General features: G+C 34.7%; 2 protein-coding genes across 5 annotated transcripts; one reads left to right on the plus strand and one right to left on the minus strand.

The window, feature by feature from the left end:
• Nucleotides 1-12,579: 12,579 nt before the first annotated feature.
• On the plus strand, nucleotides 12,580-14,517 carry Klhl34 (kelch like family member 34). Its single transcript, XM_042670160.1, has one exon. It carries the CDS (start codon nucleotides 12,580-12,582, stop codon nucleotides 14,515-14,517), a length of 1,938 nt encoding a protein of 645 aa, XP_042526094.1.
• Nucleotides 14,518-15,817: 1,300 nt separating this feature from the next.
• On the minus strand, nucleotides 15,818-233,915 carry Cnksr2 (connector enhancer of kinase suppressor of Ras 2). 4 transcript variants are annotated; one of them, XM_042670196.1, is made up of 22 exons: nucleotides 233,739-233,915; nucleotides 200,379-200,542; nucleotides 191,512-191,714; nucleotides 182,978-183,065; nucleotides 156,138-156,179; nucleotides 142,957-143,076; nucleotides 138,422-138,481; nucleotides 134,430-134,498; nucleotides 119,594-119,740; nucleotides 109,857-109,990; nucleotides 104,122-104,333; nucleotides 89,584-89,673; nucleotides 87,839-88,053; nucleotides 73,376-73,424; nucleotides 72,780-72,952; nucleotides 70,121-70,194; nucleotides 69,735-69,806; nucleotides 64,835-64,902; nucleotides 58,711-58,811; nucleotides 56,142-56,694; nucleotides 20,911-21,107; nucleotides 15,818-18,234 (listed from the first exon to the last, which is right to left on the minus strand). In XM_042670196.1, the coding sequence occupies exons 1-22, from the start codon at nucleotides 233,800-233,802 to the stop codon at nucleotides 18,019-18,021; spliced, it is 3,111 nt and encodes a 1,036-aa protein (XP_042526130.1). In that variant the 5' UTR covers nucleotides 233,803-233,915; the 3' UTR covers nucleotides 15,818-18,018. The 4 variants fall into 4 exon arrangements, with proteins under 4 accessions (XP_042526130.1, XP_042526132.1, XP_042526131.1 ...); XM_042670198.1 differs by lacking the exon at nucleotides 119,594-119,740; XM_042670197.1 differs by lacking the exon at nucleotides 89,584-89,673.
• Nucleotides 233,916-288,358: the final 54,443 nt, after the last annotated feature.

Here is a 288,358-nt window from a genome sequence, read left to right on the forward strand (position 1 = left end):
ATTCCTTTGTATTTTCATTGGTGAATCTAGTTTATTTACAGTTAATGTAACAAAATATAATTGAATTTATGTCTACTAAGTTGTCTCCATCTTTGCTTTCCTTGTTGTTTCAGAACATTGTAGGCCTGCTGAGAAAACTGCTATGTATTTGAGGCTTCTCTTGATTCCAGTCAGTTGTGCTTTTACAATTATTTGATGTCCCCAGTTTCCTTTTACCTTCATAGTGTCTCTCTGCATATAATTCTGATTCTTGTTCCTTGCCCATACTCAGAAAATTCCTCTCTGAGAGGAAAGAGGAAACCTGTTACTGATTCCCGCTCAGTTAGGATTTTATTTAATGGGAAAAGTCGAATATAACACAGACTATATAAAGCACCTTAAAGTCTAAATTTCCATACAAGCTATACCTGTATTCAGAAATTAATATCTTGCCACATTTGCTGAATCTTTGCCTTATAGGACTGCCTGTCCCTCTTTGCTTTTTCCTTTATTTCTCTCTAGCTATCTCTTACATACACTGATTTTTGTTGTATCAGAACATTGAAGTAAAAGATATCATGCTATGTTATCTCTAATGAGGTGTAGCATCAGTATACATCTCCTAAAAATATTTTTCTACATATGCACAAGACTACTGCCAAACCAAAGAAATTTAATGTATGTACTGTATTCATAAACTGCTTTGTTGAAAAGCAATTCCTTTCTACAACTAAAGATAAAAATAAAATTTAAAAGAACTTTCCCTCTTTCCATCTTTATATGCATTATTGTGGACTCTGATTTCCTTTTCTTATAATCCACTATTTTCTCATGTGTTTTTCAAATTGTCTTGAATCTAAACTGAGAGAGTCCCTATGTCCTGTCAATAACCTCCCATGGGCTTTGAGCACTTTCTTACATTCTATAGCACAGTATTCTCACCTTGTTCTTTCTCTACTCTATCCCTTGAACATGCTATTTCTCCAAAGATGAAGTAGTCTCCATAGTGGTGTGGTGAACAACATGTCCACATCCAGCAAAAATCTGGTTCCAGCATCTGAGTTAGATTTGAGGCATTTTTCCTGGATGCATAGCCTCTATCATTTTATTTTCTACCCCTGATGAAGGTTTTTACCAGCAGCCCATGCATTTAGGTAAGCCAGCGTGTCTGTTGCTTGCAGTCAAGAACTCTGATTGATACAGCAATTGATTCATATAATAAACCTGAACTCTCCTGTTCTTTGGGTGGCAGCAGACAATCAGAGCTGGTGTAAAAGTATGATGTGATAATGGATCATAAATGCAGACTCAATAAAAATGATCTTAATAGTGCTTTTCAGTTCCATAGTACTTTAAGCATCATCTTGAATCCCCTTGACATGTTTGTGAGATATGTTATTTTCCCCATTTGAAAGATGGGAATTTGAAGCAAATGTTATAAGAACATGTATTAGAACTGAATTATTTGGATATAAAAGGTGTTCTGAAAAGTCAAGTCCACAAAGAAAAGTACATTAAATTTTTTGGGGGTGTAGTAACTTCAAGAAGTTAAAGCATCAAGAGCATCCAAATGTTACTATCTAATACTAGAACTATTTTTGGAGTGGGTGTTTGCAAGGTAGGTGGGTAGGAGGGTGATAGAGAGGGTGAGGTTGATCAGGATATAGTATATATATTGATGGAGATATAACAATGAAATCTTTGTACAACGAATATATGCTAATTAGAATAAATTTAAAATGAAATATAAAGTAAAAAACCAATGCTACAACTATTTTCATTATTTTCAACTGGTCATTTACCAGCAGAGATTTGTATAGTGAATTTATCAAGATCTTGCAGCAATAATTAAAATAAGTGTGCTGAAATTATAATAAGAAAAGTCTGGAATAAATGAGACTAGATGATTGGGTATAGCGCAATGGCAGAGCTTATGTTTAGTATGAATGAGGCCCTGGGTTGAATTTCCTTAATGTTTTTATTTTGTAAGCAAAATAAAACAATAGGAGGGCTGGGAAGGTGGCTCAGTGGTAGAGTAGGCGTGCCTTGCATGCCTGAGGCCCTGGGTTCGATTCCTCAGCACCACATAAGAAAAAAGCCAGGAGTGGCGCTGTGGCTCAAGTGGTAGAGCCCTAGCCTTGAGCTGAAGAGCTGAGGGACAGTGCCCAGGCCCAGAGTTCAGGCCCCACAACCGGACCTAAAAAAAATAAATAAATAAAACAATAGGGGCTGGGAAGTTGGCTCAGTGGTAGAGTGCTTGCCTAGCATGCATGAGGCCCTGGGTTCGATTCCTCAGCACTACATAAGCATAAAAAAAAAGCCGGAAGTGACGCTGTGGCTCAAGTGGTAGGGTGCTAGCCTTGAACTGAAGAGCTGAGGGAGAGCACCCAGGCCCCAGAGTTCAAGCTCCACGAATGACATAAAGAAAGAAAGAAAGAAAAAGAAAGAAAGAAAGAAAGAAAGAAAGAAAGAAAGAAAGAAAGAAAGAAAGAAAGAAAGGAAGGAAGGAAGGAAGGAAGGAAGGAAGGAAGGAAGGAAGGAAGGAAGGAAGGAAGGAAGAAAGAAGGAAAGAAAGAAAGAAAGAAAATAATTAAGATACAGAATATAACTACTGAGCTAGATTGTTAGGTTTATTTTTTAATCTTTGTGCCAGTACTGGGGCTTGAACTCAGGGCCTCCCCTGTCACCTGCCTCATTCATGTTCAAGGCTGGTGTTCTACCAGTTGAGACACAGCTTCACTTCTGGATTTCTGGCAGCTAAATGGAGATGAGTACCACAGACTTTTCTGTCTGGGTTGGCTGAGGTCTTCAGATCTCAGGCTCCCAACTAGGTAGGATGATAGGTGTGAGTCACCTGCACTTAGCTCATTTTTGGTTTTCGGTTTCAGATTTCAAGAGCAGTTTTGTGTGTTACAGAAGATACAGGAGCTTTTGGTGTCATTTTCTCCCAAAGGACAATTGTGAACATTAGGAACCATCAGCAAGTGAGAGGCTAAAAAGCAATCCTTACTATGAAAAAAGGAGTGAGAGTAAATCTATAGCACAGTCTCGTGTGTGTGTGTGTGTGTGTGTGTGTGTGTGTGCGCGCGCGCGCACCAGTACCGGGGCTTGAACTGAGGGCCTTATACTTACTTGGCTTTTCACTGATGGCTAATTCTCTACCATTTGAGCTGCAGTTTCAAATTTTTGTTGACTAATTAGAGATAAGAGTGTCAAAGTTTGGTCAGTCTGCGTTGGTTTCAAATTTCAATTTTCAGAGTTCAGCTCCCTGAATAGCTAGGGTTATAGGTGTAAGCCACTGGTATGAGTTTAGCACAACTTCTTTTAAAATACCCATGCTAAATTCCTGAGGAAGTCCATGGCAAATTTTATAGACCAAGGATGTAAATAATTGACTTCTAACAAGTATCACTTTTCACTGATGAATCACATTTCTCTTGGCAAGCAAGTGGACACCTAGGGGTGAGAAACCTGTGAAAATTCCAAGGATCTGAGGGTATTGACTCAGAACTTGTTATATGGACACACTTTTGTTTACATGTGAACATGCAATGGTTTTCCCTTTCTCTTTTTAACAACATAACTCATATTTTGGTTTCTTGGAATTCATTTAGATTAATAGTGTTTTAAATGTTCAAGTGAGTTCTACCTTTGGGTTCCTCCCCTATTGGTATCCTACTTTGGTCTGACTGTGTGTGAGTTACCCTTTGAGGTTTATAGCTATAAAACTTAAAGACCTTCAAATGTAAGCCTTGTGTAAATTCTAAATATTCCTCTTGTAAAAACTAAGTAAATGTCAGCTTGGAACTTTCTGGTATTGCAACATTTTGTTTGAAAAAATGTTAAGCTTATCATGAAAGGAATTCTTTTGAGAAGAGAAAACCCAAGTCGATTTTTCTTTTGGGAAGGCCACTGAGATCTCTCAGAAAGCTTTTGTCTTGAGTAGATTTTATCAACCTTGATGAAAATCCCTTATGCATATTTCTAAGTTTAACACTGCGGAAAAGTAAATCAGTTAAAAACAGCATATAAAATGCATCAAAGCAAAAATCATTCTGTAAAATCTCAGCTTTCAACTCAAAGGAACAACAGATTTATGCCAGCAGATGAAAGACAGTCATATGGCCATTATTTTCTTATAACCAATGACTAAAACAGTATGCGGCTGTGGTACATTGTCTGGAGAGACCACCTAGGAGTTGGGAGTGAGTCTCAGAATCCATCATTGATGTCATTTCCTAAGAATGTTGGAGCTGTAAGTCCCTGTAGCTGAATACCAAAGGATACATTGATTCCAGCTACAAATGGAAGGGAGAAATCAGGCAGGCTGCCATTTGGGCAAGATCTTGTGGGAAATCTTGTGTTTCCACATAATGGGTGATGACTTTCCAAGTAGGAACTATCTTTCATATTCCTGTTTTGTGGTGGATATTTGTTGGGCAGTCTAGATACTTAGCACATTCAAGAAGTTAAGTCTCTCTATTATATGCATCAAAGCCAGTGACAAGTTCTTCCCCACTTCTAGAAGGTAGAGATATCTGGGTTAGTAAGTCTAAGTTAGCTCAAGAATGGAGATGCTGCTACTACTACTTAGCTACTGGATCAGTCCCCCCCCCCCCCCGCAATTTTTTTTTTTTTTAACAAAGGACACTCATCTATTCAGGAAGCTTCCTCTGTGTTAGACCGTAGAACTGCCATATGTAGAGCATGGCAGGGAGCCAAAGGGCATGACCTCTCACCTGGAATGCTGGCTAGCTGGAGCAGTGAATAATGTCCAGCATGGTAGAATTATACATGCTTCATCGTTCCTCTGCTCACTGACCTTTCAATGGTGCCACTTTTCCCATACACCATTCCTCATAGCGGTTTATGGCATCATTTATTTAAACTGTGATCAGAAAGTCAATTTTTTTGAGATTCATTTATTCATACCACAAATTAAATGATTAAATGTGCATGTTTACAAAGGTACAGGCATGTGGCATATTTCCAGCTTCTTTATATTTACAACTAGACTTAAATTTTCATGTGATGTACAGGTAAGGCTGTCTGAGAATCATTAGTAGGAATAAACTGGAAGCTTTTACAGCTCTTTCATTTTAATCAGCACATTCCCAGGCTAGTTCTTACAATTAGGATCAGCTGTGTTTTCCAAAACCAGTTAAAAAAAAAATCCCTGTATTGAAGCTTCAAACCTCATAAGCCTACCTTTTAAATCTTTCTGTTTTGTTCCAATAATATCAAAGCAAGGCTTCAATTATTACTGATTATATTTTTAAATAACATTTATCATGAAAAATTTGGTATTTAGAGGAGGGCACAAAAATCCCCTGTAAGGGGAGAACTTAGGCAAGAATGCATTGTATAAACCACAGAATTGAGAATAATAAGGGAAGCGGTGGATCGAAGTGGGGTGAAGATATTGAAGGGATGACACAGATCAAGATGCATTGTATACAGAAATTCCTTTGTTAAATGGAAAAATTCATATCCTAAAAATCAAGAAAAGTGAGTAAAGGGATGGCTTGGGAGGGGTGGATGAAAATGTTGCAAAGATGACTGTGTTCATAAACTGCTTTGTTGAATGGCAACTCCTTTGTACAACTACTTAAGATAATAAAGTATTAAAATAAATAAAACAAAAATATTGTAAAAAAATACTCTGTAATACACCCCCCCCAGGTCAAATGACTTTCTTTTCTTCCTTCCCTCCCTCCCTCCTCCCTCCCTCCCTCCCTCCCTCCCTTCCTTCCTTCCTCCCTCTTTTTCTTTCTTCCTCTCTCTCTCTCTCTCTCTCTCCCTTTCTTTGTGCTGGTTGTGGGGCTTGAACTCAGGACCTCGCGCACCTGCTTTTTTTTTTTCTCAAGGTAATGATGATTTAATGCCTAGAAAGATCTTTTTTCCTAGCCTAAAATCTCTAGCTCTTTTTCTTGTTCCTTATACAAAAAAAGAATAATCCTAAGTCCCATTTCCTCTGGCTGGCTTCTCTGGACATCTCTTGATTTATCTATGAGCCTCTCCCCAGATAGAAAATGTGAGATATCTTCAAGTACCTTTAGATTTGGGTAATCAAGTGGTGTGTAGGAAAATATGTTGGTTACTGTTATCTGTTACATCAGAAAACTACTGTTAATACTGTCTTCTTGTGGAGTAATAAATACAGGAAATATATTTTAAGTCCTATGATGATGGAAGAAGCTACTAATTTTTCCCCTCTGACCTTTGGAATTAGTGGGCTTTTCCTTCACTGTAGTTTGGGTATTCACCAAAGCTTCATGTATCGAAATTAAATTATCTTTGTGGGGTATTAAGAGGGTGGGAATTTAATCTATGATGTCTAGAGGTGGGGTCTTTGGGAGGTGATTAGGATTACATTAGGTCATCGGGATGGAGCACTATGACTCAGTCCTAGTGGGTTTATACAAAGAGAAAGAATCAGGTGCTAGAGGCTTAGGTCTGTCATTTCCAGATCTGTAGGAGGCTGAGATTGATCATGTTCCATGCCAGTCTGGGCAAAAAAATTCTTGAGAGCTCCTTTTCAACAGAAAAAGCTAGGAATAATGGCATAGGCTTGTCATCTCAGCTATAGTGGGAAGTACAAATAGGGGGACTGTAGTCCAGGATAGTCTAGGAAAAAAGTGAGACCTTATTTAAAAAAAATAATAAGACATAGCTCAAGCAGAGGAACTTCTGTCTAGTAAATGTGAAGCCCTGAGGTTAAACCCCAGGATTGCAAAAGAAGTGTACCATAAGAGATATACTTACTATATCTCTTGTGATATGATGCCTTGATTGCACTGTCTTAAGTTTGTCAGCAAGATGATCATCACCAATTTCCTATTTGAGCTCTGATATGTTGCATTTTCAGAAGGTTTTAGTCAAGAGTGGGAGAAGAAAAACTTCTTTTGTGTGCATGTGTGAAAAGGACACTCGCAGATAAATTTTATTTTAATAATGCTAAAAATGCAGATCCCTAACACTTCAAAATTAAAAAAAGTGAAACGCAAAATTTAAGCCACTTGCTTTATTTTCACATGGATAGATCTGGAATTGGAGCCCAGATCTGATGCCAAAGCTGTCAATTGGGCCAGAATACCAATATCACCAAAGATTAAATCACACACACACACACACACACACACACACACAGACTGCATGTGAACTGCATGTCACATTTCACATACATAAAGAATAGTGTTGGGAAGAAGGCAAAGAAAATATGGGATTTTTCCTAATTCATGGTTATTATTTATAATCATGTTTTCACAATAAATTTCATATGTCAACTTCTAATAATAGGTTTTCCATGGAGGTTGCCAGACCCATGTGTTGGAAGAAAGTATATTTGGATTGAAATAAGCCAGTAATGATAGATGAGAAAGCACTAACCTGCCAAAAAACTGTATCTTAGATACCCAATATATACATTTCAGAGTTGTGAGGCTTTGAGAAAGGTTCTCAATATTATCAAGCTACAACCCTTTTCTTCCTCAAAAGTATATTAGAAGCCAAGCATGGTGGTGCACACTTGTAATTCCAGCACTCACTCAGGAAGCTGAAGCAGGAGGAACCTGACTTTGAGACCAGCCTGGGCTCTGTAATAAGACCCTGTCTCAAAGAAGTGCATTACAATCCACCAGTCTTTAAAATATTATGTTAAGTGAAAATATCAACCACAAAAGACATCAGTGTAATATTTCATAAAGGTCTGTAATTCATAGAGAAAGTAGATGGGTGGCTCCTTAGAACTTGGAGGACTGCTGGTATGAAAGAGTTGAGGTTTCTCTTTGAAGTAATAAAAATACTCTAAAATTAGACGGTGGTGATGGCTACACAGCTCTGGTGATATACTAAGAGCTACAAAGCTTCACATGGATGAATTGGATGGTATATGGGTTCTACCTTAAAGCTGTTACCAAAAAGAGCACATGACATCAGTCATTTAAAAAAAAGTGTCAGCCAGGCACCGGTGGCTCATGCCTATATTCCTAGCTACTCAGGAGGCTGAGATCTGAGACTTGTGGTTAGAAGTCAGCATGGGCAGGAAAGTCCATGAGATTCTGATCTCCAGTAAACTACCAAAAAACAAACAAACCAGAAGTGGAGCTATGGCTTAAGTGGTAGAGCACTAGCCTTGAGCACAAAATTCAGGGACAGTGCCTGAGTTCAAGCCCTAGGACTGGCAAATAAATAAATAAATAAATAAAAACATGCCCATTAGTCATAGAAGTTTGTAGTCTCTGTTTTTAAAAGAAAGCATGCACAATGACTATAGAGGTGAGAGCCAAGCACTTCAAATTTCATCCAGAATGTCGATTTCCAGGAATGTGGAAGGGCCCTTCTGACTAGCACGCTGCCTTGATATGGAATCGACGTGGGTGTTTGCAAAACTTTAGATCTAGGTTTTGCCACAGAGCTGTGGATGCATGCATGGAATTGTTGACAGCTGCTTACAGTCCTGAAAAGGGGTGAGAGATGCAGGGTAAACTGCAGGGTTTCAAAGGCTGTTTTGGGATGAGGGGCTGGGCTTTTAGCAGAAGCTAGACCACATAAACTGGATTATGGGAGGGATCCTGGGGCACTTGGGGCCCTGGGTATAGATAACCTTACAAGTGCTTGTGAATTGTGTAGGTTTGGTATGGTCAAAGGGCTAGAGCATCAGGAAAGCAGCATGGGTGGGCTAGGTAGCAAGCCCTTCTCAGAAGGACCCACTTTACCCATTCTATTCAGCTGGAGCCAGCAGTGGTCACTCCTGGTCTTACCAACATGTGCCTTAAACCCCAGCTGTATGAAGGGAAGGAGAACAGGACTGATGGAAGTAAATGTCCCAATTGAGTACATTTTAATAATCTTTTGCTCCTTCCTTGTATCTCTTCAATATGATATTTTTTTTATGCCAAAGACCATGACAGAAGCTGCAGATAACAAAGACCAAGAAACAATTAAGGCCTTATTATTATGCCCTCCAATGTATAAATATAATCTCCAATGTAATAGCGATAAGAAATGTGGCCTCTGGGAAGTGATTAGGTACAAAGGCTCTGCCTTCATGAATAGGGTCAATGACCTTCTCCAAGGCCTCTGGGAACCCATTAGACTCCTGTCCTCTTTCATGTGAGTCGCAGCAATCAGACACTATTTAGAAAGCTGAAAGCCCTCATGACATATGAATCTGCTGGTGCCTTGCTCCTGGACTTCTTAGTTTCCAGAACTGTGAGCAATATAACTCCAGTGTTTATAAATTATCTCCTCTAAGATGTTTTGTTCGAGCAGCCTGGGTGGATTAAGACAACAATTTAAGACCCAGATCTACCACAAATTTAAAAAAAGCCACCCTGAAAAATTTTAACTAGCATACTTAATACCACACAGAAATGAAATAATGCACACTACATAAACATGACTCAAAGGATGATTATTTTCTTGGAGTGACAGAAAGACTTTCTAAACTAGTCTTACAAAGACGTGGAACATAAAAAAGGTCTTTAGTGAACACAATCCATCATATCCTCACTGGCAAAACATGTTAGGTTGTCATGTTGGGCCAGCAATAAAAACATGATTTTCATGTAAAACTGGAGTTGATGTTAAGAGATTGAAATTTCCTATAGCATCCTTTGTCTTAGGTGTGATATTTTGGATTCAACCTGAATGCCTGGTAAAGGACAGTTCCAATGGGATGTGATTGAGTTTCTGGGCTAAAAAAACATGCTACCCTAGCCAGTTATTGGTGGCTCCTGCTTGCAATCCCAGCTACTCAAGAGGTTGAGCTCTGAGGATCTCAGTTCAAAGTCAGTCTGGGCAAAAAGTCTGAGTGACTCATCTCCAATTAAACACCAAAAGCCAGAAGTAGAGCTGTGGCTCAAGGGGTAGAGTGCTAGCCTTGAGCAAAAATAGAGCTCAGAGACAGTACCCAGGTCCTGAGTTCAAGCTCCAGGACTGGCACACAAAAAATATGCTGCATGAAAGACCACATTGAAATGGTTTTGAGTTAATACCAGGATAAATATCATCCTGAATATTTGGTTAAAGGAAATGTGTTGCACTATTTTATTTTTATCATACACGAGGTCATATAATATAGTAGGGAGGGAGCTGTGGATTCGTGTCCAGGCTGTGTAATTCAATATCCAAGTCATCCAGACCAACTAGATTCTCTCTGGGACTCATTTGTTACATGTTTCAAAGGAAAGCTGGGAGACATTGGAAAAAAAGGAACAAGATTTGGCTAATAGATATCCAAAGTTCCTTCTCACAAAATCCGATTAGTGTGAGAGAAAAAAAGGTTTGATATAAAGTGTACTATAATGATTTTGGATATTCAAACCAAGAATTTTAATACTAACCACCCAAATCTCCACAAAAAAATAATACTATCTGAAGGCATCTGTAGCTTTAATAGTAGGAAGTTGTTAGAGCATTTTTAGAGTTTGGAATTTAAGAAAGCCCAGCCCCAGCCCCTACCTGCACTTTATAATTTGTCAATTTAAGTTATACTTTATTGCCATCTGTGCCAACAGAAACGTTTTACTAATATTTTTTGTGAATTTCAAATTTTTTAATGGGAGACCTTACATGTACTGGTGATACACCAAGTGGGAAATGACAGCATTTTATCCTTCCTAGGACATTTTCCCCCTATATGAAGTGCAACCCCAATACAAGTGATTTCAGATTCTCTCAAAAAGGCTATCCAAAACAGACTGCCAGTAGGGTCACATTAGAAAAAGGGAAAATCAATTGCATATGAGAGCAAATCATGCAGAAACCTCCAAATTGGCAGGACAAAAAACCCATTATATTGATCATTTAGTTATGATCAGGATGGCAGGACATGGAGGGGTTTACCTATGGTGTGAACATTGGGGTAGTTTTAGACATCATGTCTGCGGTAGGTGTTTCTTATAAAAATAACGTCATGAGGTGAGGCCCTTAAAACTCCAGCTCTATTGAGCTTTCCAACCTTATGGTCCAATATCATGTCATGGCATTAAGAATGGAGTAATCAATAATTAGATCAGAGCATGGAAAATCAGAGGGAGGAAACTAGAAACTAGAGTGAATTATTATCAAATGGAAGTGGTCATTCAATGTCAGAAAACAAGTTATATACCATTTCCTTATCCTTGTTGCAAAGGGATGAGAACAGGAATAGGGAATAGGAAGGGAGAACTCGGCTGAGGTCAGAGCCCTGTGTGTGTGTGTGTGTGTGTGTGTGTGTGTGTGTGTGTGTGTGTGTGTGTGTGTGTGTGTGTGTGTGTGTGTGTGTGTGTGTGTGAATTCCTGAAAGTGGCATGTGAAACAAAGCATCCTGGGAGAAACGATTTAAACGATTTGCCTTGAGAAGGATGCAGAGAGGTCCCAGAATCTCGCACCTGTGAGTCCAGGTCCAGGTGAACGGTATATTACCCAGAGGCCCAGCAGGCAGCCTTGGATTTCCTGGTGGGTGGTTTTTGGTAAAGTCTCCTCCGCATAGTGGCTGCCTGGGTGTCAGTGTGCAAAGTGGCCTCTTAATCCCTGCTGGTTCCAGACTAATTAGGGCCACCTCAAAGCAGAAAGTTGAGCTCGAGGCTTTATTTGTTTGTTTTCTTCCAGGTATAGGAATACCAAGAAGTAGCCAACCAGACACCCATCTCTGGACCTTACCAGAACCCGATCCCCCTAGGGATTTGACGCCTTTTAGGAGAGTGTGCTTCCTTATTCCCTCCCCCGACCGAGTTCCAGGGACCCCCTTGGGGACTTGAGGCCAGTCAGGTCACCGGAGTCAGACTCCTGGCCATGGGTCACTTCCTCCCCAGCCAGCGGTCAGGCACGGCGCGGGGCGGGGCGGGGCGCGCCTGGGAGGCCGTGGTGGCTCGCGCTATTCCTGTCGCTGTGAGCTACGGGCATGTTATGTGCGGCGCCCAATCACGCCTCCCACCCCACGGCCTGACCTGTGCGCCCCCTCCCCCTCCCCGCCCTAATCCCCCAGGCTTTGATTTGATCCTCCGCGCGGAACAAGCTCAACCCGCCTGCTCCTTAACCAGTTGTCCCAGCCCTCGCGGGACCCGCAAAACCCCGTCCTCCTCATCCACCCTCAGGAGGTGAGAGCTCTCAACCCCCGCCCCCTGCCGCCCTGCCGGACCGCCTGCAGTCCGGGCTGCATCAGTGCATCTGGGCCGTCGGAGATCCAGCACGCCCCGCCGTCCACCGGCAGCTTGGCCTTTCCCAGGTGATGGTACGCGGCCAGCGCCGCCCTTGGCGCGCAGGTGTGAGCGCCCCAAATTGTGAGGGGAAGGGGACTGGGGGCAACGCGCTGGCACCCTCCACAGCCGCTGACATCAAGCTCATCCATCCCCGGAACACTCCGAATTTGGCGCCCATCGCTAGCGGGGGCTTCTGCAGATCGTCCCCAGAGGGGATTTTATTGGAGGGGGGAGAGGGCCGAGCCGCGGATCTGGATGAAGGAGCCCTGGATTTTAAACTGAGCCGGCAAAAATGGGCTTTTGCTAGGGTCTCTGTGGCTCGCGCAGGGGCTTTGGGGGTTCTGTGCCCTGAGATGCCTCCAGCGGCACCCGGCTGGCTCCACTCCCCTCCTGGCCGCTTCCCGCCCTGGGCATCATGAGTTACTTCCTGTCTTATTGCAAAGCTCATGGCGGCGCGCTGCTCACTGGCTACCAGGCCCTAAGAGCCGAGGGCTTCTTGTGCGACGTGACCCTGGAGGCCGAGGGCAGCGAGTTCCCTGCGCACCGCTCGCTCCTGGCCTGCTCCAGTGACTATTTCAAAGCCCTGTTCAAGAGCCACACCCGGGAATCCCAAGCACGCGTGATCCACCTGCGCGTGCCATCCGCGGCCGGCCTGCAGCGCCTACTGGACTTCATTTACACTGCCTGGCTGCCGCTGTCCATGGACACTGTGGAGGACACGCTGGAGGCGGCCAGCTACCTCCAAGTCACCGAAGCCTTGGGGCTGTGTGGCCGCTACCTGGAGCGCCAATTGGCCCCGGAGAACTGCTGCTTCACCGCCAACGTGGCGGCGCGCTTCGGCCTGGCGCACACGCTGGGTGCAGCCGAGAGCTGTGTTGTGCGCCACTTGCGTGAGCTGCTGGGGATGGGTGTGGGGGCCTCGGGACTGCTGGAACTCAATGCCGCCTCCCTGAAAGCCGTATTGGGGGCCCCCAATGTGGCACGGGTGTCTGAGGTCTGGCTGCTAGGCCTAGCCCTGGCTTGGTTGCGGCAGGAGCCGGCAGCTGAGCGTTTGGCGTACAGCGCCGAGCTTCTGGAACGGATCCGCTTTGGCCTGGTGCCTGCGGACGTGCTGCGGCGCGTGTACTCCGGCTCTGGCCTCAAGCTACCGGCCCGGGTCAAGGGTCTCATCATCCAGGCCCTCAACTACCACACGGCGCCTTCCCGCCAGCCGCTCATGCAGGGCGAGCAGACCAGCATCCGGAACGCTCAGACCCGCATCTTGTTGGTCGGAGGGCGCAGGGCTCAGGAGGTGATTACAGAGGAGGTGGTGGTTGCTAGGCCAGCGGTCAGAGACCGGCGAGCGGCCGCTGAAGCTGAGGAGGAAGAGGAAGAGGAAGAAGAGATGGAGGAGGAGGAGAAGGAGTGGGAGCTCACCCAGGATGTGGTGTCCTTCGACGTGTACAATCACCGCTGGCGCAGCCTCACTCGGCTCCCTGCCCCGCTGCTAGGGCACTGCGTGTGCACAGCAGGGAACTTCCTGTTTGTCCTGGGAGGGGAGAGCACTTCCGGCAGCGCTGCTACTCCCCTGGAGGAGGGCCCCCGGGCAATCACAGCCCAAGTGCACCGTTATGACCCGCGCTTCCACACGTGGACAGTGCTGCCTGCCATGGGAGAAGCCAGGGCCTACTTTTGGTGCGGTGTTGTGGGTGAGAGTCTCCTGGCGGTCGGGGGCCTGGGCGCTAATGGCGAAGCGCTGGCCTCGGTGGAGATGTATGATCTGCGAAGGGACCGCTGGACGGCAACTGCAGCGCTGCCAAGGGCGCTTCACGGCCACGCAGGGGCCGTCGGGGCCCAAGGTGTCATTTACATCTCTGGGGGCAAAGCAGGGAGAGGTGACAATGGAGCCAGTAGCCTCCGGGACTTGTATGTCTTGGGCCCTGGGGAGAAGGCCTGGAGCAAGAGAGCACCCATGAGCACAGCCCGCTTTGGGCACCACTTGGCTGTGCTGCGAGGCGCAGTGTTTGCCTTTCTAGGACGATTTGAGCCCTTCTCTGAGATTGAGCGCTATGACCCTGGCACAGACCAGTGGACTCGCTTGCGGCCTCTACCCTATGATCGTTTCTGCTATGGGCTGGCTGTGGTGGAGGAGACAGCACTGCTGCTGGGTGGTCTCAAGTGGAGGGGGTCGCGCCAAGTGCCTACCCGTAATGTGGTGGGCTATGACTTGGACCTGGACCACTGGGAGGACATCAATTGTGCACTACCTTGGGCTTGGAGCGGCCTGCAGTGTGCTGTACTGCAACTGGCGGAGGGCTGGAACGAAGAGAGGGAAAAAGACCTTGGAGAGGTGCTAGATTTAGTCCTGGGTTGAATGGGTGAGACTAGTTCCCCGATGACCAAGGCACCAGTCCTGCTAGTGTTGGCTTTTTCTGAGAATAGGCTTTCCAAGAGTGGGACTCTGGTAGCACAAAATGATTTTGAGGGGTACAGAAACAAACAAGGACTTGAGCAGAGTGGGAGACAGGATATCAAACAGAAGGATATATGAATGAGCTCCAGTCAGCTTCTGCATGAGACTTTTTAGAAAAGCTAGAGATGAACTTTTGAAAGTAAAATGTGACCTTATGTCTGTCCTTTCTTCCCTCCTACTGTTTCTCTCCTTCTTCATCTTCTTTTCTTTTTCTTCCCTTCCTTCCTTCCTTCCTTCCTTCCTTCCTTCCTTCCTTCCTTCCTTCCTTCCTTCCTTCCTTCCTTCCTTCCTTCCTTCCTTCTTCCTTCCTTTTCTTCTTCCTTCTCTCCCATCTTGTTTCTCCCCTCCCTCCCTCCCTCTCTCCCTCCCTCCCTCCCTCCCTTCCTTCCTTCCTTCCTTCCTTTTCTTTCTTTTTTCCCTTTCTTTCTTGGTCCGGGGCTTCAATTCATTGCCAAAGCATTGTCCCTGAGCTCTTCCCCCCCCCCTCCTTACAGCTACTACTTCTTACTTTCCTGTCCCCTCTTCTCCCTGCACCCCCCCCCCCAACCCAAACAAAAAATACTTAAGAAGTTATATATAAACCTTGTTGGCTAAGAGGGCTATAATAATAAATAATCCTAGAAATTCTGATAAATCGTGTACAGAATGTGCCTTGGCTAAATAGTGTGAAGTCATAAGAGGTCTGATTTTATGATCCAGAAGTCTGATTTTATGATCATGGTTTTAGTTCTGTTCTGATCCATATAAATATGGAACTGGGAAGAAATAATATCTAAAAAAGCACTTAAAAACTATCATTGGTTAAAATGTTCAGTTCCTTTTCTGCACCCTTCATTTGCTTTTTTTGGTTGCTTTAAGGCATCTCTTTGGTTTAAAGTCAAATTTCGGCACCCCTTAAGCACAATAGGTTAGATGTGTAGAAAAAAAATCAGTATTGTTGGCTCCCCCAATTCCCAAAGAATCACAGAGAAAGGAAAGAATAGTAGGTGAGGCATTCAAAAATAAGCTGGAAACTAGTTTGAGTTTTTTTCAAGGTCTCAGGAGATTCTTAAGTTTGGTGTTACTTTTGGCATGTTCCATCAATGAGGTGGCAAGTTAGAACCTGTAACTGGGGTGGTGACAGTGATGGTGTCTGTGCGATTAGGTCACAAAGAAATGTGGCAAGCACTTTTGCATGAATAAAATAGGTTCTATATAAGGATTCATTAAGAGCTGAATTTATTTGACTTCAGTTTACAGTGGTGCCTCTCTCCTAGATTGGAAACAAATGCAATCAAATGTACAGATATATATGTTAACAGGTCTCTTTCATGCTAGGCTAGCCACGAGTCTTGTAAAATTCATTAGTTTAATGTTTTTTTTTAAACCATTGAAAACAATAGCTGACTTTACAAAAGTAGAAGCTGCTTATAGTAGCAACAGAGCTAATCTTTCCATCAACTGCTTGCAGTTTACAAGCCACAACCTGGTCAATGTTATACATGACACATCCATCTGATTACAAATATGTTTAAATGAACATACACGTTTGGTCTAGTAAACATCAATAAATCTAAACACCTGTAACAAGCACACTTCATTTTTTTTAGGACAAGAGGATTTTTTTGTTGTTTGTTTACATATACAAAATCTCACAAATTTAATGTGCATCAATATCCATGCAGTAAATAAATGTTTTCATTTTTTTTTACAAATAGGATTTTTTAAATGATAAAAATATTACACTGGACCCAAAATTCCATACAAACATTAATACATGATTTCTCATCCATTTTGACTAAATAGAGGATTACTGAAAATGTGCTGTAGAAAGGCCACACTCCTGTACAGTTGTGCAAAGTCTGCAAAACGATAATGATTCAATGGTGGTTTCAAAAGCAAAGAAAAAACATCCTCGCTGTGGAGTTTCACTTTGTCCTCTACAGCAAAAATAGTCACTGGTATATATCTGAACTCTTAAAGATGTAAGTACATTCACTGAGCTGTACAGGCAACAGTATAAAGCTGATTAGAAGTAGATTTTAGGATATAGAATAGTAAAGGAGGTTCCTTCCTCCTCTGGAAAAAACAGCAAATTGTGACTTGTACGTTATGCAGCCAGACACTAAAAAGCAGCTCAGTCATTTTCATGCTGTGATCACTTTCAAAAAATGAGACGCTTATAAATGGAAATATATGAAGAGGACTTTCTCATAGACTTTATCCACTCTATACAACAATTCATAATGCTAGGGGAACAAAATCCTCTAAATTGTTTAGCTCACGTAATTCAGTGTGACATCTCTCTGAGTGACCGTCACTACCTTCCTTCTTAGCAGAGAGTACATTAAAAAAATTCCACATTGTTTTCTACATTATAGCATACATCTGCCATAACTAAGTGTACTCTGCTTCTCTGCTTGAAGTATAATTGAGTAAGTTTTATTAATGGACTAGGGGAAAATCAGAAACTACCTGGCAAGCTGATTCATTTCAGTTTATACCTTGTCTTTGAAGTGTTAAGAGTTCAAAAAATGTGAATTTGGGCTGAAACTCTTTATATAATATATATACATATATATATATTATATAGCTGTTAGCTGCCTTTCTGGGTGAGTTAAGTCTGTTTTAAAATATCCATTCTTAAATTCTTCTGTACACAATCAGCATTTCATCACTACAAAAATAAAGGAAGATTTAAACCAAGAAAATAAAGCAGCTCTATCTTCAATTTTGGTCTTAGTTACAAAAACATCTTACAAAGCTTTGCCCTGATACACCATTAAGTGTTCTCACAGATTTGGAATAATATTTCTATTAACCAGCTTTCACAGGTTAATAAACTATTAAGACGAATATTAGTTACCTGAACTTTTCTTATGTCGATGCTCTTCTATTTTGCTTAACTCTTTTATGCACACCTACATTTCACAAAAATAAAACTACAGCATTAATCTTTGTGCAATGTTTAAGAAAATTCTTAGAACATTTTAATAAATATAAAAAAGGTTTAAATTCTTTCCCACCCACAAGGATGTCTGCACCTGAAAAAATGCAATTTACTTTTGAAGTCTTGTTTATATAAAATTAACTTAATGGGAGAAAAGATGACCTTAGATAGAAAACTGCCTTTTGTGGTTTTACTACTTGAAGACCACCTGTATTCAGAATTGTTTGCAAAAGTTAATTTAAGTCATTAAAGATAGTTGATTTTGCACATGGTAAACATAAGCTGAGCACTGATTGCATATAAAATATACAAATGCTCATTAAAGACAGTGGTATTATGACCATATATGGTTTGTTTTATATAGTTTGGTAATGTTATAGTTTGTCAAGTGTTCCACATATTGTTATAAAAACTATCTCATATACTTATTCAGAGTACCAGCAGGTACTAGATGGCCTGAAGGCAGAATGCACTTACACATGCGTCTCAATGTATGAATGAGTGTGTGTCAGAGAGGAATTGATTACTTCTACTTCAGAAGAAATACTTAATGGGTCATTTGAAGCGGTGTTTTGACAGATATCCAAGAAAAGGTCGAGGTACATTTGCTTCCACTGCTGGAATTCTTTAGATGTCAAATCTGGATTATCTAGGACTTTATCAATAATGGCTACTTCACCTTCTCTGGCCTGAAAAGCAAAAGAATTCAACAGTTAATATAAGGACACAATTGTATTCAAGTTTCAAATAGGTTAATATGTAAACAGAAAATCAGAAGTCCACAGGAATGGCTATTTAGCCCCAAATCCCAGTGCACCGGTTTCTTCCTGAGGTATGCCTTTTTTTTTTTTGCCCACACTGTGTGATTTATTTTTTCTCTATGCCCATCCTGTTACCCATTTCTCAGTCTATGGAAACATTTCCAGTGCTTTAAGCTACAGTTCAAAAGCCTGTCATTTCTTTAAAGCTTCCTTAAAACACTGGGAAAGGTTTTCTCCCTCACTGATGTCCCCATAGCACTCTATTCCTGCCTTTGAGGGGTGTGTCACACCCTGCCTCATGAGTTACTCTAGCACCTGTCCCCTTTCTATCTGGTAAATGTATGCTTGAATAAAAGTGAGCATGACCCTCCTGTGGCCACAAATATGCCATTCCTGCTGTGTAAATGTTAGGACTCTCCTCCTGCAGTACTGGGGGCCTCTAATAGACAGTGGCTCTCCCTTTTTTGTTGAAGGCATGGTTTCAGCTAGAGACTAAGCTTCATCTGGCTGTAATTCTTCAAGGGATAACTACTGACTATGGAAGAAGAGAATCTTCCAGGTAGAATTATGGACCCTAGGAAGGGTTTATGAAGTTCAGGAAATGTTCGCAAGAAGAAAGAAGGCAAGCCTCTGTGTCAGCCTAAGTTGGGAGGGAAAGAAGAAAGCAAGGTGCCTGCAAGCCGATCTGGTATGTGAGGAGACAGGATTTGGAACGGAGCTGGAACTGAGGATGCTGAGTACTGCCTGTGTTAGGATCTTAGATGCATACTTGGGAAGGGTGCCTGTTCCAATTCCAGGAACTAGACATACCCAAAGTTGCTGGGACAGTTGTCTATGTGTAATAGGAAGATTCCAGAGCCTGTTATTTTTCCAGGCCCAAAGGACAGGGTTCTGTAGTTCCTTTTTTTTTTTTTTTTTAAACAAGTGAAGGGCATTTCCTTATAGTGATTTGCTCATTATCTTTCTTTGTGTCAGAGAGTCAATCAAGTATCACATACCTGTCTATTCACCAATATTCACTGAAATGAACACTGGCTATAGCACATATTCTTTGTCATTGGAAGAAAATGCTTTTAGGAAGTCTACACAGCAAAATGACAGAGGCAAGGAGCTGACAGAAAGGAACAGGTCTTTAAGATAGTTGACCTGCCCTTTTCCTGATGCCTGCCTGCCTGCCTGCCTTCTCAGCCGGACAGTTTGGAACTGAATGGGGCAGGAGTGGAAATTATAATGTGGGAAGGTAAGGATATGTTTGGAGTAGGGGTGGACTTATTCTTATCGCTCTCTCTGTATCTGTGGCCTTAGTTACCTAAAGTCCATTCAATTGTCCCATGGATTTGCAATAGTATTTGTATGAATACTAATTAAAAAGCTAATTGACTCTGAAAACGTGACTCATTAGCATATGGATTTTTTTCCCTTTGGGCAGCCATGGGACTTGAACTCAGGGGTCTGGGCACTGTCCCACTGTCCCTAAGCTTCTTTGGCTCAAGGCTAGCACTCTTACCACTTAAGCCACAGCTGTCACTTCTGGCTTTTTCTGAGTATTTTATTGGAGAGAAGAGTCTCATGCACTTTCCTGCCCAGGTTGGCTTTGAACTGTAATCCTCAGATCTCAGCCTCCTGGGTACCTAGGATTACAGGTATAAGTCACCAGCGCCTGGGCTAGGTGAACTTTTTACAAGTCATTTATTTTATATTTTATTTATCTCCTTAGTATTCATCTACATTTCAAAATTTAAAAGTTTTAGCAACGTTCTATGGATCTGAACTATTTCCTCAGGATGCTTTTGACCTTTTTGTGTTTTTTAAATAAATTACTCTACTCAATATGCTATATAATAATTCTTTTCTGTTTTTCCCCCCAAGGATGCAGAGTCTGCTCAAATGGTTTGTGTGGTAGGCTGTCGCTGCTATATCTTCCCTCTCCTGAAGCACACATAGTGAGAGGGTTCAATCATCCAACTCATTCTTCAAGTTTCTGCCTCTGTTATTCTTTCCTTATCACCTGCTTCTCAATCTGGGGGTAGAATAAGAAGACTGGAAACAATTTAAGCGCTAATAGAAATGTATAATAGAAGAGAAACACATGATTTGAGAAATGATACTATAAACAGAACAATTATACAATTCCTGTATGGAATATGAACTGCTGTGGCTTAATTCTAAAGATGCTGTTTAGTTTACACAGGAAGTATACATGGAATACCTCAACCCCTTTTTAGTATCCACTATTGCATTCTGCATGCATGCTGTGTTCTTTTCAGAACTGTAATAACTACAGTACGTGGTGTATTACAGGAAATCAAAAGACCTAGGTGTAACACAAGCCCTGAAATTTTGGAAAAAAATTAATCACAACCAGTTTTCTTCTAGAATGGAATCATGGATCATTTAGTCAGTGTTCTGAGCCTTAAAAGAAAAACTAATGTGATATCTTCCTTAAAAATACACTTTTTAGTACATTGGAACAGCTCAGCTTCCAGTTCTTCCTATCTACTTCTTTCTCCTCCCAACTTCTATTTTGTATTCTTGTAACCAGTCCATTTTCAGTTCAAGAATGAAATGTCTTCTAGGAATTCCTCCATCCACTTCATAGCTTACCTTTAAAGTGCTTTTGAGAATTCTTAGCCTGTGTAGTTTTTCATTCATTACAGGATCGTTACATCTTTTTATAAAGGATAGCTTGTATTCCATCTTGGTTGAAATACGATGTTCTCCTAATGGTGATAGACTGGCCTGCTCCAGTGCCCTGTATAAATCTTGTAATGAGTCTCCTAACTTTTCTTCCCTACTGTCACCTGTAATGGGGAGAGAAGGAGGCAAGAGAGAGAAGAGAGAGAAAGAGAAAGAGAAGGGAGAAAGAAATGAATGAATATGAATCCAGTGTAATAAACAGTTATTTGATACTCTGAAAAATCTGCTAAAGAATTAAAACTATCTGAAAAAAACAGGCTAGTGAATGATTGGGAAAGCACTATAATTAAAAAAAAATCCCAATATACTGATAGATTATAAGGTAAGATTAGCTATGGACATTTAGTTGTTTTAGAATGATTAAATCGAATTCTTTAATTCACCAAATATTGTCTCTATAACAAAAAACTATTTCTTGAATTAAGTTAAAAGAATTAGAGTACAAAAGGTACACAGCAGGTAAATATTTCTGAACATAATTTAGCATTTAAGACATTAATAAATATTGTTTATCAGTATACCAATAAGCACTTTTGTGCTGGTTAATAGAGCTTTCCTGGTTTACCAATAATCAACTGATTTTCACATTTTTTTCTAGACTTCATAAGATAGAATGGCATTGGCATATATTTAGTTATAAAAGTCTTCTAGTTGTTTCATGGATTATCATATTTCATGTGACTGCCATAGTAATATTAGTTTGGCATATAGTAAATACAGGAACTAATAAATGATCATCAATAATAATGTATTTGAATTAAATTAAAATGGGAATATTTTATGTGAAACTGTAAGGAAAACAATCTAGCATGTAAGAACTAAGGAGAAAATGCTTTAATTAATTTTTTGAGAAAAAACACTAGAGAATGTTCAGGTAAAGATCTTAGATCTAGTTGAACAAATGAAACTCTCATCTTATTTTTGAACTGCCTGAATAATGATACTATGTTAATTATAAATATACCAATTTCTTTATCATATGAATGTCAAATATGAACTAGCATTCTGCTTGGGATGATAGACAGGGTTATATAATGTTTCTATTAATAGATGACCAGAGTTTTAAGAGAAGATCCCTTAACTGGTAATACTACTATTATTTAACATTTATGTGTGCCAAATGCTTAACATTCATGACCTCATTTAATCCTCACAGCAACACTTAAGTATCTCTATTTGATCTTCATTTTATAGCAGGAAGTACCTTGTTCAAGGTCATTCTTTGTATGTGATGGAGCTATAATACTAATGATAGTCTAGCCCAAGAAATTATGATGTTAATTACTTGAACTATGTTTTTAACAGTAGATACAAATTAACTTGAGACTCATTTAAAATGAATCACTCTAATTTTTTTTTTAAAAGATTGTATCTAAATAAAACCCAAAATTTGCTTTAATTTGAAGGGATCACTTTTAGGATTACAAAATTCATATTTAACTTTTGGTTCTGCTAACTGAGGTTGGCACCTACGCATAGGTATAATCATTTAGTCGTTCAATTACAAAATTCCTCTATAGTGATTTTAACTTTCCAAACATATATCTAAAATGGAATTATGCCCTAAAATACAAAATGTCTTTAAATAATAGTTAAAAAAATTCTCTATTGGCTCATTTTTGAAAGTTTTCAACACCTAGAAGATTTTGATGGATGGGTGACTAGATGATTGTAAAAAAAAAAGAGTAATTGATTTGTTAGTTAAAAAGCAAGCTAAAGCTAAGAGAATTTTAACTAAGAATGCTTTGGAAGAAGGAAAGCACTAAACCATATGATCGTTTAGAGTACCTAAACTGAGTTGTAAAAACAAGGACACATTTGAACAGAGTAATTCCACTTCATAAAATCATAGGCCAGGAAAGGACTCCAGGCAATTATTGAGTAGTTATTCATTCTTTTCTTCCCCTCAAGGCATCTAAAACAGATGTAATTTCACAGAGAGGGTAGGTACAAAAGGGAGGCCTAAAAGATGAGAATTATAGTTGTTAAGGTGTCAGGTGGTCTAATATATTATTACTTCTCCAGTTCTAGAAAAAAGGTGAAGGCAAAAAGGGATTCAGATTATAGTTTTAAGATTTAAAGGAGGTACATTTTTACATAGCAAATTTTTATTTTAAGGAAACCTTTCTCCATACTGCCTAATACGGTAGGAAGTACATATTTGGTTTTAAATTTTTTGATCCAGTTTTCTATTTCTCTAGCTCTTAACATTGTGGAATACTGGGGCAAATGATTGTTTTTTTAAAACTAAGATTTTAATGGAGTTTTAAGAATTTAATATAAAAGTGACATATATACCTATTAAAAATAAAAGGTGAAAAATTTTCCCCTCTTCTTGATGGTACCAGAGAGAAAAATCACTCAACTAAAAGACAACATAATTCTACAAAGTATCTAGTTCAACAGCTGTAAGAAGAACTGAGTATGGATTTATCTCTGGGTAGCACATTTGTACGAGAATTCACAATAAGACGGAACATAGAAACATTTCCAAGTATAGTAATGGGATAGTGTGGCTCCTATTAAAGATAAGAAAGCCTCTCTCAGTCCCCTACATATCATACACATATGCAACACTGCACAAGACACAGTAGAGGGATGAGTAAGGATGAGGGACTAAGATGCCAGGCTACCACAAAATGCCACCAATTATTTAACATTTTATGACTGGACAAAGAGTCCTTTTATTTTCAGGGGAACGGGGTGAGGGGCAGAGTCACATTATAAATCTGATTCACTGTGCTCAACAGTCAAAACAACACAGAACTCAACATTCAAGACAAAAACAGACCTTTATTTTCTTTTATAATTTTCAATTGGGTTTCTTTGATTTTTTTCTGATGAATACCAATGAAGCCAATGAGGGCTATTGTTGCAACTAAAAATATGAAAGCACCTTTATTTTCTTCTCTTTTTGCCCTCTTCTTCTTCATCTCCTTCTCATTTCTCTTCAGGATTCTCTCTTCCACCCTTGCTTTTCTGTTCTTAGCTGAGGCTTGTTTTGGAGGATGAGGGAAGCACTTGGTGAGGCCTGTGTCCGGCCTGATTGTCTTGCAATGTGCCAGTTCAGCCATTGCAACACTGGCTGAAAAACCAGTTTTCTTTTTCAATTTGAATGACTGTTTCTGAAAATTGGCAAAGTGTAGACCACATTCAAGGCAAAGGACAATATATGGGAACCTTCTGTGATTTCTAATCAGGAAGTGTATCACTGCTGTAATGACATTTTAATTTCTAATTTATTCTAGAAAGATGGGCCTATGCAGAAATAAATTTCCACAAATTATATTTACTTCTGACATGTAAATTAGTCCTGTCAGATTACACATTTTTGTTCCAGTTTTAGTAAAGCAAGGACTTTATATACAGTCCTCTTTTCCATATAACATTTCATAGACATAGATTGAGGATTAAAATTAAGTAATTAACTTGTATTCTGTGCCAAAGGAGAGTTATTTTTGGCTGTGTCGTACTTGGCAGGGATGAAAGAAGATCGTCTTTATTCTCTCCTACACATTCTGCTCCAGCACGAAACATTGTGAATCTAGAACATAGTGAACACCACAACAGTTCATTGTTTGATTCTTAGAGCTTACATATGATCCCAGGTAGTAAGTGATCAAGAAAAGCTCAAAGCAAAGATTATCTAATGAAAATTGCTACTTTGTTGGAACCTCTGGAAAACTGCTTATTAGCGAGTGACAATTCATTTCTCAAATACGAAAATGTCTCTGCTTAATGTATGCTTTACATTTAGGCTCAATAATTTCCACTTTTTTTTGATTATATACTTTTATCAGTTAAAACACTTCTGTTGTTGACAATGACCATTCATGCACTCTTTTATATTAACAGTTAAATAAAACATGTACAAAGAGAAATCTACAACCATTAGGTACAAAACCCAAGGAGAAATTATTTTGATTTTCTTCCTATACTTCAATAGATGCCTATGTATTCTTCAGAGACAGCCCTGTGTGACTTTCCTATGAGAGGAATTCGTGTCACTCACATTTTGCATTTTCCATTTCTCTACCTGACATAGAGCTTCAGGCACTCAACAAATTCAACTAGAGGGACAGGTTTCTCTATTTTCCACACAAAATAGTCCCCTATTAGGTGACTATGTAATGATTAAGAAGGCCTGTTGTAGAATATTGGTCATGTTTTTCTTCTCTTTTTTTGGTGAACAGCTAAGGAGGGACTATAAGTTTGGTGATCCAAATTTTACTCTGGTGTCCTCCCCATGTCCCTACCCTTGCAGTGGCAATGTTGAAGGAAAGTAAAAGATGAAAGCCAAACCAATAAGTACGCCAATTTCATTCTTGAAGACCTAAGCCAAAATTGGCTGACAGTTTCTGGTGCATGTTCTGGAAGGGAACTGTGCTCTCTTAAAATTGGGTAATGATGTCTTCATGGAAACAGTTCTTCTTTCCACAACATAGCTGTGTGATGAACACAGAAGGTTGGGAAAGGTTAGGTCACTAAGAGCAGAGAAGGCTGGACAGAGTAGTGTTAGTCACTAGTTAATTCTGAGAGGCATCTGTTTTTATACAACCAGACAATACTTGAACTCTTCTTGGCTGATGATATCAAGCATATGGGACAGTATTTTTGCCACAAAGGGAAATCAGCATTCACACTGAGGCCACAGGGACATTTTCTATGAATACTGACTTACTAGAATGCTCCAAAGAACAATTTACTTATATGTAAGGTGACAAACTTTTAATGGATTTAATACCTTTGGAGGTTGGTCCATACTCATACGTGAGCATGAAAGGACTCTTAATTTGAATTGTTTTATCATTAAATACTAGCTTTCTTGATTCATGTGTTAAAAATAAGTCAATGAATGAGCTGTACTGAGGATTGTAAAGCTGAGGAGAGGTAAGGGCAGTTTGGTATATCAGAAAAAAAAAGTGAAAATTTAAAAAGCTCGCTTCTTTAGTCAACTATTGATTTCATAACAAGAAGTCATTTATTTATTTCAGGCAAAATAACAATATCACAGTATTGCTCTCAGGCAATAATTTCTCTGCTATATATGGATTTTAGTGAGAAAAACCCCTTTACTTAAAAGGACCAGTTAAGTGGCTCTATCAACATTAAGTTTTTTTTCTTAAACAGGAAAAGCCCATACTTGTAAGGTTACCAATGTATTTCACCAAAATCTTGTGTGTAACAATTCCTTTACAACAGTAAAGCTTACTTCCATAAAAATGTTACAAGAGAACTAAAGCTTATTCTACACTTCTTTCTCCGAGTATACAATGTCTGCCAAATTGTGTGGTTTAAAAACAAATATATGACAGTGGTTGACTTTTCAGGGTACAATAATTTTTATGATGAATAATTCAGATGGCAAAACGTTGGTGTTCTTAGTATTGATTTACTGACCAAAGAAGGGATGCTTCTTTGAAGGATAATCACAGATATAAATGATAGAGTCTAAAATTTAAATAGGGAATTTAGAAAACTGAAGTAACTGAAATAGAGGGCAAGGTACTTAGTTCGTAGGCAGAAATTCATCATGGGGACAAGTGTTAAACGTAAGCAAAGGGATGACTACATTTGAAAATTAATGTAGAGTCACCACATTCTTTAAAGAGAAAAAAGTGGAATTCTTGAGACCATAAAACTTTACTACGACTTAACAGGAAGAATGACCCCAAACAATTACAGTAATATTAAATGCCAATAAAATGCTTTTGGGATGGATATTTGCATACCACAATCACCAATTTTATATATACTAAAACACATTAAAATGGGTAGAGCACACAGGCAATAGTAAGGCAGATCAATGTGATTTTATTCACAACACAAATTCCATTTGTGAGAGAGAAAGAAGCATAGATTACTTCTCTTTAGAAAGATATTTACTATCAAGCATACTTAGCAAATATTTACCTATCTAAAAAGATCTGATACCAATTGGTCATATTTTTATTTTTAAGTAATTTATATTTTACAGGTATTCACATTATGCAATACCACACACTGCGGCAACAGAGAGAAAAAAACATTTCAAAATACAATGTTAAATTATTTCTTCATTTCACAGTATGAAATATCCATTAATTAGCATTGAAATTATTACAGTGTATCTTATCCAACTAAAGAAAATTGTACATCCACCACAGAAGAAAAAAATAAGAAATACTGAGCCACGGGGGACCCAGTTACATCATATTAAATAATATCTGAAGCTAGTTTGAAAGACATCCAGACAATATACTTTCTCAAAAATGAAAACTACAGCCTATAGATTTGGAAAGTTTTACAGGAAAAGAATAGCTCATGCCTGTCCTAAGAGGCAACAACACTTGTATACAAGTGCCAAGAAATTAGGAGAAAGTATTTTAGCTGAGGAAGCTGAGAAAGCCTGGCATGAGGAACTTCCTTTAGTCCTGCCACTGACAGCAGTCCTGCACCGGAATATGCTTTGCAATAGAATAAACATATTAAGTTTCAGAGCAGGTTGTGTATAACTTGCCTTCAAAGATTACACTTCATTTAGTACAATACAGCACGTCAAGTTTGAAAAATGCAAAATACACTTAATACAAAATTGGCTTCCTTTGCTCTGCCTTAAAGAGGCCACTGAAGAGTCCATTAAACAGCCAGCATTTTCTAGTTATCGGAGCTGATCCCTCTCTTTTTCCTGGTGTCAGGAGAATACAACTGAAGTGTCACCACACAGAGCCCTTTCCCCATCAAGACCCTTTCCCCTTCCATTCTCCCATAGAAACAGCGGTTTTCTGTTACTGTGCTCCATCTTGATTGGCTTTGATCTTATGCTAGTGCCACTGTAGAAAGCTCGAATTCTTCTTAAGAGTGGCCTGCCCCTCTTAATATCCCTTTAGGGAGGCCTCCAATCCAAAACACTTGATGATCTAAGCTTTTTACAAGTCTGTTTTCTGTTATAAACAGCAAGGACGAGGCCATTTTAGTTGCTTGCAAGAGGTTGATGTTGAGTCTGTGCCGTGCCGACTCTCTCCGATCTAAATTCTCTAAACATTAGCTTATCAATCTGTGAGTCCAATGGTTGAGTGCCAACAGAAGTGGATCCGATTTGGCATGGAGAGGTTCTACCAACTCTCGCAGTGTATTAGCCTAATATGATAAAGCAGTGATACAATATGATGAAAGACCTGCGAGTGCCATTATTCCAAAGCATATTAGTATCTGTATTAGAAATACCATCATGCAATACCCATGAAGAGAAAAATAGAAAAAAATATGGCTAGAATTGCATATGGTTTTAATACCACAATGTCTTTCTGTTGGCATGCAAGTTTACTTGGCCATAAATGGGACAGGTTTTGCTTTAGTTTGGTTATTTGAAATGCCGGTCTTCCAAATACACACAACAAACAGATAAACCCTTTCCCACCTCTAAACTTGTGTATGCATATCTATAATTTTAACCAAAAAAGTTTGCTCAAAGAATTTTCCATCTATCAGTCTTTAAAAAATTAATATGTTTCTATATAAGATCTAATTGCATTAATATTGCTCTAATGAGACTGTATGCTAGGCAATACAAAGTTAAGAGAAAGGAAAATCTATTATAGAGAAAATGAGATAAAAGGGTGAGTTTACACCTGAGCATGTCGCATATCAAGGAGTTAAGAAACTGGAAGAGGATGAGGTTGCTGAGTGACTGGAAAAGCTTAGAGCAACCTGGATAATATAAATTACCATCTCTCTTACTTTATTTTATTCTGCATCTTTAGAAATCCAAATATTGTCACAAGGCACAAGTCAGCAAACCTGTTATCTGTATTATAGGACATAACTTTCTGTTGGCGGTACTGGGGTTTGAACTCAGGACTTTGTACTTGCCAGATAGGTATTCTACCACTTGAGTCAAGGCCCCAGCAGGAGACAGAATTTTGTCAGCAACATCCTGTCCTACCTTTTTTTGGTTATATCCAGAATAAGAAACAAGTCAGGAGAGGGATAAGAAAAAGCATGTTGTCCATTACTACCTCCCTTAGAAAATGGGAGGAACATATGTTGCTTATGACACTGAAATGTAGAAAATGATATGCACTGTAGTCAAAATTAGCAGAACTAATTATTTACTCCATCATACTCTATGCAGTAAAGAGAATGAAAAGTAAGTAACCTGTATGTAGGTCAAATAAAACAAGATTTAATACCTTAAGTTTTAGATGACTATAATACTGGAAAGCTATTTTCACTTCTACCACGTTGACATGAGCATGGAATTTCGGATACCAGAATAAAAGGTATTCTAACCATGGATTCAAAGTCACTTCTAAATTTAAACTGTGCTTAATTTGTATGTGTGATTCTAACATTTTGCAAGTTGTTTTAAATACATCCCTCGTTTCCCTGCAGAAATCATGTTACATGAATGGCTTAATTTCTAGTCTTTTGCCCAATTCCCATTTAACCTATACCAAACTGAAGTTGAGCCCTGGTAATCAAATTGGTCCTAGATAGGTTGACATGGTTTCTATTGAATTTCTGAGTTTTTTTTTGAAGAGGTCAGAAACATAACAAATTAGTTCCTTTGTTACAGTGTAGGACTATGGGGGAGAATCACTATTTCTAAATGGCTAGTTACAAAAGTGCATTAGCATGACAGAAGATTACAGGTATCAGATACTCCTAGATTCAACCTAACCAACTCAACTGTATAATTCTGGTACACACATAATGAATCTACAGCACACATGACTGATAAGCCAAGGAGATCAAAGGCCAGGGCACAAAGGGTTGTAGGTGTATGTTTATCTATCAAAAATCTCTGAAACACAAAAACAAATGCACTTCCCAATGCAAGTGTAAAATAACAGACTAATTTTATCCCTCTTTTTTGTTTTTTGTTTTTGGTCCGGTCGTGGGGCCTGAACTTTGGGCCTGGGAGTTGTCCCTCAGCTCTTCAGCTCAAGGCTAGCGCTCTACCACTTGAGCCACAGCGCCACTTCCGGCTTTTTTCTTTTTGCTTATGTGGTGCTGAGGAATCGAACCCAGGGCCTCAGGCATGCAAGGCAAGCGCTCTACCACTGAGCCACCTTCCCAGCCCCTCCCTCTTTTTGAAAAGAACAACTGGATATAGTATGTTCCTTAAAAAGGTAGCAAAACTGTGTACAACCTGACTTACTTTCTATGACTGTTCTCTTGACTATAAAAATATTTAGGCTAGGAAACTTAACTTTTCCAAGTTCTTAACCAATAACATTTGGAAACAAAGCAACATATCTATGGTACCCCAAAGAAAATCAGTAGTGTTTCTTAATTAATATTAATACATATTTATTTAGATTACATTCATCACTGAAACTTCCAATTGTGAAGTTAGCAGCTTAACTTAGGATAAGAAGGAACTAATTATGTTTCCCTGTTACAATGCTCCTAGAGATTCAAATGATGGACCAAGGTGTAATACCATTCTGAATCATGAACAGAATGACTTATTCCAATATAAATCTATTTCCCTAAGGTCTTTGGGTTATAGATTGAATTCATACAAGAAGGAATTTTCTTTCTGTTTCTGTTTTATGTGTTGAAAAATTGTCCCACTAAGGATAACCCAAGTAATAAGAAGAAATATAAATTCTGGAAAAAATAAGTTATAGAAATGTAACTTGGCTTTTGGAAGTATACCTGCTGGAAATGGCTGATGATCCTTCAATTGAATGCTTGAGGATTAGATTACACAGTGGTTAAGAGTGGACAAACCAATATTTGCAAGAGAATGACTAAGTGTGAATATTTTAATGACTGAAATAGAAGGTAAAACTTTAAAATAGAAATAAGAAATGCTTAAGCCAGATGAGCACTTAGAATCATTCCTACATCTGTTTGAATCTTAAGAGACAACTCCATTTTATTTACTCAGTTCCATTAGTATTGAACTTGAGGATACATTTCAGAGCAAAGCCATAGAATACTAGTCTTAAACTTGGTGTGGATAACAGAGGTCTCTAGCAGAAGATATCCCAGACTATTGGCAGCAAAATAAAAAAGGATACTGAGAGAGTAGGTTGTTTTGTGCTTATTTTTAAAAAGTTTAACATGATTATCAGGAGCTTCTATTTTTTCCTAGGTGTAAGTATTCATATCTAAGTTTTTTTCTTTTTGAAAAACAAGAATATATAACCCAACAAATAGTCACTTTTCTCATTGCTAGTATTGGAAAGAGTGGGTTCATACTTTGGTTCAGAATGTTGACATCAAAACAGAAACTTATTAATTATGGCTTAAATACTATTTGTCCAAATTTTAAAGGCCTATGTCTTATAAAAGGTTGAGTTTGAAGATAGATATTTATAAAAATTGCTTACTTATTTTTATTTCATACAATAGGGTTTAGGAATTGGAAACACTTTATTTTTATTTTATGAACAAGGAGCAGAATTTTCACAACAAAGTAAATAACAAAATAGTCTGTGCTTAAAGAACTTATGCAGTTATTTAGCAAATCTAGGTATTATATTTTATGAACCTAGCTACAGGATAAACAAATACTATTCACAGATAATTCTAATTCTCTTTTAAACTGCCAAATCACAATTCTATCCTGTATCTATAATACACAGGAGATGGGAATGCTCCCTTATTAAGAAAGTGTTAGTTCATTTTGCTGGGCACTAGGGGCCTGTAATCTTAGCTAGTCACAGCTGAGATCTGAGGAACACGGTTCAAAGCAAGCCCAGGCAGCAAAGTCCATGAGACTCTTCAATGAATCACCAAAAAGGTGGAAGTGGAGCTGTGGCTTAAGTATAGAGTGCTAGTCTTGAGCACAAAAGCTCAGGAATAGTGTGCAGGCTCTGAGTTCAAGCCCCAGGGCCAGCATGTGCATGAATGCGTGCACACTTGTGTACACACACACAAACATACACACTCACTCACACACACACACATACACATTTAAATCTGGTAAATTACTTTTTAAGGATGTCATTCAGTATCATCTTCAGCATCACATTATCTTGGGAAACTAAACGTGGAAAAAGAGGTATTTATCTGTAATAGTGAATGAGATACTAAACTCTTTTAAACAAGAGTTTTGCAGGTGGTTGTGTGTATGGGGATGGGGGAATAAGAAAAATAAGAGTAGAATAAGAAATGGAGTGATTCTTATACTAAAAGTCTAAATGTATTATTGCCTCTCACATTATAGCACTGGATATTTTAGCTATTCTATTTTTGGAGGTTTTACTTTTTCCTAATTTTTATGGGAACATATTAATTATATAATGGGGATTTCATGCAATATTCCCGTACATGCATATAGTATACTTTGGACATATTCATTCCCCTCATAACATTATTTTCATTGCAAAAGCCTGGAATGGACTTTTACATAGTCTTTCTGAGTGTTCAATATTACAAAAACTTTGAGATATTGATTTTCCTCTTTCAATAACTTCAAAATGTTAGTACCTTATTAATAATCTCATTGGCACACCAGCCTGACATTTGGGATCATTTGCTCATTAATGACTCTGGCAAGAAGAAGCTGCTTTGGGGGTACTGCCAACTGAATTTAAGGACAATCAAAAATACTTTCCCAGCAAAACAAGTACCAGGAATGACAAGAAGAAAATTCAAGGGACATTTGTAAGAATCTAAAATTGTACATTGGAAGTCACTTATTAAATTTGTTTAGTTTTCACTTCAATTGTATCATAAATTCAATCCTTCATCTTAATGACATTTTAACACACTCCTTTATCTTCCTGTGTATAATAATTACATCATAGTCTATTCTCATAAATCTCCATTATGCAAGCAATTTGTTTATTTCAGCATTCAAGTTATTATATTAGGTATCAAATGTATTGGGTACATGATGAGAAGAAAAAATTGTTTATTTAAGACAGAGTCTTGGTATGTAGCTCACACTGTTATGAACAGTTTTTATAGACTAGGCTAGCCTCAAACTTTTGATCTTCCTGCTTCTACTTCCTGAGTGCTGCGATTACAAGTATGTGACATTAAGCCCGAGTAAACAAGGAAATATTCTTGCTATTGATGCTCCAAAAGGAAAAGAGAATGAGACAGATTAAGCAAAGTCACTCAACAATTTCTGAAAGCTTTTCCAATATTTGGAAATATATGGACATCTGTGTCCAGGAAGCTCAGAAATTATTTGGCAAAAATCACTATTAAATCATATTTCTAAGAAATATAGCAAATTAGCACAAATGTCCATCTTAATTAAAAGCTGGGGATTATAAGTGCTCATATTCAACCTTACTTGTCTTGAAAATTACTGGTTATTACATGGGTTTGTACCATCAAATTCATCATATATTTGGAATAGGATACTGAGTTTAAGAACGTGTGAGGAATACATCTTTTAAAAATGCACTATTGTGTGTGTTTCATTTTTCCCTCCTGACAACATTGTATGGCACTGCTCTTTTAAACCAAGTAAATTTTATCAAAGAGTTGCAGGGATGTTGATTCAATTCCTGTAAGAAGATACAAATGAATTTATAACAACTGCAAAAAGTTTTCTATCTTCACTTAAGATTAAAAATTTCTCACATGCATCAATGTAATGTAATTAATTTAAAATAGAAAATTCTAAAATTTAGAAAATAGAATTATGTAAGAACTTCATTAGTATGAGAGACTTGGTTGTAAAATTCAAATGTTTGAAATGTCAGAAGGTACTTTAACTCATACATTATAATTTGTATCCAAATATAGTATTGTACACTAATGTTCTGCTAGCAAACAGAACAAACATCTCTAATTATTGTAATGTTTATGTACCATCTGTGAGCTAATTTTGTGGTGCTACCTTATGTGTAATATATTTTAAAAAGAAGAACAATTCCACATTTCATTGAAATCAGGATTTTAAAAATTCATATTTACTATATCTTATTATCATCCCTATCATCAAATGCTGTCTTAAATCACTTTGTAGGGATATGCAAGTCAAGTTAATTTGAGATTCCTAAGTTCCACTTAATTTTTTTTCAACATCTCTTTTGACTGCAACTGTTTTTTTTTTTTGCGGGGGAGGGGCAGCAAAATAACGCTTGCAGTTGTAGAGTAAATAGAACTTTGGTCTTATCTATGATACTAGTGTATGTGTGTGTGTATCACTATCATTATCCGATGTGTAAACAAATACTAGTATCAAAGATAGACCCAAAGTTCAACTGAGTTCTTTGATACATACATGCTACTATCACATATTTATATGTATATATGTGTATATGTGTGTGTGTGTATATATATATATATATATATATATATATACGTATAAACACTTTATAAAAGATTACATTGGTTTATTTGGTCTTCCACAGATAGTTCATCACATCGATGTAGATATTCTACAACTGGATTTATAGTGAAACAATCAATCCTGGGCTGGGAATGTGGTTTAGTGGTAAAGTGCTTGCCTAGCATGCATGAAGCCCAGGGTTCGATTCCTCAGTACCACATAAAGAGAAAAAGCTGGAAGTGGTGCTGTGGCTCAAGTGGTAGAGTGCTAGCTTTGAGCGAAAAGAGCTCAGGGACAGTGCCCAGGCCCTGAGTTCAAGTCCCAGGACTGGCTAAAAATAAATAAATAAAATTACTGGACAGTCAATCCCTTCTTGTAAAGTTCATGATGTACTTATGATCAAGGTTTTTTTTAAAAAATATCTTTTGCATACTAACTTTAAGTACAGAAATACTCTAAAAGATGTCAATATTGGATTTAGAAAATTTGAAACTAAAATTAAAAGCATTTTAGGACTACTACCAAGTGTTTATTACATGTACTTAATAATAATTATTTAGGAACATTGCCACGTTATGAAGTGAAATATTATTTCTCAATAATTGACTGCTCATAAATACACATCAAATTGGAACCTGACCAAGGAGAATGTAAGGATGACATTTCCTTTTCCTTATTGTAAATCTTCAGCATAGCACTAGCAAGCTTGTTTTATCTTTGTGGAAAATCAATAAACACTTTGAAAGTAGGAGGAACTCCTCTTTAACAAAATTACAAACTTTAATTACAGAAGGCCATGGTTTCCAAGGACTTAGTTTTCACCATACTAGGAATGATTTCAGGTCTTAGTTGTGTGGGCAGATCTGGTCGTCATGGTGATGAAAAAGTCAGCCTACAAGTAGCAAGAACTATGTTACATTGCTCCCCATAGAAATTGCCAAATGCAGTTTCTGTATTTAGCATGGACAAAGCCTGATGCTCCAATGAACTGGGACTTTACCTCAGGAGTTGCCATGACAACTAAGATATCAAATGAAACCCAGACCATAAGGGGTTAAAAGTAATAGTATATTCACTAGTTTTAAATTTGTTTTTCTTAAACCAAGGTACAAGTTTAATGGAGGCTTTGTTGTTTTGGCAACACACACACACACACACACACACACACACACACACACACACACACAGATTCTTTTTAAAAAGAATCCTAATAGCCTCAAACAACTTTCCGCCTCTTGAACTTGGTATAAACAGTCTGAAAGCTAAGCAAGTTAGTGTGTTAGTTCATTAATAATAATATCACTAACATGTAAATTTACTTTCTACTTTATAAGGTGCTTTTATATTTCATACTTCAAGTAAAAAATTAGAAGCTAGAATCATATTAAAGTATGAATGCTGAATTTTTAATAGCTCTCTCTCAGCTCATATGAATTTACTCTATGGATTTGTAAGAGGTGATAGGAAGTGTTATTTCAACAGGAAAAAAATGCAAAGTAAACCTGGAGAAAATCAGATTTGCGATCTGTTAGTAAGAGATTATTGAGATCAGTGTTATCTTTGAATATCCTTTAAATCTGTTGTTTTTCTACCCTCCTGCCCCCCAGATGGTTCAACAGGGAGAAAGATTTGGACTGTTTCTAAGAAGATGAATAAAGCAGAAATTGGAAGTAAAAATGGAAATAATAACTTTGGCTTCCCAAAACAGTCTCCAGACTTAAATTTTTGAGAAGTAGTTTTAGAAACTATCAAAATATTAACAAATTGGCAACAAAAAGGAATCACAGTTTAATATACTATGAAAGAGTTTTAAGTGATAGAATTGTTTCACAGTTCATACAAATTTGGTACATGGTTTTTTGGGCACTGATTAATGGGAAAATCTACTAATTACAATTTTATTGAGAGGTAAACTAGTATTAACTATTGAAACATAGAATTGAATTGAAATAGAATAGGATTGAAACATAGAATTATTAATACACAGAATAAAGTTTTTGCTTCATTTGGATTATGTGAATAGTGATCATGACCTGTTATAATAAAACTTTAAAAGCTTAGTTCCTTTTGTGCAGGTTTAATAAATATAATAGCATTTAAAAGGAAACATTTGGTTAAAATTATTCTGAATTAAAATTACAGGTCTGAGGGGCAAAATGGATTTGAAAGCACTCTACTCTCAAGAATGTCTAGTTTGAATCTAAAAATCTATTATTAACCAGAGAGGGATCCTAGATTATGCACTTTAAACTCAGTTTCCCAATTATTAGAATTAGGAAACAACTCATACAATAGGAGAAAATTTTTCCAGAAAATTAGGGGATAAAAGATTAATATCTAGAATACACAAAGAGCTCAAAAATTGAATAGCGAGAGAACAGTCCAATTATAAATTGGAAACAAAATGAATAGACAGTTCTCAGAATACAAGTGGCTAATAGGTACATGAAAAAGTTCAATATCCTTAGCCCTAAAAGAGATATAAATCAAAACTATATTAAAAACCAGGTGCTGGTGGTTCATACCTATAATCCTAGTTACTCAGGAAGCTGAAATGTGAGCACTATAGTTTGATACCATTCCTGGCAGGAAAGTCTGTGAGACTCTTTTAACTACCCAAACAGTGATAAGTGGAGCTGTGGCTCAAGTGGTAGAGTGGTAGCCTTGAGAAAGAAAGCTCAGGGACAGTGTTCAGGTCCTGAGTTCAAGCCCCAGAACTGGCAATCTCTCTCTCTCTCTCTCTCTCTCTCTCTCTCACACACACACACACACACACACACACACACACACACACACACACATTAAGATTCCATCTCACTCCAGTTAGAAAAGCAGCCATTATGAAAGTAAGCAATAACAATGCTTGTGAGGATGTGGACAAAACAAACTTTCAGAAAAAAACAAAACAAATACAAACCCTTGTACACTGTTGGTGTGAATGTCATCTGGTCCAACTACTATGGAAATCCCTCAAAAAACAAAGATTAGATTTATCTTATGATCCTAACAAACAAATGTTGGGCATAATACCAAAGGAGAGAAAAACAGAAATAAACCAGAAAAATACCTACACCTTCTTATTTATTGCAGCTCAGGTCAAAATAGTAAAAACTGGAATCAACTGAGGTGCCCAAGAACAGATGAATAGATAATGAACACACACACACACACACACACACACACACACACACACACACACACAGAGGAATATTACTCTGCCATAAAGAAAAATGAAATGATGTCATTTGCAGGGAAATAGATGGAACTAGACATCATTGTGTTGAGTGAAATAAGTCAAGCTCAACAAGCCAAATATCCTATGTTCTCACTCACTTGTGGAGTACAGACCTACAATAATGGTGATGATGGTGCTCTGAAGAACACAGAAAAATCTTCCGAATGCTGTCTGAAAAAGTGGGGAGGATTCTTGATTATAGCCATATATATATATATATTATATATATATACATATATATAAAATGTGATATATATATATCACATTTTCTTCATCCATTCATTTGGGTTGGTTCCATATCTTAGCTATGGTAAATAATGCTGTGATAAACATAGTTGTGCTGGTAGCTTTGGTATGGCCTTGTATGTTATCCTTTGAGTAAATGCCCAAAAGTAGGATTGCTTGGTCATAGGGGAGCTCTATGTGGAGTCTTTTGAGGAACCTCCATATTACTTTCCAAAGTGGCTGAACAAGTTTATACTCCCACCAACAATGTAGTAGGGTTCTCAATTTTACAATAAAAAATGTATTTTTTAAAAAAGTGGGAAGGTGGGAGAAGGATGGGAACATGGTAGATGGGATGATTATGTTCAAAAAGCACTATGTACCTGGATAGAAACACTATAATGAAACATTCTTATATTACAAATGTTCCCAAATTCAAAAATTAAAATATACTCATTTTCCTCATGTAGATGATGAGGATAATAATAATGATTACAGCTGGGTGCCTGTAATCCTGTAATCATTCCTGTAATCCTAGCTACTTAGGAGGCTGAGATCTCAGAATCTCAGTTCAAAGCCAGCTGGGGCAAGAAAGTCTGTGGGACTCTTATCTCCAATAAACCACCAGAAAACAGGAAGTGGCACTGTGGCTAAAAGTGGTAGAGCACTAGCTTTGAGCTGAAAAGCTGGGACAGTGCCCAGGCCCAGAGTTCAAGCCCCATGACTGACAAAAAGAATGGTTACCTCATAGGCTTGTGAGGATGAATAGTTACATTATGCCAAGACCTTAGAATACTGCCCGATACATAGTAAACACTCACTAAAATGTTAGCTAGCATTTGTAGCAGAATAATGCATTCAAGAAACTTATACCTATAAAATGTATACATAAAGTAACCTACTATCCATATTTGGGCTTTGAGGGACAGCCATTTTATTTAAAATATTTTTCAGGTGGTAAAATACATTCTTTCAATATCAAGAAGGAAAGAATCAGATTTATGGTCATGTCTGTCTCTTGCAGATTGTATTTTAAATCATGATTATGCAGCATACTTTTATAGAAAAGATAAATCACTAAAATAGTTTTCACTTTACTAGACATGTATAGTCTATAGAAAAGAGAAAAAAATTCCTGAGACAATGGAGAAAGTAAAAGGACAAATGTATACAATCCAATGATTCCATTCAGAATGCCCTTGTCATCAAATTTAAAATTATCCCATCCCAAAACTGATAAGTTAGTGATGTTGTAGACTTGACTGACATATTGGCTTTAGAATGGAAGTATAAGCTAAAAAATCTTCTATTCTTACTTTTTCACAGATTATGGAACATTCATTGAATATATTTCACCAAACATTTCAAACATGTAATAAATATATCTTATCAATATAAATGGGATTTCTCATATCAATATTTACTTCCTACCTTTAGAGAGCTTATTTTATACATTAATGTGGTAGTATTCAGGAGGTTTTCTCCCTCAAGATGCAAACATAAAAGAAGAATTTTGAAGAGTTGTACTGAAATCAAGAGAACTTTGTGTAGAATTCTTGCTGCCAAATAAAAAAAATCACATTGTGAAGCATGTCATCTCTGAAGTAGTATAGTTCTCTGATTATAAGGTTTGTCTCTTACTATTTCTTCCATCATTTCTGTTCTTTGATTTCATGAAGAATGTACTACTGCAGCAATGGTACTCAATAGACACTATGTGGAAAATGAATTATACAACTTGTGGGAGGGGATGAGAGGTAAAAATTGGGAGAGAGCAAGGGAAGGGGTGACATTGTCCAAAAAAAATGTCCTCATTACCTGACTTATGTAACTGTAAACCCTCTGTACATCATAATAACAATAAAACATTTAAAAAGAATGCACTCCTTCTTGAGTCTACTTTATTATGTCATCTGTACCCCTCTACAAAACCCATTATTTCCTTCACACTCTTATACATGGGTTGTACGTTCTATTTTATGCTTTTATTTTTTGCTCTTGCTTGGCCACTGAGTATTGCTAGAGAAACTTGTTTATGCATATTGCTAGGCACCATTATAAATGTTTTCTTCCGAATTCTATTAGTACTAGGTTAGCTCAGTACCCAATTGTTTCATTAGAAGTACTCCAAGTATCCGTTATACTCAATGTCTTAGAACTTTGATTTTAAAAATAATCTTTTTTGGCGCTGTGTAAAGGAAGAATGGTTTAGACCTGATATGAAGTGGTGACTACTAACGGGTGTTTCCTTCAAGTAGCCCAGATGGTCAGTATATTCTCATGTCATCAATATTAGGACTAAAAGAGGTGAGTCAAAAGACTTAAGATGAGTTTTTGCTTAGTAATAGCCCATAAATATATTCTTTCAATGTTCTTTCTTGACAGAAGCTGATTAGAATTAACTACTATGGAAGAAAAAAATCTTACCACCTTAGTATCTTAGGGGAGATGATGGAACAAGCTGAAACCAGATACTTGATATGGGTTAGTTGATGGCTAAGTCCCAAACTTAATCCTTTAAGCAGATTTTGAATGAGTACTTTTGTGGATATGCAAAATAGATACCATTATGACATAATCCTAAGTTATTATTTTAACATTTCAAACACCCAAAATGGATTACAAATCTATTCATGTCAATATTTTTCCAAAATATTGAAAATTCAATGGAAAAGGAGTAACCAAATTTTACTGAAATATTTCAATTATTTACCCAGTTCATTCTTTTTTATTTTCATAATATGACATTCTTTTACTTTAATTATCTTTTGAAAATCTGAGTTGAGATCATCTTAATTCTAAATTATTATTTTCCAGTCACTAAAATGGTCTATTTTCTTCTATTACTTGTTCAATTAAAGTTGTTTTTCTAAAAACTCAGTGACTTCACTAAAAACAAAGCAACGAAATTAGTATTTTACCATACCCAAACAAGCTTAGTGACTTATATAACTCACATTTTCATTAAATTGGGCCACAATCTCCTGAATTATTAGTTCTTGAGGGATAATACACAAGTATGGCAGATATTCTCTAAGAAAAGTTTTGATTTTACAAATTGAACAGTAAAAGAGAAACATTTTGGTTAGGTACATAAGTTACTGTATCATAATTTTCTCTAGTCTTTAAAAACAATGGAACAAGTCATGATAAAACTTTACAGTTTATTTTTTTATATTTGAAAATGATTCTGATCATTCTTGTTCTTTAGCCATGAGAATTTCAACATTGTAGGCATAATTCTCATCTTTTTAATAGCACTATAGTCTCCTGAAAATTAAAGTTTTGAATTCTTAGTCATTTTTTTAGATATGTGACCTGGGAGAACATCTGATCTTAACATATAAAAAAATACTTTTTTTTTCTTCTGTTGGTCATGGGGCTTGAACTCTGGGCCTGGGAGCTGTCCCTGCGCTCTTCAGCTCAAGGCCACTGCTCTACTGCTTGAGCCACAGCACCACTTCCGGTTTTCTAGTGGTTAATTGGAAATAAGAGTCTCATGGACTTTCCTGCTGGGGCTGGCTTTGAACCACGATCCTCAGATCTCAGCCTCCTGAGTAGCTAGGATTACAGGCCTGAGCCACTGGTGCCCGGCTGAAAAAGTACTTTTGAATATCAGCAACATATAAGACTTTCTTACACATCTCAGAAACTGAAGACTAGTTTTATGTCTCTACTGGGAATACTGTTGATGTTAAGCAGTGGATCATTTCTCTTTTTTTATTGTGAAAATACTGTACAGAGGGGTTACAATTACATGGGCAAGATAATGAGTACATTTCTTATCAAGCATTGTAGCCTCCTCCTTTGTTTCCCCTTCCCATCCCTTCCCATCCTCCCCCTACCCCCCCACCCAATCCTCCCTGCTTTCCCCCCCCCACCCCCCCCACCAAAGTTGTAAAGTTCGTTTTCCACAACAGTGGATCATTTCTATAATGTAGCTGTCTCATTAATAGTATCATTATTGGGGGTACATTTATTAAATTCTAAAGACATGAAAGTCATTTATAAACTCAGTGATCAAGATAATAGAAATACTGCTAAAATTTTTGCCAGGATAGTAAAATAATATTTACTGAACTCATTTTAATTATTTATATTATATTATTCACATTCTGATTAATACTATGTGGTCATGGGGTCTGAACTCTGGGTCTGGGTGCTGTCCCTCAGCTCTTCAGCTCAAGGCTAGCGCTCTACCACTTGAGCCACAGCGCCACTTCCGGCTTTTTTCTTTTTGCTTATGTGGTGCTGAGGAATTGAACCCAGGGCCTCAGGCATGCAAGGTAAGCGCTCTACCACTGAGCCACCTTCCCAGCCCTAGAAACAGTTTTAATGTTTATTTAGTCTTGGTTCTATGTGAATGAAGTACATTATAAACTTTATTTGATATATACAAGTCCAGTGACCTAAAACTAAACAATTTTGGCTGAGCACTGGCGGCTCATGCCTGTAATCCTAGCTACTCAGGAAGCTGAGAGCTAAGGATCATGGTTCAAAGCCAGCCTAGGCAGGAAAGCCCGTGAGACTCTTATCTCCAATAAACCACTCAGAAAACTGGAAGTGGCACTGTGGCTCAAGTGGTAGAGCACCTGCCTTGAGTTGAAGAGCTGAGGGACAGCGCCTAGTCCCAGAATTCAAGCACCACAACCAACAAAACAAAACAAAAAAATCTAAACAGTTTTGAAGGACTAGATCATGAATAATTATTCTTTTTTTCTGTCAGCTCTATTAATTATTTAATTGGATGAGATATATAACTGGCTATTCAAGTTGTACCCATGATATGGATTAACATTATTTTCATTTTACTATTATACATTCTGAACTGTTATCATATATTCTCTGAAAATCATAATAGAAGAGATCATCTTCAATACAGAGGCAGCAGGTATCTAGCCTTAGATCATTATATCAAAATTCAAGGAGGGGGTAACAATGCTCGACAAGACATGTACTCATTAACCTTACTCATGTAACTGTAACCCCTCTGTACAGCATCTTTACAATAAAATAAAATAAAACCAAAAAACAAATGCTCAAATATTTCACCTTATCAAAAATGCAAGGGACTACAAGTGTTCCAGACTTTCAAGGATTTTTTCTAAGTATTCAATATTTGCATAGAATTTAACATTTGAGTATTTTGATCTAAAAATCCAAAATCAGAAATGTTTTGAAATTAAAAACTTCCATAATATTAAAATCCAAAAATTCTAAGTTTTGAGGCTTTGAAGCATTTCAGATTTTGGAGTTTTTTATTGTGGATGCTCAACTTGTAGCAGGACATTATTACTTTATATAAAAGGACGTTAAATGGAGAGGTTTGAATTCCATTTTTCTATGATTTGAAGTTACTATGATGTGAGTTATAGCAGAGTATAGAAATGATATATGAATAGAATCACTGAGTGAGGTTGACCAGAGAAATGGCTCATCAAAGATAGGGCTTTGGTCTAAAATATAATCCGCTAGAAATTTTTGGTATGTATTTCTTTATACTTAAAATGTGTAGGATTCCAATATGTACTTTATCCTGGTTTTATGTTACTCAAGATTGCAAGAAGAAAGGATTAGAAATCTTGCAAACTGTCTTAATGAAGTCACCTGATTTTTATAGTTCTATTTTTCATTATTTACAGAATAACAGTTTGTGGATCAGTTTCTATGAAAATGCTTGCAGAAGAAAAATATAAATGTTATAATCTGAGCTTTATTACTTTCTGCTTTAAATCACCAATATGTTAACCACAGGGTTCATGAACCACAGTTCATGAAAGGTGAAAGAATACATGTATATAATAAATGCATGTATTAAATCCTGACATTTCATCTTTCAGAAATATAAATAAATGAATTAAATGCATTTGAGATTGTACAGTAAACAAGAAGGAGAACTTTTTTATAGTATTGTAGGTATAAAAGAGACTAGAAGAGTTCAGCACAATAGCATATGCCTATAATTCCAAGCTACTTAGAAATCAGAGGTAGAGGTGCTTGATTCTGAGGGCTAGAGATAAAAGAGAGGAGGAGAGAAAGGAGGTTTATGTGTGAGTGTGTGTGTGTGTGTGTGTGTGTGTGTGTGTGTGTGTGTGTGTTTGTGTGTGTAGGGATAGGTTTGGAGTGTGTGTAGAGAGAGAGAGAGACTTTTGGAAGAGAAATAAAAATGTACAATGACAAGTAGTTTTTGAAAGTGAAATACTAGCACTATAAATATAAACTGTGCCAATGAGAGAAAGGATATGAAGCCCCAGCCAAGTTAATTATAAGGGGAGTTCTTAGGAAAAACTTTTGTTTAAAAAAGATTTCTATAGAAGATGGAATGAATTTATTTGTAGTAACAAATAAATAATACTAAATAAGCATAAATAATATTAAATGCTTGTAAGAAGAATACCATGAGGACAAATGTTCAATTGAGGTCTGGGAAAAAAAACAAGAGCCTCAAAAACTTAAAAATAATAGTACATCTATTCAATTTCAATAAGTGTTTCAGGCTTTTCCTGAAAGGAGAAAAATCTTCAAGGACATTGAAAAATGCTTGTAGAGACAAAAGACTATGAAGAACTGCTTTATGGTTCCTTTAAATAAGCAAGTTACAATTTTTTGTGAATAAATATACATTTTGGAAATTATTATAGGGTTACTGTCTAAATCCTTTGAGACTTAACTGCTTAAAGCTTAATGGAACAGCTGCCTTATACAAATGAACCAACCAACCAATATACCCAGAAAAAGTTCTATGAAGAATATGATAAGAAGCCTGATAGGAATATAGAATAAAGTTTTAGAATAGACCACGATGGGGGCAATTTTGTCCTTTGATTTTGATTGAAGGACTAACATGGATTTAATAGGAAAAATAAAGCATTTAAAGCTGTTTTGTACTGTATTTCTAGGCTGGGAGATAAGAAGAAAGGCATAGGCAGTGTGACTTATATAAGACGAAACTTTGCACAATACACTGAGGAATAAAATATGGATTAAAGGATATTACTAAGTAGGTTGATCCAAATGATTGAGTGAAATTAATGTTAAATTTCATATTGAATGCTCGGTCCTTTGGCTTGATCCTTGGTTCTTCCCTCTTTAAAAATGTGTATTTCTTAATCAATGAATCAGTTGAAAACACTGAAAGGATACTTGGAATGTTGGAAGATGAAGAATTCTTAGCCAACAATGCTCAACTTCTCTAGCCATAAAAGAAATACAAATCAAAACAACATTGAGATTCCATCTCACCCCAGTTAGAATGGCTATAATCAAGAACTCTAATAACTACAGATGCTGGAGGGGATGTGGCCAGAAGGGAACCTTACTGCATTGTTGGTGGGAGTGTAAACTTGTTCAACCATTTTGGAAAGTAGTATGGAGGTTCCTCAAAAGACTCCACACAGAGCTCCCCTATGACCCAGCAATTCCACTTTTGGGCATTTACCTAAACAATCACAACAAGGCCATACTAAAGCTACCAGCACAACTATGTTTATTGCAGCATTATTCACCATAGCTAAGATATGGAACCAACCCAGATGCCCCTCAGTAGATGAATGGATCAAGAAAATATGATATATATTTATATATTATATATTTATATATTATATATGTATATATATATAAACTGCATTCCTCCATCAGAAAGAATGATACCACCCCATTTGTTGGGAAATGGAAAAACCTGGAATAAATATATTAAGTGAAGTAAGCCAGGCCAAAAGAAACACAGGTCCCATGGTTTCCCTTATTTGCAAAAACAAATATATGTCTAGGACAAGCAGAGAAGTTCAAAAGCTATGTACATATGACCATATAAGATGATGCTAAGGGCTGGGAAGTTGGCTCAGTGGTAGAGCACTCGCCTTGCATGCCTGAGGCCCTGGGTTCGATTCCTCAGCACCACATAAGCAAAAAGAAAAAAGCCGGAAGTGGTGCTGTGGCTCAAGTGGTAGAGCGCTAGCCTTGAGCTGAAGAGCTGAGGGACAGCGCCCAGGCCCAGAGTTCAGGCCCCACAACCGGACCAAAAAAAAAAAAAAAAGATGATGCTAAGTGAAATGAACCCCAAGATAGTGACACAAGAGGTTTTATATTTGTTGCTGTTCTTTTTAATGTACTTATAATGTACTGTGTAATTTTTTTTGTTTTTTTTTTTTTTGGTATGTTCTTCCCCCAAGGTACAATGTTTGTTCTTACTGTATTTGATTCCAGTGCCCTGCATCTCGTATATACATTTTTCTAATTTGGGGAGGGAAGGGAAATAACAAAATGCTTAAATAAGGTTACAGGTTGACCCACTGTAACAATGAGATATACAAGACACTATGCTGAGAACAAACTTTATAGCTTTGGGGGGGGGGCCGTGGGGAGGTTGGGAAGTGAGGAAGGAAGGGATGGTAGGGGAAAAACAAAGGAGTGAGTAACAATGCTCAACAGGAAATGTACTCATTACCATACACATGTAACTGTAAACCCTTTGTACAGTATCTTTACAATAAAATATATATTAAAAAAGGATGACTAATATCAAAGATGAAAAGCTACAGATTCTAAACTTTGTAACAGAGTTGAATGCTTCTAGGTGAAACCTGATAAAATTTTGGCAGAAAAAATATACATAGTTATATTTAGGTTAAAAATTAAGTATGGGATGCTACCTGCAGCTCAGTGACATTAAAGCATTATATGAACTATGAGTGAAGAGGTTAACATAATGTAAGTATGTTAACATAATATAATGTAACTATGTTAACATAGTGTCTAGATTTCTGTGATCCTTCCAATATGCATAAGAGAAACAAGGTATACATATAAAGGTAGCTGTGGTGAGTGATCTAGAATTCATGTCATAGGCAGAAAGTTAAGGTGATTATATTAGGAGAAGCACAATAGGTAGCACAAATTGTGTGTGATAATGCAATTCCACTGTATATTTTTGGAAATATGCAAAGCATTGTGATAAGAGCAACCCCAAAGCTTAAAGTTAGAACTCATCAGTTTCAATGTTTCACCTAATTTAAGAATCCCTAACTAATCTTTTTGAGACAGTGTCTCTGTACATTGACAAGACTGGCCTGGAAAATCTGGGTTCAAGAAAGCTTCCTGCCTCAGTGTCCGAAGTAGCTGAGACAATAGGCCCATGCCACCATGCAGGTCTTCAGCCTCTTTTTTAAACCCTCTGAGAAATGGCAATCTCACTAACCCCACAATATCACTTAAGAGCAAATGCAGTAATTGGAATGTTCTTCCGTATATCAAGCTAAAATCAGCCTTTGTGTAGTTCTACCTATTATGTTCTCTGAAACTTCGAAGACTATCTTCTCCTTCTACACAACGAACTTTCAAATGCTTGCTCTCTTTTTATCTGACGTGAAATTTTATTTTCCACAATAAATAGAAAATTTATCAGAATTCTGCCTTTGTATAAATATAAGGAAGAGATTTTTAACTAGTTGTCCAACATGGAATGTCTTGTTTTTAGAAGCAGGAGCTCTGAGACACAAAAATATTTAAGTAGTATTTCAAAACATGCAAGTAGTAAGTAGTCATTGAAATAAGTAGAGGTGCAACAGCAGTTTTTGCAATATATAAAAGGTGTGAGGGTGAATGTAAGTGCCTTGGAACTCTGATGTTCTATGCTGAGAGGGCAATTATTTATACTTAGAAGATAAGCATTATAAGCAGATTCCAATATAAAAATGTATCTATTTAATATTTCCCTTAATATAAAACATTTTAAAATTGATTGTGTAGTATAACTAGGGAAGAGCTGCTAACAGTATCACATTGAAAAAGATGCATATTACCAATTTACAGGAGCATTCAAAGTTAAGGCTATCTCTTCACTTAATTATTACAGCAAAGATATTCAGCATTTGTACTGAATTATTTTTGGAATGGTAAACATCTTTGCAGCCTCTACTGCTGAGGCACAATCCTTCTAATTAAGTTAACAAAAGCCCATCATGTGTCTCAGAACCCAAGATGCTAAATCGAGAGGAGGCTGCCCAACAATTACATAGGGTATAAAAGACAATAGAGTTCAAAGTGAGGGGTGGAGTTTATTGTCAAAGTTTGCTGAAGGACTGTATTAAAGCTAAACTGAGTCTAAGCTATCCTTCCTCCCTGTTCTTTTAAGGAAAAAAAAAACCATGCAAATTCCTGAATTTGGCATTAAGAGTAAGGAGAAAATAGCAGAAATGTCAGGGGAAAAGATGTAAAGTTTAAGTTTAGACATAATGAAGTGGTACGTAATTTTTTTCTAGTAGTAATCCCAAGATAATTGCTTTAAAATGTCCACTTCAAGAGGGTGAAGGAGCGTGTGTGTGTGTGTGTGTGTGTGTGTGTGTGTGTGAGAGAGAGAGAGAGAGAGAGAGAGATCAATGTAATAAAGTACTTCAAATACTTCTATGAGTCTACCTGTATCCCTATTTAAACGATTTGTTTTTTCCCTTCCCTTCCACAAATTATACCAACATCAAATACAGGTGGACCCATTCCTACAATGAGATGTACAAGTCGTTATGTTGAAAAACGAACTTTACAACTTTGGTGTGTGTGTGTGGGGAGGATCAGGTAGGGTACTGGTGGGGGGGGGGTATGGGAAAGGATGGGAAGGGGAAACAAAGGAGGAGGCAACAATGCTTGATAAGAAATGTAATCGTTATCTTGCCCATGTAATTGTAACCCCTCTGTGTGGTATTTTCACAAAAAATAAAATAAAATAAATAAAATCAGGCTTTAAATTAAAAAAAACAATTAACAGTCCAGTGTCTTATATGAATGTGTTCTATAAAAAATGTATACTATTCCAAACTTTAAAGAAAATGTAAGAAATATTTACTTGATATGAAAATATAGAATGTAAGTCATTCCCTTGGTAAATTATGTATGCAGGGGGTTATAAATACTATTTTCTACTTATAGAAAGTTCTCCTTACCTCAGGAAAAAAAAAACAAAACATGTTTAGGCTCAGAGATTAAAAGTCAAAGCTAAATAAAATGTATGCAAATAAAATGTATACATACAAAAAATACTTCTATGAAAACAATAATGAAACCTTTTAAAAGTGTTTTAAAAAGTGGAGCAACTGAGTTACATTCCCAGTTCCTATTTTTATTAAAGCTAATTGGCTCTGGCTTAGCTGTTTTCATCACCAGCTCTATCATAAGCTGACAGTATTGGAAAATCTCCATAAAGAAGGCAAAAGTTCATGAGTTACTTAAGCATTAGGCAAGTAGGTAAGAGAATTGATACGTGAGTTGGAGTGTATGTGTGGAGTGGTGTTAGTGTACATGTACACTCATTGCCTTTTCTTCTCACATTTCCCCTTCCATCCTATTTGAAAAGGCCAACTGCTGACATTTCTGGGATTGAAATGGGTTCTGAGGTGGTAATTTGTCTAACTACACTTTTTGTAGTACTGAAGAGGTAAACTCAGGCCCTGTGCTTGCTAAGCAAGGTGCTTTATAACCTGAGCCATGCCCATAGCCCTTTCTTTTTATAGTTTTGGGATAGGGTTTAGTTTATGCCTAGGCCACCCTGGTCCATGATCTTCCTATTTAAACTTCCTAAGTAGCTTGAGGACAGGCATGCATCACCACACCCAGCTATTGAGATGGAAGTCTTCCTAACTTGATGCTTTGGCTGGCCTTGAACTATGACTCTCCTGGTTTCTGCCTCTGAACTAGCTAGGATTATAGGTGTGAACTACTACTACCCCTTGCTTTGACTATTGCTTATATTATAAAGTAAGGCCACATCAAAAAGTTTCAGGAAAAGCCCATGAGTTACAGATAAAAGGTATATGAGAAAAATAAATGTGTACCGGAATTAAATTTTAAGCCCTTACATTTTTGGCTGGATCTACCATAAGCCATAGACTGCTTTAGGCAATGGTTGTACAAATCAAGAATAAAATCACTGCTTTTAAGAAGTTTACATTCTTGTGGGTAGAAATGGAAGTACGTCAGTGAGTGGTATTTACCATTATTTCAGAGTGATAAAGCTGGCAGCAATATAAAACAAGGAAACCACTCCAGATGCCTATGGTGGGGCACATTTGGGCCAGTCTGAGTCATCAGTGAAGGACTCAGAAGGGAAACATTGAATTGAGACCCTACAAATAAATATTTGAGTATATACATATATCTACATATGCATGTTTATGGCAAGGATTTTGATGTTTGGAATCTAGGGTTTCCTTTGAGTTTCCAAGTGTCCACAGTCAAAAACTAAAATGAGTGATAAAAATGTAAACAAGGGTTTTTTCTATTTAGCTTCCTTTTTTTGGTATTTTAGCTTCTAGAGCACAGATAATACATTAACTTGAAACATACAAAATTGCTGTTACTTTATCATTGTCACTTATATAAACAACAATTCATATGGGTCAACTCAGTGGCTGGACCTGAACAAAGACAGGTCATATAGTCAAGTAAACATTATTTACTGAGGCTTTCTGAGGCCTGATTACTATATAAGTACTGCAACTGTCCTTTTTGCCTAAATTCAAGTCTGCTCCAAATCTGCAGGCAATTATGTAACATTTGTTCGACAGGCTTAGAATGTGTCATATATATACTAAATGCTTCCTGGTATTCCCTCATTTAATTCTCATATAACCCCAAAAGGCAGCTACTTTTATCTTATTACTTAGTACTGGAAATATTCACTAATCATATTTCATCTAAGAGGCAGTGTGACAAAGCAGGCATTTAAATTGAGAGATGTTTCCAGCAACTGTATTCTAAGCTAGGACGACATGTTTATCCATTTATAAGGCAATAATAATTGTATTAACATGCTATATTTTTAGGGTTATATAATATTTACACATGCATGTGTATATATATATATATATATATATAATTTCAAGAGCATCAAGATGTTTAACTGAAGTGATATGATCTGGAGTATATGTACATGTATATCTTGTGCCTGTCCTGGACCTTGAACTCTGGGCCTGAGCACTATCCCTAAGCTTCTTTGCTCAAGACTAGCATTCTACTATTTGAGCCACAATTCCACTTCTATTTTTTTTGCTGTTAATTGGCCTGATTTCTTGCTTGGCCTGGCTTCAAACTGTGATCCTCCGATCTAAGCTTCCTGAGTAGTTGTGATTACAAGCATGAGTCACTGGTGCCCAGTTGAAGTATATTCTTGAGTGTGTGTGTGTGTGTGTGTATATATATATATATATATATATATATGTATATATGCATATATATGAGAGGAGTGAAATAATGCTTGAATGAATAAATATATCTCAAGATGTAACATATATTGATAGAGCCACTCATACAGAAAGTGATAAACATTACAGTATATTTTCTTCATAATCTTAAAAATAAAGCAGCGTAAGTCTAAATCAGTTTCACTTGTCATTTAGGCATAGGCATGTGTGAAAACCTTGGCTGATGGAATTTAGGGTTAAGTCTGCTAGCAGGATACAGGGAAAGTTTTCTTTGTTCTTTTAAAGATACTTTTAAAGAGGGCTCAGTATTTGGCTGTTTGGATACAATCTTACAAGAAGTGATGCATAAAGCTTTTGCCATTACAGAAAAGTCAACTAAGAGTTCTGACATTGTACACTATGAAATTCAGCACAAGGAAGTTTCACCTCTGAACTTCTTGTAAGTTAAGACAATAATTTTTTCCTAATTAAGCCCCCAAATGAGGGAGGGGCTTATGTTTGATCTCTGACCAGGATCAGAATTACAAATAGACTACTTTTTATTTAATCTTCTGTGTTTTTATGTCTCCCTAGCAGTATTTCTTCAGAATCAGAAAATATAGTATTAAGGCATGTTTCTAGATGCTGTTCTTTCTTTAAATACACTTGTTATATAACCAGTGACAGATGGTGCCTTAAACTTTACAGAGGTGACATATTTAAGGGTCCATTATTCTTTTTCTTACTTTATCATGTCTTTTAATTCACATTGCAGGCATCATTCACTAAACTACTCTCTTTAGACTGGAACTATAATTTCAGAGATTTTTGATGATTATTGTTCTAAATCCTTTGTGTGCAAAATTTACTGTGTAAACAAAAAAGTGAAAAGTGCTGCGACATTTTTTTCTGTTTTTAACTTGTTCCTTTTCTCCTCCTTCAACACAGTTTTGCATTCTGAGAATATCTTTCCCTTGCCCACACATCTCCTACCCGAGTGTTCTCGAAAATAAAATTCACGGCTTTTAGAAAATCTTCAGGAAATTACTGTAGAATCCTTACAATGATTCAAGAGGATGAAGTATCTTCTTCTGTACTATATTGGTAGATGTTACCCAACCTGACTGCCTAGATAAATGCAGATTTTAGGCTATTGAGCTGTATATTCTGCACTGTTCCTAAGATATCAATCATGCAACAAAGCATGCTAGATTTTAAAAATAGAACTTTAAAGTATATTTCTCAGCAGATCTCCTTTTGAGAACACCAATAATATCTCATTCAGACAACCTAATGTGTACAGTAGTTATAAGGGAATAGATTTTTATCCATTTCCCTCCCTGCAGAAGACTTAGGTTTTGCTTTACATTTCTAAGATCAAACTAAATATATGTACAAATTAAGTGAAACTATTAATGTATAATCTCCAATGTAATGGAAAGAGAACAATGTAACTTTGCTGAGTAAATGAAAGCACCAAGAATAACTGCCAGTGGGGAAATAAGTAGAATTAGGGGACCAAGCTTTTGAAAACCTCATCTAAACTGCCTACTATGACAAAAGAAAAGTAGTATTGTGATATTAGGGTAGATGATTTATGAATTAAGTGTATCTTTCTAATGGATCCTATAATTTTTGATTATGCCTCTCGAAAGTTGCATATGCTGACATAATTAATAATTTAATTTGGTGGAGGTATTATAAGGCCCACACCTCAATAAGCTTGGAAACTCCTAATTGGGATAATAGGAAATTACTTGTCTTCTCCCAAATGCCATTGAAGTAGGTCAGGATAATTAATATTCAAGCTGACTTTTCAGTCAAAGGAAAATAAGACAAGTCTCATCTGTGTACTTTTAGTACCATCCATTTCAGACTAAAATGAGTTCAGCCTGAGAAATCACAGCATGACTCAGTTAAATAATTGAATTTCAAAATAAGACAAAAGGTACCCTAGTTCAACCATGTGAACAAGATTGAAGCCTGTTCTAAGGAAGGCTAAATTTATACCTCATAAGATGGGCCAAATTCCACAGCCATAAGGAAAATTTAGAAGAAATTTAGGATTTAGGCACACCTTGCTTCTTAGATTGCCTTGTAGGCACCATATAATATATGCCATTATATAAGGTGAAATAAAATACTAATGATAACAAAGGGGTCTGTTTGATGCTATAATTCTTCATCCCAAAGGCATATTTTCATGTTTTCTTCGATTACCCCTTTTGCTAACTTTCCCGATATTTCTTTTTTAAAAAGTTATGTTTTTCCTATCTTTAAATAGTTGTACAAAGGGGTTACCATTCAACAAAACAGTTTATGAATACAACGCATCTTGATTGATATCACCTCTTTCAGATACATTTCATTTTAATTTTTTGAAAAGCTGCAAATGCCAGATATAGCAAAAGTATTTCCCCTGTACATCTACACTTGATTACTATTAATTCTGCTTGGTGGGTCAAACCAGATGGTGGCCTTGGGCAGGACAGTCAGTAATGAACAGATTGCTGATAGACTTCGACTTCTACAATTATAGGCTGCCTAATGAACTGTGTGATAGTAAAGTCACTGAGCTGCGTTGAAAAGTGTGATATCATGTGACAGCTGATACCATAGCTACAGCTTCTCATTCCTATGTGTAATTTGTGCTCTGTTGGCATGATATTAACAGCTTGGGTTAAATAAGCAACTTGTATCTTCACTGCCAATGAATACTCAGGTTAGTCATAAGTGTGCTACCCTATAGCTAGATCAGAAATTATATTTTGAATTTTAATGCTGTTTCTCCACATGAATTTTTATCAAGTTGCACACTTCTAACTACTAGCAATGATATTGCAATCCCACCTCATCGTTAGAATGGTAAACATAAATTGCATCAAACAAGGACCATCTTTCTAGGCAAGCATGAAATGCATTGCAATGTTGAGTACAGTTTGAAGTACACTGAGACATCAAGTGGAAGATTTATGGAAAAATACCCAGAAAAAAATGGGGCTACCCCTCTTGTGAAACAGATATGATTGAGAGAGCATGGTTGCCCCAGAATGCTAGACTATAAAATATGTGATATTCAAATTATTGACACACTAGGGATGTTCTGCCTTATATGTTCCACAAAGGGAGAGTATACTGGGAAAGATGGACAGTACCAGATAGTTACTCATTGAGAACCTGAAGAAAAAAATCCTACTCACTTAGGAGTACAGAACAGAACGACAAAAAAAGAGACTCTAGAAGAAAGAAAGTCTGCAGCCATTTAACTGGAGATGCTCCGCGAGCTCCTGGAAACCTGAAGAAAGATCAGGAATGGTACCATGTTTACCCTTTGGATCCTTTCTAGCGCTTTCCAACAAATTGACCAGGATGAAGTGCTAAAGACCTTTTTTTTATTAAAACAAAAAACAGCAGTATCCATGACTCTCCTTATAGAAATGATGGAAAAAAATTCTGAATAGAATTCTCTATTTTAGAGAGTGTGCCTAATTGCAGTAGTTTATTTTAAAATTCCTTGGATGAAGTTAATTTTTTCTAATGTTTATAGAATACTCAACAAACCACATATTTGTTCATAGCAATTGTGCAGTACCTGGATGAAACTTGAACTGACATTTCAAATTCATCTTAAAATTTTAGAAAACAAGCTATTAATTCTAGGAATTGTTAGGACACTGAGCATGAATTATGTCTGCCAGAAGTCCTACAGTGGCCTAGCATGACTTCTTAATATTTCTCCACAAGACTGTTCCATAATCTCTGAGAGATGTCACTGTTGGGAGGGCTTGGCAAGTAATAGATGGTAATTACCTTTCCTGCACCTTTGTAATATTTCTCATGGAGATTATGGCTAAAATATACTTCATACTGAAGCTGTCTCAGCATGTGAAGTTTATTATAAGCAATTCGTACATTTTCATGGAGATTATAGCTACTGAAGCTGGTTCAGCCTGTGGGGTTTATGATGAGCAATTCTTATATTTTCTTGTAGAAGATACAACATTTTCATTTAGTAATACAATGAAGATCTGCACTATAAAAAGAGGTTTACTGTGTTCTCATGACAACAGTCACCAATGTGGCTCTCATTTTAAATGAACCAAACTTCATACATCAGGCTTCTGACCTATTGGTAACTTAAGAGTTGTTTTTCCAATTGTGACCAAAAAACTTAGATCACTATATCCTGTATCAAATTCTTGCAAAATGGGCTGACAGCTCCATTTTTGTTCCTATGTTTTAAAAAGAGAAATTTTTTAAAAAGAGAAGGGGACCAAATTTGTAACTACTTTCATCACCATTGGTCTAAATTGGCTCAGATTGCATTTTGAGTAAAGTCTGCTATACTATTTCTCCTATACTTACATTCTTTTGCATTTCATGTTTAGGATTTATAGCCAAGTTATAATTTTCTTCCTAACCAAAATAATGTGGGTTATAGCCTTCCCTTTAAACTAGCCTCACACTTTTGGAACACAATATTATGTCAGCTAAAAAAACTTGGTGTTAGCATGTTGCTTAAAGTACTTGATTCCCACCAAACATATTCTTAATGCCAAAACCCCAAGACGATTATTTAAATGACTTTTCTCTCTTTCAAGTTGATTTTTATGAAATTGATTTTTTCATTAATACATATCTCCAGAAAGTAGATGAATGTGTTGGCAAATTGGTTTCTAGAAACAAGTTCAGCTATTTATAATAACAGACATGCGATGTAAAATCTTTCTCTGGAATAAAACTGTTTTTTGATTTCTCCTTTAAGTCTGACATTGAAAGGGTGCACGTGTGTGTGTGTGTGTGTGTGTGTGTGTGTGTGTGTGTGTGTAGGGGATGGGTGAATATGTGTATTTGTGCATGTTTTCACTTATTCAACCAAAGTTCAGGGGTCTGCCAACATCCTGCCTGAAGCATTTGTAGTTTCTTATTTGAAACTCGGGGGGTGGGCAATTACTGTGGAAAAACGGATGAGAAGAAAGTAGATAAGAGAAGGAAGAAAAAGGAAAGAAAACTATTAACCTTAAAAGGCAAATGGGTGGTTGGAAAAAACAAACAAACCAATTATTTGTTCCAGTACTGGGTGTCCTGGCCCATAAGCTTCATTATACAGCATTTTTTTTCATGTTGCTTGCTAAAGTTCTGAAAGTAGTGCATCAAGGGAGACCTAACTTCCTATGCAGCAAGACCATGATTTTATGCAAGAAAAGTAACAATTTTATTTTTTGAAAAGGTTAGGGCTTTGTGTCCACGGACTACAAATCTCTGTAAGCATACTTACTTTTTTCTCCTATGTTTTCCCCTGCTGCCTCTCCTTCTTCTTCCTCCTCCTCCTCCTCCTCCTCTTCCTCCACCTCTGGGGGCTGCACCTCATCTTGTGGGTCACAGGTACTAACTGGCGCGTTCAGGCAGCAGTGGTTGAACCCACTATCTCGAGGCAGCGTGAAACTTCGAGGCTTGCCCCCGTTGCCATTTAGCACTTGCATCCTCTCGCTCTCAGCTAGAGGGTATGGCCCATAATGATCCTGTAGATGGCACTTCTGAGTTGGAAGGGTGGACTGCCGCCTGTGCTCCGGGGAGAGGGCTGCCGAGTCAGAGAAGACAGAATCCTCCAGGGGCAGAGTCTGAAGATAGTGTAAGCCCGAACTTGTCAGGGGCGTCTCAATTAAATCCTGCCAGGAACGGCGCTGACTCGCTGTCTTGCGGATGGGAGACACTGCACTGCTCCCAGTTACTTCTTGGCGGAACTCCTCATGGGATGACTGAGACTGAGAGGTCTCTGTAGAGGAGAGCCGGCTGTGCTTTGCTTCCACATAAGGGCTGGCACAACTCATCTGCAGGAAAGGAGCCTTTGATTAGTCTTCCTAGAAATATCAGATCACGTCTAGTGCCAAGGACCGTGTTGACCAGGAAATATTTAAGTGATTGGTTTTTAGGTGGTCAAGTATGGACTCAGCAAGCTTGTAGCCATCCCAAAGGTAGGCGCCAGATAGCATTTTTGTTTAGAAATAGAGACATGGATGAAATACAGCTGTATCAGGCTCTCACGAAAAATTCAATACATTAATACTATCTCACGCAATGAATGCTGTTTGTTAAAATGTGAGTGCTTATAGAAGAAATAGTCAACTAAAAATATAGTTTAAAACCTCAACTCTGAAGAAGTATATCATCTGCAAATGCTTATTGCTGGATCAGGCTGCTGGATCTGAGAGCAAAAATTGTATAGACACAGACTAAACCTTTCTTCCTAGGTGAATATGTGCCCCTGTGGGAGCCGACAGAACAGCTGTCTTAAGGTTTTGTCAAGTCTAGAGAATTAAAAATGTACACAGGATGAGATTATATCTTGTTGGGGATTAACATTTGCTTTGAGCATAGACACTGTAGGATATATAAACAAAAAAAAGGAGGGATATTTTTATCTGTGGAATTTAAAGTTTGGGAATCTATGTTGTGCATAAAGCGCAACCAAGGAGAAGGAAGGACTAGGAAGAGGAGAACAATGTAGAACACTTGCAGTGTACATACCTCCTGTGGCAAGCCTTACTCTAGTTCTGGGGGCTAACAGGCTAGGCTAAGTGCCTTTCTGGCAGAAGAGGCCAGATTTGTTAAATGTGATGGTCGCAAATGGGGTTGAGATGATCAATTCATTCCTCTTAATAAAGGAGTAGTAAACCATAATATTGGTGATAATATATTATAATAATAATAAAGGAGTAATAAAAATTACTTTTGTGGGTACTTGGTTACCTTTCAATGTATTAATAATAATGTGAAGTTCCCTTCTTGAAATTCACAAGTTGCTATATATACTTAAAAAGCTGTTCAGTAAATCTGTGTTTTGTCTCTCTCTTTAATAAATATTTTAAAGGAAGTATTCAGATCCCAATGTTTTAGGGTAAAAGGAAACATATGAATTATATCCCTGCAAAAACAGAAATTGAGTTAGGATGACTGTTGTTGTCATCTAAACCCAGCTTCCTTTTCTCTTGTGGAATATTCAGTCCCAATATAGGCAGAATTAATTGTTAAAGTAACTTGGCTAGGGATCTGAGAGCATTAGCTCTGATCTGAGATTCTTAGATAGTGTCAGTAATTTTGATGGCATAGGATGAAATGGTCTCGACAAAACAAGGACAATTGTTTACCAGTTAAAAGATCAAAAGCATAGCTTATACACAGAATTATTTGTACTGGCTTGAGAATTTTCGAGCACTATTTAAACATACACAAAACCAGATCCCATGGCCATCTAAAATGCTACATGCACAAATATCTTCACTATGGATACAATATTATTTTGTGTGGCACTGAGAATCAAATCCAGGGAATTAAACATGCTAAGCAAGAATTCTTCCACTGAACTACAACCCTGGCTCTATAACACTAAGTTTTATCAGTTGCTTCTAAAGCACATAGGAATAAAATTCATTCATGTGGAGTAAGGTCAATTTCTATCTCTTCTTTAAAGAATGTTTTGGTTGATATCTCCAGGAAGACCACTATGATATAAACAGTTCTAATCTGTTCTGACCACTATTTTCTTGATTAAATATTCTTTGAACACTTAAATATTTCCTACTTGGAGAGAGTGAGGGAAGGGTGACAATGTTCAAAAAGAAATGTACTCTTTATGTGACGATTTATGTAACTGTAACCTCTCTGTCTACCACCTTTACAAAAACAATAAATAAATTAAAAATATTTTTCTTCGTCATGTTAGACTTCAAATTTATTTTTCCCTAAAAAGCCTGAGGTTTGACCTACAATTCCCTACATAATTTTTTAAACATACACAGGGATCTTTCAGGTGAGAGAATCTGGTGCTGTATTAAGCATACACTTACAGAGGGAGGCCGTGGGTAAGTATCATAGGGAGGTGGAGGACTGTCCTGTTTTGGCGTTGATGGAGTGTCTGCTTCTTCCTTGTCACTCTCACTCCAGTAATCTGAAAATTCATACACACAGATACATCAATGTTCTAGGAAATGTTTCTAGTCACATTCTAGTAACATACGTTACTGTTTAACAAAATGAAATTAAAATTCCACTCCCATACCACATTCTCCAGTATTCCTTTAACCCCAGAGTCACCAACTTTTGTTCTCAGCTGGTGTTTTGAAGATGAAGGGCACAATCACCTAATTCCAACCTCCCTTTAAAGCAAGGGCTCACACATAGCTGTAATTTTGTGGAGTAAGGGAAAAGGCAATGTGGAAGCCAACTGAAGTTTATGGTTCTTTCAGTTCTAGACCAAATCATTCTGAATTCAGTGCCAATTAATGAGTTCTATCACATGATGCATCTCAAAGTTGTATTATTTTATCCTAAAGATGAATATTAACACAAACAGTTACAAAATAACATTCTCAATTATTTTCTTTGGCTTCAATTCACTGGTTATCTAACAAGCACCGTTTCCAAAGTCATGCTGACATGAATCTCCCTAACACCATACTCCCACTTCTCTTTTGAAACACATGGCAAACTCTGATTCTTGCCAAATGCAAAAGGGCAAATCTGCTGATGAGGCTATAAGTTCCAAACTTCAGAACTACTTAAAAAGGTAGAAAATGTAAGCCAATAGACAAAGTGACTTGACAGTCTTCAGGCAAGAAAGAGGGTGAACAACTCTGAGAGATGTATTACTAGAGGAAGCGGAAATCAAAGCTATTCCACTAATCTCTTAGCCACCCTGTAGATAGTAGGTTAATTTTTATGTGATTTACAAGAACAAAAATCCAGAAGTATTATCTATACTAAGCTCAGACAAGAAAAGGTATTAAAATAAAAGGTTCTTTATGCTTAGGAAAATTTAAATCACTAAAGATCTATCACAAGGCTCACCTAATATTCAGATTTAGATGAAAAATTAGAGGACATATTTTTACAGCAACCTTTCTCTTGGCAAAAATTCTCAATTGTAATATTTGCCCTGTGGTGCTGATTAATAATAAGCATAACTAACACTAATGGTAAAATTATCATATGGCAGATAGGAGTAATGGACTTGGGATTTGGATTAAGAAATTGCATTGTCTTAAAGCTCTAAGGATTGCTTCTGAGTCTGTTTTAACATTGTAGGAGAGTTCAATGTGAAGCATATTCATTATTATTTAGTCTTTCCACCTCCTTCTAAGTTTTAATTTTGGTTACTGTGAGTAGGAACTCTTCATCAAAGGATACCGGGAATAAAATAAATAATTTAATAATAAATAATTTAGGCCTTCAAGCACAAGGATACTGACCATTATTTTCCTTTGAGTAAAAGACAATTGATGGCTAGTTAATCTAAATTTGATGTTTTCTCTTACTAGAAAAACATAGGAAAGTGGAAGATGGTAGAGCAAGCCTATAATCAAGAAGTGGAAGCAGGAAGCAGGAAGACCTTTTGTTTAAGATAAGTCTGGTCTACATGATGAGACTTTTCACCTGCCCCCAACCAAACCAAAACATAGAGAAAGACAGTGACATATTTGGCTAGTGACAGTGTAACTAAGTCTCTCCTTATGAATTAATATAGCTGCTCAGACACAGATCATGCAAATGCAGGCCAACAAAGCATGACCTATATAATAAGGCAGATGTAGGTTCAATTTTAGACCGAGTTCTGTGTCTATGTCTTGAAATGGTTCCTTAACCATACTTCTCTTCATTTGTTTTCTTAATTTGTGAAGGGGGAGGCTAATAACAACCATTATGTGGAGTTATGTTTAGGAGGTACCAAATAAGGTAACTTATATTCAAATGCCTTGCACCCTGAACACAGTAAGTACTAGGGCTGCTTATCTTCCTGGATGTTTTTGTAGGTAGTATGCTAGGGCAGTCTGACCCAGATCACAGAGGCAATAAAGGCCTGGCATTCATCTTCTTGACATTAGTTTTTATTTTTTTAATTGTAGCAATTTCCATCAGTGGAAAGTGAAATCTGGAGGCCTGTGTTATTGACTAGGCAATTTTATGAGAGCCTGAAATCCTACTTGGGAGTCAGTGTGAATCCCTCAAAGCAACAGGCTGGCCAAGATTACTTCACTCTCATCCTTCTCATTATTTCTAGAAACTCTGGCTGATTTTTCTCCTTGATGCTTGGACTGATACCTTGGGATTGTGAGGAAATGGTTGTGTTTAGTACACGGAAAAGATCATCAGCATTTTATTCAGGGCTCCATAGTGGTAGATTTGGGAGATTCTCTCTCTCTTTTTTTCTCCTCAACTACAATAGAAAGAATTCATATTGACTATTTGATACAATTCTTGGTTTATTAAAAAGCACCATCAATCTAAAATTTTCTTGTGTTGCTTAAAAAGGAGAGAACTACCACTCTAAAAATTAAATTCGTATACTAAGCTATATGTGATGGTATGTGCATGTGTGTGTGTGTGTGTGTGTGTGTTTAGGAGAGAGAGAGAGAGAGAGAGAGAGAGAGAGAGAGAGAGAGAGAGAGAGAGAGAGTGTCCCAAAAAGGCTACATTAAAAATTTAGTTAAGCTCTTTGGGTGTGTGTGGAAAATTAGAGACATGGCATCGTTTCAAGGCTAGAACTAGTCTAAATTTTAATGAAAGATCAAATGAATTTATTTTCAGAGCTGTCTCACAGCAGAAAATAATTGGATATTTTAACATTTCTGGCACTGATATGTAATATAATACTACATGTAAATTTATAAGTAATCTGTATAAGCAGTGCCATGCATGACCAGAAGAGGCAAACTTCTACTTTACTTTCATGTATGGATTCAAAAAGATAATTTCTAAAAAATGACATTTCATTAGAACTATCAAATAAATTTCATTTGCTTTTGTGTCATGAGGGCTTTTCAAAGACCTCAAATATTTATCATTTCTTTTTTTTTTTAAATAAAGAAGCAACTTTATTGAGAAGGTTCCTACAGTGACTGGTCAGGGTGGCAGGACAGGCTCGGGAGCTGATACTGCGACCCCGAGCAGTCCCCATTCTTTGGTTTTTAAAGGCAAAATCCATGAGGTCAAGCCTGGTCATGGGCAGGTGACCAATGGGATTGTACTACACAAAAGGATTGTACTGTCATACCAGACCACACACAGGTGGAGTTTACTGTAAGCATGTGCGAAAGGCAGGGTTTACCGTAAGCCTACAGCCCGTGGTGTTGGCAGTTAGAGCCAGATTACAACCAAATATTTATCATTTCTTAATGGCAAAAGTATCAAAATTCCTTTTGTCTAGCTTTTGGAAACACCTAGTATATTATCCTCTATACTCATCTTATTAAGCAATAGCTCACCACACATTTAATTCCTCCCTTGCTATGCTTTAGTACTCATGCATCATCCTTTCCCCACTCTTCCCTATTCTTTGAAGACTAGCAGTTACCAGTCTACTCTCAATATTCAAAGAAGTAATTTTGGATGAAGCTGAATTCTAGTATTTGGCATAGTATTCGGGAGACAGGAAATATCTATAGGATATGTAGAATACCTCAAGAAGTAATCATACGTGAGATAGGAAATCTAGTATGCTTCTGCCATATGTTAAAGTGCATTAGGGACATACATTCTATGTGGAACTAGGAATTATTTCAGATATTTTGTTGTGTTGCAGTAGCGAGAGAGATGTGAATTGTAACAATTGTAACACTATCTGCCTACAATTTCTACCACACTTTGCTATGTATTAAAATATATACTCACACAATAGACCAGGGCAGAATGAGTCCACAGAATAAATACTTTTTGGAACCTGCATATGGAATGCAATGTACCAGTTCTTTCATCCATAATGAAATTTGATAATAATGAATACAGAGGAAATTCACTATAATCAAGATCATGCTCAGCTTCAATGTAATGTCAATAAAATACAAATGTTAACACTGAAAATCCAAGCTTCCTTGTTTATGTAGATTGACACCTTTCCTAGATTCATTCTCCTACCAATATATTTCTTCAGACTTCTAATTCTTATGCCTTTCAAAGAAATCATAAAAGAAATCTATAAACAGTTATAAGAAATTAATTTATGTCTTTTAAAGATATCTGAAAAGGATAGCTGGTATGTTTTTCAGTACTCCTACCACAAATTTAGGCCTATAAATTACAATGAAGCATGAAGGTGAAAAATAAACTTGTAACCATTAACGTATGTCTTAGTTACTGATTCAACACTTCACAGGCTTAACTGAAGTTTGCCTGTGCACACTGACTGAATGGAGATTGCTTCTATATTATCTGTGGAATTATTCATGCTGCTTCCATTCCCCGGAATGTTTTAGTTACTTCCTTGACTTTGTATCCTTCTCTTGCAAGAACCCATTCTGAAAATAGAGCAAACATAAAATCTTTCCTGTTGCCCTTCCTGGGAAGATTCTCTTTAGCCCCTTTTCCACTGAGTTTGAATTGTACATTTTAAAGTTTTGGCTTCTATTATTTTATGAAGACAGGTTTTTTTTAAACCAGGATATAACTTAATTTCAGAGAGGATGAGTGTTTCTTTCACCTTCACACAGAAATTAAGGGTGTCAGTTGAGGATCTTGCAAATGTTGCAAATGAGGGTCTTAATGTTGAATAAATAAAATCTATCATCTTTACATTAGGCTCACTGACTACTTTTTCCAAGAAACATTTACTCAACTACTCCAACTTCTTCTCATGAATTAAAAAAAAAAACAAATTTGCATCCACTCAGCAGATTTTTTATCATAAGTTATACTTTGATTTAGTAACTCATTCATTTTTATGTGGCTCTTCAGTTTTTAAGTGATTTCGAGGATGCATTTCTGAAGTTCTCCATAAGATGATAAATTCTTCTTAGCATCAACCATGTTCTACTTATTTGAGATCTTCCTGTCCTATCTCTTCACTCCACAGCAATCCACCAATCTCCACTCCCTAATTCAAAGCACAAACCAAAGGGTGATAAATGTTGGCACACGTGAAATGTGCCCTCTACCTGTTTTTATTTTTATGTTTTTAAACAGACTGTAGACAAAATGGTTTATACATTACAGGTGGCCAATAATAAAATCAAAAGAAGACTTTTCAAAGTATGAAAACTGGCTTTCTTGTAGTTCAAAATCTTATAGTTCAGAAGTAAAGCTGTATTGGCAAGTAGGCATGTACATTTGTCTATTGATGGCTGCTTTCACATTAGGACAGCAGTGTTGAATCATTCTGACAGAGCATGTGTGGCCTTCAAATTATTATTTGGCTCTTTATAGAAAAAGTTTATTGATACTTGCCTAAACATTTGGTGAAAAATTAGTTTTGGGACTGGTTATCTTTACTGGATCTCTACAACTTTAGTTTTTACATGTTATTAAAATGTTTTTGCTGAGATTTCTACTGTAAGTCTGAAAGGAAGTAGGCTTTTAGAATGTCTACATCAGCAAACTAGCTGTGCTCATTGAAGACATAACTCCAAATACATTTGTGTTAGTATTTAAATTCTTTTTACTTTAGGATGCTTTAAATAATTAAAAAATGATTCATGTTTCCAAGGGATGTACAGCAAATAATCTTTCAAAAATGTTCTGCTACTACAGGACACTGACCACAGCTTGCATTCTTGACAAAATTCTGAAATCTTGAGATTTCAATTCTGCTCCATGACACTTTTAATAAATCTGGGGTAAATGCCAAGGAAAATCCCCTAAGATCCCAGTTGTATAATAAGAACATAACCAACTGAGATAGTGTAGAAAAGATCATTTTTAGTCCTAAAGATTTTGTTTTCCCATAGGAAATATAAAGAAAGGTCAATAATCAGGAGAGGACTCAACATTATCTGCTTTCAAAACTCATGAGTTCAGTCCTTATCTCTTCAGCTTATTGAATTTTACCTATTAGGTGCTATGGATTTAAGGTGCCCCCTCTCCCAAATAATAATACATAGATGTATTTTTCTCAAGTAATTGTAATGAATCACCATAAAGGATAACGATATGAAAAAAACCCACAATACTATTGTAAAATAAAAGGTTTTCCTTTTTTTTTACCTTGCTCTTGCTTAATCCTCTCTCTTTCTGCATATCCTGCAGTCAGCATATTTATTCTGTTAAGCCACCTAAAAAACAAATACTGAAATCAATATTTTAACTTAATTTCTTAAATTTTACTCTTAGAAGTATTACAAGATGTCTAAAACTACATGGAATACATATATGTTTTTATTCTTGATAAAGTCTTCAATGAATCATATTTTACTGTAGTACAAGTTGTTCCCACACTAAACATATTATTTCAATAGAGTAGCTGTTATTATTTGTAATATAAAGGATGTTGAATTGAGCAAGGTTGGATGTAGAAGCACTCCAAATATTCCTGCTGTTCCATATCTTCAGAACAAATGCTTCTTTAGAGATTCTTAAATAATATCAGGCCCTGATACAAGAAAAAAAGTTATACACCTTCTGTATAAAAGTACTTTTACTATGAAATGATAGTTTTGATTAAACTCATTCAAGTTTAATAGTCCAAGGAGAAATATACCTTAGGAGTAATTCCAGAAACTTGTCTCTATATACAAAAATATTTAGTTTTCCAAGGACAGAAAATGCTTTTTATATTGTTTGGAGCTAGAGTGAGTAAATTTGGATTTTCCAATATAGTCAACATCATTAAATTGTGCCATAATCTGATGTATGTATGTATGTATGTATGTATGTATCTAATATGTATGTATGTATCTAATCTATCTTTAAAAAAACTTGTGATTGAGGTTTTCTCCTAAGATCTTATCTTTTCTGTCAAGTAAAATACATTCTTTGAAGTAACTCAGAATATAATTTCACCATTTTTGCCAAGTGGTATTGAGTATATCAAATACCTAGCATATCTTGAAAAGAAGGAAAAGTTATGTCTTTAATAAAATCAATTTCTTGAAAACTTACACTTTAATTTTGGTAATAGGTCACTTAAGGTCAAGTTTCATTTTGGCAAAAGCTATAAGTAATTATCATCTCATGTATGTGTGGGAAATGAAAAAGGTACTAGAATCCTGTAAAACACTGATCACATGAATTCAGTAGAATATACTCCAGAAGACTGTAAACTAGAAATCAATAAGTTGATTTTATTATAAATAACTTTTGACAAATATTTCTACTGATTAGTGAAAGGTTAAAATTAAAATGTAAGCAAATTCATTTGCAGTGAGAAAGAGGTTGCATTTGTCCTTTAGGGAAAATCTTACCATTCTTGGGAAAGACTGGCTTGATGGTTTTAGTGATAAGATGATAACACTAAAGAAAAGTTCTTCGTTGAAGATTTTAATACAGAACTATATATTTGATACTTGAAAAATATCACTGAAATGTAATTAGATCAATATTCTAAAGAACAAGATCCTTATGAGATAATACAAAAAATTTAAAAAGGTCCCCACAACATTTCAATTGAATAATATATATTAAGTGGCTGCTATGTGTTGAATAATGAATTATGCTGTAGGGACACTGAAATGAGTAAGACATAGTTTCTGCCTTAACTGAACTCTAGAATTGCTACACGGTATAAGACAGTTGAAAGTTTAAACTGCTTTTAGGAAGAAAAAAATTATATTCATAATAAAACGTCCCTAGAAAGTGAATAAATGGGTTTGTCGTGGCTCCTGCATGTAATCTGCCCTACTTGTGATGCTGAGAGTGGGAGGATCATGATCTGAGATTAGCACAGGCAAAAGAGTGAAAAAAAACACAATCTCAAAATAAGAAGCAAAAAACAGGGCTGGAGGTGACTCAAATGGTATAGTGCCAACATAGCAAGTGCAAGGCCCTGAGCTCAAACCTTTGTACTATAAAACAAGTGTGTGAATATATTAGGCCACTATGGATAGCTCCAAAATGCTAAATACCACACAGTTGTTGGCATTTCCTTGGAAAACATGTCATTAAGGTTTCAGCTATTAGACACTTACTGATGAACTTGGTTATGATTTACTATTTTAAGTTATAATGAAAGTACACATGTATTCATTAAAGGATGTTAGAAACATTTAGTGGAAGCCTATATGAGCAGGGTACTGTTCTAGGCACACAAAATACAGAGATAAATGAGCAAACTTGTTTTTATGATGCCTATCTCTTAGGAAAGCAAACAACACATAGGGGTACAAATAGACATAAGTAATATATATATATATATATACATATCCATATACGTATATACGTATAAAAAGGAAGGTAAAAAATGAAAATATCAAAGGTGGTGGGAAAATGAGGCTATTTTAGGTAAGGTGGTCAAGGATGCATATAGTGAATTTAGAATCATTTTACTATATTGATAGGAAAGTTCTTTAATATTAAGTCCTGAATTGTTACCTTACCTTACCCTACTAATGCTTTAAAACAAAAAGTTATAGGCAAGATGATTTTGCTTACAGTGAACAGGAGTTGTCCAAAGTGACATAGAATAATTAATTGAGAAAGAATTAAGAGTAAAAATCATGGGAAATGTATAAATAGTAATTAGCCAAATAGAAATTGGTGATAAGCACAATTATAAGGTCATGTTTACTGATATAGTAAATAGTCTATAGCTCAAACAAATTTAGTAAATATATCTCAGAATACTTTATTTTCTCTTCATGGATTTCACACAAGAAAACAACAATTAAAATTGTTTCAGTATTCATTAGTAAGGGAACAGATGAATCATAGTGGGATATTCCATAGCTTTTCAAATTACTCATAATCAAACATGGAGCTGATATATAGATATGTACATGCTCAGTTCTTTTTGTCAGTCCCGGAGCTTGAACTCAGGGACTGGGCACTGTCCCTGAGCTTCTTTTTTGCTCAAAGCTAGCACTCTACCACTTAAGCCACAGCACCACTTCCAGCTTTTTCTGTGTTATGTGGTACTGAGGAATGGGACCTAGGGCTTCATGCATGCAAGGCAAGCACTCTACCACTGAGCCATATTCCCAGCAAGCCATCCTCAGATTTTATAGAACAAAATTAAATTTAAATTTAATAACTAGGTCCTGTTACTGCTAGTACCATATAAACATTTTTCTGAATTGGGAAGAAAAAGATATATTACTCTGTCCCACAATATAGTTCCATACCATGTAGATATGATGATACTTTAGAAATTATGAAGTGACCAGATAAATCACATATTTACCTACTCTTGAAGGCTTAGGCAGTACCTTTAAAATACTATATATAGAATAAATCAACATCTGCATTATCTTCCTGTTATATAACAATTAGGTGACTAAACAAAGCTATATGTGGTTGTCTCTCCTTATCACTAATCTTTCGTATCTTTAACACTGACTCTTTTCTATGAACAAGTAATATTAAAAACTCTGCATACTGAAAGTAAGTACTAACCAAAAGAAAAAACAAAGCAAAACAATAACAATTCCATGAGAATTAAATTTTAAAACAATTCATTATTTCAAGTCCATTTATTTCTGAAAGGTATAGTGCACCATGGCCAGGCTTCTTTACAATGGCCCTTTCACACTTAGAACATAAAGATTATATTTTTGAATATTTTTTCTTTGACCTATTGCTTAGAAAAAGTAACAAACTGAATCACACAAGTTTGTGTTTTTCTCCTGTGACACATGCAGAACTAGATACATCCATAGGAAGCTACTGCTAACATGAAGCCCAGAATGATTTTATTGTTCATAAAAATGTATTTTAAGCAGGTAATTTCAAATCTTAAAAAGGCCCCAATTAGCATGTATCATAAATGATTAAATCATGTGAGTTTTTAGTGGGAGGTGACTGGGATCTATTTTATCCATCTTTTAAGACAGGACATGCTCATGTAATGCTGTTTATTTTCAATTTGATTATGATGTAAACACTTCATTTTATCCCCATGGTACTGAGCTAAATATATGATAAAATTGACAGTAACTAGAACAGTAGAATTCTAAAATAATTAAAACACAAATGCATTCAATTTGCATTCAAATTGAGAACAAAGAGATAAAACTCTCTAAATTCAAGGTGCCCTCTACAAAATTTGAAGAAAGGTAGCTACATGAAAGGTTGGTTCCTTTATTAATAAAGGATCTAATCAAATATTTTCAACATCTTCTTTCTGGCTATTTCCTTATACCTTATTATTGGCTTTGCAAAACCTATGTTTGTGTTCTCGTGTTGCAGAGAATAATCTCTATAAAGACACATTGAGTGTTCATTTAGTTTGCTCAAGCCTACTAATGAAGCTACAGTTTTTATACTTAAAATGCCTGGAAACCATTTTTAGAGACATGTAAAGAAAGGCAAATGAGATGGAATCTCAATGTTGTTTTGATTTGCATTTCTTTTATGGCCAGAGATATTGAATATTTCTTCATGTGTCTATTGGCCATTCTCACTCCTTCTTCTGAGAAGTCTCTCTTTAAGAAATGTACTCATTACCTGACATGTAACTGCAACCCCTCTGTACATCGCCTTTACAATAACAATTAAAAAGAAAATAAAACAATTGTATTGCATATATTTGAGGTTTACAACCTGATATTGTGGGTAAATGCTGTTATTTAAAACAGGATAGCCACATGGAACTATAGCGGGTCCACAATACTTTAAACCAATCAATCTAGAAACTTCCGGGTTATTTTCTAAGCATTACTGAGAAAGCTTAGAATTTAATATCTGATAAATACTTTTTTTGTGTGCCAGTCCTGGGCTTGAACTCAGGGTCCAGATGCTGTCCCTAAGCATTTTTGCTCAAGTCTAGTGGTCTACCTTAGCTCCACTTCCAGCTTCTTAGTAGTTAATTGGAGATAAGAATCTCACAGACTTCCCTACCCAGGATAGTTTTGAACTATGATCCTCAGATTTCAGCATCTTGAGTAGCTAGGGGGTTATAGGCATGAGCCACTGGCACCCAGCTAAATACTTTGAAATTTAAGTAATACTCTACCTGTTCATGTCATCAAGATGTTCAGCAGCAAAATAAAAGCTTTTGATTTTAGGATGACAGGCTTTGAATGCACTGCAAAAAAGGACATTTATTTTTATTACAAATTGGAAAATAAGCATAAATCAAATTATTATAAGGGCTAAAAGTGCCTCAACATCTAACCCAAGTTCACACACACACACACACACACACACACACACACACACACCCCTATAGAATCTATCACGATGACAGAAATCATTGTAAAGTTCAATTTTCTGTCCTTATAGCTGTTTTCTTGTTATCTCAATTTGAAAGCATTAGATGAGTAACCTATAATTTAAAAGCTGGGAATTAAAAAACAATCTTATCCCTTCTCTCCCTTTCCCTGAATAAAACCAACTTACTATTTCTTGCGGCATTCACTGGCTCTGTCAATCTTAAATTCAGGCAAACTGATGAATCCTTCCGCTTTTTCATCCTAAAGAAGCAAAGTTGTGTTTTAGGTTACTATACAAAAAGTTTCGAAGTTTATACTGTATGACTGTGCCTTAAGTATATATACTAATAAGTGTGTTGATTTAATTCCATAAATTGGACATGATAATTCTATTCTTAACCTATTATAATCTATAAGTTGAAAGTATGCTTTGAATACTTACTTTACTGTATTAATCATTTTTAATTTAAATTTAATCATTTATTAATCATAATATTAAGATAAATATAGAAAATATCATCCTTTTTCAATGTAAAAGATGTTTTATAAGGAATTTTCTGGAGCTTGGGATGTAGCTCAGTGGTCAAGCACTCACTTGCCTACAATGTATAACGATTGGGGTTCCATCCCCAGAAATGCAAAAATGAAAACAAACCAAAAAAGAAAATTTCTAGTGAGAAAGTATATTTATTTTTATAACATACAAATACTGTAGTTTATATTTGCAATACATAATTTTCTATTATTTGAATGCTCAATCTAAAATGTAGAAATGTTTACTAATTTAATTTCCTTGCTTTCCTCCAAACATTCTCTTATCAAACCTGAATTGATTGTTTTCTAGTTGTGCAACTTTTTCTAATTGTGGTTTGTGTATTGATGGATGACTTTACAAATGAAAAAAGTCAGGCTGCTCTTCAAATATCTAGCTTTGTACACTTGTTATTAGTATAATGGTGACTTTTAATCTGAAAAATGGAATGAAATCTGTATCTCCTATTCTGTTTGAACTGCACAAAAATATGATACAAGAGTTATTCTGACTCTTAAGTTTGGTACCAGTTATCCCAATTAAGCTAAGACTAAAGGTTACATCCTTTTATCCTTGGGTTCCTTGTTCTGATCATGACCAAGCTTCTTTGAGGTTTACTATCCCAAGTTTTTACTTGGTCTTCTATACCAATCTACACCTCTTAAACATCAGTTTTAAGCGAGAGTATACTCCTATTCATTACTTCAAAGAAAATATATAGATTTTCAATTCTGTGTATATGTGATGACTGAATTTTATGCAAAATTTAAAAATCAGATGCTACTGGTAGTGACTGGAACTTGTATTATATAAAGAAATATTTAGACTTTTCCACTGTGTTAATTTTAATGCCCTTAATTAAAAAATTAAAAGTCTAAACAATTCAAAATACTTCCAAGGGGTATTGTTGCCACATAATGATGTAAAAAGAGTACATTTTCTTCTACAAAAATCCTGCCAAGGTATTTTTTGCATTGCATACCATGCAATTATCACTCATCTCTCTCAAGATTAACACAGTAACAAAAACTTGCTCATTAAAATATAGCTTCTGCTTAAGAAAAAGGGGAGACTACAGGTTTTTGCCAGTTAAACTTTGAAAAATAGAATCTAATCTAGTGTATACTGGATAAATCTACAAGTGACCTTACAATAAAGAGAAACACAAGATGCTGTATCTTGTCATAACTTGGTTGACATATTAAAAAGCATTTACTATGTCTAACTAATACAAATGTGTGCCAAAATTACAGTTTGCTTAAAATAAGACATAATACTTGGAACAGTGTTTCATGCCTGTAATACCACCTGTTTAGGAGCATTGTAGTTTGTGGCCAGTCCAAGTAAAAAGGACAGGGAGACCCTCACTTAGACAACAACAAAAGATGGACATGGTAGTATGTGCATGTCATACCAGCTACTAAGGGGACATAAGTAGAAAGATTGTGGTACAGGCAGGCCTGGACAAAAAATGTGATACTATACTTCAAAAATGACTAAACCAAAAAAAGGTCCAAGGATGTAACATTCTCCTACTTGAGCCAGGCAAAACAAAACAAAACAAAACAACTCCCCCCCACCAAACCAAAACCAAAACCCCAAACCCTAATAATACAGTAAACTGACAGCTATCAAAAGAATAAAAACATAGAGTTGAGGACATATCAGTGGAAAAGTATATTCTTGGCATATTTTTGAGCGACATAAGAGATTGTGATGATCACCCTGGGTATAAATCAGTCCTACTCTTAATACCACAAAAAAAAATACATTAAGTACACTCTCCTCCCCAAAAATTGGTCTTGTGAAATGAATACTTGGTAATTTAAAAACTAGAGTACTACTTCATTTTTTCTTTAAGGAAAACTGAAATAAATTGAGATAATATTGATTTAAGTTACTAAAGTGCATTCTCTTCAAAAATAACAAAGAAAAAAATGCAAAACTTGGAGAAAAAACTACAAGACATTAAAAAATCAATATCAAATTTCCATGTATATTGCTTTTAGCTGAATTACCATTTAAATTAGCATGGTAGTTTTAGTTACATATATAGAATTTTGTTATACCTTACCTGTGTTTCAGATATATTGCTACATCAGGATTATTAAGACAATGATCCAGAACTCCTAAATGAAACCATTTTAAGAGGTTGAAGGAAAAAATAACTAGTAGAAATCTTTTGAATTAAATTTAAAGTAAGTGACTATATGATTATTTTGATTGCATGATTTTTAAAATGCAAGTCTCAAGATGGTGACATTCTTGGTTAAAGATAAGGAATAGAATAAGAAAACAAACTACTTTGACTTACCTCTTCATTAATGTACCAGTACAGAGATGCATCCTTTAGGACAAACCAATATTTCTTCCATTTCTGTGAAAAATAACTCTTTGCATCTTTCTTTTTCCAAAGCCAGCCCTCACAGTCACCACGGCCAAGATCCTTGCAAGAAATTCGCCTTTTGCTCTTGCCTGCTATAGGCCCTAAAGATAAGTGAGTGAAAATGTGCTTGAGATTTTAGAAAAGGTAATAATATAGATCTATAGGTCCTAAAAATAGGCTGGAAATTAAAAAAAAAATAAGCTGGGCACGTATTAACCTTAAAGGTGACATTACCCCATTGTATTATAGAATAGAAACAAAGTAAAACATTTTTACCTACCTAAGTTACACAAAATTTAATTTAAAAACATGTAATCCTAGTCTTCCCACTTGTTGAAGGTATTTATTGTAAAAAGTATCAGTTTTGTAACTGAATTGAAGGAGAAGCCAGACTTCTGAGCTCTTACACTGGGGGATTATGCTATTCCTAACCACACTGGGCTCAAGCAAGAGAGGATCGATGAAGTGTGCTGGTGATGACCTCCGTTCAAAGGAAGCAGGTAAAGTTTTTTTTTTCTCCTTACCTTTATTTTTCTTCTTTGACTTGTGCTGCAGAGAGGACTGCTGAAATGTCTGAAATCAAAAAGGGAAGGATGTTATCTGATCCTTAGAGTAATGTTTTGTTCTAATCCTTCAAAATACATTAATATACCAGGACACTTAACTTTCTAATCTCCCATGAATTAGGAAAGAATATTATCACTACACTTATTCTGGAGGCACAGACTATGAAGCATTGGTGAAAACTAAGGGTGCGTGCACGTGCACACACATACACACAGACACACACAAAACCTATGTATCGTTTCAGGAGTTTATTGTTTATTTTCAGACACTATCACATTTGACTCTCACAAAATACCTTTGAAGCAGGCTGGACAATATGAATATTACTCACTTTGCTACTCTATTAATATAAATATTTCAGCAGTTGGATCAATACTTTCTTCTTATGCCTAACTTCCATGACTCATATTCATGATTAATTGTCATAGCGATGATGTTAGCACCTTGGCTTTTTGGCTCCCATTTCCAAAGATCTTTATCTTTCCATTCCTCAGACACTCACTTCCATGACCATATGTCTTTTTTTTTTTTTTTTTTTGGTTGGTTGTGGGGCTTCAACTTTGGGCTTGGGTGCTGTCCCTCAGCTCTTCAGCTAAAGGTTAGCACTCTATTACTTGAGCCATAGGGCCAATTCTGGTTTTCTGGGGGTTTATTGGAGATAAGAGTCTCACGGACTTTCCTGCCCAGGCTGGCTTTGAACCGTGATCCTCAGATCTCGCCTCCTGAGTAGCTAGGCTTACAGGCGTGAGCCACCAGTGCCCCACTGACCATATGTTTGATATTTTAAACACTCCAATATCACCATCATTACCTCAAAACTATGTACTGAAGCTGAGTACAGGTGGGTCACACCCATAATCCTAGCTATTCAGGAAGCTGAGAACTGGAAGATTGTTTGCCTAGTCATAAAAGTCCTTGAGATTCTTTTTCCAAATACGCAAAACATCATGCTGGAGGCATAGCTCAAGCAATAGACTGCCAGCCAAGCAAGTGCTAGAGCTGGGGTTTAAACTCTAATACCAGAAAAATAATCTCTTGGGGCATCTTATTTACTGACTACACTACATTATTATACCCGTATTTCACTTTTTCATTTGATTTCCACAAAAAAATCATTATAATTGTTGCCTTGAATATGCTTTCTATACTATACTTGGCTACCTAAACGATTATCCTAGTTAAATTCACCTGTTTGGTCAATGCTAAATCCTGGAACAGCTTCATATATATGGCGCAGCAACACCACAGCTATATTGACTGATCTAGCCTTTAATTAGCCACTGTGTCTAGTCAGATAGTATACAGACTAAGATTAATTATGATAACTTCCAAGAGGAAACAGATAGAATGTATATTTTTAATTTATGGACAGTCTTTCAAAATAAATTTTTAAAATAAATTTTAAGAAACAGATTTTTCCTTTTCTTCACAAAAGCATGTCAGTAAGGGTCAGCTGGATTTTGTTTCTATAAAATTTGATGGCCTTGGTTTTCTACAATAAAAGCATATTTTATTCAGTGTCTTTAATCATAAAGCAGCATTCTACTTATAATATTTTCCACATTCTGTGAATGATTTATATAAGTCTAATGAATATAATATCATGGATGGGTACTAGCTGTAAAGATAAGGATCAGATAATTTACTGACATGCTGTGTAACCCCCAATCAATAATCACTCAAGTGTCAAAGCAATGTAAATATGAATGTGATATTTGTGTTTATATAAAAATATATATGTATGTGAGTGTGTATATGTATACACACACAAACACATACCTTTGTAGCATCCTTGCCTACAGAAATTCGTAATCAATTTTTGAGAAAAAGCATAAAAAACAAAACCCATTATTATGCGGTGTTGATTTTCTTGAGCGCATTTTGTTTTAAAATGGTAGCTCAAATAATAATCCAGGCTAGTGAGCTTAAGTATTGTTAATTTAAATACAGTTATTTCCCCTAAATTGTTTGGCTGTAAAATTACTGATTGTTTTTTTTCCTTTTCTGTTTCCACAAGTAATCATTTCAGTTTTACAGCTCATTATTTTGAAAAATGACAAAGATGGGGGTAGTTTGCTTTTTGAGAAGCTGCATGGATAACAGCTTGGAAGAATTGGGTTATATAATGTATCTCCTATTTTTTATTTTACCTCTAAGCTAGACCATGGGCCACCTGCTATGCTTTTGGCATACCGTTCCTTAGAACCTAAAGGTCTACTGCAAAAAAATCTACACAAAGATGTTTTTTATGGTCTATAAGTTTTATTTGTAAGATGCTTATGTTATCTTACCCTTTAAATATACAAACCCTAAGAAGTGCTAGGCACTCAATACAAATTTATCCATCATTCAACAACACAAAACCATAAATGTTCTTTTGTAAATATGTAAATATTACAATGAAGTTATTTTAAGAGACTTGCATGCTTTTCCAACTGATTTGCATTTTTTAAAAAATAAAATTATATTATATGCTTTTGAAAGCAATAGAAAAAATATTAGAACTATACAATCAGGTTTCTCTGCTGAAAAGTGTTAACATAGCAGACCTAAAGGTGATATCTTAGAAGCGTCTATTTGCAGGATTGGCCTTAGCTAGCCTTTGGGAATCTAAGTTTTCTATCCTGACATGAAGCTTCTCTAAATTCGGACAGTTTCGTTCACCTAGGCTTCTGAATACTCGCTTTCTTTCTGTGTCTGGAATATGGTAGTAACTAGCCAGAAATGTCTAGCTCAAAGACCAACTCAATAAAATTGTTTTTTTTTTTTTTTTTTGTCGGTTGTGGGGCTTGAACTCTGGGCTTGGGTGCTGTCCCTCAGCTCTTCAGCTCAAGGAGGGCACACTACCACTTGAGCCACAGTGCCACTTCAGGTTTTCTAGTGGTTTATTGGAGGTAAGAGTCTCACGGACTTTCTTGCCTGGGCTGGCTTTGAACCGCGATACTCAGATCTTAGCCTCCTGAGTAGTTAGGATTACAGGCGTGAACCACCAGCGCCTGGCTTCAATAAAATTCTTAGTTTTGAGTCTGTAGTGGTATTTCCTGGGAAGAATCATGTGACTGCATTTTGCTGCTAGTGAAAGTGTGCTTTCCATGACCTGTCATGAGAGTGAGACAGCATAAGAGATCTGAATATGGATTTCTCTATTCCGTGAACCTCTCTCTGTTCCTTACTGAGTTGTATACACTTGCATGTCACTGGAATTAATCTTACTGTGAATATAATCATATGTTGTGCCCTGTGAGTTCCTCGAACAAATGATCAAACATGTGAGTGATCTTAGGAACCCTGAAACAACTTTATACTATCAAAGATCCTTTACAAACTTATGTAAGAAATGTTTCACTATTCATACACATAAATAATTTCTGTATGGTGGTTTCCTCATGTCATAAGCAAGCATTTTGTTATGCATATCCTCAAGATATAAATTTATAATGTGGAGTTCTCTAGTAAGACTGAAGAAATCATTCAATCTTATTAAAGAAATTTAATTTGTACAACAATTTCAGTTTCTTAGGATGTTATACAAAATTTAATAAAAGGCATTAAATACAAACACATGAAAATAATTGATAATATAGCCAATCATTAAAGGGGCCTAAACAACTTTAAGAGAAAGGCCTGGAATCTCTGCACACCTGTTGTTAAATATATTTTTCATGAGAATGAAAATTACTAATACATCTTATTTCTGAATTTTTTTTTTTTTTTTTGGTGCGAGTCCTAGGGCTTGAACTCAGGGCCTGGGTGCTGTGCATTAGCTTATGTGCCCAAAGCTACCACTCTACTGCTTGAGCCACAGCTCCCCTTCTGGCTGGTTGGGTGCTTAATTGGAGAGAAAAGTCTCATGGACTTTCCTGCCATGGCTGGTTTCAAATCATAATCCTCAGATCTCAGCCTCCTGGGTATCTAGGATTACAGGTGTAAGCCACTGATGCCTAGCTATATTTCCATATTTTAATTTTAACTTCAGATCATCCTTCATCCAGGTTCATTTTCAAGGAAGTATATCCTTTCAAAGTCTTTGCACAGCAGTCTGTGATGGAAAATTCAAGGTTTTTTGTATTCGAAAAATATAAAAATCTTTTACTTTTGTATCATAGCTTGGCTGGGCATAGAATTAGGAGTAGAAAATAATTTTCTCTTCGCAATTTAAACCCTATTACTTTGAGTTCTTTTTTTTTTTTTTTTTTTTGGTCATGGGGCTTGAACTCTGGGCCTTGGCTCTGTCCCTGAGCTCTTCAGCTCAAGGTGAGCACTGTACCACTTAAGCCACAGCGCCACTTGTGGTTTCCTGGTGGTTAATTGGAGATTGGAGTTTCATGGACATTCCTGTCCCAGCTGGTATTGAACTGAGATCCTCAGATCTCAGCCTCCTGAGTAGCTAGCACTACAGGTGTGAGCCACCTGAGAGGCGCCTGGCTTTACTTTGTGTTCTTTTGGCATTTATTTAAAACATCTATAGCTACTCTTGTCATCTCCTAAAATCTCTTTTAGCTCGTAAACAGTTTCTCTTCTTAATATTCTGCAAGTTCACTATAATGTCTAGGTTATCATTTATCTTAATCTTTATTATTTATGGGGCCGCTCTGAAAGTGTTACTTTAATTCTGAGCATTTTCAGCCATTGTCACTTCGAATGGTGTTCTTTACTAACTTCTCTTTATTTTTTTCCATTTATTTTCTTTGTGTCTTTCATGCTTTTCACCCTTTAACATTTCTGCAGTGTCATTTAGGTAAATTCATCTACAATCTTTCAATTTTTGAATTCTTTCACTCTGTCTTACTGGATCTAGTCTCAAGTTGATCTTAGCTGTAATGTTTACTTCACTGCAATATTTTACATTTCTAGGATATCTAGTGGGTACTGGTTTAAAAAATACCTTGTGTTTGATCTTTTTGATTTTATTTCAAAATTTATTTTAAGGAATTTTCTGAGTGAATGACTCATATTTTCATTTATTATAGAAACAAATCATCTGCTTGTTTAGTTCATTGTCCTTAAGCCTTAATTTTCTGAAGATGTTTTGGGATTTTAGCTTAAGTGGAAGGTTCTTCCTGAAAGGAAGTTTCTTTTTATACTCACTTGTCTAAAGACTTTTTCTGCCTGTTGCCTTTATTTCTTGTGTTTTCAGATACTCACCAAGCTTTTAGTTGTGATATGGATTGTTGTGTCATTCTTGTAGCCCAAGTGAGAGAGGTGTGTCTCTCAGAAAGTCTCATGGTTTTATGTAAAGATCTGACTATGCTCCTTGTGGATACAGTGACATTCAGCTCAATACAAGCTGAATTTGCTCAGTGAATCAATCATTAGCTTCCCAACATTGCTGAACCTCATCTTTTCTTTGATACTCATTAGAAAAGACTCCTCTTGCCAGTTATTTCTATCTCTTCTGGACTCAGTTCCTAGTAGATACATAACTTCAGTTACTAATTGTTAAGGAGAATTTTCATCTCTTTAACAGTAGATCTCATTTTTACTACGATCATATCTTTTTGTTTTACTGCTGTGTATTTTTGGTAGGCTGAGTGTGAAGGTGTATGTGTAGGAGTAAAGGGGCACATGTCATGTGTGTATACAATGTAAAACATAAGTGAGCAATGCTTACAGACTACTAAAATCAATTCCTTTTCTAAGTAGTTTTGAACCCCAATTCTTAAAAAAAAAACTCTATTCTGTTTTCCTCATCATCTAATCTTCTAATATTCTCATATTACAGTGATCATCTGAGTGATGATTCTAATATTACAGTGATCATCTGAGTAGAATTTCTTTGAACTTTATAAGACTAATTCACAAAGTATTGCTCATTAACAACTTATGAATCTGTATTATCAACCAGAACTTCTTGACTGAGCTTCTGCCTCCTAGTTCAATTGATTTCATGTGTAAAAATCTTAGTTCATGATAGTCACCATTTGTCAACTAACTCTATCCTAGTTAGTCTTGTATACCTGTGTAAATGGCAATTCCATTTTTTTCCATCTATACTGGCTCAGGTGATAAGCTGTGGAGACGATTCTTTTGTTTCTTTACATCCCATAACCAGTTCATGTCCAATCTATGTCACCTTCATCTTTCAAACCTATTTACAACCTCTTAACATTTATTACCACAGTGGTCTAAGCTTCCATCGTCTCCTACTTGTAATACTCAAATACTCCTCACTGTCTTCCATGCTTGTGCTCTTTCGCTCCCTAGTTGTAGCACAAGACGCAGGGTGATCTTATTAAAATGTTTTGTATAAAACTCTCCAATGCCTTTTCATTTCACTGTAAAAACAAATCTTTATCTCCTCAATAATTCCTGGCTCTGTTACCTTTTTTTTTTTTTTTTTTTGGGTCCGGTCGTGGGGCCTGAACTCTGGGCCTGGGCTCTGTCCCTCAGCTCTTCAGCTCAAGGCTAGCGCTCTACCACTTGAGCCACAGCGCCACTTCCGGATTTTTTCTTTTTGCTTATGTGGTGCTGGGGAATCGAACCCAGGGCCTCATGCATGCAAGGCAAGCACTCTACCACTGAGCCACCTCCCCAGCCCCTCTGTTACCTTTGTTTACTGCTCTCATCCTTGTTTACTTTATTCCAGCCACACTGGTTGATCCCAGATCATGCCAAGTAAAATCCCACACCAGTTTTTATCCTTGCTGTTCCCTCTGTCTGAAATGTTCTCTGCCCATATACTATTGTGACTTACTCCTTCACCTTCTTTAGGTCATTAGTCAAACGCCTACTGTTTACTAAATTCTTTCTATTACTCCCATTGTTCTTGGCACTTTGTTCTCCATCTCTGATTTATTTTTCCCTTCAGTATGTAACATAATTTAAAGTACTTATTTATTAATCAAGACTTGTTTGCAAATATGAATTCTATTACAGAAGGGGAATTCTTCCTGTTTTATACATTGCTTTATACTCTGTCTAGAAGAGGACCTGGCACAGAGTAGATACTCAATAACTATTGGCCCAGTGAATGAATATTAAATAAAGTAGCAGCAAAGAGAACAGGATATAATGATAATAAGCTGAATGCTAATCTGAAAAATGTCCTCGAGTATATGCAAGTATATGCAAATGTATTAACTGAAAAATGGCAGATTCAAGGGAGATCTGAAATAGTGTAATTCCTTACAATGTCAAAATCAAAGTTCAGCAAAACAAAACACCAGGAAGTGGGTACTTGAAAGAGGCAGCGTAGGGTCAATGGGAAACAAAGAGAGGAAGAATGCAGTCAAGAACCCAATGCATTTCCTACAAAATTAAGGAGTGCGAGAAGGGGGAGTAGAGGAGAGATTGGTGAGAACGTTGAATGGAGTGACATTAATCGAGATATATTGTATTCGTAAGTTGCTTCATTAAAAGGAAACCCCTTTGTATAAAAGATAATTTAAAAAGGAAAAAAAGTCTATGTGGTGGGTGGTGGACAAGTGCTATCTTCTTTCTAGATCACGTATGGTACATTACTGAAAGTTCTGCTCTTTAATAGATCATTTAAAAACATACAAAAAAGTTCCTTTATATCCATTCTCCTTTAGCATTACTTGTACTGAGATTGTCAGTGCATTTAACACTTTAAATTCAAGATGTAGCTGGCAAAAGTATATTATATCTGTGTCAAAAGATATTTATGCAAATAATTATATGATGAATTATGAATGGATGTGTTGAAATCATAATTCTGTCCATAAAAATAGAATGTGCCAAAATAAAAGGCCATTATGAAAGTATTGTTGATCCTCTTCTTAACCATGGTAATGCATGCAACAGTATTCTGTGTGGCTATAATAGATCCCTGTTTCAGACATTTGCCTGAAAAGACCATTTGTCTTTCATTTTGTCCACAGATGTTCTGTTCAAACTCCATTCTCCCCTCTTTTGGATGGATAAGTGTTGGGGGAGGGTAATTTGGGTCATTCTTTTCCTAAAAATTTCAGAAGCATTTATTTTAATTGTGGAAGAAAATGACAGTTTCTGTGTTACATTTTGAAAGCTCAGCTAGTATTAAATTCTTCTCAAGTTGAAAATTGCCACAGTTATGGAAAATTTTGCAATCAAAATATTCTCTTGTTGCAATATGGAAACTTTCTCTTACTGTAATTTTCTGCAAAGTTCCAAGATTTCTTCAGTCACTAGTCAAACCAATGGCTTCTTTCTTTTATGTAAGAAGGTGTTTAGCATTTTCAAACACTTGGGATAAATGAGAGCTGCTTCCACATATTTATTTTTTAAATAAAAACCAAAATTCTTTGAGAATTTTACACAGAAAACATTTTCTGTGATTATTGTTTGTTGGTAGAAAAAAATTATACATACAAGCAAGTGGAGTAAGATACTAATGGAACTAAGTATTAAGAAATCTTCAATTTATAAGAAATATTGTTCTAGAGCTTCACAAGATGACCTTGCCCATCTGATGCATGAAAGAAAATGTTGAAGCAAAGAGAGGTAAGGGCTGTGGTACTGCATATATGCTAAGTAGTGGGATGTGGAAGTTTCCCACTGAAACCTGCCTAAGCTAGAAGGAATTTTACATTTCGCTATTCCCTTCTCTGTTTGGTTTTAGATTTGGGATAGCCACAAATTCAATTTCTGTGAACTTGGAAAATAAGGGAAGCGGTAACCCTTATGTTTTGAAGGTCCGTGTATGGTGTTAGTCACTGCCATGGTCCATACATGTTGTCAGTTTTTCTTGGCTTGCAAGTTTTTCTTGGTTTGGTTTGTTAGCAGCCAGTTTTGCAACTCCTTCAGCTCCTACCAGATCTTCACTTCATCTGACACTTGACTAGGAGCCTATGAATCTTCATAATGAAGGAGTTGAAATTGGAAGCAATTCAATTTGTACACACAGGTTCTAGTTTACCTTGTTTACCCCTCCCTCCACATCCAGATTTTCTTTGTAAGTCTCGAGAGACTTAACAAGCTCTTCAAATGTCACTTAGTGATTCTGCCTCTGTGGTTGAACCTTATCTGATATATTTATCAGTGCCCAAAGGAAATGTGCAGATTTTTAGTCATGGAAGGCTACCTGATTTACTCATTTGGATGTACTTTTCCTTATAGGAAATGAACAGTATCATTTCTGTAATATAAACTAAAATGAGTGAGAGGAATATCATTATGTTGTTCTTGCTGATTAATTAGGGCTCAGAAATGCATCTAGGTTTATACATCATAAATCATATGTTCTATAATAACAACATTATTCTTGGCCACTTGAATTTTTGTAAAGACATTCCCCTTTACTGTTGAACTGGTACTAACCATTGTCTTTGGGACTACTCTAGATTTATGATAGTAGAAGAATCCATAGGAAGACAGTTTATTTTCCTGTTTACTATGGTGGTGACCCTTATATTAATTGATCTTCATTCAGTGGGATTTAAAAAATAGAAATTGAAATGGTGTCTTCACTATTGTGGAGCCCTTTGAATGCAATTCTACTAGGATCCTACTTGTGGCTTATTTGCTGTGGTAGAGCTGTAAGAAGTCTGTAAGAAATCAGATTGGATTTACTGGGCTATGTAAGAAGAGAATGACTAAATTAATGAATTTTAATTTATAGAAATAATGACAATACCAACTTCATAGGGTCATTTTCGGGATAATGTATAAGTTTTTAGTATAGATAATTTGTGTGTGTGTGTGTGTGCTGGTCCTAGGCCTTGAACTCAAGGACTTAGCATTTTCCCTGAGCTTTTATACTTAACGCTAGCACTCTACCACTAGAGCCACAGCTCCACTTCTAGCTTTTTGCTGGCTAATTGGAGATAAGAGCTCATGAACTTTTCTGTCTAAATTATGTTTTTTTTTTCAAAAAAATGTTTGGATGACAAGCATGTTGGGCTCTTTGGAAGGAAATGACTGGGAAAGGAAGCAAGTAAGGACCAAATAGAAGTGATAAGGTAGGATCTGTGAGAGAGCTAAACTTGTTGCAGCCCCTGTAGCTTAGAATATTCAGCAAGCTTTGTTTTCAGGTCAAAAGATAATGGCATTAAATTTCTTGTTCACTCATTCATTAATCATTCACAGTTTTATTGAGAATTTATAAGCTACTGAACAAAATGGAGATGCTGCTTCTTTCCATCATAGATACAGACATACCTGTCCTAACATGTATATGAGAAAAGGCACTAAGGTGACCTTCAAATAAACAAGGATAATTATAAATAACAACAAAGTTTTTCAGGAAAAAGTACTGGTTGCTAAGACAATATAATAAGAGAAACTTCAGGGATCTCCCAGAAATTTAAGGTTTAGATAGTCAGGGGAAAGAAGGAGTAAAAAGATAAGAGCTGCTGGACAATCCTGCTGGTTAGAGCAAAGCAAATTATTTCCTTTTATGTAAGTTTAGGAAAAAACAGTGGAAGAACAAATACATGAAATTCATCTTAAGATACCTATTTTATAATACTGTAAATTTGAAATCTTTGTATCATATAAACATTTATGTAGTGATTGCTAAGAAGAATAAAGGACTAAAGCAAATAATATATGTCATGCTTTGTGTTTTTTTATTGGGCCGCTTTCCAAAATGTATCATCACTAAGTATTATAATCCAGGTCTGTTTATTAGGAACATTTCACACGCGTGTGCGTGCGTGTACACACACACACAGTAGATTTTTAAAGTGTATCCTGATGCTTATAAGATTTTACTATTAAATTCATACTAGATAGTCTCTAAATTGAACTCAATTTTTCAAACTACACGGAGCTAGAATTACAGAGATAGTAGCCTAGGAAACTCAATACCTAATCTTCATAATCTTCTTCAATTCAGTTCTAGTCCATTAAAATGACTATATTATCCAAAGGAAAAATTAATAAAAATGCTTAGTGGCTCATCATGAAGGTGATTAGATTGCATATTGATACTGATCTTATTTGTTCAGGAAAACATAAGGATTTTTTCCACTTTTAAACAAGTGTGTACAGAGAGATTTAAAAAGTAAAACAATTGCTGTGAAATATAAAAACATATCATTTAAGTGTATGCTGTTTTTCCTACAAGGACCAAACAACTTAAGTTTAATGTTTTGTAGTTCCAGCAATAGGTCATATTGAACAGCTACAGTAATCATTCTGTATGTTTTACTAATTCAATAAAATGTAGTAACAGAAAGCAAAGATAAATCTGGAATGTCTACCATGTACAAAGCATCAGGGAAAAATATAAAAGGACTCCTGGAGTAGGTGATTTACATTCTACCATGACAATAGCACACATGCATGTTTTCACAATAGTTTTGGGTAAATCATTTAACCTGAGCTTGAGTTTTGTTCTTCGGACACAGACTTTTAAATTGTTATTATAAATGTGATATACAGAGGTGTTATAGTTATGTAAGTCAGGTAATGAGTACATTTCCTTTTGAACAATGTCTTCCCTTCCCTTACTCTCTCTGGACATAGATTTTGGGGAAAAAAGCAAAATTTGCATGGTTCAAAAGATAGAAGAAAACATGGAAATTTCCTTGGTAATTGCCGACACACTAAATAAGTGCAAGGTGAGATCCTCAAGGAGCTCATAAAATCCAACAATGAAATTCTTTCTTTTGAACACTGGATATCCAATGTTCTCATCCAGGTGTGTAGAATACTTTTTTTTCTGCCAAGGATCATTTTCCTATTTATACCATGGTTATGGGCCATACAAAGTTATCAATACAGGCAAACCGCCTTGAGTAGGCAAGAAGCATGTATCTTTCTTGTTTCATACCAAATGGTTTTACCAGCCTTATTCTACCCTCTGGCCAGATGTTCACTATGTCTGTATGATATACATATCCAATACAAACTATTATTTCACTTCTTTCAACAATGAGAACAGAGGAAGTATCTAGCTTTCTATTCTGGAACTGGTGAGTCAGTTTTGTAAGGAAGTATATCTTCTCCTCTACAGGTTAACAGCAATCCTTACACTTTGCTAACCCTCTGTCAAAAATTAGTTGAGAAAGATGGAAATAACTATTGGAAATATCACAATAGACTCAAGACACATAATGCAAATAGGAGGCAAATGTAGACTTAAATAAACTAGATGTGAAGTACTAGACTGAGCTCTCTATACACCAAAATAAATAATGGCTTTCAGAAAGATCACAGCAATTTACACACCTAGACAATACTCACAGTTCTTTTAATTATCACTGAGTCATTTTTACTATTTTCCTTTCCTCATTATATATACAATGTATACAACATACATCTGTCTGGATATGCATGACAGAATGGAACAGGCTTAATATTTAAATGTATATTCACTGGATTACCACTCTTTTTATGATTAAAACCTGTCTCTTAATAGATGACATGTTCTGGGTTAAATCAGTCTCTTATTCTCTTTCTAGCCTTATCCCTCACTACAAACTTTTCTTTCAAATAGGCTTGCTGTTTCTCATCTTCAGACCTTTGCTCAGGCTAGTACTTATGAGTGGAACAGAGATTCTAGAGGAAAGTGTTGAAATAATTCTGATGATGACTGGTGATAATAATGTACATACTTGGAAGAGTATTGATTTCATACTCATTTCAAATGTCAGTGGAAAAATAAAAAATTATGGACTGTTTCAGTTTGGCTTATCTTGTTCAATATTATATTTGGTTCCATCATTTTCTTGCATATGACATTATTTTATTTTTCCTTATGGCTGAGTAATATTCCATAGTGTATGTGTATGTATGTATATACATATGTACATGAGTATGTGTATATCTCCTACACTATATTTTCTTCATCCATTCATTAGTTGTTGGGTACCTCAGCTGCAATAAACATGTGTATACAGGTGTAAAAAATAAAAATTCTCTTTAAGTCTTTAGCCCACTATTTTCAGGTCGTTGTTGTTATTGTTGTTGTTGTTGGTGGTGGTGTGTGTGTATGCATGTGTGTGCCAGTCCTGGGGCTTGAGCTCCGAGCCTGTGCACTGTCACTGAACTTTTCTGCTCAAGGCTATTGTTCCACCACTTGAGCGACAGCCCCACTTCTGGATTTTTTTGATTAGATAATTAGAGATAAGTTTCATAGACTATCCTGCCAGAGTTGGCTCTGAACTACAATTTTCATATCTCATCCTACTGAGTAGCTAGGATTATAGACATGAGCTTATATTTCAGTCAGTATGAGCTCATGCTTATACTTCAGTACCTGGCTTATATTTCAGTCATTTAAAGGAGTAGAATTAACTGCAGCATTAGATTTGTGGACAGAAAGAGGTTTGGAGTATAGAGAGAGTAGACAATTAGGTACCTAAGCTAATGATACTTCTATCTACTTAAAGAGATATATTTTGTTCACTCTAGTGTTTTTTGAGAATAAAAGTCATTAGATCTTTTCACATCTTGTTATATCTGGATGGTACACTTCCAAGAATATGGTAGATTGAAGCTTTTGATCCTTTGAGTATCAAGTACAATTGTTCAAATTACTGCTTAAGAACATTTAGTCTATGTTTTTCAAGAGCTCCTAATTAGAAGCTCTAGTTTTATTGTCATAACCAGCTCCCTTTAACTGAAGTGGCCTAATATGGATTTTTAAAAGTAACTGTCTGGCTCTTCTGCTTTTGACACCTCAATTGATGCTCTCCAATGAAGAACTAACAGATCTGATCATACAGCTTTGAAGGTCAAAACTCTTCAATAGTTCTTTATTACTTCAGGAAAGTCTAAGTACTTCATCATAAAATTCCTGCTCTAAACCCTGTATGTTTCCAGGCCTATCTACTTCCCCTTCCTCAAACAATAACTCTCAATTTTTAGTGAAGTATCAATTCTGAACCATATGAATAAACCCCCTGGAATATATTATATTCTTTACTTCTCAATGGCACACCTGCATTGTCTTTTCACTGAAATATTGTTATTTATTTTTCATTCTTCACCCAATTGCTGTCCATTGTGAAGTCTTTTCTCATTTCCCCTGAAAAGCAAGGCTCTATTTTCCCTAAGATACTTGTATACTTTCTGTACTCACCCATTAAAACATTTAAACTATACTGGAACTCTCAGTCTATCTTTCTCCCTTTATAATGGAGTTTTCTGTATTCCAGTTTTTACCTCTAATACTATGTTCACATCTAGCACATAGCAGAGGCTCATATTTAAATGGAAATGGAATCATACATACACAAATATTCTATCTTTAATTTTGAATTATCACATGAAGCGTATTAATCTAATTAATCAGTGAATAGAATTTTATGCACCTTATTTCAATAAAAATCTAACCTGATAAAATATAGAAACTCATTGCACATATGAACAGAAGAACAAATGAATAATCCATCATTTTTAGAGGCAAACCTTAAAGTCAGTATCTTTTTTGAAAATCTGACAGCAGAGTAAAAACAATTTGGAATTTATCAAGAAAATGTCACTTGCCTCCCATGAAAAGATGTATCAAAGGCTTCTGAAATTTGACTTACATGGTATAATGTGGTCTCCGGCACAGGTGTGCCCATGATGTCTTGTCTTAGAGCATCCATTTGCAAACTAGGTAGCAATGAATAGTGAGTTGGGCTATTAATCTTATCGCCCTTCTTTTTCGACTTCTTTCCTGTATCTTTCTTGCTGTTTCTCTGAAACATGTATTCTTCTTGAGCAATTTTTTCATTGCTCATGTATCGAAGAAGAGAGTTTTCTATATAAAAAGAGATAATTAAACCAATATCAATATGCATGTACCACACATTTAGCATTCATTTCCAGTTGTGCCATTCGATTTCATTTCAGAACTTTAGCTTGACTTAACTTGCAAAATATGTAGTGAAAATATAGTAGGTATTAATTTGGTATGATAGGAAAAGAATAAAGAGCCTATTGGTTACCTTTCCTGGACTTCTCTTTGGACTGTCTATATCAGAATTGCATGTGGAACTAGAATCAGAAGTTCTGGGTACGTGGTTCTTAAAATTTGTAACAAGATCCCCAGGAGGATTGTTCTTGTTTGGTGATGAACAATGGCCTATGGCATGCTAGGTAGCACACTCGCAGTAGTATGCACATTATGAAGCAATAGCCAGGAAACTTAGTTCATAAAATCTCTGCTTGAATTATTAGTCAACACTCAGTACTTCATACAGCATTTTATATAAGATGATAGTATAATATGAAGTCCCAAAAGAGAGACTGAGAGATGGCAAATGATAATTGCTTTAAATATTTTTGATTTATTATATAAAATGAATGAAATTAGAAACCAAAGCTTGGAAAATAGAACGAATACATAGATCTAGAGGAATCTGTCAGTGTTCCTGGATGTATCCACATTTTCAGAAATTCTCACTCCATAAAACAAGTGCTATACAGACTAATGCAGCAGATATTCATGCTTGCTTGTCCATGTGGTCTGTGGAATTGTAAAGTAATGAAATCAATTCTGTAAGTTGGCTAAAAATAACAGGCAAACAGGTCAAACATACCATGATGGAAGTTAAATGAGTTTAGGTTCTACGAACATTTTTTAAATACATCTATAACCTTGTGGCTCTTCCTTTCAAAAAGTGGAAGTAACAGTATGTCCATCTGGTCCCACCATATCCACACTTTGTCAAATCCTACTTACTAGTGAGACTTCCTTTAGCTTACCTCAATAGCAGGGTAAGTGAACATAAAAACTTACTTCTGGTAGGTACTTCAAGAGTAGCCCCACCCCCACGTAAGATTACCCTGAACAGCAAACAGAACAGAAAAAAAAAAGCAAATCAGCTTCCCCCTCCCATTTCTACACGGTTTTTGTTAGTGTCACTGGCCCAGTTTCCATTAGCTTTTTTTCCTCCACATACTTCAATTTTCATTCTGAGTTTTTATCAATACAAAAGAAGTAAAGATGTCTTTGAATCAAAGGAGACTGGGGATAAATTTTTTTATTCACCAAACTGAAGTCTTTCTCACAGTTTCACCCTTCTGACCTTGATTTTTGAAATTTTAGCTTGCAATGAACAATCAGACAATCATTTTCACCCTGTAATTATTTGCCTTGAATCCCCTTAGAAGGCGTTCATAGAAGATATCTATTTGGTAAGGGGTCAAGATAGTCAAATGCTGGATTGTTTTGATTGTGCTGCATAACCAGTTTGTGTTTGCTAATGCCATACAACCTACTTAAAGAACATTTCATTTTTCTCAGTGTCAAACAACCCAGCCTACACTGAAATTCTAGAACACTTACCTCTTCTACTATCTCTCTTCATCTTATTTGGATCTTCATAGTCCCCCACCCAATTATATTCCACTGGCATAGATATAGGTCGTAGCTTGCCTAAACACAGAGAACAAAGTTCACATCACATTGTTTTTCCCCCATGCCTGCTCAGACTTACACTGATTTTTACCTACACTGTACAAAACACACTCACTCATATGCAACCTTGTAGTTGGCATTTGTATATATGAAGAAAATGTGTGTTTTGAGTCAGAAGGGGAACTGCCTCTAGCAATTGCTTTGGTAATAATGTAAACTTAAAAGTAATTTTATAAATAAAGAATAGCCTATGTTTACTTTCTTAGTAGACTCAGACATTAAGAGTATGATCCTTTACAAAGAGGATCATTAGTTTCATAATTTTATTTCATTTTCAGAAACTGATCCGTTTTATTCTATAATGTCCAAATGTCTATCTCCAGATAGGCAACTTTCAAGATGCAGCTTCTTGTGCTTTACCTACCAGGACATTAGCCCATTATTTAATGTTGGAACATCAGAAGGCTAAATTTCATCTTTATTGCCTTCTAACTCAAGAAACCCTGCATTTTGCATATCACTATGCTTCAATAATATAGCTACCATCTCTTTCATATCCTATAGGTTGGTCTGTCTCCATGTACCATTTTTGTTGCAATGAGGATGTCTAGTTTATGAATCCTTGCAATACTGCTTTAACCTGTTCTAGAAGTCATGGCAAAGACTTTAAGGATAACATTTTGGCAGGGTTGCAATGTATTTTTATTATTCATTTGGATATTCCTGAACCATAAAACAGCCAAAAAAGTCACCTGAAAACTTCAAAAGCATACCTAGCATAATTCCTGGCATGAGATAGTTGTTTAATAAAATTGGAATGAATAACAACTAGAAATTTGCACAGGGATGGATCATAAAAATAATGATTGATAATCCTAATAACAATAAAAACAGAACTATTTATTCTATGTATGTCTTCACAATTATGAGAAATACATAGGCTAGGTTTGGTGAACACCTGTCATCTCAAGCTACTTAGGAGACAGAGATCAGGAGGACCAAGGATTGAGGGCAGCTTGGGCAAAACATTTGTGAGACATCACCTCAGCAGACAAGTTGGGTGTGGTAGTTTGTAATCTCAGCTATGCAGGAGGCATAGGTAAGAGGATCAGTCTAGGCTAGCCTTGGGGGGGATGGGGAAAGATGAGAATTTATCCAAAAATAAGGCAAAGATAGTCTCCAGGCTTAGCTTAAATTGTAGAAAGGCTGTTTAGTAAGGATGAAGCCCCAAGTTCAAATATAAAGGTTGCCAAAAATGTGAAGAAATTTACTACCATAAACTTCATATTCCAATGGAACAGTAACAGGTTATGTGACTTGCTTAAGGAAACACAGCTGGTAAGTGCCAAGTATTAGTAGTCAAATCCAGGTCTGAAATAATCACTTCTGTTACAATTCTAGGTGGCTTCAATACTTATCATCTGACATTCTGACCTCTCAAGTTTCTTAAGGTTGTTTTTCCCATTCACTGTTGCAGTCATCTACAAAAGTTGCAATCCCTCCAGTTATCTTACTTTCCAACGACCACTTTCTGCATTTCTGCTATAATCTCAAGAGAATTCCAAAACAGTCCTTCCTCCTTTAATGTGCTGACTTTTTCCACTAGCATTTTTCAGTTAACTTCTTTTCTCTCCTTTTCCCTCCTTGCTCAGTTACATTTAATGATCAGTTGTTATAATCACACAATGTTTATTTCATGACCTTTTTATGCACCAGTCACAAATAAATTCAATTAAAAGTTTAGGAAATGTTTACTTCTATTCTTAAGGATATTATACCAATCTTACATCTTATATACACTTACAATTAATTTAATAAGCTTTGCTGCATTTTTAAAGTATGAGAATAAGCTGGATATGATAAAATTATTAATGACCTTACAATGTAGGATTTATTCAATGGCTTCCTTTCAATGAGTGCAACTGCTTTTATAAATGATCACTTAAGATTACAAGATACTTATGGGATGTATCTCTGCTCATTTACACAGAAGGAATTTGAATGAGATGGTAGAGGTCAGTATATTCTGCCCATCAGGATAGGTAACGATTTGAGGAAAAGGTTGTTTTTGTAATGATTTGAGGAAAACGTTGTTGTTCCCCCCCCCCCCACCATCTATTCTATTGCTTGGCAGAATCCATCCTCCAGATTTCCAAGGTTCTAAATGCTATATTTTCAGAGTGCCTACAAAGTATTTCTTTAGGGTTTTAAAAATAAAATCCATCTCAGCATGGACATTGAAACTGAAGCAGTTAAGAAAAAAATCTTTTGAAAAGTGAAAAATCCAGTATGGAGTGAGTTGTTTTATTTGCTATACATTTCATGCATTTTACAAAACTATTTTGATATTTTTAGAAGAGTTGACATGTTGTTTAGTGACAAGTAGACATACACAAAAACAAGAAGAAATATACTTCAAACACAAAATGTGAAATACATAATTGCATTCATTGTGCTTTGGTCATCTCTGAGATGCTAATGGAGTTAAATCATTGAAGCATGTAATTAAGCTCCTGATTAGTAGTCTGGTTGTATAATTAACCATAGGAATAATTTTGCATAAAACATTTAATAAGAATTCTTCACAAGTTGAATTCTTAATAGAATTATACTGTATGTTATTAATAAAAATGGAAAGAAAATAACTGAATTAGAAAAAAGCTGAGATTAAAAATCCTTGATTAAAATTTACTTTTGCAAGCCTTTGCCTCAACTAGTTATAAAAACTATAGATTTAGTAATGCAAATACAAGTATTTTTAAAAGTCAAGTACATTTTTAGTTTCAATATAAATTGGCTGCTTGTAAGTGATGCTTTAAAATTTTTTTTACCGTTCTAGAATACTGAACTGGAGTTAATAAAAATAATTAAAACAACAGACATTCATATATTTTATATCAACAGCAGTCCATGGAAGATTAAAGATTAGACCACATTTTATATTATTTCTAGTTCCAAATACACAAGTATCTTGGAATCTATTTGCTACTGCATGTATAGAGCAGCACTTAATTTTACAGGATATCAAAGTTCAAATGAAAAAGTACTATATGAAAAAGTACTATATGGTATTACTGGTAAAAAACAAACAAAAATCACAACAGGATAGGTGCTGGTGGCTGATGTCTATAATTCAAGCTACTCAGAAAGCTGAGATCTAGAGGAACATGATTAGAGGCCCATCTGGACAGAAAAGCCTATGAGACATCATCTCCAAAATAACCAGCAAGAAGTATAACTAGAAGCATGGGTCAAGTGGTAGAGCACCAGCCTAATAAGCCTGAGCTCTGAGTTCAAACTCCAGTATCACCAAGACCCCCCAAAATACTATAAGTATTACAGTAAGTAAAATATGCATATTGTTAGTACATGTATTTTTGTACTCATGTGACTAATATTTAACAAAGCAATGCAAATTGATAATTAAAAATATTTATACATTTGGCCCATCCTATGTAATTGTACATAAATTAACAACAATCTGTCTTTACATAATGAGGATTAGACCTCCTCTAAAAGCTTTGGCTGACTGCTTCACTTAAGGGCAATTTTTTCCTATTATAAGGATAAGACATTTGTTATTTGATGAATTTCTGTGACACTTTATCATAAGCCTAGTGATGCCTATAGTCTAAGCATGGCTTTGATATTTGGTTTCATATCTGTTACACTTCTGAAGTATTCTAACTGGCACCTCCACAGAAGCAGTAATTGTGCTCTAATTGTGCTCTGTATATTTTATTATATCATAATAAACATAATGAAGGTGAGATATATAATTTCTTTGAATTTTATTTATTTGTTTATTGACAGTCCCTGACCCTCTTTGTACGCAAGGTTAGTGCCCTACTACTTGAGCCACATGCCATTTTTGGCTTTTTCTGTGTAGTTTATGGGAGATAAGTGTCTCACAGACGATTCTGCCCAGGCTAGCTTTGAACTGTGATCCTCAGATCTCAGTTTCCTGAGTAGCTAGGATTACAGGTATGAGCCACTGGCACCTGGTGTTTGATTTTATTCTAAAGTTGATGGCAAGTAACTTTTAATTCTGAAGTACAATTAGCTATAATTAAACACAAATAGCATATCAAACATAATTTTACAAATTTAGACAATGATAGAGTACTCTCTACAATGATATATTCAAATTATTATTTTTAAGTATGTGTGGTATTTTAATGTAAAATTTCTATATAGAACTGCTTGAAAAAAGTTTCTTTTTGCCAGTCCTGGGGCCTGGACACTGTCCCTGAGCTTCTTTTTGCTCAAGGCTAGCACTCTACCACTTAAGACATAGTGGCTTTTTCTGTTTATGTGGTACTGAGGAATCGAATTCGGGGCTTCATGCATGAAAGGCAAGCACTCCATCACTGAGACACATTCCCAGCCCTTGAAAAATTTTAAGCTTAGATAATAAAACATGTCTTGTGACATGACAAATGCTACCATTCCTTCCTTATGACAGAGTTTACTGTTGATTCTATGTGTCCTTAGGCACTTTCCTGATGAGTTTGGTATCAACAATGCTTATTAGACTGTATTTTTTATTGTATCTTTGTATGTATAGGAATTTTTGCCAGGAACTAGGACTTTATCTTTCTTATAGCTTTTCTCTGGGAAAGATTAAGTATTCATAAATTTTTTGTGAGATGCATGAATGAAAAGATGCTCCGATATTGGGGAGATTACACATTTAAGTTGTTCATTGGAGTCTGTTCTCTGTTCTATTCAAGGGCATACCTTTAAACAACTCTCTTCATCCTACAAACTGATACCTCTCACTTTCTTATTTCTCTGCTGGCCCTTTACAGAGAAAAACTGTTTTCTCTATAAAACTTTTTTTCTCTGTAAAATCTTTTACAGAGAAAATTTCTTTATATCAGCTTCCACCTCATTTCCACTTCTACTTCTCATATCTCAAACGCTTCCTCTGCCCTTTACCAAATCTGCCACCCTCAAGGTCACTACAGCTTCCATGTTGTTTAATCCAGTACTATTTTGAACCCATTGCTTTTCTAATTTATCTGTGGCATTTGGCATTAAGGATTAATTTTTTCTTCTAGAAACATTTCTGTACACAGGACTCTATCCTCTGGTTTTCCTCTCTTCTCTTAAATTTGCATGTGTTTTTCAGAGCTAAGCAATGATGTAAGTTCCTTGGGTTTCTCTGTATTTCTGTACATTTCCTCTTGATATTTTTCATAGTATACTAATTATGGTCAAATAAGTATTTACGAAATTAGTTGCTAAAATCTTGTCTCCCTTATAGAATGTAAATTTCAAGATAAAAGAAACATCTCTGCTGTTTATTGTGTTCTCTCTGAACTTAGAACCCTGTCATAAACAAAAGAACTGCTCAATATTCATTAACCACTTGTCAAGAAAGTAAGCAGGGGATTTTATATGCTGGACCTTAGTTTTATACATTCACAGATTTCCCTCCCTCCCTCTCTCCCTACCTCCCTCCTACCCTCCCTCCCTTCCTTCCTTTTTTCCTTTTCTTTTTCCTTCCTTTACATTTAAAGCAATATCTGACCTATTCTTTTCATTTTCTAATAAAATAAGCCTTATAGGACTGTTTGATAGTCAATTGAGAATCAGTAGTATTGTTTCTTGATTACCTTCCTAAAAATATTTATGTTACCCCTATGTCTGTTGAAATACCACTCAATTGTTGCCTTTTTCAGTTGCATCAATTTATTCTTCTCTAGTTTCCCCTCTTCTCCTCCCTCCTTTTCTCTCTCCACAAACATGCTAAAATTATTGTTTCAGAATAATAAACAGTACCTGAGAAGCAACATTCTTAGAGTTCACAAAGGATTTTTAATGTCAAAGATTCTCTATATATCTGTCATACCATTTAATTCTCACAAAAAACTTTCTCTAGAGTCTGAGAAAATGTATATACATAAACTCATCTGTTCTAAATATTTTAAACAATACTTTGATGAAAATGAATGTAGTAAAGAATAGTTAAGCTATAACCTTGGTCATATACCCACCAAAATCCCACATACCAGACAGAAAAATTACTTTCAGATGGTTGACTGCATTTCTAGAAAAACATCCTGAGGCTATTTAAGGTAGAGAGGCACACATTTTAAGAGGAGCAAAACTGAATTAAATGGAAAGTCATTAAATTTTAAAGGATAATGGTAACATAACTGGATCCAATCAAAAATAAAAATGGACACTTCTAAAATACATTGTCCTCTTGCTATACTCAGCATTAATACAGACTTGGACAAGAAAGGTGACAAGCATGCAAATAATAGGTGGCCAAAAGCATATGGTTCCTAAGTCCCTTAATTTAGTTGTTTGGAACTTAAAAAGCCAAGAAATTTTTATTTGACATTTGAGTCTTTAACAAAGCTATAGATGTCTATTTCAGTAGTTCCCAAAATATATTCTACCAAACATTAGTTCTATTAGAAAGTTAATAAGTATTATGTGACAAAAAGATGTGATGCACAGATATATTTGGAAAGAATGTTATTCCAAATTTAACAAGACTTTTTTTTTGTCAGTCATGAGGCTTAAACTCTGGGCCTGGGCGCTGTCCCTCAGCTCTTCAGCTCAAGACGAGCGCTCTACTGCTTGAGCCACAGTACCACTTCCGGTTTTCTAGTGGTTTTTATTGGAGATAAGAGTCTCACAGACTTTCCTGCCCGGGCTGGCTTTGAACTGTGATACTCAGTTCTCAGCCTCCTGAGTAGTTAGGATTATAGGCGTGAGCCACTGGCGTCCAGCTTAACAAGACTTTTAAAGCTGCTAATGTGCATTTATTAATCTCCAAGGGCAGGACACAAATGCAGTGTCCAAATCTTATTTAACCATATAACCTCTCTTTTACAGACCCTCTTTCAGAGCTAGTGATCTGAAAGAACACACTTAAGAAAACGCGGGAATACGTTGAAAGCCAACAGTAACAGCTCTACTTAAAATTTACCCAGCTTTCCTTTATTTCCATAGGGAAAATGCCTTCTGATTTCAACAAGAAAAATGTATCACTTCCTGCTCCAGGGGATATCATGACTATGTTTTCTATTATAGGGAAAGATGGGTAGTCTCAGATGCTCACAACCTTATACTACTTTTGCCCAGGGAATATGCTGAGTAGATAAATATATACTTCCAAAGTGATTTCAGATTCTCTGAATTAAAAAAAAGTGATAAGGCAATCTCTTTGTTATATAATGTCTCTGGTTTTGATATTCTGGTATCTGCTTGTGTATTCAATTTATCTGTCAGTTGATTCTTAAGTCAACAGCAGATTGTCAACATTTCAGGCTAGAACATTCCTTATTGTGGGTCCTGTGCTAGGAATTGGCAGGATACATAGCAGCATTCTTATCCTTTACCCACTGGATACCAGCAGCACCCTGCCAGAATTGTGTGGCCAAAAATGCCTCCAGAAATTGCAAAATGTCCTTTGAAGGTCAAAACTGACCCTACATAAAAAGCACTAAATTAGTGTCTATTCTTGGTCTTCTCATTCTATCTATAAGAGGAGCACTAGTTCATCTCGTTTATATCTTTTGTTTGATTAATTCATTTGAAGATTAAAAAAATCTTTGTTAGCTGTATCAGATTTGTTATTTGATAATTTTTCCATTTTATTTATAAAGTCTTTATTTCTATTTTATTGGCAGTATGGGGAATGTAAGCTCAGGGCTTTGCACTTGCCAAGTAGGTGCTCAAACCTCTGAGCCATGTCCAGCCTCAAACTTTCTTTTAATTTCTTGGTCAGCACAGGGGCTTGAAATAAAGGCCCTGAATTGTCACTCAGCTTAGGCACTTTCTATGAGGCAAGAGCTGTGTTACGTAATTGATGTATGGTAGAATTATACACATTAAGATAGAAATGTCTTACACAGGTGATTACTCTAATTTTTTACATTGAAAACATTTCTATTTCTATTACATTTCTATTTCTTTGTCAAAATACTACTAAACGGTTTTTTCTATTATGTGGTGTTTTATAATCCTCATCTTGATGCTCAAAATAATTAACATCCAGTCTTTATGAAATGTATTAAATAAATTCAAAGGAATAAGAAATCTAAGTGAATAAGAATTCCTATAAGTATAATGCATATCTCCTAATTTCTATGGATAGTTCATTTTTAGGAATGGAACATTTTCATTCATTTCCAAAATTGCTAATGTATGATAACAAAACTTTTATTTGATGAGGAAGATTATTTATAGTCAAACAATTGCAGGAAAAACAGTGGACATATACTCAGAAATAAAAGAAGTGTGGATGCATTATATATATATTTATTCCTTTAAGAATGTTTGAAATAGTGCTATTAATTAAAATTTTACTGCTCTAAAGATAAAGAAAAAGGCAATGCTGAAATATTATTAGAGACCCTAGAATCTACAGATAACTATCCCTACTTCACATTGATAAAATTCAGTTTATTATGTCATTGCCCATTGGTCCTTCATCATGCTCCTCTAGGTCATTCAAGTTGGTTGCTTGCTATTCATGTGGATAAAAAGATGTTGTTTGGTTTTCCCTTGCTCCAGGACTCAAGTTGAAAATGTTCCAGCATAATGCTACAGATATTAATTGTGCTCAATGCATAGTGCATGAAATGGCATGAAAACTATTTTTTCTTTTTTCTTTTTGTTCTGAGATTAGAACTCAAACTCAGTACCTGACACTTATGCTCATTGGCTGGTGTTCTACCAAATGAGCCATGCTTCCAACTCTGAGGAACATTTTTAACATAATAACCTTGCATTCACTTATGGTTTTTGTGGTTGTTGAGGCACTGGATTTTCAATATATCAGAAAATGTCTGGATTCCTGCCTTAAATCAATACAGTCCTGTGCTCTTATTGTAAAAATGTTTTCCTCTTCTTTTTTTTAATTGGTCGTGGGGCTCAAACTCGGCCTGGGTACTGTCCCTCAGCTATTCAGCTCAAGGCTAACACTCTACCCTTGAGCCACAGCACCACTTCTGGTTTTCTGGTGGGTAATTGAAGATTAGAGTTTCACAGACTTCAGTGCCCTGGCTGGCTTTGAACTGGGATCCTTAGCTCTCAGCCTCCTGAGTAACTAGGATCACAGGCATGAACCACCTGTGTGCCCAGCTTTCCTCTTATTCTTTTAAAGTATGACCATACATAGCCACAGAGGACTCAGTTGTGTCTTTTAGTAGCTCCTATGCATAAAAATGTGCTACAAAAAAAAAACAAAAAAAAAACAAAACAAAAAAAAATGTGCTACAGTGGAAGGGCATGATACAAGGGCAAGGAGTCCATCAACAGTGAAAAGGTAAAGATGATGAAAAACATTATTATTCTGAGAAGTTGCCAAGCAACTGGTATCATTACACTGAATCTATGCTTTGAAACCTAAGAAGATGACACCAAATACTGATTCGATAGCATTTCCCCTCCTTCTAGTTTTCCCATTAAACTTTCTATGTGATATTGATAATAATGAAAGTAAATTCTTAATATACTTGGTAGTAAGGCAATTTACAATGCACTGTCATTAAATTCTCACAAAAACACTATAAAGGAGTTATCATATTCATCCAACAAATGAAAAAAAAGACCTAAAGAAGCAACTTGTAAAAGTAGCATACATATGATGGAGTAGTCAGATGACAAGGCAGTATTACTGAATATGGCTGGTGGTATAGTGAATCATACTAATCACTCATCTAGGTTGTTTCCCAAATGTTATGTGTGTCCAGAAATAATAATAATTATTATTCCTCCTCCTCCTCCTCCTCCTCCTCCTCCTCCTCCTCCTCCTCCTCCTATTTCCAAGTACTAGGTCTTGAACTCAGGGCCTGGGCACTGTCTCAGCTTTATGCATTCAAGGTTGGTGTTCTTGAGCCCAAACTCCACTTCTAGCTTTCTATTGGTTAATTGGAAATAAGAATCTCTCCAACTTTTCTGACTGGACTGTCTTCAAACTGAGATCTTCAGATCTCAGCCTTCTAAGATTAAAGGCTTGAGCCACTGGTGCCTGACCAGAGATTATTTTTGTTTAAGAAAATGAAGCAAATTTTATGCTGTTCAATTTTTTTTGATATTTGGTTACTGAGCCTTTATTTTTTAATTTAATTTAATTGCTAAGGTGATGTGCAGAGGGGTTACAGTTACATAAGGTAATGAGTACATTTCTTGTCAAGATTGTGTTGTCTGATTTTTAAATGATATAACACATTGTTTCTCATCTTATCCTTCATTTTACACTCTTCCCCTGAAATCTATCAATGCTATGCTCATTTGTCATTCAAGTAAGTTCCTAGTAAATGTATTTTATATTGTCATGAGTCATCAACCAATGAGGTTTGGTGACAAATTTCTCTTAAATTAACATTTATCTTCTTCAACATAAATACAGAAAATTCTAGAATATAAAAAGAATGGACATACTGCTTATGTAATAATAAATGGACAATCTATACTGGTGGAATAAATTAAATTTTGGTATTAGCTCATGAGACAACATGGGCCAAGATAACAAAGATGACAGTTCTCTGAAGGTATAGCAGAGCAAAAAAGGTGAGAATACCTACAATATTACAAATTAACTGCCAATAGAATAGTATAGATGAGAAATTATGCCAAAACCCATTACTTTATGAAAGAAGAGCATATGTTTGGAGGACAATACAAAGTAACTTTTTATACATAATTATTACCCAAGAGCCGTGAGGAAATAAGATATATAGCAAGAAATAAATACATTTTTTAGATCCAGAGAATGGGTGTAAATGGCTGTGGTTAACAAGTGAGTGGGGGAGATAGAAAGGGCGAGTTAAAAAAAAAACACACAAAAAATACCTTTGCCTTCTGTTAGCTCCCATTGGTTAATTTTGAACTAATCAGTAAGGACCCTTTTCTCTCCCAAAGTATAAGTACCACAATAAAAGTGATTAATTTAAAATTGCAAAGGAAAGTACACAGACTTCCCATTAAATCCATTCTTTCAATAGAAACATAGTCTTTACTACTTTAACTTTCATCGACTTTATCTCAAAATATTGCAGATGTACTAGATTAGCTATTTGTGACTGGGTTACCTTCTGGATCATGCATGGAAAAGTAAGAGTCCAGATAGGGACCAATCAAAGAAAGAGAACTATAGGCCCATTTCTTTAATGAACATCAGTGCAAAACTTCTCAATAAAATTCTGGTCAACCAACCTCAACATCTAACCAAAACATTCATACACTATGATTAAATGGGATTCATTCCAGGGATGCAAAGCTGGTTCAATATATGCAAGTCAATTAGCGTAATACAACACATCAATAGGAGCAGGGACAAGAACCACATGATCATCTCAATAGATGTAGAAACAGTATTTGACAAGATCCAATACCCCTTTATGATGAAAGTTCTGGAGAAACTAGGAATCTATGGAATATTCCTCAATATAATAAATGCTGTATATGACAAACCTACAGCTAGCATTATACCTAATGGTGAAAAGTTAAAACCATCTCCTCTAAAATCAGGAATGAGACAAGGATGTCTGCTCTTTCCACTCCTCTTCAATATTGTATTGGAATTCCTAGCCAGAGAAATAAGGCAAGAGACAAACAAAAAAGGAATCTAAACAGGGAAAGAAGAAGTAAAAGTCTCCCTCTTTGCAGATGACATGCTTCTGTATTTAAAGAACTCCATAGATCTTCTCCCAAGTTACTTGTACTCATCTAAAATTTTGGCAAAGTAGCAGGGTATAAAATTAACCCATAAAAATCAGTAGTGTTTCTATATACCAACAATAGCCTCAAAAATATTTAGGAATTAACTTATCCAAAGAAGTGAAGGACCTTTATGATGAAAACTTTAAAAACCTAATAAAAGAAATTAAAGCAGATTTAAGGAAGTAGAAAAACCTTCCATGCTCCTGGATAGGGAGGATTAACATCGTGAAAATGTCAATACTGCTCAAAGCTATCTACAAATTTAATGCAATATCCATTAATATCGCAACAATGTTCTTTAATGAAATAGAAGAAGCAATAAAAAAAATTAATGTGGAATAATAGAAGACCCCGAATAGCAAAAACAATCCTTAGCAGGAAAACAGTTCTGGAGGAATATCATAATCAAACTTCAAACCCTATTATAAAACCATATTTATAAAATACACTGGCACATAAACAGGCCTGAGGACCAATGGAATAGAATTAAAGATCCAGACATGATCCCACACACATATGGCCACCTAATCTTTGATAAGGGAGCCAAAATTATCAAATGGAAGAAAGACAGCCTCTTCAACAAATGGTGCTGACAGAGTTGGCTACACACATGTAGAAACCTGAAGTTAGATTCTTATATATCACCCTGTGCCAGAATCAACTCCAAATGGATCAAAGACCTCGAGGAAAAGCAGAGACCCTGAAAATATTACAGAAAGGGATAGGGGATATGTTAGGGCTTCTTGGCACAGGATGAAACTTTCTAAATAAAGATCCAGAAACACAACAAATCAAAGAAAGGCTGACAAATGGGATTGCATGAAACTGCAGTTTCTGCATGTCAAAGGACATAGCTAGCAAGATCAATAAGGAGATCTTCACTCACTATACTATAGACAAGAGCCTCATATAAAAAATGTACCTAGAGCTCAAAAAATTAAACCCCACAACAACAAATCTTCAAAGAAAATTCCATCCCATTTAGTGGGCTAAAGAATTAAAAAGATACTTTTCTGGAGAGGAAATAAGAATAACCAATAGATACCTGAAGAAATGGTCAACATCTCTGGCCAGAAAAGAAATGCAAATCAAAACCACATTGAGATTCCACCTCACTCCAGTTAGAATGGCCATTATCAAGAAAACAAATAATAAGATGATGGAGGGGATGTGGCCAAAAGGGAAAGCTACTACACTGGTGAGAATATAAACTGGGTCAACAACTCGAGAAAGCAGTATGGAGGTTCTTCAAAAGGCTAAACATACAACTACTCTATATCTAACAATCCCACTCCTGGACATTTACTCAAAGGAACACAAACAAAGCCACAAAAGCTACCAGCACAACTATGCTCATTGCAAAATTATTTACCATAGCTAAGATATGGAACCAGCCCAGATGCCCTTAGTAGATGAAAGGATCAATAAAATGTAGTATATATACACAAGGGAAGTCTATGCTTCCATCAGAAAGAATGGCATCACCCCATTCGTAAGGAAATGGAAAGACTTGGAAAAAAACTTATTAAGTGAAGTAAGCCAGACCCAAAGAAACATAAGCTCCAGTTTTCCCTCATTTGTAATGACTAGTATATGTCTAGGATAGTCCTAGCAGAGGATCACAATAGCCCAATAGCTATAGGACCATATAAAATGATGCTAATTGAAATGAACTCCAAGATATGGAAACAATAGGTTCTTTGTTGTTGTTGTTCTTAATATATTTTTGTGAAGTTCTTTCTTTTTTTTTCATTTTTTTTCTTCTTTTTTCTTTTCCTTTGGTTTATCCCCTGTTGTCACTGTTTTTGGTTTTGGTACCTTGTGTCTTGTATATACTATATATATATATATATATACATACATATATATATATATATATATATATATATATATTACATACACACACACACACCATATATGTATGGTTTGGGAAGGAAAGGGGAATCACAAAATGGTGAGATAAAGGACAAAGGATGAACCAGTGTAACAGTGATATTCATAAGACACTATGTTGGAAATGAACTTTATAACTTGGGTGAGGGATTGGGTAGAAAGGAAAATGGGAGAAAAACGAGAGGAGGCAATAATGTTTGACAAGAAATGTACTCAATGTTTGACGAGAAATGTACTAATTGCCTTACTTATGTAACTGTAACCCCTCTGTACAACACAGTTACAATAAAATTAAAATTGAAAAAAGTTAAAAAAAGGAAGAATCAAAGATAAAAAAGAATCCTGAATACATGGGAACTGTAGGTTCATCTATGTTAGAAACACAGTATGTTCATTCTAGTTAAAATCTACCTTTATTTAAATGGCAGATTAATTTTGTGCCTCTTAAGAGAATACAATAACTGAGATGAGATTGTCCCCAGAAAAGCCCATCTAAAGATTTTTAAAGAATAAGGATACAATTGCATTTTGAATAAGTTATGTTACCAGTAAATATTCATTAAAAATAATAAAACCCTTGACTTATTTTAAATTGGTAACATCTAGCATGCAAAAAATACATGCAATGCTAAGAAGATTTTCATACACTATTCTGAGCTAAGGTGCTACGCATTCTTGCTTATCTTTGTAAATTCGGGAATAATTTTAATGTCTTGTCTCATTTTGATGATATTTCACTTAGAAGTACATGATGACCACTGATTAATTATAAATACTAAAACACAATCAAGTATTTTCACAACCCAAAAGCTTATGGAAAGGAAATTGAACTTCACATGACAGACATATATTTTAATACAAACATAAGAGATGATCTCTTACCATAAGTTGGGGTGCTTTCTCGTCTTCCTTGACTACTTGATCTTCCTTTCTCATATTCATAGCAATACAGGACAGTGTCTTCTTCAACAATGTTAAACCTCTTTCGATATTCCTGATCCAGGAATGAATTTGGTGATTCCGATCCCTTATGCACTGGCTTGCCCACCATATGTCCTCTGAGGTCTTCACAAGGAAGATTTCCTTTTTCATCCCTAAAGAAAAGTTAAAGTAAAAGAAGAAAATGTAGGAAAGTGTTAGGTAGGTTAAATGGCAGCAGGTTGTAAATAGAAGTATTCTTCCCACACATGCTCTTTCCAAACTTTTTATGAGAAGTACAGGATAATTTAAAATTGTTTCTGTTTTTCCAAAAGCAAGGGCTCAAAAAGTTAAACAACTTGCCTCAATGTTACATGGTTAAAAAGCAGGAGTAGTGACGGGCTACAAGTCTTCTAATTCATGATCTATTCAAAGTTTTACAACATCATATTAGAGAAAGTATTTTAGCACATGACTTACCTCTAGCATTTGAGGTACTAGATATAATACTAATAATTTTAGTTTAGCTACATGGCTTTCTTCTCCCAGTTTCCCCAATTGATCCTTGGTACAATTTGCATTGCTAGAAAACAAAATATATATACGATCTATCTCTTATATAAGGGGGCTAATTTGTTCTTCGGGAACAAATTAGCACTATATAAACTAATATTGTAATAATTTTGAGACATATATTATTAACTTAAAATAATCTTAACAAAGAGAATTAGTTTCATTATTCAAACTCCATTTCACCTAAGAGTAACAAGATACATTCATGGAATTCATTCTAAATGAATGTATCAGTATTTTAAAAACACCATTTTTTTGTGTAGAAAAGGTGGAAAAATCTTATAAAATATGGAATTTTACAATGGGGCTTAGGGCAATAGCAAGTTGATTTTAGGATTCTAAGTAGAAAAGTCTCTAATAATTTATAGGATTCCCCATATTTCATTTAGGATTGGTAACATTAAACTTGTATACCTTATTAAATATTGGGCTAATTACCTATGAAGTTTATTTTTAAAATTTATTGTTACTATAGAGGTGATGTACAGAGGGATTTCCTTTTTTTTTTTTTTTTGTCTTCATGGGGCCTGAACTCTGGGCCTGGGCGCTGTCCCTCAGCTCTTAAGCTCAAGACTAGCACACTATCACTTGAGCCACAGTGCCGCTTACGGCTTTTTCTGCTTATGTGGTGCTGAGGAATTGAACCCAGGGCCTCATGCATGCAAGGCAAGCACTCTACCACTGAGCCACCTTCCCAGCCCCTATGAAGTTTTTTGTAGCAAAGTTTGTCTTCTAGAACATGACTATGAATGTAAAATTAAAGGTTTCTTCTCCTTATACATTATTAGTTACCTTCGTACTTCTTAACTGTTTCTAGTTATCCTAAACAGTGCCATGAATCAGTGCTATCAAACTAGAAAAAAATAATTATATGTTAAGTGCAAAGAGTAAAATCTCAAATTAACAAAATAAACTGAGTGATATTTTAATTAAGTCCCATTACAGCTTATGAGCTATAAAAGTAGTGTTGAAACCAAAATGAGTCTCATTCCAACAAAAATAAGTATTTATCTGTGAACAAATGCTTAGATGTACAAATGTATGCTATATTTCTAGTATTTTATGTGGAATGTAATAAATAATATTCTCAAGACTGATTGAATCAGCAAGTTGTCTTATCAATTTAACAAATCACAGCATGAGGCTGCCATTTATATTGTCATTTTCTAAAATAAAAGTATGACATATAATCAGAATTTAACTGCACAGTCATTTCTGAGGCAATATGAAGAGAATAAATTCAAAATTCAGACAGAATTTTTATTTTCATTTAGCTGAAAGCCTTTCCTGAACAAATTGCCTGGTATTTTTTGTTACTGTTAGTCCTCTATCAAAAAGAAATTGACACTGCAATTAGCTTGGAAAAGGCACTAAAGAATTCATGGCACTAGAGAGTAAGGTTATGCATATCTGTAAATGGGCAGACTTCTCTATGAGGGTCATGACATGAATGCTAATGCAGCTGAGATCAGAGTGTGATTCAGACCTATTAATTCACCATGTATTTATATGGACATGCCTGGTGGCAGAAAATTGCAAGGGCTAGCTAGTATTTTCTACTCCACAATGTGTAAAGCAGCAACAGGGCAGATTTATCAGACATATCTATATAGAATCCACTTGAATAATGCTAATTTAAGAAAAATACAAAGCAAAGCTAAACATAAGAATGTGTGTATATGCTATGTATATGAGTGTGTGTGTGTGTGTGTATATATATATGTATATATTGGTGTAATGATTCCCTGAAGAACTCAATATACTGTAGAAACTTTACAGCTTTTAATTTCTAATACATGAATAACAAATCTACATCTTTGCTTTGGAAAGGATTTAAGGACACAAATGAAAAGAGCCTTGCTTTAGTGGATTTTCTTTGCTTCTCATGCACATAATGAAGTTAAGAGAAATTAGTAATTACACTTCATAATTATTCAAAGATTGATAAACATTTCATATGCAATTTAGAAAGGGAAACTGGGTTAAGTTTAAAATGGATTATATCTAAAATGTATTTATGTATGATAAATAATTATAATACATACAATAGAATTCTATCCTAATTTCACATATTTCACATATATGAATGCTTTCTTTTTCAGTGAACAAAAAACACTTTTACAGTTTTTTTTTGATAAATGTTTTCTAAGAATTCAATCATATGAAAAATTCTATTCAACTTGACAACTAGTACTACCTTTGTATTTTTAAGATGTGAAAACTTTATTATTTACAATTTAAGCTAAAATATAATTTATATATGTTCACATTCCAAAATATTGCTGTCCTGTACAACAAACTTTATAATGTGGGGGAAAATGTTCAGAGGAGTTAACTTTAGTCAACCACATTTATCCTTAAAATGAAAGAAAAGAAAAAATTTGCCAAGCCTGTATCTATATAGATGAAGGCAACCATAAAAAGCTTTATAACTTCAACCAAAATAAAAAAGGTAGATAATTTTTGTAGGTTTGTGCTTCAAAAGGGCTCTGATGTCTGCTGTAACAAGGGTATATTATTGCACAACTAATAATTTGACTAAAATATGTTTAGAATATTCTATTTAAATATGTACTGATGAACTAAAAGTCAATTAAAGTGAGGTAGTAAACATGATTTATGAATTTTATTGGTTGCTATGAAGCTTTCAAATAATACTGACAAAAAGGATCATCACATTGACATCTTCACTTCTCAAAATCTCTACTATTTTAAAATAGTATGTTTAAACGTTTCATTGACTTAAATATGTTGCTTTAATAATACCCTTTAAAATATATAGTTTTAGATCAGTGGCAAAGCACTTGCCTAGCAACTGCCACACTCTAGGTTAAACCCCCCAATATCAAAAAAAAAGAAAAGACAAAAATTAGTTAATAATATCTTAAACCACACTGAGAGGATAATCTTCTATCCCTTTACAGTGTATTTTAAGTACTTTTTGGGCAGAATACACATTTTATATAACATTTTCATCTCTATCTAAGAGAAAAGTAATGAATGTTTAAAATACTAGAAATTTGATAAAAAATAATACATCTAAGTAGAAAGCAAGAAATTCGATAAAAATGATACATATAAGTAGAAAGTAAGACCTCTCAAAGAATTATTTGCACTGAAAAACATTTTTAGTTACAATGAAATCAAACCATAGAAGAATCACTTCCTATTTGGAGCATATAGAATTAGATTGCTTCTCACGAATGAATATTCAAAACACTGATAGTCTCTTTTTAGGTTTGGTGGTACTGGGTTTTGAATTCAAAGTTTTGTACTTGCTAGGCAGTGGGATCTGCTACTTCAACCATACTCCAAGATGCACACTTCTTCACTTTTAAAATCTTTGTAGATAAGGTCTCATGTTTTTACATGGGGCTGGTCTTAGATTTCTAATCCTCCTGCCTATGCTTCCTCCTCCTACATAGCTGGGAATCATGGGTGTGAACAACATGACTGGCTGACACTGTTTTAAGCTATTTACAGCAACTTGTTTTTACTAAGGTATTAGATGAATTTATATATCTGATTGTAAACTGAATATAAAGTTAAACATTATACATTAGAAAGATTTGTGAAATGCCAGCTTGGTAATTTACATTTTCTAATAACCCATTTTTCCAGATATATTTCTCAAAATGGTGAGCTAAGATGTATATAAAATGATTTATTAATATAGATTTATTAGTAAACAACAATGCAGTATTTACAGATATGTATATTTACATGTAGCATTTAGATACAATGTCTGTATCATCCTATATAATAGAATAAATATTTCTGAAATAGTATACTTACTGAAATACAAAATAACAAAAATTGCCTGGTGCTGGTGGCTCATGCCTGTAATCCTAGCTACTGAGGAGGCTGAGATCTGAGGACCTCAGTTAGAAGCCAGCCAGGGCAGGAAAGTCCATGAGACTCTTATTTCCAATTAACCACTAAAAAGCCAGAAGTGGAGTTGTGGCTCAAATGGTACAGTACTAGCCTTGTGTACAAAAGCTCATGGACAGTACTCAGGCAGAGTTCAAGCCCCAGGTGTGGCACCAAAATAAAAAAAAGACTAATAAAAATTAAATACAAGGAATTAAATTTTTTTGTATACTAAAGAAATTTAATATTAAGTATAGATTGGAAATAAGAGGGGTTAAATAACTGTTTTTGAATGCATGTAGAACTAATTTAAAAACCAAATAAAATTCTTTGATTGGTATTAATTACATACCATTATAGGTGGTCCCTTTCTATAAATTTTGTATTCACAGGGCTGTACTTCACAATATTTTTGGACAGAATATATTATAGTAAAAAGATATGTATTCTTTCATTCTTGTCATGAATTTCTAGTAAGATTCTGGAAATTAAAAGAGGTATATCCACAAGAAATCTAGAAAATAAAATTTAAAGGTAATTTATTCTCTTGTAAATTTTATTTTCTGAAAAATTATTAATGAACTAATGAAGTAAAAGCTGTAGATATGGATGGATGTTTTGTGTGCGTGTGTGAGAGCTCTCCCTGCTCTTTCTTTTCCTCCTCCTCATCTACAATCAAAGTATAAAATATCTAACATCTAACTTTTTTTTTAAGTGGTTGTGGGGCTTGAACTCAGGGCTTGGGAACTGTCCCTGAACTTTTTCAATCAAAGTTAGTGCTCAGCCACTTTGAACCACAGCACCACTTCCAGTTTTCTGGTGGGTAATTGGAGATAAGAGTCTTATGGACTTTCCTGCCCAGGCTGGTTTTGAACTGAGATACACAGATCTCAGCCTCCCGAGTAGCTAGGATTACAGGCGTGAGTCACTGGCAGCCCAGCATATTTAATATTTTTATCCTTTAAAAAAATGTGTGAAATGCTTCAAACTAACCTGAGACTTCCTGGCATTTCTTATCCAAATATCCTTATTTATTACTTACTAAAATAATAGTTACTTAATATCAGTTTCCTGTTGTAGGTAATAATGATTATTTAACATAATTTGTTATTGATATCAATACTATTGTTAACTAAAATATATTCATGAACACATTTTCCAGGATGTGTTCATTTTCCTAAGAAAATATCCAAGGCACTTGCTATGCTACTCTTTAGCAATAAGACGCACAGAACAATAGGAAGTTAGTTTTATACCTTGGAATATATGGCTCTGCCGGAGGTGGGGGAATGTAGAGGTCCTGAAGGGCAGAACTGTCTCTTTTGGTGGGTGTACTGATGGTGCTGGAAGGCGTAGCAACGCTGCTTGTGGGACTTCTAGGTATAAGAGGCTGGTTAAAATGAAAAAGAAAATACATACGCACACAAACAACACACAACAACAACAACAATGATACATAGTTATCATTTCAAACTTATCTATTCCTGCAAAGTTTTTCAACTTGGCTGAAAATGAAGAGATATGTTACTTAGCACATGGATATTCCTTTGAATCCTCAAACTCAAATCATTTATATTTGGAGTCTTCACTTAGTTCCCAACTCACCTTCTTTTCTGTGGTCTAACCACCTAAAAAGCTATTTATAAGGTTAAAAAAATACCATAGAATGCTTTATAATGGAAATTCTTATCTCAAAGGAACTTATTTAAATTAAATTTATTAGAATCCCACTTTTGAAAGATAAAGCTACTTCAGATCTTTTCCCCCAAAAGGCAAAGCACACTCTTAGGTTAGCGGAATGCACAAATTTGCAGAAAAGGTAACAAAAATTGAGTATGAAGCACCGATACAAGAGAATGTTTTCTTAGAAAATGGACTTATTTTCTGTCAATATAAACATATATATCTCCTGAAGGCCACTTTATAGTATATCTTCAAAAGTATGGTGATTAATGTCACACAATCATTTCACCTTTAGAAGGCACACATATATCATTTTAAATATTTTTAATTTCATTTCTCGAGATATGTTTATGCTTATATGTAAGTACTAACTAGGAGGTTGCTTTTTAAAGATACTATACATATATAGATATATCTATCTCTCTCTCTATATATATAATTAAATGGTACATTAGGATGCAGAAGCTTAAGAGCACTCCCAATTTCAAGCTTCACAGTCTGAAAATAATCGTGGTTTGAGAAATTATTCTAAAGTGAAACTAAAATTGACAAATTTTTATGTTTATCTTACAGATGTTTCTGAATAACTATGCATACAATTAACATATCAAAATAAGAATTAGTGCAATTTCAAACACAAAATTAATGATCACAAGATGAATTGTATTTTCACATGATGAGATGCTGCCATTAGCCAAGTATGGAAACACTTTCAGCATATCTAAGTAGACTCACAGTTCTATTGCTTTAGCATGAACTTCTGGACATTCAAATAAATGCATATTACAACTATTTTATATTGTGACAGTATTTAGTACAGGTAAACAATCTTTTTTTAAAGGTCATGCATAAATACAGTGGTAAGTACAATGTACGTCTTTGGGGCAGGCTACATCAGTTAAAACTATTCATAATTTTGATCTTCCTTGTTACACAGCTAATCTTAATAGCTTGAAATGAGGCACCTGCAAAATGACTGTTAAGTTTTAATCTATGTGAAATAGAAGTTAAAAAAACAAGGAAAAATGAATTATAATGTATTTGGAGGCTTTACATATTCCATCTTATATCATGTGTAAAAACTGCCAGAAGCTTTACATGATAATTGAAGAATTTTAAAATATTGTGCAAGTATGAGGTACAGATTTCTATGTTTAACAATACCTTATTTTTGGAATACTATCTAGTTTAATGATCCTTGTTTTTGGAAACAAAGTCCTTGGTCATGGAAAGTCCTGAGTCACTTTTACTGATTAATGCCATGGAGCCTGAGAAAATATATCTTTCTAAGGATGTATTTAGTACAGCTATACTAAACATTGGAATGAGAAATTTAGTTATTTTATATACTCTGCAATGTGACTATTTATAGTTGTTTTCTTCTTTCAAGATATCGTGTCTCTAAATAGAAATAACATTAAACAGTAAGTCTGACAAAAATTTCACTAGAAATGTAGTAAAGTTCATTATGCAGGATATCAATTTCTAGTACTTATAAAATCATACACTGAGAGAAAATGAATTCCAGTTTGCTTTTCTAATGTTCTAATATTTCTCTTTCTTTAATATATTGCAATACAAGTGAACTTAAAGTTCTCAAATCATAAGCTTTTAAGTTAAATTTTTGTTGGATTTCTTCTTTTTTAGGGTCTCGTTTGGAGACCTCTCTTTTACTGTTATCATTGATAGAGCTAGAGATTACTTTGCTTGTTTAGAACCTATCTTTACCACCTCAACTAAAAGAAAAAAAGGGAAGGAAAAAGGAGTAGTCATCAGTGCAGCTAACTAGGTACTAAGTGTGAGGTAAAGACTCAGAATATTTTATTTTGCCTGGATGATTACCGTGACTGACTGCTTAGTACATCTTTTTATTTCCTCTTCTCAGGAATTTCCTCATTAGCCCTGTCAACTCCCCTTAAGTTGCTTTTGTTATTTATCTACATTTCAGTTTTCAGCAAGGAGCTGGCATTGATGTCATCAGTTAAAATGTGATTTGCTAAGTAGCAACAAAATACATAGAGGAGGAAGATTTAAAAGTGAAGACATACCAGTTTTGATTATATCATACTGGTTCAATTGAAATACTTGAAAGAAACAAGTTGCTCTTATAAAGCAAAAAGAAAATAATCTCTGACTGAGAAGTAATGAAATGTATTGCAACTGGTTTATCATATGGTTATCATCTGGCTTATCAATATATTTCACACCATGTAAAGTTCTTGGTAAATAAATATCCAATACATCCAGTAATATTCTCTGTCTCCTTACTGTGAGACTATTGTCAGGCTAGTCAAAGTTAGAAAGTAAATATTCTTCTTGAGTATTACTTCTAAAATATCCAACTTTGACATTAAGCAATGAAAAAATGTACTAAAGTAGACGTTTCCTGAGAAAATAAAAATACTTAACTCAAAAGGAGGTCTCTGTAAAAATTTAAAATTCTAATCGCTTATCTGTTTTGAAAGTTGGACAAGAACTGAAATAATGTAAAACTCAAATAATTAAGAATGGAAAGAGGCATTGAAGAACTTCAGAAAGACAGGTCAAAGTAAAGTAGATCAGGCATAAATGACGAAATTAGCTGAAGCCAGTGAGAAAATCTTAATTGTAACAAGGGACATTAAAAACACAACCAGCACCATAACCATTTGTGGGAAAATACACGAAAAAGAATAAACAATGAGGGAAGAGGTGACACTGTTGAAAAAGAAATGTACTCAATGCCTAACTTATGTAAATGTAACCCCTCTGTACATAACCTTTACAATAAAAATTTTAAATAATAAATTAAGTAGCCTTTAATTAAAAAATAAACAGCATTCAATTCAAATTTTCATAGGCATTTTTCTTAGGTTAAAAAAGTAAGAGTATAATACAAAAAGATAGCATTGCTTATCTCAACAAGTTACTTTTAATCATTTGTTCATAACGTTGTATAATAAAATCAATTACCATTATACTATAAAGAGTTTTCAATTTAAGAAAAAGTAAGAATAAACATTAGTAATAATTTCTTTTACCATTTAACACTCTTGTCTCTTGCACTGGTAAAATTTTTATGGGAAAAATATTATGAACTATCAATGTTTATGGGTAAAATAAAGGATTTTACTTTTAGACTGATCTTATTAGTCAAGAAACATGAAGCTTTGGTATAACTGGATGTTCCGCTCTGATATGCAACCACATTCAATGTAGATCATTCTAAATCTCACCCAAGGGGGTTTATTTCCTGAAAGGAACTTGTCATAACATTTAGTTTTCATTTCTAAATATTCCTTTTGACATAAAGCTCTCTTTCACATATTCAATAAGGCTCCATCAGGGAAGACAATTTGCATATGTGTTGTTACTCTTGTAAGATTTCTTGAGAGGTCACTGTCATTTATCTCTATAAATGTTTAAATCCTAAATAGACCTCATTCAACAACACATATTTATAGTTTTCGGTCCATTAATGGTGATACCAGGCTCAGAAATCTTCCAGGTAGAAGACATGTATTTTTCATAGTTAAACTACATAAATATTTTAAATTTGTATTCTAAAATATGGTATGGCACAAATCTTCCTCTGAATCATGAGTAGTAACTTTAACCAAAAGGTACCACTCATCCAGCTTAAACTTTATTAGAAGATTAAAAATTGTAAACTAAAAATCTTCAACTTTTGTAAGGGATCATTGAGATCTAACTTTAAATCATTTGCTGAATCAGGGCATTTTTTTTCTTTGTACCTCTTAATTCTAGCATCACTATAGAAACTGAGTACATCTAAAAGTTACCTGTGTATCTCTGAAACCATTATGGTTTTAAAGCCTATGAATAAAGAATCTATATTCGACATTGCAATTTTATTCAAAATACTTTACATTTTACATCTTGGCAAGTATGTTTTAATTTAGTTGTCCCTCTGTATATATAGTAAGTGACTCTGTTTTGATGAAGATATAAAAGTCTTTAATGAAACCAATGACAGAAATAAAGGCAGCCCCAATATTCAAAAGATTAAAACACTGCATTAAGTTGTTAGTTCTAAAATTCACTAATGAAAAGTTTGCACAGAGCTCGTTTTTGCCTTCTAGGGAGAAAATACCAACTGAAATACAAATGATTACATTACATATAATACCTAGTCAATGATTTTATTTCCTCTTGGGAATAAGCACAAATCCAAGTGCATCACAACAGCCCAATATTTTAGCACAGAACATTTGTACAAGTCCCTTGTCAGTTCAGACAAATTCTTGTTATAATTCTCAACACTAGTATCAGAATATTGCTTTATGTTAACAACTCTTCTTTAATCATGTAGAAATACATTTCAGAGATGTATTCTGGATTTGGGGAGGCAAAATTTTGTATACAATCCTGTAAATTTCTTGACCATGTAAAGAATGTTCGATATAATTTGGAAAATTACTGAGCACACATTTTCCTGGCCACGTTTTTCTTAAGTAGCAAGTTATATGAAAAGAACTTAAGCAAGGGAAATGCACATAGTCAAAACTTTTCCACTGTCAGTTTTTTCACAGCTTCTACTAGAATCCAAATTCTAATAGTTTCTATGAAAGGATTAAGTCTTGTTTCATAAGCATGTATATTCTCTTTTAAAATAAGATCAGAAAGAAAATAGACATTATTTTTTGATTGTAGATTTATCAAGAAGCAATATCTAAATGAAATTTAAAGATACAGATATATGGAATTAAATATGTATGTAGGAACATAGTATATAACTAATATAGATTCAAGAGTTACACTACAAAATGGCTTTTCCCACAAATATCAGAATTTGTTGCACATTGTATTGAGGCTAATAAATGAATTTAATTTTGTCCTGTCCAATCTTATAGGCATAATTAAACTGACAAAACTGAGCTTCCATTGTCAAATTATAATAAATATCATTCTTGGGATATTAGCCAGAGGAAAAACAGATATTTTAGCACTATAGGTGATTACTTATAGTTGCTGTTAATATTATGAAAACATTTGGCTCAAAATCACAAATGTGACTTAGATGCTTTAGTTCATTTGCTTAAATACTGGTGAACTGTAACGTGATGTGACAATTGCTTGAAGCTATTTACTAATTTGAGCATGTCAGATATAAAAGTGCTACTGCCTCCCAGTTAGTACATTTTCAGTTAAATGTATTTTTTCTAGTGCCATATCTAATTTCGTTGTTTTCTTTAAAATGTTCTTTTCAAACAAAACTCTCAGACACATACAAACTTTCTGTCACTTATTTTTTTCCAGTCACATGAACCTGTAATCTAATACTGAAAGAAATTTATGGCATTTCTGTTTTGCTTTTTATAGAATGACTTTAACCATTCAGAGCTGTTTGTACTTAGACTCTAACATTATCAGAATTCTATAGTTATACCAATTAAGAGACAAATTTGATGTTATGGCTATTTTCTTTCTGTTTCTTTTTTACTCAGAGTTGTTTAAATATCCTGCAAAAATGGCATGAAGGTAATGCTAAACAATAAAACTGAAATGGAAAAGCACAAAATCACGCAAGCAACTATGCCATCAATGTAAGAGACTTGTGAATAAAAATACAGTTTATGAATAAAATTCTAATCACACAGATTTAGGTTATTTTTAGAAAAAGTCTTAACAATATCTAAATCAGTTTGTTGAATTCCAGCATTGATTTTAGTGATCACTTTTGAGATGCATTCTCCCCCATAAAAGCTGGGTTACTAAATATTTTTTGAACCACTGATTCCCCATGATGATTTCAATGAAACTTCTTGGCAGTGTCCAATTAATTCACCCATATATCTCTTGTGAGAAGAAAATGACACCACCCATCCATTTTCATAGTACATACATACTAATTAAAACAAATATCTAAAATATACATTGAGGTTTATCCAGAGTTTCATGGGCTCTCTTTCATTTAATAGATGGACTTGACCCTGAACAATCACCATGCTTACCCAAATCAAAGGTATTAGTAGAGGATTCTACTAAGGAAATGCTTTGAAAAACAGTTCTCAGAAAGTAAGGAATCCCTTGTTTACCTTCTTAGAATAAAAGATGCTATCTCAAGTAAGACGTCTCTGTTATTTATGAATGTATGAAGATGACAACATAATTGAATTCTTCTGATGTAACTGAATCTGCTTGTAGTATTTGACTAATGTTAGCTCTAAGTCCTTTATTATTTATTGCAAAATGTTTGAGAAGTCAGGAATTTATCAAAAAAAGCCATAAATTTCATGGAATGTACTGATGAATTTGCTCTGTGAGCATGAAGTTGAATTGTATGCTTTTGTTTATTTGGCTATAATTTGCAAAGAAATTCCAAATCAAAATTCATCATTGTAGTTAATTAACACTGAAACTCATGATTAATTTGAACATTTTAGGGAAAAACCTTCTACATTCAGTAATGTGGTATTCTTTAATAATGTTTTACTTTAGGGTACTATGTTGAATTTGAATAACTGTATTTCCTTCTTAGTTCTAAAAAGATGCATATAATAGTGTCTACCTCCATACTACATGAATTTTGCTATATTTTATCTGAAAAGACTAGCAGGTAAGTTAAGCTTAGTATAGTATAAGGAAAAGATGAAAGACATACTGAGTTATATAAAAGCCATCTATTCTTTTTTTAGTAATCTAAGTAATCTCTTGATGTACCCTATGGAAAAAAGAAATGGCATAATGATGACATAATGCACATTTCTCCAAGTTTGAATATTAAGGATTTATATTGAAATGAATTAATGTGTTCTGACTCCATTTTATTTGTATAGACACCAGAAGCAAGAAAACAGTAATAATGGCATTAGTGTCTACATAGAGCACTGTTACATTTAGCATCTATGTTTCACATCTGAGGTAATTATGTACAAGGAAGAAATGTTTACCTCAGACAAAGTCATTAAAGCATCTACTGTTACCTTCAAGATTGTCTCATCCCATTATATGACTTATCTCCTTCAACTTCCAGACCCCATTACCTGCAGGATTTTGTCCATCTTTAATTGTATAAAAACTGCTTTTATTCTAGAAAAAATTCTAATTAAAATACTCTTCCTGGCATCTGCATTATAGCATGGGTCAAAATCTTAAGACCAATAAAGAAATCCTAATGGCACATTTTTTATAGGTCCTCAAAATAGGTTGGAAGGACATCTGGTGGAGGTGGTGGTGGTAGTCTATATTATAGAATTTATACAGTTTCTTACTCCTAAGTTTTTTGTTTCAGCACTACTAGGAGGAATTTAATTGACACAAATGCTCTCCTGCTCTACTAAAATAACCTCAACAACTGAGGTAATCTCCAAAAATGTTAAAAGTACATTTTTTTCTCTTCAAGGGTATTATTTATCTATAGGTGGTTGATCTTGGTCAATACATCTTAGGTGAAGCATATTTAGCTGAGATAACAAATGTGTTGCTACATATGTTAGAACCTGCATAAATTCTGATTTCCATTCTTTTTAAATTTGGCATTTTAAGAAAGTAAATATACAAATACTTTTAGCTTAGCCTAATAAACAATGAGGAACAAATATTAGTTATCTCATAAAGCAAATTTCTGGGCATTTAGGAATGAACTTAAAATAGTACCTAAAATCTATTATAATTATGTGATACTGAATACTGTAAGCCATTTGGTATCACTGTTGTGTAGCTATGAAAAAATATATTAAATGTATTGTATATGTAACAAAATATTGGTCTTCAATTTATTTTAATGATTCTTGAGTATCCTATGGTGTTCACTCCCCAGTCTGTGATGGTAGAGAAGAGTATAAGATTGGAGTAAATTATCAATACATTTGCTAGAGAGTGTCCTTTACACAGAGAACATGGATCAACAAGAAATTAAAGTGTAGTGTGAAAGTCCCTTTTATGATGGACAAGATATTAAATTTAATAACACATATGCAGAGAAGAGTACAGGATGGATGAAAGTATGGGCCTATTCTTCTGCGATTCCACCTCTTCAAACTTTGATAGAGAGATATTTGGTGAAGACGTTAATAGGAAACTCCAGAGTAGAACAACAAAGCAATTTATAATGCAGTGAGGAAAAAAATGTGATGATAACGTCTGATTTCTCACCTATGATTAAATCAGGCAACTATTGATCTCTGAACTTCAGTGGCAGTCAGATGTATTTGATAATAAACATACAGTTGAAGTAAAATGAATTTGGAGATATTAATATGATTTACATTTATTCATTTGAAAAGTGGGTTCATATTAAAATGTTAACAACTAATGTTGAAACATTTTGTTTTGTATTATTTAAATATAATGCCAACTTTGAGGAGAATAAATACAATAATGTTTTAAACAACTAAGAATCATCACAATCCATAAGGCCAGTTATGTGAAATAATTTACTTATTAGGAAAAAAGCCATGAGTGGCCAAAGGTACTAAGTACAGAGCTTAATAACATTACATACAAGTGACATCAATGCATTTTCATATATTGCATCCATGATTATTCTGAACAATGGCCAGTATGTTCGATTCAATGGGAGATTTAACTTTTTAATTAGACTGATACAAAAAGCTAATAATCTGCTATTTAAAAAATACAGGGCATGTAAAAGAAAGACTTCCTATGATAAGTTTAAAAGTTCTATCCTGACTGAAGTGTACGGAAATCTATCACTTCCCTGACTTTTGCCAACCAGAATATTTTGTATCTTTCTGGATAACTCTTAATGAATACAATTTGTCACTATGTAGAGTAATATTTTAGAGTAATATTTTGTGCTGAAGAAAATTCTAATGTAACAATTTCTCTATTTTTGCCACCCTATAGGATAGAAAAAGGAAAAATGAAGAATTAGGAGGAATGTTCTAGGGAGAATTTAATTACTAATTTAAAACTTCATTTTCCTATTGTTTGCAAATTACTAACTCAGGACTTGATTTAAAACAACTCTATAAACTATCATCTAGCCTCTTCCAGAAGTATATATGATGATAACCTATAAAATACAAGATTATATTATGAGTCCTCTTATTTTAATTCCTCTTTATATTTTGGTGTGGAATATCATGTTGTCTTTTGGAATTGTGCTTTAGGTGTTTATGAATTAAGACAGAACTTTTTTTTATCATTTGGGTTTTAGTAACTCTCAGATTCATCATAAATAAGCCTATTAGGATAAGCTGTGAAGAGATAATTTCACAAACAAATTTTCAAAAGCATACAAGGTTAATCCATATGCTGCTGAGATGAGGCACAATAAAGAAGCAATACTGAGATCATCTATGGCTAAAATGATGGTGTATGACTTATGATTAAGCTTCATTACCTGCAGAGCAAGGGGCTTCCATCTCATATTTTTCAGTAAAGCTGGTGCTGAGGTAAGCATGCTCTGAGGTCGCTTTTTCAAAGTTAAGATAACACCACTCGGGTCCTCTCGTAGTGCATTCACCAAATTTTTCAACTGCCACCCCACCTGGTAACCAGCAAAATCATTACAATAAAATTGAGGTACAGTATTCAAAGATTTAATGTTCTCCCCATTTAATAAGATTAGTAAAAATCACACAAATGGTGTATCATCCTATCAATTTTCAGGAGATATATATTCAAGAAAGAAAATTTATCTTTGAATTGATTAACCATGTTATTGCATTAGAGTCCATAGAATTATGAGACAACATAATGGACACTGAACATGTCAAAGCAGAGGCTAAAATGATATCCTTTCGATGTAAAGAAATCAGGCCACCATTGGTGCTGCTCAGCTGCTAGGTGTAGATCCAAGCTCTGTTCACAAGTACAATTTACAAATGCACATGACAGAAACAAGGAATTGGCAACGTCCTGAGCTTACAAATTACACCACATGCTTTCTCATCACCATCTTTTAGCGATATGTGGTTACAAGAGTCTCTAAATTAGACTGACATTAGTTGGTACTGACACACCAAGGCAACATTGTAATACAAGGACAGCAGCTTCCATGAAATCAACCTTTTAACATGTTACAAAGATAGAATCTAATGACACAAAAATGCTACTCCAATGCAGCAGCTATTGGGAATATGTTCTAAACAACCCTATGAATGTAAAATATAGCATGCCAAATTTAATGAAGCCATTCTGCTTAAATAGCACCTCAAAGTATTTTGTATGACTAAACCAAATACTTGATAAATGTCTTTAAACCTGGCTTCAAAATTACTCATGTCAAATTACTTCACTCATCATCCTTTGAAAAATTTTAACAAAGAATAATGTCTATTAATTTAGTTTTAAAATAGACTACAGATACAGTATTAGATACAAAGTCCTACAACTGTAATTTAAAGAAACATGTAAAAATCTTACTCCAATATTTACTTTAAAAATACATTTCACATTTAAAACAGAGAAAAACCATTTATACCAACTCTAATGGGTAGTAATATTCCAGGATGTATTCTCCAAATACATTGGGTCAAAGTTTATCCTGGTTTGCAAACAGGATTTAGAAAACGGTTTGCAACAGTAATGTAGTTTCTTCCTAGGCACCCAAGTAAGAGAGTGTGAACCTCTTTTGTGTGCTATTCACTATGTTTTTGCCTGGAAGATATTACTCAAGCTGGAGAGAATGAGCATCCTTCACCAAAAGAAGGAAAGATCACCCAGAAGCTATGAATAGGTAATATGGAAGAAGCAAGATGCATGCTACACTACTTAAAGCCTCAGATTGGCTGGGTGTGGTAGCACATGCCTATGATCCCAGCACCTTAGGAAGTAGAGGTAGTAGGAGCATAGTTTGAGGCTGGCCTTGTGCAGAAAAACAGTAAAAACAAAACAAAACAAAACAAAAAAAAAACAAAAAAAAACCCTGGGAACAGTAGTAGACCACTTGCCTAACCAGCTCAAGGCTCTTGAGTTCAATTCCTTGTACTATCACTACCACCAATTAAAGAAAGAAAGAAAGAAAGAAAGAAAGAAAGAAAGAAAGAAAGAAAGAAAGAAAGAAAGAAAGAAAGAAAGAAAGAAAGAAAGAAAGAAAGAAAGAAAGAAAGAAAGAAAGAAAGAAAGAAAGAAAGAAAGAGAGAAAGAAAGAAAGAAAGAAAGAAAGAAAGGGAAGAAAAGGGAAAAGAAAGAAACCAAAATGCCTAGGAGTCTCTAATTTTAAACAAAACTATCACTATGATACTTGGTTAACATGAATAATAGGTAGTCACTCTAGAAAATGCACATTAATGAAGATCAGCTATAGTATGGAGCTGGACCAATGTCTATCACATATAACTGGAGATTGGTTTGTGTCCAAATGTATATATTACATTGAGTTTTATTCCTCTGATAGGTAGGTAGTGTCCCTACATCTATTTCTATAAGCTAAGAGTCAAAGCAAAACGGGTTCCAATTCAGGTGTTTGCTTGCCAAAATATGGATGTAACTTCTGAGTACAAGTTTGAAGAAGATATGTTGTTTATACAAAGAGTTTATAAATAACTTATTAATGATAACCATATTTTATTATTTATCCATTCACATAATTATCAGTTGTGTTCAGCAGCCAATGTGATAGCCACATCATTCTTCCAACATAAATGTTCTCAATAATGAATTACACATAGATGTCTTATCATAATTTTATTTCTATTTTACTCTATAAAATGATTGCTGGGCATAGCTGAGGATTTTAAGGATAGATGGTGTTTCCTGTGAAATGTTCAGTACAATTTGCTTCATTATGTTCTTTCATAAATTCTATATATGGAAGAAAAAGTAGGCATATTAATTTAAGTACTTTACAATCAGCCTCTCTGCTACTGTTGACACAACACTATCAATGTTTTTTCTTTTAAAAAGCAAATGAATATACACCAAAGATTATATATAGTAAATATCTTTGGCTCCAAAATTCAACTTCCACTGCCATGAGGGAAAGACTGGACAAAGGAAACCAAGATAAATGAGCAACACATGTGACACAGTATTGTTTAAATCCACCAAATACTGTACATGAGTAAATGTCCACTAGTAAGAGATTTACTATATGGAACAAAATTAAGTTCCAAAATGGCAAATGCAATTTAATTCCATTGTTGCCAAAAAATGAATATCGATATGAAAGAGAGATCCTAACTATTAATGGTAGCTACATTAAAGAATAAACACCACGATATAATTTCTTTTTTATACTTCTGTTTCCTGAACAAGCAATATGCATGAGTAACTTTTGTAAGCACTTAAAATTGTAAACTACATGGGTTTTAGTCTATGGCTATTTTAATTAGATATGATTAATTTTATGGATTAACCAATCAAGACTGTTATGGATGGAAAATTTCTATAAGCACGGAATCAGAAAGGTAGCACTGTTTAAAATACTAAAAGGTGGCAATGGGGAAGTCAAATCTGTGCATTATGTCTTTAGATGATTAGCAAAAGCAAATACAAATTTATTATTGAATTACTCAATAAGTCAAGAATTCCAATATCTGCTGACTTCTGATTCAACAACTGATTTTCAATTACACGATTTTAGTGTTGATTCCACTTAAGCATTAAGTTAGTTTCACATAGAAATTGCCAAATAGAAGCTGCTATGGACTGATGCACAACAGCAATCCCAGCTCATTAGAGGCAGTCAGGGGAATGAACGTTTGAGACCAGTCTAGGCAAAGGTAATAAGATCCTATCCTAGAAACAAAATAGAAAGGGCTAGGAGTGTAGCTCAAGTGGTAGAGTACTACCTAGCAAATGAGGCCCTGGATTATATCCCCAGTACGATAGAAAGTTGCTGAATGGTAGTAAAGGACACTGCATAATTCACAGCCCATGTGTACACATGACCTCATGGCTTTCTTATTTGAATAGTCCTTTTTTTCTTCCATAGTCTTTTCTGAAACTTAATTTTCATTGCTTCTAAAAAGCCTTATGCCCTTTCCCCTGCACATTGTCTTATATTGCCATATTTAACAACTGTCCTCATTTTATTGGTGAATAAGATAACCTCAGAACCCTGGTTCTGTGACACCACCAACTTCCAGCCAGATGAGATGCAATAAATACTTGAAATTATTTTCTTTAATAGCTATTTAGACACGTATAGTTGCCATACTACAGGGGAGAATCAGTAGATGATGTGAAAAAATGAAGATTGGAAACTTCCATGATAGAAGCTAAATGTAACAGTACACATACCAAAATGTATAAAACATAAATGCATGCTAATTATTTTTTCAAGGTTAGGTTTTTGTTTTCTTATTTAAGTTCCTAGATATAATTTTAAAATATTAATTATAATAGACATGAATTGGAAACCATGTAAAACAGAAATATGAAAAATGATTATGATGTAATCTTCCATTGGCTCCAAAGTTTCTGTGTACTCAGAAAAAGAAGGAGCTTGAAGGAAAGAAAACAGTGTCAAAGAATCAAATAAGGTAAAAAATGAGGAAATCAGATCTTCTCTGGGCATTAAAGAGATAATAGATGATGGATAAATATGAAGAAAGACAGTCTAACAATAAAGATATCCAAAAAGGAATTGGAGTACTTGTGAAACAGTGAACTCTACATTAAGAGATATTTCAATATTGTTGTGCAGACAAAATAATTACAGAACTTCAAAGGCCTAATACATTCCAACTTTAATTATAGAATGGGTAGAAACAGTCAAATAGGTTACAACAGTTTGTCTCAAGTAGAGGAATGTGGTCTTGCTACATCTCGATTTGTCTTATATCATCTCTTCTCCCTCACATTTTTCTAATTTTTATGTCATCTTACAATGTTCTCTTCTTCTTCAAGAACTTACAATTACAACTTCCTGCCTATTAATCCAAGGACTTTCTAACTATTCCTGCTTCCTATCAAGAACTCTAGTCAAGGGCTGGGAAGGTGGCTCAGTGGTAGAGCGCTTGCCTTGCATGCATGAGGCCCTGGGTTCGATTCCTCAGCACCACATAAGCAAAAAGAAAAAAAGCCGGAAGTGGTGCTGTGGCTCAAGTGGTAGAGCGCTAGCCTTGAGCTGAAGAGCTGAGGGACAGCGCCCAGGCCCAGAGTTCAGGCCCCATGACCGGACCCAAAAAAAAAAAAAGAACTCTAGTCAAAACATTCCAAGTGTTCAGTTCATTGATACTAACAGTTACTAAACAATCAAGTACTGATAAATTGATGTGCTAGATTCCTCACATCCATAATAAAATCATTTTATGTTTTCATTCTTACAACAGCCCAGTGAAGTAAATTGTTAAACTGGTCCTGTCCATGAAGATATTGAATGAAAATGAGACTTGTTGAACCAAGATTATAACAATACTAAGTGACAAAGACAGAATTTATACTTAAATCACATTTGATCCTCCAGCACCAAGTATTTTCACTCAAATATATATTGTTAGCTTAAATGAAAACAATATCGAAAAATGTTAATGGTAATAATAATGAATCAAGATTCTTATCATCCTCTCAACTTGGGAGTATGGTGTCACCTATAGAAAGCCCCCCACTCGTTTAATCCATATGTGTCCTAAAATAGATCACAGCAATTAACACCTCTTCTCACTGCCTTATTTCTGGTGTAGATACCTATTTGCTAGACTTAAAACAGACTCCTGATCTGCCTTTCTGCTTCTAGTCTTTTGAGCCTTCAAAAATACTGCTATGTGTAAAAATACTCCTCCTTTCAAAACCTTGCAATAGATCTACAAAGGACCAACGTGAGAATCAATCTTTATATAGGTTCTTAATAATATTGTTACAGTTTTGTTATATCTTTTAATGTAAGAAAGAATGTATTAGAAACACCAGGAAGGTTTGTTGGCCAACATATTACTATATTTTATCACCCCAACTTTTTGATCCAGAAGTTCTGGGGTAGATTCAAGAATCTGCTTAAAAAATAAATTTCTCAATGATGATACTACTAGTAGTCTGGGAACATACTGAGAATTACTATAATAGATCAATGGCTCCTTGAAGACAGTGACTAATGCATGCCTAAAATAATTTCGGTGTCTATTACGTTTATAAAGAATGGGCATAATAACTCAGATCAGTAATTAGTTTTATAAGTTTTATAGTGTGGATACAATGCTGTATGTGACACAATCTGAACCTTATTAAAAAGTAAGATGAACAGGGAAGAGATCAACAGATGAATAAACCTTTAGAGCAGAATGAGAGAAGTACCTAAATGGAGTGTCTACTAGGTGTGGCTAAAGTGGCACCTAATGCATCCCATCGTAAGGGTTTGTTAAAGGAAGGCTCCCAATTAGGTTAAGCCAAATCATTATGATTTGAAGAGATGAAGGGGTGGCTGGTAGCTGACGGGATGAAGAAAATTGGGAGACAAAGTGTTAAGTTTGAGCAATTTCACTAATTCAGAATGCATGGATGACAGAACAAGGGAAAAGTAATGATGAAGGAGAACAAAACGGAGTTTGGATGAGTACAAAAGACTTGTTCAAGTAGAATTTTTCAAGTTGGCTAAATAGTGAATTTACATTTTCCTCAAATGCTGTTTTTCATTTCAGCAATATGTGCAAAAACACGGTTCCCCCTGTTTATAATTTTCTTTTACTTATTAAAATCTTATCTTCCCATAAAAGCTCATAGTACAGGCAGTATCCATAATAAAGTCTTCTTAAAAGTAGAACTCTATTTTCCTTATGTGAATCTCAGAACGCATTGTACCTCACTTGTAACATTTTCATTCCTGTTAAAATACATTTTTCCTTACCCTTTACTATGTACTTCTCAGAAGTGGATTTTAAGAGTTTTAAGGAAAAAAAGAGAAATCATTTGTTTAGCTATACTCTGCAACCAATAAAGTCCCTTACAAATGGTTAATTAACAATGGAATTTGTGAGGTGATGAAGTGATGAGAGCTAACTGTTTCAAACATAATAAAATGTCCTTAAGCCCCAAAGGAGGGCTTAGGGGTTTTTGGCATGTAACATCAAGACGTGTAATACTTATAGTATGGCATATTCAACGTTGAATGACATATAATATAAAACAAAATGTTTTATACATAATTACAAAGCTAACATGAACTTTTGCCCCTAATTTACCATAAAGCATTTCCCTTAAAAGTGAACATCTGGTTACTCAACAAAAAAATTCATTGTGATGTGATTATGATAAGGTATGATGTGATTATGATAATAGTGGATAAATTGTTACTTGCCTTAGAAGGATTTTAGTTCATCATACACATTATATAAACACTGTTGATATGGTATTTTATTCCCTCATATTATTTTACACTAGTTGTGTATAGTCCAAGAGTATTTTATTGACATGAAGTTCAAGGGCTGGAATGACCCTTTTAAAAAACACCATTTGTATCTTATACAAAATGTGTCTTATTATTGGCTAATGGTTCCTACATGCGCTGAATTTCTAACATTGTCTTCCTCATTCGACAAGATAGAAATCAATGTCTCTAAGCAATAGCTAATCTTATCCCTTACAAATTTATATACAAAATCTCCAATACAAACATGAAATGTATTTTGTATACAACACAAACAGGGCTAAAATTTCCCAAAAGAAGGTCACTAAAGTATGTCAAGTTTTAAAGGCCAGAGGTTCTGCTTTCTTGTGGATGAAACAGACATCAGGTGCAAAGTAACATAAGTGGATACATCCTGAATAATTGTTGGCCTCGGTTAGGATTACAACAGACCTTGGAGTTGGTGCTGTGGAGATGAGAGGTTTCCTTTCTTTTGAGAACATAGAGGGAAGAAGTTGTCTTTTTACCCCTTTACTACTTGCCCTGATCTGTTTTCCAAACATAAGATGAATTATTTTGTCAACATTTTCAAAGTGATTAACTTTCACATATGCTTTTGTGTGTATACATATGTCTATTTACAGGTATAAATCAGACCTTCTCACAAAGGAAATTTCAAAGAGACTTGAGGTATGGCTATATCAATGACTGATGCTATGAGTGAGTCATGCAATATCTAAATGTCTTTGTTTTCAAAAGCACTGGGAAGACAAGCCATCATGCTATGGTTAATTACACTTTTGTCTTTGGTAAAATATTTTGGTGCTGATATACATATAGGTTTTTGCATCAAAAGTTATAGAAGAATCAAATAAATTAAATATTTTATAGTGATTGCTACCTTCTTTAGCAAAACAAGCTATGTAGAGGAAACATTACACTTTGTAAGCATTTCTGAACTAATGAATTCTGACACCCTGTCAATCAAAGGTTCTGTAACTACTGTATCTCAAGTAGCAATGTAAAAATTATACTCAGTGTACCCTTTGTATTCCTGGTGTCTGTGCTCCTGTGATAAGCTGATTCCAAAGCATTTTGTACAATCAGCTCTCATTTTCTACTTCCATTTTAACATGGCATTTGGTAATTCTGTAGTCTCTGGGCCAAATGTGTATTTTGGACACTTTATAGTTTTCATTCATATATGCTACAAAAACGAAATCAATGCTACTTCATTTTAATATTTGTATCATTCATAATGTTCTTTCACTTCTGTAAATAATAAAATTTACTGCATCTGAAAAGATGCAGATGGGAGAAAAGAAGAAGGCATTACAGTGAAAAGGAAAGCTACGTAGTGAACTTCTAATTATATTATGAACTTTAGTCTTCCAAAGAGTAGTAACATATTTTAGAAGAATCATAATACATTGTAAACTATATTTTTATAAGAATATTTTCATAAGTTAACATTTAGAGCAATTTTAAGTCTGCATAAGTCTGGAATTTATAAAATTTCAGCCATTCATCTTTATGATTAATTTTTGTTCTTGCAAAGACACTGGATATATATGTATTTTTATAAAAAAAAAGAAAAAGAAAAGATTCCCAAACATAGAAGAAAATTATTTCAAAATAATAAACCCCTCCTTAGGGATTTTTAGAAATTATCATTACTAATGAAAAATTTGTACTTAAATCTAATTTAGGAACCTCAACAACAGAAGTAATCAAAAAACAACCCAAACCTCAGTATTCAAAGGTACTATGTTTAAAATATTATGACTCTGCTACTTTAAAAAATGTCATTTACTAGTAGACATTTAATAAATATATGCTTATTTGAAGTTATTTGTAAATACTGCAATGCATGTCTCTATTTACAAAACACATAATAGAGCATATATATATATATATATATATATATATATATACACATGTACATTTAAATAAACAGTACTCTAGGTTTCTTAAGAAAGAGTTTAATTTACACTTCCATCATGGGGCCAGGTATGCTGGGTCATGTCTGTAGTCTCAGATACATGGAAAGCAGAGATCAGGAAAATCACAGTTCAAGGTCAGCCCAGGTAAAAAGTTCATGAGAACTCCATTTCAACCAATAAACCTGGGTGTGGTAGTACACACTGGTCATCTGAGCCACACAACAAATGAAACAGAAGGAACAAGGTCCAGATCTGTTTGGGTTTCAAAATGAAACCTAATCTGAAAAATAAAGGGCTGGAGATATATATGGTTCATGTAGTAGAGCACTTGCCTAGGAAGCACAAGGCTTTGAGTTCATACTCCAGTGCTGCTCCCCTCCCATCTCTGAAAGTAACTTCCATAACAGTGAATGACAACGTGTTCACTCTAGAAGTTATCTTTAGAAGTCATTTTAGCAGAAATTTGACAACTGAAGACAAAAATGGTCAGCTCTAAATGGGCCACAGTGAACTCTATATTATCAGTTGTTCTAGTTTAAATTATAATCCTCTACTCCTTAGTATTAACGATAATAAAATGTAGAAGAAACAGTGTTAGAGGAAATGTACAAGCAGTGAGTGCCTACATTACCTACAATTTTAGTTGTCTTGCTACCTGGAATTTTAATTTAGTGGATTTGAATCCTAAGGCTAAATAACCTAAAAAGAATTTAAGATTAATGTCACTGCCTCTTGAATTTTCTATTATATAATGTTCTGTAGTGTTCCCTTTACATGTAATGGTTTTATAATGGTTTTAGCAGGCTGATAAATATTATTCATTAATTGATAAGAAGTGGATTAGGGAATTGTTACTGGCAGCTTCCTGCTGTTTTGACAAGGGTCGGAAAAGGGCTGAGATGACTGATATTAATTGGCAAATGAACTACACATTTAAGTTAATAACCTGGAGTTGGTAAGAATTTCAGGCAATAGATACAGTTTAAACATACAGAATAATCACTTTTAACAAAGCCTTTTTAAACTTCAAGCAAAATGTAAATCATATTTAATTATACATTGATATTAAAAGATACATTCCTAAGAACAAAAATAAGTTAAAATAACCATTTATAAAGCAGTTAGGTTTTTCCAAGTGAAGTGGTAAGAACTGTATAAATAAGAGTAAAACAAAGAAAATTGTTTAAGAAGGGATTATATAACACATTTGCTTTACAGATGGATTTAAGATAATGAGTTAAACTTTGTAATAGAAAAATAATGAAATATTAAATTAGAAAGAAATTATTGTCAAATTTATGTCAATATGTGGTACTTGAAAACCAATTTCCACTTGATTTTTATCAAAGTCAAAATCTTCAATGTAAAATAAAAGAAAAAATTATAAACTACCGACTACATACAACGAATCCAAAATAAAATATGAGCATGAGTAGCTGAAATCTGTGATACATTGTTTACTTTGATTTTTGGTAAACATTGTAGTTTCCTCTTTTACAAGAAAATAATTCATGTGCTCTGTTTCAGCATACTAATTTCTTAGAATCTTAATATTGTTTTTAAGGCATTATTAGGATCACTTATTAAGTAACATGTAAATGTCATGCTAATGTAATTAGTCTAGCAACATGTTGTGTATACAGGAATAATCTCTGATATATGAGAACCACTGACTCTCGTTGGAGGTCTTAATTTTTGATGGTTTGGGTGTAAGGAATTATAATAAGATAATGATTTCTTCTGTGAGAAAGGAAAACATGAGGAAACACAGAAGAAAACTGAACAAATCAAGAATGGAGGAGGAATGGGTGAGAAAAGATGAGAATGGTAAAGAAGAAAATTGAAAAAGAAGATTAAAAGAGAAAGACAAAAAAGGTAATTTAGAAAAGAGAGGGAAGAAGTACATCTCATGTTAAACAATGTCAAGATATAGATTAAGGTGAAGGATCCACTTATTTCTGCTGAAATCCATGGAATGAGAAATAGGACCACAGGGAAAGAAAAGGATGGATGAACTTTATTCAGTCATCACATTCTCATCTATTTTGACTATGTTTGCCTCCCCATTGAATAATATTCTCATGTTTTTCTAGTGGTTGAAGAACAAAATGGTTAGGGCACAAAAAATAGAGTGTGGGAAAAAGAAAATAAGGGAGACACATAAAGGAAGTTAGAATGAAATTTCCAGGCGACTGAACAGCCCTTCAATCTGTTCTTTTCCCCTCACCCTCTCTGCTATCACTTACAAGTCTTGATCAGTTTCATTGACTATTTTGAGAATAATAAAATCCACTAGCTTAAAGTACTTATCTTTCATCTCTCATTTATCAATCTTCAATATACTGTTTGCTACAGTCTATCTGTTGACAGTCATGACTTGGTTATTTTCCGATCCAGTAGCCTTTGTAGCCATATCTTTTCAACCATTTTTTGCCATAATATTCATCAGGTGCCAGAAGGCCTTTCAAAATAGTACTGAATATGTTTTTAATATTAACAGGAAACAAAATCTTCCAAATGCTGGATTCAACCATCAACAGTGTCATATTTTTTTAAACATGATACTAAGAGAAACAATATGTTTTTAGTAAGGACAGAATATTTAGAACACTTAACACATCCCAAACAATACTAACATGATATTTAACAGATTTATTAGCAATATACCCAAATATTTTTAGTAACTTTATATAGTCTCATCAAAAAAGCATGTTAAAACTGCATCAATGAGAACAATGTTGCTGTTTCAAACTATGCCAAATTTTTCTTCCAGGGAGAGGGATGTAGTGGCAGGTGAAGTGAAAAAAACTTGGGAGATTCCAGCAGCTTTTGAGGAGTTGGATCTTCAGTAGCATGCTTGGATGTTCCTGTTTTTTTTCTTCTTCCTACCTGGCACCCAGTTTCTTAGACAGAGCAGCATGTTGATGTGAAAAGCTTAAAAGCCACTTAAAGAATATAGCAACATGAAAATGGACATATAACTTCCAGTCTCATTTCAAATAAGAAAATATATTTGATTTTAAAAAGAGCATACTAGAAACACATCAAAGTGGACATACATTATACTAGCAATTGAAAATTATAGTATTTAATTCTTTGTGATTCATTCAACTTTCACAGACCCTCAGTGAATAATTTTAAATTATTTTCAACATATTTCAAATAAAAAGTGAATACCAGATTTTATGTTGCACATTATATTACTGCCTGAATAGTAAGAAAAATTTAAATTACAGAAAATATTTCAATTAATATCATTCCAAACAGTAAGATACAGTATTGCTTTTTTATTGTTGAATCTAAAATAGTATAGGGTAATTCTGATAATATCCCACTATTCTGAAAAAACAAGTTAATGGATTAGCCAATTAATATTTATTATGTATTTCAAATGCTGGTCACATTTTAATGGAACATCATAATCAATACCTAGTGTCCATTGTAATACACATAGGGACAAAAGGAACAATTACATACTGTAATTTATACTTGCTCCAATTAATTTACATGCCTACTAATCCTTTTGTAGAAATAAATACCAGTATATTAACACTTCACCCTTCTCTGTATTCTCTAGAAAGAAGTTAGAAACAGTGTAGAGATTAAAAAAAAACCCACAGGCAATAAGAGGGCACAATGAGTTACATTAAATAAAATGCACCACTCTTGTACAAATATGCCTTTTACTTGAACACAAAAAGAAATCATGGTAATTGGTAACATTATAAAACAAGGCCATTTTATGAAATTCAACCTGCTTTCCTGACTGTTATAACCCCAAACCAACTTGTTGGCTCTAGGAGAAGTCTGCCAAGAATCAGGACTCCAAATGGTACAACTATTGTAGTAGATAATAGGGAAGAAGAGAGATAACAAAGTTAATTGGTATTGAGTACCTAGTATGTCTTTGTGATGTGTTTTACACATTTTATCTGAGAGAAAGGAGTTGGTGAAAAATGGCAATAAGGTCAAATATGAACCCTATTTCTAATTTCACTTAAGCTTATTCACTCCCTCAGTTATGTAAATTTGCTCTTTCTTCCTCTTTTTCCCTTGATACCACTTACTGTCTCACTGGATGCTCACATGCTTATTAAGATTCCTCCTCCTTTGATAATTTTATAATTTGAATTTTGGAAGAATATAATAAAGGTAAAATAAGAAAATAGGTCTCAGAGTCAGAAGGCTTTGAGTTGTAGATGTTATGTAATCATTCTGAGTCTCAGTTTGCACATCATCTTTGCAGAATTATTATAAGAAGTAAATAACATAAACTATTTAAGATGAGGTCGAACTTATTGTAAGAACACCATAGCTGCTAGCTAAGTTTATTATATTTATACAAAAGTAGATTAACCCCCAAACAGTTAACATACTTCACTTAAAGTCGTAAGTCAACTTCAGAGCAAAAACTGGAAGTGAATTTTCCCAGCAATCATTCTGTTTAGTTTAAATTAAAAAATATTCCTGTGATACAACAATGTATTTATACACTGTCACAGTATTTAAATGGCATTAATCCATAAAGAACTTACTAATTTGTAGACTTTTTATCTTTTTGAGTTAACAGACATTTATAATATTTTAGACTTTTCAAGATTTTCAGATTCATTTGATGTCAGGATCATTGATCTGAAATAATACCCGTTAAAACTAGTTCATTCTTCATTAGAGATAATTTGTATCCTCCTAGTAATTGACCAGGTAGAAATATATGCAGAAACTATTAATCAGAATTTCCATTTGTTAAAAAGGCTCATTGCAGCATGGAGGTAGCATGAGTAGTAGAAGAGGGAAAAACTACTCATCTATCGAAGCAGCTGCTTTATCCCATTTACACAAACCATTATCCTATGGAACAAATAGTTTCCTTAAGGAGATTTTATACAGTTTCTAGTAATGAGGAAAAAAAGTCACCATAATCGTCATAGGGTAGAGGGATTATGTTTCTTGCCATCTCTTTATATTCATGGCCAACAATAAAGTTATACATTTAGTTTTATTAAGTTTCAACTTTTATTTAGATAATGAACTCACATCATAACTTTAAAAATCAGTGTTTAGGAAACTTTTCAAAATACTCCTGAGAAAAACTAGTCTTCATTAGAATATGTGGAAGCAAATTTTGATAAATTGTATAACAGGATATAATTATTCACTGTGAAGAGTTAGTTAGTATGCTATTAATAGAATGCTTATTCCAAAGTCTTACTTTTTAAGATAAGATAATATTAATAATCAGATTATTTTAACTTCATTTTTAGACAACACATTTTATTTTGGCAGAGAGCAGAGCAAAATGAATCAACTGAGAAATTTAAAATAGCCATAAATGAAAACCATTTAATGATAATTTGTCTTCATTTAAGATGAATAAAAATAGCCTTCAAAAACCCCACAATCAGAGAATGTCCTTGCCATTGATGGCTGTGTAAATGTATTTGTGAAGTTCATAAGACAAGGAAATTTTATAAACTTATTTAATTAAATACAATAGTCTTTAAAAAACAAACCTCTAGATCCTTTTGGGAAATGAAGAGCTAATTCTACTATTAAAGATTTAAATTTTTACAAAAATCTACATTTAAATGAGCCCAAAAGTCACCATACTTGAATGAACAAGTCAATGCTAAAATAGATAAATGAAGGTATGCAGTTACAAAACACATCAACTAGTTAACTCATACATATGAGGCTACATCTTCAGTCTAAAAAGGTTAAACTGATGTGCATTGTCCAAGATTATTATTCCAGTTCATAGAGTATATTCTATTACTCTGTACCTGTTCTTATAGAGATGCATTTTTAACCACTAAAAATATTTCCTCATTTTCTTTTAATGCCATGTCTTATACTCTCATCAAATAATTAGGAAGTATAAACAGTTGTTGAGTTACTTTAAAAAAAAATCTTCAGTTTTCAGGTATTCATTTCTGGTATTCTTTTAAAGTTTTTAGCAAATCTTTAGATTAGTTCCTCCCACTGACTCTTAAGGTAATTATACATACCACAGTCTGATGATTAACTTGAATCACTTCATCGCCAGCATGGATTTTCTTGCACCGATCTGCAGGTGACTGAATTCAATATAAAAGAAATGATAAAAAAAACATCAATATTATTAGTATTTGCCTCTCTCTGATAATAAGTTCATCTTAAGTTAGATTAATATTTTTATCATAATCTTAAAAGAATTAAGCAAAATGTTTATTGCTGTATACTGTTTGCATTGACAGGAAACAGAAATGCAAAAGAGTATATAGATATTTAAGTTTTAAAGCAAGAAAATATTCCTCAGAGCATTAAGGGAAAATTACCCTGCTAAGAAACTGCTCTGAAAATGTATTTCAAAATATTATTTTGTTAAATTTTATTTTATTTATACAGATAATTCATATTAATTTCAACAAATTGACATTGTCAAGTAAATGCATATGATCAGCATCAAAGCTTGGAAGTCTGATCACTGAATTGCTGATTTATTTTATCATCAATTAAACTAATTCTGAAAAGTAATATATAAAAGCAAGTTAAAAGATAAGTAGCAGTTAATTCAAAACTGTATTAGATATCATTCTAAGTGTTTAAATGTGAGAGTATGGTATTTCTTGTGTTTCAGACAGTGTTAAACATTGGTCCACAAAAACATATTAAACTAAAGCAAAAACATTTCTACAGGATCTATAAGAATTCCATCAGTTTGTTTCTTTTTTACCTTAAGAGATTAATATACAAAAGTAACAATCAAAAATCATTTTGAAATTTAATATTAACATATTATAAGAAGTCTTTAGAAAACTGAAATTTAAGATAGAAATTATACAATATTGTAGGTCTGGTTAAGAGTTTAAAATATTCCTCTTTATTTTCCCTTAAGTGTCTACTGATGATTGGCTACATAAATGTGAGGCATCCTAGTATGGCAATATGCTTTTGTATTTTAGATATATTTGAATGAAAATATGTTTATTTATCTACCAAAATCTGCTATAAATGTTTCCATAGTACTCATTCATAGCTACTGAAACTGAATAAAAAATGAGTGGTAACACCTATCAAGGAAAATGCTACTTTTGACATCTGGAATTGAATTTATTTACAAAGTCATTTCCAGTTACTTTTTTGATTCATTTATAATTTCCAATTATCTTGAATATATAAAAGTCTTGAAATAAATCTAATATCAACACATTTTAAAATCTACAATAAAAAGCTATTTGCTGAGGCTAAAATTCAGGATGAGATAATTTTCATGGCTGGGTATGGTGGTTCACTCCTGCAATCTTAACAGGCAGGAAGTGAGACAGAAGGATCACGATGAAGCCTGCCTGGGCTACACAGTGAAAGTTTGTTATAAAGAAAAGGTAAACCCATCTGTAATGTGTATCACAACATTTTTAGCAAGGGGGAATATCACCAAATATAATAATCCTCATATTACAAATCATTGTTATAACCACAATCATTCCCTTCAATATTTGGATCACAACTGATCTTTTAAAAGGAGAATATAGAAGAAAAATATCAAGCAAATGGCTCTAGTCATTTGTAAAATATAATTGGCATATAAAATTCACAGGTGAGTGAAAGAGGGAGTAACTCCTATAAAGTATAGTCTTTTACATTTAACAGGATACTAGAGATCACTTTGCCTCAAGTCCTCATTTTACATACAGAAAAACAAAGAAACTAGGGTACAGAAAAGCAAAATATAACTTACCCAACTTTAGTCAACAGCTTTATTTACTCAGACTCAACCCAGAACTCCTAATTATAAATGACTGAGGGTTCCAAAAATAGCAAAATATTTTTAAGAAAAATTAAGTATATAATAATGACTCATGTCTGAATTACTCCCCAAGTTAATATTCTTTGATCATTTATCCATTTATAAAATATTACTGAGAAATTCATAGGAACGAGGAATAATGATCAACTTTTACAGATCCCAGATAATATAGACAGATTGATTCCTACCAATGATGCATTATATAGATCAATTTCTGTGATTTCTTCTCTGACTGCACTTGGGAGCATATACTACTTTTTCCTTGGTCCTTCAAAGTAAAATGTATTATGACCTGTTTATACCGAAGAATCCCTACTTGTTGTCCACTCCTCTGGGAAAGCAAGTTATTTTATTTTATTTTTTATAATATAAGCATCATGCCTAAAACACAGTAGACATGAAATGAGGCTTGTTAAAGTAACAAATGAGTGATCAAATGAAGGCACCAATGAGAATTATTAGTGGTAAGAGTATAGTTTATAGCATTTCACATTTTACTGCTATTCATAATCCCTTAACTCTCTCAAATGTAAGGATGCTACACTATTTCAAATTTAATATATATTTCATATTTCATTCTTCTACAAGAAACCAAGAGACCAAGGGGTAAAATCAGTAATTATTTAAAGTTAATAGATGAATTGAACTTACACAATCATTGATTTTTTTTGTATGTGATGATTCTGGGACTTGAACTCAGGATATAGGTAATGTTCCTGAGCTTTTTTTTTGTTAAAAGCTAGTGCTTTACCACTAGCCATACCTCCACTTCCAGCCTTTTGGTGGTTAACTGGAGATAACAACTTCATGGACTTTTCTGCTCAGGCTGGTTTCAAACTATGATACTGAAATTTCAGCCTCCTGAGTAGCTAGGATTATAGGTATGAGCCACCAATGCCCAGCAAAAACACTGATTTTTTTTCAGAAGAAAACACTGGCAAATGTGTAGATCAATAAAAATTTAGGATTAAATCAATTGTACCATAGCCTTCTTTAAAGAAGCACAGAAAATTCATGAAAATTTTCAGAACATCTAAAAGAAAACAATAATGTAAATCTGAGCACATGCATATGTAAGAGTAGAATGGAAATGTAGGCTAAGTGAATGCAGAAATAATGATATTTTATTCAGTTCTATTATACCAATCATGCTAATGACCACCATGATCATGTCATGTTTCTCTTTGTAGAGTATAGCAATAGTGCTCTACAGCACAGTTGTCTACATTTATTAGCTTATTAGATGTTCACAACAGAGTGAGGTATGTAGTATAGATAATTCCCAGTTAATTACCAAGGAAAACAAAGTAACGAGAGATTATGAGTCTTGCAAACATTACACTGCCATTAAGGTGCAGAATTTGTTGTAGTATCTAGGCCTTGGAGACTTCTGACCCTCTGTATGCAGTGGTTCTCAAACTTGAACATACCTTTGAACTACTTGTTAAAACAGATCTCTTAATAAGAAAGGCTATCCCCATAATTTTTGATTTAGTAGGTCTGGGGTACGGTTTTGATAATCTGCATCTTTAGTATGTTGTTAAGGGAGGATACTGCTGGTTGAAAACTACTCAGGCTACACTAGGCTACTCCTTCACTGAATTAAGCTGAATTATGCTGCAAACATTCAGAAAGCCTGCATCTGTGTTTCTTTCTTCCATCAGTTAGCTTTCTTAAAATAACTAAAATATTTGACAGATGGAAGAAGATTCTTTTAGATGTCACAATAACTTGTCATAAACCAGAAAATACTTAACAAAGATAACTCTCTGGCTACAAACAAAACCTTTGATTTACTTACAGTAGCAATTCTAACTAAAAATAAAGTGACTAAAATCCTAAAGAAACCAGTACCTACTAACTCAGTATGTATATTTTTATTTATAGCTCTCAGCTATTGTTTTTTCATGTTGCAAGTTTTACTTTATTTTTTGTTTTTATTTTTTATTAATAAGTTTTTTTTTATTGTGAAAATACCGTACGGGGGAGTTACAATTACATGGGCAAGGTGATGAGTACGTTTCTTATCAAGCATTGCTGCCTCCTCCTTTGTTTTCTCTTACCATTTCTGCCCTCTCATTCTGCCCCCCACCCAGGTTGTAAAGTTCATTTTTTGACATAGCATTTTGTACATTTCATTGCTTAGAAGTCAACCTCAATCATGTGAAATATACATACATAAACCAAAATTTGAAATGCTGCAATACTTACATTTTCAGTGGTTCCAGTAATTACATGGAGGCCATCATATGTTGATTTAATATACATACCCTAAGAAAAAGATAGCATCAGAAAAAAGTATAGAGTATAAAGATGTTCTTCTTACAAATCCATGACTTAAGAAGGGTGTTTTTAAATTGGTAAGGAATTACCATGTAAGTGTTCTCTTTGTAATAAAAGAAGCCAAAGAAGCCTATAATGGAATTTAATCAAGTAACTACTTGATAAGTAAATCGCCTCTGAGGTTTATAAAATGCAGCATGGTAACTGAATATTCTAAAGAAAAAAATATACATTATTTCCTCCCAAATCCATACTATACATATAGCAAAATAAAGTTACAACGGGAAATTTAAATATTGTCATGTTATTAGCTTATGGTACTTGATATAATTGAACAACAAAAATAGGTTTCTTCAGAAGATAGCTCAACTATAATTAACCAGAGCTAGAAGAGTAATAAAATTGTATATAAATTTTGTTCTATTTTGTAGTGTCCTGTATTTCTTCCTTCCTAATCTGGAATATAAGAGATTAAACAAGAACCAATAATATCAGTGCAGAAAATATAAATTTAGCCCTTATGTAAAGAAAATAATTATTACAATATCAATTTTCCATATTTTATGTTAATTTTATACTTAGACATATGGATGTGCATCTGTTTTTATTCACAATAAGAAATTAAAGGAATCAGATTAGATCATGGTATAGAACTATTGACAAGTTATCTGATAGTTTTTTATTCTAAAAAGCCATTTTGGGGAATATCACAGTTTTCTGCCTGGCCTGGCCTTGAACTCTGATCATCCCATTCTCAGCCTTCCAAGTAGTTAGGATTATATGTGTGAGCCACCAGTGCCTTTGTGTTATAACTGTTCTTAATAATCAAAACTGACTTCTTTATCCATTTTATCTGCCTCTGGTAGTACTCATTTAAAAAAGACCCAAAAGTCAGGTACCAAAAGAAAGAGAAAACACAGATTCTTGGATGACTTTCTAACTCATCATCTTTTGAATAATGAAGAATCCACAGAAATACATTTGATTATCTGTTCTCCTCTGAGAACGGGCCAAACAGAAGGAAGACTTGCAATTTAAATGTAGTTTTTCCTGGATCTGAAACAAATAATGACTTTCTATTTCATCAAAAATCTTAACTCTTGTTTTTTCATTAAAAAAATTCTGGATCTGACTTCAACAGCTCCCTCTTTCTTGCTCAGTTTGCCAAAGTGACATTTGCTTCACTCTTTCAAAATGTCAGTTAATCAACAATAGCCAGAGCAACCTCACAGTGATGTTGGTAGAATAATGCATATTTGAAGGAAGTCCAAGTACCTAAATAGAAAAAGAACTCTTTGAAACGAAGAGGCTCCCCTAACGATCTCCCTAGCCCCTTCCCCTATAGTCAATTCATCCCTTGGTTCTGATTCAGCTTTGACAGGTTCTGATAGATTTCATTTTTCTTTCTTTAACTTTCCACTAATTATTATTGTTTAAAAGCAAGTTACATATGCTTTAATCACAACTAAGGATTCTTGCCTACATCTGTTTTTTCTTTATTTATCATTTAGACATTTCCTATAGCTACCTGCATATATGCTAAATGCAACCCAAATCCACAAATCTATTTCTTTCAAATGTAGCATACTAAGGTTTAAAATGGTATCTTGCACAACTCATGTAAAATCTCTTAGACTTTCCCTTTTGATATGAACCACAAAAAAGAGTTTATACTTCAGTCTTGGAATTGAACACATTAGGTATTTCTTTTACTCCTTTTGAAATTCCAACCTAGTGAAGTGCTACCTTATGTCTTTAAAATTAAGTTTTTAAAGTAGTTTTAATTTTTTTTTTTTGGGTCCGGTCGTGGGGCCTGAACTCTGGGCCTGGGTGCTGTCCCTCAGCTCTTCAGCTCAAGGCTAGCATGCTACCACTTGAGCCATAGCACCACTTCCGGCTTGTTTTTTTCTGCTTATGTGGTGCTGAGGAATCGAACCCAGGGCCTCATGCATGCAAGGCAAGTGCTCTTACCACTGAGCCACCTTCTCAGCCCCCAGTTTTAAATTTTTTATTATTTTATTTTTCTATACATTTTATTATACTATTTTTATTTTTAATTTAAATTTTATTGTAAAGGTCATGTACAGAGGGGTTACAATTATGTAAGTCAGGTAATGAGAACATTTTTTGGACAGTATTAACCTTTCCCTTATTTTCTCCACTTTTTCCCCCTCTATACTATTTTTTAAATAGGAGGCAACAATGCTTGATAAGAAATGTGCCTATTACCTTGCTCATGTAATTGCAACCCCTCTGTATGGCATTTTCACAATAAAAAATTATTAATAAAAAAGTCATCTTCTTAAGCAACTTCTTTCTCCCTTTAGTAATTTCAAATTTGAAAGTGGAGTATTGAAAAAAAACTTACTCAGATATACTTTTTAGATTTACCTGGGCTAAAACTTACCTCTTTTATTACGTATTTAATATAGAGTAACTGATAGAGATCTGTGATTCTATTCTCTCAATTGTGAGGGTTGTGAGGAAAAAACTGGCAAATGGTAAGCATTTTGTTTTTTTTTTTTTTCTCTTCCAGTTTTATTCCCACAGTATTTAACTGAATTGGTTCTTGGCATTTTAAGTTCATTACTATTCCAGAGAGCAAATACAGGTCTACCACTTTTAAGTTACAAAAACAATAGACCTCTCAAAGGCAATACATCCATAAAAAAATCAAGAGTGCATAAAACTCTTTATTTAGCATTGTATTGATTCACTTCACATGATATCTTCTTCATGATTTCAGTGGAAATTAGAGGAAAAAAATTTTTTTTCTGAAGACTACTGTCTTTAGAACCAGTCTCAGAGCCAGTAGGAGCTTTAAACATGATTTACACTGTAACATAAAGCTAATATGTAACAGTAACATGGTCCCTAGCCAGTTTCTTGTTTGCATGTGTGTGTGTGTGTGTCTGTGTGTATTTGTGCATGTGTGTCTTCCTCAATATCAAACTCTTGTTCAAAATATTATATTTAATATTTTTTATTATCTTTAAGTAGTTGTTCACAGAAGTTGCCAGTCATTCCTCTCAACCTATCCTTTCCTTCATTCTTGTTAATTGTGTAGAATATACAATAAATTTTGACTGCATTCTTCCTCCTCTTCATTTGTCTTCCCCTCTCTCCTAATACCAATTTTATATGCTTTCTTTCTACATTTTTTTTGTTTTTTACAAAACTCCACCTTGGATTAATCAGGTGAACAAAATATAGAAGATGATCTTTGTTATTACACAATAAAATACCTATTAGTGTTCATGATATTCATTTGCTTATTTGCTCTTATAAGAATGGATGTGAATCTGGGTGCGTGTGGCTCAAACCTGTTAACCTAGCTACTCAGAAAGCTGAGACCTGAGGATTACGGTTCAAAACCAGTCCAGGAAGACCCTGTAAGACTCTTATTTCCAATTAATCACCAGAAAACTGGAAGTGGTGTTGTGGCTCAAAGTTGTCAGGTACTAGCCTTGTGCAAAAGAGCTCAGGGACAGAACTCAGGCCTTGAAATCAAGCCTCATGACTGACAAAAATGTATTTTTTAAAGAAAAAAAAAGAATGGATGTAAAGCTGGGCATTAGTAGCTCACCCTTATTATTCCAGGTATTCAAAAGGCTGAGTTCAGGAAGAATGTTGTTTGAAGCCAGGTCAGCTAGTACATGAGACTTCATCACCATTAACCAGCAAAAAGTAGGACTGTAAGTGTGGCTCCAGTAGAAAAGCATCAGCTATGACCAAGCAAGCCAAGCAAGTATAAAGTTCTAAGTTCAAATCCCAGTGTTAAAAAAAATAAAAAAGAATGGATGTAAAGGTGGGAGTGGTGGTAGAATATTTGTAATTCCAGTTACTCAAAAGGTAGATGCAGGAGGACTAAGAGTTTAAAACAAGCCCGGGAAAACTAGCACAACCCTATTTCAAAAACAAAAACAGGAAAGGGATATGGGAAAAGTTCAAGTGGCAGAATGCTTGCCTATTATGTTCAAATCCTCAGAATTGTAAAAATATAATAGAAATGAGTTAACCAGTGTATCAGTTTTGTTTGGCTATTCGCCCTAAGGGAAGGGAATGAGTATCTATTAAAAACAGAACAAATTAAAGTAAAATGAACAAAATAAACATCAATGTGCATTGACAAGTAACATTGTGGTGATTATTATAAAATGTTAAACTTTTTAATGGAATTTTAACTAGAGGGAGGAATTTTAATCTTTGTTTAATATGTGATCAAGGCTAACTGATTACCAAATTAAGCAAGATAATTCAGCAATTACTGTTTTCAATTCTCTTGCATTTATCTTAACAAAATTTCTTACCAAGACAAACTTCTACTACCTTAATTTATAGGCAAAAAATTAAAGTGCTCTTATCTATTGAAATTTATAGATTCCCACATTTGGAGCTTGCTTTGCTCGCATCTAGCTGTCCGCTTGATGGATGGTGGCTTTGATAAACATGGTATTTCTTACCAGCCCTTCACTTGGTTTGATATTTGCCAGCTGGATCACTTCCAGGTGAGCAGACTGTGAAACCAGAGGATCTGATGACAGGGAGATGATGTGGTCACAGACTCCAGAAAGAGTTTTACACTGAAAAAAAGGAAAAAATATAAAAGAATGGAAGAAAAAAATTATGGGAAATGCATATTACAAGTAATATACAAATTGGCATTTATTATAATTCTTTTATGAGGAAAAATATTCAGTAGAAGAAAGTTAACTGGTATTTTATTCTGAAAAAACCTTAATAAAATTATTTGGGCACACCTAATACATAAAACACACATATATTATTCTAAACTATGAATTTAAGATTTAAATGCCAAATTACTCATGAAAAATTATGATTATAGGTTATTTTTCTCATTTGATGCATCACACGTAAAACATCTAGTAAGAAATATTAATTAATAATTTTCCAATTACAACCATCAAATAGAAGTGAATTAATTAATGGGAAAAAACTTGGTGTCATTTAATTCACAATCCAAAAAGTTAAAAAAATACAAAACCAAAAAAACAATTTGACCAAGGTCTTTGAAAGAGGAATCTTCCAAGTTTGCTGAGTAAAACGATCTTTCACTTTCCTGCTCAATGTTACCTTTGTACAATATTTCTTACCTCCTGTCAAAGCTTAGAACAAACTCAATCTGTTTTCTATGGACAGTCTGAATATACCTCTGAGACAGAGTCTATATTCTCATCTCTGATTACTCTCCTCTACCCACCTACCACTCACACTGCCTAGAAAAGTGGTAGAACATACAAGGTCCTCAATAAATATTGGTTGACTGGTTTCCAGCTCTACTAACACACATATATTTGGGTTGAATCAAGCAAATGAGCTTTAGTAACCACTGCTTGGCGAAGAACAGATTATTTGTGCTTTACTCAGGATACATCCAGTCATGTTTACACAGAACATTAAATTTAAAATGCATGTTACATCTACAATAGTGTGGGTAAGCTTAGACACTGTACAATCACAAAGAAAGTGGGATATGAATAACAAAGCTTGCAATATGCTGCTCTAATATGATAGCCCTGAGAATCTTCAAAGACTCTTAAACAGATTGGAGGCTAGTTTCCATGATTTGAGTTTTTTCTTTGCCTAAGGAGGAATTACTGTTTTTCTAGAATCAAGATATGAGCTTTTATCCATTTCCAATATGTTATATTTGTTTTTTGCGTTTGCATTGGTAAATGCAAGCTAAATTTTCCTTTGTAATGGCACTTACAAGGTTTTTGGATTTGTTTCTCAAGGCTGCAATTTAATTGTGACTATAAGCTCCTAAAGACAGATTATATTCATGATACCAACAGCCATGGAAAGAACATGGGCTTGATATGAAGACAGATATGTTCAGTCACCACACTGACAGTGACTTAAGCAATTTTTATTCTGCAGCAATAAAGGTTACTTTATCTGGTTTCAAAAATGAAAATATGATGAAAATATTTATTTATTCATTCATTCATTCATTTCGTATCCTGAGGCTTGAACTCTGGGCCTCCTGCTCTTGCTTAGCACTGTTGCACATTTCTGATGCTCTACCACTTTTTTTCTGGATTAAAGATATATCTCACTATTTCTCTAGCCATAAAAGAAATGCAAATCAAAACAACATTGAAATTCTACCTCACCCCAGTTAGAATGACTATAATCAAGAAAAGTAACAATAACAGTTCCTGGAGGGGATGTGGCCAAAAGGGAACCCTACTGCATTTGTTGGTGGGAGTGTAAACTTGTTCAGCCACTTTGGAAAGTAGTATGGAGGTTCCTCAAAAGTCCACATAGAGCTCCCCTATGACCCAGGAATCCCACTTTTGGGCATTTACCCAAATGATCACCAACAAGGCCATACTAAATCTACCAGCACAACTATATGGAACCAACCCAGATGCCCCTCAGCAGATGAATGGATCAAGAAAATGTATACACACACACACACACACACACACACATACACACACACACACACAAACAGAATGGAATTCTATGCCTCCATCAGAAACAATGACACAGTCAATTTGTTAGGAAATGGAAAGACTTGGAAAAAATTACATTAAGTGAAGTAAGCCAGGCCCAAAGAAATATAGGTCCCATGGTTTCCCTTATCTGCAATAACTAGTATATGTCTAGGACAAGCAGAAAAGGTCAAAAGCTATGTACGTATGACCATATAAGATGATGCTAAGCTAAATGAACCCCAAGATAGGGACACAAGAGGTTTTATCTTTCTTGCTGTTGCTTTGACGGTACTTATAATGTACTATGTGATTTTTGTTTCTTTTTTTTTTTTTTTTTGCTTTCTTTTGTTTCTTACCCCATGGTATAACCCCTGTTTTCAATGTATTTGACTCAGTTCCCCTGCATCTTGTATATACATTTTTGTATCTTGGGAAGGGGAAGGGAAATAACAAAATGCTGAAATAAGGATACAGGTTGACTCATTGTAACAATGAGATGTACAAGACACTATGTTGAAAACAAAGTTTACAACTATGTGGGGGAGGGAGGAGTTGGGGAGGTGGGGAGAGAAGGGATGCTAGGGGAAAAACAAAGGAGGGAGTAACAATGCTCCATACTTTATTCATGTAACTGTAACCCCTCTCTACATCTATATCTAGAGCTTAGCCTCCTGAGTAGTTAATATTATAGGTGTGAGCCTCTGATGCCTGGCTTTCTTCTTTGTTCTTTACTTCAATTGGGGTTCTTCGATTTTGAATGGCTTCTATATGGGATATTTGGATTGAATGCTAATTCTGCAATAACTAAATCAATATGACAAAAAGAATTTTGTGTGGTTTCTACAAAACATTTTTTAGAAGTCCAATATATAGGACTGGGAAGGTGGCTCAGTGGCAGAGTGCTTGTCTTGTGTACATGAGGTCCCGGGTTTGATTCTTCAACACCACATAAGCAGAAAAAAGCCAGAAGTGGTACTGTGTCTCAAGTGATAGGGCACTAGCCTTGAGCTGGAGAGCTGAGGGGCAGCCCCCAGACCCAGGCTGACAAAAAAAAAAGTCCAGTATATAAATAAACAGGAATGTAATCATGTACATAAATGGTTCCATATACGTATGTTACAATATTCAGTGTCTCCTTTGAGCAAAAGTAGCTCTTCTGTTCAGACACTGGTAGCATTTATAAGTGGGATAAGAGAAGGAAAGTTCAAAAGACCAATTAATTTCACACATAAAGTCTCAAAATATTTGTTAAGATTCTCCATAAGTGATTTTTTCAAACACTTGCTATGTACTATGTGCAGTTGGGAATACACAAGGCAAAACCTTCACTGAATGTCAGTGGGATCCTGAGAAATGAATTCTTCCACACAAATCCCACAACGAAGTGAATAAGAAAGTCAAAGCTCAAACTCAAGGTCCTGATACTCAATATATTATTCTTTTCATGTGACGTAGTATGTTTAACTAAAGAACTCTTTACAGGGTCTGGGAAGGTGGCTCAGTGGTAGAGCGCTTGCCTTGCATGCTTGAGGCCCTGGGTTCGATTCCTCAGCACCACATAAGCAAAAAGAAAAAAGCCAGAAGTGGCGCTGTGGCTCAAGTGGTAGGACGCTAGCCTTGAGCTCAAGAGCTGAGGGACAGCGTCCAGGCCCAGAGTTCAGGCCCCACGACCGGACCCAAATAAAAGAAAAAAAGAACTTTTTACAGTTAATCAGATGTGAATGAGAGAAGTTAGGTGGTAACATAACATCTTTTGTGTGTGCGTGTGTGTGTGTGTGTGTGTGTGTGTGTGTGTGACAATACTGTACAGATGAGTTACAATTATATGGGCAAGGTAATGAGTACATTTCTTATCAAGCATTATTATTGCCTCCTTCTTTGTTTCCCCTTACCATTCCTTCCCATCTCCCTCCTCAGACCCCCCCTCCACGGCCAAAGTTGTAAAGTTCATTTTTCGACATAGCATCTTGTACATCTCATTTCTGCAATGGGTCCACCTGTATCCCTATTTAAACGATTTGTTTTTCCCCTTCCCCTCCACAAATTATACCAACATCAAATACAGTGAAAGCAGGGATTATATATAAATTCTCAAAGGAATTGTTTCCATAGTTATACTCAGCTGGCTCATCGATTTTTGGGGGGTTTTATTTATTTTTCCCCACTTTTGCTTTTCTTTTTGTATCTCTGAGTTGAAATTTAAATGATCAATGATGTAATAGCTATTTATAGCTGTATAACAAATTACTACAAACTCCTATTTCTTCTCAGTTTCCATGGCTCAGTAGACATCCCCAAGTTTGCTGCTAAGGTTCTTACAAGGAACCTGCAACCAAGACATCAACTGGGCTGAATTCCTTCAGGGAAACGTCAGTAGAAAACCTGTTTCCAAGTTCCTTTAGGTAGTCAGCAAAATTCATTCCTTCTGGTCTTATGACTGTAGCTGTCATTTGGGGATTGATCTAATCTCCCAGGGGTTGTTTTCAGGTCTAGCAATGTTACACAGCCACAATTTCTTCAAGGCCAGAAGGCTATCTTTTTCTTCTTTGAGACTTCTTTAAAGGGCTCACGTGTGTTTAGGCTCACTAAGGGTAATCTCTCTTTTGAGCAGGTTAACATTAAATAATGGCCTTTAAATATATCTGCAAAATCCTTTCCATAGAACAAAACTTGAATATGGGAATTAAATCTATCGTGTCCATTTCTTTCCACCACATGGCAGAATTGGCAACTATATTCCAGTGGCAGAGTTCTTGGGGGCCATCTTAGATTCTGTCTGCCACAGATGCCAACAAAATTTATCAACAGAAAGAGAGGAAAAAAGTTAGTGAAATGAAATCTTTGTAATTTACAACCTCACAATTAGATTTAGATCTCCTAGGGTGGTAGCTATAGTGAAGTGACAAAGAACCTCGGATTACCACTTACTAATTGCATAATCTTGGCCAAGTTACTTAATCCTTCAAGTGTCTGAGCTTCCTTTTCCATATAATAAGGCAAAAAGATACCTATAATTGCATTTATGAGGAATCAATGAAGGAATCATATATAACATACATAATTATATATATGTTCTAAACATTCTTCTAAACAATTTAAATGTATGAACTAATTTAATCCATACAGTATTCCTAAGGAGAAACTAGTTTCTCTATACAATAGACGTAGAAGTGGGGTCAAAAAAGTGTTAAAATTTTGCTCAATATCACACAACTTTTCAATGAGAGCCAAATTATATCCAGGCAGTTTTGCTTTAGTTTCTGCTAGCTTAATCACTTTGTTTGCAGCATTGCCTCACACGAAACTATCGGCTATTTAATGCTTAGAGGAATAAATTTCAAGATAATACTATGGCCTAAAAAATTTCACTTAAAAATAATCATAAAGAGGTCAGTGTAAAAATAGCAAGTGAACATCAGATCCAAATGTGTAACTTCTTTGATGCACAAGACACTTTCAACTTACATCCAACTACTTCTAGTCTAATTTCAGTTGGTAAAAGAGGTTCCACTACTACTCTCACTTCTAACAGGAAAAGAGTAAGCTGGAAACCAGAACTGGATTTGGGAAGATATCTATTCTATTTATTCATAAGCTGTTTCGTGAGCAAAAGATAGAGGCAGGCAGGTCTGTGGTAGTTTCCCAGGCAAAAGAGGGCATGTTACTTTCCAGGTTCAAGAATAATAACAGTTGGGACATATCAGTGGCTTAAATAAGATACTGACCATTAGGAAGATGACTTAATTTTACTTTGGACTTCAAATAGAGAGTTAAGAAGTTCATAATGACTGGCTGAACTCCTGTAAAGTTCACACACACACACACAACCTTTATAGGCAAATGGGGAGGACATAATAGAATTGGGATCAATGGCTTCACCTTCCAGAAATTTAAAGGTACCAATGTATGGTTTAATGGAAGTAAAACCTAACTGTACTGTAACAGTTACAAATTTAACTCTTGGCTTCAGGCTTTCTGTGATAATGGACTGTAGAACCTCTATTGTCAGTAGAGGGCACTGGAGAGACATTACCGGGGGAAGGAGGCATCTCTTCCAGGTTCCCATGGACTACATTTGATTTTTTGCTTTCTTCTGCTAATTTAGAGTTCAATGGTACACACACGTGAGCACCAAAGGTGGTGCTCTACTCCAGTAGCAATTGCACCCTCAGTGAGGCTGCAGCCTCACCTAGGCTTGGTGAGCCCCAAGACTCGGTGACTGAGACTGTAATACCCCAACTCTTGTTATAAGCCCTTCTACCATCTTACTTCCCTGCATTCTGAAAGGTAGTTTCCCACTTGCCTGGACAGTGAGACTTTAAGTACATCTTCTCAGCCATGTACAAGGTGTTCTAAACTGAAAGATGTTCTGCTCTCATTACTATTTTTTCTTACTCCCCAGGCATGGTTATGATTCTCTTTACATCTTTGTAGAAACTCTTCTACCATCACTTAACAATTACTTATATTAAACTCCTCGTATTTAAGTATAGTTTGTCTCTAGACTGATTTAATTACCGTAAAGAAACCTTTACATTTACAGTGACTTAACTATACTGAAAAAAAAAAATCTCAGATTGTTCTTGAACATACATAAAGTGGCCTTAAACAAAAATAGTCCTCTAATTTATCACTTTGTTTGTCCATTCTGCTTTTTGACGAGTTTTTGAGTTTGTCAGCAAAGAATTGCAACCTTTAGACCAAGAAACCACAGGCACACCAATTCTGCATTTATACTGTTCATAGCTAATAAGTGTCAGAATAAGTAAGGACATCAAATCTTTTAACTCTCCAAATGCTGCTCTTTCAACATTACTTGACTACTCTACCAAAACAAATACTCCCTGAAAACAAGGATTGTGCTCTCAAAATCTGTCTGAATATGAATGGATTTTACAGTGCATAGAATATCCAACAAATGTAATGTTACAAAGAATGCTCCTAGTAAGTATACTATATGTTTACATAAATAATATTAAGAAACACTAAAACCACATTATCTTAATTTTTTGCATGTCACATTACCTTTAGTATAGGCATGCTTTCTTTTTGTCCCAGAAAATACATTTTCTACTTTGATCATATTATACCTACATTTGTTCTTTCTTCCTTCCTGTATGGAAAGTTATTATGAAGAAGAGAATTTATACTTAGAATAGTTGACAGTACAATTAGCTACCAAAATGTTAAAATATCAATATATAGTATAATACAATATTTAAGTAAACAATGCCTACGTCAGTAATAGTGTTAGTATATATCTTTAGGCTGATCACAAAGACTATAGGGAAGATTATTAAAGTTGTATTAACTATGAAATAGTAAAACAGCATCTTCATGCTTTCCAGCAAATAAAATCTTAATAGTAGAATTCATATTCTAATAAGAATGACCAGAATTTCTATTTTCAAATGTTATTCCAATTAAATGTCAAGTATACAACAAACAAACACATTCAATTTGCCTTTGGGCCACGATCACAGTTTTAAGAGCATTGTCTAGGTTACAATTGACAAAGGCTGTCTTTTCAGAACATCAGGGACCCACTGAAGGCCAGTATAAAATGAGTGTCATTGCCTTTAAGAAATCTCTAAGAACTAATACCACTTTTATTTCATAATGGGACATTCTGCTACTCTGGTGCTTAAGTACTTCTTCAAGGTTTGAGACAATTAGAACAGGACAGCTATGGTTATGCAATATATGATATAAATGTCTGGAGAGACTAAAGTGAGTTCATAAATTTCTCCTCCAGGATTCTCTCATATCTAACCGTTGGGTGGTTTAAGCTATTTTTAGTCTGGACAGCAGAAAAGGAACAATAATCTTAGCTTAGATGAAGATTAGGAATGCATAATTCATAAATTTAAAGAAAGGAAAAAAACAGACAGGATGCTTATGAAATGAAACAAGTATTTGACATGCCAAAATACACCAAACTCATTACCAAATCAAAACAAACTAAGAACAATGGCTTGGAGATAAAGCACTGTATAACTAAAAGATCATCTGATGCTAAAATAATAAAATAGGCATTCTGTGTATTCTCCCCATTATCTTTATAAAGAACACCCCTGAGTTAATGTAAAATGTGTATTTCAGCTCAAAACAGTGTGATTTAAGGAGTGTGACTTTAATGGTTATTTATGGCTTGGGATTTCTATGAGTTTATCAAAGCTGACAAGTGCTTCAGGCTCACCAATGAGAGCAGCAGGGCTGTGCGACAAGCACAGTGAGTCTGCTAAAGCCCAAGGTCTGAGATAGCTTTTCCAGATACAAAGGCTACACTGCAAGGTGGAAGTGAAAGTGGAGTACAGGACTGAAAAGAGCTATGGACTTGCTGTTACTGGCTTACTGTATGAGACAAGGATTTTTGCAGAGCAAAACATGTCTCCAACATGCTAGAGAATGTGTAATACAAGCCAAGGCATAAAAAGGAGAATTTCAGACCAACTAAAATGAAATAGAACATTATAATCACACAGACATAGTACACTGCTTATCTGCATTGCCTTTTGTCTTTTCTGGTTGCATTCTCTTGCCTGTTCCATTACACCTAGTGGAAATTTCCACAGAAACCTGAGCTGTTCAGTCTCCTTTTATTCACTGTCACATTTCATATTAGCAGACATCCCTGCCCAATACCACAACTAACCTCCATTTCTACCAGGCTTTTTGGTCTCCATAACCTTATATTTTCTAAATTTAAGCAGAAACATCTCTTTCCAATTTTAGAAATGAGAAACATGAAAATTAAAACCTAGACTAACCATTTCAAGTAATTTTTGATTACTATATTGTGTAATATAAAATTATCCCTTAAAGCAATCAGACTTATTAACACACTAGGATAAATACACACTTTTCTATTAAAAAGTACCGTGAACTAATTTTAAGAAATTGGGCAGATACTTGAAATTTCAGTAACAAAATTAAATCATCCAAGTAAATGTAACAAATATTATTGAATATTACTCTTTTTAGATGTAAAATAAAATAATAAAATAAAAGCAATTTATTTGTAAATTATATATTCACAATTTCAAAGAGTGTAACTGTATATATTAATATTATACCATCTAAGTATACAATAGTTTACCGAAGCACTGTTGTTCTATTATTTTCTAAGTTTTGTTATTATACATAATGCTTCTATAAGTACTTTCCTTAGAAGATGCTATTATGTTATACTGTTTACTTTGGACTAGACTTCCAAGAGAATATAATATTATGGACTCTGGAGCCAAACTGCCAAAACTCAAATCCAATTTTCAATTCTTTCTAATTGTGATACAACATCAAAGTTATCTAACTTCTGTGGTTGACTTTACTCATATAAAATGGAGGTTATAATAAGATGTCTTAACATTTGTAAGAGGGCTAAATAAACTGATTTATATAAGAACTTAAAATAGTAGATTTTAGTATTAATGTTTCTGAGCCTTAACATCATAAAAAAACTTGTTCTATATGAAGGTTTGTGAATATACATACATAGCAATAAACTATATCCATTCTATTTCCATCAAATTCTTATCAGCATTTTGATATATCTAATAGTGTATGTATGTGTAAATTGATAAGGGAAAACTTTTGTTTTATTACTGTTACAAAAGAAGCCATTGCTATTTCAGGATAACATAACAGCTACTAAAAAGTACTGGTAGCCTGGTTTTGAACCATTATTCTCCCATCTTAGTCTCCTGAGTAGCTAGGAGTACAGGCTTGAGCCACCAGCACCCAGCTACACAACTCTACTATTTAAAACTTGCTTTTGAGTTGGGTGCTGGTGGCTCGTGTTTGTAATCCTCACTTGAAGATCTGAGGATCAAGGTTTGAAGCCAGTCTGGGTAGGAAAGTCTGAGACTCATGTCCAATGAACCATGGAATTACTTTTTCATACTTAATATTATGACAACAAATGTAAAAATCCATTTCACATTAAGTTAAAAAGTCAAATCAACGAGAAACAATGGACATAAGTAAAAGGTTAGAGTGAAGGTAATATGTAAAATGAATACCCTGGGAAACACTTGCCAACTATTTCAATCTTAAAAATTTCTGGTAACCAATGCATAAGGAAAAGTACAGCTGTTTTTTTTGAAACCATGAACAGAACAGAGATTACTCCTGAGAAACTTTATAAACAGGAAATGGTATCTCATGAATTGACCTCAATAAGAACCTTGAAGTAAGCACAATGAAGAACCCACAGCAGCATGCCAAAGTCTAATTCAGTCAATTCAATACTTCAGATGGAACAGTCATTGTTACAGAAAATTCAATCCCAATGAAACAGTTGCTCAAAGGAAATAAAATGTAGGGCAAAAAGTGTCTGTTTGTGTTCCTTACTTATTGAAATAGGCACAGCAAGATAGTAGTCCTGAGTTCCAAGGGAAACAAGACAGTACAATTCATAAGGTCTCGGGGAACTAGAATTGGTAGCAATTGTCAGAAATGGAAAGGCTTTGGTGTCAGAGTTGCATTCATACTCAACATTCAAACAGCTTAATATTTTTTGACTGATAGTTTCACCATCTGTAAAATTATGTGAGGTTGAACCTCACTTATACTAAAAATGCTTTAGAGAAGAACTGTTTTACATTTGGGATATTTTCTGATTTTGGAATATTTGCAAGTATTTTATCTTGGGTATAAAATTTAAGCATGAAATGCATGGATGGTTCATATATACCTTATATACATTGCCTAAGGTGAGCTTGTACAATATTAAAAATAATTTTATGTGTGAAAAAGCATGCATGATTTTTATGATTTAATCATCATAAAAAATTAGTCACTATCTCAACTACCCATGTGAACAATCTGTGGTTGTTTGAAATCACTATAATTCCTGCCTCTAAAATTATATGCTATAAATAAGCAACCATTTTATTATTCTTTTTCACACATAAACACAGTCATAAAATATGACATACTTTTATTTTTTTATTGTGAAAATACTGTAAAGAGGGGTTACATGTACATGAGCAAGGTAATGAGTACATTTCTTATCAAGCATTGTTGCCTCCTTCTTTGGACATACTTTTGATAAGTGGAAAAAATCTGAAGAATAACTAAGCAATATAGCATCATCAGAAAACTGTAATAGCTGTTAACCAATAACAAACAATGGCAGAATATAATTAGATTCTTTCTATGATGCTGTGTATGGATTCAAAGGTGATTGTAGATTGTATTTTATTGTTCTAGATGATAAAAACATCAGAAGCAGAAAAATAACCAGGAAGTAGGTCCTTTAGTGGGGAGGAAGCATTCTTCTGGAAAGCTTTTAAAAATATTTCCTTCAGAGCCATCTGTGTCATTAACAGTTTTTTCATGAAAATCTTAGATTTTTATCAATAATTACTATTTTTATTCTGTTATAAATACCAACTGCTCTGGCCCTTCAATTAGCCAATCACACATTTTACCATGTCACCTGCAGGTTATTAACAAGTCATCTTCAATGGTATCATAATCACTTTGATTGAGAACCTTTTTAACTATTTTACCATACGTCAATAGATGAAAAACTAGAGCCTTATCATTGATGTTAAAAATTTGATACCTACTACAATGAACTTGCTCATGGCTTCATATCAATAGGAGCTTAATAGAGCACAAATCTGTAAATATTTAATGTTGTGTCCTTAAATTCCTGAAACTACCTTCTTATATATTCACAGTTTTCAATGTTCAGTTCATTGTGATAGATCTTTGCTTGTTTTGTGATGTGTACACCCTTAAATGGCATATGTTGACAGCAATGCTCAACAGCTTACTCTTTCAGTACAATAAAGATCTTAATGTTTTGCTTTATGCTATTTTTTTTCCTATTTTCATCAAAGTTCGTTCATCACTATCAGCACAGAACTCCAGCGATTCAGCCTGTTGCTTCAGATCACACATGATAACCCAACACCATGCTTTTCTGTAAGAGGTCTCATACAAATTATGGTCCAGTTTCTCCATCAGTTTAACTTTCTTTACTATAGATAAATACAAAGGCTTTTTTGTCTTTCACTGTTACCCACAGGGCTATCTGTAGACTATATCCAACAATATAATTACACCATAGAGCAGACAATTAGCAAACAATAATAACAACAAAAAGCCCACAGTGCATAGAGTATGTAGATTCAGGTCCAAAGTGAGTCATTATGAGAAACCTGCTATTGGCACACTTGGCTTGTACACATGCCATTTTATTACTGTTGTAGATGTGTTGCATAGGTGAATCTAGGCATACAAGGGAAAGGTGTATCTCATAGCTTAAGTGGTTTGGAAGGTTCTTTTTTTTCTATTGATGATGCTGAACAAACTGGGTTGTGTACCTGTGTTTAACTTAAGGTAAGGTGTGGGAGACCCACCTGTCAGTGGCTTCACATAATTGCCTAGAGTCTCAGAATCTAGAGCATGATAAATGCTCGGGTTTCACATTATTACTGAAACTGTAATATGTTTTTAGAATGTAAACAAACATTGGAATATATAAACCCTCCCTAAATAAATATTATCTTCCTATTCTCCAGACACTCTAGTTGGATCAAAAGGAACTTTGTGATAATCATTTTCCTTCCTGGAACAGCACACTAAAGGTTCATTTGAACTGAAGATCATCCTCTAAATCACAAAGGATATCATTGTTGCTCAATGAGCAGAAGAGGATTGTTTAGTATTACTTATGCAGTGAATAACCTAAAAGATTATATTCTGCTAGTGTTTTTTTTTTTTAGGGGGGTCTGGTCCTGGGGCCTGAACTCTGGGCCTGGGCGCTGTCCCTCAGCTCTTCAGCTCAAGGCTAGAGCTCTACCACTTCAGCCACAGCGCCACTTCCGGCTTTTTTTCTTTTTGCTTATATGGTGCTGGGGAATCGAACCCAGGGCATTATGCATGCAAGGCAAGCGCTCTACCACTGAGCCACCTTCCCAGCCCCTAGTGTTTTGTTTTGTATTATTTATCAAACTCCAACTTTGGTTATAAATTATATACATATTATTCAGATACAATATCACAATTTTCAACTAAATGCAAAATAATGATTTTAAGTAGCACGTTTTTATTATTTTGTACATTTCCTAAAAAAGTTACAACCTTTTGTTTTAACTGTGGCTTACTACTATTTAAAGAAAGAAATATTATCTAATGAAGACAAAAGTAAATCCAGGTATACTCACCACATGAAGAATTTTATTTTCAGTTTCATATACAGTACAATCCTGAAAAAGAAATGCATGTATTATGTTAAAAACCCCTTTGTACAATTAATATACCCTAATAAACAGTTAAGCATTCCATTTTATTAAGAACTGTTAATACACTAAAAAAATAAAAAAAACATTTCAAGTAAAATATTCATATATTCTTTAAAAATTTAGACAGGTGTTTACCCAAGTGTTAATAGAGGTAAGCATGTATGGTTGTCTTAATTTTTCCTTAATTATATGTTCTGATTTTACTACTTAAAAACATACATTTATAAATGCATAATAAAGAATAACACATAACTCAACTCTTAAAAAGATACCTAATAATAGTATAACCATTTTCATCTATACTTATATCTATGATAAATTTATTATGTTTAGATAGCTCCAACATTTCAAATATTAATTTATTATGGATCACAACATGAAAAAGCACTAACATTTATTTCAATAATCACATCAAAATCTCATACTTACGTTCAACTATTGCACGCTACTAAATATACTTTGCATTGTACATTTAAAGTTGATAGGGAATTTATAACTCTAACCTAAACTGACTCTGAAGTTACAATTTTAAAAGTTACTCCATTTTCTTTTTTTAAAACTGCAATTGCTTGATGCACAGTAAGTAAAAATATAAAAGTGATCTTTGCCTAGAAAACAAAACTATACCTCAATTTCCTCAAGAAATTTATAAAATGGACATGTTTTTTGGTAATACCCTATAAGAGAGTTATATGAGAAAGAAAATCATAAGAAAAAATGAAGAAAATTGCCCAGCACAGAAACTTTCGTATACAGTATAATAAATGTTTTAGCCATATATTGTTGCTCTGCACTATTATTTTAATTTTTAAAATGCTAAATTAATGATTATTATTTTATACATTTGGAAAATCCATATTCCATAATATTGTATTTAATTTTAACAAAAATGAATCTCATTCTACACTTTTTTTTAACAATATGATTTCACTACAATACTTGTTCAGAAGGACATATTTATATCAGGGTCTTGATATTTAGCTCAGGCTGGTCTCAATCTGGGCTTCCTCTTGCCTCAGCTTCCTAAGTAGCTGGGAGTTCAGGTGTCCTACCACACTTGGCTTATCACAGGGAAAACTACTTCATTTCACAAACTAACAGAGATACTTAAATATTGAGTTTCGTGTATCAAAGGAGAAATCTGGCACCAATATAGTCATATCTATGTATATACTTACATAAAGTCAACTCTCAATAATTAATTATAAATTATGCATACAGGGGAGCCAAAGTAAAGTTAAATATTTATATTTGGAAAGTGCATTTGTACTTACATCTGAATTTAGATGAGTTCATTTTTAAAGAAATTAATTTTAAACACAACTGCATTGGGAAGAAATGATTTGGGAAAAGCTGGGAAGTTGCCCAGATTCCCCATGCTGCTTCTATAGCTCACTTTAGCTGCAATGGATACAAATTTTTATTACTTGCCTATCTTCCCAGAATCAAATTATTTAATTAAATATTCAGATTTCAAAGATATTCTCCTCATAAACTATGTCAAATCTCTTTAAAATATAATTTACTTGCATATCCCTAATGTGACATAATAAAAAAACTGTTAAATAGTCTTAAACTATTTTCAGTAATCACATTGTTAGTAGTAGTAGTGTTGTGCAGAATCTTTTGTCTGTACTTTGTAAGATGAGACAGCTGAATAATTACGTGACTGTCTTTCTATCAGTGCTGGTATTGCTGATAAACATTTCTAGCACGGAAAAAGTAGATACTCGTGTGCGTGTGTGTGTGTGTGTGTGTGTGTGTGTGTGTGTGTGTGTGTGTGTGTGTGTGTGTATTTATGCATGTATGTGTTCTGCCCTCTGAAAATGCATGGGAAAAAAGGCCAATCTAGGAATAATAAGCTTCTCAGTTTGTGGTTTTGAAATATTATTTCCTAAGTGTTCTTGGAAAATGGTGGTTTCCAGAACTAGGATAGGAAACATACCAGAGAAGTTTGAACTATATTGTGATATAAGGCAGAAGCAAGATACTGAACCCCAAGAGGTTTTATCTTTCTTGTGGTTGTTTTGAATGTATTTATAATGTACTATGTGATTTTTTTTGTTTCTCTTGTATGTTCTTCCCCCATGGTATAACCCCTGTTTTCACTGTATTTGATTCCGGTGCTCTGCATTTTGTATGTACATTTTTGTAATTTGGGAAGGGGAAGGGAAATAACAAAATGCTGAAATAAGGATACAGGTTGACCCATTGTAACAATGAAATGTACAAGACAGTATGTTGAAAACGAATTTTACAATATGGGGGAGGGAGGGATGGAGGAGTTGGAGAGGTGGGGAAGGAAGGGATGTTAGGGGAAAAACAAAGGAGAGGGTAACAATGCTCTATATGAAATGTACTCATTACCTTATTCATGTACTCTAACCCCTCTGTACAGTATCTTTACAATGAAAAAATATATTTTTAAAAAAGAGTCATAGGATTGTGTCAGCAGGACTCAGGATTCAACATAAAAAGATTCCCACTGGGGAAGGTGGCTCAATGGTAGAGTACTTGCCTTGCATGCATGAGGCCCTAGGCTTGGTTCTTCAGCACCACATAAGCAGAAAATCCAGAAGTGGTGCTGTGGCTCAAGTGGTAGAGCGCTAGCCTTGAGCTGAAGAGCTGAGGGACAGCGCCCAGGCCCAGAGTTCAGCCCCCACAACTGACAAAAAAAAAGATTCCCACTGACTAAAGATGGAGCAATAATGGAATAAAGATGGATAATAATGGAATGAATATAAACATACAGAATACTATTAAATATTAAATACATTAAAACTATATTAAATTTAAATAATGTAATGTATCAAAAATATATGCAATAATATCTTAATGATATGAAGTATATTAAACTTATGGACAATGTGTAATAGATGTTATTTTTCACTTAATTCAGCAAATATTGATCAAATCTTATGCATGCCAAGATGAATAAAACATGGTCTCTAACCTAGATTAAGTACAGTTTGGGTATAAAGGTACTTAAATCAATATGTTAGAATACACAGAGTCCAAGGTTTTCAGGTTGTTTAACTTTAGACAATAAATGTCACAAATAATTAAATTGAAAGTCAGTATGAAAGGTTATTAGATAAGTAAAATATTAATGTATTTTATTAAAATTCAACATGATTCCTGAGTGGTGTTATACATTGGTCTAGTCATACCTCAAACTTCATGAAAATGTTCATCAGAAATGACATGGTAAATGAAAAGAGTACATTGATATTCTTAAATTTAAGATTATTTGAAAATAAAGTATTGGTACACATTCAACAATTTGGCATGATTCTACAAGACCAAGTCTCAATTTGGCATGATTCTACAAGACCAAGTTTCAAAGAGATACATAAAGTAACAGTAACATAAAACAAAAAATTTCACCAGTACAAAAAAGTACACATACAAGTATTAAAATAAAAAGGCCACTATTTAAATAGAAACTGATTAGAAAAGAAATTCAAATAATTTAATTTTCAATGTTTTGTAAGGTTATAAGCACTTATATATATATATATATATATATATATGTAAAGTTATCAAAGCTTAAATCTGCATTAAGACATTTCAATTAGTATAATAGAGGCACAATTGTAAGACTGGAGAAACAACCAACTCTACCTAAAAAAAAATCAATCAATGCTTTTATTATGTCAGGCACTGGTGGCTCACACCTATAATCCTAGCTATTCAGGAGGGTGAGATCTGAGGACAGATGTTTGAAACTAGTTTTGGCAGAGAAATCTGAGGGACTCTGTCTTCAATTAACCAGCAATAAAGCTGGACTAGAGGTAAGACTGAAATGGTATAGCACTAGCTATGAGAAAAATAAAATCAAGCAAAAACAAAACAAACCTCCAAACAAAAAAGACAGTGTATGAGGCCCTAAATTAATTTCATTAAGGGATTTCATTGTGCAAATAGTGCAAATAGTTTGAATAGTGAACACTGATAAAATTTACCCTATCCATATTACTTTCTTAACACATCTTCCATCTCCCTGTGGCTTAAAAATTTATTATACTTAAGTAGCTGCAGAAGGAGTTGCCATTCAACAAAGCCATTTATGAATATAATGCATGTCACCCCTTTCATTTTTCTCCCCATCCTTCTCAACCCTTGCCCCTTCCCCCAATTTATTAACTTTTATAGGATAGGCATTGAATTTTATGACTCTATTCTACCCTCTTCCTCTCTTCATTCATTTACTGCAGGGCTCACTCCACCTTTCCAGTTTTTATTTGGTCTCAGAAACAGTACTTTTTAGGTAGAGAATATAAAGATGCTACTGCAGAAACAATTCTTCTTATGATCAAGCACAATTAAATTACTGCAGAAACTTTCAGAGGTTTAGTTCTTTGCATAAGAATCTATCTCTCTATCAATGAGGAGAGGGGATGAACGCACACTTATAGAGTGGGTTAAAATTGAGAGTTCCAAATTTTATTCCCAGATATACAGATTCTTTAGGGTCTGAGTGAAGACCTCCAAGATCATTTTGACGGAGATGGTATTTTGAAAACTCTTTGATCTATCTTATAGTATTCTATGATAGAGAAACATCAAGACAATTAAAATTATGAAATATACAGAATTCACAAGTTATTAGCGATTTTCAAAATAGTCTGCTGGCTCATTCTAAACATCTCAGCTGCTTAGAACTATGCATTTCAGTTATGCATTCCATAAATTTATTAGTTTTTTACACAGTAAACTTATTTCTTTAAGAGTATGTCTACGTGTTTGTATTTAAAAAGCCAGATCAGCTTGTTCATTATTGAAAGCCAGAGGCATTCACTAATGGTAAGGACACAGCATATTAAAAACCAGACAACTCAGACAGCACTTATTAATCTGGCATTATATCAGAGAGAAGAACAGAAATAAAATGACTGTTTTATTTTGTTAAACAATAATTTCATGGGATTCTTTTTTATCATGCTAAATATTTAAATTGCCTTAGGTACTTTGGAGGATTCATTTTATTAGTTAACTCATTTCCATCAAAATATGATTTTAAAATATCTGATTCTCAAAATGTGGATTTTATTAACACTTGGGGCCAAATCTTTTCCCCAAAGACCACACCTCAAGTCTTAAAAAGAAAGTAGCACTACATGTGGGGAAATCTATATTTTACAAACCTATTAATGTAATGGAAAGCCATGTCTCTGATGTTCTACTTATTTTTAGGTTAGGATTAAATTTAGAGTTTTAAAATTGGATTTAGATCTATGGTACTATTTATTCCCAGGAATTCTCTTTAGTAGCGCAAGCTGGTTTTTATTGTATATGTAAAATAAAATTTACTTTTCCCCTTTGTCCTTTTCTATATGTGTCTATAAAATAGGTAATATACATATAACAGACCAAATTCTTAATGAAAAAATATTCATAAAGACGACAGGTGTTTCATAAGTTCTGATGACTTTTATTCTTGGAAAAGTATTGTACAGGAACTTGACTGGCAAAAAACCGAAAAGCCACATTTTGAAAGGTTGAACTGGAAGTCTTTATTGGTGAGCCAGCAACTGCAGATGGACTCCTGTCTCAAAGACCTGCAGCCCAGAATCAAGCCTGCACATATAGAGAAATTCTCAAGTACAAGCAGAACTTTCCATCTAGGGGGACACACCTCAAACTTTCCATCTAAGGGGATACTCAGTTGCCAGAAAATCAAACCATTTAGGGAGATAATCAAGGACGAGCATTCTCTGTAGCAAAAGCTATCCTAAGATTAAGCAGCATGACAATCTGCAATTCAACAAATGGCCTCTCTCACCTTAAGGCTTTTCAGAGCTGGGTGGAAAGGCCCCTCCACCCAGCAAGGTACCAGGATGGCTATGAGAACAAGGTGATGTTACTTAGACCCAGTCGCCTTATTTCAGTATGTGCACAGAAGCATCCTCCCACAGATGAGCTATACTTACACAGATTAGTTATTCCTTTAGTGAACAAGGGAGTTATTGATAGACTGAACATAGTTCATAGAAGGAATTCTATTCCTAAATATTACCACTGACTTTCCACAGTTAGTCAACAAATTTCAAGCACCTGGAGATCATAATGTTCAGAATAAGCAATTCTTCTCCTATTGTATCCATAAGGGCACCACACAGGCTTTTGATAATAAATATATGGAGACAGTAAAGAAAAATAATGTGTGTCTATAGCATATTCAGTTATACTTCATGGGATTTTGCAATTATAAATGCCATGTATTTACTATTTCATTTTAGCTCACACACATATATACTTTGACCACAAAAATTGTTTAGAAATAATATTTTCAATGGTCTATTTATGCAAACATTTGGTAATGAATAGCACCTTCACACCAAACACTTTAATAAGTGACACTAAGTGACTAATTCAAGCAATGACTTAGTATTAAGTTTCTTTTCTCTCTTTTTTGATCCATCCATTCATTCATGCCTCAATTCAGTTCACCTCGAGGTTATTTGGCATCTTTTGGAAATACAGTTGGGCACTAATAGGTATTCAAAGATAAATTTGGTTTATATTCAAATAGTAAGGTAAAGAAGATAAATGCTAACAAAAGATTTTATAAAAGATTAATTCTCATTTGATAATTCTGGAATGACTATCTGGATGGAGATAACATTTTAGCTTACCTGAAATCAATTATATAGGTATTTCATTGCATTATTTCCACACACCTATATAATTTACTGTGATCATATTAAACCCCTCTGTTAACTCTTGTTTAATCTTCCTCTCTCCATCTATTTTTTTTGTCGGTCGTGGGGCTTGACCTCTGGGCCTGGGTGCTGTCTCTGAGTCTTCGGTTCAAGACTAGCAATCTACCACTTGAGCCACAGTGCCACTTCCAGTTTTCTGGTGGTTAATTGATAAGTGTCTCACAGACTTTCCAGCCCAGGCTGGCTTTGAACTGCGATCCTCAGCAGTCTCCTGAGTAGCTAGGTTTGCAGGTGAGTGCCATTGGCACCCAGCTCTCCCCATCTATTTTTACAATTTAATGGTCTTCATTAACCTATTATACATACATACATACATACATATAATACATTTCAATGATATTCCTCCCCATTAACTTTTCCTTTTGCCTTCTATCCTCCTCTGCTTCTCTCCTGCAAACAATCTCTATTACATTCATGTCATTTATTTGGTAATACTGGAGTCTGAATTCAGGGCCTTGTACTGGTGAGGCAAGTATTCTTCCTTCTGTACTGGTCCTGGGGCTTAAAATCAGGGCCTGGATATTGTCTTTTAGCTTTTTCACTCAAGACTAGTGTTTTAACCACTAGAGTCACAGCTCCACTTCCACTTCCTGATTATTGGTGGTTAATTTTCCTACCAGAGTTGGCTTCTAATGGCAATCCTCAGACCTAAGCCTCTTTACAGGCACGAGCCATCAGTGACTGTCCAAATGTTCTACTCTTTTTAATTAAAAAAATTAGTGCTGGTGCTGGGGCTTGGACTCAGGGCCTGGGTGCTGTCCCTGAGCTTCTTTTGCTCAAGGCTGGCACTCTAACCACTTGAGCCACAGTTACATTTCCAGTTTTTTTTGGTAGTTAATTGGAGATAAGAATCTCACAGATTTACCTGTCCAGCCTGGCTTCAAACCATGATCCTCAGATCTCAGATTCCTGAGAAGCTAGGATTACAGGTGTGAGCCACTGGTGCCCAACTAGTGTTCTACTTTTTGAGACATGTCCCCAGTCCTTTTTGCTTTATTTATCTTTCAGATAGGGACTCACATTTATCCTGAGGCCATCATGGACCAAAATTCTATTGATGCTTCCTGTTTTGCTGTAATGACAGACATGTGTCACAATGCCCAGCTCTTACTGTCTCTGCTCAGGCTGGCCTGAAACTATGATACTCTCAATATGTGCCTTCTTATGTCACTTTTAAAAAAGCTTAGATTCTGTATATGAGAAAAGACTTGGAATATTTATCTTTCTGACTCTGGTTTATTTTGCTTAAAATAATGATCTCAATTATTCTACATTATTTTTTACAAATAACATGATTTCATTCTTCTTTATGACTGAACAATATTCCACTGTACCATTTTTCTTCTTTTCATCTGTTGATAGGCAGTAGGCTGATTCCATATTTTGTCTACAGTACTGCTACAGTATACATGGATGTGCAAGTATCTCTACTGTATGATGACTTATTTTCCTTTGAGTATATTCTCAGGAATGGTATATCAGTATCATGGTAGTTCTATTTTTGAGTTTTTTGAGGCACTTCCATACTGATTGCCACAGTGGTTACACAAGCTTACATTTCCACAAACAACATATATAATTTCCTTTTCTCCAAATCCTCACCAGCAGTTGTTTTTTGCTTCCTTCATAGTAGCCTTTTTATCTTGAATGGGATGGAATACTAATATTGTTTTGATTTGCACTTCCTTTAGTACTGAGAATTGAACTTTTTCACACATAACTTAGTTATTTGTAATTTTTCTTTTGAGAACTATCTGTTCATTTGCCCATTTATTAATTGGATAATTTGTTGTTTTGATGTTGAACTAGATGTATATATTTAAATAACACAAGTATTATAAAAGTATAAATGGAAAGAATGTGCAACCAATGCCCTTTAAAACACAATTACTATAATTACTGTTGGGAGTGTATTAAGCAATGGATGACCTGGTACTATATGTATATACCAAAGAGAAGGGATGGGAAGGGGAAACAAAGAGGAGGCAACAATGCTTGATGAGAAATGCACTCGTTATCTTGCCCATGTAATTGTAACTCCTCTGTACGGTATTCTCACAATAAAAAAATTTAAAAAAGAGCATAAGCTACTTCTGAGTCTGATATATGAGAATCATGGTTTGAAGCCAGCTTGGGCAGGAACATCTATGTGACTCTCATCTCCAATGAATTTCCAAAAAGAGGTCAGAAGTGGACCTGTACCTCAAGTGGTAGAGTGCTGGCCTTGAGCAAAATAACTCAGGGACAGCATCTAAGCCCCGAGTTTCAGCCCCAGAACTAGTATATAAACACAAAGAAGGACTAGCCCTGATTAGTGGCTTCAGATGGGTGAAGAAGATTGTCCAGAAAAGATTTAGATAAGCTGATTTTCCCTCTCTAGTTTTGAGTCACTCTCTAGTATCTTTTGCATTAAAAAAGTTTCTAACAACTTTTCCACATGAGTAAGAGTATATTCCATTTTTAGTAACAAGCTGAACCAATCCTTATCCATTTACCATTTATTCTTAGTCTGATTACTTTCACAGTTTTCAGCCTCATACTTACTCAAGTTGGATACTGACAGATGACAAAACTACTTCATCAAGTTAGGTTGTTTCATGCATACATATAGCAATGGCCTAGAATAACACTGTCTAATAAAATTTCTGGGAAAACAGAAATGTTTTATGTCTGTACTGTCCAATTTAATATCCATTAGAAACAGTGGCTGTCAAGCACTTGAAATATGGCTAGTGAAATGAGGAGCTGAGTTTGTAATTTTACTTAATTTAAATTTACACTGCAATAGCTTCATGTAGCCACTAGCTAGCCTGCTAGCAGTGCAGGACTAAAGAAATACACTACAGTACATCTAGCAGTTCCTAATAAGTAAGCAAGAAACACCTCAAATGTCCAACAGTGAAGACTCTATCACTGAAGGAACTTAGTTCCCAGGAGTTAACCAACTGCACACAATATGCATACAATAGCGTAACATTATAATGAAACAAATTCCCTCTAGGAAAACACATGGTAAACAGGTATAAGAAGGAGTTCAAAGTACTCATCACATTAACTTGTGGACATAAAGCAGTGTTAGGGACAAATGATTTGTAACAGATGGAAAATAAAAGGCCAAACCAAATTTAGATTAATCAAAAAACAAAAGTTGACTGAGTAAAAAGAAGACTTCCATGGGAATAAAGAGGCATCATACTCTTCTTGAATGTGTTACCAAAATATTATAGTCCAGGACTAATTTCATTCCTAAAAATTCTTGAGAAAGAAGACAGATCTATAATTACCTCATAAATACTTCTTTGGTAAGCTCTTCACCATTTTGACCAGCTCCATGACTACAAACTTGTTACTGCTCTTGTTATCATTATTTTGAGAGAGAAATTAAAAACGAGCAATTACCACAAGAATTAACAGAAGGGTTTTATCGGGATAAAGATGGACCTTTCTTGCTTTTGTTTTTAATGTACTTATAATGTACCATGTGATTTTTTTGTTTCTTTTGTATGTTCTTCCCCCATGGTATAACCCTCGTTTTCACTGTATTTGATGCCAGTACCCTGAGTCTTGTATATACATTTTTCTAATTTGGGGAGGGGAAGGGAAATAACAAAATGCTGAAATGAGGATATAGATTGACTCATTGTAACAATGTACAAGACACTATGTTGAAAATGAACTTTACAACTTCAGAGTAGGGAGGGAGGATTTGGGGAGGTGGGGAGGGAAAGGATGGTAGGGGAAAAAAACATAGGAGGAGGTAACAATGCTTAATAGGAAATGCACTCATTACCGTACTAATGTGACTGTAACCGCTCTGTACAGTATTTTTACAATAAAAATATATACGAAAAAGAAAGATCTATAAACAAGCAATGGGAGAGTGTGGTAGGCATGACCATACTAGTCATTTACCCCCCCTCCCCCCTGCTTTGCAGGACAAATAAGTAAAACATTTGAATAGACACAATTACTTGGCAATAAAACTGTGCCTAGAATTATGTCTTTTAATGCCTTGTACTGTGCACTTTATGTACTGTCCAAAGAGTAAATGAAGTTATCTGTTAAATTTCCTTTTCCTACTCTCTTCATTGCCTCTGGTTTCTATAATAGTCATGCTCTGTATTAACGGGCAAACCCAATGAAGTCTATTTCTACCAGACAACTATAATTAGTAAATAAAATACTAATAACTTTGTATCTACTTCAAAGAGTTGCCGTGAACACCATGACAATAGCACTGTGTGCTTTTTATCTATGAACATCAAGTGTCATGGAAATGCTTTGTACTTAACAAAACATGCAAATGTTAGCTGTTATTATTATTACCCTCAGATTGAAATAGAGGCAGATGAAATTAGATGATTCCTAAGGTTCTTTTCAACTTAACAATGGACCTGATTTCGCAATTGTACTTGTTTTTTTCAACCTCCAAACTATATATGCATTCTCAACCTACTGGATGCAGTGATATATGGAATATATCACTGTATCTATAAATATATAACATATATTAACAGATTATTGCCTTTTCAATAGGCTACTTGCTTAGTTATAATGCATTAATACAATGCTACATTAAGGAAAGATAGTTAACAATGTCAGTGTACCTTATCTAACAACATCACAGTAGTGAAATGTTCTATTCTAGGCATAATATTATTCTTTTGGTGGTCATGGGGCTTAAACTCTGGGCCTGAGTGCTGTCCCTCAGCTCTCAGCTTAAGGCTAGCACTCTACTACTGGAGACACAGTTCCACTTCTGGTTTTTCTGGTGGTTTACTGGAGATAAGAGTCTCACAGACTTTCTGCCCAGAATGGCTTTGAACTGCAATCCTCAGATCTCAGACTCCTGAGTAGGCAGAACTACAGGCGTAAGCCACCAGCATCCAGCTAGGCATAATATTTCTTGATGACTAACTTATTGAAACATTAGAATAAGTCATGTATAACAAGTTTCTAGAGAAAAATATGCAAAGGGCATTCAAAAGATACAAGGTTGAAATAATGGCAAAATATAATTTCAACGAGAAGATAGAAAAAGCTCAAAGCATAGCAGAATGTTGGATTTTCATGTTTTCTGAAGTTCAGGCTCAATGCTTTAAAGTTTTATATCTCACTATGATACAAAATAAGTGTAAAAAGCTAAAAAAATTGTAAAACTGTGTATATAGCTTAGTGATTCTCTGGTTTATAAAGACTGTAGGAGACAAATGAGAGGAAAATTCTCAACTTAATTTCTATCATTTTTTAAATATAAAATCTGCTGATTTGCAGTCAATTGGAAGATACATTCTAATTGCTTTGATCACAATTAATCATTCTAAGAAAACAACTGTATTTCCATACATCCATAAGTAAGTTCATCCACAGGTTTCTACATGAAGAGATTATTTACTGACATGTATCTGTGCAAATCATTTAACTTGTATGAGTTTGGTACCTAACATGTGAACTGGAGTTGAAATTATCTTATTTCCAACTTTATTAGAAGGAACAAATAAGATGGAACATTTGGAAATACTTTGTAAATTGTGAAGTATTATCCAAATAGGTGCCCTTTTAGAAACAGTTTTATATTCTTATTTTCCCCAATGTGAAGACTTATGCTCTTATAGAGTGCATATAATACCCAGGAAGGATAAAAAATCTTGAGACAGCAGGGCCTTAATTATATTAGATGAAGAAACTAGATTGGCAATGATATTTGTCACTTAAAAATACTTATTGATCAATATCCATGTTCCAGGTACTGCCCTTGCTTTTAGTCTTTTTAGACACAGGAGTACATGAAAGAAAATTGTAACTTAGTGATGAAAAACACAGACGAATTCTTTGTCAGTAAACATGGTTTACTGTGTTTCTTTCCTATACAATCACCTAAAATGAAGCCTCAACTTAAAAAAATATATTGTAAAGGTGATGTACAGAGGGGTCACAGTTACATGAGTCAGGTAATGAGAACATCCCTTTTGAACAGTGTCACCCCTTTCCCTCATTCTCTCCTATTTTTTCCCTTCCCAACTATGCTCCCCACAAAGAAGTATATTTCATTTCCAACATAGTGTCTAGTGGGTTTAACTGCTGAATTTGTTCACCCTTTGTCCCACCGTTTCTGTGCAATCTAAAATGGCAATCTAAATATTCACATAGTGAGAACAAAAGAAGATACTCTTAGGAGAGGATCGCAAGGGCTCAACAGCTATGTGCATAAGATCATATAAAATGATGCTTATCGAAAAGAACTCCAAGAAATTGAAATAAGAGGGTTTTTTTTTATTATACTCTTTGCAGTTGTTTTTTTCTTTTTTTCTTTCCTTTTTTCTTTGGTATATTCCCTTTTGTCACTGTTTTTTTTTAAATTTCTGACCCCTTATCTTGAAGCCCCATTTAGTTCCAATCATTCTATTCTTTCATTTGACAATGCAAGACTAATGGTCAAATAGTTGGATAAGTGTCGGAACTTATGTCTTTAAAAATACTTAGATATTTGGAAGTAGAGGCAAAAAGGAGACTGATTATTCTTTTAGTTATATGAGTCTTTAACAAACCACAAAATGGTGAAAACTTCAAGATTGAAGTGAAATAAACACTTTAATGTATGGATTAGAAAACTTATGATAGCAAAATTATAATTCCTGTATCTTGAATGGCTTTATTTGAAATGTTTCTGGAACCAGTAAACTAATTTACGTTATGAATTAAATTTGTTTATTCTATATAGTTTGAGTCAAGCAGGATGGTGAACAACTGTCATTATAACTAGTCTGGAGATGGAGAGGAGTAGGATTGACCTTAAGGCTATCCTGAGAAAAAAGCAAGACATCATCTCAACAAAAAAGATGTGCTAATAGATGTTTGTTCCATCCCTGTGAGAAGTAGAGATGGAAGAATTGTGGATTATGGTTTGAAGCTCGCCCTGGGAAGATGAAACAAACAAACAAAAATCACTACACTATCAAAAAATAACTAAAGCTTAAAAGGGACACTGCTAAAATGGTAGAGCACCTGTTCAGGAAGTGTGAAACCTTGAGTTCAAACACCAGTTAACATGAAAGAAAAGGTTTTGAATGGCTTTCCAAGTAAGTATTAAGTACATAATTTGTTTACACCAGTTATAGATTAACTAGTTTTAATCTCTCATTAGACTATGAATATTTTCAAAAAAGGTTCCTTATATTACACTACATTGTCTCTTTAATTTCTCAAGGTACTCTATATACATTATAAAATTATTTTCAGTTCACATCTGATACTTATTCTATTTGAGTTTTTAAATTTTCACTTTCCATGAAAACATTTTACAGTGGCTTTACAAATGAGGTACAAAAATGAAACTTTTTTTTTCAAAAATGAAACTTTCAAGTCATGTTTTTGAAAACAAAATTTCTAATTGTGAAGCTAGTACAGTACAGTTAGTTTCTTCACAGTTCTATTTTGTACAGATAGAGGGTATAAAAATAGCTTCAGTTTTACAGTTTTAAAAACATTTTAAACGTGATTTGGTTTTAAAGTTTAATATGTATGATCTCAGCAGATATTTTTAACAAAAATAATTAGGCCCTTCTCTGCATAAAGATTTGTATTATATAAGAGATATAAAGAACTCTATATTCATACAATGAAGCTAATTTTTTGTAATGAAAAGCCCTTCTGGTTTCCAGATGTTCAAGTTACTTATTAGAATGAACATCTAACATATGGGAAAGAAAATCTACACAGTCTTAGTAACTGGAGACTTGATAAATTCAATTTAATAAGTCAAGCAAAAATAAACACCAGATACAATCACAAATAATATATAAATACTAATTCTTTAATTCAAGATTACGTACTTGGTTGTCAGAAAATAAAGCTATGTTATAGTAAACTATAACAAATTCTTTGTATCAATTTCTAAAAATTCACTAGCTCATATATATTGGGCTCTTTTATTCCTTGGGCTCTTTTATTTATTTAGATTGCATTTTCTTGGACAATGAAAATATTTCATTTCAGAAATTATACAATACCATTATACAATACCATTTTTCTAAGCACTCAAAAATATGTTTAGATTGACAGTAATCACAACACATTTAAATATTCAAACATACTAAATTGTTCAGGCAATATTAATAGCATTAAGTTCTAGGATTATGTTGGTATATGTTCATAAAAGATTCTACAGGGGGCTGGGAAGGTGGCTCAGTGGTAGAGTCCTTGCCTCGCATTCATGAGGCCCTGGGTTCGATTCCTCAGCACCACATAAGCAGACAAAGCTGGAAGTGGTGCTTTGGCTCAAGTGGCAGAGCATTAGCCTTGAGCTAAAGAGCTGAGGGACAGCGCCCAGGCCCAGAGCTCAGGCCCAGAGCTCAGGCCCCATGACCAACAACAACAACAACAAAAGATTCTATAGAATAAGTAAATATTAATACTGAGAAATTCGGAGCCATCATTTTATACTTGAATAAACCTACTATTCACATTGTCAACAGGTTAAATTTACAATGCCAAGAGAGAAACAAACCCTAAAAACAGTACACTATTGATGAAAGAGGTTTTCTTTTAATTTAAATTTCATTGTAAAGGTGATGTACAGAAAGGTTAATGAGTAATGAGTACATTTCTTTTTTTTTTTTTTTTTCTTGTCAGTTGTGGGGCTTGAACTCAGGATGTGGGCACTGTCCCCGAGCTCTTCAGCTCAAGGCTAGCACTTTCCACCTTGACCCAGAGTCCACTTCTGGTTTTTTGAGTGGTTAACTGGAGATAAGAGTCCCACAGGGGCTTTTTTTCCCAGGTTGGTTTTGAATCACGATCCTTAGAGTAGCTAGGATTACAGGCGTGAGCCACTGGCGCCTGGCTAAAATGAATCTATTTTCAGGAAGTAGAGAAGCAGCAGTGAGAGCAAAAAACAAAGGAGGAGGCAACAATGCTGGATAGGAAATGTACTCATTACCTTGCTCATGTAACTGTAACCCTTCTGCACAACATTTTTACAATAAAAAAATATACATAAAAGAATATCCTCTTGTTTCCATTTCTTGGAGCTCATTTCGATAAGCATCATTTTATATGGTCATATGGAAAGAAGTCCTCAAATCTACCTTTACCGGGATTTTTATATTCAATTTTTTTCCACAGAATTTCATGACAGGTTTTTATGTTCAAATAAACTTTATTGTCCTCAAAATGCAAATATAATGCTATTTTGGGATTATTCATAGATTCATTGCTATGGCAGATTGTATTATGACTTCCTAATATGCACTGTCTATTTTTAAGGGAAAAGTAAACTTTTTAGAGCCACTGAAGTCTGTCACAGATGTGTAACTTGCGACCAATAAATTTGAGTAGTTATATGATGAGTTACTTCCATTTGGAAGCTTTAAGGAACAATATATGTTTCACTGTGCTCTCCTTTCCCCTGAAATAATGACCAGTAATATCCTCAAAAAGGCTACTCTCTTACTTTGGGTTTTGAAGTGAAGGTTGTTTTTTACTGCAGCATAATAGATTTTACTTTGAATAATATAATCTACCAAGTTAAAAATAAGGCACATGTGCACTTGGAGATATAGCGAGTACAAGTCAATGCAGTACTAATATCATACAATTTCCAAGCTGTATCTCTTTATTTCTGGAGATATGGGTGCTATTTTTTTCAGAGGTGCTATGTCACTCCTCACACATTGTAACCCACAAACAACCTCAGATTACATTTTGTTACTTTCATGCAAATCTAGTCTTTTCTCATTTTGTATTTCAAGATGATTTTTGTCCCATTTTATTTTATAAGTTTGACTCATCTCCACTTGTCCTAATTACTTAATTCGGACCAGTTCTTCAATCTACCACTGTAAATTACAATTTCCATCCATTATTTCACTTGTTAAGGCCTAATTTCCTCTGAATTACCTATCTGATATTGGTGGTCATTCTGACCCACCTAAGGGACTAGAGACTAGGTCATTCAAAAACCACTTCTTCAGCAGAGGTAAAATGCCTTAGAAAATTACCATCTATAACTCGTATGTCTTCATTTTCCGTCATTTGCTGCTTTTATCTTACGCATTTATGAAAATTGATGCCTTATTGTCCACGTAAGGCATAATACATAATCTATGATACAATCAAGACAAAGTATGATTCATACTAAGTGTTCAAAATGTTATTATTACTGTTTCTTATTTTGCTGTCTAGTTCCTGTCCCTATATGTTGATACCACACCAGATTCTAGTATTGGCCTTTCCTTTTTTATTACATTTTAATACATAAATGCATTGTAAGTGATCATCAAAAAATGCATGCATGAATTTATTTGGGGGAAAGAGCCAAGTAGATTGCAATAATATGAGCTTTAATTTTTTTTTACCTCAAAATCCAGCTTCTCTTTTGAGTCTCTGATTCTCTACATAGAAATCCCTGTCCTATTCACTGCTCCGACTTACTATAAAAGAGACATGGAGCTTGGTGCCAGTGGCTCACACTTGTAATCCTACCTACTCAGGAAGCTGAGATCTGAGGATCATGGTTTGAGGCCAGCTGGGTCATGAAAGTCCATGAGACTCTTATCTCCAGTTAACCTCCAGAAAACATGAAGTGGGGCTGTGGCTCAAGTGGTAGAGCACTAGCTTTGAGGACAAAAAGGATCAAGGACAGCACCCACATCCTGAGTTTAAGACCCTCAACCAACAACAACAAAAGAGACTGATGGTGTCACCACTTCTTTCTCCTATTCTTACTAGAGGTATAAGGACTAATAGGCAAAGGAATATGAAGCAAATAATTCTTTTCCTATATGTAATATTCATGACATAGATGGATTTTCTAATTTTGGGAAAAATTATTTTTTTGGTTAGTTCTAAGTTTTTGTCAGGATCACATTGAGCTATAGGAGCTAAATTAAAATTTCTCTAATTCTCTTTCATAAGCTTTTAGAGGAAAATGATTGCTTTTATCCCTTCAATATACTCTTTCTTGCCAGACTCTGGAGAAACCGAGTTGTATGAAGATTTTACTCATTTTCACAGGATTTTTTTAATGGATTGGCATTAGTTCTAGCTCAATTCTTTAGGAAGAACAATCAGAGTATATTACCAATTGTAGCATATCAAGGAGTCTCTTCTGAGGTTTATCATTTACTAACATACTCCTTTACATCCTTATACATAAAATGGGAATAATGATAAAATTTTTTTAAGGAACTTTACAAGAAAATTATAAAGGCCTTTGGAAAGATAAACTATAATAGTAAGATATATGACAAAAACATAACAAATTATGAGTAGAAAGATAATAAAAGTATAAGATATAAGCAAAGATATCTTGAGGACATAATCTGGTACAATTACAAAAGATGAGCATATCCAAACTGTATTATCTAGCAATTATACTCTTAGTATATATTTAAACATAAGTCTATGGACAGAAGAATAAACATATGCCCACAATCAATATTGTATGCAGGGAAAACAAACTGAAGCTACAACAAATGACAAATGGATTCAAAATTATATCAAATGGAAATAAAAGACATAGAGTGATATATTTCTATAAATCTCAAATAAAAGCATAATTTAACAAATAACACATTTAGAGAAGTATATAAAACTATTTTGCTAAAAATATACAATAATAAAAGACTCAGAGAAGAGGTAGACTGACAAGATCCAAGAGGTGCTCAATAACAATTAAAACATTATTAGCAATGGTTATTAAATTAGGAGACATACTCATGAGTACTCCTTATTATGCTTCATATTAAATATATTACATGGCAACTTTTATATATATAATCCTACATAAATGTTTAAATATAATAAGGCAGCCATTTGAGATATAATACTCTATTATTTACTATCTAAAGGAACTTGACTAAGGCAGTATAAGACATCTATTCTCCTTTTGTTCATACTGATGATGATGCTACTTTCATCTGACAAAAATATTTTGGCAGACTTAGGTAACATGAATAAATTCTAGGCCTGTAAAAATAAACTATGAAAATAATCTATTTCAGCATTTATTTTTATATAACATACAGTAAATTTTTATGGTTTTGCTCGTAGCTATGCCAGTGTCAGAAAGCTGGAAGAATAATAAATTATGACCCTGCAATATTCTAAACAGCCATTTGCAAAAGTCTTGGCATACAACTTTATCATTCATTTTTTCATCCTGAACCTTGATACAATATGCAGCTCTCAATAATTAGGTTATTTTTTTTAAAAAAATACTATGAAAATTTCTTGTTTATTTTTAATTATCAGTTGTCTGGCTAAAACATTCTCATTCTTTATGGTCTTTGAGAAGATGTCATCATATATGTGTAGTGAACTGCCATCTTTTTAAACTTTAATTTAGCTTTTAGCTTTATATGTGTCTTTAGAAAAGGTCTTCAAGTTATTTAAATATTATCTCTAAGAGTTCTATATTTAACTTTGATTATTATATTAAGATCATATAAACTTTGTGAAAAGATATTAGTATTGCTTTTTATGATTAGAAACAGCTGGAGAAAATTTAATTGCACTAAAAGTCTTATTTTAGATAGTGAAAAATAAAATCAACTTTCTATTGCTTTCAATGAGTATGCTTAGTAATATCATTCATATTGTTTAAAAATTATATGTAAAGTTTGTCCTAATTTTTTGGTTTAAAATGTCCTAGTTTCAATCCCAAAAGCCCTAATTCCATTTTCAGGTCACCTAGAATGTCTGATTCAGGAAAGCTTAAATGCTAAACCTGAGTATACAGTAAAAATAGTAAAGTGCTCGAGATGACTATGAGACAATGTTGGTTGGGCTTTTCATATATCTATGCATCTTATGATCGCCCTTTAAATTTCTACGTATTTCTATACGTTTGAAAATACACATTCTACATGACTATTATACACTGCCTTTACATATTTTGAATTTTCTCTTTTTAAATCTAAGGTATTATATGTAACTAGAGATGGCAAGTTTATATAGAATCAAAATTAATTTCTGTATTACATTTAAACATGAATGCTTCAAAATATATTTCAGAATCTAAGCTATAACAATCAACTCACATTAAAATCTAAAAAGCATCCTAAACTAACCAAAACTTGTTGGTTTAGTGGAACTTTTTTGCTCAAGGCTAACACTCTACTACTTCAAGCAACAGCTCTATTTCCTGCTTTTTCGGGTGGTTAATTGAAGATAAGAGTCCCATGGACTTTCCTGCTTGGGCTGGCTTTGAACGGCAATCCACAGATCTGTGCCTCCTAAGTAGCTAGAATTACAGGTGTGAGCCACATGCACTCACTCAACCAAAAGATTTTTTTAAAAAACAAAAAACAAAAAGCATTCATTTAGTCAGTTAATGACTAGTCAATACCAAAAGTAAATAGAACATTATTTCTTTAAAAAAATTTGCATGGTAAGGTCAGGTGTGGAGGTCATTTATAATTCCAGTTCTAGGGAGGCTAATGTGGCATTGTGAACTGGAGTTCAGGCTTGGCTACATAGTGAGAATCTCTCAAACTTCTCTCCTCTAAAAAAAAAAAAGTAAAGTAACTAGTTGCGTTTACTGTGCCCAAAGTCTCTTCTGCAATACAAGATACCTCTAACAGCCGTTTATTGAGCACCCACTAAATTTCAGATCACTCTATCAGCTTCTAATATAAACAATCCTGGAAAAATACAACAAGGTAATGATTTACTTTTACAAGCAAAGGTAAATAATATCAAAAATATAAAGTAGTTTTTCCAACTTCTTACCATTCCTCAAAACACAGAGCTAGTATAACCTACTCTCAACTATGTCCTGTCGAATTCCATTACATTATTTTGCCTTAAAATTCAAATGGTTTATTTCTTTCTTGCTATTGTTCCTAAAGTACTTATAATGTGATATTTTGTTTCTTTGTATGTTCCTCTCCCATCGTATAACCCCTGTTTTCACTATATTTGATGTCCATGCCCTGCATCTTGTATATATACTTCTCCAGCTTGGGGAGGGGAAGGGAAAAAACAAAATACTTAAATAGGGATACAGGTTGACCCATTGTAACAATGAGATGTACAACACATTATGTTGAAAAAGGAACTTTACAATTTAGGCGGGGAGGGGAGAGAAAGGAGGAGGGAGGAGTGTAGTTGTGGAGGTGGGAGGGAAGGAAGGGTAGGGGAAAAACAAAGGAGGAGGTAACAATGCTTGATAGGAAATGTACCCATCACCTTGCGCATGTAACTGTAACCTCTCTGTACAGTATTTTTACAATAAAAAGTATTAAAAAAGAGTAAATGGCATATAATGTTAACAAGCTAAAATGTACTATTATACTTATATTCCATCAATATAATTAAAGGAAATTTAAAGATATTGCCAATACATTTAAGGCCCAATCTCCTTGAATAAGTAATTAATTTTTAAAAACTCCATCTAAGCTACTTATTTTTATAAAATTATTCAGTATTTTAAGCATTTACAATTATGTGAGCTAAAATTTTAAAGAATAAATTACAGTTCAACAAGTCACAGAAAAGCTCTTATGTTATTTTTTTCTCATGTATTTACCTTGAGAAAACAAGAATTAAAGATTAAAAAGAGTTGGTAGTAAAATTCTAGTAAGAACAAAACTGGAAAGGGTTTTTACATTTGATATGCTCATCTATATCTTTATTTAAAGTGTGTATTTATAGAACAGTTCATAGATTTTGTACTTTCATTTTTGTATGTAAACTATTATGACATTAACACAAATGCCTAGAAAGCACATATACATTATGTAGGTTAATGTGCTTGAAAAAATTTTTCAACATTGATCTTTCAAGAATATTTTTCTATTTTCTTGAATAAAAGTTTAGAAATAAATAAAATAATCTGACAGGCATAAATAGAAGAAAGGAAAATAAATCAACTATCAGAAAGTCAGACTAATAACAAATCAGTATTGAGATCTATATTTATATCATAGATAGATATGTATGAAAAGCCTGGAAACAGTTGTTTCTGTATAATTAAGTTGGTTATGGCTGTTCTGTATAGTTTTCTGTAAAATATTTCCAGCACTACTCAACCAGTGACAAAAAGGACGAAAATGGATCTAGAAAGGTTAAAAACTAGACAAGTCTTGGGTCTGGGAAGGTGGCTCAGTGGTAGAGTGCTTGCCTTGCATGGATGAGGCCCTGGGTTCGATTCCTCAGCACCCCATAAGAAAAAAGAAAAAAGCTGGAAGTGGTGCTGTGGCTCAAGTGGTAGAGCACTAGCCTTGAGCTGAAGAGCTGAGGGACAGTGGCTAGGCCCAGAGTTCAGGCCCCACAAACAGACTCCCCCCCACAAAAAAAAACCTGGACGTCCTAAAAAAAATGAAAAGACATTTCAATAAATCCAAACTAGTGGGGGCTAGTTTAGGTAACAGCATATTGTCAGATTTGAATTTTAAAGGGAAGTTTTCAATGTGGATTCAACAGGTGAAAACATGGTATTTTACAAAACTTGAACCATTCCTTCACATATAATTCATTTTTAGCTGTAAACACAGTTCAAGAAAACCAACCAAAGCCCAATGGAGGAAGAAAAAAATCTTTATACCATCATCTTTTAAAATGTAGTTCTTATTCTATTACCTTTTAGTAAGTCTCTGTTCTTCAACCATTTTCTAATGTTACCTTCCTTTTTCATCTTTCATTTGAAATTTGTGAACCACTTTAATTACATCCAATTTGATTCTCACAATAATTCTGATGTATTACCACTTCGATTTGTAAATGATGGAAATAATAACATGGCTGTCCAATGTGAAAGGATCACAAAGCAACAAAGCCAGTCTCATCGTCTCAAATTTACTGTTCTCAGCTTCACCCTTTGCTCCAAGTATTCTAAATTTCAGCAAAGCTTACCTTTTTTTTCAAAGCTTTCCTTTCAAATGAATACTTTTATGCTTATTTCTTAACTAGTGACAATCTAAGTCATTGCTTTGTGTCTGAAATGAAGAATATAAAAATGGTACAGTAAAATAATTTTAGGTTATGCTGATACCTGTTAAGACAGGCATCATGACAATTATTCCAATGCTGACAAGAAGTGCGTGGGTACCTGTCTCATTTTTCTGATTCAGATGCTTGACAGCACTCTAAATGAAGCTTCACTTCTTTGTGAGAATTCTTTCCATTTAATATTTTAAAACTAGTTTTTCCTTTTTTTCCCCTCAAAAGTATAATTAATTTTATTTGGGGAAGAATGTGTTGGAGAAAATGTCTTTAAAGACTTCAGATATAACTATCTGAACTCATCAAATGTAGCACTAAGTAAAATAGACAAGACAGATTAAATAAATTTCTCCAAGTGGAGATTAAAAAAAAACTGACTAAATTATCTTTTCCTTCTAATTTTAGCATTATTTGAAATATAAGTGGCCAATATCAAGAATCACTTTTCACTTACTTCATGATACCACCCCTTTGTATTAAGAGGAAAAAAAGTCATTTGTGACGGTTTATTTTTAGATATTGATCATCTCATCTTGCTGCAAAGGGAATAAAAATAATTAAAGTTGAGTGGAAAATAATTTGAAGCACAGTGCATTTCAAAGCATAACTATCATAACTGTTCAGATGAGATTTCTTGAAAGCCTGGTAATAAATGCATGCCCTAAATACTTTTTTTAAAAAAAGTCTACACCTTGCTTATTTGAATTGCCCTCTTTTTAACTGGCAGCTTAAGTTTAATGTCTGTCTTTAGATAGTTCACATGATTCTAAGCAAATGTATTGGTTCATATGTACATAATAACTTGATAATTAGATATTAACTCTTTGTAAGTTATGTACTTTTTATTTAAAAATAATTTCAGTACTCGTCTTTGAAATGTTCCTTCATAAAGTTTAAAGTAACATTACTTCAATATACAGAGCATTCATTTTGTCTTGCTAAGTCAAATTTAGGAAACTGGGAAATACAAAGAAGTGGAGTGTATATTAAATCTTTGATAATTTCACTATAAGAAACAAAAACTTAACTATTTGAATTTATTATTTTATCCATCAATCCTAATTCCTACTGGTACTATGGATCATAATAGATTAGAGCTCAGAAAATCTCAGTGCTAAGAGATGACATCACATAACAGAAAAATAACACATTAAGAGATAGCATATGAGCACCAATATATTATGTCATATCTAAATTTCCACTAATATGTACACTTTTTAATCATTATTTATTTGCACTGTATTTCAGAAAGTTTTGTTCACTCTCATTCTAGCTTTGGAATCATTAGCTTTAGATTCACTCAGCTGGGTGCTGGTAGCTCATGCTTATAGTACTAGCTACTAAGGAGGTTGAGAATTTGATTGAAAGCCAAGCTGGGTAGGAAAGTGCATGAGACTCTTATCTCCAGCTAACTACCAAAACAGCTAGAAGTAGAGCAATGATTCAAGTGGGAGAGTGCTAACCTTGAGAAAAAAAGCTCTGTTATCTAATTTTTAAGTCTGGTTGTACTGTTGATACAGTTCTCAGTCCATCAGTTCTGTATTACTGTCAGTTGTTTTTAAATCATGTTTTGCTGAGTGTCTCGATGCCCTTAATTTTGTAAAATTATGCCCCTCCAAAAGCAAATGGTGATTAAAAAGCAAGGCAAAAGTTAAGTGCTAAAGCAAAATTTTTGTTCTTGTTGAAAGACAGCAGCTCTTTAGCAGAAGTAGGGTTGTTATGGCAAAACAAAACAAAACAAAAACACACAAGAAAACAATAAAGTGGTTCACATATATAATCCTAGCTACTCAGGACACTGAAATCTGCAAATCACCATTCAAAGCCAGCCTGGGCAAGAAACTCTATGAGAGTCTTACCTCCATAGCAAAAATCTAATAGTGGAGTTATGATTCTAATGGTACAGCACTAGCCTTGCAAGAAAAGCTCAGGGGCAGCACCAAGGCCCTGAGTTCAATCCCCAGGACTAGCACAAAAAAAATTAAAAATGAATCAAACATAAGAGATAAAGAGCAAGAAATAAACATTAGTTTTCAGTGGGTAGTATTAATGTGTACAATAGTAATTTTGTAACAGTTATATAGACTACTTCATGAGGCTTCAAGTTACAGATGTTCAAATTTACTATCTGCACAGTATAGATACAATGTAGGCTTGTGGTATGGAACTCTATACCTCTATACATCCTGAGAATTTGCAGATTCTCCCCAATAGTGACCCCCCCCCTTGGAACTATATACTAGGAGATACCAAGGGTCTACTGTAATTTGTCTACATTGACAATATTTCTTACTTTGGGGGGGGGGAAGATACACAATATAAGAACTTCACACCAAGCATGGTGATTCACACCTATAATTCTAGATGCTCAAGAGACTAAAGTCAGAGGACTGGAGTTCAAAACCACCCTGGTTAAAAAAGATTTGGAGGACTATAGTTTGCCTGGGCAAATGTTTGAGAGACTCCATCTCTCAAACAACAAAGTACACTGGCAATTGTCAGTCATCCTAGCAATGCAGGCAGCATAAATACAAAGATCACAGTCCAGGCCTGCCTGGGCATAAAAACAACTCTATTCAAAACAATAAAAATCATGCCGGTAATTCTAGCTAATCAGGGCACTAGGATCAGAGGACTGCAGTTCAAAGCCAACCTAGTTTAAAAAGTATGTGAAATTTGAACTCACATTCTAAAGGAATGGCTCAAGTGGTAAAACACCAACCAAGAGCAAGCAAGCTGATCAAGAACATGAAATATCAAGCTCATAACCTAAAAAGGGTTAGGACTCAAGTGGTGTAGAGTGTTTGTCCAGGCTTTAAATTCAATTCCTGATGATATAAGAAAACCAAAACCAAAACCAAACCCATAAATAATTCAAAACTATTCTTGATAATGAAAGTCAATAGAGTTTAATATAAATAATCAATTTCTCTAATTTATCCCCAGATTTCTGCAACATTACATATCATTATCTGCTTTCACTATTTCTGCATCATTATTGAAGGATAGCAATGGTGCCAGACAGGAGCAGCAGTAATAGACTGACATCAGACTCATAGTGAATACTAGCTGCAGGTCTCAGACCTCCTCAACATATTTTATTATCAGACTCAAACAAATCTTTGCTGCTTATCTACTAGTAAACTCAAATTATTATCTACCATTTCTCCTTGTCTTGCTCAAACATTTATATTATGTGCTAGACCTCTCAAAGCATTTTGGGATTCCTGCATTATTCAAAGTTAAAACCTTAGATCAAGTAATTTGATCATTATTAAAAAGCCATTATGTACATTTCTCCATGTGTACGAACATCAGTGTAACTTAACACTGTCTTAGCGTTAAAACCCAAGATTGTGCTCTGAATGGGTGACGTGATTTTGTGAGAATCAATATTGCATAATTATAGTCATTAAAAGTGTGAATCTAATAGACATTATGATCTTATTATAAAGATTAATTGGAAATTCAAATTCATTTTATATCTTCTGTTAATAAGATTTTTGTTTATTGGTACATATGTATAGTTTTCCAACAATTATTTATATATTTGGACCCTTTAGAACCATTTGTCTTTGAACCTGAAACTTCCAAACCAGTATCTTATAAATTCTTGGTAAATAGAATACTTCTCATTAGTGAGATATGTAATTGACAGTAAAGCTATGTGTACATGATCATATAAAATGATGTTTATTGAAATGAGCTCAAAGAAATAGAAACAGAAGTTTTTTGTTATTTTGCTTTTTGTTTTTCTCTTTGTTGCTATTTGATTTCTGTACCTTCTGTCTTGTATGTAAGTTTATCTCTTTGGGGAAGGGGAAAAGCAAGAACAGAAATGGTGGGACAAAGGGTGAACAAAATGCAGCAGTGATATTCACTAGACCCTATGTTGAAAATGAACTATACAACTTGTGGGGGAGAGGGCTCTGACAGTAAAGCTGGGAGAAAGCGAGGGAAGAGGTGACACTGTTCAAATTCTCATTAACTGACTTATGTAATCGTAACCTCTCTGTATACAACCTTTACAATAACAAAAACAAATAAGCAAAAATTCCACAATTCAAAAAACAAACAAAGCTTGTTAGCTAATACCTGTTGCACAATTGTTGTCAATTCCAAGCAGAGCTGTATAACATTATTCCGTGTCACTGAATAGTCTGTCACAGCAGCAAATGGTGACCTACAAAGGTAAAAGAAAATTGTGATTGCTAGGAACAGCTTTTGGATAGCCAAAATTTAATAGTACGAAACAAACTGTTCTAAAGCTTGCATATGGATAAAAACCAATCTCGAGCTTATTTTAAGAAAAGCAGAAATTTTATAAAAGAATTAAATTTTAGAAATATACTTTTATTAAATTTCTACCTCTCTATCACTTTCTGTCTCTGTCTCTCTCTCTTGTCTCTGTCTCAGGGCCTGGGCACTGTCCTTGACTTTTTTTGCTTTATCACTTTGAGCCTCAGTTCTACTTCTGGTTTTTGAATGGTTAACTGGAGATAAGAGTTTTATGGACTTTCTTACCGGGGCTGGCTTTGCACCTTGATCCTCAGATCTCAAACTCTTGAGTAACAAGGATTACAGGTATGACCCACCAGTGCCCAGCTCAAATTTCTCTGTTTTAAGTTCTTAATACTTAGAAGTTTTTGCCCATCCTTACACACTCATACCACTACTTCTATGAATTTATCTAGGTTTTATGATTATTAGCCCGTACTGAGGCATGAATTTAGAACCTCATGTTTTCATTTGGCTCTTCACTCATAACTGGTATGCTACTGCTTGAGCTGTATCTTCACTTTAGACAGAAATAAACAATTCATAGTTGCAACTGCATGCCATTTTAAGTAGTGTGGCAAAAATCATGTACTGTCTGAACTACTACATCTTACCTAGGATACAAATTATTCATTGGTTCAATGCATCCATATTATGAGACACTTCACAGTACCTGGAATATCACTCTTCATCACAGATATATTGTCACATTATCATCATAAGAAGTAGGGTGAGCAGAGAATACAAAGTTTTGAAAGGGAGAGAGAGACCTCATTCACTTAACTTTTATTACAGGGTATTATATTTACTGTATTTTATTTTCAGTTACTATTGCTAAACCCACAACATGCATAATTTATAAATTAAACTTTTATCATAATATGGAAGGCACAGTATATATAGTATTCTGTATATTGACAGTTTCATCTGCTGGAGGTTGTGGAATATCTCCTCCACAGATAAGGGAGGACTTCTGTATAAGATTATTCATAGTTTCTACTTCACATGAACTAAATTCTGATCTTTTTTTGGCAAGAAAAGTATATCTCATTGAAATCACCAAATTTATGCACAGTTTATAGCTTTTCTTTATTGACCTTTTAATTTTATGATTTCTCCATTGTGTTTCTATTTTAATTGATTTCTGCTCATCATAGTTATTTGTTCTGTTCTGATTGCTCTGTGCTTATTTTGCTTTTATTTTTGTTATATTAGAAACTTAGATAATGGATTTCTCCTTTATTTTTGGAGATAACCATGTAGTGCTATAAATTTCCTTTTTAGGACGGTGTCAGCTGTGTGCCACAAACATTTTGTTGTATTTTAATTCTATTCAGTGAATTTCATTCTTATTTTCATTGGGCATTCCTCTTGGACCTATTTTCATTCCTTTATCTGATTTCAATTCTTTAAAATTTGCTTAAGCTTGTTTTATGATGCAGATATGGATCATCTAATGAACATTCTATGGACACTTGGAAAGATCTTGAGGTTGAAATGAAGTCAATTATATCCTTACCCCTCTCCCCCTTTTTTAAATCAGTCATGGGGCCTGAAACTCTAGGCCTGGGCACTGTCCCTCAGCTTTTCAGCTCAAGGTGAGCGCTCTACCACTTGAGCCACAGTGTCGCTCCTGGCTTTTTCTGCTTATTTGGTGCTGAGGAATCAAACCCAGGGCTTCATGTATACAAGGCAAGCACTCTATCACTGAGCCACCTTCCCAGCCCCTATCATACCCTTTGGTGGTGGTGTTTGGCTCTTCCAAACCATACTGACTTTCTGTTTAGTAGTTTTGTCCATTCTCAAGAGGAGGTAAAATCTATACATATAATTGTGGCTTTTTTGAGAGCTTCTTTCAATTCTGTCACTTTTACTTTGCATACTTTGAAACTTCATTATATTATACACATATCTTGTCAACAATATCTGTGTTTGATTTTTAAACTGTCTAATTATATGTTAATCCATTACATTTTGATGTTTTCATTTAGCAATTGAATATAATACTCACATATTACCCATTAACTCTCTGCTTCTTAAATCTGCTTCTTTTAACTATTTTCCAGCTTATTATATGTCTACAGACAGTAGCAGTGCTAATACCACTGTTCTATGGGACAAGTGATGCTAAGGGAAAAGTGATAAGCACATGAGGAGAAATAAGACCAACACAATGAGGGATGCTATTTTGTAGATGCAATTTTTTTGGCCTTAATATTTTTTCCTGGTATAGAATTATTTTTTTATCCTACAATTTTCTATCATGGAAGAAGAAAATACCCATGTGCATACATAAGAGAAACATTTCAAATCTTATTTTTCAAAATAAATACTTTTCTTTATCACCTTAGAATCTTATACCTTAAATATGTAAAAGGCTTTCAATATCAAGAGATCTCAATGATCTTTTCAAAATAGGATGTCTTTAAAGTGTTTTATAATTATAAATTATAAAATAACTTGATAAAATTAGGTAAAATAATATAAAACAAAATAATTCTAATTATAAAGTAATTAGAATTAGGTAGTAATGCTGAAAATAAACTTTCACTACAAATACAAAATAATCTTTTTCTATTTAATAACTGAGTATTTATACAGTTGTTAATGTACAACATGATACGTATTATATGTGCAACACATACATTACATATAGTTCCACAGTAACCTGTAAACCTCTCAATAAAGCTGGATTTGGCAAAGTCAAAGAAAACTGCAAAGAAAGATGAGGTGTCAAAACCAGCAGGATGTGGTTAAAAATAGACAAGTAAACCATGCATTGAGAATGAACAGTAAAGCTACCAACTGTGATTCACCTCTGAGGCTTTTTTTTTCTCTAGGAAAGTCTCCTTCCATTCAAATCAATATTTAAAATGGGAAGAAATGAAAGGATTTTGAAAGCCTTAGTTTTTACTTGACAATTTGCAAAGAAATAGGTTTTTTAAATATAATTCTCATTGAAACATAAGTACCAGATGAAAATGGGTTTTGTGAATTGTTAACATAATTTTTCCTAGCATTCTAAACTGTTAGTTTCACTATTCAAGTTTTCCAGTATCCTAAGACATTGATCCCTCCAAAATCAAATGATCTTGAAAGGCATTTTTAAATAATTAGAATTATGTATAAATGCTAAAAATCAGAGAAAAGAATAAAGTTTCCCTATAAATAGTAAAACAATTCATAGAAACATAATTTTATATATTATTTTCATGCATTAAAGCCAAAAAGTAGGAGGTTTTAGCTTTCAAATAGAAATATCAATGTGTAAGTTAATTTTTATTGTTAGCTTCCTTAATCAAAATTCACTTCCTCAAAATATTGAAGAATTAGTTGAAAGCTGATGTGGTAATGCATCTCTGTAATCCCAGTGCTTTAGGAGGCAGAGCTAGAAGGATTGAAACTTTGAGACCAGTCTTGGTTATATAGTAAATCCCAAGCCAGGCTCAGCTACACAGGGAGACCCTGTATACAAAAAAAAAAAAAGGAAAAAAATATTTCAAAAAAGAGATAACATGACAATGAACACAAGGGGGAAAGTAACAATGTTCTCTGTTGGACAAAAACTACATAAAATATAATTTTCATATTAGATGAATGTCTTCAAGTAAGTTACTTGTTACATTATGTAAGATGGTGCATATCAACTCAATGAATTGTCAAAAACAGTTATCATGCTCTATAGCATTTTATTCAGAGATTAAAGATTTTTACCTAGTTTTTTACTTTGTCCTTTCTTCAAGTGACATAAAATAAAACAATAAACCCAAGTCATGTATCTATGCTACATTTTTTAATGTAATAAAAGTTTCTTAATATATAAAATGTATCATTTTACAAATGAACACATTGCTAAATATCAAACTAGCCATATTGTACTTTTTAAAACTAATGTATATCATACTTTATATCAGAAGAATAAAGTTAATGATTAAATAATTAGCAATATTCAATTACAGCAGCCACTTTAAACATTTCAAATTAAATCAAACCTCGCCTGAGAAATACAACTGTTAAGAATATTTGGTTATCATTATTTGTGTGAAAACTTTATAATTAGATATTTAAGTTTTAAGGTATTCAAACAAAAATAAAAAAGACTAGACACATTTATAAAAAGAAAGCAGAATATTAGTTTTATTCTAGAGCTTAAGATGAAATAAAAAAAATCTATTTAGAAAAGAGGGAATCAAATCATAATTCTAAAAGTTAATCACAAAATTTGTCAGTGTTAGTTCCTTAATATTACATAAAAGAAATAAATTGGAAGTATTATTCATATGGCTTTAACAAGGTCAATGAATTATAACGTATTAGTACATAGAAGAGAACTTAAAATTCAGAAAATTTTATGTCAAGAAGAAAATGTAGGGGCTAGGAAGGCGGCTCAGTGGTAGAGTGCTTGTCTTGCATACATGAGGCCCTGGGTTTGATTCCTCAGCACCCACATAAGCAGAAAAAGCCAGAAGTGGCACTGTGGCTCAAGTGGTAGAGTGCTAGCCTTGAGCTGAAGAGCTGAGGGACAGCGCCCAAGCCCAGAGTTCAAGCCCCATGACCAGCAAAAAGAAAAGGAAGGAAGGAAGGAAGAGAGAGAGAGAGAGAAAGAGAGGGGGGGGGTGGAGAAAGTAAGCAAGCAAGCAAGCAAATGTTAACAAGTATTATGGGTCAAGTTACCAAGAGATGAATCAACCCTTTTTCTGTTCTCTGCTGCTTTGAGGAACTCATAATAATGGTTTGGAGAACATTGCCATTTTAGTTTTAGGATCATTTGATTATTGTGTTTTCTATTCTTTGTAAAATTGGAGGGCATGTAGAGTGTTGACTAGCATTCCTGCTGCTACCTAGAAAACATTTTTTCTTTGAAAAGGATCAAAACATAACTTAATCAGATATCCACTGACAATCTCTAATAGAAGTCTAGACCACTTGTTAGGAAAACAAACAGCTTAAACATTCCATCTAACACAGTGGTAGATAAAAACCTATTACACTCAAATTGACCTTACAGCCTTTTGAAATTATGTAAGCCAAGAAGCAGTCAAATATTTATATAAGTCAGAGCAGAGGAAAAAGTAGTCAAGGTGTATAATATAATACAATATAGTATTATATTATATATTAGCAGCACTTATAATTTGCTTGATTTTTTTCCATTATCACTGAAACATTAAAGACTGGTAAAACAGAAAGCTTATATTATATAAAGCTATCTTGAAGTAGAAATTGTTTCACAGAAAAGTTTTTTCAAAAAAGAGTTTGCATCTTTAACTTCCAATCAAGTTAATTCATGTATATCTTGATTCCCTGAACACTTCCATTTCTTACCCTATCTATTCTCAATAATATTTGATCCACTAATGACTTTCTGTTTTCCTCAAGACTCTTCACAACTGTGGTTTCTCTGAACTAAGTGACTGAAAAATCCCTACTCTCTTCAGGCATATATAATATGAAGAACAGTCAGATGAAGACAATAAACGTGCAGTATGTTAGGCAGGTCTATGAATGATGGACAATGGAGAAGAAAAAAAATGGAATCCATTCTAATATCCTCTTTATACCTCTTATTTATCCCCAATGTCCTTTCCCTTACTTTCTAGATCTTATCTCTCTTATTTATCTATACAAATCACACCAACATTCTTCTATTTTCATTACTGCTTCTCTAATTAAACATCTCAGCAAATAGCAGTAGAGAGGATAGATTCCGTAGTTGACTGTCAGGACTGAACTGTGACTCCACAAATCCGATTTTTGAACTTAAAATCTGCTTAAATCCTAGTTTCCCTGCCTGTAAAATTATAACAACCCTTTTTGGGTTATACTGACATAATAAGTGTATCTAGAGGGTTCTGTGGCCAACAGGTGATATCCTTATTAAGTTTAGCATCAGAATCATCATTGAGAATAACAGCATTTCTAATTCCTAAAAAAGATTCCTAATTGACTTCTCTTTTTAAAGCCTTAAATTAGAGAAATTTCTCCAACATGGTAGCCCAAGAAATCTTTTAAATTCACAGGTTTGAACCCACAAAAAAAAAAGACCATAAGCAGATCCTCCTCATCTTTACCATAGTGCAAATGTATTGTCCTAGCCAATCATTTCTTTTTCTTTGTTTTTCTCCTTTGGCACCATGTGCTTCCTCCCTTCTTCCCTCACTCCCTTCTCACTTCCCCCTTTTAAAAAAATTTAGGCTATTAAAGCACCATCATCATAAAGGCTAGCCAGCCTGGAGCTGAACTTTCTTTGAAAGATCACAAAAATATTCTGCTTCCTTCTTCAATTTATAAAACCTTCAATAGAACACCTAAAAGTTAAAATTTTTGTTTCATTTCCTAGTAAGTACTTATTTCATGATAATAATATCAAATGGTCTTTGATTTAACTGAATAGTGTTATATGGTATAACATAAAATGTGCATGGTGAGAACCTTTCCATCAATGAAAGCCAAATAGATTATTTAAATTAGTCCTTTCAGACTTTTTTGTCACATTGTTTCTTCCTATGAAATAAAAACAAAGAACCAATGATTGACTTAATGGGTTACTACCAGAGAGTTTCTGCATATGTGTAAACAACATACATGTTTTTGTATTTTGTAGGTGAACTTGGAATTTGCCAAGAGCATCTTATTAGATGATAAAATGCTACCATGAAAGTAATAATTCAATAAATCTCAAGGACTACTAGTGTTAAAAGCCATTTATGGGATTTTATAAACATGTAATCTGTTACTAAGAAATAAAATCATTCTCTAATTACTCCATTTATGTAAGACTAGAGCAAAAAGAAAACATAATGGAATTTATGAAATGCCAGTATTAAAGCTGAGCAATGTGCAGGTGTTAGTAAAAATATTTAAATAAAGTGTGCGTTCTTTAGGCTTTGTGTTTATCAATAAACCTTCTGAAATAAGTATGCTATATTACTTACAGATTAGGGTACATCTTAGTTACTGACTACTGGAAATAAGATTTAGATTACATATTTTCAAAATGAAATTACTTTAATAATTGATCAGTTCAAGAAAACTATAATAAAAATTTAATTATGTTTAATGTTTAAAAACATTCTGTCCATTAATTACCAAAAGGCTAGCAATGTATAGCTTAGTGTTTAAATTTGGATTTGGTACCATCATTTTATATTATGCATTGCTTAAAAAATTTAGACAGCATTAAACTAAGCAAAATTATCTTCATTTCCACTTAAAAATAAAAAAAAAATTACTTACCACATTACATTAGTTATATAGGGGAAGCAGAAATCATTATGATGTTTCCACATATGTTAACAATGCTTTCTAATCAATCTCACACCCTCTATAAAATAATATACTTTTAATATAAGGCTCCATATTTTTATATTATTAAGTAGTTGTACAAAGAGTTTACAATTCTATATATCAGGTTATGAGTACAATGAATCAATGCCTCTTCCACTCGTTAGCCTCCATTTCTTTCCTCCTGTCCCTATTCTCAAGTTATGTACTTCAATTTGTACATAATGTACAATGAATAACTGCATTTGCTCACTCTTCCTGTCTTCATTTGTGTAAGTTTTCATAATGACAAAATCTAATACTGTTTTTTGTGTGTATATTTATGTCTATCCTACTTACATTTATTCAAGAAAATTTCTGTCAAAATCGTATACTAGCAGAGTTCCTTATGAGAGACAGAATACTTTCAAATTAGATTACCACTAAAACATAGTGTAACCCATTGCAACAATGAGATGCACAAGTTGTTGTGTCGAAAAACAATTATATATATGTGTGTGTGTGTGTGTGTGTACATATATATAAATACAGCTGGCTTTCCACTACAATTTCCAAATATATGTACATTTTAATCTAATCACTTTCATTCTGTATTATAAAGTTTTTATTTTAGCATTACAAAATAAATGTATAAAAACAAGAGGTAAGGAGATTTACAATGCATATTATGAAACTGTTAGTGCCTACTTATTTATTTAAAATAGCATATATAATACTAGTGGCCACTTTCTTAATATCACCAGTAAATAAGAAATAAAATCAGCAAATTGATACTATAAATTTTGTTATGGTAGCCAAATAAATACTTTACTTAAAAAACAGCATCAATATTTTTATCTTTGTAAGAGATAAATTCATTGCTGGCTACAAATTTATTTGGAAATAAAATGTTTAAAAGATTAATATCTATTTGATGATATCCCTATGCTATGATGAATCATTATTAGATATTCATTATTTGGTACTCTTCTACCTGTCCAATCACTTAATGAAAAACAAGAAATAATTTAATATTCAAATTGATGTCTAAGGAGGGGTTACTTCTGAAACAGGTGGAAGATTCTTACCTGTCTAACCAAGCAAGCAGACTCTTGGCTGCTCCAATCAGGTCCACAACTGAGGTCAGAAAGTCATTTGGCAATTTCCGGCTGGTCCTTCCATCATAATGGCCACTCCGCCTCCTTCCTGTTATGAAGTTCTGTAGATTTTTGGCAGATGCATTCAACTTGTGTGAAAGAGTTTTGAGATTTTCTGTTTCCAAGCCATAATTCTGAATTATAAAAAAGAGAAATAACAAATGTGCTTAAAGTCAACATTTTATTCATTCATTAAAGCATTTATTGAGTACTACACAGGGCAATAGGACTAGTGTTAGAGCTATAAGTGAGTAAGATGAGATTTATCACCTAGTAGAGCTCACAGTTAAATGAAAGGAGATGTCAGAGAAAGAAATTACAAAAAATGGTTTATGTACTAAGACATTGTATCTTGGAACTATGATACCTGAGACAACAAGATAGCATGGATTCAGTAGTTTACTTAAAAAATATCTTTAAATAGTTGTATAAAGGAATTTCAGTTCAATAATTTGTACAATGCACCTTGATCAGTGTCATCCCTTTCATCATTCCCCTCCATGTATCCCAACCCCACCTGTCTCCTCAAATTTCCTATTTCCTACTTCCATTCTCACATAAATACACTGAGTAATATGATTTTATTTGCTCACGATGGGTGAACTTAAGTTAACTTACTAGTCAATTGTTAAATACAAACCATTACTCACACAGGTGGATGAATGATCATGAATATAGATAATAGGTAAAGATTTCCTTTCCCAAAGAAATGGAAATAAGCCTAACTCAATAATTAAATGCAAAACAAGAAAAAAAATATATAACTTTTTGTGACCTCTAAATAATGACTCATAAGTTTCAGGAAAAATTCTACTTTCTCCAAGAAGCTGATCCTTCCACTTTTTAATATGGATTCTGAAACTGAGTTTACCTTTATTTTTTTTATGGCTGCATTTGCTCACACTCAATTTTGAAGCATAGCCAAAAGAACCACAGTGACTTTTTGGTCAGTATATCTCTTTTCACCCTTTTTTTCCAATTTCTAATAATTTTCATTAATTCTTTACATATTTTGTCTATTACAGAAAGGGTTATACAAGTAAATATACACAACAAGCTCCTTTCCACTTAAAAATAGGAAATGATAGTAATAATATTCACTCAAATAAACTTAGGGAAAGTTTTCATAAGTTACAATTAAAATTTAAAACAGTGATTTGGCAGTTATGAAACACACCTAAGAAAGGCTAGATAATATGATTAATGACCATCATATATACTGAACTTTAGCATATGTTACTGTCTATAAAAAATTAAAAGCACAGGGCTGGGAAGGTGGCTCAGTGGTAGAGTGCTTGCCTTGCATGCGTGAGGCCCTGGGTTTGATTCCTCAGCACCACATAAGCAAAAAGAAAAAAGCCGGAAGTGGCGCTGTGGCTCAAGTGGTAGAGCACTAGCCTTGAGCTGAAGAGCTGAGGGACAGCGCCCAGGCCCAGAGTTCAGGCCCCACGACCGGACCCTCCTAAAAAAATAAAAGCACAGAAAAATGACATTCCCATATAGTGGAATTTGTGTTTGAGATGTTGTTTGCCTTACCTGCCTTTCACAATTTAGGACATTGGGTAAACCTCATGGGTTAAGCAAACCATGATCAATACAGATCAGAATTCAGAAAACCACTGCAAATCACCAGGCCACCTGCAAGGGGCAGCCTGGACTACATATTTCAGTATCAATATTCTACTCCTATTAAAAATACGGTAGTGACAACTGGAGCACAGTGGAAAAAAAAGAATGAAAGAGGGAAGAAAATAGTCCAATGAATTTAGTGATCTTAGTAAGTGAGCAACCACTGGGAACCCACTTTATATGAAATTAAAGGGATTACTTTCCAATGTTAATTTAAGAAAAAGAGAACTTAGTGGGAAAAGGGGAGAGAAGAAAGCAAGGTTTTAATGTATAAACATTAAATACCAAATTATATTTGCTAACACTGAAGATTTAGTACCAATAAAAGTCTGATTCTTTTTTGCTGACATTTTTAGTTTTATTAAAGAATTACTACCAACAGAGATACTTTCTTTCTTCTTCTTTCATGAGAAATGGATGCTGTGTTGTGGCTTGCAAAGTCACCAGTAAATTGCATTCTGTGAAATACCCTTTTGCTTTTGGCTAGGGGTATGGAGATAAGAAGTATTGCCTTAGTTTTAAAAGATGCATGTTTCTCCATTACACATTTTGCTTCTTATTTGATGTGCAAAGGGAAACTGAGAATTGCTACTGGTGCAGAAAAGTCTTCCTCAGGAAAACAATACCTAAGCTAGAAGTGTACATATCTGCTTTTGTCCTATCCATTACTATGCATTCATATACTTCACCATTAGCATGTGTGCCAGGAACCAGCCATGATTTAGAAATGATTCAACATAGTCAAGTCTTCATGAATTGGCACCAACTTCTTACTGTTTTATTCTTTCATCTGTATACTTATATATAGCATATACATGAAAGAAAAAATTAAGAACACATACAATGGGCTGGGAAAGTGGCTCAGTGGTAGAGTGCTTGCCTTGCATGCATGAGGCCCTGGGTTCGATTCCTCAGCACCACATAAGCAAAAAGTAAAAAGCTGGAAGTGGCACTGTGGCTCAAGTGGTAGAGCGCTAGCCTTGAGCTGAAGAGCTGAAGGCCAGTGCTCAGGCCCAGAGTTCAGGCCCCACGACCGGACCCCCCCCCCCAAAAAAAAAGAACACATACAATATTGTTGGAAATAAAGTTGGCTAAATTCTTACTAGTAGCAAATTCTCATCATACACAATCAAAATATCTGGTACTAGCAGTAGAGATTTTACAGTGATAGTGTCATTGTATTCTAATTTTTAATTGGAATGCATCATGTTGCAGAGGCTATAATATTTTGCTTTATATAAATATGAGTGAGTCCTAAAAGGCTCGTTTTAATCAGTTTTTTAGAAAAAAATAATTTTGAAATGGATAAAGTCAGCAATTATGTTATAAAGGAATAAAACCTAACATTTCCAAATACCTTAATGTATTATCATGCATAATGCCAATAATATAAATAAAAGGTATATTGTCCAAAAACAATTGAAGAGCTATATATTGAACTCTATATTCTTCATTACTTCATGATTTTATTCTTCCAATTAATATTCCTTGTTTTCTATGCATATTAAATAGTATCATACCTTGTAATAATCAATATACTTTTATATCATAAAAAGCTTGCTGCTGCTGGGCACTGGTGGCTCACGCCTGGAAACCTACCTACTCAAAGGCTGAGATCTGAGGATTGTGGTTCAAAGACAGCCCAGACAGGAAAGTCCATGAGACTCTTATCTCCAACAAATCACCAGAAAACCGGAAGTGGCTCAAGTTGGTAGAGTGCTCGCGTTAAGCTAAAGAGCTCAGGGACAGAACCCAGGCTGAAAGTTCAAGCCCCATGACCGACCCCGCCCCCCCCAAAAAAACCCAGCTTACTGCTTTTTGGAATAACATGATGCAAACTATATATAGATAGATAGATAGATATACACACATATTATATATATATATATATACACACACATAAATGCTTAATAAATATGTGCTGCATAAATGAACAAATGACTAAATAAGCCTTCGGTTTTTATCAGGTGCCATAACATTTATTCCCTACCAAGACTAACTTCAAGACAAGGCAGATAAAAATATAGCATAGCTTAAAAGAAACAAAAGGAATTTGGTAATTTTTCTGTCTTTCTTACACTAGGAAGAGAGTCAAAGCTTGTGTAGGTAAGAAAAGAAATTACAGTTCTCTAAAGAAAAGCTGAGCATTACATTCAGCAAGGAATATTAACGTCCTCTATGTGCTCAGCATTGCACTTCAAAAGCAGGAGAAAAAATCCTATGACTTAGACAAAGGTACCTTCCTTAGAGGAGCACACTGTGAATTAGAGGACCACGAGCAAAAATTCTGTAGCCTTTCTTATCATCACTTTCTACTATGCACCATTACATCAGCATTCTTAATTTCCTCTGACAACTTCATGCTCATTCACAATTCTGTGAATTGTGCAGGTGAAACTTCCACTTCTACCTACTTCTTTGCCAACATTTTTGCCCAGAAAATATCTACTCATCCTACAGCAAGGCCAATGTAAATGTCACCTCTATCTACATGTCTCAGCAGTGATCCTGGCTTTCCTTCTCTGAGATTTTCTTGAAGGCTTTGAATGTCTCTTAACAAGTGTTGTTTTCCTTTGTGGACTTGTATGTCTTGGGAGTATAGACTAGTCTTTTTCATTTTTACATTCCCATTTTTGGCATTGTTTGAGCATGAATACATGATTGTCAAAAGAAGAGGAAAAAGTAGAATGTCCAGTACAAACTAGAAAGATGAAGACAATTTCCCATTCCCAACAGTAGATGAGGCATCTTATGTCCTGCATTTATGAATCAAATCAGAATTCTTGGCTCAGAATTTGCTTTAGAATCACTAGAAAACATGTGTACCATAAATTGGAGAAGATATCTGTATATGTGCATGTATGTGTGTGTGTGTGTGTGTGTGTGTGTGTGTGTGTGTGTGCGCACCAGTACTGGGGCTTGAACTTGGGGCTTGGGAGCTGTCCCTGAGATCTTTTGTTGAAGGCTAATACTCAACCACTTGAACCACAGCTCCACTTCTGCCATTTTGTGGTGAATTGGAGATAAGAGTCTCAGGGACTTTTCCTGCCTAGGCTGGATTTGAGCCATAATCCTTAGATCTCAGCCTCCTGAGTAGCTAGAAATACAGGTGTGAGCCACCAGCACCCAGCTTTTATTTTTTACATCTGTGCTTTGGACTTGCTGATATATAACCATTATAGAGGGGTGAAAACAAATATTTGAATCTTTGGGGGTACATTACAAATTGATATTGGTGAATATATGCAGAAAATTAAAAAAAATAACATCTTTAATTTCATTTCTTTCCAGGACAGTTCATCATATAATGAAGTATTCAAATGAGGTAACTATAAGAACTGTAAGAACTATAAGAACTTTAAGAACTGTAGTTCTTAAACCTAGAATTGTAGAGGAATTAAAGCTTAGCATATGACAGGACTAACCACAGTTCCATGGCTTAAACTTAGAAATAGTCTACTGTATGTCTCTGATATCATACCTTAAAGTAGGTTTAGGTCACCAGAGCCTTGTACATATCCTAAAACTTCAAGCCTACGTCGTAGACTAACTATATATAACAATGTCAATGATTAATCATTCCTTCCTCAAACTGGCAGTATAAGAGCCTGTACAACATGAGTGGTTCATTTATGAGGAACCCTGCTTATCAGCTAAGATATTCTTGACTTCAAGCACTGAAACAGTCAACTATTATTGTTCTATATTCCTTAGCAGGACTAGGGTTTGAACTTAGGGCTTTACAGGTACTTTATCAGCTTTACCTAAAGCCATTTTTTTGCTTTTGTTATGTTTTGGACACGGTCCTGTGTTTTTGCTTGGGAATGGCTTTGTACCACTATCCTCCTTTCAATACTTCCCACATAGCTGGAATCACAGATATGTCACACCATATTCAGCATATTGATTGAAACAGAGAGGTCTCACTAAATTTTGCCCAACCTAGCAACAAACCTCAATCCTTCTGATGGGATTGCAGACAAGTACCACTGTGTCTGAACAAATTACTTTTTTTTTTTTTTTTTTGCCATTCCTAGGGCTTGAAATCAGGGCCTGGGCTCTGTCCTAAACCTCTCTGTGCTCAAGACTAGTCATCTAACACTTGAGCCACAGTGCCACTTCCAGCTTTTTCTGAGTAGTTTATTAGAGATAAGAGTCTCACTGACTTTCCTGCCCTGACTGGCTTTGAACCACGATCCCCAGATCTTAGACTCCTGAGTAGCTAGGATTACAGGTATGAGTCACAAGTGCCTGGAAACAAGTTACTTTTAAGGTGAGGTAAACAGATAATTCTAAGTCATATACCAATCTCCGATCCACTTTCAATGCATAACCAGAGCCATTCTGATTTACATTTGAAGATTAGTAAGTTACATCGTACTGTGGACTCATACCTTACCTTGAATACTATATTTTATTTCAGGCATGATTTTAACAATCTAATTAAGATATAGTGCAAGTATCATTCTAGCTGAATTCATTTATTCCAGGAATAGGGAGATAAAAATGATCCCCAAACTATAAGATGAAAAAATATGACATGACTGAGCATTGCCATTAAAAAAGGCACTGGTGGAGAGTCAGCTGTTACCAATTTTGTGCTATGTATTAGGCGACCAATAGCATAATCATTTTTTCTTAGATACCTTATAATTTAGTGGAAGAAAATGTCATTGAGCTGAAGAATACTCATAAATGTATAATTACAATGAGGTGAAGGTTAAGGGGGAGAATAGCATCAGTGGGGGCATATTTTAGGATAGGCGAGAATAAGGAAGTAAATCAAGGAAACCTCTATGAGAAAATGACAATGAAGGGAAGAAACAAAAGTGAGAGTCCTATTCTTTTGGTAGTTTTTTTTTTTGCAATGCTAGACTTACTTGCTTTTAATGAAATTTAATAGCATTATTAATGGTCCTGAGTAAAAAGAACATTATCTTTTGCATTTGTGCCAATACTTTCATAGATGTCTTCCTATGAGTGCCTCCTTTTCTTTCCTAACCCAAATGTCAAATTGTACCCTTTTGTTTCCATACTCTATAGGTCTCTCCTGATGACCTCTTTTCTTTCTATGAAATTAATCTTTATATATTTGAGAGTCCCAAATCTGAGTCATCAGATACTTCCCAGTTTTGCATTTGTCTAATAGTATCTTTCTGTATGACCAAACATCTCTCAAATTCAACATATTCCAAACTCACTTTTTGTTCCCACTAATCTGTTCCTGTTGCTACTGCCTATCTTCATTATTATCAAATGATCTAATCTGTCTCTATAGGTAGAAACATGTTCTTTATCTTTCCTTTACTTCACTTACATTTGTCAGATCTTCTCTAGTCCTGTTACATATGCTTAAGTTAGGATCCTACTCATTGCTTATATAAATTGTTTCAGATATTTTCTGGTGGGTCTCCCTGGTTTCAGTTCCTATCCATACCTTATCTTTTTACTAGCACCATTTAACCATTTCAAATCGAGTATTCTTGGAAGGTATTTTAATGCTCATACTAGGAATATAAAATAAGTTGTTTTATAGTATGGACGCATACTATCTTTTAAAGTATAATTTCTGCCACTATTTCCCACTGATTTTGTCATATCAAATATCATTTTTGTCATATCAAATATCATTAAAAACTCACTACGAATGCTATTTATTCAGTGTGCTCACATATATTGTTTTATCTGAAATGCCTTTGCCCCTTTTCTTCCACAAATGAAACACAGGCACATTCTCCATTAGGCTGCATAAATATTATCTATTTGGCAATATGAAAACATCTAGATATCTTCTTTCTGTATCCTCATATATTGCTCTTATTTCTATTCAAATAATTGCAGTATTAAAATTATTCGCTTGTAAAAAAAGATTATTTGCTTGTCATACTCTTCAACTAAGTTTTTCAAAAGGGCAAGAACTAGGTGTTATTTACTCTGACAAGACAGTACTTAGTATACTGATTCTTGAATTAAAATGTATTTAATGATGTACTCATTTGACACTAGTAATTATCATCTCAATAATACTGTTTGTCAAATGTATACAATGTCCAAAGGGACTGAATTAAGCCCTATGCAAAGAAATTCTCGTTTACTTTTCATTTCACCACCAAGAGACAGTTATCTACACTTTAAATAAAATAGCTATGGCAGTGAAATTATTTGTCCCAGTGTCACTAATTGATATAGAAAAGATTCAAACTCAGTTATTTCATTACATAGCTCATATATTTTCTCTGTGCAGCTCTAGTTCATATTTACGAATAATCAGATTAACTTAAAAACAGTTCAATTAGCATCATCTTATCTCTCCTGGAAAAAGTATGTTATTCTTCTCAGAATGTCTAATATACTATCAGAATCTTGAAGAAGCCTTATTTTGGCATTGATTTTTACTATACATTGCTCTGTAACATAAGAATGTAACTATATATAATAAAATGCACAATGTTTAAATTTGCCGGATGTATAAGACTTTAAAATAATTTTATTATTTTAAGTTTTCAAAAATAAGAATGCTTGTACTTAACATTCTTTTTTTGTTGTAAAGCAGTGCTGGGGTTTGAACTCAGATCCTCACACTTGCTAGGCAGGTAATTGAGCACTTGAGTTATACTTCCAATATCTGTTTTGTATGTCAGTCCTGGGGCTTGAACTCTGAATTTTTGTTCTCTATGCTAGATTTCTACCAATTGAGCCATACTTCCACTTCCAGCTTCTTGGTGGTTAATTGGAGATATAGAGTCTCGTGGACTTTCCTGCCTGAGCTGGCAGATCAAAGCCTCTTGAGTAACTAGGATTACAGGCATAGTCCTCCAGTGCCTAGTTATATTTTGCATTCTTGACTTACTAAGTCAAAAATTTTAGAGGAATTGGACCTTATACCTGATTTATACAATTCTGTATCTAAAATGTTGCTATAAATACTTCCCGTGTGAGCTCTGACTAGTGGATAAATAAAAATCAACAGTTTATTCGTAAATTTCTCTGTCATTTAGCACTAGTATAGCAATCTTAAAGAACTAGATTAGCTTGGAATTAGGAGTTTTTTTCCTTATTTGCATTTACATTATTAATAGAAGAGAAAGAAAAGTGGTAACAAATAAGAGAAAACAGAAAAGCAGATCAAGAGAAGCTAGCTTCTCTTTGTACTAGTTTCATGTCCTTACCAGTGCACATAGAAGGTCAACTGCTTCCAAGATCAGTTCCTGATGGCCAATGCGGCTGACACCAAGATCCTCTAGCTCCTGATGTGTAATGCGAAGTAGCTGGTCCCCACTGATTTTCTCTCTCTCAAAGTTCTTAATGTACTGCTGCAAACAGTCATCAAGACCTACAAAATAAAAAGTATGGAAGATCAGAATGGGAAAAAAAATCCAGTTGATCTAAACTGGTGGGCAGGGGCAAAGAAAGTGTTAATTCCTACTATGTAACAAGTTAAGCCCTTTTGACTTTCCATTAGTCCAATTATCATCTATTTTTTCTCAATCTATGTGTGGGCTACAGCCAGAAAATTATCATTATATTCCTAGTTGTCGGGGTTCTTTTTTAATTTTCCTCAGCAATTTCTGAAAATCCTTACCTTACTTTTCAGCAGTTCTCTTTACAAAATAAATGGTCAGAATGATGGATCATAAAGTATGCTAACAGACAGGTTTCCCTACTTCCAATGTTAACTGAATCACATTTTTTTCTTCTTTTACTCTGTTTCCTATATAAGACTAACTAATCCACCTTCCTGTACAGGAGAATCCCATATTCTATCACCTTATCTTTAATTCAATAGTTAAAAAATTAAACCCTATCTTTGTTTTATCCAGTTCCTATCCAATAAATTCTACTATACTCAAACCTCTGATATCTTAAAAGAAACTGCAACCAAAACCTTTTGCTTCCAACTTGTGTTCACCATCAGACCCTGACTTTTATTTCTTCATCTGAAGTGTATTCCTTGATCCATTATCATTTGAATTTTACCAAACTCAAAAAGTGGATATTCGCATTAGATTTTATATTCTTGAAAATATCATTTTCAAAATTACCTGAGGAAATTCATAAATGACTGGTCAGGTTATAGATTGAGTGAACTTTGATTACTTATGAAATGGTCTGGCACAAATGATGTAATAAGACTAATAGGATTAACGTTCCAGGGTTTGCGGTGAGAAATACCAAGAAAATGAAACCAAGTAGTATTGATTATATCTTGGAGGGAGACATGAGGTTATAAAAGCAACACCCCAGCTAAAACTATGAGAAAGTAGAAATGATAAGCAAGTAGCATAAAAGGAAATCAGGTTAGAACAAATGTGCTAAAAAAGGACCAAAGTTTTGTGAGACAGTTAATATACAACCATCGAGAGTTTTTTTCTCTTGAGTCAGTCTTAAAAGCAGCCCAGTTCCTGATAAGATCTAGTATTAGGCCACACATTGTTTAAATATATTCTCAAACTTTCTCAACATAACTTGAATTACTTTGTGGTTTCTTAATACTATTATTTTTCTTTCATTCTCTATCGTTATGTGCCTATTGGTGAGGGCTGAAATTATGTCAATGTCTATAGTGATATGAAAGTCACCAGTGGTATTGAAGAGAATTGTTTTCCAAGTGATAGCAATAAGCCAGTATTAAATGAGTTGAAAAGTCTTCAGAGTAGTCTGGCTAGACAAAAGAAGAGAGCAGTAAGAAGATACTGGAAATGTACAGCATTGAGAGTTCATTTTTCTTTCCTTAAAATGTTAGGCAAGATTCAAAAAAATTAATATGTAGATAAGAACCATTTATCCTTATTGGAAAGGAAGAAAAGAAGAGGAAGATGGGTATAAAGACAGGTATATTATGACTATTAATAGATGAGGGGCTGCCTAATGACTTGAGGTCTACTGCATAAACAAATGTGAGCTAGTACCATTACAAATATGTGCTAAATACTTAACACTCAGTACTAATTATAGTGCCACACAACAAAATAGAAATCTTAGTATTTTTTTTTTTTACTTTTTAAGTCAGTCCTAATGCTTGAACTCAGGTCTTTGTGCTCTTTCTCAGCATTTTTTGTTCACAGCTGGTGATCTACCACTTGAGCCCAAACTGGAGTCATACTTGAAAGGAAAAAAAAGTCTGAGGTTAGTAACAACGGAAAGCTGAAAGGGCTCTATGTCAGATACTGCCCAGAATGCTGAATGTAGAAGAGTACATATGACACAATCCTTAAGAAAGATGCTAGAAACCAAGATATGTACACAAAAGGATCATTATAACTTCATGTATTAAGGGAAGTAGTAATGGATGAACAAAATGACATCTTCTGGAAAAATATATATAGTCAAAAAGATAATGGACCACAAAACTTAAAGGATAGCCACAGAAAATATCATCTAAAATACCAACAAAGGAACAGAGTATTAAGATTGTTGTGACAGACAAGTTTTTTTATTGTAAAGGTGATGTACAGAGGGGTTATAGATACGTAAGTCAGGTAATGGGTACATTTCTTTTAGAATAGTGGACACACAAATTTTAAATGCAGCCCAGTACTTCAATGAAATAAGGACTAAGACTCTGAACATTAAAGAGATTGTCAGTGAGTTTAGCCATAGTAATACCAGAATGATGGAAATAAAAGCTAGATATATATGGGACTAGGGTAGTGAAGGCTACGTACATAGAAAATATGTTCAGTTTATATGGTGTTTTTTAGAACAGGGAATATATAGGGAGATGCCAAATAAGGTCAAGGAGACTATTATCAAACAAATTTTATATGTAAAAAAGCTAAGACTTGATGAATTAGGTAACCCTCTTAAGTGTACATAGTAACTGACTAGAAAACAATGGTTAAATTCTAGTCCCAGAGAATTTGAAATCTTATCAGTTTTGATGACATCAGACCATCTAAAGACTGAAGAAAAAGATTATTCCTTTAGTAAAGTAGATCATACTTTTGCAAAAAGAACAGAGTAACTGGAGGTATAAAAATAGAGTTTAAATGTGAAGAAACGATAATATAGGGCATGGGATGATAAAATAATACTTTTCAACATCAAATGAAAGAAAAAGTATTTAAGTTTACTAAGAACAAACTCTGAATTAGGAGCTTCTAATGAAATATAGTTGAGAGTACTCAATTGTTAATCAGTCTGAAGTTGCATGATTAAAATGGATGAAGGGAAAAACCTGCGAATAATTTTTTAGTTAACACTTAAACCAGTAAAATACATGCTGAACTGAGAAACTTCATGTTCTTCAATGCCATCTTTTATAGTTGTCCTCCTACAAATAAGCAGTCTCTCTATGACGAACAATACACAATTTTTTTCACAAGGATTCTCAAGAGAACCAAGCAAAATAGAAAAAAGTCAGACAATTTTCTTCTAGATCTGTTCTCAATTACTGTCCTGATTTATTTTAGAAAAGACTAAACTTTAAATAATTTTCTGTTGTTTCCATAAAGCAGAATTGATACTACTGTGCAACAGTAATAATGTTTATTTATTATGTGGGCCAATCACTAACAATATGCACTTTACACATATTTTCTCATTTAATCATTAAAATAATATTATGACTTTTATATCTTGATTTTGCAGATAGGAAAATTGAAATTTAGGGAACATACACAGAATTCCATAGCTTATACATGATGAGGCAAGGTCTCATGCCAAGTTTATTTATTTATTACTGGAGGAGAATTGGAAAGGATTATTTATAAACCTCTAGACTGGTCATCTGAACTGTACCAAAAAGTCATTGTCAAAATTATTTTTCTGCTGTCAAATTATTTTTGGCTGATACCTGTAATCCTAGCTACTCAAAAGGCTGAAACCTAAAGGATCACAGTTCAAAGAAGCCCAGGGAAAATAAGTTTGTGAGATCTAATCTCAAATTAAACAGGAAAATGTTGGACTGAAGGTGTGGCTCAAGTGGTAGAGTGCCAATTGTGAGCAAGCAGAGCAAGAGTGCCTATAATAAGGGAAGTTGACCAAATTAGAAATATTAAGGGTAGGTTTTCTAGGAAAAGTGTAGAAATAATTGAGGCCTAAAGATGAGTGGGAATCAACTAGATAAAAGGGAAAGTATTAGACACAGGAAACGTTGAAGATCCATGAGTTGGAGACAAGATGGAGAATATGAGACACAAAGGAGTTTAGGCCAGCGTATGATTAAAGGGTGTGCTTAGATCTGTGTTGTGAAAAACTTTTTGCCTTCAACATGTAGAATGAAGACTTGTAGCAACATTGCCCTTTGTCAAAGGAAAGATCATCTTCAGTTGGAACTAATCTTCCAGTATGGCACCTTCTCTTGATTATTTATTTGAACTTGGCCTGTTGAGGCATACAGATTTTCCAAACGTGTCTTTTCTTTGACCATTTAATTTCTCTGCCCAGCTGCAATACTCATTACTACATTCCTACTAAGGTAAGAGAAAGACCTACAATGATAACCTATTTCATACATTTGTAAGAACTATACCCACGGTCTATTAACCCAGTTTCAGTAACACAGAGGTAAGAATTGCCTTTTGATGTTACAGTGAAACATTTTTAACTCAGACATATAGAACTCACTATTCCAGACTGAAGTAACTTCTTTACTCTAGAGTAAAATTAACTGCAGAAACAAATGGCCCATCCACTATTAAATCTGATCTTAGTTCATCTACTATGATCCTTCCCTTATGGACAAAATCTTACCTACTATTTTGAAGCCTCCTCCATTGTTACACAAAAACGTTATCATACTACAAAAGAATCTCAACTGTTGGGATCCTCTCCTAAGAATATCTTCCTTTGGTCTCACTCGGTGTGAATGCAGAGAGACCTGTATAATTTATCATGTCCTAGTGTATTTTTTTACTTGTAGATTTATAGGCACACTCTAGTTACTGCAAATGAAAGAAACCATGCAACTTACATGTCTTTGAGTCTGGCTTACTTTGCATAATATAAGTTTTTCCAAGTCTTTCTATTTCCTTATGAATGGTACAATATTATTCTTTCTGGTGGATGAGTAAAATTCCAGTGTGTGTGTGTGTGTGTGTGTGTGTGTGTATGTGTGTGTCTGTGTGTCTGTGTGTCTGTGTGTCTGTGTGTGTCTGTGTGTATTCCACATTTTCTTAATCCATTATTTGAGTGAGGGACATCTGAGTTGATTGATCAAAGATTGACTAATGTAAAAAAGAACTGTCTTTTTCTGCAAAAAAAGTGTTGAGATTATCCTCAAAAAGGAAAATAATGATTGCTTATATACACATATGTATATACACCTAAAGATATGTTTTGGATTATTTATTCAAGTATCCATATCTTGGATATTGTAAACAATGATGCAATGAACATGGATGTGCTGATAGTGTGGCCTGGATTGTGCATCTGATCATATAAAATAATATTTATTGAAATGAACTACAGGAGATGGAAACACGAGGTATTATTTTCTTTAAAATTGTTGTTTTTGTTTTCTATTCCTTTTGTCTTGTTTGTTCATTTATCTGTCTGTGGGAGGGTAAGGAGGGAAAGAAATGGCAAGAAAAAGGGTGAACAAATGTAGCAGTGATACTAGACACTATGTTGAGAATGAACTCTATCACTTTTGAGTGGGAACAGGGAGAGAGCAAGGGAAGAGGTCACATTGTTCAAAAAGAAATGTACTCTTTATCTGGCTTACATAACTTTAAACCCTTTGTACATCACCTTTACAATAACAACAAAGAAAGTTAAAAAAGGAATATCAACATTATTGAATATATAATAATTTCCCCAGGAGGAAATGTTTTAATATTTTATCATTTTTATGATTCTGAAAACAGGTTCTAAAGTATTAGGCCCAATTTAACTTTTAGTAAACATATATTTTGCATTTAATCATTAGACTATCAGTTTTACTGAAAACTAAAATTAAAACAAAGTGTGAGACTTTGATCAGATGTCAGAATTTATTTTCTTAATTAAAAGAATCTTATATTTACCTTACAGCTATTTCTGATAGGGTGCCTAAAATGGAGACATTCAATTTTATATTCATTTGCTTCATATATCAGAATCAATGTGTAACATCATACAACTAATTTAATAGCAAAATAATTCTTGTTAAACTAATATATAAATCCTCCTTAAACTAGAAATAGAGGGTTTTAGAAACCTTATTTTCCCCAAAAGTCCATAAGGTAACTTTAAATTAATTATAATATATTAAATTAATTATAATAGCCTACCTGTAGACTGTGCCTGAGCTCTTGTTCTCAAAGCCAGCTCTCTACCACTTAGGCCACAGCTTCACTCCTGGCTTTTTGATAGTTAATTGGACCTAAGATTCTCTCAGGTTTGTATGCTTGGGCTGGCTTTGAAATGTGATCCTAAGATTTCAGTTTCCTGAGTAGTTAAGATTACAGGTGAGCTACCAGAGTCTGGTTCCCCCCCCCCTCATTTTCAACATATGCTCAAAGTACTCTCACATATATTGCTGTATTTTTGTTTTTCAGTGTTTAAATATTTGTTCAAAGGGGTTTCAATTCAACATGTCAGTTTATGGGTACAAAGCAGCTTGATCACTTTCATTGATTTTCCATTCCATTGTTTTTTAAATTTTATGTGGGCACACAACATCTGGGGATCAAAATAAACTCTAGATTCTGATTTGGTTGGTCTAGAGAGGGTTTAATATTTTGTATTTCTATTTGAGAGTTCAAATAGCAATGGACATTAGCAGATCAAAGATTGACTAATGCAAAAAACAATTGTCTTTTCCTGCAAAAAAAGTGATGAGGTTATTATCAAATAGGAAAATAATGATGATTGCTTATATACACATATGTATACACAAAAAGATATATTTAGGATTATATATTTAAGTATGCAGCCATTTTGTTATTGGAGTCACCATTCCCAATTAAGAATTGTATAATGATACTCAAGAATCAACAAATATTTGTCATGAATTTATAAACCATAAAGAAACACATTTCTCATGTTGTAAGCTAAGCAAATTGTAGAGAGAGAAAAAAGCTACTCCATACTAATTGTAATTATGCTTATTCAAACAAGCCCTAATTGTATGTTTTAAGAATATTTAGAAAACTTCCCAATTTTCCAAAAAGTAAAGTCTGAGGAGAATTTCACCAGCCTAAATGAGCAATAATTAGTCTCACCCAACACAATATTGTTAGTATCAATTATAAGAGTACAGTGGAAGTTCTTCAAAAACAAAGAAAAGAAAGCACAAACAATACAAATTCATGTTCTTTATTATCAAGCCTTTCTCAAAAATCTCCAAAATATGTCTTCTAATATTTCTTATAATTATTTTCTGCTCAGTAAAATTCTCCATTATGACAGCATTCAATTACAATTAAGGTCTACTAAAGAATCAAGCCTAAAGCTGTGAGAGAGTAATTATTCCCTTGGTTCTCTCTGGGCTCCAAATTATTACAATCGGGTTGGAATAATAAATGCCTGAAAAATAAGAAAGGAATGAGGAAAAAAGTTCTACAGAGATAACTTAACCTAATACTGTGTTGAAGAAACAAGTTAACAGTTGCACTTCTTTTTTTAATTGTATAAGCACTGCCTCCCAAAGAGGCAGCATTGCTTTTCTAGTCACAAATCAACTGCTATAACATTCGTTTCTTCACAGGCTGCAATTGCTTGCCAAAAATTCAAAAATTAATTTTTAGATGACTTTTGCAAAGCCCAAGTCATAATTTACTACTACATTCATATTGGCAACCAAACAGTTAAATGTTTGAGCTAAATGTTCTTATAATTCTCCTGATTGAATTACTGCTCAAAAGCCTGATTTCATAAATAGGAATTTTTAAGAAGGGCATACATAAGTTTGCCCAGGTCTGAGAATTTAAAAACTACTTGACATAAATGTAGTTTCTAAGGTAACTAGGTAACTTAAGCAATTAGCTCTTCCAGGAAAGGAAACTAAGCAAGAAAGGGGAAAGAAATGTGAGGAGGTTAGGAAAGGGGCAAAGTCACAACACATATAATGATTTTATATTTTGTAAAGTACTACTCAAGAAACTACTTAGCTTGGCCCAACAAGAGTGCATTCACTCATCCACCTAGGAGAATTTGGTCACTGCCTGAAGCAGCTGTGCAAACAATCTTTTAGCAAGTTTTCATTTCAATTGAATCCCAAATTTCTCCATTGGTGAATTTCAATCAAAAGACCCAAAGGGATGAAAGATTTGCATACACAGAAATATAACTGCCTGTTAGAGAGGCCTGTACTCAAGATAGCTATAAATCAAATTGTGAAGGCAATGGAAAATTAATCAAGAGTGACAGTGGATATCTATAAACTAAGAGGTATTTTCTGTACTGTTTTGCAAGTGTCATAAATACAGGAAGAAAAGTAAAACTTTGTGAAAGTTATAGAAAATACTAGCAGACGGTCCTAAATTAATGTACATGAGAAAGATTAATGTTGTTTTTCTAATTTTATAGTTGAACTGATCTGCTCTTTCTCCAAAGGCAAAATTTCATGATAGCTTTTTTTTAATTTTCTTTTTTTTGAGGTGCTAGGATTGAATCCAAGGTTTTGCATATGCTTAGCAAACCCTCCACCACCGAGCTAAATCATCAGCCTTTGTGGTAACTTTAAACAGTGAGCTATTGAATTCAAGGTATTTTTCCAGAAATATGATTTTTTCTAAGTAATTTACAGTGAATAAGAACTTTCCACTTCAAGATAGAAAATAAAGAAATATATCAAAATAGTAACAATGCAAGAAAACCTGTAATTACTTTTTATTGTCATCAGTCACCCTGGAAACCTGTTCCCTTAGGTTATAGTATAGAAAAGTCATTTAAGAAGAGTGTGATTCATTCAATGATGATAAAGGCAACTTTAAGTTGCTGTTAAAGTTTTATACACTTCTGGTTATGAACAAGGCACTCTAATCTTGACTTCCTAGTGCTATAATCCATTAAATGGAAAGAATGCAAAATGGAACCTTGCATTTCTATTCAAAACTGAGTCATGTCCTCCTAGGAAAAATTTATATATCTGACTTCATCACCTCTCATAATAATTCCAAATCTTCTCAAAAAGGTTAAAACAGTAATCAAAATTGTTTCTGCTTGAATAGGAGGGGACTCATTTGTGGGGCAGCAATCATTGGTAATCCTGTGAGAATACAATTAGAAAAAAGAAAGAAACTATTCTCCAACATATATAGTGTATGCAAGGTTAACTAAATCAAGTTTAGACAGTTAATACTTAAATTAGGTACATTACTTCTATAAGATTTATTTTCTTTGTCCTTCTCTTCAACTTTCTAATAGCTCTAAAGAGTATATTAGCAATACTTTTATATTTTCTTCCAAATATCTTACAGCTCTGAAATTGATCTTATAAATAACACAGCTCCAATCTATATTCAAAAACTAAAGCCTCTGTGTAAGTCTATCAAATGGGACTATAGTTACTATTCTCTGAGATATAATGGTCACAAATTCATTAACAGTTATAAGAGCAAATCAATGAAACTTCAGTTTGTGTTCTCACACCCTATAGATATTATCTTAAAAAGGTAATAAGCATTTACTTTTTGTTATATAAAAGAATAGGTCCTTTGCTAGATTATTAGATAAAAACTTCCTTTAAATTTGTACAGTGAAGGTGAACCGTGATTTGGCAATATATTCCATACATATTTCAAAACCCCTAACAGATTGTATTTTAAATTCACAATTTCTACAAACTATAGAGAAGATACTGACTCTTCTCCCTTTCATCATTGGAATACCAACCAACAGAAAGGGATGTCAGAATCTTAATAGAAGATTCTAATCCAGATAGAAGTTGTCCAGTGGTCCTATATTCAACAGTTCATTATTTTTGGAGTCTTAGTTTAAGAAATAGTGGAAGATTACATAAAATTTCTTCCAGTAACTTCTTAAATAACAGAGGAACAGCTTTAGATTTCCCAATGATTTGGTAACAACAATGTCAATCATAATAGTATTTATAAATAAACTGATACCATTTCAACACATAATTGGATTTTGAATACCTACAATTACATTGTAATAAACATCATACAGTAAGCTAATTTATAAACTAATTCACAAAGTTCAAACAAATACAAATGGAAAAAAATCATCCTCTGTAATATTTTTTCTTTGTAGAAAACATGAAAAAGTCCATGCTGGTGGTTCATACCCATAATCCTAGCTACTCAGAAGGCTGAGATCTGAAGATCAGGATTCTAAGAAAAAATTGTGAGACTCTTATCCCCAATTAACCAGCAAAATCCAGAAGTGAGGGTGTGACTCAAGTGGTAGAGCACCAGCCTTGAATGAAAAGGCCAAACAACAGCATAAGGACCTGAGTTCAGTGTCTACTAATAGCACAACAAAAAAGAAAATAAAAGAAAAATATGAAGAAAACCTTTGAGCCTCAGAAACCATAAAAGATTATTTCCTTAAGCTAGCTTTTCCAAACCAGCTGTTTAGATTTACATAATTATGAGATACTTCTTTAATCACAAAACTTGATAAAATATAAGCATTAATATATTGTTTAAAGAAGGTTTATAAAACATATACGTACACTTAGAACATTCAGACTCATTATGATCAACAGTAAAATTCAAGTACTATTCTCAACTAAAGGTTAAAAATATTTACATTGGGCTGGGTACAGGTGGCTCACATTAGTACTCCTAGCTACTCGGCAGGCTGAGATCTGAGGATCACAGTTCAAAGCCAATCAAGTCAGAAAAGTCCATGAGACTCTTTTTCAATTAACCATCAAAAAATAAGTTGGACATAGAGCTATGGCTTAAGTGGTGGACCTCTAGCCTTGAGCACAAAAACTCAGTGCCCAGGGCCTGAGTTCAAGCCCCAAGATTGGCACAAAAAAAGAATATTTACATTGAAGAATAGTCCTAGAAATTACTGAGAGTCAAGAGAAGAAAGGGCTTAGGGATGTTAGAAAAAAATCAGCAATGCACAGTATTAAGTTATTTGGAAAATTAAAGAAAATTAAATGAAAAAATATTAGATGAAAATGAAATTTTCTTCAGGTGGCCAAACATATGCATAGTTCATAAATTGCTTATACAAAATAAAGCCAACCAGAAAATGGGATGAAAAATCCCATTTCTAATGGGAATAAAAAACAGTAAAACTATCCAGGAATAACCCTAATAAGGTACAATAATTCTTAAAATTTGCCAACTTTCCTTGAAGGACATAAAAGAAAATCTTAATAAATGAGGAAGGATAAAAAACAATAATATATAGATTTTATTTACTATAAATTAAATTCAGTGTTAAGCTGTTGTAGAAGGAGTGAGTCATTGTCATGTCAAATTCCCATACTAGTTTTAAAGCTTGCAAATCTCAGTGTCTTAACACAACAAATATATAAAACAAAACTAACAATAAAAACAACAAAGTAAAACGATTCCTTCAAAAGTGAAAATTTTCATAAAAGCAGATTCTAATGATAGAAAAGTGAATGGAATCCCAAATATTTCAAAAGAATCATTTTAAGAATATCAACAAAATCAAAAAGGATACAATCACTGAATCATTTAAAAGAAAATACTCTTGAACAGTTGACTGCAATAAGGAAAGACAATGAGGGATATGAAAGAGGAATTTGTGGAAAAGCTTGAACAAAATTAAAATTCCAGCAATGAAAAGGTCATACTCAAACAAAAAAACTCACTTGAGCCAAATGTTTATGCCTATAATTTTAGGTACTAAGAAGACTGAGATCTGAGGATTGCAGTTCCAAGCCAGCCCAAGCAGGAAAGTCCACTTAACCCCCAGAAACCAGAAGTGGAGCTGTGGATCAAAGTGTTGGAGCACTGGCCTTGGGGCCCAGGCCCTGAGTTCAAGCCCCAGGATGAACAAAACAACAAACAAACAAATAAACAAAAACCCTTAATTTGAAAGCCCCATCAATGGTCTGTACCAAGGGGAAAGACAGAACAGGATTTGAAGACAAAGAAGATAATGGAGAACACTGAGCCAATAATAAAAAAATAAGAAAGTAAAAATATATAAGACCACTAGGACACAAGTAATAAACCAACCCTATGAATCATCAACATAGAAGAAGGAAAAGAGGTACAAGGTATAGAAATTAAAAATAATAGCAGAAAAAGTATGGTAAAATACTTTCTATATACGTGTTTATGTATGAAAATGCAACAATATGAAAATGGAAAATGTTTGCTGAGATTGATTTAGGAAGAGAAGCAGGGAGAAGAGAGTAAAACAGAGAGTGACTGACCAAGATGTAGTGTATAAATAAACCGTTACGTTCAAATGAAACCGCTTGCACAATTAATTTATGCTACTAAAAAGTGAAAACATATTGGAAACAACATAATCATCCTTATTTCTATGGTATTTAATTATCAACTAGATCAACCATAGGACTATAGCCATTTGTGTACTTTTATGATAGTACCAAGATCATAGCTGTATATTGAAAACTGTTATGCTTTATTTTTAAAATTCAATAGATTTTAAAGCTAGTTTTGTGGGATTTCTTTAAATTTCCTATAATGAATATTTCTTCCACACAAAATATGTATATGGCGAAGAATCACTAGTTAACTCCTTTGTCCTTAACTTTCAGGCATCAGCCACAGTCACAGAATAATTCAATGCTTTCTGTCTTGTCAACATAGAATATGAGCTATATTTAATATGTTACAGGCTTTGGCAAGTAAATAATTAAGTTCATATAAAAATTTAGAGGTTGAACTTCTAAGGTATATAAACATATTATGAGCATAGGGAGTGAGTCAACTCTTTAAAAAGTAACACTATTAAGAATTTATAACTTGCATAGTGGTAGTTGAAAAAGAATAAATGTACCTGGTAATAGGACTGACAGTACTGGTGGAGAAATTATTTCCCTTATGATTACATCTGAAAAATGAGGGGGAATTCTGCTATGCTCTACTGTATACTTAAATCTTGGATTTTCTAGTGCATTTGTGGCTTAATTTTTCTATATTTAGATCTCTAATATACTTGAATGCTCTTTAATGTACTTGGAGGCTATTTTTATGTACGATGCAAGGTATAGATGACCTTATATTTAAAACTTCATTAAAGTACTTTATACCCATGTAAGGAAATAAATGTGTTATCTTTTTCCAAGTGCTTATCCCATTTTCAATAAAACAGAACCATTTTTTATCATTGCAAAATAATTCTTATCCACAATAATTTAAGATATCATTTGTATCATATAGTATTACTGTATGTACTAGGGTCTAGTTGTTCTATTCATGCAAACATACTGCTTTTATTATACAGATTTTATAATGTTTTAATGCATACTAAAACTAGTCTAGCTTCTATATTTTCCATGTTTTACCATGTTTTCTTGGATATTAGTCTGACAACTTAAGCTTAAGAATTCAATTAAGATTCTTTATCTCCTAAACATAATTAAGATTATAAGTAACACAAAAAATTTAATCTATGTAAAGTATCACAATTTCACTGTTTACTTTTAGCATAAATACTTAAAAGCTAACTAAATATAAATTTGTTTCATGTTCATGCTACCTGGGTTGTTGCATATAGAAGACCCTGGGTTCAAGCTCCAGCCCCACCATTAAACCAAAACCCCCAATCAGGAACAAATCTCAATGTTTTTTTTCAATTCATCACTGTATAAGATGCTTTAGTTTTAACATAATATTATAAATTTAAGCTAAAGCACACAAATTAGTTGAAAACACAATTATGATTTCAAAGCTGTTGTTCCAATATATCACATAGATTTTAATTTTTAGACTCTAAAATTGTTTGTTCCTGCAATTTAGATATTTGAGATATAGTTCAGCTACATTGTGTTCCAGTTCACCATTTGCCATGGAACATGAAGAGCCCAAGTAGCTGCCAGTGATGTGAACTTTTCCTACTGGCTTTGAATGTATGACTCAGTGTTGTCCTGAAGTGACCATGCTTCTGTGGTGGTAGGAAAATCGCTATTAGTCCATCTTTAATAGCAGTTATCAAAAAATGGGCATAATAGGCTGGGAAGGTGGCTCAGTGGTAGAGTGCTTGCCTTGCATGCATGAGGCCCTGGATTCCATTCCTCAGCACCACATAAGCAGAAAAAGCAGGAAGTGGCACTGTGGCTCAAGTGGTAGAGCACTAGCCTTGAGCTGAAGAGCTGAGGGACAGCGCCCAGGCCCATGACCGACAAAAATAAATGGGCATAATGAGATGGTCTGTACTCCAGTGGAGAAGTTATATATATTTGCCTTTATTGAAGAATAAGAAATCTTGAAAACTACCTAAAAATTAAAATACAAAAATTCCTAAAAGACAGTAAATATCTTTAGAATACATGTTTAAAAGAGAAATAAAATAGTTTCAAGTAAGAAAATACTTTACATTTTCAATTAGTTATTCAGACTCACCAGCATACAACAGACCTACATAAAATAATACAACAGACCTACATAAAATTAAAGTCGAAAAGAATCTTTCAATGTATTTCTATTTTGTTAAACTGACTTATTTAATCATGTCTCCCTCTTTAGCAACCATAAATTTACTTTAAAACAATTACAAGCTGGGAGTGGTAGCTCATGTCTGTAATCCTAGTAAGCTGGGAGGTGAAAATCTGGAGGATCATGTTCTAGGCTAGCTTGGGCAGAATGTCTACAAGACACCATGCCAACTAATAGCTGGGTATGGTGGTGTTTGCCTAGTGATCTTACATTATGGGAGGCTGAGATCAGAAAGATTGCAGCTTCACGTCAGTCTAAGCACATATACATATGTACAACAAAAAGTTCACAGGGCCCCATCTCAACATAAAAGGCTAGACATGGTGGCATGCACATGTCATAACAGCTAGAGGGGAGAACCTAAATAGAATTCAGGTAGGCCTCTAAAAATATGATATATTATTGAAAAAACCAGAGCTTTTATATAATAGGTTCTTAATTATGCCAATTTTGCTACTGGCAAAGAGTATAAAGGGCTGGAGGTGTGGCTCAAGCCCAGTCTAACAAGCGCTATGCCATGAATCCAAACCTCAGTGCTGATGAAAAGAGTAGTAACAATTACCAGAAATCACTATGGTCACCTAACTTACATACCTTATTAAACGTCTGATAAATGTAGATATCACACTGCTACAATCTCAATACTGAAAAGAATATTTGAAATCCGTTCTTCCAGTTGTTGAGGCTCTAATACTAAGATATAAAAAAGTTGAATACAAACAGGAACAAGAAAAGTATAAGTTTTGCAAAATCCATTCCACTGAAAGAACCAATATCCAAGACAGGCTTTTCAAAAGGAAGACATCATGTAAGTAAGCTCTCTAAACAAATTTTTTAAATGATTGTACAGTCTTGATGTTTCTAATATATGTTTTGGTATAGTAAAGACAGCTATTTTTTGAAATGCCATGTAATCCAACTCTACTACTCCTGGGTGTATGCTCAAAAGAATAAAAGTCAGCATACAATAGAGATACTTGCATTCTCATCTTTATTGTAACACAACACATAATATTCAAGTTATGGAATCGGCCTAGATGACCATAAATATATGAGTAAATAAAATGTAGCATATATTTAGTCCCAAAGAAGAATGGAATCATGCCATTTGCAGGACAACGGATAGAACTGTTAAACAAAATAAGTCAGATTTAGACAAATATTACATATTTCTCTCATATAAAGAATCATAGCCCTGTGCAAGTGGCTCATGCCTTTAAGCCTGGCTACTCAGGAGGCCAAGATCTGATAGCGATTCAAAGCTGACATAGGCAGAAAAATCTGTGTGACTCTTATCTTCAATAAACTACTCAGAAAAAGCCAAATGTGGTGCTGTAGCTCAAGTGGTAGAGTGCTAGCCTTGAGTACAAAGAGGCTCAGACAGTGCCCGGGCCCTGAGTTCAAGTCCCAGGATCAGCAAAAAAGAATCTGATTTTTTTTAAGGCATGAAAGTAGGGACATATTTGGGAAGCAAAGGGATAAGTGAAAAGGAGGGCATAAATAGGTAGTAAAGACATCAATATGATCAAGGTAGGTTATTTACATGTATGAAACACCATAATGAAACCCATTATTTTGTACAATGTATGTTAATTAAAATAAAGTGAATAAAAATAATTTTAAAAGTATTAAAAGTTAAGGACTCATTTATTCTAATAGATTAATTCCAGCAGTATTATTGAGGTTGCTTAAATAATACAGACAAATAGTAGTTAAATATTATACATACAAAAATTATGATACATATTAATTTCTGGTACAGATATATTTTAATAATTAAAGTAGAAATTTATTTTGTAAAGTGAATTACAATGAATTATTCAGCACAATAAACCACAGATTCAGTTCTAAATGTACCTCATAAGGTGCTGTGCGTGAAGATTTATGTTCAATCCTGTTGTGCAGGCCTACGCTAACAATCAGCAAAGCTTTAGAAAATGAGATTTCAAACCTTTGAGTCAGAGCACACAGAGATTAGAGACCACTGGGAAAAGTTTTTCTAGCAGTTAATAGCAATTTAACTCTCTATGGATAGCCTTTGACATGATCAGAATCTTAATTCAATTATGATGAAATGAAATCTAAAGTAAACATTCTTAATAAGGGGATTATTCTATGAAGTAGGCTTGTTGTATGTTAATCAAGAGGGTTTCTAGTTTGATACAAGTGATCAAAGAATTCACCATTTTTTGTTCCTTACAGAGATGTCCTTACAATAATGAAAAGATCTATGCAAGACATTATTTCTGAGCTTTCATTTATTGGATTGTCATACTAATTTTACTACTAGAAAGATTTGTGAGTGTCAGCAAGTCTCTTAACTTCTCTGGACTCAGTTCCTTACATGTAATATGATGGCAAAGGACCAGATGATCTCTAAAAATTCTTCTTAGCTCTTATTTTCTATAAATTCATCTAATAAAGACTGAAAGGAGAATAAGAGTGTCAGTGTGCAGGGAAGATAAGCAAGGTGTCTTATTTTATAGTTACAAATGATTTTTAAGTAATGATGTGTCTCAATAAGGAACAAAAGAACCATATTGGAATTGGTGTGCAAAATCTCCCTATTAAATATGACTAAAACCATATATGTTAAAAGCTGTACCAAAATAATTATAATAATAATTATAATTTTTCTAAAAATTTAAGGGATATACTTATTTAAAAAGAAAAAACCAAGAAGAATAAAAATACATGGCTTATTAGCTAAGGAACTTCCCAAGAAAATCTGTAATGGAAACTGGCACTGGTGGCTTAAACCTGGGGGATTCAAATCCATCCAAAACCGAGGAAATACACTTACTTCTATTCCACAGCAAGTGTTTATGTGTTTGTGCTCAGCATTTAACTACTGGAGAAAATAAAATTAAGCAAAAGAAATTCAGACCACCCAATTGTCACTAGAGGTCACTAAAGTAGATGTAAATAAAATCAAGAATGCTCACCATTCAATGTTTCTAAAACAGAGGAATAATGAATTAAGAAACTTAGATTCATAGAATATTAGAATTTTAAAGGAAAACACATTCAGTATTTTTCATAGGAAAAGAATCAGAGCTACAAAGCATTTGTCCTCGGTAACTCATAAAAGTAGAGCTGTCTTTTCTAGGCATGATGGCAAATGCCTGTAATCTCAGCACTTGGGAGTTGAGACAGGAAGATAGTGAGTTTGAAGCCAGGCTTGCTTACACAGTGAGACTCTATCTCAAAAACAGCAAACAGGGAAAACCCAGTAAAATGTCTCAACAGCATAATAACTTGTTCTTAAAGGTATTTATTACTTTGAAACTTACATGGTTTTAAAAACTGAGTTATGAATGTTTCAGGGCCAAATGCTTCCTATAAGAAAATCCAAAATACCTTCATATTTTGAGTGAAAGCAAAAAAGCCTGGTATAGTCTTATTTAGAATCATAGAAATACCAAAAAGCTTGAAGTAACAATAAAAACAGTGAACAATATTTCTCAAGAGCATTAAAGTCAACATGGTTATATTGCCATCTTCCTCCGAACTTCGCTATTCTGATTTTTAAAGACAATAAATTCCGACATTTAAAAATGCATCTAACTATAATTTACATATGAGGTGACATCATTTACAGAAGATGTTCTGTTGTTTCCCAGCAACAGATCATTCTTCCATACAAGATCGTTCTTCCAAGGAAAACTCAAATGAAGGTCAAATGTAAGAAAGAAAAAACAAAACTGCTGGTGATAATAAAAATTAAAATCCAGTATGGAAGTTTTGGAAAAAGTATGCTTTCCAGCAACTTTCTGTACTGTCTATGCTTTCTGTACAACATGGGAACCAATTTACAGTCTTGCTGCTTCTCAATTGTTCTCAATCCAAATACCACTTAGGACATATGAATGAGAAAAGGCATTGTTTTGCCAGCGATTCTCCATTGTTTTCAGTGATCCAAGCTCACATGAATTAATTTGTTTGTTTCATACAATTGAATGCTTCTCCCATGAAAAGTCCATGCATTCTGTCACTTAAATGGAGCTCTAGTACTCATAAGTGCCTATTATATTCATTGCACAGATCCAATGTTTAGCAAGCATTTTGATCACTGAGGCTACAACCTTTGATTATAAAATACTTACATGCTAAAATTCTGCCAAAGTCATTTCTGCCAAAATTTAAATGATCATGAACATTCTAATAAAATAATGCTGAGAAGCACCAAGGAACCACAATATATAGATTCTACCACTGAAATGAGGCCTAAACCGATTCACACTTAGTCATGGGTGGCAGAGATATTGACAGCAATGTCTTAGGACCTTTGTATTGAGTTCTTTTGTAGTAAAAGTAGGATATACCAATTCTAATCATTAGGCTGAAGCCATTAAGGAATATTGTGATTCAAATAGGTAAAATATAATTTAGAGAGAAATGCTCCAACCAGGCTGTTAGAGGAAGAAGTAGCTACACAGGTGATAAAAGTGAGTAGGAAACAAAGGGTTCCCAAGAGAGATCCAGTCATCTGAAATCTATACAAAACACATTTCAAAATCAATATAATCTTCTTTGCATGCCATATCTTAAGGGAAACATATGTGAACTATATCCAGTAATTTATTTCTAAGTTGGAATACTTAAAAATGCATTCCTTTGAATTTTCCATGAAGGCCATTTTTATTGCTTCCAAGATAAAGGAACCAATGGCTTAAGAAGTAGAAAGATGCCATTAGGTATATAGCATAAAAAACAAGATCCCCATTTCAATTCCTACCACTACAAAATAACCCAAAACAACCCCTAACAACAAAAGAAGTAGTAAAAGTATGACTTGGGCACATATGGAAAATATAGGACAGAATTTAGGGTGAACCACATATTTTCAGGCCCAACTCAATTCTACAGTTAATTTGTATTTTATTTCATATAAATTGCTTCTATTAAATACCTGACACATTAATCTACTTTATTCATTTGAATGAAGTTTACAAATGAAAGAAGAGAAGACTAGGAGACTGACTCTCCTGACAAGGCTACAAGTGAAAAAGATGTTTTCAGAAGCATTGAAAAGCATCAGCAGGCATTTTCATTTGTGAAAGGAAGATAATAAATTCACGACAGGCTATAAGACAGTGGTTACCATACAATAATGACTTAATCAACTTCACTGAACAACTTCCATTTATCCCTAATCTGAAAAAGTGTCTATGTCTACTTTTCACCATCTGCATTTCAAAAGTCAAGCAAATCATGTTATTTACTTTTAAGTCTTTAACTCTTACAAAATTGTTTATACTACTGTACAAACTAATCACTGAAATTTTTTTATCATTTTATAAAAATTATTACTGGAAAGTTTTGAAAAAACTTCAATGTTTTGTCACCTTACTCGGAAAGAAATTCTTTTTAAATGGAGAATCTTGGAAAGTTAAACTATCTTTTCCAGCACACCACATTCGAAGGATTTTTTTTCAAAGCCTTGATAATTAATTTGTGATCTACAAGGTTGTTTCCTGAAGGTTTAAGTACAAAGCATTCTTACCTTACTAAAACAGAAAGCACTAAACAAAACAAGCTCTCTTTCATTCTTTTTTTTTTTTTTTTTTGTCGGTCTTGGGGCCTGAACTCTGAGCCTGGGCTTTGTCCCTCAGCCCTTCAGCTCAAGGCTAGCGCTCTGCCACTTGAGCCATAGCGCCACTTCTGGCCTTTTCTGCTTACGTGGTGCTGAGGAATGGAACCCAGGGCCTCATGCATGCAAGGCAAGCACTCTACCACTGAGCCACCTTCCCAGCCCCTCTCCTTCATTCTTTTGAGCATAGCTAAGTCATACTATGTACAAAAGCAGAAGCATTTCACAAAGATCACATTAATGCACGATTAATGTGGTAGCCACAGAGCATAAGGTCAGAAAAAGACATTAGCAGTAAGTCAAGAGGACAATTCTATGATATCCATACCAACATCAACAGAACAACATACTTTTATGAAGGTAGGTTAATAAGAAAAAAAATCAAGTAAGTTAAAATAGTGACAATTATATTTCAATTTAGTGTCAAGGAAGAAGTATCTGGTTAATGCATCAAGTTCTTGGTCACAGTCTCCTATTACTAGAGTTTGCTCTTTTAAAAATTTTCACATCACTAAACTAAAAAACAAAAAAGAACCTAACTAAAATGGTAGAGGAATTGAGTGCAAGTATAAAAGTAGGTCTATTTTTAAAATTCAATGTAATTTCTTGGAAATTACAGGAAGTCTTAAATTCCAACCATCCTCATAATCCAAACTCAGTTGCTAATCACACCTAACAGACCCATTATGTGATGAAAGTAAGGTGTTATAGTTAATGACAAGAAGAAAAACATTGTCTCAACTGAAGAAAAATAACCAGAAAATGCCTTTCCATTATATTCAGTTTCAGCAAATCAATCCTAGACAAGTATCTGCCCTAAGTAAATATATGTGCATATTTATAGACACATTTATATTGATACAGCTGAAAATCAATTATTATAAACCACAACATTTATTTGCTCAAAAATATTCATGCCTTGTTTAACATTCCTGCCTAAAGTGTCTGCAGAAACAGAAATTATAATTAGAACGAGTGCTGGGAATCAGACTTTGTTAACAAGATTTAGAATAGCACACTCTTCTGTCCAAGAGTTTAACTGCAAATTGGTTAACATTGAGGTAAAATAAGCAGATGGTGCTAGTTTGGGGCAGTTTATTATTAATGTGTCCAAAGAGGCAAATCAAATTATTTATATATGAGACGTTGCTTATTATTTGTTATTACCAAATTTAACATATATTAAACTATAACATTTTAAATTTAAATATACATTTTATTCCAGTATAGTTTTAAGATCTACAGAGAAGCTGCAAAATTGGTATTGAGAATTCCTTATGTACCCATATTTCCCTAGTATTAGGGAAGTCTCATACTCATATGGTACATTTGTCATAACTAAGGAGCCAAAATTGGAACACTGTTAATTTCATGCTTTATTTGGATTTAATTAGTTTTTCCTAATATACTTTTTCTTTTCTAGTATACATTCCAAGACACTATAACCTATCTTTTTAGCCTTTCCTTTTTCACTTTTGACAACCTTAACAAATCTGAGGACTATTGGTCAAGTATCATTTAAAATGTCCCTAAATTTGGAGTTTTCTAATGCTTTTTTTTTTTTGATTGCCAGAATGTGATTACAATTGTACAGGAATGCCATCCTCATTATATATCACATCAAGGGAACATGATACCAAGTTTTATGAGAATGTTGGTAACAGTCACAATTGCCATGTTTCTGTGAAGTTACGTATCTCCCCCTTTCTGTCTTCTATATTGTTTTCTTTGAAGCAGGTCATTAAGCATAATCACAAGCAAGATATGGTAATGTAAGTAACACCTCCTTGGTGAGGAGAATATGTGACATAATTTATTTGGAATTATCTAAAGTGGAGAACTTGTCTGTTATTTATTGAATCATTTATTTACATCAATATGAAATCATGGCTATTTCTTTCATAAAAGTAAAATGGTGTAAAATTCTTTCATAAAAATAAAATACATTGGACTAACATCCAGTGCTACTTTATTCTTCAAATTTTGGGGGACTTGAACAGACTTGACATGCTGGTGTTGGGTTTTTTGAGTGCTTCATTATTTACTAGCACTGCAATATGCTCCAGGGATCATCTTATTTTTTCCAACTTTGGAATCTGCCATTTCTCCAAAAGGTTGTGGTGCTTTCCCAAACGCATCTTAAATACTCAATAGGAATTAGTAGGGTGACAAATCAAATGGCTCTAGACTGTTATTACTTCTCTTAATATTCATTTTAAAAAATAATTTTAGGATCTCCAGCTGTATTTCTATTTTCTTATACATATGGAATAGCATCTGATTTTATTGTTCTGTTAAATCCATATATTCATTGTAAGTAGGTAAAATGTCAATTATTTTTTCCTACAATCATACTATCTAAATTTAGAACCCATATTATTTTATTATTAACCATTTTACTTTTTATTATAGGAAGGGTATATTAATTTTTTTATGAAGGAGAATTGCTAATGTTGACCAGGCTAGTTCTCTATTATTCTCCTTTTTTTTCTATACTGTGTATATGTTGGTTTTCAGTATCAATATTAGAATTAGCTGGTAAAGTAGATTCATTTTAAAAATCTTAAAAAAATAAGCAAACAATGCCTTTAAATATTAAATCAGAAACAACCTAAATTAAGATGGAAATTAACAGTATTGCAATATTTAATAGGCTAGCTCCTCTCAGACTGCTTTTAACACAGGATGTCATCAATTATTTCAAGGAAAGTGATAAAATTCTCAAAATATTCCCAGATAAAATTAACTTTAATTCATAGGGATTTAAAAGGCTAATGAGCACTGAAGAAGAAAGATGTGCTTTGCATAATAAGTGGACAATGCTAGGGCAACTTCAAAATATCAGTAATTACAACAATTCATAGCAATTATTTGTTTAAAGTGTCTATTGTCCTCGGTACTGTGATAGCTTGTATAAAAATCCAGGAAACTTCAATCCATTCTCTTCACAGTAACAAGTTATTATTTTTACTTACTTTCAACTTGCTAGTCTAAAGCAGGCTCACTTCAATTCTTTAATGGAAAACAGGGAGAATTTAAAAAAAATAACATTTTTGTATTTTTCCTCTGAACAAATAAGATAAACATACAAAACTATATGCAGCCTTTAAAATGTGATGCAGATGGGTTTGTACCTTTAGCTACCATTTTACAAGTAATCAACAGATGAAAAAATATGTCTAGTTCAACCTGATCACTCCATGACTTGTATTCATTATACAAATGTATTCCGATTACAATTACATTTTCTCTTGCACTTTAACGCTATGATCTCATATCAATATCTGGAAAATAATAATTGTTTCATACAAACAACTTTAGAGAAGTAATTAATATTTGCTGAATTTTTAAGGGCTTCACACTATGGGGAAGTACTGAATAAAATTTGCAAAGAAACACTGGTGAAATGCAGATATCAATGCTAACCACTAGGTACTTTAATTAGCAATCCCTTGAAGAAAAAATATCTTCTCAACATTGAATTAGAACAGCAGTGATATGAGCTATTTCTTTATCTAGGTCTAGATTCAAGAGGCAACGCCAAACTCCCTATAAAGTAGGAAAGCTATCACCAAGATTACAGTTATGTGGCCTCTTTGTCACTAGCTAGAACTATTTGAAGCAGAAACATCTCCCTGTACAGACATACCCTATTAGAGGCCAAATGGACACAATAACCACAGTCCACGTTAGTAGATAAGTAGGACTAAGGAGAGGATATTGAAATCTTTGAAAGTATTCCCAGAATCCCTTTCATGTCACATCTAGCTCTTTCTATACAATAGAAAGAGCACATATTTTAGAACCAGTTATAAATCAAATATTCAAAAGACATGCCTGTATACCTATGTTCATAATGGCACTATTCACAATAGCCTTGTTACAAAATCAGCTTAGGTATGCACGGCAGATGAATGGATAAAAATAATATTACATAAAGGGACCACAAGATGGGAATAAATATGATTTCAGGAAAATGTTGTAATGAAACCCACTGTTTTGTAAGTTAATTAATGTGCAGTGTACTTAAATATGTTCAATATGTGTAGAGATATAATTCATTCAACATTTCTAAGCAAAATCTAAGCATGTTTCCTCATCTATAAAGTATAGACAATTCTAATCTGTCAGGGCTCACATAAGCAAAGGGGGAACCAATGCAACAATGATATGCACAAGACAATATGTTGGATATGATCTGTACAACTTGGGGGGGTGGGGAAGGAAAGTAGGAGAAAAATGAGGGAAGGGGTAACAAGTTTAACAAGAAATGTACTTATTACCTTTCTTATGTAACTGTAACCCCTCTGTACATCACCTTGACAATAAAAAATTGATTTTAAAAAAGATAATATAGAGAAAACTACACAACACATGGCAGGAAATAAGTATTTAATAAATAACATGTATTATTACTTTTGGCTCAATAAAATGACCAGCAGAATGCAATCTCTTTCTTGATTAAAAATAAACTTTAGGGGCTGGGAAGGTGGCTCAGTGGTAGAGCGCTTGCCTTGTATGCCTGAGGCCCTGGGTTCGATTCCTCAGCACCACATAAGCAAAAAGAAAAAAAGCCGGAAGTGGCGCTGTGGCTCAAGTGGTAGAGCACTAGCCTTGAGCTGAAGGGCTGAGGGACAGTGCCCAGGCCCAGAGTTCAGGCCCCCACGACCAGACCCAAAAATAAATAAACTTTATATTTTCATGTACTTACATATAATGCATTAAGTATTCAAGATAAAATGTCAACGGTAGGGACATTTTTAATTTGGTAACTCTAGGTAATAAAAAAAACCCCTTATTGTATAAGAAAAAATGAGAAATCTTGGGACACTTCTAATTTGGTAACTCTAGGTAATAAAAAAACCTTTATTGTATAAGAAAAAAATGAGAAATCTTGTGTAATTACTTAATCCTTCCATACCTAAATCCACATAGCTAAGAAATGCTGGCAACAGGTTATAAACCAAACATCTTATTCCAAAGTGCTATTAAGTGTATTGTATTATACATGTTGCCAACTGTGTGTGTGTGTGTGTGTGTGTGTGTGTGTGTGCGTGCACGCGCGCGCGTGTGCACGCCGGTCTGGGGCTTGAATTCAAGACCTGTCACTGAGCTTTAGTTCAAGGCAAGCATTATATTACTTGGGACACAGCTCTACTTCTGAGCCAGAAGGTCTCATGGACCTTCCTGCCCAAGGCTGGCTTTGAACTGTGATCCTTATATCTCAGCTTCCTGAGTAGCTAGGATTACAGGTACAGCCACCAGAGCCTGGCTTGTTGTCAATTTTTAAAGAACAGATATCTCATGAAATTAAAAAGTAAAATCTGAAAATAATTGCACATGTTATGTAAACTGAGTTCTTCATCCACTAAATTGTATATCCAGTTCAGCTGGGGGAGGGGGGCATCGATGTGAAACCCAATTCCATCATTGAATAATCTTATACAATCTGTGTTGAGATGCTAAACTCCTCCGATCACTGTCTATTTAAAACACTGATAACTATTCCCTTTCCAGTTTGGGTAAATTTTAGGGAGAATCAAATTGTATTATATAATGCTTATAAAAATACTCCTAAGGATAAAAAATACAACTCCCAAAATGTAAAAATGCTAACTAAACGTCAAATCATTTCTAACTATATTTTCAGTATAAAAGACTCTTGGCAAACACATTACTTGAAAACACAATATTCTTTTTATCCAGTCTTATATGCATTATTAGAATGATGAGCACAGACATTCTTCATATATTAAGGTATATTGTATTCATAAACTGCTTTGTTAAATGTCAACTCCTTACAACTACTTATAGATAACACAATAAAGTTATTTTCAATAACAGCCCAGTGAAATAGTCACAAATTCCAAACAACTGGAATTTCAATTAACAGCTTTTTACCATAAACTCAAAGCAGTATGTCTATAAAAACTAAAAGCAAAAAAAAAAAAAAAAAAGCAGTATGTCTACAGGTCACCTAGAAAGAAAAACTTGTCTAATCCAAAATATTCCCCAGAGACAACTTTTTTTTGCATGTGAGAATTCTACATCAAACTGAATGCCTCTGATCTAATAGCTAGAAGGCATGGAAACAGCCTTCTGAATAAAGAAGACTTTGTGGCATTGATTTTAAGCAACATAGTTGCCAAGAGAGATTGCCAGGAAGCTCCTCCTGGACTAATATGTTGGGAAATGGGGAAGAAGCCCTGACATAACTTACTAGTTCCAAACTATATGGAACTTGGTTTCTAAATAAGCTCCAGTAGGCCAATAGTAAAATTAGCAATTGGGCTACTATATGCTTATTTTGAGCAATGTTAGCAAAAAAAACCAAACCCTACATTTTCTCTTGTATATGTACTTATAAATACTTCAGTGGCCTGTCTTAAAAAATATTAAATGAATTGCCCCAAATTAAAACAAGAACTTTCATCTCTGGAAGGAAAAACCACAACTCCTCAGGATTATGAACCTTTTTGAAAATAATGTAAATGCGTGAAGGAAAGCATAAGAAATAAATGCCTATATTGCACATATACAACACAACAAAATTATAGCAAGTATTAGGCAAATGTTAAGGTTACCCATTAATTCAATAATTAGCCATTTGGTTAATTAATCATTAAGCCTAGTATTTTATGTTTTGTAAATTAATAACATTTAAGTAGTTGTACAAAGGAGTTGCCATTCAACCCAGCAGTTTAGGAATACAATGCATCGTGAAAAATGTCACACCATAAAAGGTTTATTAATTAATTACATTATAAGCATAACCAGCATCTTGTTAGAAAATAGTTTTTATAATCTTTGATAAACTTGAAAAAAAAAGTAAAATCCAGGATGTAGGCCAGATTTCTATTGATTTGTTGTAGGTATTACTTCAGTAAAAGTGTTGCAAGCTTGTTTTAAAATAACAGATGTATCCAAAACAAAATTTTAAAGTTCAAGAAAAGAACATAAAAAAGGACACTGGACAACAATTAAAAGGAAAATAACACAATGTGTTTTCTTCTTATTTACCATTGTATCAGAAGACTATTCAACCTACCCAACATGACTAATTTCTAAGTACGTTAATGCCAAGTAAATAGCTAACAGTCATGTTGTGATAGTTAACATTGCATACCAATTTTTTTTATCATATATTGATGTCAGTGCAAGTTTGGGGTTAAACAATCTTGGTTTCAAGATGCTGTAACTATTACCTTGACTGAAAAGGTCATATTTTGCTCTTTGTGTAAAAAGGGATAAAAGGGAAGAAACAGAGTACATTCATTTTACCTTTTCTAAACCCTACGACCACATCTCAAACTTTTCCACTGATGTCCATAACTGCTGAACAGAGTGTACTCATAACCCTGGGAGGTATATGGAATGCAGCTTCAAACAGCTTGCTGCAAGCCTAACATTCCTGTTAGGCTTCTGCTCTCATCTTTAAAGTCAGACTAATTTTCTTTTCTACTTTATGGACATAATATCCATGTTTGCTTAAATATGAAAATAATGTTTAAAAATGCTTAGCAAAAATAAACTCTCCAGTTCCTTTGATTATTTGACTTTTACCACCATAGAAATAAACCATTTTGAGGAGCAGAGGCTTATATTATTCATAAAAATTGGATTTTACTCACTGAATGTTATTCAACACAATGATTCCATATTGAAGGCTATACTTACTGCTTTTAGACAGTAAGCCATGACAAAAATCATAAAAATGAAAAGTCTTAGACTCCAGTTTTCTTTTCAAAATTACCTGCTCCCTCCTTTAAATTTGTAGAGCTGTTCCATCATTCTACTCCATTTCATAGAAGCTAATATTTTGTCTTTCACAATAAGGCTTATGTGTGAGGTACCATAAGGAAGTCACATAGAAAGTTAGGATTTTTTTCTGTTAGATCTCTAATCTTGTGCTACAAGTGAAAATGATAATTTATCATGACATTAAGAACATAATTAATCCTTGAAAGCCTATCTTCATTCTTCATATAAAAATTTGGACCAAAAAATCTAAATATCCAACAACATCATGTTAATGATGTAATTAATCTTCAAAATAACCCATTTTAACATCATTTCTAAATTATTCCTGAGAAACAGATTTAAAACAGCTGTACCAATGCAATACACATTCTTTGTGGGCTTATTTTTGGCAGCCCAAGTTTTATAATGTGGTATTTATTTAAACTCAGGACATGATGAGAGTTTTATTGTCTTTATGAAATGCAGATTTGTTCTTGTACTTTTTTGCCACCTACTCACACTGCTCCTTCACTTTCCCTCTCCTGCCCATCGCTCCCCTTCAACCAGACAACCCTAGACAAACCCTTCTGGTTAATCATTCTGTTTCAACTCCAGTCCCTTACAGTGTCTGTACATTAACACATACACTCTGTTTAGAATATGTCTTGATAGTTCAAATAGTTGATTAAACCACACCCTCCCCTTAGACGTCTTCCTGATTCACAATATTTGCATAACGCAAACTTTTAAAAAATGACCACGTACAATTGTTGGTACCTGTCTCTGTATTGGCATAGGCTTGTCAATGTCATTGTCATTTCTTACAGCAGCCAATTCCTCTAAAACAAAGAATGACTTATGTAAAACAACTTATTAAAGCATCTTCTATGAAAATGTATTTAGTAAACAACATCTCAGGACCAGAATATAACCACATAAGCATATTGTCTCTTCCTAGTTAGGATTAAATTATGAATGTTAACCTAAGAAGCAAATGTTAACAACACTAAAGAAAAAGGGCTTCTTGTGAACGATATATGTTAAAAGGTGTATTCTTTGCGTAAAACTACAAGGATTTTCCAAAAATTTTTGGATTCCAAATAGATGAATGTTAGTGTATATCTAGTCACTTTGAATGATACAAAAGTCTATTTTTTTCTAAAAGAAGTTATGCAACCAATTCAATCAATTAAATTTAATATGCTTTTTATAGTATATAGGGTTTTAAGTTCCTGACAGAAAATTACTTCTGATCTCTCCCTCAAGAAAATTTAACTCAAAATTATGACATTTTCCTCTTTTGATTAAGATAAATTTCAACCTAAGCTCTAGGTCCAGAAAGAAAAAAAATTACTAAAGACCATTGTACCTGTCAAAACTTCTTTGCCTCATTAGAAGGCATACATTCTCTGCTAAAGCATTTAAACTCAGCATTTAACTTTTATACTGAATAGGCCTTACTTCCTCACTACATTTTCCTCTATTATAAGATTGTGTGCAAAAGACTGGTTTTGTTTTTTATACCTAACATAATGTATCTCATTTTCTCTCCTCAAGATGGCTGAGTCATGAAGACAGAAATTATAAGTCAGAAAATTCTTCTTGTAAAAAAATAAAAGGTTTAAGCAGCAAAGAGTTCAGCAGTCAAGTATGGTATGGGTTGAGGGGGAAAAAGTCTTTAAAATTTAGATTATTTGAGGGATTATGATAATACAAACTTGGTGAGCATTAAGTTCCAAAGACCGCAAGAGAAGAGCAGCAATGCAGGTCTGGTGGTTTACTCTGGAAACCATAACCATTTTATTTGACCTAGAGAGTAAAGATCACTAGAACAAAGATTTCATGGTGGGAGCTCATCTTAGAAACATAACTACCTTAGTCCTCTGGATATTTTGTCTCAAAGCTAGAAGAAGTATGAAAAGAAAGCTGGAATTACAGGTGTGAGATGGACAAGGAAAATTAGTAATAAAATTACTAAGAAAGGCCCTGAAGTGTTCAGAGGTTTTTGTTGTATTTCAGTTAGTCTAAGAACGGAAAAGAAGTGAATTCAAACAACTGCAGATAATGAGTTATCTCCAGGCTCTGAAACCAAATAAATAGGAACTAAAACTTAGAAACAAATATTAGCTTACTCTGCTGCCTAGGTTTTGTTTGTTTGTTGGCAGTGCTCTACCACTGAGTATGCCCCTAGCTCTTATGCCCCGGGATCTTTTGTTCCCAGACTTATGCCTAGATCTTTATTCCCCCAATAATTCCTGTCTTTTTTTCACTTTGAAAAGATCTAAGATTTCATCAAAGCTACAAGAGGACTGAGTATAACTGTCAATTGCAGAAGATTGAATTTATGTATGATAAATATTTCATCTCCAAAAATACTTTTATAAAAATAATTTTAGTTCATTTAAAGTTTTATAGGGTATCTCCAAATAGCCAAAATCATTATCAGAAAATTTCAGGAATATAACTACTTATTTTACTGACTCATAAGGAGTTTGTGTATTTGCTGCAACTAACACTGACAATGTATCACGTCAAATTTCCACTGTCAATAGAAAATTTGGTGACTATTAACAGTGGAATTAGGGGTGCACAAAATTACATCTTATGTCTTTGATATTAAAATATACATTTATATTTAAATGAAAAGTAATATGTCAAATGAATTGCTATGTGTAAAAGGCCCTTCAGAAATAATCTTCAATATATGCTACCAAACCTCAAAAATCATATAATTTTCACCCTCCATTTTCCTCTGTGATGGCTAAGTTTTTGTAGCACTTCTATAAATTGTCTAGAATGATAAATACATGACCATATCTATTCTTTAATGGTTTCTTTTCTGTTTAGTAAAGAGGAAAAATATCTAAGAAAAAACATAAAACACATACCTTACTAAATAGAGTTATAATTGTTCATGATTGTGACCAGCTGAAAACATTTGCTATATGCTTTAAATGTTAGGGATGATGAAACTGTCACATTTAGAGCATGATCTGGAGAACTCCCACAATGTTGTAGTCATCTGAGAATCTTGTTAATTCTTTGGTACTGGCTTTATACCGTTATACATTATACAACATGAAATGAGGTTTAACCACCTCTGAGCTACAGTCAAGATTGGTAGGTGACTTTTAAAGCATTTTGAATCTAAGAAAAGGGTAAAAAGTATTTTGTAAATATCTTGTTAAAGTTTACTTGGAGAAAAGAATAGAGAAAAATTAATTAGGGGAACAGTGTAAAGTACCAGTTGGGGAAATGTTCATTTCACTCAACTACTTTACAAAATGTCATTTTCTGATTGTATCTCTAAACAAATTCATGTGCGTATTACAGAAATGTAAGCTGTAAGCAATGTGGGACTTGAAACAGATAACTGGGATCTGAAACAGGTAATTAAATCAGTCATTCTCTTCCAATCCTTTGTTACTGAAAGATACACAAATTCTGTTTTGGCTACCTCATTGATCTTTTCAAGGAGTGCTAAAAATGCGTCACCAACAGGTACAAAAACAAATTACTCAATGTGAATATTATGTGCACTTAAAATCACAGCTAGTTATGTTAACTTAAGTTCAAAGAACCTGCGTTTTAGGCCGACGAGATTTTTAAAGGGCTGGAATGCTTGAAAACTAATCATGTGTCATGTCAGATTACATGCATCATTTGTTGCACTTCCTTCAGTGGACTGAAACTGTAGAAAGAAGGGAAATTGCAAGAATGTAACGGGGTGGGAGTTAAAGAAGATGGAGTATGCAGCACTCACTACAAGCATCATGGGAATTAGTAAGAGGTAGTCTATGAAGGCAATCCAATTCCTAGGGAGGCAAGATAGCTTTTCTTTGAATATTGCAACAACAAAATGAAACTAATCTTTTAGTCAAATTCAAAGAAAGAGTTTTAACTAAAAAGTCTTGCTTCCTGCATATACTGTTTCTTTCTTCCATGAAGGAGAAACAGAGAAGACAGATGTTTTTCTATGTGTGAGAAAAGAGGTGGTGGGAGGGAAGAGAAAGGGGGAACTGGTAGGAATCTAGGAAGCTGGAATTTCAATAGCAAATATAGAAAGAGGATAGGCAGCAGAAACGATGAGCCACTGCAGGACTTTGTCTTAGTCATCTTTACAAACCCCATAGCACCTTAGCACAATGCTCAGAACACGGGGGACAGTGGATAAATAATGAGTTAGGTCTAATTCAATTCACTCAGATTTACCCTGGTGCTCTGCAGGTACAACGCACTTTCCACATATTAGAAAAAGAAAAGGTAAATGAAGAATAATGGGGCAAGTAAGGGATAAAAGGGAACCAAAATAAACCAAGGAAAATCCACAAGAATAAGTGAATGGGCAGAAAATGGGGAGACACAGAGGATGGGATTGAGTTTCTCTCCAACACGTTCAATCCATTTAAATCTCTCTACTTTTCATTTCCAAATACCTAGAACTTAGAAAGTCTCTGGCTGCTAAGCAAGCCCCTAGGACAGGTTCATCTCTAGAACAGACATATTCAGAGATAAGCCATGGAGAGTCTATCTTACAGAGTTTGTGGTCAAGGAGGTCTGGTCAAGTAGGACCTCCAGCAAAGCTTGCAACACTTGGCAAGTGTCTTCCAAGTCTGGCCAGGGATCCTTTATGACATCCCTTCCAGCCCCTCCTCAGCTGGGTCTGAGAAGGTTCTCTACAAGCCCCTGAACTCAGACAACAGAGGGAGGTAGTGAGGCAGGAAAACCCAGAACTAGAGAAAAAGGCCACATTTGCGATTAGGAAGGTGAATGTGTCTGGCTGTGGTTTGCCAGCGGCAAAAGAGGGTTGGGGGGGGGTAACCCTTCAAGATGGAAGAAATAAGTAGATACTTGAATGTGCACTACGCTACACTTGGCATTAACAAATACCAAAAAGAAAGAAGAAGAAGAAAAGCTTTGACGTTCAAAGCCTCCATGTGCCTGAATCTGAGGAGGCAAAAAGAGTCCAGAGGACGCACAGGGGATTGTGGGGAGCCCCCCACCCTAAACCAGCCCAGATGCTGTCCCATGGGACGCACATTTCCCCCCACCTGAAAGTCACTCGCTCCTACCTCAGCCTACCTCAGCCCCAACCTCTACAGAAGGGAGGGGCACTGGTTCCAAACCGGGGCGACCGCATCTTGACCCCATTATGCAGACTTAAAAGTTGCCAGGAGAGTTGGCGCTGGAGAGGGCACCTGGCAGGGGCAGCCACCCAGGGGGCGTCAGGTTTCTAGGAACAAAGGGGTTGGCAAATGAGGCTATCAGGGAACCAGGTCCCGGGATGGTATGTGTGTGGGGCGGAGAGTTCCCTCCCTGATCTGGGAGAAGAGGGTCACCGTGTCCTCTCAGCTTTGGGGGTGCGCTTAGGAAGGCTGGGGGAGTGGGCAAGATGCGCTGGGATTCCTTTGCCCAGCTCCTTGCTTTCCAACCAGGTGGCGCCCGCCACACTCTGGCTTTGCGCGCCCCTCCGGCTGAAGACAAAAGGAGATCGGGGGACCCCAGGCCCCTGCCAGTCGTCCCCCCACCCTGCGCCACCGCCCCGGCTAGTGCACTACGATCTGCTGGTGGCAGCTCCGATGGCAGGCTGTGCCAAGGCGGGCGCCCCTCTTTCCCCCCCACCCCTCATGCCAAGACCCCAGTGTCCCAGGAGCTGCCTCGCCCTCCCCCCAAAAGCTGGCATGTACCTTTCATCCAGTCCACGACTTGACTCGGAGACCATTTGCTCACTGGTTCCATGATGAGAGCCATGGGCACCGCGGGTGGGTTCCGCGTGGAGTGCAGAGCTCAGCCACCCAAACCAAGTGAGCAGCCGGAGCCGCTCTCAGGTGGGGTCTGCAGCCGGCCGCAGCCTCCCGGGGTGGCCCCCCCCGCGATGCACGCGGAGAAAGCAGGCGGCTTTTGTGCCGGGGCCTCGAGGGCTCTACGGTGTCTTCAGCCGACTGCGGGCAGCAGCGCGCTGTGAGCGAGCGGCGGGCGCCGAGGGAAGCGTGCCTGGGAAGCGTGCCGGGGTCGCGGGAGGGGCTCCGCGCTCCGTCCGCTCAGTCCCAGCTGAGGCAGCAGCAGTGGTGGCTGCGCCACCGGGCTCCGTTCTCTCTCCCCTCAGGGCTTCCTTCCGTTCATGGCTTGGGCTGCTGCAGACAAGGGGGTCGAGGCACTGAGGGGAAGAAAGCTCCGCCGCACACCCCGCAGCCAACTTGCCCGCTCGCCTCGCGAGCGCGGGAGTGAAGCCCCCGGCACGACGAGCTGCTTGGCGGAAATGACGAGGGGCCTCCTGCCACCCAAAATATCTCTCCGCAGCCCTCGGGTGCGGGGCGCGCGCTCCAACGAGCCCCCCGCCCCGCTCGCTACCGCGCGGTCCCGCCCCCGGGGCCGACGGCAGGCGAGTGAGACGCGTGCGCCTGCGCGTGTCCGCACGAGGCAAGAGCCGGGGGTCTGTCTGCCAAGAAGGCAGGTGCGGGCTGCTGGCAGCCTGGCAGTTACCTTTCCTCCCTGGGGGGTCCGCTTGAGCCCCGAAGTACGCGTGCGCAGCAGTAGCCAGCCAGGAGAGCCAAGAGTGCTAGTTCCCCCCCACCCCCCGCCCCTGGGTCGGTCAGTCAGTCAGTCAGGTGCCCAGTGGCATGAGCCAGCCGTGGCTGTGAGCAGTGAGACGGGGCTGTTCACTAGTTGAACACTGAGAGTTGGGGACTCTGCTCACCGGGGGAGACGGGACGCCACGGGAGCGCGGAGGTTACAGGGAGCCCTGGGGCTTTCCTTGCTCTCAGTGGGCTTAGCAAGATGATTCCTGTGCATGCCTATGGAGAACCGTGACACGGAAAGCTGTAGACGGCAACCCGGCTCCGCTAGCCGAGATTGCAACAATGATGAGGCAGCAAGATCAGTGTACTTGCTGAAGGATCTCCTCCACACTCCCCATAATAAGCGGGGTCTAGATGTCCAACATTGACTGTGTCAATGGCAAACTGCCTGTCGTGCTGATCCTGACACAGGTCTCTCCACCCACCCCCCCTCCCCACACACATACCACATGCCTTCTCCAAGAGCTGTTTGGGGTTTTCAGCCAACTCCTCCAACACTGATTGCTCCCAGGACCAATTTCAGAGGATGTCATTTTGTGTTCAAATGTTCTTATATAAGAACCAACGGGTAGCAACATGATGCTTCAAACCTTGTTTTCTTCAAAATTCTTGCACAGGCTACAACACAATCCTCAGTCAAATACAGTTTTGCCTAGTGAGTCTTCACATTAAATGACAAATAATCCTAGAGAATATAGATAGAAACTCTCAACCACCATTACAGGCATTTCCCCCCTGTCTTCAATGGTTTCTTTGACTAAAAGAGAAACTTTGTTATTTCTGTCATCATTTCAACAACGTCAACAGGAATTGCCAGTTCCCCCAGTAACCATTTTTTTCCCTAACTCAATTTTACAAGCTACAAAATTTCCATTTTGTGCATCAGCATGACTTGATAACCCCCTTCCCATGCACACATCAAGAGCTGAAACAGAAGTAATTAAAATATTGAAGTTTTCATGCTCACAGTGCAAAACAATGTTTACTAATACTTGTGTTTGGACTTGTTTACCATTGTAGTAACCCAAAATTTACAATATATGTGAAAATTTGGAAAGAAATTTGGAGATTAGACAAGTCTACACTCACAGGACTCAGGGCATTTTCCTGTCATAAACTAGATCATAATTGTCATTACCAATTTGTTATTGCCTGACCAAGACTGAAAGGTACTATATTTCCAAGTGCCTACATTTTTATTGTATCTAAGAACAAATCATATTGGTATTTCTAGAAAAGCCCATTTCTAATGTCCATAATTTATGGAGCAGGTTTACTATTTTTAAATGAAATGGATACAATATTGGCAAGGGTTACCATTGTAAAATAAGATTACAAGTAATTTTCTCAGAGGTGGGAAAGTGGCTAAATGGTAGAAGGCTTGCAAAACATGTGTGAGGCCCCAGCTATCATCTTCAATGTCACAAAACAAAGTAATTTTTATCAAAATAATACTATTGTAAAAGTAGACTTTTAATTAACAAGGTGCTAAACACTTTAAATGGATACTATCCTTACAACAGCTTTATCATTAGGCCTACTTTACAGATGAGAAAACTTTAGGCATTATAGCCATTTTCTTTCTCTAAATTTATTATACATAGTTTAATAAATGTTAACTAAATTAATGAACAAGGCTTAGAAAGGTTAAATAATTCATCTCAGATCATGGTGCATGATTAGCACTAAGTTAAGGTGATTCCAGAATATGATCTTTGAAAATTTTAAAATGCTTTGTATCCATGTCACAAAATGAACAATAACACTGAATAGAAGGTCAATTGGATAATAATGGGATATGTTTCATCAGAATAATAATTACAAAGATGTTGGAGTCGCCATGAGTAATCCTGCCTGACCAGTACTATAGCCAATAACAGTGATGACATAGGAAGGGATAAAATTTAAGTACCAAAATGCACAACCAGTGACTTGGGTTTCCAAGACGCTCCATGAGTCATGTTGCAAGCAAGTTAAAACTAAAATTTCCCTTGCGGAATAAGTGGAATAGCAATCAAGAAAAATGTCAAATACCAAGATATAGTAAAAAGAAATGTGTATCTCATGAAAAAGATGTGTCAAAGAAGATTAGAAGAATAAAAAATGATCCCAGAGAAAAGATTTGAGGGAATGGATTTGAACATATTCTCCTTCATCTATGTTTCAATCGAGAATTTACTTGTCTTTATCATCTAAAACAACTATAAAACTTATGTGCTTGTAGAGTTACACTATTTACTACAATCAACAAAGGCCTAAGTATTTCTCCTAAATCCTCCTCCCTCAGGTTTCTCCCCACAAAAATAGAGCATTTCGCTATGGTTTTGACAATATAATCTACATTAATCTTTCACTTAAGCTGTTCAGAAAGCAACTGGCTTTTCACTTTAAATATTCTTGATTGAGAGAAAAAAAAAACGATTAATTCACCATTGCCCTCACTATTATTCTTAACTTCATATGACTCAGCTAAATCATTCCTGTATTATTCTCTACATCTTTTCAAATAAACTAGCTTTTCTATTCTTGGGCCTGTTGTTCAAAATTTAATATCTTGCTCCATTTTCATAAACATAACAAGCTGTATACAATTTGGGCAGCTCATTTTTTTTCCTTTTCTTAATACATAATACAATCTTAAAGGTTAGGGAGGGAGGTGTCATAAAATACATATGAAAACATAGTGCACTAAATGGTATGATAGCACATATATTTTAACAGTCTAGATGTAAAAACCAAACTCTGAATCTTTGGACACAGTCTTAGATTCTTTTTGGAAGCAAGCAAAGTCGAAATATTAAGTTAATTAAATTAATTAATTGAAGATATATCTTTTTGTGAATGCTAGTACTAGGGTTTGAATTTAGGGCCTAGGCACTGTTCCTTAGTTTTTTACTCAGGGCTAATACCCTACCACTTGAGTCACAGCTACATTTTCAGCTTTTTTTGGTTAATTGGAGATCAGAGTCTTGTAAACTTTCCTGCCCAGGCTGGCTTTGAACCATGATCTTTAGATCCCAGCTTCCTGAGTAGCTAAGACATAACTTAATAGCTAAGGCTATTAAGGTGTTAGAAGCCATAAAAATTGAATCACTTGAAATGATCTTTCCTAATCTGTGAACTTGTTTTTAAAATGATCTCTTAATCCAACTTATGCCACAAGTTCTGACAGTATTGTCTTTTTTTAAAAAAATTATTTATTGTAAAGGTGATGAACAGGGGGGTGACAGTTACATAAGTAAGGTAATGAGTACATTTCTTTTTGAACAGTGTCACCCCCTCCCTCATTTTCTCCTGCTTGCCCCTCCCTACTCCCCTTCCCCCCAAGTTGTAAAGTTCATTTCCAACATAGTGTCTAGTGAATATCATTGTCTTTTGAATTCTTCTTGCTTAGATTTCAGTAAATCATTAAATCCCTTGACCAAAATATTCTCAGTTGAGACTTTATATTGAAGTGATTCCTGTTATCTTCAAAGAATTTGCAAATGGTCCTCTAACTGGAATTTTGGTATCAAGACACAGAAAGGTGGACTTTCCTGGAAGAAGAACCTGCAAGTCCTTCTCTTTGGGGCCAAAGACAGGAGTAAACAATGTAAATATTTCTTTGGAACTGTTAGCAAAGGGTTTTAACTTCTGTAAAGCAAGTTATTTTATAGGGGTCTTAATCTTACTATTTCTTTTTCAAAGCTACTTGCTCTGCTTCAAATCTCACAGTTACCATGCTAGGCACATTTTAATGGTTTTAGTTATTTAACATTTAGATAAAATATTTTCACAGGAAAAATTTTCCCAGTTTGCTAAGAATTTGCCTTTTAGCTATAACTGTCTTTAATTTCTAGATTTCTTGCTTCCTTAATAAATAATATATATTTCTCTCTCTTTATTTTGAATGAGCTAGTCACTAAACCACAGGACAACTGTGTGGATAGTTCTTGTCCTAAAGTAGGGAAAAGGACCAGAGCCTCCATTTTTTTTCTATTTAGTTTTGTATAGACTCTTCCTATAATTCCTAATTAGCTGCTTTACACTGTTTTCTTTGGTTAGAAACTTTATCTAGGCCATTCTGATAAGACTAATAATGATAAACCCAACACAAATTATTCCCAACAACAATATAAAACAACCTTGATCCCAAGAGAGCTCAATGAAATTTCTGAACAATAGTGTTTTCTTCCAAGTATAAATCAACAAACATCCATAAATTTAGAACTAAAGTCCCTAGTATAACCAACTACCTGATAGCAATCTAAGTTTCTAATTATCACAGAAGCAAGTAGGAAGAAACTTTAACTGTAAATAGGACTTCAGTGCACTGCTTTAGGCAAAATTGCCCTTTAGATTTATCAGGGAGAACCAGGGCCCGGAGAGGATAATTCAATTAGTAGAATACTTTCTTTGTTGTTTTGCCTCTAAGGTAAACTGTATTAAATCAAGCCATGTCCTTTCTCAACCAAGATTTACAGTAATCCTCTCTGAGTAAAGAAAAATTGGCCTGATTTGAGGTTATTCCAATGGAGTTTTTAAAGGGCTCTTTTCCAGTGCTGCCCCCTGCTGTATCAATCACAGTCTAATAAAAATCACAGAACCCACCAAGATTAGTTTTTCTTAATACATAAAGCCCTAGCCCACCAGGGATGTTTCCAATGCACTCAACAGCCATTAATGAAGGGCATATAAGTTCATTATTCAACAGTTTTGAACCATCAGAGTGATGGCTCCAGTTATAGGCTATGATCAGAAAAGTTGATTGTGTGCATACTGATGACCACAGTACTCATAGACTGATAGGGAAAACAGGAGTATTCATAGTTCATTCAATAGAAGAATATGATCTTTATGATTATTAATAGATAGTCCTAGTATCTATCTAAAGAAGAATACCTGAGAGGTAGAAGGAAGACTATGCGGAGAGGACAATGCCTGAATAAGATCTTAAAGGATGACAGACAAACAATTCAAAAAGTGTTTTTAGACAGAACAGTGTGAAGGAAGTTATCCAATATTATATATTGATACTTGGCTGGCTAATATTAAAAAGCAAAGCAAGCCAGGTACCACTGGCTCATGCCTATAATCCTAGCTACTGAGGAGGATGAAGCAATCTGAGGTAGGCAAGTCTGTGAGATTATTATCTCCAATTAACCAGCAAAATCCAAAAGTAGGATCATGGCTCAAGTACCACCCATGAACAAAAAACAAGATCACGTGATTCTGAGTTCAAACCCCAATACTGGGGGGGGGGGGGAGAAAGCAAAGCAAGAGGAGACAGGAGACAAGACTGATGGGGTGAGAAACAGAGAGATACAAACTGTCTACAATAAAAACATTGAAGAATTTTGAGCAATGCAGTAGCCAGTTATATTTAGATTTCTGTTTTATATAGGCTACTTTGGTAGCCATGGGGAATAAAATTCAAGAAGCATAGCAGTGAGGACTGTCAACTTAGAGGATGTGGCAATAGATCAGTGGAATGATGAGTCAGGTCAGTGGAGGTGGAGATGGAGAGAAAAAGATCGACTTATTAAATAGCCAGTAGAACTTGATGATTCACTGGATATGAGAAGTTAGGGGAAAGGCAATATCAAGAATGATTCCCAGGATTCCAGATTGGGTAAAAGGGTAGATTATTTCATCTCCATATAACAAACAGAATAGAAAAAATCAGACTTTGGAGGAGGGATTAATATGAGATATGACTTCTCTTTTGGACATTCTAAACACAAAGTACCTGTGAGATATGAGACAACCAAGAAGGAATTTATAGGCTGGCCCGGGTAGCACACATGTGTAATCTCATCCACTCAGGAAGTAGAGATTGCAAGGTTCATGGTTCAAGGCCAGCCTTGGTTAAAAAAAATTAGCAAGACCTCCATTTCATTCAACTAGCAGGTCATGGTGGCACATACTTATGATCTCAGCTACATGGGAGGCATAAGAAGGAGAATCACAGTCTCAGGCCACCTAGGGGCAAAAATGTGAGACATTATCTTAAAAATGACAACAGTTAAGCTTAATATCTGTGGAAGAAGCAAATGTCAAAATGAGAAAGTGTGTCCATGGGACATTAACTTTTTCACAAGTTGAATTTCTTCTACCTTTCCTCAAGGCCTACGTATGAAAATACTTTATTCAGATGGTTCCACAATGAATGAACTATTTTTCAACTTACTCATTACTACTTGTATTACTCTTTCAGATATTACTAATGATACCTACTGTTATCTGATTATTCTCTCACCTCTTATAGATTGATGGCACCCTTTAAACTGGCCTGGCTTGGAAATCCCTACTTCTTATCGGATTGTATAGAAACAGCTTTTCCACATAGCACGCAGGCCATGTAGGCAAGAACCAACCATAGCTTAATGCATATTTCAGCAGGGTGCCCTGCAATCCTCCCCAGAACATGGGAAAATACACTTGTGAGAAGCTGTTGTGATTCATTTCTCATTTGCCAGCTTGACTCCAGTGAATCACAAGACTTGCCATATAACCTCAGCTTGAGATCTAGTTTCAGAATATAAAACTGTTTAGTTATGGTTTAGAATTGACTTCTCAGAGAGAATGACATGTGTCATCTATCCATCCAGTCTCTTAGATTTGGTATTCTCTTATGAGACTAGGGACAAGAGGAGCTGACACTGTACTGTTCTTGCCTTGCTATCTATGTAAATAATGAACTTTAAAATATCCATTTTGGGTTGTTGTCTCCTTACTGACTGAATCTAAGGAAGTGTGACTAGCCAACTTAGCAGCTGCCACAACACTGTAGATTAGGTACTGCTTGACCACTGGACACAGATCTGATCTAGGAAATCCATCAATATTCCCCAAAGACATGAGCTCTGCTGAACCTCTGCCTGAGTAAAGTAGGCCAGTTCAGGATGGCCTAGTAAATCAGCAGCAGCAGCAGTAGCAGAAGTAGCAACTTGTCTCAAATTTGAAAGACTACAATGTTTCTAATCACTGAGGCTCCCTAAGATTACTATGTAATTAATTTTAAAAACCCATGTTAATGTTGAAGGTTAAAAAACAAAGCAAGGCTGCAATCTAAGCTATGCATCTTGAGTTTTAAGATTATTTATATTCAAAGCACCTAGATTTTGAATTTTTTCTCAAATTAAAAATATTAGGTCAGCCAGGCACTGGTAGCTCACATCTGTAATCCTAGCTACTCAGGAGGCTGAGATCTGAGGATCCCCGTTCAAACCAGGCCCAGCAAGAATGTCCACGAGACTCTTCTCTCTAATAAACTACTCAGAAAAAGCCGGAAGTGGCTCTGTGGCTCAATTGGTAGAGCGCTAGCCTTGAGCATAAAGGGACTCAAGGACAGTGCCCAGGTCCTGAGTTCAAGCCCCAGGACATACAAAAAAATTAGGTCCATTTTCATCTGAACATTTAGCAGTCTTACTTGGTAGTGGCAAGTGTGAAGTGACAAAATTGATGCTAGATAATCAAAGAAAGGTCCTGTTTATAAGGTAATTAGTAAACTCTATGAACAAGAAGCTCATACCAAGTAGGACAAATAAGTTACCCAGTGATTAAAAAAAATATATCCATAAAGAACTGATCATTTAAGCTTTCCACTACTTCTTAACATTTTCTAGATTATGAAAGGAAACTTAGTTACTTTGGTGGTGAAATTAAATTATTTTCTTTGCTTACTCTTAGAAATGATTTCAAATACTCAGTAGCACACTGTAAATTCTCCTTTATTACTTTATCAGGATGAACATCTACTTTGTACAAACCCTGTGCTAAATATAAAAGGAAGTGAAACATGGTTGCTATCCTCCAATATTATAAATCAAAGCATGAAGACAGATACTTTTCACATAATATAGAAAGTGAAGTAACAGAGCCATGCAAAAGTATTTTCAGTATATTTTATAGAAATAAATGAACATCAAATGAATAAAGGAATAAAGATTTCTCTATATTAGAAAATGAATATATTATTTGTATGAACAATATTTGTAGTCTGTCAACATTTGTTAAATGCTGTACCAAGGATTGGAATAAATGCCTCGGGAAATTGTTGGATATAGGAGATAAGTTTCCTGATCCCATAGAGCTTATGATCTAGTGGAAAACGTACATTAGATTATTTAGTATAAACAATACATATGTTACATATAACATTATATATAGAAAATGCAAATCATGAAAAGAGTCGGTATGAATATATAAGGTATACTGATAGAGAACAATTCAGGTGCAGGAGAGATGAAACCTCTCGAAGGACAAAAGATTTTTCTGAATAGGTGATCTTTAGGCATAGTTGTGAGATTTAAAAAGAATATAGGTTTAATCTATTCGCACTCTCCATAGAGACTGTTACATTTCAGCTAATTCATTTGTAACCTCTTGCTTACCACCCAAAGTGTTTACTTGTAGATTTCTAAGCATGTTCTATCTACCATAAATGAGGGAAACCATACAACCTATGTTTCTCTGGTTCTGGTTTACTTTGATTGATATAATTTTTTCCAAGTCTTGCATTTCCTTATGAATGCTACAATATCATTCTTTCTGATGGATGAGTACAATTCCATTGTGTATATATACAACATTTTCTTAATCCATTTGTCTACTGAGGAGCATCTGGGCTGATTCCATGCCTTGGCTATGGTGAGCAATACTGCAATGAACATGCTTGTGCTAGTAGCTTTAGTGTAGCCTTGTTTGTGGTCTATTGGATAAATGCCAAGGAGTGGAATTGCTGGGTCACAGGGTAGTCCTATGCTTCATTTTTTGAGGAAACTCCATACTATTTTCCAAATACCAGGAAATGGGTACTCACAAGAGGGAGAATGGGGTCAAGGGGATTGGGGTAGTAGAATGAAGGGGAAACAAGGAGAATATAGGCAATAATTCATTATATATACCACAGTATTGAGAAATATTTGCGAAGGGGCACATCAAAGGGAGGTGAAGATGCTGAAATGGTGACACAGATCAATGAGATGTACAAGACATGAACTTTACAACTTTGGTAGGGTGGGAAGAGTTGGGGAGGTGAGGAGGGAAGGGATGGTAGGGGAAAAACAAAGGAGGGGGTAACAGTGCTAAAAAGGAAATGTAGTCATTACCTTGCTCATGTAACTGTAACCCCTCTGTACAGTATCTTTACAATAAAAATATATTAAAAACATAATATAAAGCCAGGTACCAGTGGCTGAAGGCTATAATTCTAACTACTCAAGAGTCTGATGTCTGATCAGGATCATGGTTTGAAGCCAGTCCATGTAGCAAAGTCTGAGAGAGTCTATCTCCAAAATAACCAGCAAAAATCTAGACTAGGGGCATGGTACAATAGTAGAATGCTAGCCATGAGCAAGTGAGCCTAGAGGATTAAAGTGGAAGTAGATAAAAATGTACCTACTTGTAACCCCTCTGTACAGTATTTTCACAAAAAAAACTTATAAAAAAAGACTATTAGGCTGGGTGTTGGTGGCTCACATCTGTAATATTAGGTACTCAGGAAGCTGAGATCTGTGGAAAGAGGTTCAAAGACAGACCAGGCAGGAAAGTCCGTGAGACTCTTATCCCCATTTAGCCACCAGCAAACCAGAAGTGGAGCTGTGGCTCACAGTGGCAGGGCATAACCTTGAACAAAAATTGCTCAGGGACAGCGCCTAGGCCCTGAGTTCAAGGCCCATGACTGGAAACAAACAAACAAACAAAAAAGCCACAAATGACTATTGGTTGTCAGGTGCTGGTGGCTCATACCTATAATTTAGCTACTTAGGAAGCTGAGACTTTGAAGGATCAAGATTCAAAGCCAGCCAAAGGAGAAAAGTCTGTGAGATTCCATCTCCAATTAACCAACAAAATGTCAGACTTGAGGCATGACTCATATGGTAGAGCACCAACCATAAGCAACTACAAACCCTAGTGTTGAAACCCTAGTGTTGCCAAAAGTTAAAAGAAACACTCTATTGTAATGTAATTTCTTTTATGCAATGAAATCAACCAGTCTCCAGAACTTAAGGTAGAATTACTTTTTTTTATTCCACTTTCAACTTTCATATACAGTGGGCATATAATATGTTTCTTGAATGTAAATAAAATAAAATGTAAATTCGGAGGAGATAGAAAGCATTTCACAGATTTACAGAGAAAAATTGGAGGAGTTTGTGTATGTAATATGAAAAGAGAGGAACAACCACATTAAAAAAATGGAACATTCATTAGTTGGAAAGTACAGTCTGTCCCTCAGCAATTCTAATGGAGCATACTTCATGACAACTCCTCCTGTGTCACTGACTTCATGAAGATTCACCATATGTTTTCTAAGTAAGAAACCTTATTTTTAGAATATATTATTTCTAAGCTTGACTGAAGCAGAATATCTTAGAGATGATACACCATTTTCCATATCATACAATTTTAAATTCACTCAATTTTCATGGGATTTAGAAGCTGCTAGAAGAAATAGGAATCAGTTAAGAATGAGAATCAGATAGCATTTTCTTGCTACCCAAGCAAATAACTTTTTGCAAAAGTCCTATGTGATAGATAATGATCCAGCCCTTTTCAATTTGCATGTGATTACTTTTAATATTCTATAAAACAATATTTTTATTGGTTTATTTCATGGTAGATTATGGTCATTAAGAGAATGAAGGCATTATTGTTTGCTTTTTTTGAATGTGTTCAGATTTTTAAATTGATATAAAAGATTTATTATTTGATACAATGACTTGCAAGGTACCAGATGCATGGCAATTTTGAAATAAAGATTTAAGGCTTTACATCTGCTTAGCTATTAATTGGAATGTATAAATTCAAAAGGGAAAATTAAGAATTCTTTCAGTGCCAACCCTTTTTTTCCATTGACATCTATGTTCTCATCAAATTTATCTCAGAGTTAGCTGCATAAATTACATTTTATAACTTATGTGAAAATAAATGTGTAAATTTATTTTAAAAAACACAAGTTCCTCAGAATTTGTAGAATTGCAAATTATGTGGTGCATTAGGAAAAAAGTTACATTGGTAGTAAGAAGAGATGGAATAGCTGGGAACTGGTGGCTCATTCCTGTAATCCTAGCTACTCAGGAGGCTTAGATAGGAGGATCGCAGTTCAAAGCCAGCCTGGGCAGGAAAGTCCATGAGACTCTGATCTCCCATAAACCATCTGAAAACCAAAAATGGTGCTGTGGCTCAAGTGCTAGAGCACTAGCCTTTAGCTGAAGAGCTGGGGGACAGCATCCAGGCCCAGAGTTCAAGTTCCACAACTGACAAAAAATAAGAGGAAGAAGAGATGGACTTCCTAACTTGAAATTTATAGGTATATAATTCTTTTTAAATAGGTTTTTATTGTAAAAATACTGTACAGAGGGGTCACAGTTACATGAGTAAGGTAATGACTACATTTCCTATTGAGCACTGTTACCCCCTCCTTTGTTTTTCCCCTCCCTACCTCCCCAAATCCTCCCTCCCCACCCCAAGTTGTAAAGTTTGTTTTCAACATAGTGTCTTGTACATCTCATTGTTACAATGGTTCATCCTGTATCCTTATTTCAGAATTTTGTTATTTCCCTTCTCCTCCATAAATTAGAAAAATGTATATACAAGATGCAGGGCACTGGAATCAAATACAGTGAAAACGGGTTATACTGTGGGTGAAGAACATACAAGAGAAACAAAAACATCACATAGTACATTATAAGTACATTAAAAACAATAGCAAGAAAGAAAAAAACCACTTGTGTCCCTATCTTGGGGTTCATTTCACTTAACATCATCTTATACGGTCATATGTACATAGCTTTTGACCTTTTCTGCTTGTCCTAGACTTATGCTAGTTATTGCAAATAAGGGAAACCATGGTACCTATGTTTCTTTGAGCCTGGTTTACTTCACTTAATATATTTTTTTCCAAGTCTTTCCATTTCCTAAAAAATGGGGCGATGTCATTATTTGTGATGGAGGCATAGAATTCCATTGTATAAATATACCACATTTTCTTGATCCATTCATCTATCGAGGGGCATCTGGGTTGGTTCCATATCTTAGCGATGGTAAATAATGTTGCAATAAACATAGTTGTGCTGGTAGCTTTAGTATAGCCTTGTTTGTGATTGTTTGGGTAAATGCCCAAAAGTAGGATTGCTGGGTTATAGGGGAACTCTATGTGGAATCTTTTGAGGAACCTCCATGCTGCTTTCCAAAGTGGTTGAACAAGTTTACACTGCCATTATAGGTATATAATTCTGAGTAGACCATATAATTCCAGTAACCCTTGGTATTTCCATCTGCAGTCAGGGCTTCCAATATCTTATGAGATGCTCAGAAAAATATTGTGCCCTGTTGAATACATACACAAAATTTCAACCTTCTGGTATGAATCATCTCATGGAATAAGAAAGATCACATGCAAAATTTTCCCAAGCAAGAAAATGAAACTATAGGCACTTGGGAAAGATATATTTGGAAGATGTCAGAGTTCACTAAATCCAACATTTAATTGAAAAATACTATTCAGCCAACAAGTCATCAACATTGTGGAATAGGAAGTTTCCATCTATTTCTCCACAGATACACCAAGTAGACATACTGACATACAGTTCAATTCTCTCCCCTCAAAATCCAGAATCCATCTGAAAATGTCCTATATACCAAATGGCTGGTACTCATCAAAATGAGTAGAAAAGCTAACACTGCCTGAGTTGAGTATTTTTGAATGAATAAACTCGATTGCAAAAGTCTTCCTGAGAGGTGAGCAGTTTATAATACACATATAATGTCCAACTTCTCCAGTTTTTACTGAAGGGTTTAGCCTGTAAATTCTTTTCTAGAGTAACAGTAGAGAAGGACATCTGAGCATTCTCACAAAACACAAAGAACAAGGGAGAAGGAATATAGCCACTCTGATCAGTCCAGCTTCCAACTTCCCCTATGGAAAGAGTTTGGCTATACCCTTTTCCAGTAATTTCTGAGGCTGACCTCTAACAAGTTAGTATCTCGAAGTCAAAGAAGGAAAGACAGAATAAATTACATTGATCTTAAATGGGATGAACAGCATTTTCTGTAATTTCTTCCCTTGATAGCTTCAACAATAACTTTCCCCCTATAAGTTCTCTGTGGAAGAAGGCTACAGCCTTTTGTGGTAACCTTCATCAATATGAGGTGACCTTCTTTGTTTCTTCTGACTAATTCTGAAGTCAACATTTTCAGAAATGACTATTGCTGTTCCTGCTTATTTTCAGGTTTTACTTGCTTGGAATAACTTTTTCCATCCTTTCATTTTCTGGCTGTGTGTTTTTGCTGGTAGAGAGGTTTATTTTTGTAGTGGCACACAGTTGGGTCTTGTTTTATAATTGAATCCAACAGTCTGCTTTCATTGGATAATTGATGACCTTATTAACATTCAGAGTTATTATTTAAAAGCATGTGCTAATTACTGCCATTTTTGCTGTTTTTATAATAATCTTTCATTCTTTTCTAATCTTCGTATGCCTATCTACTCTTCTAGTTAGAATTTTTTTCCATTCTATATATTCATGGTTGTATTTATTTTCCTCTATCATGTGTAGGATTTCATGGAGTATCTTCAGCAGTTCATGCCCAGTAGTCATGGATTCCTTTATATTGTGGTGTGTGTGTGTGTGTGTGTGTGTGTGTGTGTGTGTGCGCACCAGTCCTGGGGCTTGAACTCAGGGTTTTGGTGCTGTCCCTAAGCTTTTGTGCTCCAGGCTAGTATTATACTACCTGAACTATAATCACACACTTCGGACTTTTTTTGGTGATGAATTGGAGATGAGATTTTTGGTCTTTCCTACCTAGGCTGGCTTCAAACCATGACCCTCAGATCTCAACTTCCTAAGTAACTAGGATTACAGATGTGAGCCACCAGTGTTCAGCTTTAAATGGTCATATTCTTAAGATCATGAAATGTCTTTGTTTCTCAATTTTGAAGGGCAGCTTTAGTTGACACAGTAATCTAGGTTGACAGTTATTTTCTTTCTAGGCATGAAATGTATCTTTCCATGTCCTCTTAGCTTTTAGTTTTGTTGGGAATTCTTATTTGCTGATGGGTTTGCCTTGTATGTGACTTGGTGCTTCTATTTTACTGCTTAAAATATTTTCTTTTTCAGTGTTTGGACTATGATATGTTATGAAAACTTTTGTTTATGACCATACATATTTAACGTTCTATTAGCCTCCTGTAACTGGATTTCCATTTATTCTCAAGATTGGGGGATTTTTTCATTATTATTTTTTAATGACTTTAGTTTGTACTTGTCCTTTTTGTAAGCTAAGGACTTGTAGTTTGGTCTTTTAATGGTGTCCCAAAGATCTTGTGTGATCTGTTCATACTTTCTATTTTTTTCTATTATTGTAGAATGTTTTGTCTACCTTGTTTTTAAGTCTTGATATTATTTCATCTGATCTAATTTATTGGTAACTCTTTCAGCTGAGTTTTATGTTAGTTTTGAACTCATTTTCAAAATTTAATTTCATAGTCTCTATTACTTTATGGAATTCCTTGTTTGTATTCTGAATTATCTATTTTATTCCATTCAGGTGTTCATTCATGTTCTCTTTGACTTTGTTTACTAATATAGCTGTTTTTAAAATTCTATGTCCTAGGATTTCATCTTTTTCACTATCATTAGAATAAGTTAATGAATAAATGCTAATATATGGAGGATTTACCTTATTGATTTTCTTGCACATTTACTGTACTTCTGCAAGATGATTTTCATATTTGGGACCAAATCATTGGCTGAAAACTTTAATTTAATTTTTCAGTTGAAGAAGTCTCCAAGTTTCTGACAATTCTAAGTCATGACAGGGTTGAGGCATAGTTTCTAACAACTGCAATGAGTATATTAATCAAGAACCAAATATCCATCCAAAAATTAAAGGCACAGGGCCAACCACAGCACAATTCAGAGAAGAAAAAGAAGTGCAATAGCAACTATCATCTATAGACATTTCAGTGATGGAAATAAGTCATATCCAGTCAAAAACAATTAACACCACAACTTTAATAACAGAGGGAAAAGGAGCAAAAATAATCCCTCAGGAACTAAAAAGATATTAATGAAGATATAAATGGAAAACATAGCAACATATTAGAAAGAAGAGAAAATAGGAAAAAGGGCAACCTATTGAAAGGGGGAGTGAGAAAGAGAAAATCAAGAGATTTAGACGATTCAGCTACAGATAAAATAAAAAATTTAAAAACAATTGGAATGAGCAATGTAAAGGGAGAACTATGAGAAAGAATGAAGAGAGAAAAAGAGAGAAGTGCTAACTGAAGAGAAAAAGAGAATAAAAATGGAAAAATATGAGAGAAAGAAGTAAAAGAGAATAGAAATTAAATATTAAAAGCTGCTCATACAAAAGCCCCATCAATCAAGAGGCCGAGGTAGGGAGACTACAAACAGAATGTCAGTCTGAGTCTTATTGTGAAAGTACATGTCAAATAAGAAAAGAGGACAGGATAAAGTTAATCAATGAACCCCAAGACAGGGACATAAGTGGTTTTTTCTTTCTTGCTGTTGTTTATAACGTACTTATAATGTACTATGTGATTTTTTGGTTTCTTTTGTATGTTCTTCCCCCATGGTATAACCCCTGTTTTCACCGTATTTGATTCCAGTGCCCTCCATCTTGTATATACATTTTTCTAATTTGGGGAGGGAAAGGGAAAAAACAAAATGCTTAACTAGACATACAGGTTGACCCATTGTAAAAATGAGATGTACAAAACACTATGTTGAAAACGAACTTTACAACTTGTTGGGGGGAGGGCGGGAGGAGTTGGGGAGGTATGGAGGGAAGGGATAGTAGGAGAACAAAGGAGGAGATAACAATGCTCCATAGGAAATGTACTCATTACCTTACTCCTGTAACTGTAACCCTTCTGTACACTATTTTTACAATAAAACCGTGTTTAAAAAATAAAAAATTAAAAAGCTAATCAAATAAGTTTGATTTTAAAATGAGAAAAATTGAGAGGCAAATATAAAAGTAAAAAGGTAAAGAAATTTTATAAAAATAGAGCAAAAGTTTTATATGTAAATATTTCAACTAAAGGTCTCTATACTCAATCAAATAAACAAAGAAAAAACAATAAAAGTTGAGAGGGAATTTGTGCGTTTGTGTGTATATGTGTGAAAACAGATTTTTTTTTAAAATTTACTTTGTTATGATTATAGAGGTGATGTACAGAGGGGTTACATTTACATAAGTACAATGTCATCTGTTCCTTCAATCTCTTCCAGTCCCTCCCTCCTGTCTCTACCTAGGAGTTGTACAGTTCACTTTCATCAAAGTCCAGTGAGCTCCACTGCTGCAGTTTTCACCCTTTTCCCCTCCAGTTATGTGTCCTCCTCCTTACCCTCCAGAAGACATCCACACGAATACACCATGCATAAAGAACACAGAATCTTCAAAAAATAAAACCTAACAAGAAAAAGAAAAAAGTTTTTTGTTTCCACATCTTGGAGTTTGTTTCAGTATGTATATTGTTTTATATAAACACAAAGAGGCACTTAATTAGGCATTGCACCTTTGTGATTTTCTCCTAGGAGTATCCTCTTTTGGTCTCATTGTACGTGAGTATCTAAAATTCTGTGTAATTTGTCATATCCCAGTGCGTTTTAGATGTAACTTCTGCATATTAGAGAGAGCATGCGCCATTTGTCTTTCTGATCTTGGCTCACCTCATTTAACATGATTTGTTCTAGTTTCATTCAATTCCCCTGAAAATGACATTATTTTATCCTTTCTAATGGTTGTGTAAAATTCCATTGTATACAGGCACCACATTTTTTTTATCTACTCATCTATTATGGGGCAACTGGGCTGTTTCCATGATAGACTTTTTTAAGGGGACAGGTTCCAAGTCTTCTAAAGTGGTCAATTATGTGGATAAAAGTGAAAGATGTGAACCTGCATTTGTTAGCTTTTCTTCCTGTGGCCCCTTCAACCATTACTACATGGTCAGAATAGCGCTTGTGTGCTATTTGACATCCTCATTATTTTTGTGTGTTCTCTGTCTAGCAATCAGAAAGCATGGTTTGTAGGCAAAGCCAGTTGGAATTACTCTGAGCTGCCCTGCTGTTTAGTACAGTGAGGGAAGACCAAAGTATTCTGCTCCCATCTTCAAGTGTCTGGTTGTAGGGTAGAAAAGCCACTAAAGGAATACAGTGATCAACTATGGTAAAATGCTCTCATTCTCCATCCATCCTCCCAGTTGGTAACTTTCTGTATCTTAGCCCCTGCACATAGTCAAAAATCACATGTTGCCCTTTCCGGTAACTCTCATACGTAGCTTCTCCATTTGATAGCTGTATACAAGAAATGATTTTCACTCTCCCTCTGTAACTCTTGACTAGTTTTCTGTCATATGAATTTCTTTGTCTGGCACTCAGTCTTTCCCCTCTAACTGGATCAGTTCTTCAGGCCATCACTCAGTATATTAGCACATAATCCTTCCTAAAACTTCCTGGAGATGGCTGAATTTTTGACTCCTTAAAGCCATAGGTTTAGATGGGAATCTCTCAAAATGGCTTCCTCTCAGTGAACCAAAACAAAATGCTAGGAAGAAGACAGAACTTTCTTGGTGCTAATACATTATTAGGGCTCAAGGCTCCCAGTCTGGTTAGACTGTAAATGTACTCAATACTACGACCAATATGTCAATAGTAAAAATTGAGCCTCGTAATTTTATTGTCTAGTTATTCTTTACATTTTTCTATGAAAACTGAAGTATGTGTATATATATATATATATATATATATACTGTTTTGCAACTCAAAAAGAACAATGTATTTTTCATATTTTCCATTTTTAACATAGTCTTACAATATTACATTTTATGTATGTATAATTAGTTATTTTATTAAAGTTTGATATTTTTGTTTTTTATTTACCTAAAACATTTTCAATTAAAAAACCTTGTACAGTTATCTTTGTATACTTGTATGATTGTATCTGTGGGATAATTTCTTAGAATTGCTACAACTGGTGATAGTGGCTAAAGTACTTGATTTTTATTTTTATATTTGTAGCACACATTTCATAAAAATTTAATAGTAACTTTCCAGCTTTAATTAGTATTTAAAGTGGCACAAGAATTATTTTCTCTTCTATAATTAGCATTGTTCTTATTCTGATTTTTTACTAAGTAGGTGCAGTAGTTACTATCTTAAATCGTTATGAATCAATTGCAAAGCCTGCAAAACATGTATAAATAAGGAAAATATATACCAAATAAGCTGTGATTTAATTAGCTTATTTACCTAGTGTAATAAACTTTACTATGAAACATACACAATTGTACACATTCCATGTTAGATACTTCATTGGCCAGAAATAAAACACATGATCTTTTTAGGAGAATGCAAGTAGAGAGTACATATTTTTCAGTTTACTTTTAAGATAAAGATATGTCAAATTTGTAGATAATTTCTGTGCAGTTGTGTAGAAAGTTTTTCCCCAGGATGTTAAAGCAATACTCATGGACCAAAGGTTTTTATTTCAGAAATCTTGGTCCATGCCAATGATTTTCAGATAGATGACATCCTACACTTAACTGCCAGGAACTTCAATGCCTATTTTTCCATTTCTAAAGTATGAGAAAAGTGCAAGAGTACTTACAAGAATTAATTGAAAACATGACTATCCAGATGGTGAAAACATAATGGGCCATAAATACAAAAACAAAACAAAAAACCCAAATAAATGAATTTCTACTAATTTAACCTTTCTTTGAAATGTGTGAAACAACTGTTTTTTAAATATATACTTTTACTTATCACTTAAGTGTATTGTAGTCTTTAGTATTAAATAGCAAGTCATTGTTATAAGTTTATTAACCCCATTGGAAACACATTTGAGGATAATTAAGCTCACAAAATTTAAATTACTTTCAGTGTCTTATTAAATACTATTCTTAAATTATGCTAGCTAGCAGACTTTGCAAATGAAATAATAAGAGATGACAATAGCTAAAAGTACATACAGATAAATGTAAACTTTATTAAATTCACTTTTGGTGAATTGTCAAAACAAACTCTGTTTATTTAAGAGCATATTTACTAATTTTGAGAATTATGACAACCCCCTCCCTCAAAATTTTCCATTATTCCCTATACAAGAATAAACCTGTATAATTTTTTTAAATCTTGGTATTGGACCCTTTTTATTTATTCATTTATTTACCTCACCATTTCCTTCATGTTGAAGAAATGACCCAACTCATATTGACTCTGTAATTGTTTTTATCTTTGAGATAATAATCTAAAAATGCTTCCATTTAGTCCTCATTGGACTTTATTTTTTTCCTCTCTACAGTTTTGAGACACAGTTTTAGGTTCTGCTATACTATTGGTTTACTCTATTAAGTCATTTTCATTCTTAAAGCTTTTCTGCTTTAGCCTCAATAAATAATTATTAGTTACTAAATAATAATTTTGTTTGAAACAAAATTTTCAACAAGGTCTCTTCCAGTTTTATATTTTGAGATTATAAGATGTATCCTTTCATTGCCTGAAGTAGCTTTCTATCACATTATTAATAAAATAAGATCCTAACCCTAGTCCATAGATTCTATCACCTACAGGCAGCCTCTATTTATCTCCTACTTCCATTTTATAATCTATTTTTACTATAAGCCTGACATATAAGCTCAAGTATTTTCTTCTCAGAAAAGTTTCTCTTGACTCCTTTATTTAAGTCACCCATAGTAGTTACCCAGATATTATCATATTATTTTTAAACTTTCTTTCAAATTCCTATTACAATCAGTTATTTGCTTTGCTTTGGCTCATACCAGTTTAAAAGGTTAGCCCCAAAGAAATGTAACCTGGCTTATGTTACTTTTCACTGTATCTTCTATTGCCATCAATAGTCAGTGGCATATAAAAAGTGCTTGAAAATACTTCCTAAATGTTTAACATTTGAAGGAAACTGGTAAGTATAGAAATGCTATATGAACCAAAAATCAAGATTTAAGAGATCTTCTGTTATATTGTCCTGTTTACAATTGTCAATGGAATCCTGTAGTCCACTTATAACCACACAGACAATAAACCCAAATTGACACACAAGGTAGCTCTAATATGAACCAACTGAAACATGACTTTTTCCCCCAAGGAGATAATCCTGTTGGGAAGACTGGTTATACATTAGATCATTTATAGACCCCATTGTTCTCTTACTAGGATTTCTTCTTTCATTTTCTCTTAATTTCAATTTCACAGATAATAATACTATCAAATCTATATTGAAATAGATGTCAGAGTAGTTTCAAGGAAGAGAGAGTTAGGGTGAGGCTTGCATGATATAAAATTATGGATTACTTAGCATTTTGTTGTTACAACATCATAGGATATACTGGTAAGAAAAATCACTGATGAAAAACAGAATTTAGGATTTAGTCAAATACTCATGTGATGTTACCAAAATCTTTGAACTAGTTTAATAATTGTTATTTTTCCCAAAATAAATAAACTAATTTAATTATATAAAGGAAGATGTGTAGTAAGATTTTAGGAACCCAAGTGTAGTCTATGCTTTCCTATTGACTTAACTAGTTATTTCAACTCTTTAACACACACACGCACACACACACACACACACACACACATGCACACACATGCATTTTATTCATGCATGAGTATATAAATTACATTATATATAATGCAATAAATGATTTCTACGTTTTCTGCCAATTTAAGTATTTTATGATTTTATAATATGAACCAATATATGGACCATGATCTTTACCTTTAAAGCTTTCTCAGATACTGTATTTTAGAGTGAGAAGTACAGTGTTACAACTGAGAATAAAGTTGATTATTTAGAAAGGAAATCAGAGTTCATACTGTCTGCATATTCCTTTTATTGCTTAGTAAATAGTAAGCACAAATTCTTAGGATATAATGAAATTGGGCCTAAGGTATGACTAATATAATCATATCAAATTTATAATACCATGAGATAAATAGATTTTTACCTCTCAAAACAGACTCATAAATAATTGAAATAGGAGCAAAATACTGTCAGTTGCAATGAGGTGATGGATATTTCTTATATTTAATGAAATAGAGTAACAATCTTCAACATGTATTTTAATGTTCATTGTGTTACTTGGGCCTTATATTGCTTGAAAAACTAATCATCATCAAAACATGGTATCTTAATAAGAAAAATCATTCTAATTCAAATTTTATCCAAGAAATTTGAGAACACTGCTAAGGAGAATGAGATGATGTATGTCTTTTGTGAAGACACTAAAAACTTCCTAATTTTTGCAAATAAGAATGCTCCATTCAGTCTATGAAACTCAGGAGAAGACTCAAGAAAGCATATGCTTTTAGCAGCTTAATGAAAGAGCAGAGCCTTGACTTAAGGACCTATAATTATAAAGACCTATAATCATCCTGCTAAATCAAGATAGGGAATTCTCAGCACCTCACAGTAATTATCTAGGGGTCTGAAAGAACCAAGAACACCTGGAAGCTACAAGAATGTATATAACCTGAGGCAGGGCCAACTTCATGGGTATGTGATGTGTGCAGTTGCATAGTGTCTAGGGCTCAGAAGGGTACTATATTTGCTCTTACTGTTTTGTTTTGATTGTTTTTAATGTTCATTTTTTTTTACCAGAAGACCACATATTTTCATTTTGTTATTTGAGCTATGCAAATATATAACCAATCTTTACCCAAAGCCACATGTTACAATAGCATGATGAGAAAGAGTGATGTTAGAATCATTGCCAGTAGAGTACACCAAGCAAACTATACTGTAGAGAACAGTGGAGACTGGTTCCTCCTAGGAAAGTAGTATTGATTTGGAAAATAATGGATAATTTTGAATGATTGTAAAGAGGAAATGGAGGAAGAATGGAGAAAGATGCTTCTTCTATTTTGATGCCTTCTATATGATATTGTTTTAAATGAATCTTATAACTGAATTTGAAGATCAGTATTTAATCCAAACATTTGTAATTATCTATTCTAGTAGTAGAAGTACCAATGTATATCTCCCCTACAGTAATTTTTTGTTAATTAAAAGGCTTCAGCCTTTTCTCTGTCTTAAAATTTTGTTTTTATCTTGTTTGTCTGTCAATCTATCTTTGGGAGGGTAAGGGAAGGCACAGAAATGGAGGGACAAATGTGAAAAAATGTATTCATAGTATTCACTACACACTTGTAGGTGGGGATAGGAGGGAAAATCTGGGAGACAGCAAAGGGAAGGGTGGCATTGTCCAGAGAGAAATGTATTCTTTATCTGACTTTGCAGTTACATAACTGTAACAATAAAAAGTAAAAATTAAAGAGGCTGCAGCTTATACTTTGTTACTATAAAAATGTTACTTGTCAATATTATCAAATAAAAATATAGTCTGTCATGACTGATAATCACACATGTAAGTTTTACATTTTCTAGCAGCCAAGTTAAAAATGCAAAAAGTATCAATTGGATTTAAATTTAATAATGTGTTTTAATTAGCTAATAAGGCAAAATATAGTTTCAACATGACATTCATAGAAAAACTATACGATATTTTGTGTTTATTTTCTGCTAATTCTTTGAAATCTGGTATATATTTTAAACGTTCAACATCTCAGTTCATATTAACCACATTTCAAGTGTTAAATATCCTTATTTGACTGCTGGCTATCATATTTGATAGTCCAAATTTGTTTGTGTTTATTTTGAAACATGAGTTACACGTACATGAGAGGAAAAAAGAAAATTTCACATTCTATTTTTTTCTTTCCATATCCTGCAGCCTTGGAGGTTCACTGAGGTATATGAATCCCATATTGAAAGCAAGTAGACTAGATTTGCCAAGTTTCTACGTAAAAGTTTTTCAATTCTTTGTGCCTAGACCCACCCACAGACCCACACATAGACACACACAGCATTTCCTGTAAGAGGGGACATCAATTCTACCTCGTGAAGAGATTTAGAAGTATTTTGTTTTGACCCATGAATGAAGAGTTATGTAAAAGGAAAATCAAATCTTAAGGAAAATCAAATTTTTGCATTTAAGAAGGCTGTAAAGTATATTCTAGAAAACGTTTTCTCAAATTTCTTAGCATTGTTTAAAGCTGAGGCTCTATGAAACTTCACTATGATGACCTATCAATCATGGTGTTCCATATTTTGGGCAGAAGTACTTTCTCACTTGAGAAAGTCAGAGGGAGAAGTGAGGAAAAGTAGAGCAGCAGATAACATCAATAAGGTCATACAAGATCTTTTGTGTATGCCATGGAGCTCGAACATTATATCACTGGTAATTTATTTTATTTTTATTTTATTGTGAAAATACCGTATAGAGGAGTTGCAATTACATGGGCAAGATAATGAGTACATTTCTTATCAAGCATTGTTGCCTCCTCCTTTGTTTCTCCTTCCTATCCTTTCCCATTTCCCCCCTCCCCCACCCCCCCATCGCCACCCCCCCCACCCCGGCCAAAGTTGTAAAGTTCGTTTTTCAACATAACAATTTTTACATCTCGTTGTTGCAATGGATCCACCTGTATCCCTATTTAAACAATTTGTTTTTTCCCTTCCCCTCCACAAATTATAACAACATCAAATACAGTGAAAACAGGGGTTATACAGGGGGAGAGCCACATACAAAGCAACAAAGAAATCATCTTATAAATATGTTAGAAACAATAACATGAAAGAAAAAACATTTGAATACTTATCTTGGGGTTCATTTCGCCTAACATCAACTTATCTGACCATTTCTGCTTGTCTCAGACATATACTAGTTATTGCAAATAAGGGAAACCATGGGGCCTATGTTTCTTTGGGCCTGACTTACTTCACTTAATAGAATTTTTTCCAAATCTTTCCATTTCCTAACAAATGGGGCAATGTCATTCTTTCTGATGGAGGCATAGAATTCCATTGTGTATATATACCACATTTTCTTGATCCATTCATCTAGTGGGCGGCATCTGGGTTGGTTCCAGATTTTAGCTATGGTAAATAATGCTGCAGTAAACATAGTTGTGCTGGTAGCTTTAGTATGGTCTTGTTTGTGATCATTTGGGTATCACTGGTAATTTTTTTGAGCACACGAATTGCATAGCAGAATTGCAATTTTACATACTTTCCTCTGATTGCAGTTTAAAAAACCAAGATAGGGCCTGGGGCAAGTAGAAAACAAACGAGTGTATTACAGCATTGATCTCAGCTTGCTCACCAAAGCTCATCAGATACACATGCTTGGTTATTAAGATGTTCCACTTGGAACATTTTTCAAGTAAAATTCTAATAATAGTAAGTCAGAAAGAAGTAATTGAAAAAGCTTTTAATGAAAATGTTAAGTGTTTGCATCTTAATGATTTTATTTGAATCTATACTTAACAGTGTCCATTTCTATTTTTTACTACACACTGCTCTTCTTTCCTATAAATCTTAATACATTTAATTTATCTTCAATCAAAAAAATATTTTAAGTGAATACATTGTAAGACATCCACGGATTTCAAGATGTAGATATTAGGGGCAGAGATTGGTGATATTGGTTACATTAAAACAATGAGCGACACTTAAAAATTTGATCTGTACTTTTCAAGCATGTCAATAACCTAGAAACCAAATACAGTATAAAAACAGAATTATTTTCAATTAGCAAATATTAAAAAGTTATGCTAACTAAATCCAATCCTGGATTGGATCCAAGTTTAGAGAAAATTACTATAATGAGCATTATAGGGGCCATTTGATAAATTAGAATATGAAATATGCATCAGACAGTGGTGTTATATATGTGTTAAATTTCTTAGATTTGATTTTAAGTTTGTTATAAAAATATCCTTATTCTTAAGTATAAATGCTGAAGCATTTCAGGGTAAAGATATCTGTAATATCAACTCACTGTACATGAATCAGCAAAGAATAATCAAAATATGCTCCCACAGATTTATCTCCTGTATAAAAAAATATAAACAAAGGAGGAGGCAACAATGCTTGATAAGAAATATACTCATTACCTTGTAGCTCATGTAATTGTAACCCCTCTGTACGGCATTTTCACAATAAAAAAAACTCATTTATATATATATATATATATATATATATATATATATATATATATATATATCTCCCTTATCTAAGATTAGGTGGCTATAGGTCTGTGGGTTCATTTCTGAGTCTTCAGTTCTATTCCATTGGTCCTCAGGTCTGTTCTTGTGCCAATACCAAGCTGTTTTGATTACTATGGCTTTGTAGTAGAGTTTGAAATTTGTTATTGATATTCCTCCAGCACTGTTCTTTCTGCTAAGGATTGTTTTTGCTATTTGGGGTGGTTTCCCTTAAGTGCAATAACTAGTATGTGTCTAAGACAATCAGAAAAAGTCAAAAGCATCATCATATAAGATGATGCTAAGTGAAATGAACCCCAAAATAGGGATACAGAGGTTTTTATCTTTCTTGCTGTGTTTTTTTTTAATGTACTTACAATGCACTGTGTGATTTTTTCCTTTTGTATGTTCTTCTCCCATGGAATAACCTGTTCTCATGGTATTTGATTCTGATGTCCTGAATCTTGTATATACATTTTTTCTAATTTGGGAAGGGAAAGGGAAATAACAAAATGCTGAAATAAGGATACAGGTTGACCCATTGTAACAATGAGATGTACAAGACACTATGCTGAAAACAAACTTTACAACTTTGTTGGGGAGGGAGGAGTTGGAAAGGTAGGGAAGGAAGGGATGGTAGGGGAAAAACAAAGGAAGGGGTAACAATGTTCAATAGGAAATGTACTCATTACCTTACTCATGTAACTGTGACCCTTCTGTACAATATCTTTACAATAAAAAATATAAAAAAGGTTAAAGACATATATATATACATATATATATATATATATATCTCAAATATGGGATGTTAGCAATTGAGCACCTTGACAAAGAAGTGTAAATATTCATTTTACTATTCTCACTTCTCTGAAGATTTGAATTTTTTCAAAAAGCATCTATCCTAGAGATGTGGAATTCAATAATTACAAGTATAAGATACTGTCTAAGATTTACCTTATAATAATGGCAGATGGGGAGGGAGAGTAGTGGAAGTAGAGATGAAGTAATTACTAGAGGTGTAGATTATGAAGGCTCAAGATCAAGGTGGCAGTTTAGAAGTATCCTGTGTTGACCCATGAATGAAGAGTTATATAAGAAAGTAATATTCTTAAGGAAAAGCAAAGCATTGGGAGTCAAGAAAGAGGCAGCAGGTGGCTCATGCCTATAATCCTAGTTACTCAGTAGGCTGAGATCTAAGGATCACAGTTCAAAGCCAGACCTGGCAGAAGCATCTATGAGACTCTTCTCTCCAATAAACCACCAGAAAACCAGAAGTAGTGCTGTGGCTCAAGTGGTAGAGCACTAGCCTTGAGCTGAAGAGCTGAGAGATATTGCCCAGGCCCAGAGTTCAAGCTCCATGACTGACAAAAAAAAAGAAGAAAGAAAGAAAGAAAGGCAGCAGGGCAGCTGAAAAACATGAGGGAAAAAAGAGCAAAAGAGAAAAGCCACACAGTCCTAAGCTCCATTCCTGGCTCTCTGCAGAGGGAAGAGGAAGCTAAGAACTCACTCACAGGGTGAGCCGAAAGGCTCAAGTGTCAGACTGCCAATTCTAGCTTCAGGATAAGTCCTTACTCCCCACAAGCTGTAAGCCCAGAGCAGGATTTTGTGACTGTGACTACATTAGTGTGAAAGATCAGCCTTGGCAACTCCCTCCCGCCCCCAACATATTTTTCATTCTCCTTATCTTGAACAACTGTAGCAATGTGCCATCTTGACAAGGGCTAGCTACTGAGTAGCTTTTTGAGCTACTCTGAGGGATTGAAAACAAGGAATCAAACAAGGAATCAGTTCCTGAGTGAGAAATGGCAGTGAGAGGTGGTTAGAGAGAGAGAGAGGGAAGGGGAGGGAGGGAGGGAGGGAGGGAAGGAGAGAGAGTCTGAAGTGGTCATGCTGAGAAGGATAAATAGCAGAGAGCCTGGAAGTAAAGGGCTTAGTGAGCAGAGACCTCACATTCTCAGGTAAGGAAGGTGTCATTGCTTGAGGTCACAACAGAAACAAATATTTGATCCCACGGCTGGTATAGTACTCCGCTTCTAGGATATGCCTTCACTGTATGTATTGGCTGTTAAGCAGAACCCAGCCCCACTCCTCCCTGCATTGTGTGATTTCCATCACCTGCCCTATGCACATATGGAAGTGGAACTCTGGGTGGGATCCGAAAACACTGACACCCCTCTAAGAACTTCATCCAAATGGAACTAGGTAACTTGAGGCCATGAATGAGGTGGAGATAGATGTTTACAAGGGAACAATGGAAGGAACGACCCCGATCATGATGCATTGTCCGATCATGATGCATTGTCCGATCATGATGCATTGTCCGATCATGATGCATTGTAATCATAAATTAACATGAATTGAAACCTCTTTATACAACTATTTGAAGTTAATTTTTAAAAAATAAATGAAAGTATGATAAAGAAAAGAAAGAAAAAAAGAACTGCAGCCAGTGTATGTTTTCTGCTTAGCAGGACAGGAAGAGCTCAAGCTTACCAAATCACCTGGGCTCCACAGAAACCTCATCATATGGAGAGGGAACTGCTGAGTGGGGTCTGAAGGCACTGAGGCTACTTCCAGGAACTGTATTCCAGTGAGGTTTTAGTAGTTCTAGGGATTGAGTTCAGGACCTTGTGGGTGCTCTATTACTTGAGCCACACCTCCAGCCCTTATTTGCCTTGGTTATTTTCCAATAGGGACTTGGGCTGTGATCTTCCTATTTGTGCTTCCCTATACTGTTGGAGATGACAGGTGCATGCCACTGAGTTTAGTAATTGAGCTTCCCTGTTGCTGGGATAACAGTTGTGTGCCACCATGTCCAACCATTGAGTGAAATGGAGTCTAAGGAATGTTTACATCTAGGCTGGCCTTGAACTGCAATCTCTGCCTGCCATGTGGATAGGATTATAGACTTGAGCTACCATGCTTGGCCCAATGCTAATATTAAAGGAAATGATCCCATTTAAATTGTAACTTTGCCTGCCAATTCTGCTGCATTGCTTTGGAAAAGCAGGTATCAAATATCACATTCTTTCATAAACAGTTTCTGCATACTGCTGTCATATTGGCACATTAGCACCAATTTGCCTGTTGAGTAATTCAGCACTGATTTAAAGTGGGAAGCGGAATTCAGAATAAAGTTAAGGAATTAAATAAATAGATTTATCTTGGCTGAAAATGTTACATGATAACAAGAGAAACTTCCAGAAGTCTTCGTTTTTCCCGATTCTAGATTTTAAGTGTTGATTTGTATAAAACTGTGCAAGTGAATAAAATCTAAATGTTCCTATGTTTTCCCAAAGATTTAGAAAGTAAGATTTCTTAGCACAGCTGTTTCCCTTTCATGACCCTTCCTAACTCACACAGAGAAACGTTCAACTGCCAAACATTTGTCAAATAATTCATGTAAAATTCCTAGTTCTTGATGAGATGCAGGCTTTCATTTCACACTTGTGCTGTTTTTCAAAATTCCCTAGATGATACTTCTCCCCCCAAACTCAGAACTACAGAAAAATGAAAATAGTTATCCCAGAATTCTGAGTTCTGTCAGGAGTTGAAATATAAGGCACTTTAACCAGCCTGAAATAATACAGAATACTGTGTTACTCATGGATTATTTTGAAATTAACATTGGAAGACAACTTTAATAGAGGTGAAATATGAAACATACCACTGTGAACAGATAACTATCTTGTTCATTTCCTATCTTAAGAGAAAATTTGCATGCATTTTCAAACATAAAGCATCTGTGTTATGCACTTTCAGTTCACATTAAAGAAATTTTTGTAATATCAACAAACCCTGAATACTGAAGGGACTGGAGAGACTATTGGAATTAGAGTAAGATGCTTTGAGGCTGCCTTAGAAGATGCAAAATATCCACCAATTTTAAGGGTGATTTGGAGACATTGTTACTGGTGATAATTAGAGCAGTTCATATAGCATTAATAGTGGGGACTGGTTTGAGAAATGCATCATTAGCTGATTTCATCACTGTACAAGCATCCTAGTAGGCACTCACACAAACAAGCATATTTTACCCTTGTACACATCTACATTATACAATGTATACCATAAATATATGTGGCCCATTTTTATTGAAATATTCTAACAAAGCACATGGCTGTGTTGAATACCTAAGACTAGATTTGTTAGTTTTACAGATATCCTTTTACTGATTCTTATTTAATCATTAAAATATAGGAACATTTGATATCATTATAAAAATAAATTCTTTTCAGAAGCAGAACATAGATTTTCAATCTTAACAAAAATAAACATACATTCATAACCCTGAGAAAGTTTGATACAGTCTGAACACAAAATGCTTTTATTTTTATTTTATTATTATTATTTTTTGGGTCCGGTCATGGGGCCTGAACTCTGGGCCTGGGCGCTGTCCTTCAGCTCTTCAGCTCAAGGCTAGCACTCTACCATTTGAGCCACAGCGGCACTTCTGGCTTTTTTCTTTTTCCTTATGTGGTGCTGAGGAATTGAACCCAGGGCCTCAGGCCTGCAAGACAAGCTCTCTACCACTGAGCCACCTTCCTAGCCCCACAAAATGCTTTTAAATGTTTCAAAATGTCTTTCATTATTCAAAATAAAACCAAAATGAATTTTCACAAACTATTATAGGAGAAATATATAAATTATTTTGTGTTTCCCAAGAGAAATGAGGAGTCAGGGAATAAAATGTGAGAATTAGAGATTAGAGACATCTAGCACTTTCTTGCATCTCTATCAGGAGAAAAAAAAAGGTAGTGTATCGTGGAAAGGTACTGGAGTATAACAGTACATAGTGACCATGTGAAAATCAGAAATATTGAATTTTGGAATTAGAATAAAAACATGTATCCCTAACATTGCATGTATAATAGCACCATGGAGAAAGAAGATCTCCTTAGCAGAGCAATTAAGCAAAATGGGAAGGAAAGTCTTGGTGAGTTCTACAGGCACCTGGAAAACTTACAGTTTAAGCACAAGATATGACATTTGCAGAGCAAGGTGGTACCACTGATCTTGTTCATAATGGCGATCCATCTTAAGAGAGGGCCTACCTTCTGACCTCAATGCCAGGTGGATCAGGAGCCCCTGTACTTTAATATGAACAAGTCCCTGAGAGGCAACATGGGCCCAGGAAACTTACTGTGACTTGGCTATAAGCATGTAGACACAATTCTACAATCTGCAGTACAGAGGAAAGTGGGGTATACAATACAGAAAGAAGTGGAAGGTATTTGAATTTGCAAGCTATAGTCTGACTGCCAAGAGGAGGAGTGACACCAATTGTGTGTGGATGCACAGGGAGAGATGGCAAGGTCCAGCAGATATTCACACAGTGCCTAAGGCTTTTTCTCCTGCATCCAGCAAAGACTCCATTGATTTGATCAGTTTTTTTTTGCCCTCAGTAGTTCAGAGGTACTAGGAAGACATGTGGCTATGATTTAAGAATTGCTCATATCTATAGGAACATTGGCAGAACACCTCAGAGCAAAGGTGTCTGAGCAATAGGTGTCCACAAGTGCAGCAGGTGAGAAAGGCATTTACAGACAGCTCTTGTCATTAGTAAAGTTTCTAAGACTCTACACAGAGCTCATTGGTGTGAATATAATCCTGCAGTGGTCACTGTCTTAGCTAGTGCCAGCTGGTAAAGCAGAATAGGGCTCAGGCCCCACACCTTCCATTTAGTTGGACCTATTGGACTCAAGTGGAGAAAGAGTAAGACAAACTGCACTGTCTGGATTCCTGGTAAATTCTAAAACCAGAAGGCTAGGAAATAAATAGGGTAGGGACACTTATTCTGGTACTCATTTGGGCCTGGGATAGGTAATGGACTACTGGCTATTCATTGTCTATATTAAAATAGGTTAAAATGCACATGTAATATTTTATTAAAATAATTATATCAATATGCATTTTGAAGGAAATCAGTTGTAGATAATTCGAATGAATGATTTCATATACTTTGTTAATGACTCCATTTTTAAATGACTCCATTCTTCTGAATCATTCTAGAAAATTCTTACTTTAGTGATATCACTTCCTATTTTCCTCTTTTTCTTTTGATTCTCTATAGTTACTATGTTTGCATCAATTCATATCTAAAATATAATGAAATATTTACTGGTAATATAAGATTATCCCAAGAATCCTCAGTTGAAGGATTAGCTATTCTCAGTTATAAATCCAGTCATTTGGGCTCATTTCTCAGCACAATTTGTCTTCCAGTACTAGCATTGTTAATACAATGCAGTACATTTCAATATGGCCCAGACTCATCTACTCAATGTCAGTAAACACTGCTCACTTTCTCAGATGAACTCTATCATCAAGGTACTGACATTTACTCCCACATTATCCAAGAATATCTTCCTTTTAGGGATTAGACTATTGTTACATTTGTATATGGTGACTGTCCAGATATTAAGGGTCAGGTTCCAGGCTATTAGCAACCTTTAGGTGGGTGGATGATATAGTTAGTTCTGAGGCATATTCAGATGGTACAATCTGTTATTGTATAAGAAAATAACTTGTAATAAAATATTCCTATTTTTCATAGCATTTAACGTACATTTTTAGTAAATCTGTATTTTTAATACACTCAAATGGAAAATGGATAAATTTATACTTTTAAATCTACCTATAGTGATGGAAATATAATGTGAAATTAAGTCTAAGAGTAATGCTTGATTAAATACAACTGTAGCTTGTTGAAGCACTCCATTGCTAGTTTTCATATTATATCAGGCAGGAAAAAATACCCCATTTAAAATCCATTACCTTTATTACTACCTTGCTTTCAGATCCAATGCTTTCATAAATTCTATTCTAAATTTTTGAGAGTCAAAGAGAAAATAAATATAGGGCTTGTGGTGTATGTTTTGTACAACTTAGCCACCATAGATTCATGAAAGATCAGCAATATCAATTTGGGCATCTTCAATTTCACTGTAAATAGGAATTATGGCTATTAAGAGACAATTGTAGTGCTGTTTTTATTTTACTTTTTGTTCCATAAAATATTCATTTAAACCAATTGAACTTTCAGTCATGAAAAAACATATGGACCTTTTCTCTTATTAAAGTATGGAGAAGAACTAACTCTAAGTTTGAAATATGTTACTTTAAATGAAATACCACAGACTTCTCATTTATAAGTAAAATGTTTTAACTAATGATAAATTCTCCAGCAGAAAAATTACTTGAAAACTTATGAACAACAAGAAAATATATTCAACCATTCTTCCCTTAAATTGGCAATAAAAATGTTTTTGGACAATGACAAAGGTAAATAAACACTCAGAGGCTTTTATAAACAGATTAAATGTGTGAGATTTTCATTTCACTTAGTTTAGACTGCTTACCTCTGCCTTTCATTTCTCAGCATGAGGTTATTTCTCTGGACCAAAATCAGAGCCATTGAGAGTTGACCCCCATCACAGCATTGCTAAGTATGATCTAAAAATTGAAAGGCCATGGTATCATAATGGGGTCATAAAAATAATCAGGCAGATGAGGAAATAAATTTTGTGTGGAACTGGCAATCTTTGCCTTATGGAAGCACAACATTTGGGGGTGGGGGTAGAATAAGGAATATTCTTACAAAAATTTTGCTAACTTACAGCATGCCCTCAAATAACAACATAAAAAACAAACCCTTGCTGAAGAAGTAAATATTCTCCAATGGATGATGTTACCTGGTTAGGGGATCTATATTTATAGGTAGCGGATTCAAATAGGCTTGACTCAATCTACATATGATTTATAATTTTGGACATGTCTTGCAATTCAACATATTATAGCTATCACAACACAATTTAAACAGCTTAAAATGATAGAGTCCTCCAAACTGCACGAGATTTATGTATACTTTTTACATACAATAAATTGAAACAGATAAACAACAAAATATGAAAGATATATTAGGGCTAAAAATAGAGGCTTGGTGTAAACTTTAACTTCTCTTCATTGACTGGTGAAAATTGTTTCCAAGTAAACCTTGGAAAAACCAAAAATTTTGTGTTTTCTAGGTTTTTAGAAGTTCCTGAAACATTGCATATTGTTTTGGGAACATAAAATGTTTACTGTTGAATTTTAACTTGTGCTACCAACTCTTTCTGGAATGCTTTCAACCTCCTCATCCTCTCCTGTACCCATATTTACTTGCATAATTATTTCTCATTCAATAGGACTTCCTCTTCAGCATTATCTAAGTACTTATACATGCCTATGCCTACTTAAAATTGTACTTGTCTGTTTAAATATCTCATTCATCTTTGTAACTCCAATACTTGGACATAATGGTGTTCAACAGCATCCTTGCTTAATGAGTGAGAGTTAAGCACCCACTCTCTATGTGTAGAAAAATTTCAACATGCTACTAGCTTGCCTGTCTAATCATTTCATTTCATGGTTAAACATTGGGTTCAAAATGATTATTCATAGCTGGTCACTGGAGACTCACTTACTCTGCAATCCTAGTTGCTGACAGGCTAGATCTCAAGGTAAGATCTCAGGCAGGAAAGTCCACAAGATGTCCCTCCAATTAACCAGCAAAAATACTGGACTGGAGGTATGGCTCAAGTGGTAGAACCTTATCCATGAGCAATAAGCCCAGCAACATATGTGAAGCCCTGAGTTCAAGCCCTGGTAACAGCAAAAAAAAATAATAATCACAAAGTTACCAAAATAAAACTTATTTCTTGTCATTTAAAGGCCATTATAAAAGGCATATGTCTTTTATATGCCTTTTATACAGAGGGGTTACAGTTATATGAGTAAGGTAATGAGTACATTTCCTTTCGAGCATTGTTACCTCCTCCTTTGTTTTTCCCCTACCATCCTTTCCCTCCCTACCTCTCCAACTCCTCTCCTTCCCCCCCTCCCCCCGCCAAGTTGTAAAGTTCCTTTTCAACACAGTGTCTTGTACATCTCATTGTTACAATCGGTCAACCTGTATCCTTATTTCAGAATTTTGTTATTTCCCTTCCCCTACCCAAATTAGAAAAACGTATATACAAGATGCCAGGCACTGACATCAAATACAGTGAAAACATTGGTTATACCATGTGAACACATTGCCTAAGGGACTAGAAGAAGATAGTCTATGTTTGAGCACTTCCAATTCTAGACTCTTTTTCTTAAAGGTTAGCCTTTTTCTTTTATTTGATTTTAGAATGAATGTTCAAGAAGGGGAATAAATAATCTAGTAGTCAGGTCTGAGCTTCGTACCTAGAGGCTATTGCTGACTACATCCACATCTGACTATTAAGTGGCTGAATCCAGGATTAGAGAAATTCCAAAGTAATTCAAAAAATCTGTTCTCATTATTATTAAGGATCAAGCTACCTTTCATGAATCATGCATTAAAACGTGCCTCAAAAAGAATTTTCAAAATATCATGACATTTTTTTTTTGCCTCATGACAACACAAAGATAGTTGGTAAGACTTGCAAATACTCCACTTTCTACTCTACCTTTTAGCCTCTTAGATTTCTTTCATTCCTTTTACTTTTCAACAATATCTGATTATTATAGCATTGTAAGAATGCTCAGGGTTTCATTAGGATATCTTCGAGAAAGAAAAGAATGTTGGTCACTGATGCTCAAAAGTTGTAATAATGCAAAAAGTCGCTGAAATTTCATATGGCATAAAAGAACATTGCTTTCATTTGTATTTTAAGCAACATGGCTTTAAATTCATGCTTTGAGAATTTTCAGTATCTAATTTAGACTATTTCTTCACACATTTACATAAAACTCCTGTCCTCCATATGAAAATAGGGATGGTAATTTAAATCCAGACAGCTAATCACTGTCAACTTTTATTGCATCACCTGCCCAAAAATATTTGTCAAGGACCTGTCTCCATCATTTTAAAGATAGAACGTATTTCAGTCAAGTTCATAAGAGAAAAAAGTTGTTGAAACCTTATATATCACTTATTGATTACTATTTAACAAATTGCTATAAAAATTAGTGTCTTAAAACAACACAGGACCAGGAACCGGTGGCTCAGGCCTGTAATACTAGCTACTCAGGAGTCTGAGATCTGAGAATCGTGGTTGGAAGCCAGCCCAGGCAGGAATGTCTGGGAGACTCTTATCTACAATTAAGCCATAAATGGAGTATTAGCCTTGTGCAAAAGAGCTGAGGGATCGTTCAAAGGCTCTGAGGTCCAATCCCAGAACTGGCAACACAAAATCTTATAGTTTTTGTGGGTTAAGAATCTGGGCACAGCTTATCTGGGTCTTCTATCTTGAGGTCTCTTACAAAACAGTAATCCAGATGTTGGTATAGGCTGTAGTCATGCTAAGGTTCAACTGGGGAAATACCTGCTTCTAAGCTCATTTAAACAGTTGTTGCAGGATTTCATTGCTAATGGGTCATTGAACTAAAAGCCTCAATTCCTTCCTAGGAAGCTTTCAGAAGCTTTTTTCAGTTCCATGAAATGTGAACCACTCAGTGGGGTAGTTATGAACATGGCAGTCAAGCAAGAGAATGAGGAAGGTACAGCAAGACAGAAGATAGACTATGAAATATGATTTCAAAAGTGACATCTTAGTACTTTGCTGTATTCCAATCATTAGAAATGAATCATTAAGTCTAGTCTACTCTCAACAGGGAGGGATTACAAAAGAGCTCAGATTTAAGGAGATTGGGGAACATCTAGTGTCCTGTTTACTCTTAATGAAAAGGTCATCTATTGCTTTGGTTAAGCTTTTATTCATACAACTTGGTGTAAAGGGGATCTCAAAGCACATACTCATACCCTCATATTATTATCAACTCATAGAGTTTATGGAAAGTGGCTCAAAAATATTTCAACACAAACCCACACAGTCTTCAAAAGGATAAAATCAAACCTTGTAGATAAATTCAGAATAGACATAGAACTGAAACAATAATCTAGGAGTGTCCTTAATGACATCAACTTCCTGTATAGGAAAAACTTTTTGTAAGAGCAATGACTGAATCTGATGTCCTTCTCAATGTTTCCATTGATTCATTGTTTACAACTGTGTATATAGAGCCCCAAGACTTAATCAAGACCATATGTGCCTTTAAATCACATGAGAAAAATGCTACTGGCACTGCCAATTCTCAACTCTTCTTCCCAACAGCAGTTACGCTCATTCTACATGCCATTTCTTTTGTGGACCTACAGTTTCCTATTTACTTTTATAGTCATACTGTAATAACAATAATTATCTATTTGTTCTGCATCTCATCATAAACATTAAGGAGGCCAGAGTTTTCAAAGGAGTTTTAAATTTTAAATAAAAGCATAGAAAGCAGAATATAGTGATCATCCAAATAGAATCACCAGTGTTTCCTGAAGCAAAATGGAAACATAGGAACAATTTGTTGTCTACCTTACGTTTAGCTGCCTTTTCAGGACTCGGTTTTGCCATTGGGAAAACAAGTTCTCATGCTTTTCCCCATTTGCTTGGAGTCTCTCCATTAAATACACCATTCTGGCTTGTGATTCTTGGATGGACCTCATGATTTGTTTTTCTTACTGTAGTTAAAATTTGCTTGCTATATATCCTATGTCTTATTATAACAATGTGAGACAAATTTATTTGAGTTTATGGACTAAAAACTGTTGATGATTTAATATTTTAAACTCTTGGAGTTATTCATATATTCACAAGTATTTCAAGGAGGATAAAAAAATTAACTCAAACAGAGAATTGCAATTTTAAGCCTTTGCTAGGTTAGGGAGATTAATGTTTTGCAGACAAAAGCCTGTTATAAACTAACAGAAAGGTTGCTTGCTTTGTTTATGCATTTAGCTGGCCTTGTATATATGGCTATTCTTTTGGTAAGCAATGGAAAGACATTTGAGGTCTGCAAGTATGAACTACAGGATATTTTCTCTTGGAAGGAAACATGTTCTATTAAAAAATTCCTACATTATGACATCTTTTTCATGTATTATTATTTCCATTGGGAATGAAAGAAATATCACTTCCATCTGCCTTCAGTTTTACAACCAGATCCATTTTGTTACGCTAAATCAGCTCTAATCATTACTTTGAAAACCTAAAATTTGCTAAGCCAGATATACCAGCCACCCTAACACCATGAGTAGCAAATGTATCATTCTACCATGTACAGTGCTTAATGCTATGTTGGTCACTACACGGAACGATCTCTTTTCCTTTTTGGCAGGAAGTGGATGACTGCTATTTTATCAAACACATGTGGCAATAGCTTCAAATTTAAAATATTTTGACATGACACAAGAGTGACTCTTCATTTGACTACAAGTCTGTCTGTTCTTTAGCAACGAGTGTACTCAAGGTTAACATTTGCGGGGGGGGGGGGGTGGATGCTGAACAGAATGCCATATTAGGTCAATTATTAATGGTTTTTATATACTACTATCAAAAAGTAGTAAGTACATGAAAATTTTACAGTTGAATTAGAAGAGAATTTTCAGAACAGATAAAGCATTGCTGAGTAGATTATTTGTCATAATAATAAAGTTAAAACCTATGTCTCAACTTGGCACAGAATAAGAAAGAATCTGCTACATATTTGGAGACAAACATTTTCTACTTTGGAAATTATCTTTCTCCAACTCCTTTACTCAAGCAAAGTGCTACAAAACATTTGATTATTAAGCTATTAAAATGAGATGATAAATATTTTTAGCAAATAAACTAATAATTTATAGTTGATAGATATTATTGCTGTTGTATTCTAGGTTAAAATATGACCCACATTGATGTCAATAACCTACCTAATTCTCCATAAGTGGATATTTTTATACTTTTAACTAGAAATTATGACACCTTCCGTCTATGTTGGAATTTTTCTAAATGTTGAAAAATCCTTTGAACACAGACCACAGATATCCTATCTTAAACTATACTTTTTTTTGGCAAATGCCAGATTGTGTGTATGTGAAGCTCTCTGAGACTTTCCCTATAACTTCTAAAATTCCCTGTGAGAGAGAGCTACTCACTTCTCGACCACGCTGCCTAGCTCTCTATTTCTGTATTTCACTTGACCTCTTACTCCTCTGCCTTTCTATACCATCCACTTCCCTCTGCAGTCATGCAGCTGATGTCATGTTTCAAACTGGTAGAGATACAAGAAAGTACAATTTTCAGTGGTTTTTCTTTCCTTTCACAACAAACTCAATTATTTTTTTTTCTAATCTGCCCTGAGAATGGTCTAGTATGATACAAAAGCATGGACTTGAGACACAGAGACTTATGTTTAGACATCAGCTTTGTATTTTCCAGGTATATGACCCTGGAAAGTCATTTAACTTCTCTGAATCTTAATTTCTCACCAAAACATAGCCTATACCTCTCTAAGTCACTGTAAAGGATCTTATGTGAAATACTAGCAAATAGTAAACATTAATTGGTAATACTATCCCTTGCCACTGATAAAACATATTGTAGAAGAAGTATGTAAGCAAGGGAGTCAGTCAATTCAATTAATCAACATAATTTACTGAGTCAAAAAACACCCCCCAAATTGATATCATATCACTAGCTTCCTCAAAGTGTATGAGAATTTCATTTACTCCAGATAGAAAGCTATTTCATTGTTTTTTCATCTAAGAAAGCATGTATAATGAATCAGATGTATTAAAGATTGCTAGGGATAATTTATATGGTCTTATCTGCTTGAATTCTTTGGTAACATACACAAGGGCTGGCAAAAAAAAACTCTCTATAGAGGTAAGCAGTTCAAAATTTCTTAGAAATTGGTTGTGTTCCAATCATATCTTCATTGTACCACTAACTTTAAACAGTTTATCCATTTGGCCTTATTCCCCTGTGTGCTAAGATTCTGTAGGAGATTCTAAGAGTCAGAGAGCGCTGCTTTCCTTCAGTATTCTAGTATAAATGACAATCTCCTGGCAAAGAAGGTATCACATTGAAATAGGGATTTGTAGAGATAAGCCAAGAAAATTAAAACAAGATCAAAGACTCAGGCTATCAATCATATTTGCCAGTACTAGTTTGTGGTGTAGTAGATTAAAGTATTTCTCTATGTCAGAAAGTAAAAGGAAGAAGAGCAGTATGAATTTAGATCATTTTATTTTCTTCTTGCAAAAACACATAAAAAATCTTGATGATAGAATGACAGGAACAATAGCGAGCAAAAATTAGTAAGATATTCCTATGTACTGGTACTCACATATCATTACTAAAACAGCCCTGTGATCCAGGAACACATTGTTGTAAAGTTTAGATAATTTAATTAAGACCATACAGGGAGTGAATCTAGTACTCAAGGCTATGTCCACTTTTAACCCTATTTAATACTGAATATTTTGCAGGCTACTCATGCGGTCTAACTGCTGTGGAAAACATTGTTGTGTTAATCAACCTTTCACTGTTGTGAGAAAATGCCAGAGATAAGGAAGGAAAGGTTGCTTTTGACTCACAGTTTTGATGATTTCATTACATGTTTGCCTGGTCCCATTTTGCTAGGCCTATAGTGAGACAGTATATCATGGCAGAAGGGAATTGTAGAGAAAAGCTGATCATCTCATGGTGGCTAGGAAGTAAAGAGAGTAGAATGGTCTGAGAACAAAACATACCCTTCAAAGTCATACTCCCCAGGTGACTGTTGTAGCCCCCAGGAGGTCGTGCTTCCTAATAGACAAATCAGCTATAAACTCATCAGGGGGTTAATCCATGAATGAAATCAACAAACTCCTGATCCAATCACTTTTTCATACTGACACCAGCTGGGGATCAAACCTTTAATACATAAGCCTTTCGGAGGGCATGTCAAATCCACACCATCACAGATCTGCAATAAAAATATTCATAGATTTTTCCATGCCAAGTATAACTGACTAGAAGCAGCCTGATTATCAAATGCTATTTTACCTAAAGCAGATTTGGCAAATGACTATTTCACCAAAATGAACAATTAGCCAGATATATAAAATTAGCAAGTTGCCAAAATATGGTTTGTACCACTTTGGAAAGCAGTATGGAGGTTCCTCAAAAGACTCCACATAGAGCTCCCCAATGACCCAGCAATCCCACTTTTGGGCATTTACCCAAATGATCACAAACAAGGCCACACTAAAGCTACCAGCACAACTATGTTTATTGCAGCATTATTTACCATAGCTAAGACATGGAACCAACCCAGATGCCCCTCAGTAGATGAATGGATCAAGAAGATGTGGTATATATACACAATGGAATTCTATGCCTCCATCAGAAAGAATGACATTTCCCCATTTGTTAGGAAATGGAAAGGCTTGGAAAAAATTATATTAAGTGAAGTAAGCCAGGCCCAAAGAAACATAGGTCCCATGGTTTCCCTTATTTGCAATATCTAGTATAGGTATGAGTCAAGCGGAAAAAGTCAGATAATGTGATGTTAGGAAAACGAAACCTCAAATATGTATTTTAATGTTTTTGTTTCTTTCATGCATGTATTTCTAACGCATTTATAAGATTATTTCTTTGTTGCTTTGTATGTCCCTCCCCCACAGTGTAACCCCCGCTTTCACTATATTTGATGTCAGTATAACATGTGGAGGAGATGGGGACAAACAAGTCGTTTAAGGATTCAGGTGGGCCTGTTGCAACAATGAGAAGTACAAAATGTCATGTCAAAACCAGCTTTACAATGTCGGTGGGGGGGGGGGGTATGATTGGGTGGGAGGGAGGGGGGAGGCTGGGAAGGGAGGTGAAGGGTAAACAAAGGAGGAGGCTGCAATGCTTGGTAAGAAATGTATGCATTATCCTGCCCATGTAATTGTAACCCCTCTGTACAGTATGTTCTCAAATAAAATAAAATAAAAATTAAAAAAAAATATGGTTTGTAATCAGATTATCAATACATTTAAAAAGAATGTTTTGGGAATAGATTCATGATTAATTCATTTCTGCTTGAGAATATACTTAAAATGTCTCTATGTTACTTATAACTACTTTCCTTATGAATGAGTTGATAGAAAGTATAAGTTCACAAAGACTCTATGACCCTTAAGTGTGTCTAACTAAACATTCCTCAAAACTGCTAGGAATAATGGAGTTATAGGGTCTATTAACTAGACACATTCAAGACTGTTCTTTAAGACATATTAAGACACATTTTGAAAGATGTTGAAAAAAATTACAAACTTTGATAGGTTGATCCTACAAGTGCTCATGGAAATGGAAATCACCCAGAATACTCATGTGAGCCTTGTTGTGCATCATTCATAGATCTTGTTAAATGCAAATTCTTAGCCTATAGGTCTGAATGGAAAATGAAATTCTATACCTCTAACAAGGTCCCTAAATGATGCTGATGTTGTTTGTATCACATTATATTATAAGTAGCAGGGATATATGTGGCAGTAGTTTTGAATAAGTTGATAAGGGTTTAATTGAACTAGAATCACATACATGACAAGATTTTCACCCTTTCAATTGTACTGACCTTTGCTTTAGATATCTTTATCAAAGTTTTGCTTAGCTATTAGTATAACTAATATTTAAACTGATATAGATTTGGATAATGAGACAAAAGCAAGACAATTACTTTATTGTTTTGTCAGTAATCTAAACAGCTTGAGGAAAGCCATAATACCATCTGCTGTTCTGTCTAACTCTGTCTGAGATCTCAGTATAAAATATGTCCATAAATTTTTAACAGTTAGAAACATGTATAGAGTTATTACACAATAATGGAGATTTAGCAATTCACTGACAATTTGAAGTACCTGTTTTTATTATATTTTATTAAATATGTCTAGGTCAGAATTTTTTGAAAAATAGGTTAGAAACAGCTTATGTATCACAACTCTTTGATCTAAATTATCTTGATAACATGAGTTATTATCGATATCAAGAAGAAATGCACATCATCAACAGGTGTGAAAAATATTTTATTATGCAGACAATATTACTTGGAGAAAAGAATCTACAGTCATTTATTTTAATATTCCATTAAATGTCATTGGTAACAGAGATGAATTCTAGGTTTTGCTTAGTATACTAGGTCTCAACTGTGGCAACATCTTGAAATCACTTGGGGGAATTTTAAAAAGCCTAAAACTAGTTGGGCATACTAGTTCAGTGTAATCCTAGCTAGAAAGTGATGGGGAAAATTATGGATCCATGAAAAATTCTTGAGAGCCTCTATCTCAATAGGAAAATCTGGGTTTAGTAGTCACCCATCATGAAAACTACAAGGGGGGTAATGTAAATAGGTGGATCACAGTTCAGGTGAAAAGTGACTCAATCTCAATAAATAAAAGCAAAAACAAAAAACAGAAGAAAAAAGGGCTGGAGGTATAGCTTAACTGGTGGAATACTTACCAAGTGGAAAGCCTGCAAACAAAAAAATTCCAGTAATACTTGTCATTCTTCAAATTAGGTAAGTCTGAATCACAGTGTAGTTTTTTTTCAGTCCTCCCATGTGACCTCTATTGTAAAATCAGGGTAATGATTTTTTCTAGCTCTGACTTTACATAATTACTCCGTTTTTTTTTTCTTCTGATTATGGCACTGTAGAGGAGTTAAAATGAGCTTTCAGTTTTCCTTTTTCAATCTTTTTGAAACTCTGTTTCAACAACAATATTCCTGCTTATAACTGGACAAAGGCATAAATTTCAATGACATACAAATAAATGAATAATTGTTACAAACCTACTGTCTACTTTTATAACAAAACTGAGCTCCTTCTAGGCAGTAATTATTATTTGAACTTTATGACTTTTGCTTGGATTCACATAAAACCCACGAGCAGATAAGCCAAATATACAATCAGCTCAACACATTCTGGTTGACATCATCATCATGGTGTGTAGTTCCATTTAAAATTACTTACTTTGACCCTTTTAGACATTCTTCAGTCTTTTTCTTTTTGAAGATCATAGGTTTCTAAAAATAACGTATCATAATACTAGTAACAACAATTGCATGACAAACTGATTTGCTGGTGTATACACTTGCAATGGCATTTCAAGTGTACATATAACCTTGTCTTCCTATTTCTAGGGTACAGGTTGGTATCAACATGAGAATCACTTCCTTGAAAGAATAAATGTGAGATTAATTTTGTATCTCTTCCTATTGTTTAACATTTTACCTACTATATTAATAATGTTGGCTGAATTAAGAAGATAATGTAGGGGAAACCATAGACAATAAAGATACTTTTAACATTTTTTATCTTGGGTATGATACTTATGACCTCACATGTGAACTATACTCATGGCCCTCAAAGCAATAATCTTAATGGAGGATCACAAAACATAAACATCCAGTGAGAAAGGAATAGGACTAGTTCAAAGATAGGAAAATTAAGTCAGAGAAAACTTTCATTAATCGATGAATAGCAGAGACAAAATAATAAACAAGGAAGTCTGTATTAAATTCTCACATTATTAAAGAATGACTTCTGTACTGGGTCAAAACAGGATAGCTCTTATTATTTTCTAAAACAGAAAACCCTTTTAACAGACAATGATTGCAGATAAATGTAGAAGGATATTGGCTCTGAGAAGAGAAAAGATAAAGCAAAGGAATGAGGTCAAAAAGCATTCTGTAAAAATCATATTTGTAAAAGAAAATAATCTTGACATTTGAATTAATGAATAGAGGATAAACCAGACATGTATCAAGATTGCTTCATTAGATTTGATTTCACTAATTTGTAATTATAAATTGTTAATCAAGAGTGGATTCTGAGTATGCATCATTTTTAGTGAAAGAGTTGGGAAAGAATATCCAGATAGTATAGAAAGGGGTATCCAAACCTATCAAAAATATTGGACCACTAGTCCAATTCCCACTGAAGTTCTTTCCACCTGAAATCTTATAAGCCCGTGTTTTCTGTCTGTATTCTATTAGCTTTCTGATTGCCTGTGTTCCCACCACAATCTCCCATTACGTTCTACTTAGATCATTCTAGATCTTCTCTAGTCCAAATTTTCAAACACTTCCAAATGCTTCCCACAAACCAGTTTTAAAGACTTCAGAACCACATTGTCAGAGTCATAGCAAAGACACCACTTCTAGAGTGCTCTACCACTTGAGTCATAGTGCCACTTGCAGTTTTCTAGTGGTTTATTGGAGATAAGAGTCTCAGGGACTTTCCTGCCTGGCTGGCTTTGAACCATGATGCTCAGATCTCAGCCTCCTGAGTAGCTAGGATTACAGGTGTGAGCCATGGGTGCCTGGCCACTTCTTTTCTTTCTTTCTTTTCTTTCTTTCTTTCTTTCTTTCTTTCTTTCTTTCTTTCTTTCTTTCTTTCTTTCTTTCTTTCTTTCTCTCTCTCTCTCTCTCTCTCTCTCTCTCTCTCTCTCTCTCTCTCTCTTCCTTCCTTCCTTCCTTCCTTCCTTCCTTTCTTCTTTCTTTCTTTCTTTCTTTCTTTCTTTCTTTCTTTCTTTCTTTCTTTCTTTCTTTCTTTCTTTCTTTCTTTCTTTCTTTCTTTCTTTCTCTCTTTCTTTCTTTCTATCTTTTCCTTCCTTCCTTCCTTCCTTCCTTCCTTCCTTCCTTCCTTCCTTCCTTCCTTCCTTCCCTTCCTCCCTTCCTTCCTTCCTTCCTTCCTTTCTTTTTTATTGTGAAAATACCATATAGAGGGGTTACAATTGCATGGGCAAGATAATGAGTACATTTCTTATCAAGCATTGTTGCCTCCTCCTTTGTTTCCCCTTCCCATCCCTTCCCACCCCCACCCCCACCCCCCACCCCCGCCAAAGTTGTAAAGTTTCTTTTTCGACATAACAACTTGTACATCTCATTGTTGCACTTCTTTTTTTATATGTTACTTTTCTCCTTACTGTGACCAAATACCTGACAGAAACAACTGTAAAGGAGAAATGTTTTGCTTCTGTTCATGCTTGCAGAGGGTTTAGTCTATGACAACTTGGCCCTATCTGTCACTGAAAAATGAGGGGTTTCTTCGCTTTTCAAAGTTTCCATGCAAAATCACAGGTCCTTGAGATCCACTCATAAAAAGTATTTCAATGTATCTCATAAAAAGGAGGGTCTTAGAAGGTGAAAGTTTTTGTAAGCATCTATTTTATGTAACAGTGTCAGAGCAAGGAGAAATAGAAAAAGGCAAGACAAACATTTTCCATTGCCCATGCAGGAAATGAAAGTTAAAGACTCAAAACTGCTGTTGTTTGCTGCTTGTATTCTTCCCAAGCTAAGGAGAATACAGGTGCTCAGGTTGTCTAATAACTTCAAACTCTTATCCAATGGTCCTAAGTGGGTAAGACTAAGTAAGGCCCACTCAAAACACAGGTAACCTTTAAGACCCCCTTTGATGGATATGTCATCCATATTTTTATGTCTTTACCCACATAAGTTTCTGGATTTTTACCATTTCAAGGAAGTAGGCAGATTTAGCTATGTCCACTCTTATTTTCTAATATTATAACTTAGCATTTAAAATGAGATAGGGTGGGAGGGCAGCTTATTTGCTTATCTGCGTTCTCAGTTTGTTTCCTGGTTTTAACTTCCTTGTCTGTTCATCTATCTATCCTTTCTCACCATCTACTTGGGGAAAACTTCATGTAGTGGGAGAATGATGTAGAGGAGAATCTTCATACCATAGCTTCACACAGAGAGGCAGAAAGGAGCTAGAAATAAGATATTCTTCAGGTTCTGTCCCCAGTCACCTACTTTCTCCTATATGTTCTCATCTCCCAAAAGTTTCCATACCTCCCCAAATGGAAGCATCAGCTGGGGACCAAACGTTCAACACATGCACCCTTGGGAGACATTTCATATCCAAACTAATATGAGCTGGGCGCAGGTGGCTCATACTTGTAATCCTAGCTACTCAGCAGGCTGAGATCTGAGGATGGCAGTTCAAAGCCAGCCAGGGCAGGAAAAGTCCATGAGACTCTTACCTCCAATAAACTACTCAGAAAACCAGAGGTGGCACTGTGGCTCAAGTGGTAGAGCACTCGCCTTGAGCTGAAGAGCTGAGGGACAGCGCCCAGGGCCACAGTTCAAGCCCCAAGACCGACAAAAAAACAAAAACAAAAAAAAAAAACCCTATAATATGAGGTATCTTGTTCAACATTCATTTGGGATTCAGATGTCACCATTCTCAAGACTGAAACGACCATTCATAGAACGTAACATTTTCTTTTCCATGATTCTTGTTTTATTAGACTGTCCAGACATTAGAGAGAATCAAGGCTGGGGAAACCCTATGATTATCATCTCATCTATCTGAGGTTCTATCCCATGCCCAAACCTTGAAAACACTGGGATGTCAGTGTAAGTCATGTAATGAGGCTCTTTAGTTTTAGGTAGGGCGGAAAAATGAAGAGACTAACATGACTTCAGAATTCTCACTCTTAACAAGAAAGTGAAACCATAAAATGCCTTCAACCTATGTTGGGGTAGCTCTAGTTGCATTTAGTTTCCTATGCTACACTAAGCAGAGATGGTAGGTGGTATTATTTGTTTACAATTGTTCTTAGCTTGCTATGGCCACTGAAATGTGGTCAGAATTCAGATTATGATGACTTGAGGGTTAAGTTCCCCCAAAACCTACAAAGTTTCTGTTAGTGTTTACAATTATATTCCCTCCAAAGAGAAACATGTTAATGATTGAACAGTTGTGAGCTCCAAAAGTAAAAAACATGCAAAATAGCTTGGCCAGAAGTTAAGCTAGGCAAGCCCAGTCAAATCCATTTGACCAACACTGGACCATATCAAAGTTAACTCTTAGCTTGAGAATAGTGAGCTCTGAATCTAGATGAGTGAGCAAGGTTCTGTTCAAAATACTAACAGCTGTCTTGAAGTTGTTATATGATTGATACTCTACTCAATGCCTTCACTTTAAAATTTATTCTTTAAATAGAACGATTGAAAAACAAGGAACTCCAAACAAAGAGAATCAGAATATCAGTAAAATGATACTCTGTGTGTCTGAAAAAATGAGAAAAATCTTAAACAGAAGCAGTTGGTATGAATTGTAATGGAGACCATATTGGAGAGCTGCTTTAAAGTTAATTAGCACTTAGAAAGGTGGTAATGAAACACAAACAGTCATGTAGGAATGGGGGACATCATTTACACAGCTGAAGGGAATGCTTGGATTGCCACTGAAGTTACTGTGAAGAACCTTATTGAATTATTGAATTAATGAAGGAACGGGATGAAACATCCTCAACTATAGCTTCCTCAACGTTTTAAATTTCATAGTAAAGCAGAATATTTTCAAGATGGAAAGGACCCTGGGATTTGGTCTTATACCTTCATTTTTGTCAGGAAATTCAGATACAAAGAGACTAACTTGTTTACCACAATTTGGGACTATGTCTACTGCATCCTTTCATTTGTCTTTTTTATTATACATTTTAGTAATTGAATCCAATTATTTTAGAAAAAAAAGGGAAAATATTGTTTTAACTTTGTGACCTATTATATTGCTTGGAATTTGTTATCTTGCTGAGAGAGAATATGGGCGGTTGATTTGGGCATTTAACTTCTTCACTTTCTACTTTGATAAGGGGTTTTACAACAATTTTCTTTTTGCCATTATTATCTGGACATTGTAGTACTTTAAAGCTTTATGTACATTTTTCTTCCTAGAGGAGGTTCTGAAAACACAAGTGGTAACATGAGAGGCGTTTAAAGTTTGGTCTCTGTTTAAGGGAGGATAAAGCATGACTACATTGCTTCTTTTTACTCTCAGTTATCTGTGGACTTTTTTAAACTAAAAAGCTAAAATAATTATAAATTTAAACTAAATAATATTCAAATAAATATGAATTTCAACTAAACAATGTTTGGATAATTGTGGATTCACAGATATCTGTAAAAAATAGTAAAGAGAAATCCAGTGTATTCCTCACCAGTTTCCCCAAATGATAGCATCTTATAAACCCATAGTACAATGCCAAAAAGAATATTGGCAATTATATAAGCCACCACCAACATAAGGTAAATTTCCCCACTTTTACTTGCATTTGTGTATTTACTTGTATTTGTTCTATATCACGGGTAAGAGATCCACTCTTACAGTCAAGAAATAAAGCAGTCCTAGAACTATAAGGAACATTTTGTTGTTTACCACCCTTTTCCCCCTCCCTTCCCTCTTCCTTAACATGAAGCAACTTCTAATGTGTTCTATAATTGTCTACAATTTTGTCACTTCATTTTAAATTTTCTATTTTTAATTTTTGTCTTTAGGCAGTTGTACAAAGGGGCTTCGAGTCAGCATATCAGTAAGCCAGACACAGAAAGACCAGTATCACGTTTTCTCTTTTATGTTTTCTCTTCTACATATAAATATATAGCTGTGTGTATGTGTATACATACAGAAACATATATGTATATATAGTATATGACTTGAGAATAAAATAAAGTTTTAGGGAAGAAAAAGAGGACCAGGAAGGTAGAAGCAAAGTGGACACCATAAAAGCATGAAATATGTATGAGTGAAAACATCATGCTGAAACCCATTAATTTGTGAATTAATATGCATTAATAACTATAAAAATCCTTATTAATAACATACATATATATTAGGTAGAGAAATTAGAAAGCCATGACGGCCTTCCTTCTCAAGACCTAACTCTTGTATTAGTGTATGCTCATGTAGTTTCACACACATATATATATATATATATATATATTATGTATGCATATATATACACACATAAAATTAGATTATCTTAAAAAGCATGCTTCTCCAATCATCATTTATCATTCAATTACTTCATAGTATTTAGTGATATCAGGCTTCCTTCCTGGTATGGTGTTTACATATTCTTTTTTATTCTTGCTATGGAAGCTTTATCACCCAGAATCTGATACTTGCACCTTTTCTCTCAACACTTGAAAAACATTTGCCACCTCCTTCTAGACTTCATGGTTTCAGATAATACTTGAATTGCTGTTTTCTGATAGCTATTTTTTTGTTATTCTTGACATTTTAAGACTATATCTGTCTCTCTCTAGTTTTCAGAAGTTTAAGTTGTTTCCATGTGGATATTTGGGGGGTGATCTTACTTGGGATTTACTTTACTTCTTAAATCTGTATGTAGGTTTGTATCTGACAAATCTGAGAAAAATTCAGCCAACATTTCCTCCTCCTTTCCCCTCCCCTCTCCTCTCCTCTTTTCCCTTCTCCTCTCCCCTCTTCTCCCTTTCTCTTCCCTCCTCTCTCTTCCTGTCCCCTCTCTTCTCTTCTCTTTCTCTAGTCTTTGCTAGTACTGATGTCAAGGCCTTCCACTCTTTCTTGGCTTTTTCACTCAAGACTGATTCTCTACCACTTAACTCACACCTCTACTTCCAACTTTTTGTTGGCTAATTGGGGATAAATCTCCAGGATTTGTCTGCAGACAAACTTGATCCTTAGATTCCAGCTTCTTAAGTAGAGAGGATTATAGGTGTGAGCCACTAGTTCCCAGCTGAATCATTATTTCTTTTTATACTCCTTCATAACTATTTTTATCATCCCTACCAATGATAAGAGTATCTGTTATCAGTATACCTCAGGTCTCTGAGGGTTTGTTAAATCTTTGTTTTCAAGATCAGGTAACTTCTGTTGATCTTTCCTCAGTATCATTGATTCTTTTCTATATCATTTCCACTTTACTTTTGAGCCCAGCCAGCAAGATAATTTTTAAAGATGTTTTTACTGTATGCATTTTTAAACTCTATTTTGTATCTTCCATAACTGGTCTCTTTACTGATGATAGTCTCTATTTTTTTCACTTTAAAGTGAATTTATAATTGATGAAACTATTTTTCCTTTGTGGTTTTGAGGCTTGAACCAATGTTTCAGGTTCTCTTTCAGCTTTCTTGCTCACAGTTGATGTTCTACCTCTTGAGTCATGCCTCTAGCCTGGCTTTTGGTGGTTAATCAGAGATAGAGCCTTGGCAACTTTTATGCTCAGTTTGGCTTTGAACTGCAATCTTCCAGGTCTTAGCCTCTTTAGTAGCTTAGATTACAGTAGCTTAGATTAAGGAACTGGTGTCTGGCTTGTTGAAGAATTTTAATGAGGGATGATTAAAACTTTCTCTGATCATTCCAACATCTGAATCATCTAGATGTTCTTGTCAATTGATTTTTTTCTTCAGGCTGTAGATATCTTATTTCATGGTATTATGGACAATTTTTATTGTATATTAGATACTTTACTATTTTGTTAGGACACTGTGGATCATTTTTAAATCTTTTATTTTAGCCAGCAGTCATTCTGTTTAGGTCTATCACTCATGTCCTGGCCTACTTCTGTAAGCGGCATTTCCAATGACAGTTTAAGTTTCAAGACTTTTACAATAATTTTCTCTGGTTGGTTTATTTAGTGCCACTGGAGTTTCAACTGGTACTTGCTGGTTCATCCTAAGGAGGCAAAAAGAGTTTTTCCAGATTGAGCTACACAATTTCTCCTGAAGTGAGAGAGGTTAGTCTGAGATTTAGGGTATAAAGAGACTTCCCATATTGGGCTGGCTTTTATGGGAGAGTCTCTCTTGCTGGTACTACTTTGGTGCCCTGATATTTAGCCTTTTAAATTTATTTAATTTTACATTTAAGTTAATATTTTGTTTACTCAATAAGGAAATACTTATGACAGATTTACTCTAAACTAATCTCTGGAATTTTTATGATACTGCAGGAGTAGTTGAGAGATAAGATTTCTTAAGTACTGGAGTGGTGATAAGAATACAAGATCTAAATTGATCTTAGTCAGAGTTTAAATTTAGCTAAAGAAAGCCTTCCATTATATTTTGGAGGTATTGCCAAGTAAGAAATGTAACCAGGGGAACACGACTCAGGACTATTACTCAATTAAATGTTTTGAATTCCTTGTTTTACACTGTCAATATAAGTTTTGATGTGTCATCTTAATGCATGCTACTGTAGAAAAATCTTTTTCATCTTTCAAGACTACAGTCAGCCTTTTCTGATTTTATCTAGGTTGAGTCTTTTGTCTTACGCATTTGACATCTATAATGTCAATGCTCACAAAAATGGCAGCAACCTTCCAGCCATCTCTGTATCCACACATTCTCTATTTTTATATTGTTGCTTCTCCCATGAAAAATTGCAACCTGTATCTTCACCTCATACATCTGTTGGCCTTGTGGTTTGCCCTGGCTAATGGATGTAGTAGGAGTGATACTGAGCTGGTTTAAAACTTAGGTCTTATGTACTCTCTGTTCTTCTGTTGTAATCTGCTGAAGAATGGAAGCACAGGGATCAGAGATAAGTGATTTCTATTAGACTTCCATAGACCATAGAGCCTTCCACTTTATTGCATGTCTGTCTCATCCAAAGATATAAACTTCTGAATGGTTAGGGCTATTCATTTTCATGTCCTCTGAATGTGGAAAAGTGTTAGCTGTAAGTAGTTAGCAAGTACTAATTAATCTCGTAAATAAGCAAGTGATCATCATCAATGAAAACCAAATGTTTTGTCACACAACTTATTGACAGTATGAGATAAATTTTCATTGTACAAAAATAATGTTAAATTATGTGATTAAACTATGAGGGCATTTAAAGTAAAGAAGAAAATCAACTAGACTGAAGTAGTAGGTGACTTTTCTCTGGAAAGATGTAATTAGAATTAAGTAAAAAATCATCTTCTATTTGTCTACAGAGTATACTGCTTTTCTTAAATAATATTTGAAAAAATAGAAGGAGAGAATACTAAGGAATACTCCTTAGTATTGATTTAATGAAAAGCCTTTGATTAGCGAATTTATCTTTGATATTACACTTTCTGGTTTATTTTACAAATATGCCATAATTAGCTAATCTCAGCAATAGCCATGTGAAAAGCAGGAACCATTACTTACACTGAGTATTAGGCAAGGTACTCAAGTACAAATAAGAATTAGTAATACAAAGACTTTTTACAAAGGAAGGCCTTGATGCTTTGGCATGATATGAGAAAAGAGAGTGGTGTCAATTTTTTAAAGAAAATTGTCAGCAGATACTTTCATTCCACTGCATTTTTGTTATGACAGGACTTAATTTACTGCTGACTTTTTCAGACACAGTACTGGGTCATTTTAGGAGCAAGGATTATAATTTGGTGGGTGGCTGCAGAGGCCTTTTTGCTTCAGTGAAAGAAAAAGGGTAATAGGGAGTCAGAACATGCTAATAAAGGGGTTAGGAATAACCAAGAGATAAAAAAGCTTGAGAGTCAATCTTTTGTTCATCATATCTCTTTTCCATGCACTCCATGACCTCCATATTTACTGTGTTCCCTGCAATGTAGTGCTACACGTGTAATTAAGAATGGGTTCTATGCGTGCTCTCTACTTGCAAACATGTGGTCGCTACCATGGCAACAGAAAAGGAACCAGCAGAAGAGTCACTCTCTGATTAATGTAATTACACAGCAAGCTGTATAATACCTTTAAACACCATTTATTTCTGCATGAAGAAGACATTAAAATGGGTATTATGTTCAGCAAGTTAACATCTCCACATTCTTTAGGATCACGTGATTTTTATGTCATGATTAAGATAATGTTTATCTTGTTCATTCAAGATCATAGCCTAGGAATAGCTATGTTGTTCTTTAGCTCAATTCAGTTCCAATGAGCAATTGTTGAGTGTCAACTATGGGTCAGAAGTTATTTAGGCCTTGCAAATGTTACAACCATGTATATTGTATGATCTCAGTTCGTGAAGACCTCAAAATCTAGTAGACCTAGATTATTACTAATAAAATATGGTCTTTTTAAAAGCTTAGAATGTATCCATAGCCAAAAACCACTATCTGTGATTTGTAAGGGCATATTTTATCAATCAGGGCCCCTGATGGAAACACATGGCTCACCCAAATAGAGTAATGTGAGAAGAGTTCAGCAAAAGTGCAGTTTACAAGATGTGAACAGGATGCAAGGAAGCCATATTAATTAACAGAGCATCCTTAGAAGTAGCCAAAGTAAGGTGCCATCACCACTGAAGGGACAGGAGGAATGCAGGAACTAGAATCCATAGAAGAAAAGTCTACTTGAGAGAAACTATGGCCCACATAGAGATCCCACAAAGAAACCCAAGGGAATACATACTCTTTTTATTTCCTCTGATTTTCTGCTGATATTGCTTCCATTGTTTGAATCTAGCTGAAATTCAGAGGATAAAGGAAAACCATGGACACAGCTCATATAGCTAATTTTCCCAAGGTATAAATGAAGTGAAAAAGAGTGGAGAGCGGATCCAGGGAGAGGAAGTTGGGGGGTGGGGTATGACCCATTAAAAGAATGTAAATTTAAAACAAATAATAACATCAACAGGCATAGATGGTTCATGCCTGTAATTCTAGCTACTCAGTGGGCTGAGATGTGAGCATCAAGGTTCAAAGCCTGCCCAGGCAGGCATATCTGAGAGACTCTTTTTTTTCCCTCAAAAGTCTTTATTTTTATTTATTTATTTTTTAATTTTTATTTATTTTTTATTGTGAAAGTACTGTACAGAGGGGTTACAATTACATGGGCAAGATAATGAGTACATTTCTTATCAAGCATTGTAGCCTCCTCCTTTGTTTCCCCTTCCCATCCCTTCCCATCCCCACCCAATCTCTCCCCCCCCCACCAAAGTTGTAAAGTTCGTTGTAGACATAACGACTTGTACATCTCATTGTTGCAATGGGTCCACCTGTGACTTGTTTTTCCCCTTGCCCTCCACAAATTATACCGACATCAAATACAGTGAAAGCAGGGG

Source organism: Dipodomys spectabilis, unplaced genomic scaffold (genome assembly GCF_019054845.1).
Source record: "Dipodomys spectabilis isolate Male_0828 unplaced genomic scaffold, ASM1905484v1 ptg000526l, whole genome shotgun sequence".
NCBI classification, from domain to species: Eukaryota; Metazoa; Chordata; class Mammalia; order Rodentia; family Heteromyidae; genus Dipodomys; species Dipodomys spectabilis.

Excerpts from the sequence above, each read along its gene's own strand:
- Klhl34 (XM_042670160.1), top strand. The coding sequence starts at position 12,580 with ATGAGTTACTTCCTGTCTTATTGCAAAGCTCATGGCGGCGCGCTGCTC.
- Cnksr2 (XM_042670196.1), bottom strand. The coding sequence starts at position 233,802 with ATGGCTCTCATCATGGAACCAGTGAGCAAATGGTCTCCGAGTCAAGTC. Across the intron at positions 64,903-69,734 it reads CATCTTGATGACATGAACAG|GTGGCTTAACAGAATAAATA; the intron begins GTAGAGTATTAC and ends TTTGTTTTTTAG. Across the intron at positions 21,108-56,141 it reads GGAAAACATAGGAGAAAAAA|GTGACAGTAGGGAAGAAAAG; the intron begins GTAAGTATGCTT and ends TCCCCATTACAG.